The sequence below is a fragment of the Panicum hallii genome, chromosome 3 (assembly GCF_002211085.1).
Source record: "Panicum hallii strain FIL2 chromosome 3, PHallii_v3.1, whole genome shotgun sequence".
NCBI classification, from domain to species: Eukaryota; Viridiplantae; Streptophyta; class Magnoliopsida; order Poales; family Poaceae; genus Panicum; species Panicum hallii.
The window spans coordinates 59870733-60147780 of record NC_038044.1 but is presented as its reverse complement, the minus strand read 5'-3'; the positions used below and the strand labels follow the sequence as shown (position 1 = coordinate 60147780).

The following is a 277048-nucleotide window of genomic DNA, read 5'->3' as shown; positions in this document are numbered from 1 at the left end:
TAGTGTATGAGAAAAATTCAGACGAACAAACTCCATCGAACATTTTATGATTGTCAACAACATGGAGATAAAAAAAATAAGCAAACAAAAGAGAGGGCTCTTCAGTCTACTTGATAGTTGGTAGAGTGGAGAAAGTAACAAGTATATCTGATCATGAAGTAAGCATCTGGATTGGAAACATGATGGCACTTCGAATGTTTCACAGCCAGTCCAGACACACAATTCACAAATCAGAGCTTATTAAAAAAACATCACCCTGGTACATGCTAGGGAGTGAGGCGTGTATGGCATAGGAAATATTCCAATAATTATTATATTAGTTGATACATGGATTATTAAAACATAAAAAGCCCGAGCTAGCAAGTTCATTTGAAGGCCAAAGTCTTCTTCTACCAAGCATTTGAGGAACCTGATCCCATAACTACACATATCATTTTTCCTTTAGCATCTAAAGCTCAGAGGATATAAATATCACCACCAACTTGACTGGTTAAGTGGTGACTCGACTGGCAAAACACCGAGTTCAGAATAGTTCCACTTTCTGCCAGAGAAATGTTTACAGATTACGAACAGCAATTACCACAACACTGAACAAAGCATTTGCCCAGGCGCTAGAGAATTCAGTATGTGATGAAATTTGGGGGCACGGACCTCCGGCTCGCTGCCGTCGGAGTTGAAGATCCTCATAGTGTAGTCCGCGCCATTGGACCCCGGCATGACGAAGATGACGCCGTCGGCGCCAATGCCGAAGTTCCGGTCGCACAGCTTCGCCGCTTCCTCAGGAGTCACCTTCGGCACAGACGAATCCCGATTGTCCACCTGAAAATCCACGCAGAAATCAGAGGGAAAACAACAAAAATAGCTACTCAAATGCATATAAAACGACATTGGTTGCACGAATTCGTAACGGCAGATTTCCCCCAAAACGAACACCTCGGGCTCAGGATATGATTGCTGAAGAAAGTCCAAACACAAAAAATAAAAGCGAAAAACCCGCACCATGATGAAGTCGTTTCCCAGGCCCTGGTACTTGACGAAGTGGAGGGCGCGCTCGGACTCGCGGCGCTCGAGGAACGAGGCGGCGGCGGCGGACCTCGGGGTGGAAACGGCCATCGAGGCGACGGCGCGGCGAGGAGCACCGGGGCCCCCGCGGAGCGGAAGTCGGACGCAGGCGCGGAACGGGGCTGTGGGCGCCGCGACGGTGGCGGCGGCGGCGAAGGAGGTGGTGGCGGCGGCGGCGGGCGTCATTGGCACAAGAGCGGGTGCGGGAGCGCGAGGGGTTCGGCCGTTCGGGTGATGGGGGGTCGCGGTCGCGGTCGCGGTCGCTGTACGGGTAATGACGCGGGCCTTTGGCTCAATGCAAGTGGGGCCATATCGAAGGTGTGGCCCGCTGTCATTGAGAGCGGGTTTGGTCCCACGTTGACGAGGCAGGATTCTCCGGCGCAGCGTATGGATGTTGAGGTGTTCACGCACGTGTGATGAGGGTTTGGGTAGGTCGCACGTTGCATTCCAGCTTCCATGTAGTGGCTCCACTCTATTCTAAAGACAAATTTGAATTCACCTCAAGAAAAAAGAAGGCAAATTTGAATCTGGACGTTGAACAGTGTCATTTTATTGATGTACTCTAAATTTTGCGTATAAACTTTTAGGTCATGTTAACATGAAAAAGGGCCAATGAACTGACATAGTTGTTGGATTTGGGAGCACTGTTTGTCCCTCGCCGCGATTTGATTGCCATCTTAAATAAAAGAGGATGAAGTAAAATCGCTAGGAGCTTTGGGGACGTGGACGATGGAACCGATAAGAGGAAAGACTGGTAATACGTTGCCCCATCCCTCTTACACCACACTCTAGAATGAAACGCGATTGATGCACAAGTTCCATTGCATTCAATAAGATAGTGGCTATAAGAAATCATCAACCTAGCTAAATGAAAATAAAAAGGCATGAATGGCACCAAACACAACAAATGTGTGCGGCTGTGTAGGAATCAAATATATACGACTATATGATTGTTGAGAAACAACTTTAAATCCCGACTACGAGGAGCAAACTAGACCAACGCGTGTTGGTTCCATGTGCTAGTCTTAATATTTATCCTTTTTTATGGGGTAGAATCGAAGAAGTGCTACAATTTTTTAGCTAGTGAGGATTCCTATCATCATCCTACGTTAAAAGGCAAACCAAAAGGTAAATGCTACGACGACACCATGTGATTGTGATGCCTACCTATTGAGTAATGACCAAATGATCTAAACACAATTTTTCTAAAAAAATAGTTAGCTAACAATATGAGCATCAGATATTCAGATTCCATGATGCAAGTTTTGGGACGTTTTGGGAGAGACCTCAGTCCTCGACTCCTCGACTTCTCGCGGGCGGTGGGCCCATGTCGTGACGTACTAATTCGAAATGCTCTGACCAAATGACGTGGACCCGGAAAAATCAATTCGAAATGCTCGGACGAAAAGCACGAGACGGGCAGAGGCGTTACTCGTTAGCGGGGAGCTATGGATGCCCAGCGCGACGAGGAGGCCGCAGCCGCAGCCGGGCTGCTCCTCGCCGCGCCGGCGGGCAGCACGCGGAGCCCCGCGGCCGACGCGCACATCCTCTCCGCCGCCTTCCTCTTCGTCTTCGCCGCCTACGGCGCCGCCCAGAACCTCGAAAGCACCGTCAACACGGTACGCCCCCTATCTTCCGTTTCGGCCGTCGTGGCGTCGTGTCCGCTTCTCAGCTTCTACGGCGGGCTCGCGCTGCAGGAGGATCCTGTACACCTCCTTCACGCTCTTCTCGGTGGTCGCGCCGCCGGTGGTGACGCGGCTGGGGCCCAAGCGCGCGCTCGTCGTCGGCAGCAGCGGCTACGTGCTCTTCATCCTCGCCAACCTCGTCCCGACATGGTGCGTGCATTGTATCTCGGTCTGGATGCCCGGTGCCTGTTTGATAGAATTCCTAGCTTGGCGGGGCGACTCCGAGTGATGATTCAGTAATTCTGCTCTGTGACTTCTTAGATCAATTAGCCTTTGGCCACTCCGCGTGTTCAGAATACTGGTAGTATATGTGTTAAGTTCAGAAAAGTGAAACATTTGGTCCCAATGTTTGGGACATATCGGTACTTTATGTGTTAAATTGCCGTCAGTTTTCAAGCTCTGCGGCCTCCCTTCGGCCAATAATTGAGTTTGGATCAACTCACCAGGGCAGCTTCTTTGGATGTCAGAATGTGCAAATTTAGTATGTATTGCATAGTTTAACTGACACTTAATAAGGAGTAAGGACTCTCTCTTTTTAATATGGACTGAACGTTATTGGATTCTTGTAACTCCTATAATGAGCCTCCTATTCTACTTGGTGTCTCAGTTGTGCCAATATCAAAATACTAAGTTTCAGTTGTGCAAAAATCAAAATACTAAGTAGAAGTTCAGTACATGCAACATGCCGCCTTTCCCATAATGTTAACTTAACAAATTGTCAGGTACACAATAGTGCCAGCTTCACTATACCTTGGTTTTTGTGCATTGATCATTTGGGTGGGTCAGGTAACTGAACTATGTTTCCATAAACTGCTGTCTCCTTTGAGTCCATCCAGCTCACACAACTATGTTCTTCTCGATCTGCAGGGTACATATCTTACATCGGCTGCCCTGAGTCATGCAAGAGACAATAATTTGCCCGAGGGTCAAACTTTGGGAAACTTCACTGGAGAGTTCTGGGGAATTATAGCTAGCACGCAGGTCAGATTTACACGAGCTATTATTAGTAGAAACATGATTGGATATATTCTAAGTATTTGTTCTTCACACCACAAATGCAGCATCTACTTCTTTCAGGACTCATGTCTTCTATAGTAGTACAACAACTTTTGACTTGTACTACATTTGAATATTGTAGGTCATTGGAAATTTGCTCTCGCTTGCTCTACTGAGAAATGAAAAGGTTAGATCGTGCTAGAATATTCCAGAAATATTCCAAAGTGCCAATTTCTTGGCATTTGGTTTTATGTTCCTGCTACAAGTAATTATGAAATAAAACTAGAATTGAGGTCATGATTGTGCTAATACTGAAAATGAATCAATTTAACATTACTTCTCTAGTTTTCCCAGCAGTTAACTATCTAGGTTGTCCTAGTTTTGATGTAATCATAAACTCTAAAGCGATTGCATGAGCTGCAAAATACTTATCCCGCATACACATACAAAAATAACATAGAAGCAAAGTAACTTGTAGAATTTGACCATGCTTTTTATTAGGTGGACATTCTAGTCTATCTAGTTTGGCCAACATGGTTCAATTGTCTTATACATCACCTAAATATTGTGTTTTCTTTGTTCACAAAAATATATTGTGAACAGGAGTACCAATCATGCCTTCATGCAAATGGATCAATGCTTACTGTTAATTTTTTCCTGAACTTATACATGTAAATATGTAAATTTTTATTTTTCTTGATGCTTTGGTTCTCATACACTTCAGGATGGAGGAAGTGTCACAGGGAAAAATCTTTTATTTGTTGTGTTTCTTGGCTGCATGATAGTGGGCATTGTATTATTGTGTTTACTGTCCAAAAGAGAGGAGAAAGGATATAATGATCCATTGCATTCCTCATTCGGAGCTATGTTGGAGTCACTCAAGGACCGAAGAATGCCTTTTATTATCCCTCTTATGGTATATATAGGCCTAGAACATGCGTTTGTCTGGTAAGTAGCCCATTATATATCCATAGTTGTTCTCTTTCTTATTATGCTATTCTTTAAAGAAAATAATAATGTGGATTCTTCTAAAGGGCTGTATTCACAAAGAGCATTGTAACACCTGTGCTTGGCATTTCTGGAGTTGGTGGAGCCATGACTATCTATGGTGCAGCTTGTGCAGTTGTAGGTGAAATCACAACGACCTGATTGTCAAATTGTTACTGTATCCTTCCTTTTCTCCACTAACATCTTAACTATCCTGAATTACTGTACCATTTCTGAACTCTATTTCTATTTCATTTGCCAATGCCGAATGTCCTGACGGGGCTATTACCGGCAAGAATAGCTGAAAAGTATTAATGACTAGTCAAAGGTTTGCAGTTATCCACATATTTTACCTGACCTTTGGAACATGCTTGACATTTCAGTGTGCACTGGTTACTGGATATTTGACCTCTGGACTTTATTCAGCTACATTAATAGTGTCATTTGGAGCTATTGTCCAGGCTGTAGTCCTATTCTGGTTGCTTCTTTTTTACAGGTTGATTTCTTTAAAATGCCACTGTTCATTTGTGTTTGTCACACTGTTGTACACTCATCGTTTTTTGGGATAAAAGTTGTACACTCATATTTTTATCTTTCTACAGCCCAATGGATCGAGTGCTTGGCGCAGCGGCTCCGCTACTCATAGGCGCCTTATGGGGTGTTGGTGATGGGATGTTGAATACACAATTAAATGCAGTTGTTGGACTTATGTTCGAAGATGCCAAGGTAATCTACACTTATGGGATGAAGACGATGCCACGGTCTCATTTGCTGGTTTACAATTTCTTTCTGATAATATTTCAAACATACACTTTGATGTTTCATTCGCTCCCTGTATTTCCGACTCCGATGAATGCTTAAGTTCGGCAATATGGCAAATGCAGGAAGCTGCCTTTGCACAGTTCAAGGTCTGGGAATGTGGTGCCATTGCCACCATCTTTTTCCTGAGCCTGCACATCATGCTACAGGTCATGCTCGTGTTGATGACTGCGTCCCTCGTCATCTCATTCGGCGCGTTCCTATTCCTCACAATTGCCGTCGAGAAGTCATCATCGGCTGTCAGATCCTGAGGCAAATCTGTTATCCATTGCCCAACCAAACTGGAGCCCGACCCTGCATCTTCGTCTCTGTTATCAGCATTGCAACTGCCCCGTTTTGTGTTCACCAGCGGCACGGAAGGGAAATGCCTCATCCATCATATATGAGTTGACACGATGTTTTGCAGTGCTATTCGGTTCAGACATTGCTGAAGTAAAGTCCGTTAGACAAGTACATGGTTTTGTGTACTAAAAAAACTATTTATTACTACTTCACAGAATCACATAACTGTACAGTTTTAAAACCGAAATGGGAATTGAGTTGTATACATGCCATGAATCCACGAGATCCACATAATGTTATGTGTCTGTGATCATCAGCCTTCATGACTGTCCTTTTTGAGGGAAAGCCACCCGTTTGGATGAGCTAAAACAAGATGACTAAAGTTTAGCCCTAGTTGTGTTAATAGCCTAACCATGAGCTAATTAGAGCTAATCAAGGGCTAATGGTTTCTAACTACCAACTAGCCATTATCTGTGTAATTAGCCTAGCAATTAGTTCATGTGGCATTTAATTAAGAGGGCTAAAGTTTAGTCCTACAATCCAAACGGGTCTTAATAAATATAGATTTTAAGGGAGATTTGGAGAAAGATGACTAAAAGCAAGGAGACTGACAAAGTATGCTCGGTGGCCATCACGGTCTCATTTGTCTCAAACGCAATGGTGCTGTAGCAGTGCCACAAATCTTGCTGATGCTTAGGCGGATCGAAATTTGAATTTAATTTAAACGGACCGATTAAAGCTTTCCGGCTCGTCTGCATATTCTAAGTTCGCATTTGTGATTCGTTCATCGTTCTGATTCTTGCAAATTATTGTCGTACCCGCGGGGTATGATTGAAAATATGAATTTCTAATTTCTAATCCCCAGCCGGCTGTCCTCGCGTTCCCCAAATCACAAGCAGTCAAGCACGGTGACGAATTGGCAGAGCGCACGCCACCTCCTCCCCAAAATTCGCCCGCCCATCCCGAATTCCCGACGCCTCCATGGCCCCGCCCGAAGCAGAGGTCGCCGCAGCCGCCGGCGACGTCGAGGAGGCCGCCGCGCCCCTGGTCCCCGGCTCCGGCGCCCGCCGGGCGTCGGCGGCGGCGACCCCCCGCGACGTGCATCTGCTGAGCTCGGCGTTCCTCTTCGTCTTCCTCGCCTACCACGCCGCGCAGAACCTCCAGAGCACCGTCAACACGGTACGTGCCCCAAGCCCAACCAGCCGCTTCCCCTCGCGGCCGCGGGCCCAGCTCCGCTGCTCCACCGGAGCTGCGACGGCGCACGCGTCCTCACCCGTGTCGCCGCTCGCAGGACGAGAACCTGGGGTCGATCTCGCTGGGCGTGCTGTACACGTCCTTCACGGCGTTCTCGGCGGTGGGCTCCGCGGTGGTGCGGTGGATGGGGTCCAGGTGCGCGCTCGTCGTCGGCACCTCCGGCTACCTCCTCTTCATCGCCGCCAACCTCGCCCCTTCCTGGTACGCTCGCACGCGCCTCCGGCCACTTCCCCTTTCTCTCGGATCGTTTCCTCTGCAACCGCAATGCGACAGCCGGGCAGCCGGCAGCAGCAGTCTTCATTGCTCACTGCGAATCACTTCCTCATCCTGGGAATCCGGGATGCTTGCTTTGCATCAGAGCATATGGATTCTGCCAGTCTAGTGCGGTAGCTTATGAATCTTACGGACAATTCTGACAAGGCTAATCGTGTCCTTCTGAATCCTGAACTAGAGTCTATGACTGGTTGTAGACGGCGGCCGAGGTGGCGTGATAGAAAACAGGGGAATGCTGAGGTGGTAGGTGCAAAAGTTTTGAGGGCCTGCTAAGCCTGCCAGAAGAAAAATTCACAATAATTTACAATGAAATCAACTTGAGGGAACAAAAAATTCTACTGGTAAGAATGTGATGGGGGTCGTGGAAAGTGGAAACACTGCAAACCTGGGCAGTTCTAAACCTGGACGTTTCTTCTTCTTCTTTTCGAAATACTGCGTCTACATTTCCTCACAAGAATTTGCTTGCTCAAGTGCCGATCGCCAAGGATATTTTCAGGTTTCTCCGCGTGTCCCGTGTCATTTGCTGGTGGCTGGTGAGCTCTGCGATCCCATCTGGCACCTACCTGCTGGCAAATACGTGCAGACGAAAACAATGCGGTATCCACTGCTGCCGTCCCGCATTCCATCTCTTTCCTTTCCTCCAAAATTCCTATATCGCCTCCTGCGAACCATCCAAAATCTTTGTTTTTTTGATGGATTCGTATTTTTTCTGCGAAACACGGCAACATGGTATGACAGATTTGTTCAGGTTTTGGCACTTCTCATGGACTCTTTCATAGTCGACTCTTTAGTTAATCATTTCCACTTGGAAACCACCGACTGAGCCGTCCTTTTTTGTTTGAACCCCCCTCCCCACCCCCCCCCCCCCCCCCCGATGTTTGTGATTGGATTTGACCAAACTAGGTTGATTCTGAGACCAGGCACAGTGACCGACGCCATTAAGTTGATCTAGCCGCCGTTGTGTTCTCAGCCAGTAGTGACTAGTGCCACTATCTCGAGGGTGTCCCTAAAAAGAGGACACTAATGGCAGAGAAGACAACGTCGCTAAAGTCACCTCAAGGGTATCGATTTCTATGGCAAATCCACCCAGTTCGCTCTAACTTGATAGCTGATCTGGTGGGCTCTATGCAGAGAAGATTAAAAAAAACTATTGAAAGAATGAAAAAGGTCAAATGTGAAGCGGTCCCTGTGTTTAGCAAGTTGGCACAATGCTTTCAATCGATCTCCGTCATTGGATCTGCCCGTTCATACCAACAATCACGTTCCTTGATTTTAGCAGGGGAACAAAACATCGTTTCCCATGCCAATCCTCCTCCTAATCTAGATTCAACTTGTTAAATCTTTTAGAAGCGTAGCTCACCATGCCAGATTTGTGTACATGTACCATTATATTGATCATCAAGCCACCACATACTAGATCTATGCAGACCTCATATCTGAGTTGCCTCAACTAGATCTAGTTAGATGTATCAACAAGCATCTCCTCATTTCACAACCTAATAAATCCAACTAGAGCAGGGTTCAAATCCAAGCCGCCTCATATAGATCTAGTTAGATTTGTCAAAAACGTTTTGCCGCTCGCCATACTGTAACCTTAAAGATCCAACTGGACCAGACTAACGTTGGTCACCACGCCACAACCTAATTGATCCAACTAGAAGCAAGCCTCGAAACCGAGCTGCCTCATTTGGATCTAACTAGATATCCCTGCAACGTCACTTGCTATGCCACAACCTAGCTAATAGATTCAACTAGAGACATGCCTCAAATCTGATCTACCTCATCTGGATCTAGTTAGACCGTTCGACTATATCAGCGACATTGCTCGCCATGCCACAACCTACAAGATTTGAAGATAAACAAGACATAAATCATATCAAGATCTTACCGGTTTACATTACCTACAAGTCGCCAACGAAGATATTCCTAAGTTTCTTCAAGTTGAGGAGCTGTTCGGGTAGGGGAAGGTTTTATATCCGTTTTAGCGCCCTTGTTTATGGTAGGTGGACAAGGAACACAAATAAGGAGAAGTTGCGCGTGGAGGAGGAACGTGAATTAGGAAATGTGGTAGGTGGACGAAAATATGACATCGGTGGATGGAAGAGAATAAATAACGAAATCCTCTCATTAATTGTTTTAAAATTTTCATTTTTTTAGGTTGAGGAAAAATTCCGGCCTTGAACATTCACGGATGAATGCCTACATCCTTTTAAAAATTTCATTAAGTTTGATTTGCTTAAATCGAGCCCTTGTGGATACCATTTCTTGATTCTAGCCTACAACTATTTTTGTTGTGTGTAATTGTACCCTGTCATGGATTCATATCAAACTTGGCCGTTAGTAGCTTTGTATCCAATCGAACCCTTCCATTGCTAGCAACAGTACGCGAAACAGTGAGTACTCCAATCATGCAAGTGCAAGGGCAAGAACAAAGGAGTGCGAGTCCGTGGAGGCGTGGAGCGGTTGGAGTAGGGCAGTCGCGTCGGCCGCTGGTGGTTGGTACTTGCGTGATCCGATCAGACGCGTCACCTGACAAATGGCGGAATCCGTTGGAGTACATGACACTATTTTACTTAGCGGCAGCAAAGGCCAACGACTGTCACCGTCGTGTTGGCAATGGCTCCAAGTCGTGTTGGCAAAGGCTCCAAGAGCACGCCAACGCGGGTGCAGGCCACTGCTTTTACCTAGTGCTGCAAGCCTGCAGAGTCTGTGCTTCAAAAAAAGAAAAAACAAAAGAAAAGACCAGCGGCAGAGTCTGCAAGATGCCAAGATCCCTTGCAATCCTCCTTGTAGCAGAAATGATCTCACAGTCCACTTTGAGTCTTTGCTGGCATTGCAAGACCTGCTACATTGTATAATTACCATCGACAGAAACCATGTTTTTTTTATAAGGACGACAGAAATTATGTTGAGATATTAGATACAGAGCTCGAGTGGGGCTGAAAACACAAATGACAAAAAATCGCAACATGGTACTGTTTGTCTCATTTCGTATTTTAAATTCCCAGATTGGAATCGAGTTCACAAGAAACCACAAAAGAGACCATTTCTTTTTGAAATTGGCGGCGATTTCAGATCCTGGTTGGCGTACGATGGCCGTCTGGTGATTCAAACTGTCTTTCTTGTTAGCTTCGATGATGATGCAAAGGCTTCTATCCACTTGGAAAGCTTTGGAGAGGAACATCCAAGGACACACGGACAAAAGGCGCAGGAAATCATCAGCTACCGACCCGCTACGGACAAGCCAGTGACTCACTGCGCTGCGGGCCCCACCTCCAGGCACACGCTCGGCCCGGCCGCCTGCCTCGTCTCGTCTCCTCCGCTCCCGCGCCGGCCACCGGCCGGACCTCCCCCCACCTCGAGGCCCCCGACTATAAGAGCTTCTAGAAGCTTCCCCCTCTCACTTCACTGAGCTGCCCTCTAGACCCCTCGTGCCCCACGCCCGCGCAGACCGGCAGCCATGGACGCCCACCGCGACGAGGAGGCCGCGGCCTCGCCGCTCATCGCTGCGCCGCCGGCGGGCGGCCGGAGCCACGCCGTCGACGCGCACCTCCTCTCCTCTGCGTTCCTCTTCGTCTTCTCCGCCTACAGCGCCGCCCAGAACCTCGAGACCTCCGTCAACACCGTGCGCGTTCTATCCTCCCCTGTTTCGTCCCCCCCGCAGCGGGTTCCCGATCCCTCTCGCGCTCGTTCTCATCGGTGCGGTCCGCGGTGCAGGAGGGCGACCTGGGCACCGTCTCGATGGGGATCCTCTACACCTCCTTCACGCTCTTCTCCGTGGCCGCGTCGCCCGTGGTCACGCGGATAGGGCCCAAGCGCGCGCTCGTCGTCGGCAGCAGCGGCTACGTGCTCTTCATCCTCGCCAACCTCGTCCCGACATGGTGCGTGCGTCTTGATTGCGGATCGGACCCTTGCTAATGCTGTGGTACCGTGCTGGTTTGGAGTTGCATGCGTGCTGCCCGTTTGATAAAATGCGTAGCTAAGCGGCGTCCTGTTTGATAGTGTGCTGTAGTTCCTGTTTGGGTAGAGGATGCGTACTGACATTTCTCCTGTCCCAGTGATTGGTAGTTTGGGACATAGCTGTAGAAATTATATCACATTCAAATCTGATCGTTGGGCCCCGGTGATTGGGACATAGAGGTAGCTAATGTGTTATGCTCATCAGTTTACATTTCCTCTGTACAGCCGCCTAACATCTCTTCAGGCCAAAAAGGTCAAACGGACTCCTTTTAGTTCAACAGCTGTGCCACCACGGGGCTTTTGGCGGTTTCCAGTGGCGGAAGCCTTTTTTCCAGTATTGGTGTGCTGCTGTATTTGATCTCACTTTGTCTGATGCAAAAGATGGTTTGCTTGCGCTGTGGTAGTCTGTTGGATTGGAATTGGATGCATGATAGAAACCTTTCTGATCAAATGACTTGTTTGGTGATAATGTTCATTTTGAGTTAGGGTTGCGATGTTTATTCTACTTGATTAACTCTTGTTTGGAAGTGCCCTATAGTTTGAATTTTATGGAGAGTGCGCAAAATTGAGACCGTTGGAAGGTTTAGGCCATGTCAATGGGACACAAGGTAGTATATGTGTCATGTTTCTACCTGTTTTTATGGTCTGCAGTAAGGAGCTGGAAGGGACTCAGTTCCCTGGGTTCTTAATAAAATGTATTTGAATTTAGTGGGCTTCTCAGCATATGCCCTTTGGGGACTCTCTCCTGACTTTATACTAGGGAATCTTCAATTTTTTTGTTGATATACCTAAGTTGTTTGTACATGGGTAGCTTGATCCTAGCTGATGTGCTTCCTAATGTAGTGGGTGTTTCAGTTGTGTAAAATGCTACAGAAAGTTGTAATACATTCAACATGATGCCTGTTGTATAATTTTTACTTGAATGACAAATTTTCAGGTACACAATGGTGCCAGCTTCACTCTACCTTGGTTTTACTGCATCGATCATTTGGGTTGGGCAGGTAACAGCTTAGCTTTTCTCTGAAATGTTTAGTCCCTGTTTCTTCCATCTCACACACCTATACACTGCACTGCAGGGTACGTACCTTACATCAGCTGCCCTTAGTCATGCAAGAGAAAATAATTTGCCCGAGGGTCCAACTTTAGGGAGCTTCAATGGGGAGTTTTGGGGAATGTTTGCTAGCACACAGGTACAGTTGTCCAAGAGCTCCGCTTAGTCGAAACATGCTAGGAGATATTCTAGTATTTATTCTTCATCCCTTAACTGTATTGTCTATTTCTCTTCTACAGTATAATTGTTTTTGACTAATACTACATTTGAACTATGTAGGTCATTGGAAATTTGATCTCGCTTGCTCTATTGAGAAATGGAAAGGTTAGCGTCACATTATAATATTTCAAACTGCAGTTTCTTTTTACATTTGGCATTATGTTCTTGATAATGATAATTAGTAGCTAAAGGTAAATTAAGGTTCTTTTCTTAATGTCATTTTGTTACATTTGTGGTGCCATTTTGTTTGATCCTCTGTCTCTAATATTGCTTCAGGATGGTGGAAGTGTCACGGGGAAAAATGTGCTGTTTGCTGTGTTTCTTGGCTGCATGATTGTGGGCATTGTATTAATGTGTTTACTTTCGAAAAGAGATGAGAAAAGAGATAATGCTCCAACACATTCCTCATTTGGAGCTATGTTGAAATACATTGTTGCCCCGCTTAAGGACCGAAGAATGCTTCTTACCATCCCTCTTATTGCATATTCAGGTTTACAGCAGGCATTTGTATGGTAAGAAGCTCATGTTGTTTTCAACATCCATGGTTGTTCACTTCTTAGTAAGCATTTTTCTAAGACAGTTCTGTGGATTTTTCTGAAGGGCGATATTCACAAAGAGTATCGTAACACCTGTTCTTGGCATCAGTGGTGTTGGCGGAGCCATGGCAATTTATGGTGCAGCTGATGTAGTTGTATGTAAAATAAAAATGACCCCCTTGTTGAATGATTCATTTTATCCTTCTTTTGCCCCGAAAATATTGACAGATATCCTCTATTCCTCGTACCATTTTTATGCTACATTCTGTATTATTTTGCCCTTGGACCATGATATAGTCACACTAGCAACGACAGCATATCCTGTTCCCCAGATATCTGCAACCTAGAACCATTCCATTTGAGCTACTTGAAAAAAAGACATACTGCATGTTTACCTGATTCTTGTAACATGTCTGGCATTGCAGTGTTCATTGATTGCTGGACGCTTGACTTCTGGACTTCATTCAGCAGCATTTATAGTGTCGGTCGGAGCTATTCTTCAGGCTGTAGTCCTATTCTGGTTGCTTCTCTTTTACAGGTATGGTGTTTTGTATATTATACTTTAGTTGTGCCTGTGGCTCTACTGTATTTTACATTTTTACTCATCTTTATCCTGCCAGCAGTCCAATGTCTGGGCTGCTTGGTGCAGCAATACCACTATTCATAGGTGCCTTATGGGGTGTTGGTGATGGTGTCTTGAATACACAGTTAAGTGCACTCCTTGGACTGCTGTTCGAAGATGTCAAGGTAATCTTATTTTAGTGCATTTTAAAGTGTTTCATATACACACATGGCATGAATACTATGCTTTGATCTCGTTAGCTGGCTTGTGAATCAATTAATTTGATATTCAAAGAGTACAATTTGAAAAGTTTTATTCCCTGGCATAACCACTTGGCTTCAATGATGAATCAATTTTGACAACATGGCAAATGCAGGAGGCTGCCTTTGCACAGCTGAAGGTGTGGCAATCAGGTGCCATTGCAGTCATCTTCTTCCTTAGCCCAAACATCACGCTGCAGGCCATGCTTATCTTAATGACCACAGGCCTCTTCATCTCCTTTGGCTCATTCATGTTCCTGACCCTTGTCGTCGAGAAGTCATCGACCGTCAGACCCTAAGGCGCAATTCCATTAGCCGACATCCAAACCGGGGGCCAATGTGATTTCGTCAGTATTACCAGTGGCCTGTGGACTGTGCCATCCCCATGTTGTATTCAGTATACACCAGTGAGATGAACGGGAAATGCAGCACCCACCAGGTGCGATCTGTGGCACCATCTCACACCATTTGTTTCAGCCATTTGCTGAAGCGAAGTTGTAGCAGGCTGCAGAACGGGGAAACTGCCCATCGGGCTTGCTTCTAGCTTGCTGGTGCTGGTCCTCTCCTTTTGCTTCTCTGCAGCAATGTTGTAGGTAAAAAAAAAAGGTTTACGTTGTAAGAAATGTTCTTTCGTTTGGACCACAGGATTCCTTGTAAACCTCTCGAATTTCTGTTCAACAGAGTGATGATGATCATCATCATGAAATTCTCGTGTTCCAAAAGGCCTGAAAGATGCTATAATTGAGTGGGGGTAATGGAACATGTTGTAACATGTTTTAATCTTCTGAAAATTGGCACATGGCAGTATATGAAACTGCCTACATCAACTCGTCGAGCAGAAAACGTGAGCTAACCAGGAATCGTACAGTTCAACTCGAGCAGAAAACTCAATTCATCGGCAAGTGTGCCGCGGAATGGCGCCGGCGCCTCCCACAGCGCCACTTGCCTCCTCTGGTCCGGTGGGGCGATGAGACTCTGTTCTGATCCCTGAAACTTTTTGGGAAACAAGCTGAATGGTTCGAGCGAAACGTCCTGGTCATGTTTGGCATGTGTTGGCTGGCTCTAGGATTTTGCTGGTCCATCCATCGCCTACCTACTCCACTCCACTGCGGAATGAAAACCCCGGGCACGGCTTTCATGGATGTAATAAGGTAAAAATGACCCTTGGTTAGTCGGCACTTGAATCTGACTTGGCAAATATTTCTTACCCTTTTGTCAAATTTAGTGGTTACTTTGCACTGTGCTCCTTTTGGCTACTGTGTGACTTGTCTTTTACTCCCTGGCCAACATGTGGCAAACTTATCTTCATGGCATGCCGTTATCAGCACCTTCGCTTTTCAGTGCGGCATCCTGTTATTCATCAAGATGACCGAGCGGATTGGACATTTTGTCTAAAAATAGCGCACGGTGCAAAAAATAAACATCCATTAAAAGCATTCATAGAAAGATCTGAGGACGGATCTTGATATATATATATATATATATATATATATATATATATATAATGCAGTGTACCTTGTCCGTAAAATGGGACTTTAGCTTCATCGTGAATAAGAAGGTGAACAGTTTAGGTTTGGTTGGAGACATGAAAAATCTAGGGTTGCACATGAATTGGTGCATCACATATACTTAAAAACTGTAAAAGTGCATTGATGGACGATCACTGCCCTAATCCTGTAGGAATATGCAATATATATAGTTTGTTTTGCCCCTCCAAGGTCCAAGCACCATTGAGTGATTGTGACTGCCGGTTAGCTTGTGATTTTCTACTTCAAAAACCATAACCTGTGCACCCAAAAGTAGGAAATGAAGAAGCTAAATTGTGCTCCATAGCCTGAATGTGCAGGGGAAACGCAACCACTGTTCAAGACGTACCAAAGTTCCTGCTCCCTCATGTTTCACATTCGGAATGGAGGTGGTCCGAGCGCAGTGTGCCAGCGCGCACGCCATCGCATGTGGAGCACCGCAACCCACGACACGACGCATCGCCACACCGGGCTAGCACACCTGCTCCCTGCTGGTGTCTGGCTCTGCCTCAATAATTCAAGCGCGCTGCTCATGACCGCTCCAGCTGTCGGCGTCGCCGCCGCTCTGCTGGTGCTGGCAGCCGCCGCGGCCGTGCACTGCTCGGCGGCGACCGGCGAGGATGCGCCCGGCACCGGGAGCTCCGCCGCCGGCCGTGGCCGCCCGGTGGTCCCGGCGATGTACGTGTTCGGGGACTCGCTGGTGGACGCCGGCAACAACAACTTCCTGCCGCCGCCAGCGCCCAGGGCGTTGCCGCCGAACTGCATCGACCTCCCGCGCACCGTCTTGCGGCGGACCGGCCGATTCACCAACGGCTACAACCTCGCCGACATCATAGGTACACTCCCGCCCCTGCAATGTCTCTTGCCTCCTCTGCTCCGGCGAGGTGACGGTGACCCTGCTCTGTCCCATGAAATTCTTAGGAAACGAGCTGAATCGTTCAGGCAAAACCTGCTGAACTGAAATTCACTGGGTTAAACGAGCTTGGAAGTTGCCATTGGTATTGAGAATTTGAGACCCGCTTGTTTCCAAAACAGTAATCGTAATAGAAATGAACAAGCTGGCTATTGCCGATTACTAAACTTGAATAAACAGTAAAATAAATGAGAGTTTGTTTCATCTCATTTGGGAAGAAGAAATGAGCAGCGCAATTGTTACTGAAATGGGGCCGAGGGGTTTAATTAGGCACAATGATGAGCAGCTGGGGTGTCAATATCTTTGAGGTACCATTATTGTAGTATTTCTAGAAAGTAGAAACACATCAATTGCATTGGAGAATTGAGCCGTCAGATTACAATTGCAGCGAAATTGCTACGTGTACACAAAGTTGGTGTAGACTTTGTAGCAAGTTTCATACTTTGTTATCATAGTGAAAATTGTATGCTCCGGCCTTCGCTACAATTTTTTTTTACAAAAACACTTGGTAACAATTTCTGAAAGAGTAGGTCATGTTACAGGCCGACTGCATGACCTTTGTCGCGTGATTGAATAGCATGTGCCATAACATGTGGTGCCATGGTAACTTTTCTCTTAAGAAAAAAGAAATAGTTCCTTTCTGTGAAACCGCACGCAATCCGATTTTTATATCATTCTGATGATACATAAATCAAAGGAAAAACACACATGGGAAATATTAAAAGCAGAGTCTATTGTTACTTTTCCATCCATTTTTAGCGAAAATATCCTATTTATGGTGAGTTGTACGAGCCCATGCATTTCAACAACTTTGCCACATAGAAGAATCTATTAGGCAAAAGTGTGCAAGGATTTCTCTATTACTGAAACTTCAGTGTCTTTACTAGTGTTACATATAATTGCAGCACAGCACCTAGGATTCAAGATGAGCCCACCTGCTTACCTCTCGCTGACGCCGCTATCAAGCCTCGATCTCCTTAGAGGCCGAGGTGGCGCCAACTACGCATCCGGTGGATCTGGCATTCTGGACATCACTGTAAGTCAGTTAGTCCTAGTGCATCACTCGTCCATTTCCCTCCAAACACATCTTCTTGATGTTTTGAACAATGATACGGTCTCTAAAGTGGACTCCAATAAATTAAATCTAAACATATGATTTTCAATTGTCCAATCTAAATACTTCAGAACGTATTGACAGTTTTCTTTGCAAGGAAAATATTTCGTTAGTTGAAGATTTAAAAGTTTGATCTGATAGAGTTTGCAAAACGAAGTATTTTTAACTATAGTCAGCAGTGTCAGAGAATTGAAGTCAAGCCAAAAAGAGGCATGAACCTTTCTACTATGTACATGGGTGTAGGGGAACGGGACGATCACCCTGCGCAAACAAGTCGAGCTGTTCGCAGAGAACAAGGCAACGATCATCCGGACTGGCCTGGTGGATCGCGAGAGGCTGGACGACCTGCTGGCCCGGTCCTTGTTTCTCATCAGCAGCGGTGGCAACGACTTCGACGCCTTCGACAACGGCGTGCCCATGAGCCAGGCGCCGGAGTTCATCGCCGGCATGGTCGCCGATTACCTCAAGTACATCAACGTATGCATAAGCTTGTCTCTCCAACTGCTAATCTTACTACTGAAAATAGCCTCTCAAAGTCAGCAACAACAAGTGCATGTGCAGGAGCTGTACGAGCTGGGAGCACGGAGGCTGGCCCTGCTCGACCTAGTGCCCGCCGGGTGCCTGCCGAGCCAACGAGCCATCACGGCCAACGGCGAGTGCGACGCCAATGGCAACTCCCTGTCGCAGATGTTCAACGCCCTCCTCCGAACCGAGATCGCCAAAGCTGTTGTGGCCTCCATGCCGTTCTTGAAGTACTCCATCGCCAGCCTCTACAACACCTACTCCGACATGATCGCCAACCCGGCGCTAGCCGGTAAGCACAAACATTTTGAACAAGTGATAGTAAAGCATTTAGTAGCTTTTTTTTAAAAAAAAATGCAAATTAGGTGATCGCATATTTTGGCACAAAGAATTTTCCTTTTTTAAAAAAAATGTGTGCACATCAAAAAGAAAAAAAAATCACATGCTTCTGCTAACGGTTGGTTGGATTTGATCACATGACCAGGGCTGCGTGAGGTGAAGAGAGGGTGCTGCGGCGGCGGAAAGTTCAATGGCGAGGTCGAGTGCACCATGGCCTCCAGCCTCTGTGGGAACCGCGACGAGTACCTTTTCTGGGACATGGTGCACGGGACGCAGGAGGCCTACCGCTGGGCTGTCCTCTCCTTCTTCCACGGTTCGACGAGGGATGCCGAGCCCATCAACCTTGCACAGCTGATGCAAGAACCGCTGTCCATGGCGACAGCTCCTTGCTCCTCCATCTAATGGTGTTATTTTTCGATAATGAAATAAAAAGGAATACCCCAGGCTCTACCTTTGATAATGCATAAAGCCAATTGGCAAAAGCTAGACCATAGTAAAGTCTTAATATAAATACATCTAATGGTGTTGCTCCTCTCCAAAAGGAATAAAGATAAATTCTAACTAAACGACCGTGTAGTAGCATTGAAAGAAAATACGAGTACCCATACCGAATCATCGAGGACGGGGAGAACTTTGATTAATGATCCACAAATCATTGTAAGTACGTAATGGTTTTATGCGCAGTGTTCCATTGCAAGCAGAACAACTAAGGCCTCCTCCAACGGCCGGCGACATCGCCAGTTGAAATAATATTCAAATAATGAACAGTTAAAAAAACAGCTCGTTAGCGCTAGTCGTTGGTCTCGAACGGATTCAAAAGTTCCTCTCCTCGCTGCACATCAACCGAGATGTCTGCTTGCGTCTGCCCGCGTCTGTGCTGCTCTTTCTCTCCTTCGTCTAGTACTGGCGATTACGCCACCCCGTTGGAGGAGTCCTAAGTGACTCCACATTTATCTATCGTGCTTGCATGGTCAAGTACATGGCCCTCCTTGGTGTGCCTTTTCCCTTTCGTGCGTCGTTGTAGTTTATTACCTCATTGTGATATATGTAAGAATCAAAGGTGTATCTTCCAACGATACAGATCATACATTTACTTTATGTCCACATTGTGATGTATATAAGAAAAATCAAACATGCATCAAATTAAAATTGGTTCCACAGAATCAGAAACCTCATATGATGTCCACTAAGAATAAACGATACATTTACAAAATTATGGAGTCTTACCAATACATTATCACATTATTATATATATATATATAGAGAGAGAGAGAGAGAGAGTTGCAGCATCAACAAGTTGTTGGCAAAACTGCAGCACTAAGAATGAAAACGTATAAAACAAACAAGCAAGCCATATGAATTATCAAATGACTTCCAAGCAACACATAATCTATTCTCATCTAAGTCATCTTCTCCTAATCTAAAAAAAAAATCTAGGTCCTCTCCTATATGGGCGGCCAACATCTTAGCTAGAATGATCTTGTAAAATTTTTATCCTTTCGTTCTTCAGAAGCAAAATCATTTCTATTATAACTATACTGACCAAGAAAGAATTGCAAACCCCAACACACTTTTTTATTTACTCCTGATCCCTGAAGCCAAACCCCACAGATAGATGTGGGATATTTCCATTTGCACACGATTCTCCAAAAATTTTTATTTGCAATGTTTTCTATTGCCTCTAGTTTCTGTTGTCCTCCTTGAGCTCCTTACACGAAGGAAGGCGTTGCCCCTGTCCGCTCCTGAAGAGGAAAGGAGCCTCGCCGCCCACTTCCTCACGCCGGTGAGGGATGGCAGGCTCAATAAGCTGTTGGACACGTGGATCAAGGGTGAAGTGATGGGTGAGGTTCTTGAAATGGCCGCAATGCTGGCTAAGAGGTGCTTGGAGATGTCTAGTGAGAAGAGGCCCTCAACGTGCGAAGTCGTAGAAGAGCTCGATAGGATGAGGAAGTTATGTCTCCTTCGAGAGCAATCAGTGCTCGTAATCTAAGGAAGGGTAAGCTAGACGATTCTAAAACTTTAACCTATAGTTCAAACTAGCTCAAACTATTTTGCAAAAAAATATAATCTACAACATGCTATCTAGATATGCAATTATGGTTCATCTAGTGTAAAATTCTTATCCTAAACAAATTTTACAATCTATAGCCAATGCTAACAAGATACTATACTAAGAAAGTAAAAGCACACAAGTTGCAAGTAAAGAAGGGGATGAGAAGAAGCAAACTCTTGATGTGAGAATTTATCTGTAGTATCGGTAGGCACTAAGTCACCCTAAGTCCACATTGTTGAAGCACTCACAAAGAGTATTGCTTCCCGGTCACCAAATCTCTTCCGGAACTCCCCTTAACTTGCTACAAAGGCTTAGCCACTAAGGCTCACGCTAAGTCCCCGATCACCTTGATACCGCCTTCACTATGAAGCTTTCCACAAAGGAGGGGTCTCCTCTTCCCCTGCACAAAGCCATCATCGCCGCTCCATACCAAGCCGGAGGGGTGAAGACTTGCCGACGAGCCACAAAAACTCTAAGGGGCCAGCACACCGAGATTACAGCTGAAGTTCAGTTAAGAACTAACACAAGGTATTTACACCTTTCTCTCTCACCCAAACTAGAGCTAGCCTAGCACTATCACTCACAAAGCTTGTGTTAAAGTCTAAGAATTTGATCAACAAGCTCTTTGATGTCTTGGAGAACTTCTCTAGAGTATGGGTGCTTTACACGAATTCTAACAATCTCAAATGACCCTGGGTGAGGTCTTATATAGTCTAGAGATCCACTCCTAGCTGTTGCATTCTTTTCTGCCAAAAAGCCTAAAGCGTCGGTTAAACCGGTCATAACCATCAATTTAACAGGTCACTCTGAATCTGCATGCTAGCTATTGAACATCTCTCTACCATGCCTGAGCTTGCTTGCGTCATTGTACCGACACCTTGCACCGACGCACAGTCGGTTCAACCGGTCTTGAAGAAATTCTCTGAGACAAAACGCAACAACTTCAAATTTGGTACTGTATCAATGAACTACGAATGCACCGACGGCTTTGATGGTACCATCAGTTCAACCGGTGTTGAAGCCTGTTTTGACCTGAACCTTGTGGAGCTTCTGTACAAATAATCATTGCAATTTGATATTGCATCGACGCCTTGTCTTCGTAGCGTCGGTTCGGTGCTACTGACTTTCTCTGCGCTGGGTCGTAGTTGTATTTTTCAATGCATTGCTCAGTTCAAATATGATGTCGTCGGTTTAGCAATACTTGTATTCATGCTGAACCTTATCCAATTCATTACTGTAGTCAATTGAACACCTCAAATATATTTGGACACCTTGACAGTGATTTGGACAATTTGACTATGGATTGGATTTCATCCACAGGACCTAGAAATTCTACAAATCATGAGCTCGCACACTTGATAGTCCCATTGACTATGCTGTTACACAATCACCAAAATCATAATTATCGGTCTAATTGGGCTATGTTTCTTACACTACATGCAACCTAGGTGTGAAACTAGAAAACTTAGCATTAGTACCCACTACCGGAAAAGATCTTTGCCGAGTGTCAAGTGTTTTGCCGAGTGTTTTTTTCAGGCACTCGGCAAAGAGGCTCTTTGCTGAGTGTCGTTTTTGACACTCAGCAAAAGTCTCTTTGCTGAGTGCCTTTTTTTAGACACTCCGTAAAGAAACTCTTTGCCGAGTGCCTTTTTTCGACACTCGGCAAAGAGTCCCTTTGCTGAGTGTTTTTTTAAAACACTAGGTAAAGATAATTTTCAAATCATATTTTGAAGTAGTAAATTAATTCAGATAAAAATATTTTCAACTACAAAGTTGTATAACTCATTAAGATGCACAATTTTTGTTTTGGTCATTTCTTTATTTGACAAAATAAATGTAAATTTATTCACAAAACATATATATCTCTCTCGTAGTTTATGAAACTGTAAGAGAAATATATAAGATTTGTGAACAATATTAGAATTATCATGTCAGATGAAGAAATAACAAAACAATTAAAATAAAATTTGTAGATCTTGAGAAGTTATAAGATTTTACAGTTGGCAACATTTTAAATTGAAGTCGTCTTATCAACAAAAACTGCATCTGAATTTAAAAATTTAAAATTCGAATTTTGCAAATTACCTCGAATGGAAAAAACCACCAAAATTAAAGTTGTAGATCTCAAAAAGTTTTGAAATTTTGTAGTTGACAACTTTTTGATTTGAAATCATTGTGTCATATTAAAATACGTTTGAAGTTTTCAAATTTGAAATTCAAATTTTATAAACGATCTCGGATGAAGAAACTACCAAAATAAAAGTTGTAGATCTCAAAAAGTTATGCCACTTTGTAGTTAATAACCTTTTCATTTGAATTTATTTACTATCTCAAACAAACAATTTACACTCGGTTAATTATAATATGTGGAGAATAAAAACGTAATGTTGACATACTTGATCCAATGGTGCAGTGGTAGAGGGAGTTGTTTGTGTGCAAGAGGTCGTGAGTTCAAAATCTATCATCAACAATTTATGGAAGAAAATTGCTGAAAAAAATGTGCAACCTGTTAGATGGGTTAGTAGCTGTGCATGCCTCCCCCAATAAATTTTTTTTCTATTTTTTTTTGGATTTTTTTATTTACATTTTGCCGAGTGCTTAAAGAAGGTAAATCCGGTAGTGACCGGACATATGACGCGTTTAGTACCGGTTGAATTGACCGGTACCGTGCTCACGGTACTAAATGCAAAACCATTTAGTACCGGTTGCAACAACCGGTACTAAATGTGTCATAAAATCCGAAAAATGGCTCCGTGGCAAATTTAGTACAGGACCAGGTACTAATGTGCGCGATGAAAGCGCATTATTTTTCTAGTAGCGCTACTCTTCTTATCTTGTAAATGATAAGGAAATCACACCTAACCATATGTAAATTATTGTTGATTAACAGAGGAGATCTAGGCTGAAGAGTAAAGAGTCTGGAACATATTACAGAGCTATTATATCCTGATCCAAATATAATTACATCTACTCCCTCAAGCGCCTCATACCTCCCACGGGCATTATTGGACTCCCATGTTTATGGATAAACAAGAAGGCGGTCATTGTAGATCTTGTGATAAATTATTCGATATATATACACCGCTGAATTTATAGGCTCTCATTAGTTAACTCCATCACGACGATCAAATTTCCCTTTCCTTTTTACACAAGATAAAACAAAATAACCCACCCGTCATTACGAGCAGCGTAGAACGCTAATTTTTTGTTTCTATTACAAGAACAACCATTTACTTCAAGTGTGGTTGCTCTTACGCATTGGAATATACATGTTTGACAAACACAACATCATGGTAGTGATCGACTGATGATACATTACTTTGTATTATTGTTGGTGTCACGTCTTGTATGGGGGAAACAAGTTACGTTTATTTTTCATCCTGAGCTGATCGACTATCTGAATAACCGTGAACATACGGAACATGCCACCGCAGAGAAAGAGAGTGGGCGTTTGAACTTTGAAGTACGCTTCCTAAACAGAGAAGCGTAGGTTGCTGCAAGAACAACACAGGTGTTTCAAGTCTTTAATTAAAATGACCCATAACCGATGTGAACTAAGCTTCAGTTGCAACAGCAATAATCGATCTGTGTGGCTTGGGGTTCATCAGGCTCTGGTCACTGTCTCCGATCCGTGTTTGGATGGCAACTGATGAACTGCCCAGCCTGCCTTACCTGGAGCTACAAATCTAATAATGCGTGTGTTGTGGCCATGATGATCATGATCCGTTGGGTGGGTGGTTAAAATAAATAACGGAGAGTGCGCTCTACTGTGATGCTTCGTCTAGCCTTTTCTCTTCTTTGTTTGATATGTATAATATAACACACTTGTTCATCACGTGGTTAAAAAAACATAGGCTTCTCTTCCAAGAATCTGGCGTGCAGTACCTTGACATCCATCCACACTCTGGACGTTTCATAGAAACAGCTAGCCGGAGCTCACTTTATGCCCACTGAGAATTAGTTAAACAGAAGTGGGGTATGTATGAACAGTTGACAGACTTAGCATGTGCTTGTGCCTGCATGCTGGCTACTGAGTGCTGACCCCCCAGCAAAGATGTACAAGTATACATAAAAAACAAATACGTGTTTCCTCCACCATGGCCGGTCCCTTTCTTTGCTTGCTTGCTGGCTAATGATCTCTTCCAAGAAGCCTAGCTTGCTGCCTAACCTCGATCGCTTTAGTTCGTCCTTATTAATAAAGACCGTAGCTTTAGCAAAAGGGGGCTGAAGGAAGTGTGAGCATTGTGCATAGCTTTTGAAGCATTCAGTGGATGCAATCATGAGTTTGTATGGATAACTGTATTTCTCCTTGAGCGCGTACCAAATACCAGCTCCTCGATTAGCACATGTGTACGTATTGTTTCATTACTGGTGAAGTTCTATTTTTTGCTTAGCCATGGCCTGACCCAGTTACCGCGTGTTAGGTAATAAGGAGATTAGTTTAAATTCCTCAAGCTAGCTAAGGAATCTCAAGATCAGTTAAATTCATGTGGAAAAACGGAACCAGTAGTGGTATTTCCTGAAATGCCAATCTTTTGGAGTGGCGCGTACGAATATGCCCGGCCAGCATCTATATATACGACCACAGGTTGTAGAACATGTTGCCACCCAGTTCGGAAGCCACGGACTTTGAGCACAGTTGAGAAGATGAAGAAGATGCTGCTTCCACTGCTCATCGTTGCACTCGTCTCGTCGCCGTGGCCGCTGCCGGCGGCAGCCGCCATAGAGCGCCAGCAGCAGCAGCAGTGCGGCGGGGTGGACATCCCGTTCCCGTTCGGCATCGGACACGGCTACCTCGAGACGCCGGGCAGCAGCACCGAGCAGCCCTTCAACGTCACCTGCAGCCACCGCACCGACGACGGCGCGCCGCGGCCCAAGCCGACCCCCATCGTCGACGGCATGGAGGTGCTCCACATCGACGTGCTCCGGGGGAAGATCCACGTGAGGAGCATGGTCAGCTCGTGGTGCTACAACGCCACGTCCGGGTCCATGGGCAACCAGAGCCTCTGGTCGTACGAGTCCACGACGTTCCGCGTCTCCGACGACGACAACAGGCTCACCGTCGTCGGCTGCAACGCGTTCGGGTACATCTGGACCCGGGACGGCGGCGCCGACGACAAGTACCTGGTGGGGTGCAACGCCACGTGCTCGCGCGGCGTGCGGTACCTGGCCGACGGCTCCTGCAGCAACTTGGGCGGCTGCTGCCAGGCGCCGCTCCCGCCGGGGTTGTCCTTCGACCTGTCCTTCGTCGGCTACGACAGCAGCGCCGCCGGCGACATCCCAGGGCTCGGCCCGACGAGCCCCTGCATCTACGCCATGGTGGTCGACAAGGAGGCCTTCGAGTTCCGGACGAAGTATGTCACCACCGGTGAGCTCTTGAGCGCCGGCGGCTCCTGGGAGGTGCCTATGGTGCTGGACTGGGTGGTGGGCAACCAGACGTGCGAGGCGGCGCAGAAGAACAGGACGGCCTACGCCTGCCACAACAGCGAGTGCTCCAACGCCAAGAACGGCGCTGGGTATGTATGCAGCTGCCCCAAAGGCTACGATGGAAATCCTTACAATCCTGATGGCTGCAAAGGTAATTCTTTTTTCCAATTTATGTTTCCATAAATAATCTTTCTAAAACCTTTGGACGGATCTCAAATTCAAGAGTGCAGATCAATAACCTGATCTACTTCTGATGTTCTAAACCTAAACACTCTAGGTTAAGCAAGATTATTTAATGCACCTTAAGTAATCCGATTAAACTGAATTTTTTAAGTTAGTTGTGGGATTTCCCCCTTCACATGAATATGTCCTTGTTTCTCATCAAATAATAACTTTATCTAGCATAAAAATATATTTTTTCAGTCCATTATACGTTTTACTTTTTTGGTGGGAATTTCTACGAATTCTCTCTTTCATTTTATATTGCTTCGTTATGGTTAACATGGAGATTCAAAAATCCAATTAGTAATAGCATGCAAGATAAGATCACAGGGTCATCTAAGTGATAATTCGTGGCATTATTCATACAGTCCAGACATGAAAATTTTGGTAATGAAAATTTTCATAAGGCATGAAACAAATCATTTTGGGTTTGCCTCTGCAGATATTGACGAGTGTAAGGCAGCAAACCGGACATGCCCTGCCCGTAGTATCTGTCGCAACACCCCTGGAAGCCACGAATGCTACGAGCTCAAATGGCTACTGGGAATAGGTACGGAAAATCAATAATCAATAATGCCTTCAATGCTTTATTACAATCTCTGCTTCGTTCTAGCCTGCAAAAAATATTGGTAAAGACCAGTTACAGACCGATCGTACGTTTACTTTTCTGCACGACCATTTTTATCTATCATTCATATTTCATTTAAGACTTTAAGGTAGAAGGTGACATTTCAGACCCGGCCCACGTGCCTTGCCCGCTGCCTCCAGCCCCACAATCACAAGAAGGGGATGGTGTTCACGGAGAAGCATTTTCATTTCTACTACTTTTTCTTAAAAAAATTGTAGTTCTCAAACCGGCCGTCAAATTTGAATTCTAATTGCACAGCTTTATTTCTTTTGAAAAGATCTTCAAAACAAGACGTCACTCGCATATGTTTCAACAATATTTTTTAAATACATATAAATTATTTATGTAGATTAGAAAAATACCAACATAAATTATTAAAAATGCTCAATTAACTTGCTAAGATTACTTATCACTGATCATGCAATGAACATTCACCTACCCCAACACAATTGTTTGCCATTATCCTCTCTAATACATCATTCAATTATCTTCTAAATATCAACATCAATATCCACTTAATAAACTTAGGCCAGTCAAGCAACATTTTGTAAAATAATGAGCAACTTTTGCAAAATTCATAAGTAAATTGGAATACACTAAAAAACATTTTCTTCCACGAAAAATATATCTTTGGAATATAGTGGTGTAGGATCTTATTTTGAAGCTTATATTGAAACAAGTGCAAGTGTGTCACCGTGTTTTGATTTGGACTCTCGATATTGAAACTACAATTTTTTTGTTTGAACTCGTGTATTTTATACACGATGTGGAAGTGGAGCGGAGTGGAAAAACTACCACAATAGAAAATCGTGATTAGGGACTTCTCTTGAAAGGAGCAGCCGTACGGCGGGCCTAACATACGGCCGGCCGTACATTACCCGGGTCCAAAAACGTTTAGTAGTTTTTCTTCCGGTGTAATAGTGCTAAGCTCACACAGTACATATTTTTCTCTACTTAAACAAACGTAGGTGATGCTACACATTTTACATGTTATAGATAACAACTGTAGCTGCATAATAGGGAAGAAAACAGACAGGAAAATATTTAACCCTGTCGCGAAATTTTTTTTTACGGTCCCACAAACATTTTCGCTTTATACTCATCTGCTTTTAGTTTTCTCTTAGATTTGTGCAAACAACAATTAAAATTGTAAAACATTCAATGATCTTAAGCGCATGAGGAAGGCATCATATTTCCACCTAACATGAAGCATTTTGTGCTTAATCCTATCCAGTGGGTAGCTGCATCTTCGTGGTCCTGCTAGGAACCGGCATGTCTTGCGCGTACGCAATTCGAAAGAAGAAGCGGCTCGCCGCGGTCAAGCGGCTGCACTTCAAGCAGCATGGCGGCTTCCTCCTCTTCGAGGAGATGAAATCGCGTCAGGGTCAGGGACGCTCCTTCACGCTGTTCACAGAGGAGGAGCTCGAGGATGCAACCGACAAGTTCGATGAGCGGTTCGTGCTCGGCAAGGGTGGCAATGGCACCGTGTACCGGGGCAGCCTCAAGGACGGGAGGGCCGTGGCGATCAAGCGGTGCAGGGTCGCCGCCGACGAGCGGCAGCGGCGGGAGTTCGGCAAGGAGATGTTCATCCTGTCGCAGGTGAACCACAGGAACATCGTCAAGCTCTACGGGTGCTGCCTCGAGGTGGAGGTGCCCATGCTTGTGTACCAGTTCATCCCCAACGGCAACCTGTACGAGCTCATCCACCGCGATGGCGCACCGCCACCGTTCGCCGTGCGGCTGAAGATCGCGCATGAGGCCGCGGAGGCGCTGGCCTACCTGCACTCCATGGCATCGCCGCCTATCATCCACGGCGACGTCAAGTCTCCCAACATACTCCTTGATGAGAACTACACCGTGAAGGTGTCGGACTTCGGTGCATCGGTGCTGGCGCTTACTGACAACTCGCATCTCGTAACATTGGTCCAAGGCACGCGCGGGTACCTGGACCCGGAGTACATGCAGACGTGCAGGCTGACTGACAAGAGCGACGTGTACAGCTTCGGCGTCGTGCTCCTGGAGCTGCTCACGCGCAGGAAGGCGCTGGCCATGGCGGCGCCCGAGGAGGAGCGGAGCCTCGCCGCGCATTTCCTGTCCTCCGTTAGGGACGGCAGGCTTGGCGGGCTTCTGGACGCGCCGATCAAAGATGAAGTCGGAGGCGAGGTGATCGAGATGGTGGCGGCGCTGGCGAAGCGGTGCCTGGAGATGTCCGGCGAGAGGAGGCCCTCCATGATCGAGGTCGCCGAGGAGCTTGACAGGATTAGGAAGATGTGCGTGTCAGGTGACGGCATCACTATTCTTGTTAGTGATGATAATTGAAGCATGATTAGATTGTGTAGTGTACGGTGTTGGAGATACGGTGTTACCGTGTACTACACGTACTAATTCTGCTAGTTTTTAGTAGGTCACCAAATAAACTTGCACTGATCAGTGAGATGACCGATGAGCTATCTGTTACTACTTTCTGTCAGGAATACAGATTTGACAGACAAAGCATCATAGTATTGCAGGTTCATACCGATAATAAATTAAAATAAACCATATAAATCATGTTTACTTATCATACAAGTCTCAGGTGCTCTTGACAAGGCAAGACACCATACTAAGTTTGCTCTCATATATTGATCAGCAAGAGCTCTGGCTGCATAATGATCAACACCATACAAATCATGTTTACTTATGAGTAGGTTATGTCATTCCGCTCCCTAAACTCAGAAAACGCACATCTAGATCCCTAAAATTGCTAATTGTAGCATCTAAGTCCTAATTCTTCGTAACTTGTATTAAGCCGCTTGCGTGGCACGCTGTCAGCACTATAACGTGGATCCGACAGGTAGGGCCCATGAATCGCATCGCACGCCGCTGCGTCGGCATGAGCAGCGGCAATGGAGGTCGCACACTCGCATCCTCCTCCCGCTCGCTTTCTGCGCTGCCACCAGCGGCCGAGGATATTGGTGTCGATGTCGGGTTCGAGCAGGGACTCATATCCTCCACGGGGATTTGACCACTCGACGATGCCGCGGGGGAGTCCTCCACTCGTCTGCCGCAGCCTTGCTGCCTGCGGCCTCATGCTTCTTGATCTTCTGCTTGCGCCTCCACTTCTGCCACTTACTGCTGAACATCGAGGCAGCGAGCCAGAAGCTCAGTTGACGGCGCTTGTGTTGCTGCTCTGGTTACCGCCGCTGCTGGTTGCTTGAAACTGCTGCGGCAGAGGAGCAAGGTGCCGGTGGTTGGTCTATTCTGGATTGAGGAGAAGATGAACAAATAAAGAAGGGGAATCGAAAGGGAAAATTGGGAAGGATAGTGAACTACTGGTGCTGCCAATTTGGAGATGGCCATAGCGTTGAGCGAGAACACAGAGGCGCACAAGCTGCTGGCTTGATGGGGGAAAAGAAAAGGAATGACTTGTGGGAGATGGAATGGCTGGTGTGTGGTGCTGTGCTTGTGGCGTCTTTGGATGCAGTTGCAGATGAGCAGAATCGATAGGAGTAGTGAGGACAACGCGCTGCTGTTGGCCGGCGACGCGCAGCTCGAGCACCTGAGCAGGTGGAGATCACCAGTGCGGGCATGTCCAGGGCCGCTCAGTTCGGCGGAAGGCACGGTTTCCTGCTCCGCGTGCACAAGTGGAGGTCTCCAGCCCCGTTCCTCTGGCACCGGCGGCCCGGCGCCGGCGCTCGGGCCCACCGACGAGCCAGCGGCGCTGACGGCGTTGCATTTGTCTTCGTCCTCGTCACCACATTGTCCACCTCGTTGACCTCATCCTCACCTCTAAGGGCTCCTGCTGCTGGGATGTGGGCTTGGATTGCCTGGTGTCGATCTGCCTCGGGAGGGAGTAGGGCGGCGGCGGCGGTTGGGAGTCACGGCTCTCCATGAGAGAGAGAGAGGGGAGATACACGGTCAGGAGTCCGGAAGGTCATCATGCCACGCAAGCAGCTTAACACAAGTTATAAAGGATTAGGGCTCCGATGCTACAATTAGCAAGTTTAGGACGTGGTTGTGCGTTTTCTAAATTTAGTGACCGGGATGACACAACGTTACAAGTTTAAGGATTGGTAGTGGATATTACTCCGGACTGCGCTAACGCTAACGTATATAGTCATCCTCTTCCGGGTAACTCTACTAGGAACTCTCCACAAGAAGATAGCTGACCAAACTTGCATTTGATGTCAGATGACCGGTGAGCTGCTTCTAGTTTGAGATTATATTAGGAATACAGGTTTGACTTTTCGCAAGAAAAAAGAAATACAGGTTTGACAAATAAAACATGCTGGCTTGCTTTGAGTTGACCAATGCATCTACACAATAACTTGTATATTGATCTGTGATAATTCGTGTTGTACGTAGGAATGTATATGAACATTTTTCAACTGTATGTTTGCAATGATGTCTTGTTCTTGCAGCAAAGTTTCAGTTAACCGACGTGTTATGTACAAGTCACAGAGAAAAAGATCGCAAAAAGGAAGCCAAAGTGAAGGAAAACGCATCTGTTTAAGATTATGTTTGTCCAACAGAGAAGCGTATTTTGGAGCAAGATCAACCGAACGAAATCCCAGCCTGCGAGCGGTTCTTTCTTTAGGTAGTGTTTGGTTGGATGAATAGATTCTATCCTGCATGTGTTGTTCAAGCTGATCGAATGGTCCTGGATGGTTTGGTTCAAATTGTCTGTTTGGTAGCACGTATGAAACAATTCAGTTTTTTGTTTGCTTCATTGGATGGAATGGTACAGGATGGTATAAGATTTTGTTTGGTTGAATGAATGGTTCTGGGTATAGTCACCCCTGTACCATAGGTGGTAACTTTACCTGTACAAATCTTTACTTCTACGTAATCACACATAATTCAACTTATGAAATTAGATAACACATACAGCACCAAAGTTTATATCTCAATTTCCATAAAATAGTTGCAAATATAATTTTAGAATACCAAGTTCCATAAATAGCAACCACCACCCGTGCTTACATGCCATCAACCACCATTATAGCAAGTTTGTGGTTAGCAAAATATACTACAGCAACATCATCCTAACAATTACCATTGCATGTCCACCCGTGCTTACATGCCATCAACCACCACTGTAACAAGTGGGTTAGCAAAATATATACCAAAATCACCAAGACGACCTAACAACTACAAGCATCACATGTGCTTTGTCTTTAGCCACCATTTTTAACAGTTTGGTGGTTATCAAAATACACTGCACTTTAGCACCTACTCATCAGGACCACAAAGGTTCTCCTCAAAGGTGCTCCTTGATGTACCTCGCAACCCACACCATCTTTGATGACAAACGCATATTGTAGAAGCGCCTTGCAAGTGATGGATGTTCGCACAAATAAGCATAGTAGTGATCTAGATGCGCCTCATCAAATCCAGGAATACTCATCATGTCATCATACAACCCTTCAGGAATGCCATCATCTTCCTTCCCCACCTTCTCTATGGCTGCTGCAAGGTTCCCAAGACCCTCACTCATTATACTGACCATTGCAATATTTGGATCCTCAACAGCAGCTACTTTATGCTTCTTTGCTGGTGGTGGTTTAGTTCCAGAGCTCCCTGCACCATTTGTGTTAGCTGAAAATGTCATCTCCTCAGCCTCAAGTGGTGAACCTTCTCCTTGTTCATTTGTTTCAGCACCATCTTTAGTCTCTTGTGATGCATTCGCTGTTGCAGTCACCTCTGAGGCAAGAGGGTCACTAGCCCCCTTAGCATATGCACCTGTTGCCAAGCTATTGCCAAAAATAGTTGCCATCTCATGGTAGTGCTCTATTGGACAGTTCAGATATTTAGCATCGTCACGATGAATCTAGCACATAATTCATATATGGTATCATATTTCAGGAATGTAGCAGCAATTATAAAGCAGAAAATATGACAGCAATTGTAGAAGAAAACTAACCTGAATGTGAGCAAGGTAATGTTCTCGTTCGAGACTTATAGTGCAAGTTTCTTCATCCCAAAGTGCTCCACTCAAATTTTTCAGCTTCTGAATCTTTCCATATATCTTTTTCCACTTCCTCAAATGATTACCAACTTGAGTGCCGGTGACATGATAACCCATGTTCTCCATCAAAGCTCTTGCACAACCATTAAGATGAACTTGTTTGAAACCTGTTGAAGTTTTCATACCACTGGACACAAGCTGAGCTAAGTGCTGGAGCATGTAGCTTGACATGGCACTTGGCCATACAAGACCACCACCATTTGCACCCAAGTTGTCGGCCTGCTGGTCAAGATCCATCTCCTACAAGTATTTGAGAGTGCAATGGTAAACTGACACTAAAATATACTATAAATATTCAGCAACAAGTAAAATGAGTGAATAGGCAGCACAGTTGAGTCATAAGAACCATAACAAAACAGTAATTAAATTGTCCAAAAAAATAGTACAGCATTATAATAAGTAGTACATAACATTAGAAATACACATCGCTCAAGTTCTGCTATTACATAAATTATTTATTGATACACAAATACCACACTACTGATGACTATAGTAGTTTTGACGATCTGCCCACATTGTTTCAGCAATCATTTGCCTCTTATCAACCATGACCCTATGGTCATTTGCGAGTTGCCTAGCTGTCCTCCGAGAGTTGGGAGTCCAATTGGTTTCCGGTAAGATGAAGCGATCTGTTCCTTGAGAAAGAGCCCAGTTATGAAGAATGGCACAAGCTATGACAATATCAACTTGAACCGGAAAAGGAAAGAATGGGGTTGCATCATCAAGAATTTTAAACCTCCTTTTGAGTGATCCAAAGGCACGCTCTACAGTTACTCGCAAAGAAGAGTGCCGGAGATTGAATAATTCCTCTGCACTTTGAACTGGATTGTTCCCCCACTCATTCAAATGGTACCTTACACCACGGAAAGGTGGCATGAAGCCAGATTTTGCTCCATATCCAGCATCAACTAAATAGAATTTTCCTAGGATATTACCAATATATAGTCAAAAATAGGTTCAGATGAATCGGTACTGTTATGGGCATAAAATTCTAGAACAAATATGTTACCTTCAGGGACTCGAAGGCCATTCGGACGCTCTAGTGCATCTGCTAAAACCACAGCATCATGTGCTGTCCCCTCCCAACCAGCCAACAAATAGGTGAATTTCAAGTCGAAATCTACCGCTGCCATCACATTTTGTGTAGGAAATGACTTCCTACCACGAAAGGCTGCTTCCATAGACTTACTAACAGATGCCCTTATATTTGTTCCGTCAATAGCACCAATACAATCCTATAATGATATAGTACAAAATGGAATCAACAAGTACAAGCAATAATTCTAACCACCTATAACTCAGTTTCAGCTGTATACCTTAAAATATGGATCCCATCTTGGGTTTCCGGCGATTTTGGAAGGGGTCTCCAATGAAGGTGGACGGATAAGCTCATTGCTTAGCTGACCTATAGCATGAAGAACTAATCCAAAATACCGGCTAACTGTTTCACCTGACCTAGTGAAATTAGTACCAACTAGTCTATTTTTCAAGTTGTGTCCAACTGTGTTCAAAAACATTGCAACTTGTTCCTCGACACATACATGTAAGGTGTCACGAAGCAATGAGCGTTCACGTAACACTTGACACAATCGAAAGAAAGGTACTCTCTTGAGCCGTAGCATTTTTGTGATGTTATATCATCCTTGTAAATCTTCGAATTTAGGTAGTCAATTCTAGTTTTATCTCTCTCCTCCATTGGCCCGTAGGTAATTCGTTTTCTTTTCTTGTTAAGTACCATCGAGCTCACAAACAAAACTGTCATGCAAGCAGCAGCATACGCAGCAGCACTTAAAATAACCTTTACTAATTTTCTGTTCTTATTTAGCTTCCTTCTATCCATCTACAGCACCAAGACAGTACACACATGAATCAAATATTGCAAAATATAATAGCATAACAGAACTAGAATTAATGCTCATGCTAGAACTTTGCAGAAAATAAAAAACCCATATACAAGGGGTGAGGTCCTTCATATTTTTCATACCTTCAACAGAAACAACTTCAATCCAAAATTCCCTGCATCAAACAAACATTGATTCATTGTTAGCACACTCTGAAAATCTGGAAAAGAACAAAAATATATATTAAATCCTTTGGTCATTGGTTGCAGCAAGGCTGCTGACCAGCACACCCTCTGCATGCATGCACGGCAACATGCATGGCTGCCGACCAAGGTAATAAAGAAAGAGAAAGATTGGGGAGGGCGCCGGTTGCATGCGGATTTGGGAGAGCGCTGATTCGACGGGGATTTGGGGAGCGCGCTGGTTCCATGCGGATTTGGGAGAGCGCCGATTCGACGGGGATTCGGGGAGCGCGCCGGTTCGATGGGGATTTGGGGAGAGCGCAGATGGAGCAGGAGGTTGGGATGACTCAAAGCACCAATTTGGGAACGGGGATAGGCAGATCCATGGCGGATCTGGTGGTTCAGATCTTCGAATCTGGGGTAGCCATAGCAGATCTGGTGGTTCAGAACCCATAGGTAGGGAGAGGAGGGGAGGGAGACGAGGGGAGGGAGACATGGACGAGGGGACGCACCGTCGGAGAAGAGCTCCCAGCAGAGAAGAGCTCCCAGCAGAGAGAGGGAGAGAGGAACGAGCACGGGCTGCTGCGGTGAGAAAACTCACGGGGAGGTGAGCAAAGCTGAGATCGCTGTCCTGGACCGCGTGGTGCGGTATTTTTTTCCAGACGGGCTGGTGCAGCATCAATAAAGAATATTCGAAGCATCTAGACCAAGTGGTCCTGGACGAGCCGTTCAAGTACGCGAACCAAACATGTTGACTCTCTACGATTCAGTACGAGCTGGTGCAGGACGACATCCGTTCGCCCAACCAGGTCGTCGGCGCCTCCAATCCAAGGGCGGCTAGTACTCGTCGTGCCGGCGGCCGATGGCGAGCGCCCTGACGAAGCACGCGGACGCGCCGACGGCGAGCCCCGCGAACGCCGGCGGCACGAGCAGGTCGACCCCGGAGCGCCCCGCCATCCGCGCCGGCACGCAGGCGTGGTCGCCGCCGCCGTCGAGCGGCACGCGCACCGCGCCGGCCGCGCACGCCCTGCCGCCGCCGCCTCCCGCCAGCGCCCACACGAAGGCGGCCTCCGGCGCGAACGACGCCACGGACACCGCGAGCGCCAGCGCCCCCGCCCACGCCGCCGCGTGCCGCACCGCCGGCGCCCAGTGGCGCCGCTCCCCCACCAGCGCCTCCACCAGCGGATGCATCGCCGGCCGCGCGCTTGCTCGGTGCTGCGCCTGCTCGATCTCGGTGGTGGTTATTATATGGCTGCGACGAGCGGAGGTGAAGTGGGTGCGCGCGTCGTGTGGGTGGTGGGGAGGTTTCGTGGGCTCGTGGTGGAGTACGTGGAGGAACTCCGCCGGGAAGTAGGTGAGCGAAGGCGGGAAGAGATCGAGGAGGCTGGCTGCTGCCCCGTTGAATTTCTTGGGTTTGGTTGGGGCTTTTCGCGTTAGGGTGACGTACGTGTGGGGAAAGGGAAAATGACCATAATACCCTTCGGTTTGGTTCAGTGAGAAAGATTCTAGATAGATCAAAAAAAAGTAATATAACATCACAACAGTCTGAACATCCAACACCGTTCTCAGAAGAGATAAAGACATGGATCCTAGAGAAAGTTGATGAAACATAACACAGCAAAAGACAGGAACAACCATGTAACACAGTTAGCAACAGTTACCATTGCAAGATAAGATACGAACTCCATCAGGTACAACAGTTTACATCACACGATGCTCCAGGTTACATGACCATAGTTTAACGGTAGTCACACTTCACAAACTAGTACATAAGTCATACTCCATAGATAAGCATTTTCTAAGGCAATCCCTTGTGAATTTCTGAGGGCATCGATCAGGCTGCAGCTGCATGATGATTACTCATCATCAGATATAGGTTGGTTAGTACCGCCTCCGTTCCAAAATTCTAGATTTTTTTAGCAAATCTAGATACGTAGATTTTGCTATACGTTTAGATATACATTATGTCTAGATATATAGCGATATTATGTTATTATGTTAGTACAATCAGTATTTGTGCTGATGGGTGCATGACCGCGTTCATAAATATATTTGTGCTCTCAGTCATGTTAAGAACCCGCCGGTACAAATCAATTCTAATCCTTTGGAAATTTTAAAATATAAAAATAAAATGAAAAAATATTTTCGATTTTAGTAACCATCTACACCCAACCGCCCATCATTTGACATAAGTTACGTATTTTTTCGATCACATGCGGTATGTGTGATTCGAACCCGAGACCTGCGTTGCTTTCATATCATCTCACGTACCCATTGCATCTTCTCTTTCTGAGATATGCTATTTTTTTATATCACTTTTCCGAATCTTATATTATATGTTGACATTCTAAATTTTTTCAAATTAAAAAGTTGTCAACTATAAAGTTTTGGATCTCGTCGAGAACGACAACTTTGGTATAAAGTTCATCTTCATCTGAGGTTGTTTAAAACATTCAAAAAATAAAATTTTTGTTTTAAAAATTTTATTTCAGAAATGGTAATGAATATTTGGCCTAGATCTTGAACGAAAAATTTTCAACTACAAAGGTTTAGATCTCATCCAACTTTATAACTTTACCTAGGTTGTCTGTAACTTGAATATAAGGTTTAAAAATTGATTTAAAAATGGTAACGAATATAAAGTTTGATTCTTTGAGCTCTATAACTTTCACATAGAATTTATCTTCATCCGACTTCACATGAAATAATTACTTAATTTTATCTTAACAACTTATGCTCGCGATCGACATAAGTGACCTGCTGGCAGTCACTTCTGCCAGTATAAATCGATTTATGCTGATGGTTGCTTATGTTGACCGCCAGCACAAATATGAGGTATCTATGCTAGCGATCATCATTGAAAATTGAGGTGTGAGCACAAATACTTTATGTACTGGTGTGCGACACGTGGCGGACAATCGCCGGGAGCAGACCAGAGGACACGCTGGAGCGCCTTTGCCAACGTCACCGCCATCACCTCCTCTCGTCTTCTCGCACTCTCGATCGATTTGGATGTGTCCTCAACTTCTCTCTCTCTCTTAGTTGCCCCTCTTCGACCGACCCCCGCAACAGATATATCGTTCAAAAAAAAGAGAGCTTAATTGCTCTCTGACTTCGACAAGGCAACAGCCAGGCATGCCGTTCTCGTCTCAGCCTCTATTTGGCAGGCCCTCCTCAAGCCCACGATACATATTCATTCTTTTCCTCGCTTAGACCACCACCAACCCGACTATTTTTTTCTCTATTATTATTATTACAAAAAAATGAAATATAGGATTGCAAAACATGTAACCCTACGAGCATCTAGTTACTACAATTATTATCCATATAGTTTTTCAAAACAATCTTATATCGGCTTGAACTATATAAGTACACGTGCATAGGTAGATCCCAACCATAAATATAAAGTTATGAATGTACACAGACTAAATCGACTATTAACATGCATGCGATCTATCATTGAACGAAAATAATGCACAGAATGTTAGGCCCAAAGCTTGATCTCTAATCTATCAATCTATCTCTATTTCTATCCCTATCCCTATTTCTAAAGAGTGGATTGTTTCCAGGGGTGAAGCCAGCTACAAATATCACCGGGATTGCCACGTATATGAACAGGGTCAACGGTACTAATAAACAGTAGATTTCTATAGGATTTATGAAATTTTATCGGGGTCTTGTGACCCCAATGCCAATGGAAAGATCCGTCCCTAACTGTTTCTATCGTTTCATTGACTTTCATCCGTAAAAACCACCGGGAACTGGTTCTGGGAGTTCAGAACTGTGTGAAACCCGCGCCTACCCAAGAAAATTGATGTTGTTAGACCCAAAACCAGAGACAGTCGAGTCCCCAACGCAAAACCAACCGTTACAAGAGAAAAACTGCGCGCATCAAGAGAAAAATTGAAAGATCCCTAGATGTTGCCTAGAGGGGAGCGAATAGGCATTTCTGGAAATTCAATCAAAACCAACAACAGAGAGTAGAAAATCGGTTCAGTTGGCTCTAAACCACATATTTGAATTACCAAGCAAATTTAACCAATAGAAGTTAAATCTATGAGTTACCTCAGCCTTGTAGAGGTATAAGCTTATAGGTCCGTAGACAACCTACGCTCAAACACTCTCAACAAGTAGATTGGGCTAGAATAGCCACGAGTCAACAAAGAGCAAGTATATGAACATGAAGAACAAAGAAACACAAGGAGACATAAGATTTAGATCCGAAGTTCACTCCCACAAACGAAGCTACGTCTCCATTGAGGAGCCCACAAAGAGCCGGATCGTTTAATCCTTTTCCTCTCTCACCCAACCACAAAGATCAAGATTGAGTTACTTACTATGAGATCCTCTACGAGAATGGGTGACACAAACTTGCATTGCCAGGGCTACCCAGACGAGTTGAGTGCTCAACGGCAACGCCTAGCCGTCTAGGAGCCCAGAAGCTCCAAGAGTAACAAATCCGAGTGATGCTTGATCGATGACTTCAAAGCTCAAAGGATGGAGTAAATGCTCACGAGCTCACCCTCAAGGTCTCTCACAAGCTCCACTCAAATCTAGGTCAAAGATATGATCTAGAGTGGAGTGGGAGAGGGTGAGTAAATGCTTGCGGAATTAGATTAGTTAGATTGGGTTGAAATGGCCAAGAGAGTAAAGAGGGAGGGTGTGAAGGAAAATTCCTGAGACCCTACAGACTAGGCGTTACAGTACAAAACCGACTGAGCCTGTCAAGATCGGATGAGCTTGAGTCATGGGTGAAATTTCAAAAACTTCCGAGCAGTTAAGTCGATTCAGCCGGTTCATACAGGCTAAGCAATGTTTGAACTAGCAAAACCATGGGCTAAAGTAATATGAGCCGATATGGACCGGCTGAGCCGGTTTACAACGTGAAAACAAGTAAGCCCAACACGTGCAAGTGCAAAGTGATTTTAAGTATGTTAGTGGTCCTATTTGAACTTTGAAACACCTACAAAACACACACTTGAGATCCCCTTTGATAGTACGACATCCTATACTCAATTACAAAAGAAAATATAACTAAATATTCGCTTGTTTGAATAAAGAATCAGACACCTTTTTCTCTTCAATTTTGGGGGTCGCCAATCACCCTTTAAAATTTATAATATGTGTTCATACTTTATAAACATTAGAACTTCAACTAGATTGCCATTACATCACAAAACCCACTAGGAGGATGAATGTCCTTTCAAAAACCAATGCCTCTCCATTTGGAAATCCGGTGGGATCAGGTTTTTCATTTAAAAAAATGTGGGCTCTCCCTTTAAGACTAAATGAAGAGGCCTTTCCATTTAGATTTTACTAAAACTAAATGTTGGAATATGTGAGAGACTAGTTGTTGTACTGCTTGTCTATTAAGTTCATTTATTGGTGATGTGGCTTGTTTATAAGGCGAGTTTATTGGACTTGCTCTAGGCCGCCCCTGGCGGTATGGAGAAATTGTATGGAGAAATTGTCAAATTACATCGAGCTGATATACAATAAAAAGCAAACTCCTGGACACTCTGATTTGTATTGTGGGAAAGCGTGTGAGAGCATAGACACAAGTTTCATTGGAAGGTGTGTGAGACTAGCGCTCGAGGCTCGCTAGCACATCTCTTTGAGAGTAGGGAAAATAGAACTAGGGAACAAAGCAACTAAGGTTTCTTTCTACTACTGATCTAATTTTGGGGTAAACACAAAAGAGTTGGGAGGGGACATATGTGGAATTATGGTTAATCTGAATATGCCTTGCTTTGAATAGGAATTGTGCATTCTGTTAATGGCACAACAAATTTGGCAATTGGAATCTTGGGTTAGAATTGATTTTCTCTATTCATTCACACAGTTTATCGTGCACTAAGGTTCACGTATCTTGTAGCAGCATTTCTTTCTTTCTTTTTTCAAGTTCGTTGCTTTCAAACTTGCAACATGTTACTAGTTTGCCTGGAAAGATTTTCATTTACATGAATGTACTCGTATGCATATTTTGTTGAGAATATGACTCGTATTGTAGTTTTATTCTAAATAAAGCACTTTGATAATATAATTTATTATCAGATATGTTCTGGTTTGAGCTGCATCTGATAACTAGATATATGGTTTTGCACTTTTGCTACTCTTTCTCTCTTTCTCAAGGGATCAATGGGACTACATTTTCATGCCATCTTGGGGCCGAGGGCACTACCAGGCAAGTGGTTTTGTTTAATTTCCTACAAACCCACCAGTCCTTCTCCCACGAAGGTTAGCAGTTTTGACTTGCCATTAGTCGATGTCATTATATTTCAAAACTTGAAATGGTTTGCAATGTCAGGAGTACTTCTCACAGTTAAGAAGCTCTTTCAGAAAAGGTCCAATATCTGGAAGATGATTGCAAGTTTTTGTTTACATGGTGTGGCTATTATATAGCCTTGTGTTTGCTGTTATTATAAAGGTACCTCCAGTGTTAGAAGACTGGTGGTGAAGACCAACACCCTTTATAGTGATGCTGCTGCGGTCCGTGAGAAGGTAAAATAGATAGAAGTATTGAGGCTGTGAAGATGAAGGTGACGGTGATGAATGTGAAGAACGTTAGCGAATTATAACCTTAATTTCTTTACATTTCGGCTATAGTTATATTATTCACCAGCTAACTTCCCATTCTTTTTTTGCGTTCCAGTAGTCTTAGTCTGTCACCGACAATGCTTCGTATCTTTTGGAGGATGGGTGCTCTTGTCTGATGAACTAAGTTCCCAATAATTATGTTAACTTGTGCTGTTGAGTTGGACCTTTTTGTTCACAAGTTAAACTTCATTTTGTGATACTATTTGTTGTATCTCAGGATGTGATACATTTTGAGATACCTTTGTATGATATTTTTCATGATGGTTATGTGATCAGATTTTTTTTGACTTCTGCGTGGCATGCTGCAGTATTTTTGCTTTATCTGACGAACTAAGCTCAGCACCATCCACGGGCAAAATAAGAGTAGGCCATGTTGAGAAATTGGTGCTCCTGACCTTAACACCGACTTCTGAGAAAATCTAAGCGGTACCAAAGTAATATGATATCACTTCTTCTGCGGACCCTATACTCACGGTATACCGAGAAGATCTTCACCTAGACACCAACACGGGAGACCAACTCTATACAATAGAACTCAACTCTTTATTCAGCGTAACTTAGTACAACATAAAACTCTTGCACTCTTTACGTGTACCCTATCATAAAACAACTATAAGACATGACTACCATACCACCTCCTACTTAGAGACCTCTTACGTCTTAGTATGGCAAGAGGGGAGAGGAATACGTCTATTTATAAAGGTGCTTATGGCTGTTGTGGTGTTGCCACGTGGCAACATCCACACTCTTCTTTACAAAGTATCTAACTCTAGAATTTTCTCATCCGTATCCAACCGTACTGGAAAATTTCTATCCTAGGATGAAGCAATGTCGGAACCGACGCAGCTGCTGTGCCGTCGGGAAGCGAGTACTCCAGTCCGTCATTGCCAAAGCACTCTCTAGTTGCACTCGACAATAGGAGCCTCCAGCGACTCGTTTTTCAAAAGTCCAACTGTAGCCCTCATAACCGAGGTCAGGAAGACCGCATACGTCAACCATCTCGCGGAACCCCAGGTCTTGAAGCGTTCCTGGGTCTGTACCTCGCCGTACGCACACGTCAGCCTCCAGGGGTGGGGTTAGAACATATGCATCGGAAAAATAATCCACGGCTTCGCTTCTGTTCATCTATTCGTCCTTTGGTGGATTTGGACCTTGGGCCACTAGGGCCACGTACGTCCCTACGCGTGGCCCAAATCCCCCTTATACCCTCTTAAATTTTTTTCATAACCCAGATGCTATTCCGACGAAGTGGCCCTAATCGTGGCCCATCACTCTATCAGCGCAAGAATTTTATATTTTTATTTTAATCCTTTTTAATCTAATATCTTAATGACTAGTGGCGTGCGTGTTCTCAAAAAATATAATAAATAAAAATTTTACGTGAATAGAAAATCTAATAACCTATATAAATATTCTTCGTACAAAACGCAAGCTGGATGGTCTCGAATTTGGCTGCAACTTTCTTCGCCCCTAGCTATTTTCAGTTTCTTATCATGTGATCTGTGATACCTGGCGCATAAAAGTAAATGTGGGTGCCAACTTTCGTTTACCTCTTTCTCCCCGCCTAGAATGCTTGGCAATCTGCCGTATGATTTCACCGTGAAAACACCATCATGTTCATGTAGCGGCCGGCATTCGCTTCTCTCGCTCACTAGCTGGGTCATGCGAAGGACACAAGAACACTCACTCAGCAAGCGTCTCGGCCTTATTACGTCATCGCACGCCACAGCTCATTTAAATGCTTGGAGCATTTTCACTTTTCAGTTTTGGTGGACTGGCTGCACCCGGCCGGGGGTGAGCGACCCTTGTTAGCCCAGGCGACGGTATGTAGCGACATGGGCCGCCGGCCCCTTTCGGCCCATAGAGGGAACAGGCTGGTTAGAAAATTTGTTGGGTCAAAGATGGGCCGACCTGTTTTGATTCCGACACAGGAGGGTGATTTCGAGTAGAGAAGAAATCTAGGGCGAAATCGAGCGAGAGAGAGATAAGATCCGAAGAAGACGGCGATGGCGAAGGTGCTCCGTGGGGGGCGTTCCGGCTCCTCCTCCTCGTCTCTGATTGCGGCGATGTGCCGCAGGAGGGCCTCCGGCCGCCCACGCCGCGGGCGCGAGTCGTCTGATGCACTCTGCTAGTGTGTTGTATCCCCGATTGCACCCGACTAGGGTTATATTTGTTTCATTTTTCACACCTACGGGTTGTCAGGGTTAGCCAGAAGATGGCCTGTGCGAGTCGCAGCGCAACCTACCTCGCTGTTGGTTTGGGTTAGAGAGGATGTGTGCGAGATTTCTTAGAGAAATCTGCGAAGTTATTAGGGTTTAGAGAATGTGGCTCTGATTCTGATTATCTGACTTTGCTTGCTGCGCGAGTGTTTATCTTGCCGTGGTGGTTGTTCTTACGCTTCCAGTCCACTTCCGATCCGCAAGTTGTCAAGGTATCTCAAGGAGAAGTAGATGCGGCCGTCCTGTTGATGATAAATGTGAACCTATCGTGGTGATCACCATGCTGCCGCAATGAATAGGCTTATAAACCATTTTAATTATGGTGGTGATCACGATGTCTGTTTTTTGCTATGCATGATTAATCATCCCATCTATTCGGGATTGATCTGAACGTATACTTTTTTCATCAGGCTTAGCAGACAAAGCATCAGTTGATAGGTTTGTTATTCAGCTACCTATCATTTGTACATCAACTTCGATCTGAATATATCGCCTAACCTGTCTGGACAGAGAAGTAAGAAGCATAAGTGCACAGCTAAATATCACCCTAATCTGGAACTGCAATACATATACACAGCCAACAAAAGAGGCTAGTATGTCCCCAAGCAGGTCTACTGCGACTCTAAAAGCACCAAAGCGAACCTTTTTTCATTATTTTCATCACAGTACCGAAATGACCCCCCTTCAATTGTTCATGTATCTGTAGAATTAGGCAGGCACATGTAAACAAAGTGCACCTATTTCAGTTGCCTTGACAGTAAAGTTTAGAGAAATTACAACCCTATGTTCATCACGTGTTTTTGTTGGCACGCGCGGCCGTGTTTGGATCTCTCATGCAGCTTGCCTTGCAAAACTATCTAATTTTTTAGCAACCGTATCTAAGCACGTTTTTCTTGCAAAGCTATCTAATACCAAGCTCATCAGAACAATGCCTTGGCAAGCGAGCTTTCTTGTTTGGTTCCTGGGTGTAACTGCATGCAAGGCTACATTCTCTGCAGGAACCACCAGCTTGATGTGGAGGGAGAGCTAATTCAGCTCGCCTAACACTGGGCAAGCATTTTCTTGCTGACGCATTTGAGCTTGCCTCCAGAAGCCAGGTCGTTCTTTTAGCGTTACCAAATGCCCACCCTTGCTAAGCAAGTTAATTAGGATAGATTTTGTTGCAGAACCACAGAGCTGCCGCTCAGTGCGCCTTGCTGAATTCTAAGTAACGGTCCTGTCCAAACCGTCTAAAAAATTTAGCCTTCAAATTTTGTCCCCCACAAAGAGTATTCTTTTTAGATTGTAGTAAAGTTCATCTAATTAAAGCAATATCAAATACCGAAAAAAGTTATCTAGGAGAAGAGCATTGAGCCAATCAAATGCTAAGGAAATGCTACTTATCTGGTTTCAATGTGTTTGCATTTATTGAGGATATAGGGAACCAAATAAACAGCATAGTTTTTAATCACAATTGCGATAGTTAATTAGGAGTAACATGATCATTTCTCACTTCTAGAAATGTGTCTGAAATTTTCTAAACAAACACTTATTTCTAAACTAAATTCCAAGCTATATCAGAGACTCTTCAGTTGCTCAAGAATACATGATCCAATGAGCATGAAATTTTTACTACAGCTCAATCATCTAATGATTAGCCCACCATAAAAATTTCACTATAATTGGACCATGGAAACAGTAGCTATGAATTAATTATAGAAAAGTATATATCTAAAAGTACAACAAAAATTTTTACTACATTATATCATATAATATGTTTAATGCATAGATTTACTTATGTGGAGTCCAATAAAATTGGATTTTCTATTTTATAATTTTTTTTATTTACTATAATTTTTCAAATATTCAGCGAAAATAAACATCAAAGAAAAAGAGAAAAATCACTGAGAGAAACCAGTCAGGGAGGCTATTTGTCCGGTATCGTGAGTCTTAGGAGTCCAGCGGACGGTTTCATTGTTTAGGGAGGAAACTCGGATTCGGTCCAAAGTTTAGGGACGGTTTCATTGTCTAGGAAGGAAACTCAGATATTGCTTCCTAAATTTAGCGTCGGGTGCCATTAAGGTCCATATACTCTTAAAATACAAATCTAAACCTCTAAACTTAGCTTCGGATTTCATCTAGTTCATATACTCTTAAAATATAATTTCAACGAGTTGTTTAGGAAAAAATTATTGTTGTATACATACCTAAATGACACTAATATGAAACTTATAATTATGCATGCACTTGCATAGTTTGTAATATTATGTAATGGTAGATTATCTAGATATTCGTGTGAACAGGATGCCCCCAGAATCAGCATTAGTGCTGCTGGAAGATTTGTCAGATAGCTTATTTATTTATCATGTGCAAAAGTAGATGCCAAATTTACTGACGACATCGTAGCCCTGATTACACACTGTTAAACTGTTGATGTTGTTGTCAGCTTGTTGCTTCTCTTCATGGTTTAGCTCATCTTTTAATGCTTGTTGCTTCGAGTAAGGCATGCTCTTGTTGCATTTGTACAAATGATCAAGTATTCATGTATACTTATGTTCTTTTTTCTTTGTTTTTCTTTTTTATGAAGGATGATGCTTCCTATCATACTGGCAGTGCATCAGTGACCTTCTTTTGGTGACTTTGTGTTCTGATTGGATGAGATGATATTATGGGATGTGTAACATGTAATAAGCCTGTAGTAGCTCATTCTGAACCTAGCACCTTTATTTTGGCTTGGATGAGATGCGAAGATTTTGGGATGTATGACATGTAATAAACCTGCAGTAGCTCACTTTGAACCATGCTCTCAAAAGGTTGAGAAAGGGGACCGGCTAGATAGTTGTGGTCACCACTTTTATAGTTGTTCAAAATATTGCTACGTTAGCTGTTTGCCTGGTCATTCTAAATTAATTAATAGATAAGCTTTCCCTCGTAGCCTCGCTTGCCAACCTGTTGGCTGCGCTTTCTATTTTCTCCTCCGGATTCAGCATGCTCATCTTTCGGCGATTCAGTCCAACAAAGAAGATTGTCACGTGCCGCTGCTATCTAGACGTGGGAACATTTCCACGTGAGCTCATGCGTGATTTTGAGTAGCTGAATGTAGAAACAGAAAAGTTCCCAACAATAGTTCAATAGTGCAAGAGTTCAGTAGTTGGGGAGAGGTAGCGATAGCGATTGTGTTCCAAGCATTGCCACCGGCGGGATTGTTCTTTGCAGAAGAATTTAGTTCAAATGCACTCGTCTAAAGAGATGGAAGATAAGAATCAAGTCCCAAACCAATTGGTTCCAACATATCTTCCCGTGTGAACTAGGATGACGAAATAGTTGCAGGTTATATGAATGAAAAATCATTTGGATTCGTATTCAGCTACAGATTTAATGAATGAGGACCGAAAAACTTTGTCTATTTCCCATTGTAACTATGGAAGGCAATGTACATATATATATATTTAGACTAACTTTGCTTGATGCATGGGACATTAGGAGTTGGTTCGTTTTTTTTGCATCCTTTGCTACCCAAGTAATTTGTTGAACCTCAAAGTTTGCATGAATATAGAGCGTTTCATCTTCTATCCATACATATTCTTGGTTTAATTTTTCATGCACGTTTTGGTGTGTTTTTTATGGTGGAGTACGGGAGCACGTCAAGCTGCTGGTGCACCTGAACTCCCCTCTTGCTGGAGGACATCGACGAGTATGAACTCCTAAACCTAGAAATAGCAGTAGTTGTAGATCTAGTTACACTGCTAGGCGACCCTTTATCATGAAGTTTATATCCTTTATTGAGTTAATCAACCATTGTTTCTTGGAATTCTACTTGCTTTGTTGTTATCCTTTGCATTTTCTCCATCTATGCACATAATTAAAACAACATTAATAAACCTATTCATTGCGCAGTATGGTGATCGCCACCAAGGTTCACATTTATCACCAGGGGACGGGGGATTTTTCAGCAGCAGCGAAACATGCTCCCCAGCAATAGCAGGAGCGGCTTCGTCAGACGCCGGCAGCACCTCGACTTGCTCGAGGCCCAGCTGCCTCTTGATCAGCTCCAAGTTCTCCCGCAGCACATCCATCTCACCGAACGGGAGCTTCAAATCCAGCGCCTGCAGGCCGACCTCCCTCGCCTCGTCCTTCTTGAACCTGACGAAGGGCATGCACAGCTTCTGAACTTGCTTCAAGTTCATCTCCTGTCCAATGGGGCAGGTCATCAGAGCTTCAGTTATTTCCTGATCGGGCGTGAAGGAGCGCGTTTGGCTGTCAAACTTACACTGCAGCACCCTCAAGCACTGCTCTTTCCAGCCAGAGTAGTGCTCGTTGACATATATAAGGCCGATGCTCATCCTCTTTGCCTCTGATGGAGGTGCAGGCGCAGCTCCCTTCCTGGGCTTCTTGGAACCAGACTCTTGCTTCTGAAGCAGCTTCCTCATTGAGACTATGGAATCCTGCAGGTATTTATTTGCAATTCTCAGAGTAGGATCCGGGGTGTCTGCAACTGGCCAGCCAGCTTTTATTGCAAAGCCTTCTTTCTTCAAGATCTTTTGCCACACGTGCTCGGCGTAGTGTGGGCAAATCGGGGTGATGAGCCTGGTCTGGACGTTCATAAACCGCCACAACATATCACGGTTCATGCCTGCGGCGCCACAAGAGAGCCTGTACTCATCTCTAGCCAACTGGAGGTCATAGAACCCGGACTTCAGGGCATCTCTGAACATGAAAAAACTGTAGCTCTTCTCAGTTTCTTTGATTGCTATGTTCATCTCATTTGCAAACACACGGTCAGCGTACCTAGTGGGCGCCCCAGCTCTTAATTTGGATTCAGCAGCTACAACCTCTTCCATCCACGAAATTTCTTTTGTAAGCCTCATAACAGCAGAGTTTGCGGTTTCAGTAACAAAGTTTGCATCATCCATACCGTCAACAGCATCAGCAAGCGCAAATCTAGTGGCATCAGAAGAGTACTTTTTTATGGCTTCTTCAAGAGTCAGGAAATTCCCTGTGGACTTGGACATTTTCTCAGAATTAAGCATAAGGTGACCATTGCAACGGAATCCACGAGGCCAATGGTGCTCTGGGAGAAGTGCTATATGATTGTATATGCAGAATGTCAGATGGTTCTGGATGAGGTACTTACCAGACACCCGGATATCAAATGGATACCAATACTAAAATTCTTGCTTCAGCTTGTTAAATAGAGCAGAAGGGATGTCACTTTTGGGAGCTGGGCCATCACAAAACACATAATCCCAAACTTCATCTGTCATCTCTTCTGGCCTTATTGAAGATATTTCTTTCCGATACATGTTGCCATTTTGCAAAAGATGTGAAACTGTGTAATAAGCCATGTATAAGGTTTAATCAGAAAGAGATTCCACAAGGAACTGCTCATCCCATGGAATTCGAGTACCAAGGCCAAAAGAACGTGAACATGCCCACTGGTTCAGCCAGCCCAATGTGTGCTCAAAACCATTACGGGTTTCAGCTGAGAATGCATTCATGCCACTCAAACATTTGACTGCCTTCTGCTTCCATTCAGTCTCACCATAAGTTATGCACCACTGATCAGTAAGGGCAACAACACACTCATCACCAGATCTAGGCCCTGTTTGGCACAGCTGAAATTTGTTCAGAAGCCAGCTGGTGGCTAGCTGGCCAGAGAAGCAGCTTACTAAAAAGCAGCTGGTCATAGAAGTTAAATGTTTGGCAGACTGCTTATTGAATGGGCTGAAATCCTGTCAGAAGTGAGAAATGACTGAAATACCCAACCTGTTTACTGAATACATGTATTTCTTATGTACAGATTTATATTTATTTATTTTTACAACAGAATAACAATAGAATTATTAACAACACAAATATATCATATAATTAATCATAAATTACTCTTAAATAAGATAATGATAACTTAATTATAAATTAGATAATATAATTATAAATTAGATAATAGAGTCATTACACAAATAAATTAGGGGTCGGCGCGGGGTGCGGCGCAGGGGAGCGGAGCAGGGGTGCGGCGTAGGGGCGGTGGGGGCCGGCGCGGGGGGGGGGGGGGGGGGGAGGGCGCGGCGCGGGGGCCGGCGCGGGGGGCGGCACAGGGGGCCGGCGCGGGGGAGCGGCGCGGGGGGGGCGGCGCGGGGGAGCGGCGCGGGGGGGGGGGCGTAGGGGCCGGCGCGGGGGGCGGACCGCATAAGCTGCAGAAGCTGGTCCGCTCCCGCTGCTCGTTAACGCGCGTTTCCTGAAGGAGGTCTGCAAGCGCTGGTGGGGGAAGCGGTGAAGAAGCGGAGCGTTTGGCCAGCCCGCGGTTTAAAATTGCTCAGAAGCTGGTTCACAGGCTGTCCCAAACAGACCCCTAGACATGACCTTCTTCTCTGGCTCACTATACAGCACGGCTGTGCCTTCTTCCAAAAGTTTGGTTTTAATCAGTGGCTTTGCTTCTTGAACCTTTCTACCTCTAAACTCACCCACAATCATTGTTCCATCAGTAAATCCTTTCAGATATGTCATTCTTTTTGCTTCAGCAAGCTTCTCCTTGTCGTTCTGGCTCTTAATTCTAAGATCATGGCAGACCTTCTCTGCTGACTTATCTCCAAATTCAGGAATGCAGATTTATTGGTACGACCTTATAGGGAAGAACCCACTCATCTTTCACTCCATACTTCACTCTCAAAGCTGGCTTTGTGACCAAATCTTGCAGTGCCATGAAATCATCAGGTGAATCACTTGGAACACTAGTCACAATACCAGTACCTTTATCAGTCAAGACAGTGAGCATTGGAAGTGCATATAATGTTTCACTGAAGGCAAGAGGAGATTTCAGCGCCAAACCAATCAAATCATAACCAGACAACTCACATAAGCAGGTTGGTTTTTCTGGAACCCTGGATAGGTGTTGGTATGCAAGATTAAGAGCAGCCCTTGCTGTAAGGATGAAGACATCAGTGTCGTTGATCTCAAAAGCATCATATATTCCATCAGGAAGCGCCCAGCAATTTGTCTGTCCATACATCGTCTCAGGTCTGAGTGTAGCAGCGGCCAAATATACCTTCCTCCCTTCCATGGCCTTCAGGCTTCAACCTGGGAGGAAAAGGTGAGACCACCTCCATTTTAATCAACACATATTCTTGCGGCTGCACCCCTTCACCTATTTCCCTGTCATGATCAGCGCAGGGTTGGCCATCCAACGGAGAGTAGATCGTGTACCTCATGTCTTTAACAATCTTGCCCAATTTCTTCAGCTTCCTCATCTGCCACTTGACGAAATCATCATAGTATGGATTCATGTCAGTGGTTATGAATGACCTCCTTTGCCAATGGAGGGAAGTGAGCCAACCAGTGACGAGGATCCTGAAATTTGGCTATCTCCTCATCCTCCAGACCAAAGCTCTTCATGATCTCCCACTGGTACTTGTGTGCGCCAAACTTTGCAGCAGCCTTGGACTTCTTGCCCTTGAATTTATCCAGCGCAACAGCATCAGCCTGCTGCTGGTCAGCCTGGATAGCAGCATCTGCACCTGCAGCACTGGAACCCTCCTGCGCCGCAGGAAACACCGGAGGATTCCACACTGTCGGATCTCCCTAGCAAGCTTGTCAGCTGAGGCCTTGATGGGCATCCCAGTGCAGTGGAAAGCGAATGGCAAAAGGACGTTGGAGCCTCGGAGCCTGTGGTACGCAGCACCGAACTCAAGCTTGGACAGCGAGAAGGCATGGCCCAGGTGCAGCAACCCATTCATGTAAGGCTATCTCCAGCGATATCCTCCAAATTCCATCCCCTATTTCTATCCTCCATATCAACTTCATTCCGTATACCAAACCTAACTCCAACGATATCCTCTATTTGCATCCTCTATACCCCACAATCTTATTTTTCTTTAATTTCTTCCAACGGCCGTTTCCACCGCCCCGCCACCCCGCGCGCCTCCGCCCGCGCCCCGCCGTCGCCCCTGCTCCGCCCTGCGCCGCACCGCCGTCGCCCGCCCCGCGCCCCGCCGCCCCGGCGTCGCCCCTCCCGCGCCGCCCCGCCGACCGCGCCGCCCGCCCGCGCGCCCCTGCCCCGCCGCCCGGCCGCGCTCCTGCTCCGCCCGGCCGCGCTCCTGCCCCGCCGCCCGTGCTCCTGCCCCGCCGCCTCCTCCTCCGCCCCCCCTCCTCCTCCGCCCGCCCCTCCTCCTCCGCCGCCGGCCGCTCCTCCGCGCCGCCGCGCCTCCTCCTGCCCCGCCGCCTCCTCCGCCCCCCCTCCTCCGCCCGCCCCTCCTCCTCCGCCGCCGGCCGCTCCTCCGCGCCGCCGCTCCTCCTCCGCCCCGCCGTGCCTCCGCCCCGCCGCGCCTCCTCCGCCCGCGCCCCTCCGCCCTCCGCGCCCGCCGCCGCTCCTCCGCGCCCCTCCTCCGCCCCTGCCGCGCGCCGCCCCGCCGCTCCTCCTCTGCCCGTCCGCCGCGCCCCTCCGCCGCCCCTGCCCCGCGCGCCCCGCCGCCCCGCGCGCCCCTGCCCCGCAGCCGCTCCTCCGCACACCGCCGGCGCCCCGCCTCCGCGCCCCTCCGCCGCCCCTCCTCCCCCGCAGCCCCTCCGTCTCCGCGCCCCTCCGCGCCCGCCGCCCCTCCGCCGCCCCTGCCGCGCCCCGCAGCGGCTCCGCCGCCCGTCCCGCGCCTCGCCTCGCGCCCCGCCGCCCCTCCCGCGCCCCGCCTCTGTGCGGGACGCAGAGCGCGTTCCCCATTTTAGCGCATGCTATAGAGAACACCGTTGGAACGGTGGAGTAGCTACAGTATCCTCCAAAATAGGGAACAGGCCCTTTTACCGGATGCCGGTGGAGATAGCCTAAGGGTAGGGGAAGTTGCCGAAGAACTTTTCACTGGGCCCTGGAGCTCCGCTGCCAGGATCAGCCTCGAAAACCTTGCTCTCGTCCCAGGATCGCTGCACCTCTGATTCGATGTCGCACAGGAAATCCGTCCGGGCACAACTCCTAGGCTCGTCGGGATTCGACGACATCTTCCTGGAAAACCAACAAAAAAGAAGGACGTCAGAGGACAAGTGTCTCGATTTGATTCATTTAGTTCAACTGAATTCATATCTGGAGTGTAAAAAAGAGCGGAGCAACAGATGCACGAAACGTACAGAAATAGAGATTTATCTTCGGATGAAGCATAGTATCATAATCTCAATGTTACCTCGACTGAATTCATATCTGAAGAGCAAGAAATAGAAGAGCTAACAGGCGCGTAAAACACATGGAAATAAACATTTGTTTCTAAGCAAAGTAGCATCGCAGACTCTGATCCTTTTTGTCCTGACAAGCGAAACTACGTCTGTATGGCTGGTCGCAGATGAAAGGGACCCCTGCGTCGCCCCCGCGCAGGGCGGCACGGGCGGAAGCCCCCTCTGCCGCCGCTGCCCCCTTGCTCCCTCTCCCCGTCGCCATGCCGCTGCCCGGAGCCGACCGCCGGAAGCCTGCGCGGCCCGCGAGGACGGCGGCGGAGGGGCCGCCTTTGCTCCTTCCCCTTCGCCTAGTGGGAGCGGCCGCGCATGGCGTCGGAGGGTCACGCCGCGGGGCGGGCCGCGGCGGCACCGGCAAGCCCGGATTCGGTGTCTCCGCGACCGGATCCGGCAGCCATGGTGACGGATCTGCGACGGCGGCGGCTCAAGCGCCGGGCCTTCGCCCTCGACGGTTCGGCGCGCTGCCTGCGGGACTGCACCTCGCCGGTTGGAGGGGTTGCGCCCCGGGGCCCGCGCCGTCGCTGTCGGACTCGGCGGCGGGCTGCTCCCAGGCACGGGCGGCGGCTCCCAGGCACGAGACAGCGACGCGCGGGCTGCTCCCAGGCGCAAGGATCCGCCGACGTGCGGGCGTGGGCGCGGTGGCACCGTGAGCGCGCGGGCGTCGACGACGAGGAGGCGCGCGTGTGCGGAAGCGGAGGCGTCCGCGGTGGAGGAGGCCTGGGGCGGCGAGGTTGTCGCCCGGGGGGCCTAAGGGCGCGGCACTCTGGGCGCGGCTACCGCGGCCACGCGCTCCTCGCAGCACGGCGAGGGCCCGAGTAGCTTCGAGCGTGTTTGTGGGACGCTGCGGCGGTGGCCGCGTGCGAGGAGCGGCGGTCAAGTGTTGGCGCAGCTGGCGGTGAGCAAAGAGGAGGTGGAGTTACGGCAGCATGGCGCGTGGAGGCGCGGCGGCGGCGGCGAGGCTGTCGTAGCTGTGGTGCAGGAATGTCGCGCCGTCTGCGTGTAGCAAGAGGTTGAGATGCTCCTGGCGAAAGCCCCTGCCGGCGTCCATGCCAGTGGGATGATGGCGGCATCCTTGAACGTCGTTTTTATCATTGGGGGTGTCATTCTGGAATTATAACTTTGCTGCATGGGGTTCTTTGAGTGAAAACTCTGTCCAAATCATGAACAAGCGATGGCAGCGTCTTTAACGTCATGCCCTCCTTGAAGACATGGACCCAGCTCGGTTTGTGGCGTTGCCGATCCTTTATCCATAGCGGTTTCAGCCGGTGTCGATAATTCCGCCGCGCGGCAAGTTGGAAGGGTGTTGCCGAGCCCGCGCGGAGGCGATCGTGGTCTTGATGGCGGCTAGGGTTGTCATATGGTTGCCGGTTGGCTGCTTGCAGCGGACCGCTGCAGCTAGCGTTGCTTGGCAACGGTCAATGCGGCGTGGGACTGCGTTGGAGGACGGCGCTTGCGGCAACAACATCGTAGGACGACTAGGCTTGCAACGGACCGCAGCGGGTTGCTCAGCTTGGCTGGGGCCATCTGGTGCGGTACAGCGTCGGAAGATGGCGCAAGTGACTTCCTTAGCTTGCTGCTATGGCGGCGGTGGCTAGGTGTGAGGGTGAAGCAACAAGGCGAAGTCGACCTGCGGCGACGGCTTGGCTGTTTGCTAGAGATCTTATGGAGCGGGGCATCTTTGCTCTCCACCTCAACGGCGACATACGGAACGGATCCAACGGTGTTTTCCTCGAGGCGGTGAGAGAGAGGTGGAATCCAACGGCGGATACGACAAGCCCTCCGCGTGTTGTGTTGTCGTGGTGGCGACTGCGAGGCTGCCTGCGAGTGGTCCGGATCCGGTGCTTTTCACCCCATCGGGTGGACTATGATGTTGCAGCGGCATCACAGCGAAGGGTTCTGCATGGCGGTGGCCTTCTTGGTGCGGTGACGTCTGCCTCTTTCGATTCCTATCGATACATGATCGCACTTGAGGTTTCAAAAACTGCAAGTGTGGATGGGTGCTGCGGTAGTGCTTAGGTTTTGCTCCCGTTATCGAGTGGAGTGGTGCTTTCGTTGAGTAGAATTCGAGTGGAGTTGTGAAACCGTGTTACGTCCCAATCCAATCGACCAGTATCGTTTTTATCGTTATTTACCATACTCTGTTAGACATTATTCCTTCTTTTTAATATAATCGGCAGCTCACCTGCCTTATTCTTAAAAGAAAAAAGAGCCACGAGGCAACAGGGCGGTTCGGTTCAGTCTTAACACTCTAACCCCAAATTTGCTCGGAACATAAATGAACTGCTAGTAGCAATTCCATGGAGACAGATGAATTCGCTCGCCCAACCTCCCGCCGAGAAAGGTCGCCACCGACCTTACCGAAAGAACAGAGCGCTGAACAAACTCGAGGATCCCAACCTCGACCGCGACGGAGGCGGCGGAGTGCGGCCGGGAGATCGGGGCGGAGGGCGGAAGCGAAGGGGAGGGACGGGGCGCCGTACCTGACGAGGAGGCCGCCGCGGTGCGCGCGGGCGAGGAGCCGGGGGCGCGTGACCAGAGCCAGCTGAGACGGGACGAAAACGTGGGGGACGGTCGGCGGCGCGCCGGCGTTTTGTTAAAACGCTTTGGTTTGGTTAACCCGAGTCGGCTTCCGTGAGACCCAAGTTCGCTTAGCAGGCAGCTACCATACATAATTAGCACGCTCGTGCCCGTATCTGCGGTTGCGATTGCACGTGCATCGAAGGAAAGCAAAAACTGGATCGGGCCCCGGCTGTCAGCGACGGATCGATGAGCACACATGTTCTAGCTGACGCGGCGCTTTTGTTCAGCTGAAGCAAAAGCATCTGCTAAGAAGACAGTGCATGCATCAAAGGTTGTTTTTAGATTAATTTGATGCATGCCATTATAATTATCTAAGTTCACTAATCTGCCATTATAATTTATTATATTGGAACCGTACCATTATTTTTCAGCTCTTCGAAACATACCATTAATTACCCCCTCGATGTGTTTCTTATGGACCAAAATACCCCGCCTTCTTCCTCTCATTCCCTCTCTCTTTCCTCTCTCTCTACATGGCCCGCATCGCCACCCTTGCTCCATGCCTGTGCCGCCGCCCCTGCTCCATGCCCACGCTGCTACTCCCATCCTCTACCACGCCAGCTCGCCACCGCCCCTGCTCCCCTCCTATGCCGCCACCGAATCCCCTCCTCCCCTCCCCTCCTCTACCGATGCCGACTCTTCTCCTCCTCCCCTCCCCTCCCCTACCGCCAGCGGCTCTTCCCCTCCCCTCCTTTCCCTTCCGCGGTGCCACCTCCCCTCCTCTCTGCGGCGCGTGGGGCGGCAGTGCGGCACAACCTCACGGGCGGAACGCGAGCCTCACGTGCGTAGCTGCGCGAGCCTCATGAGCGCGGCGGCATGCGGGCCTTGTGGGTGGCACGGAGGCACAAGCCTCGCGAGCGGTGCGGCCACACGACACGACGGCGTGCGGCCACACGAGCGCAGGTCGCACGACACGACGGCGTGCGTGTGGAGCAGGGGTGGCGGCGTGGGCCATGGAGAGAGAGGAATAAGAAATATCGAAGAAGTAGTGTTGTGTTTCGAAGAGCTGGAAAATTCAGTGAACTCAGACAACTGTAATGGTACGGATCCTTTTTTTTTTTGCCATGCATCAAAGGTTTCGATTAGACAGGCATCGTTAGGTTTTCGCTTCTTTGAGAGTGCCAAGCTCTGCTCTTCCATCTATTCTAAGGCGAGTGACCAAAGAATTTCACCAGAAAGCATGCATCAGGTGGTACCGACTCCCATCAAGTTCTCGAAATATTGACACGGAAGTAAATTACACTGAAAAAAGATAAACATAACTGCCTCCAACATCAATCTCCAGCCAGTCAAAAAGTCCGCCACTGTATGGTATGACTATCCCCCATATGCCAGTATCCTCCGCCCCTAGTTACTACTTACCAGCAACAACACATACTGTATGCTCTATCGACGACTATGTCACTATGTGCCACTAATCTGCGCCTAAACAAAATGGTCCTACCATCATCACCACTGACCGACCGGTATATTATATCAACACCATCTCCAGTTAACACAACACTGACTACATCTCCACTCCACTTGTCGAACCACCAAACCTTTGGATCAAAGGGGCAACACTACGTTGGTGCCAGATTCAGCTCGATGCCGCGTTGCCTCGCAGATTCCATGATGCCCTCTGCGTAGCCACCGCTACCCTTGCAGGAGTTCAGGTGCGCATGCCACAACTTAAAGGAAAAGGGGTAGACCGATGTGGCCTGCTGGTAGAACCTCTTGACGATCTCTCTGGTATGCAGTTTCTCCAGGAGACTGGCACCTTCTAGCCATACTGATTCTGGTGCAACGGGTACTGCTCGGAAGATGGCGTTGATCAGAACAGAACTTGCCCAGAACCTTGTGCCCATGGAGGTAGCGTCAGAACCCTTGTAGTGCTTAGCGGCAAACCGACCAACTGCCAGGGCTAGCCGATAGTTTGCAGGAAGAACCTCCATGACTGTTTCGACAAAATCTACCAAGTACTTCACATCACTAATTCTTCCGGGAAGGAGTGATGGGCCGAAGCACACTTCAAGGACAGAGTTTACCAACGTAGAATCTGCGGGAACAGGACCTAGAGTGTGATCTATTAACTGCCTAAGCCTATGCTTCTTAACATTCTGGCAAAACCGTCGTGACAGCACCTCCCTTGTGGGCAAATTCCGATGATCTGCAAGATGGCCAATGATGAAACTGAATGTAGATCGAGTTTGAGCATCTAGAGAAGACGATGATTTCTCCAGTTCCAGCACGTGAATTGCAGCATGTTCTCTTAAACAATGCTCATAGCACTCCACATGAGCCAATTTCAATGCTTTATCCACAGCAACTTGTGCATCCCCTAATTTGTTCTCTAGTATCTTGTACAATGAGAGGTTTAATAACCAAAAGACATGATCTTCTGGTGCAGATGGACCAGAACCAACTTCCTGGACTGAAACAAGTGATGGTGACCCAGGCTCTTCATTGCTGAATTCTACTGCACCAACAGCAGCATTACTTCGGATATCACAACCTTTTCCATATTCTTCAAACCAGCAATTCAGTACCTTCTCAGATAATTTGGTATCAGTGGCTAGAGCATGCTCAAAATATTGATTCCATAGATATTGAACTCCTTGCACCTCTTTAGGCCAATTCAAGATCAGTTCATCAAACCCTTTCAGACCAGTGAATGCACCATGCTTTCTATCTAGCCGTGCTGAGATAAGAAGAATCTGAGGACACATTGGGTACTCCTTCATATACTTCACCAGCATATCAGCAGAAGATTTGAATCCTTCAACAGCTGCTAGACAACTAATGTGGTTAACAGCGAGGAATTGCGACAACATCAGGTAAGATGGATCACCATTTTTAACACATTCACTAATATCTTCAGCCATCTTATTAGCAGCATAGTTCAGCAGCTCTATAATCTGGTTTCTGTTATCTGCGCTAGGATCAATAGGAGACCATACTAAGGCACGAGGCAAAGCTTTCTGGAACTCTAGCTGATCAATAATTTCCTCCGGGAGCTTCCTGTAAATTGAGACATATAGGCACGAAATCCAAAAAGCACATCTGTCGGGCATGGTCAAGCAAGAAATGACATCAGCAAGCAACTTGTCACCAGAATTGTCAGGAGTTGCCGTTGGAAGAATCCCAAAAATCCTAGATATCGCCTTCTCTACATTTCCAGACATGCACAGGAAGTAAATCATCTGTAAGAAGATGTCTAGTATGAAAGCACTCCTTTCTTTTAGATCCTGATCAGTGTCAGTTGTCATTTGGCAGAGCATGCTCAAAGCATCATTATAAGCATCCAATCGGTCATCAAAGCGTAACCTACTATTAATATACATAAGCCATAATTCATAAGAATAAACGTTGTGTTGGACCTAGAAAGAAAACAAAGTATAAGGTTTATTGATAATTACATAATAGCATGTATCAAATGATAAAGCAAACATGCATAGATTGGATGCAGACTATAAATATCAAATACCCACAATCTCATCAAGCAGTTCCTCATGTCCCAACAATAAAGTGAAAAACTGGACAAACCAGACTGGGATTTAGGTATACTCTGGCATAAGAGGGTGCAATCTATGGTAATTGACTTGGGTTATATGGAGCACAGAAACTGTACCAATAAGTAAATGAGTAAATGACACATAATTTAGTTTTTATATTAGTAAGGTGAGCAATCAATACATTAGAAGAAAGCAATGTAATAAAAACAAAAAATAAAAAGAAGCTGTAGCTCATGAATTTCAACATAATAATTATTTTTAGGGACAGAACATAAAATCAAGAGAATGTTCAGTAAATAGTGTACCGCATCGGAAAACATGTCATCTTTTCCAAGTCCTTCATCCTTTTGATAGTAAATGTGGAGATAAAACACCCAGAGGATAACTGTACTTGGATCAGCCTCAATAGACCGTGCCAGAAATAAAAGAGCCTACAGAACACATATTAATTAGAAATAAGGTCACCAACAATATCTAACCTAAATTCAACTGTATCGCAGCTGCATATCATGAAAAATTTACGCTATCCAAGACAGAAAAAATCACCTTGATCCTGTCAGGTTTGTCTACTTTTCCACAATATAAATCAAGTGCTCCTTCTAAGAAGAATTCAACATCAACAGATCCCTGTACAGTTTTATTCTAAAAGAACAAAAAGTTACACGGCAGTAATTAAAATATAAGGAGGTCAGAAATCAATGAACTAGATATATGTTAATTCAAAGGAAAAATGTCAATTCATCATGTTTTAGCTACTATGACATGAATGTAAGCCAATAAAGTTTAAATTTAAACACCATATCTGGTGAAGTTGGTTTGCTGCAGAAGCAAATGTCAAATTCAATGCATTTTGCAATGAAGCCACAAGAAAAGAGTGTAGTATCATCAAGCAAGTACCAATATACAAGCTAATCAAAATATTGCATATGTCATTGTGACATCATGAGCAGGGAGAACAGAAACGAAAAAAAAAAGATGTGTGGAGAACCAGACTCCGATATGTTATGCCACTTCCATGATGAGATGATAATTGTGATATCTACCCACCTTCCAGCTATCCAGAGTTCGAAAATTTAACAGCTGTCTGTTTCTATGAAAATCTGAAATCGAACCATCACCAGCCTGTAATAATGGTGCATCTGATGGAAGAACTCTCTGAACAGATAGAGGTAGAGGAAAGGAAGCACAAAACCCCCTTTGCCAATATTGCCATAAACTGCTAGCCAACACTGACTGCGTCAAGTTCTGATCAGCTTTAATAAGATTTGAACCAACACGATACGCTGGTACAGGAAGCATATGTTGAGACAGACTATAAGGAATTTGGCCTGCATTGATTCACTTGTATGCATTAAATGTGGGACCTTCACCATGCACAATGCATATGAAAATTCATATGAATACAAATAAAATAAAATAATCAATGACGACAAGAGATTGATTGCACATGTAACAAACCTGAAACAGAGGTCATAGCATGTTTTGTATGCTTTGACTTTCTCCAAGCACGATGCTCAAAATGTTGCCATTGGCACTCTTCATCATTGCATTTTCCTCGAAGCTCAAACATGCAGAAGGGCCAGAAGGGATCAATCACACTGTCCGCCATATCATCATCCTTTTGGGTAGTTGGGACAATCTTTATGTTCTCTCCAACACAGTCCTGTATCATATCTTGTACACATTCTGTAACTTCAGATGCTGCATCACGGGTCAGGCAGTCATTTTTGTAGTCTGAAGACTCCTTACAAAACCAAGGAAACACCTGCTTGATGTGTCTAGCGGCAGTTTGTGGAGCTGAAGAAGGAAAAACCAAATTGTTTGTACCCAATGGAATGCATATTTCTTTGAGAGAGGAGTTGTTGTCCTCAGGATCAAAGTTGCCCATTGAAGGACCACTAGTAGAGTTAGAGAGACCACCAGTCTTCTCAGCACCATCATTTCCCAGCTCCATTGTACCTGCACAGCACAATAAGGTATCGTTACACAAGTTTGCGTGCAGTGTAGAAAGGGCCATCATTTTTTTAGAAGGGGAATGCATATAAAGAATATTTTAGCGTACTTGGATATCAAGAGTATTCGCCCAATAGTCTGTATCGTTAGACCTTTCCATTCCTATGCACATAAGAAACCGATGCCACTAAATAGTAACGATTTCATCCTACAGGACTTCAATTTGAATAGATTTCCATGCAAATTCAACATAATGATAAAAGGAAGATAGCATTATTACAATAAAATTGTCGGTCAAATTTAGTAATGTGGTTCATATTGTGTGTCTAATTTGAAGAGCCTAGTGATAGTCATCACGGAGATATAATATTAAGGATTATCTTATAGGATAAATGCTTGCATGGTAAACCAGCATATCATTACGATGTCTCAACACATATGACATATGCAGATCATTAAGTAGAGAATTTAGAGATCTATAATAGAAATGAAAGTTATGTGACCTTCAGGGGTTGTCATATCATTCTGCTCTGCTTCCTGTAATTGAAGCACATGTTCAGACTGATTGCCATGTTCTGCGGCTACTTTTCCGACAGCAATTTCTCCTGTGCCTTCACCAGTGCTACTCGGACATGGTTTCTTCCCAAACCTTTCCACCAATCTAGACCTCAGAGAAGCTTCTAAAAGCTCATAATTTTGCACACTGTCACCAGAAGCTTGTTTGTTCTCTGCATATGCATGTATAGTTTCTTCAATTTGATTATCCAGATCCAAAGCACATTCTGATCTTGCTTGCCTAGCGGGCATGAGAAGGTCATCATCCATGTAATCAGAAGGCATGTCATTATAATTGGCAGTACTCACAAAGTTTGGATCAGCTGCGCTGGCAGCAAGCTCATCATAGTGTGAACTGTGTGGCCGTGCCTCATGCTTATCAATTGGCTGCTGCGGAGGTTCTTCAGGGTGTAAACTGTGTCTACCACCCTGATTTTCAGGCATCTGACTGTTTGCATGAATCTGAGAATTGAGCAGGGATGGTATTGCAGGGCCATCTTCACTATTCCGAATACTCAAAGACTGCACCAAAGAAGAATTCTCTGCAATTAAACCATGAACTTGTGCAGAGCAAATCTCTCTTCTCCTACGAAGAATTGTACATCTTTCATTTGCCTCAAGTAAAGCTCTTTGTGCTTTGCGATAAGCTCTAAGAGCTTCCCTTTCTTCAAGTTCACATTTTCGTCTGTGTTCCTGAGCATCCTCCAATTCCTTCTCTTGAAGTTCCTCTATTTCAAGGAGAGAGAACAATCTTGTGTTATGGCCTTCTGCGCCTATCTGGCCGCTGCAGTTCATCTGATCGGCATTCTGCAAAAATAGAAAAGGATAATTGACCATTTACTCTACGTCCAGATTGGCATCGTGATTCAGATTATATTATTCAATATATGTGTACTGTCAAAACTGCTCTACAATGCTAAAAGATTCCTTACAGAAAAAGAAACTAAAATGAGTTCAACAATCAAATCAAACATGGAACTGCTGAAATACATGCTCTCAGAAGAAATCCATCTCAGTGGTATTAAGCATAGTCAGCAGTAAACTTCTAACGATTCCAAATTGCCAGTATTTGTGTCTCAATGAACTCAAGTTCAAACAAAGGACACTCTACCAGGTTCGGAAGAGCATTCACTGAGCATCAACGATTAAATATATTTCTAATGAACAAGAAAAACAAGTAGAGTGACACAAGAGTGTTAAAGTAACCTCCTCTCCAGGTTGCAGTTGTGGCCTCCGGTCTAACACTGTTGAAGGACCAGCATGCAATACCTGATGCCCAGCTTGGGCAGAAGCAACAGGCATGAAAGCACTAGTATCTTCAGAAATAATTTGCCTATTAGTGAATGGTGCTGCTGCAAGCCTGCCATGCAACTCAATCATAGCATGATTTCCAGCAACTTCTGTATCTTTGTGGTGAGGAAGATTCTTAATTGCACCACCATTGTGTACCTGACCTGAAAGCTCTGTTGTGGCTCTGTGCTCTGTTTCATCAACATTAGGGTTCATGGCAATTCCATTGTCAAAGTGACCCGTCATTTCAGAAGATTGCAGAGTGTTTTTCCTTGACGAACCACCACTGGGTGCAAGTGTTACAGAGTCACTATGACCTTGGTTGTAGGAATGCTGCTGATTGAGCTTCAACCTTTTAATTGGTCTTCCATCATGTTCAAACGGACTATTAGGGCGTGAACATTCACCATTGTTGGAAGCTTCAAACCCTATCTTTTCTGATGGCAGCCTTGCCTGGTTGGAAGACAAATCTGCACTCTTCATAGCAACAGGGGGCAAAGGTCTTTTTTGACCTTTTAGTTCATTTTCTCTGGCAGCAATTTTATGGCGCAACGTTTCTAACCTATGATCTGCAGAATGTACTCCAACACCATTTCCATCTTTCTGCTTATACTTTAGAGTATTAACTTGGCGCACAGGTGGTTCTTTCCTGAAAAAGGTAGTACCTGATACCCTACCAGCCCCTACATTTCTGAGTGTGAATGGAAAAGCAGGCACGTGGGCAGGTCCTACCTTTGCACCAAGGGTTTTCTGCTGAGATACTTCCTCTCTCATGATCCTAGTCTGCATACTATTCCCTTTTTTTTGTGTACCTTGAGAGATCGCCTTCCTGCCTCTTACTGTATCTTCCTTTGCCTTCCCAGAGTCGGTCCCACTATCATCATCAGAGAATGTTATCACAAGGTTGTCACTTGACACAGGCTTCTGCCATGAAAGATTTCGGTTTGTGCCAGGTTTGAATTGCCCTTGATTCACCCTCATGATCTTCTTGTAACTTGGAGCAGCTGATTTGTGAGCCATAGCATTTGAGACACTCACGGTATTACTGCCTGCTAAGTCAAAAACATAAGAGGCAATGCAGCAGGTTCAGTGTGAGAGGCAGACATCCTTCCATGAAAGGAAAGTGAAATAAAACATGAAACACACATAAGTCGCAGTCGGAACTTACCTTTACCAGGGAGAGTTACCGATGGCACTTGGGAAGCAGCCTCCGCAAACTTTCCAAGAATGGATGGAGCAGCTAACCGAGTTTGCAGAGCCTGCTCAGATCAATTTAATGAGCACGATAAGCGACAAACATTGCAAATCTAAGAGCACGAATGGGCAATAAATGCATCAACACGTACATATACATAAATGACACGAGAGGATGAATTGAAAATACATGATGTGTACATCCTACACGAGTACTTAACATAGCAAGAAGATAAATGCAGTGTGTAAATACACTGATCGAAACTTCACAACACTTAAGGCACCATACGTGTACTGTTTCCAAACCTACAACACCGACCTGGCAACTAGCAAAGGAAAGCGCCCATCAACAGACTGTTTGCTCATGCGCCTTCAATTATATAAGCAGCGCTACAACTCAATCCAGCTCAGCCGTAACCGCAGAATCAGACCACATTTAAAACCGAGCATGTCCAAGTCCATAGACCAAACCGAGCATGTCCGAGTCCCTAGAACAAACCGAGCATGTCATGTCCGGGTCCCAAAACAAAGCGATGAGCTCACGAGCATGTTCCCCATCCCACAAACCCTACCCCTTGCTAGATCTCAGCGCCACAACCAAAACAATGCGTCCATTCTCCCCTACAATTCGCCGAGCTGCAAACAAGCAGGCCGCGAAGCATCTAACCAAGCACGCAACCGCGCCAATCCAAGCCTCGTGCACTAGCCGCGGGACGAGTCAAAGCGTCAACTGCAAGCAACTGCATCGCGGCGGCGGCAGCTTTCCCCACATTCAGGCAGCGCGGGAGCGGAAGTAGCGGGAGCAGCTAGATCCGAGACGAGCATGAGCGTACGGGCGGGGTGGCGCGGGAGCTCACCTCGTCGTCGTCGGCGCCGGAGGAGAGCTCGCCCTCCTCGCGCGCCCTCGCCGCCGCCGACGCTGGCGGAGGAGGAGGAGGAGGAGGAGGCGGGGGGCGGGGCGCGCTAGGGTTCTGAGTGGCAGCGGGCGCGGACCTCGTGCCCGACATGGGAGGAGGCGCGGCGAGGGTTTTGCCTTTCGCGAGGCGGCCGCGTCGCTTTCGCGTGCCGTCGCGCTCCTCGCCGCGTCTCCGAGGAGGGGAGGGGAGGGGAGGGCATGGAAGGCAAAGGGGGAGCTCGGGGGGTGATTTTTTTTGGGGCGTGGCGGGCGCCGCGCCGGGAGGCTGCCCGGTGGGGCCCGCCGGCCAGGAGCGAGCCAGCGAGGGCGCCGTGCGCCCGTGCCGTGCCTCGGTGGGGACCTGGGGAGGGAGAGCGCGAGCGAGATTCCAATTCCGACGTGGGCCGCGCCCGCCGTTTCGCCTCGGGGGCATCCTCCCTCCCCAGCCGTCGGATGCACGAGCCGGACGACCTGGACCGTCCAGCGGGAACCTTCTCCTCTTCAGATCAGATCACAAGCTTTTCGTGGCCCACATGGTTTTTTTTAAAATATATATATAAATCCCACATGGTTGTTCGTTTCCTACCCTCGAAATTTTAGACCCATCACTCATTTAGAACTATTAAATAAAGTCTAATTATAAAATTTTTTGCACAGATGAATGCTAATTCACGAGACAAATTTAATGAGCCTAATTAATCCATAATTTGCCACAGTGATGCTACAGTAATCATCCGCTAATCATGGACTAATATACCTCATTAGATTCGTCTCGCGAATTAGCCCTGGGGTTCTGCAATTAGTTTTATAATTAGACTTTATTTAATACTTCTAAATGACAAGATTCTCTTTGATGTGACCCCTCTAAACTTTAGACCCCAGGAAACGAACACACCCGAAGACATTTCTCATCCATGGCAACACAAGGGCATTCGTTTACGGGATAAGAAGACCATTCAGGCTTTCGTCTACGGGAAGATAAGTACTAGTACTAGGTGTGTAGGTAACAAAGCTCATCTAGTATTATAGTTACCATGAGCTGCTGGCAACTGATTAGCTGATGAATGAAGATTCACGAAGTACAGAATCAGCTCAGGCTGCAACAGATCCCGTATTACCTCCATACAGATTGTAAAAATCACAGTGCCACAAAGTCTAGAGTTACATTCGTAGATAAGTTACTTATGGTCTGGGAAGGTTCTTTCCCCCTAAACAAATGGACACACAAAAACTGGAACCTCCTCCAGATCAAAAAGGTTACGAGGCAAGTAAAAACTAAATCTCAAAAGGTATGTCTACTTCTTCAGCTTTAGGTCTGGGTCGGACGGCAGCGCTCTCCCTCGGTGGTTGAAGATCATGAAATCCAGGTTAGCCGGGAGGGAGACAATCCTGCAAGCATGGTGGCAAACGGATTAGTGGCCCACAACAAAACTTCTTAATGTAAAGGGGCTCATCAAATCAGATAGTCCAATAGAAAGCTTGGTGTAGGTTCAACACTTCGTGAAAACATGATAATGAGTAAAACAGTGATAGTTGTGTAAGCATATCTCATTCTGAAGACAAAGAATAGGAAGGATTCTTATTCATGATACACCAGCCACATAAGTCAAAGTTCTACTATGGGGCAATTTCAGCTATTTGTGGCCCAAAAAGCAAACATCACAGTGCCCCCAAAAGAAAAAGAGGGCAAGGGCCAGAAAAAAAAAAACTTAAGAGGGGTTTTCTATTACAATAGTCATGGCTAAAAAACACCACAAAAATAGCCATTTTCAAATATTTGGAATCAGTGCGAGCCAGTAGATTCATATAGCAAGACAGTAATCATGCAGGTTTACAAAATAGTAAGTTTAGCACTGTATCAAGTTCTATAGTGACAAAAATAACAAAACTCCTCTAGGCCTGTGCAATAAACTCATGTGTTAAGGACATTGGATATACAGTGTACAGCTAGACAGGTTATTCTGATAATGGTGGCTAAAGCGATGGTATGAAATCCCACTTTCTGTAACTCTGTTTGCTAGCTCCCTGTTCCAAAATTTCCCGATTACAACTTAGGAAAGAAACTAGTTTCAACTTTCTCATACTGCAATATCTTCGAAGCCACTTCACAACTATCAGCTACATTACCACCACATCAGAAGCTCAGGAATCGAACACAGTACTGAGCACCAAATAGGCTCACCTATTCTCCTCAGAATGTGGGAGCACCGAGAGAAACTTCGCTGGAACAGCAAGACCTGCCCACATACACAAGGCCAATCCCAAGAGCAACTCCATCATCACCTGCATGGTCAGAAGCAAACTTTAGCCAAAGCAAACATGCACCAATTTGGTAGGTGAAAACAAAATTAGGAGCTAGGGGGACAAAATGTTTGACAAAACATTGGAGCCAAAGCATGTCAGAACACTTCTTCTCTCATAAGCCTGCTCAAATTTTTCAGTACGGACAGACAACTTCTAGATGCCTAACTAATCTGGATCATATATACTGTGCATTTTCTTTGCCGGCATCTTTGTATGAAAAGGTGAAAGCATTTTACATACGTGCACAGAAGGGAGTGTGGGGCACTCACGCTTGCTGTCAGCAGAGTTTATGCACACCTAGACAACCGGCCTCTGATGGCGCTAACTAACTTACACTGGCACTGAAAACGATCTAGTTGGTACACACTCACAGTAAACTACATCTGAGCCCCTCTGATTTGTACAACTCATTGACCACAGTCTACAATTACATCGCCAAACCCTACCTCTGGGCAAACTTAAGCTAATTGTGAGTGGCAAAGTCTACAATTACATTTACCACCCTAAGCTAATCCAGGTAGCTAGAGAGCACAGGTCTAGCAACCAAATTTCACTGCATCACAGAGTATGGGGAAAAAAAGGAGAAAAGGATTCCCCAGTTCTGAGCATACTTACATCCATGGGTGGCCGAGTGAACTCTTCCTCCGTGATCTTCAGCACCGCCCGATCTGCAACAACACAGGAAACATCAAATCCATGACATCTAATCACCAACAGCATCCGATTTAAGCTAATTGTACAGAAACCTCGCCAGGACTGACACGCGGATAAAACCAGCTCGTCCTACTAGTCCACTACTATCCTAAGAATCAAACCCGCAGCCTCCCAGCCGACCGGTGAAGAGAGCGCCAAGATCACAAAAATTCATGAACTAGATCTAAACCCCGCCCGCAACCCACCCAAACCTCCACGGCGGGCCCGATCCGAGCGCGCGGCGGGCGCCGGAGAACCGGGAACCCGCCACGGAACCGCGTCGCAGAACCACGCGCGAAAGCAGAGGCAGCCGCCGGCGGAAACCGAAGATCCAGAGCAAATTCCGGTCGGAGCACGGCGAGGGGAGGGGGCGTACACTGGATGGTGGCGTAGGCGGCGTGGGCGAGGATGGCGCCGCCGAGGACGCCCACCACGTAGCCGATCCCCATGGCGACTGGCGAGGCGAGCCTGGCTGTGTCTTCCCTGCTCCTCCTGCTCGCCGCGGCGCGGGGAGAATCTCCTTCGGGTTCGATGCGGTTTGACGCCTCGGCGAGCTCGTTGGTCTCCGCTGGCCGTGCCGGCTAACAGATGACTAGACCAGTAGACTGTCGGGCCCAGAAGGCGCGTACGCCGTCGGATCTGCGGTCTCCTGGATCCAGCACCATACAAAATTGAATGTAGCCTTTTCCATACAAAATTGAATGTAGCCTTTTCCCTTTTCAGAAAAATGTAGCCTTTTATTTGAAAATGGAAAAGGTTGGAAGTTTTTTAAAAAAAATCTAGTTTATCGATAGTAGAGTAGAACAGGTTAAGTTTAAGGTCCTGTTTGGATCTAGGTAGGTGAAAGTGCTAAAGTTTAACACTAGGGTATCCAAACAGTAGTGCTAATGGGATAGCTAAATTTTAACCAAGATTTAAAAACTTTATATTTTTAATATAAGCATAAATACTAATAGGTGCTAAAGTTTAGCGCTCAAACTAATAGTACTAAAATTTAGCGCTCAATTTTAGCCCATCTAAACGGACCCTTATTTGCATACGTCGGACCCTTATTTGCATACGTCCAGCGGCCTAGCACATGTAATTATGTTGCTCATGTTCTTGTAGATTTGGGTGTAACTTAGGACTAGGTGTTGCAACTTTTGGCCTAACAGTGAACTACCCTCTGGTGTAACTCTTTGATGGCGGCTGACCTTAGTTGAATGGAAACATTTCCCATATAAAAAAAACGTGGAGTACCATGGATCTATAGTGAAGGAATAAAGATTTTTAAGAAGAAGAAAAAGATGAGCAGATCATATGTATGTGCCCCGGTTCCAAGTATGAATGGTTCCATCTTCATCTTGCCTAGAATGCGTCATGGCAGATAGCAACCGCATCTGATTTCTGATGTAGCTGCAATCGTACAGTCTCAACTGAGAAATACAACAGCACAGGCTGTCCACAAAATGCGAAACACACTACAGAAAACCACAGACAGTACAAAGGCAGAGTTTTCTCACAGGATGCCAGCACGGCCATACACGTTCACATCCCAAGCCAAGATCTTGATTATTGCGTAATTTTGGTACAAAGGCAGAGTTTTCTCACAACAATGATCGTTCTCTGTTTCACTCGAACAATCGCTTACATTCAAGTACAAAACGGATGCAACTGCAGAAGGTGCAACTATACGGTAGCCTACGCAGCCATGATGCAATCAATGGCTTGCTTGCATATCCCAGTCATGGTCGCCTCTGGTCCGTACACCTGCAATGAGTTTGTTGAGCATCATCAGGTCACCTGCTATGGTGATGGAGGCATGGAACTGGTCCTAGTGATTTCATTTTAGGAAATGGAATCATGAGCAAATCATACCTCAATTGGAACACCAAGTTCTGCACCAAGAGTGCGCATTTTCGCGAGTCCGGTTTGGTAGTTTGGACCACCTCTCCGGACGTAAATGTTCATCCTTGCGGCCTTCAATTTCGATTCCTGGAACCAGATTTGGAAGGGGACAAAGCAAATAGGATTGGTGAAGATTTCAAATGGAGACAGGTGGAAGTGGTTGGGGAATTGAACAGTAATTAAACCATACGGTCCAGTTTACCTTCTCTCTTAAAGCCCGAATGATGCCACTAAATGTGGCAGCGACGTCGGTGAAGTTAGCGATACCTCCTCCAATGAGAAGGGCTCTCTTGCGCCCGTCAGGATCAGCAGTAGCACACTGCAAGGATTTAAACATTATTCATGACAGATAAAAGTGAACAGAATAGACAGACAACAGAAAGGTTCTTCTACTGTGCTTACATCCAGAACCACTCTAGCATACTGCAGAACCTCCTCCTCGTTGGGAGCTCCACTGTACTCTGCATAATTTCCTAGCTCCGAAGCATATCCCAAATCTCCAACCTGGTATGCAAGAGGAACTATGGGTCATTTCGCCATGCACCTCACAAATGACAGATTTTATCTTAAATATTAATTCATTTTAGAAATTCATTTCGTGACAAATCCGAAGTTAGCAGGAGAAGGTATCAAAAGGTGCAAAGTAACTTGAAGTAGGGTCTGCAAGAAATTCAGGCATACCGTATCAGCATATATGACACTGGCACCACCACCTGCAACCATCGTCCAAATGCGTCCTTTTGGGTTCAATACTGTGAATTTCAGAGAAGCACTTGTCTGCAAGAAGTGGATCATTACTTAAATCTGATGAAACATACAGAACTGTCAGCATAAAGTTAATCCATATACAACTGTAGATAGCACAGTTCAGGGGGAAGGATTCAATGGAATATCAGGTGTCCAATTTCCCATGAATATACCTTCTCATCCAGTTCATGGATAAAGCTTTCTGAGGGACTGAGAACTCTTCCGAAAGGTAGAGGGAACTCAATGTTACCCCACCTGTACATGAAAACAATGGCCGTTATGGTTGGAGATACAGTAGAAAACCCTCTACCTTTCACATTAAGAAAGGATGATATGATTAGCATTAAGGACAAAATCAGAATCTGTGAGGTACATCAAAAGCCTGAATCTTACTTATTGAAGTTCTTGAAAGCGGCTGTGTCATCTAGTTCTCCTCTCATATCCAGAGGATACGGTTCACCATTTACCAAGGTGAATGGGTTCATCTCAAGAAATGAGAAATCCAAGTCTGCCAAAAGAATCAATGATCATCGTATCATTGACACCGGAAAAGCAACAATTACAAACTGTCTGCCTTTGGAAAGCAAGGGTTAGGTACCTTGGAAAACAGAAAATACACCTCTAATGAAATCACCTATTTTTGTGCGAACCTGAAATTCAAACACGAATCATTAATGAGAATCAGATCACTGATGGTTAATCAAGATAATGAGAATTACCAGCAGTAACAAGTTCAAACCTGTGGGGAATAAAATAAATGGTATAATAGATAAGGAAGTAACAGGGCAATAGCTGACCTCCAAAGGCAGGGTGGCAATCAAGGGAGCACATGCATCAGGTGTCATTTGCTTCTCTGTGGGAAGAAAGATTGTCTTAACCTTGTCCCAGTTCTCCTCAATCTCAATACCTCCACACTCGGAGAAACTAATGGTGCAGCCAAGCCTTTCTGATACAATCGAAAGGTAGTACTCTTGATCATGGGGCACAAATGGCTCAACTATGAAGGTTGTAATTGGAGCTTTGCAGCCACCCATCTCGACCTAGATACATGACGAACTCATACAGATTATAAATAGCTTTAGCAAACAAGCTTTCACTCGAAAAATATGGGAAAAATGTTGTTTTCACTACCTCAACTCCCAACCGCTCCTTAACAAATTGGCGAACTTGGGCAATGTCTAGGTTGAGGGCCACAAGTCCACTCTTACCACGTTTACCAAACAGCATGTCCGGTTTCACGACCAACTTCATAGATGAGAGCCATGGCTCCTGGTTTGCAAGCTCAGTGAAATCCGTTGATTGTGTAACCTACGAATAAGCATACCCGACAATCAGTCACCTGAGGAATATATCAAAAACATGATGCTCTTGAGAGAGAGAAAAGCTACTATAGAGACCAAAATTTGAAACATTTGGTTCAAGAAAAAAATTCTGCACAATCAAATCCAAGCTGTGTTTCTACAACAAATAAACCCTTCCAAGAGAAAGCAAATAAAGATCATGAATTATGTGCTACTATCTGGTGATCAAAAACCAATACGATGTTTTATAGTTACCCACATGAAGTACAGTGTTTGACACAGATCCACTTTATCAGAGCAAATTAGAGATTGTATTACTTTAAAGTATCACAGATTCTAGTGAAGGTTCGCAGAGACTGCACCTTACAAATCCATACAGCAAACCAATTATTATGACTTCGACATTTCTCTAAAAAAGGAAGAGGAATTGAACATTCCCAGCCAAAGTATTAGCCAGTCCACTGACTAACAATGAATTGATTATGGGCCAATCATACACAGAATAAGAAAAGACGGATCTGAGTAGTATAACATATCCAGTATTCATACATGACATATACTAACATCACAACGAATCAGGTCATAAGAAGATCTTTGGACAGGGGTCGCATGTCTTGGATAACTACACAGTGAGCACCATTCAACTCGTCCAACCAAAACAGCATCAGTTCATCAAATCGTTAATTGGAAACAGCAGTAGCGAAGTTATGCAGACAGGGCATTCTACCGAGTAGAACAGCAAACAAACAGGGCTATTGTTTGAAATCTAATTTCCACATGATCCGTACAAAAAGTACCATGTCGAAATCCAAGTAAACAACAGAATTCCATTACCCTATAAATTCGAAACCAATTTTTGCACCAATAACCAACAATAACAATCACGACTCCCAAATCAAATCGCTGTGATCGGCTCCTCCCCAGCTGAGGTCTTCGTCCACTCCAGAACCTTAAACTACCAAAGACGACCGTAGCTACGCAAATACTCCCAGCCTGGTAGAGTTGCAAGTTCGCAACAGCTTCGTACTAAATCATGAGCCGGAAATTAAACACCAGGAGCTGCTCGAGTTCAGCACTCCAAGAGCGTAAAATTTCGCCCACCTAGTCTCTCCCAGCACAGATACTCCCCGGTCCAAAGGCACACCTCACCCCCCAGAATTACACAAGAGCCGCGGACGCCAAGCTGAATCCACCCAACCCAACCCCGCGCGTGCCCCCACAAGGGCAGGATCCGCGCCCGGCACCGCTGAGATCCGGCGACCCAGCCCTCCCAATCAGGCCCCCAGATCACGCGCCGATCCGACAAGCGGCAGGCAGCAGGCAGCAGCTGCGCGGCGGGAGGGGAAGCGGAAACGGGGAAATGACCTGTGCGGAGAGGATCTGGAGGTCGATGCCGGCGAGGCGCTTGAGGTGCTCCCGGAGGAGGCGCTTGGAGTCGTACTCCCGGATCTTCTTCCGCGCCATCGCCCGCCGCCGCGGCCGGACCTTCTTCTCGGAGCGGGGTGGGCGGAGAGCTCTGCTCTGGCGGTGAGCGAGCGAGCGTGCGGACGCGGGCAAACGGCGACGACCGGTGCTCGGGACTCGTGTGCGCGGCCGCGGCGCGGGCGGCTTATATAGCAAGGCCGGCCGGCGGGTACGAGACGGGAGGCGCCCGCCGGCGAAGCGGCTGCCGCTGGGTTTCTTTCGGTCGCCGAGAGGTGGGGCCCCCGCCTGGGTTTGGTTTGGTCTGGTTGTGGGTGGATGGGATCTGGTTGGGTTTGGACCGTTTGGGTTGGTGCCGTGAATGGTGACAACGTGACATACCAAGTTTTTTTTTAAAGAAAAGACAATGTGATATACCACACAGGCAAAGTACAAATATTTGGATATGTGGGGTGGCTGCAAAAAAAATTACCGGATCAATATTTTTTTTCAAACAATTTTGATCAATACACACAGTTCAAATCGCATCCGCAGCACCGCTGCAAACTGGAGTGACCGAGAAAAATGGTCATCCAACATATCATTTTCTACACGAGCTGTCCCGTCTAGCACTATTGCTACACCTTGTACGAGTGTATATGAACAAAGAGGGGTGACATTCTCACGAGTTATATCATGAAGAACAGCTGTAACTTGAGGGTGATTTATTTCTCGTTTAGGATGTTTTGACGGTCGGTCTGATATTTTTGACATTATCGTCACGCTTGTTGCTGCTGAAGGAAGGATAAAGGATCAATAATATCACCATTGATAGTGGATTATTGTTGCTGAAGGAATGAAAATAGACCATATATATCATCATATCATTGAACCGTGGATTGGCAGTACAAATAAGCTACTGAAACTGAAACTGTGGGTTGAACAAAGCTCCTAGTCCATGCCTAGTTACGAACTATATCCATTGGTTTCGGCCATCGGAGCATACGAGCGATCGAGGCCACGTAAAACATGAGCCGTGGTTTTAAGAGCAATTGTCCTCACCTTTTATGGTTCTTGGTTTGTCGCACATTACTTTTGACGACTCCATGAGAAAAAAAAACGAACTTTTGACTTGAGCACAATGCCAAATCATATCTACAGTGCATCGACAAGTCGTGACACAGAGACAAAAAAGCCTTTTTTATTAAAAACAAAGGTCTACCCAGCAGGGCCATGCCAGGGAAGGGATGCAACTGCACTGCTCGTGACAAGTCTTGGCCTTTCCCAATTCAGTGTTTTGCTAGGCAGAAAACGTGCCTCCCAGTCCCAGCCTCTGCGTAGCCGCTCTCCGCGCCTCGGCGACGCCGCGCCATGCCAGCATTCAACGCCGGCCGCCTCAGCCGTTGAGCGGTCGTCTTCGCAAGCGGATCGTCGCAGCATTTCTTTCGCATGCGCGGGATGGATGGGTGGCCTGGTGGCGGTGATCGATGGGCGTCGGAACGATGAGATGCGATGCTGATGGGGTCGATGGATGGGAATCATGGGAGGTTTGGGCGGGTCCCCGTCGTTGCTTTTTCACCCGTTTCCTGCATGACCAAGCAAAGGTTCCACCACTACCAAACTCTCTCGCCCTTTTTACCGCCCGGACGGTGCTCTCGTCGTCCTCACCGATTTGACATCTCGCTTTCCTCTGATTGGCTCACTGCATACTGTCACCTTCACGTGTAATCGTAGAGATGCAAGTTTTTGGCTGTTTTTGTGTTTGCGTTTGTGTTCCAACCCTGGTCCTATCAGACATTCAGACTGCACGTATGATCAAGAGGATAAGAACATGTTTTTTTTTCCGTTTGGGAACAGACAAGAACATGTATTAGTCTGCAGTGGCACGGAGCCTGCCACGCGATAACAGCCCGCGACGTTTCCTTATTAGAATCGTGGCGGTGCAAGACTCGAGCCCACTATATATTCCTCAAAACAGTTTGAGCTAGCAACTTTAAGTGGATCAGATTATCAGCATCCATTTCTCAAACAGAACGTAGCATCTGATATATTCTATCAGAATCCCGTCGATCCAAACCAACGATTTGAGTTCTGCTTAGCATCCTTGAATCCCTTTCACACCACCACCAACGAACCAGTAAAGAGGAGGAGAAAAGAGCATGCTTCGGCCTTCCAGACAACAAATTAGCGAACACGCTTGGCCATCAAGTTGAGCAAAAACGAGCACTTTCTGTTCCCATTAGCAGCACAAGCTAACAACAACATTTAAACCCAGTTCTCAAACACAACTCCGTTAGTACACATTCCAACATCGCATCTCACCAAAGGGGATGTCCTACGGAACAATTGACAATCACACGTGAGGACCCAACGGCCCTGCGGAACAAAGACTATCATCGTTACATGATCCTACTGCTCACCACCGTAGACGACCGACATCTACCGCCAGCCCGAGCGCGTCCAACCTGCCACCCCCAGAACATGTTAGCCATGACGGGATGGAGATCCGAGGACATGCTCCCTGTACAAAGCACAGAACATACATTCACCAACCTGATTGTGAGATGTCAGACAAGGCGACTTCCTGCAGCTCAGCAGTCGTGGGAGCGATGGGAGATTATTCGTCTTGGTAAGAGTTAGCAGCTGGCGTTGGAGCTGGGTTTCGCCTGACGAAGTGGCCTGCTGGGCGTGGCCCCCTGTTGTGACCCCGCTCCCTGAAAGCTGGTCCAGAATGGGAAGGCCCTTCTGTTCGTTCTTCGACACTCTGGTTCTGCTGGAAGTCTGTGGCCTTATTGTGGGATCCGACTGGCTGGTATTCGAGATGACTGCCACCCCTCCGCCATTCCGCGTTTGTGCCATGGCTTGGCCTCCCAGCATCATAACCACCCCTTCCCCTGTGCGCCCCACCACCTCTGTGGTACCTCGCATTATGCTGGCCTTGGCGACGTGGTGGATGATTGACCTGCTGCTGTTCTGACTCACTCTTATGGTTGCCATTTTCCACTGTCAGGTTCTCCTGTCCACTCTGTGCAACCTTCTCATCAAATCCATCACTCCTTTCCATAGGTTTATTACAGATGCTGTCTTGATGGGTAGTACTATCAGATCCTTTAGAGCTGTTCATCTCAAGTCTACCTCCATGGGTATCTACTTGCCCTTCAACAGCAATGTTGCCATCAGAGCTGTTCCGAGGATGGGAGTTAGATTTAGGCTTCCAGTGTGTTCTAGAATGTGAAACTGCCCCGCTGCTTTTCACATCAGATCTTGACATGCTCTTGTGATCGGATGAGTTTGAATCCATGGCTGGGGTTGCTGATTGATAGACAAAGTCACTCCTGCCCTCTCTATCTTTGCTCTCATTTGAGTAGCTACTTGCTTCGTTTCTTTGAGCCTTAACATGCTGTCGTCTTTGCCTGTTAGCTGCACTATGTTCTTTTGCAGCACTGATGGATAGTGGAACTGTTTGAGCTCGAGCTGAGCTGTTCTCAGCAGCAGAATCTGCCTTGGATTTTAACTGCTTATCTTCTTGCTTGCCAGGTTCAACTGGCTGATTCTGATTGGCGGACTTCTGGACTTCCTTTGATTCATGAGAGCTGTCTGCTTGCTCAATAGAATTTGGTACCACCAAAGATGATTCATCTGTATTCCTTCTGCGCCAAGAAGGATTAGACTTCCCATGTCCCTTGCCAGTTTTCCTGTCCTCCCATTTCTTGGGTTCGGGCACCGCATCTAATTTAGAAGCATCGGATGTATCCATTGCTTCCTTATCATGACTGGGATTTTGTTGTTGCAGCTCTTTGGACAGAGGCTTAGGAACATATCTCTCCATTTCCGCCCTCTTTGTTCTTGTAACATTTTCCCCATCATTGGAGGTCTTCCCAGAAGTGGGGTCAGCTACTACTGCATTCCGCATGGCTCCGTCAGACTGCTCATTCGGCACTGGTGGCTTAACTGGTGCCCACAAGACACCTTCATTCCCATGTGGCTTTTCAACAGGCCGAACAGCAAGCTGATGTTTTCCAGATCTTTTTGCTTGCTGAGGTCTTGGTCGACTATTTTCTGTATTCTGTGTTCCATCTGGTGACCTGACACGCTCCTGATTCAAAGATGCAAGTGACATTCCACCCACAGTTATACTTCCCACAGTTACAATAGTACCTTCAGTGGGAACTATAGAGCTACTGATGATAACACCACCAGTATGTGTCTTTGGCTCAGTAGGAACTTTCACTGCATTCTGCTCATTACAGACCACAGGTGGATGTTTAGAAGTAACTTGAGCATCTTCCACCTTTTTCTTACTTCTCAAGTGCCGGGCACCCTTCTTGTTCTGAGTTGGGGGGTCATCATGTGGTGCAACAACAACCGTCGGTGTGTCCACAGAAACCTCCGTATTTTTCTTAGCATTTCCAGTGCTTACTGAAACGATTAGTTTCTCACCAGAAATTTTCTCCTCTGAGACAACATGCCTTTTCCTGTAGCTCTGCTTGGACTTTGGAACACTAATGTCATGCGACCGTGAGATACTCTTCTGCCCGACATGATCCATGTTGCTCTGTGTGTTCCCGACTGAGGATGAGGCAGCATGAGCAGCAGGGTCTTTGCCACCATCTGAAGCATGTGATAGTGCAGTAGTCTGGGGCTGTACATGAACCACAGCATGCTTTGGATCATTAGGAGGTGAAAGAACAGTCTTGTCAGGTGCAGTACCATCACAGGGTTCTGCAGTTGAAGTGGCAGGTTTAGCAATCATATCAAGGCCAGCCTTTTGCTTATCATTCGCATCATCAGCTTCTACTTTTGTATCGTTTGGTTTCTTCGGAAGTACTGAAGACCGTCTGTTCAGTTCTTCCAATTTCATGAGAGCTTTTGCTTTTTGGTTCTTTATCCGTTCCTCCTCCTCAGCTTTCAACTTTTTTGCACGTTCTGCAGCCAGCTCCTTCATCTTTGCACGCTGGATTGGAAAAAACAACAAAAATACAAGACTACTCAGCAATCATCATTCAAATTCTTAAGCATCATGTTACAATCACTACTTGAAGAAATTCCACAAGCAATAAAAGCAGACAAATGTCTTAATTAGAAAAGGCTGTGTTATACTGATGATGATGCACCAACTGTACTGTGATATGAATTCCAACCGGTATCCAAGATATGAATAGACAAGGTAGGCGAATCTATTATAAGTTTATAACTTCCAGCAAGGGCAATGCTGCAACAGAAAACACATTTTTCCGATTGAATGTTTTTATGGACTTGATAAGTCAGATTTCATTGTATTAAATTTTTCAGAGACAATGGTCAATTTTGCCCCCTAAAGATGACTGCAATAAGAAACTTTCAAAACATTAGAATAGCAGCTATACAATTAGTAAAAATACCCCAAATCTACAAATATATACCTGAGACTCATAATCTAGTGAAGCTGCCAAATCATCAGGTACAGTCACAGGTTGCAGCTGTGAAGCACTCTCGGGTGGCTGGCCATGTTGAATGTTATTCCTCAGATCAGCTGGTAATGGATCAGTTGTTGAACTTTCTCCATGTCCATGACTTCCGAACTTATTAGCTGGTCTGTCTTTAGGAGCATGGTGAGTGTTTCTTGAAGCATCACCTCTCCTATGCACACGATCATTAATTGAATCACCAAGCTTTCCAGCTTTGCTAAATTCAGTTAACTGTGAGTGTGCAGGTCCAACAACTGTACCCTCACTAGGCACATTTGGTTGTCTCTTCACCACTGGAGAAATATGAGAAACTGAATTCACCTGGTCAGAAGCACAACCCATCATACCAGTGATGACAGCAGTAGATGAAATATCAGTGCTTTTTTGCTGTTTCTTGAATTCCTTGGACAAAGCTGGTTCTGGGACATTACGTGCATCAACATTTCTGGCTTTGTTGTTCAAACTCTCAATTTTCTCTATTAAAGCTGTATTTTTCTTGATGACAGGCTGCTGATCAAGTGTAACTGAATTATCCTCCTTGAATTTCTTGCGCAGAATGCCATCACCAGTTTCCCTGGGATTGGAACGTGCATTTTCAAAAACAGATGAATGGTCCATTCCAGCTGGACCTCTCTGGTTAGGCACCAACTTTGTAAGTACCCTATTTCTTTCACTGAAGTTATCCCTTGTATCTGCCCTCATGTTCATATCAGTCCGGTTTCCATCAGGATGCGGAAGAAGTGGCGGTGCTGGCTGTGCATTCCTTTCAAATTCATGGGAACCTCCTAGGCGATCAGGGTTATCATGCAAACTTCCAGATTGTCCTCGACGAAAAACATGTATTTTATCAGGTTCCAGCTGCTCCCTCTCCCTCATAACTGTTTCATGTTTTCCTGGTCTGTTCTGAGAATGTCCAGGGTGGAACTTGTCATTCTCATTTGGGAATTGATTTAATATTCCAGGTTGACGAGGACCTCCAACAAAATGAGGATCCCTCACATTGGTATTATTGAAATTTGCTCGAGGGCCATAATATCCATCATAAGGCACTGGACCCTGATAAACTGGTCTGACTGGAATAACAGGCTGATTCATAATATAGGAATTAGGAGGCATAGGATTATAGCCATCTCCATTTTTAGGGTGATATCCACCATGTCCCGGACCCTGCCTTGCTGCTGCTTCTGAGTTGGGTGGGTACGGACCATAATAACCAAATGGTTCGACAGGGAAACTGCCAGGTGGGCCTAAAGGTCTGTATGGCCCACCTGGTGCTGCTCCTCTATGCCACATTCCCTCAGGGGGGTGACCAGGAGGTACATGCCATGAATCGAACTGCGGAGGAGGCATATGAAAATTTTGTGGGTATGGCTGTGGCTGCAGGCCTTCATTTGGCAGATTTGTGGCTGGGACAGGACCACCTCTAGTGTGTGCATGCTGCTCTGTCTTCAAGATATCAACAGGATGATTATTCGATGGCGAAATTACCTCACCAGTTCCTAGCACATAAGACATTTCCCATTACAAGTTAAGGCAATTATATGTATCCAACAACAGTGGATACTATCAACCGATGATGTAATGGTGAAATTATTATACCAGTTGTTAGGGTCTTCACTTGTTCAGCTTGTGGTGCCTCTTTACCCGAACTAGATGTTGGGCGCCCTTTCGAGCTATGGCCTAGAATAAAAAAAAGTGTAAGAAGGATTCTTCTTATATACACAAACAAAGTAGATGAAACTGGCAGTTATAGACAAAGAAGTCTGAACAAATACAAATTTTGCCAAATAGTTTACCAATGTCAGCATTTATCTCATATTTATATAAATGTTTAGAACAGCTAAAAAATTAGAGATGCTAAACATAAAAGCTATAAAAAATAATTTGGCAGGAGCAAGAAACTCGAAGTAAACATAAAACCATAGAACATATCTTATGTTGCCCATAGTTACCTCGTTGACTGTTTACTTCAGAGCCAAGGGTTGGGAAATCACCGGTACTTAGAGTGAACCCATGCCCATGTGACGAAGATCCCTACATAGTTAAAGAAACAAAAAATATGAATTGATGTAATGAATCACAATATAGATTGAGTTCAAGGTCTGTAGAATTACCGATCTATCAATAGTCCTTATCGATGCTTTCACATTCTCTGAAGCATTATCTGCGAATCGAGAAAGCTGTGAACTTCCTGGTCTTGTCTCCGCACTTCGGGGACGATTTGTAGCCATTGATAGATGTGATGATGGAAATGTTCCTGATGCTGATGATGGGCGAGAATTTGGACCCCAAGCACTGGGTGAACCAAGTGATTCACTTCCAGCTGTTGATGGCCTTGAGCCTCCCCCTGAGGAGGGTCGGCCATTGAAGTGGCTGGATGAACTGGAACTTCCATCATTCTTGGCAGACAGAATTGATGAGGAACCCCATGCATTTGGTGTTGTAGATGGTCCTTTGCTGCCCCATGTGAGGGTGCCCCTAACAAAAATAAAAAATCTCATGACACGGTAATTATGGGAAAACATTGACATCGTCCTAAACATCAAAACACTGAATTATATGAACTGTTGGCGAGCAAAGAAGAATGTAAACAAAAATCTCATGACATTATGGGAAAACATTGAGATCATCCTGAACATCAAAAACACTAAATTATATGAACAGTTGAAAAACAAAGAAGAATGTATACTTACTTTGGAACAATTTCCAGGTTGGGATCAAGACCATTGTTTTCCGACCTTCATAAGCAATAACCAAATCAATCCACATACAGAAAAGTCTACAGAATTAAGGTTTTGCTACCAAATAGGAAACTGTTACCTCTGACTTGGTAAATTAATCGGTTTTGGGACTTTTCCTAGAACAGTCATACCAGATTTCCTTTGAGGTGCCCATCTGAAGGAATCCATAAGAAGGAATTAAATTAGCAGAGTTAATTGACTGTGCAGGAAAAAATAAAAATGTTTGCAATCAGTACAATAGATAAATCCGCCCACACAAATTACAAATATGAAATATCCCACTATATTAATATGGACAACATTTCTTTAATAGCGCCTCAATGTGTGACCTATTGTACATGCAACAGCGCAACAAGCTTATTTCTGTTATTGTGAAATCATTAATTGGGAATCCTCAACCTAAAATCATCCCCTCATCATGAATGCAAGTCTATTTAGGTTTGTCATAAGTCAACTTTCTTTAACTTTGATGACCTATTTAGGCTTATCCTAAGTCAATTTTTTCTAACTGTGACTAGCAATATATTATCTTAAATGAAAATGAGGTATATGCTATAAAAGTAGTTTCCATTCTATCAATGCCAATCTTTTGTTTTTTATCTATATAAAATTTTATATATTGATGGTCAAAGTTAAAAAGGTTTGACTTAGGACAAACCTAGATGGACTTATATTTGTGATAGGAGGAAGTACAAACTTGAGCACCATAGCCGAATAGAGTAATAGTTTTCCCTGTTCTTACCTTAAAACTTCAACAAGTCAACCCATACAGTCACAAAATCGGTTATACAGAAAAGCTAAGCAAGAAAGAAAGAGGTGATTCAAACGTGGAAAGAGGTAAGCAAGCTACTGAGGGAGGTGGCTCAGCTGCACAAAATTGTAAGCAGAACCCCAGAATTTCCAAGACTGCAATTCTTCATTGACAAGACAGCCCATATAATCACTGCATCATTTAACAACCTGTGTTGTTTTCCACACAAATTGGATTACCAGACCCGTCCAATATCCATAACCGACAAAACCTCCATATAATTCTCACCAATAAAAACTTGTAAGGTCCCGCATGATGACACAAGTACCAGCTTCGCTCAATTTTGTGAGTCCATTGGCCCAATTGGACAACGGTGGCTCAATATCAAACTCGGGCATCCAAAAGCTATCATCTCTCTATACTCCCGAAATCAATTGGAATCAGCTGCATATTGCTCCCACACCACACCAAGCAGATGCTAGGCTATATTTTTTTTAAAAATCCGCAGGGAACAATGCACAGGCCCTACGCATAATACCACAATTGCGAAAGGAGAATTTGGGAAACATAATTGCATCGCGCGGGAGCGTGGGCTGGAGATCGCGAACCTCCTGTCCGTGGTGAGCGTCGAGGCCATGGCCCCTCCTCCCCGCGAGGAAGCTCCCCCGGCGGGACACGCCTCTCTAATTCCCCGGTGGCGAATCGAGCGGGAACCAACTGCCGGGGCGTGACCGGGGCCCCGAGGCCGGGGAGATCGAGATCCCTGGGGCCGCCTCCCTGCAGCCAAGAGGAGCGAGTGGGACCGCCGAAACCCTAGGAGGCGGAGGCGGAGGCGGGTGAAGCGATCAGCGCGGGGAGCCGGCGGCCCGGATCGGTGGCGCGCGGCCGCGGAGGTGGATGCCGGGGAAGGAGGAAAGGTAACGGGGCCCTCGGCGCCCTGCCGTCCGGCGAGCGGCGGCGGCGGGGAGGGGCGGGTGACAGGTGGGGCCCGCTCGTCAGGGGCGGAGGCGGGAGGGCGAGGCTGGGGGAGGGAAGGAGAGAGAGAAGGTTGTGGGAGCGTTCGTGAGAGCCATATAAAGAGGCGGGGAGGAGGGACGCGTGGCGGTGCGGGACTGGACGCGGGAACCGGAGCCCGTGCGCGCCCCGGGCCCAGATGTCAGGACGGAGACAACCACGTGGAGGCGTGGGAGCGGCGGGGATCGGTGGGTCGGTGTGGCCGCCGGGCGCAGGGGATCCGGTGGTGGGCTTGAGGTGGTTTGGCGTAGTTGCGTTGCGTGCTTCGATTTGGCTCGCCACGTCGGAGGCCGTGACATGGACGTTTCGTGCGAGCCAAGGATGTACAAGAGCCAAGCGGCGACGATTCTCACTTCGAGCTTCCGCTAATGATGGTGCCACAGATCATCATCTTTTTTTTGTCAGACTACCATTACGGTCTCTGGCCACAACTCCAAGTCCTGCTCCCCACGATGCTTCCACAAACGACCCATCGACGTTTATCTTAATCCATCCTTCCGGCGGAGGAGACCACCAAACTTAACAGTCTGTCGCCCTCCTTCCTTGTGCTTTGACTGAACAGAAACCTGCTTCTTGCCCTTCCTATCTTTGACATCGTATTGCCGGATTTCTGTCAGACTATCATAAGACCTCCTCCAAAGGCCTTGACGATATCATCGGCCGATGTGTTTTGAAAATATTAAACAAAGTAAAAACAAGTTCGGCTTCTTCTTGATTTCTACACTGCCTCGTCCAGCACTTCGAAAAACGTATCATCAGTTAGCGACTAAACAACCGCTAGCTCAAGCTGGCGACGTCGCCGGCCATTGAACACGGCCTAAAAGCTAAGCAGAAAGTGCAGAGTCACTGACTGAGTCAGGCCCCGATTGGTGAACTGTACTGTCCATGCCCTCCAGAGTAACAACAGCGTTTGCTTCTTTTGTTCAGCAGAGCATTGACCTAGAAGCAAGAGTAGCCAATCTGTACCAGTATATAGAAAATGCTCTTCGGTTGGTAGATTCCAGTGTTCACGCATTGCCTGTCTGAGCTGTTTAGCCCCTTGACAATTTATCACGGCATGAAAACTGCATTCTCTTTCCATACCACATAAGTCACACTTATCCTCTAGTTCCAGTCTCCTTTTGAATTTATTTCGTTCTGTGGGCAGTATATCTCGGCTCAGTTTCCATGCAAAAATTCTCACCTTTGGTGGCACTTGACGATTCCATGTGTTACTCCATAAAATCATATCATCCTCCGGCCTGGAGCTAGATGCAGTAACATCTGGTTCTTGATGCATTATCATGGCCAGATTGTAGGCGCTTCTGACAGTAAATCTGCCCGATTTTTCCCGTTGCCAAGCAAGAAAATCATCAACTCTTTTGTTTGGTAATTTGATCCTGGCTATGGCCTCTGCATCAGCTGAGTTAAACATGGCAATCAATTTGTTGTAATCCCAGTCTTGTCCATAAGAGTCCAGTAGGTCAGATACCCAGTGTAATCTACTCCTTCCTCGATGAGTCGCGACTTTGTATGAACGCTCCCTGGTATCCAGGGATCCCTCCAGAAATGCACATGCCTACCGTCGCCAATTCTCCATATGATTCCTTTCTGCCACGAATCATCTTCGTATCTCCATATTCTTAGTAAGATGTATAAACAAATTTGTACCACTTCCGTTCTAAATTATAATTTATTTTAATTTTTCTAGATGCATATATTTTAAAATTTATGTATCTAAAAATTTACAACGATTGGAAAAGAGGGAATATTCAAGAACAAGTGAAGCAATCCAAATCTATAGCCAACCAAGGAAGAAAAAGTAAAACTAGTCCTAATATTCTCAGTGATAAGATGTTGTGTGGATAAAATCGATGAAAAGAGCTGCCATCCAAATGAAAACTGGACATATCTAAGAGTTGAAATGCTTCAATATCAAAATAGAGGTCGAGGGTTTGTTTCATATGCTAACATATGAAAATAACTAAATGGCACCGTGTATCGCATCGTCTTAAAAGGTACTTGTAGATGATGGGGACACTCTTTGACACAAAGGAAAAACTGAACTGTCCAATTGTTCATGTTAGTACGTTTTACCTCGTGTCACGGAAAGGTTAGGCGCCAACCCACACGGGCCACCACGGTCCACTACCGTCGCCCGCTACGGCCGTGCCCGTGTTGGTGGGGGCAGCACGGTAAAAACGCACAGGGAGCACGTACGTGTCGTCTCATGTCACGCTCCCGCAGGTCGCTTCCCATTCACGTCTCCACTCACGAGGACCATCTGATTCTGATCGCCGCTGCCGGGGGGGCCCTGCTGACTTTTTCCCAGTCCATAATGATTCGTGGGCATCGGTTGGATCTTTCGACGGCGCACAAAAGGAGTCCTCTGGGCTGACAAAAGAGGCCCGACAGCCCGACCTAGCCGAGTCAATTGGGCTAACAGAGGAAGCCCAATGGCCCGTAGGCCCATCCACCTGCCCGGCCTCGTACCAGACGCTCCTCTGTTTTAAATAGCGCGCCCCCCCCAGTTCCGGGTTCTTCTCACCCGGCGAGCGAGCGAGAGCCAAGGAGAGTATGTCGCAGTCGCAGCGAGCTCCGAGCTCGCCGTGCGACGCCACGTGGCGCATCTCCGCCGGCGGCGGCTTCGTCCCCGCGCGGCATGCCCGGTCGCAGTCGCCGGTGCGCGGGCGGTCCGCCACTCCCAGCAGCTGGTCATCGTCCTCGATGACGGACGACGGCAGCGGCGCGGTGGTGGTGGGGCCGGCGAGGGGTTCCGAGACGCCGGACACGCGCGCGCGGATGCCGGGGCTGTCTCGGTGCGCGTCCCCGGAGGCGCGTGCCAGGATCGGCGCCGCGTCGCCGGGCACCGCGCGGCGCGTGGCCGTGCGGCTCTACGAGAGCCTCGGCCGGCACGGGCTCCGAAGGGAGGCCGACCGCGCGTTCCGCGACGCCGTCGCCGCCGCCGACGACGAAGATGACGCGCCGGCGGACGTCGGGGGAGGAGGAGTCGCCGGGCGGGAGCTGACGGGGATGGCGTGCCTGCTCAAGGACGGCTTCGTCGGCTACCTCAGGGAGCTCGCCAAGATCACGCCACCTGTTCCCAAGCAGGTGAGATACTGTAAATCACCATCACATTTGGGTACCCGGGGATTCAAATGCAACGGTCAAATTATTTCGTTAGCGCAGTGAAAAGATTATATTGCCAAGACGACATGCGTTATGTTCATCCTAAACTTCTCTTCGTTTAACCATTTTGTTCATGAAACATTTCTGGATTTCAGAAGTAGTGTCCTGTCACAACTCACCATTTTTCCACCAGTGTTTCGTAAAGTTGTTTGCTGGCGGGCTGGAGTAGTTTCTGCTTGTGAAAATTCTTCCACGCATTCAAATAGGACCAAGATGTTGCTTTAAAGAAATTAACAAAGCAGAATCATGCTCGAGTGGTTCTAGACGAAGATCCAAACACACCCAGAGCTAGAAGAAGTTTTGAAACGGAAACGTAGATTCATTCCTTGTAGCATCATATTTTCAACCATTATTGTTAAAAAAAATATGAATCATCGAAACTGGGAACTGCTCCAATATCGAAACGCACTTCAACTTTGTCTTTTTGTATGATACGAAGATAAATATATAATTTCTGTGCAGCCATCTATCCACATGCAATTTGTTTTGTTTATGTATGGGCTGATGATAAGGAGACTTAAATAGGCAAGCTTATACTAAGAATAGAACTAGTAGTATCACTAGATACAGTGGTTTCAAAGGTCCTTTCCTGTGTTCTTATGTATGACAGAGACCAAAAATAGAAAAGATAACATCAGTCTGCAAGTTGAGAAAATTAGCCACAAAGCCTTACTTTGACTCACCATATCTTATTACTATTAGAGCAGCATTAGGTCATTCGCTTCGAGGCCGCAGGAATTATCACCACCTGGAACTAAAGGATTCAACGACCATGTCAAATATAATTGAGCAAAACATTAATTTACGCATTAAAGCAACGAGAAATCTCCACATGACATGATCATCTGATTTGCTTAACTATGATGACACACTCTAGCTAGAAAGTGGGTTAACAAGTTGAACATAATATATATGCCTTCACGTCTGAGCCGGCTTCTCATTCACTTTGATAATAGAAACATGGGCACACACAACTACTACCTTATCAAACAAACAAATGTTTTGTAGACCGAAAGAGATCAATCACATTTATGACCTTGATTAAAGCTTGACTTAGCTTTTCTTTGACAGCATCCGGTATTCTTGACTTGCTAGCAATTAGCACTTACATCTTGATTCCAACATGTCTCACAGTAATGGAAAGGATTTACAGCCACAGACATGCACCAGTGAATACTAACATAATTTTATTTCTGCAGATCGTCAAATTCTGTGGGATAACAAGCTCGGCGAAGATTGAGACAGCTGCCTTCAGCTATGAGACCTTTGGCAACAAGCTGCTCGAATGCTTTATGCAACCAGTAAGAAGCCTGTCCCTGAGCAAACGATCAGCTGAGTTTCAAATCTTGAAAGGAATTGATGGCTACATCATGCCGGGTTCTATGACTCTAGTCCTTGGTCCACCTGGTAATCAACCTGGTTCAATTAAAGCATGTACAATATGTTTCTCTATTTAAATTTCAAATAAGTATTATTTTATTTTGCATTGATCGCTAGAATTTGAAGATAAATACAAAAATGTTCCTTATAAGAGGAGCAAAATATCCCCTAAATTTAAAAAAATTATACTCATCTCTGCCACGTGCAGGCAGTGGAAAGAGCACCTTGCTGAAGATACTTGCTGGTAGAGCCGCGCCAGGTGAAGATTCTGGATTGTCAGGCATGGTCATCTACAATGAAAAGACAGTATCTGAAGTTCAAAATAGTCGCCTGATTGCCTATGTCTGTGGTCAGCTCAACAAGTAAGTTAACTAAGATTACATAAATTTCAAGGTTATAGAAACCTAGCAAAACCAGCCTTACCTAAATGATATTAGCTCATGTTAACAGCTAGAGCAAAGAATATGATTAATTGAAATCAAGTTGTCTAGTGACAAACTGTTCCTTTCCTTTGGGAAAAATTGGAGAAGGCATGGAATACAAAAGCTTATAACAATATTTAGTGATGAATGTACACAAAAAGAACCCTCTCCATATATCATATCACAGATTTGCGGAGAGAACAAAAAGGGACAAATGTTTCAGAGGTGTACAACTACCACATATTCTTGCTTTCATTATAACTTAATTATCCTTAACTCTATGTCTATCTTTTTTTTTTGAAGAACAGCACCATTAACTCTGATTTATCCCGTAGGCACATTCCCTTCCTCTCAGTCCGAGAAACTCTTGAGTTTGCAAGGGACTGCACGCAAGGTCTCCGGCCTGAGAATTTCACACCACAAATGCGAAAGTTCTTCGCCTATGCACTCGTGGAAGGACAGGATCCTTTCCTTGAATATGTCATGCAGATCCTTGACTTGAAGAAAATAGAGAATTTCCGTGTTAGTGGCATTTCAGATACTGACAGGGATAAGCTGACGATAGCCGAGCTTGCAGTGGGGACCTACTCGGTCATGGTCTATGACCAGCCATTGACAGGCTCAGATCCAGCAATGACCTATGATTTGGTGAACACTATAAGGGCTGTCTGTAGAGTCCAACAATCATCTGCAGTCATGGCCCTCAATCGCCTCTCCAACGAAGCATTTGACCACTTTGACAGGATAATCCTTCTTGGAGAAGGGCATCTGCTGTACCAAGGCCCAAGACAGGATGCAGTCACATACTTTGCTCAACTAGGGTAAGTAACTGCATTTTTTTCCCCTTCAAATCTTCAGGTAAAACTATTGACGGTAAAAATTAGAAAATACTGCTGTTAGGTATATGAAGCCTCCACATGTGGAGTCCTGGGAGTTTCTCCAAGATATCGCTGCAGAAAATGGCATGCAGTACCTATTGCCAAGGTCAAATATACGAGGCCTGGAGGAGCTTGTGGAATGCTACTACTCATCAGATCATTACCTGGATGTCATAAGAGTCATTGGCAAGAGCAAAGAGTTCAGTACATATTGGGTTGAGAGCGAGCCAGGAATCGGCTTATCCTTGAAGAAATCAAACATATTCAACTCAAATAATGCTGAACATCAAGAAATGGGTTAGTGTTCTTTTTTTGTTTAAGTTGCCAGACAGTGAAGTAAACTGTTTGTTCATACATTTAAGGCTAACACTGTGTTACTGCTCCCTTTTTTCCATTCAGAAGTAGTTGTCACAAAACTTCTGAACAAATCAAGATATATTAGTGGGATTGAAAGTTCAGGAAACATCCAAGTTGGCGATGTGGTGACGGGAATTTCCATAAATGAAGAGCCGATGCAGTATCTGGCAATTGGGCCAATATTTGACCACAAGCAACACCTAAATAAAGTTTTCTCAGCTCTACGCCAAGCCCGAGGACATATCCGCTTTCAACTTGAACGATCTGATAATAAGGCAGGTTAATCTATTAACTGTTATTTTCAGACCTCAATTACCAGTAGTAAATCACAAGTTTTATGGGCTTGCAAATTTAACATCATAAACTTGATGATTTATCCAAACAATTCAATACTGAAAATTTTGCATTTGGTAAATAAAAATACTATAGGGCAACGAGAATGAACCACGATGGGAGCAATTTCAGAGGCCATATGTGCAACCGTGGTGGAAATCAACAAGAACCCTGATCCAGAGACAGCTTAGGATCTTGAAACAACTTCACGTGTTGAGCACACTTCGAGTCATTCAGGTTTGCCAATAGTTAAAAACATGGTAGATGCAAAAGAATCGGCTACTTCGTTTGTCATGATATGGATACTGAACTTTCTTTTTGCCAGGCATGCATTCTTGGTATATTTGCTGGGACACTGTTCTACAAGCTTGGAGGGCAGTATAATCTTCAACATATGAACTCTGTGAGAGCTCTTGGGTTTGTAACCACCATGAGCATTTTGCTCATAAACATGCCTCAGCTCCCTCTATACATGCTTCAGAGACCCACATTCTATAAACACAGGGACCAAAGATTTTTCAGGACATCCTCCTATGTTGTTGCCCATTGTGTCACAAATCTGCCACAGGCTTTTATTGAGGTAATGTCATCCTTTGATCTTTACGGTCATCAATTGTAACATATGCACATATATGCATTTCTTATGGTACTTGATCCTAAACATAAGTGCCATTGTAGTATAATGGAAACATGTCATGTGTAATGCAGGCACTCCTTTATTCAGTTTGCGTATACTTTCTAGCGGGGTTGACAATGGAAAACAATGGAGTAGTGTTCCTCGACTACTTAGTTCTGATGTTTCTTGTGGCTTACTTTGGATCATCAATCTTCTTCTTTCTGAGTGCAGTGGCATCCATTCCTGAAGTAGCAAATGCGTTGGCAGGTAACTAGTTCTTCTATCCACCATCCAAAAAAAAAAACTAGTTCTTCTATCTTTGTAACTCTAACTATGATAAGCTGGTATTACAAAATTTGGTTAGCCTGGTTTAATTCCAGTAAGTTATATCAAAATTAACACAGATAATCAATCTGACATACTGTACTGGACTGCTACCTACATGCAGGCCTCGTAGTCTCCATTTTCCTTCTATTCAGTGGGTTTGTGATTTACCCATCTAATATCCCTCAATACTGGAGGTGGCTAATGCAGATCAATCCAATTCGTTGGGCCAATATATCCTTCTGCGATCAACAGTTCTCATATGGTTACAAAGAATCCTGCATCAAATATCTGAACCAACTTACTTTCTGCAAGGGAAATCCGGAGATGGCTTCTGGCAAAGCTTACTTAATCTATGCTGAACTGGTAACAAGTGTTTCAGGAAAGCCTTATGTCCCTTATATGATTCTTATTGGTTGGACGCTACTCGCTCTGTTAATGGCATTGATGTTCCTAAATAAAATAGAGTTTTCACAAATCAGTCAATCTGTACCACAGATTAATGAAAGGAAATTTTCAAAGAACTACTTATATGATGTGGAAGTTTATTCAAGCTCACTTCATGGTTATATAGAAGATCCTATTGAGTCCGGCAGATACAAATCTCTGGAGCCACCAAAGTTAGCATCTAGTTCCAAAATAGTAATTTCTGAGGGTGAGAATGGTAGTGTTGAGAGCTGGAGGGAAGAATTCAGAGTTGAAGTCGAATCAGAGCACCTGACAATACCAGTCACACCAATCACTTTAACATTCTTGGATCTATCATTTGCTAGGTAATATTCCAATTCATTGCGCAATAGTTCTGTGCTAGCGTATTGTGTCATAGCATGTGCACTTGACGAACAAAATATCATTCAGAGTAGAACTTATTACGAAGCGACACACACAGAAACTTTATGTTATGAAATGATACTTGAATTAATGCAGCTTCATGAAGATAGATATAGGTTCAATCAAGTTTTTAAAAATAAAATATACTTCAATTCATTATCACATGAAGCATGACAGCTTTCCCGTGACAGGTGTGGAAAAGTAACAAAGGAAGAAGCTATAGATTTTGAGAATGTCAGTGGATATGTGAAACCAGGAACTATGCTAGCTCTTGTAGGGGGTGCTAATGGAAGTGCATCTACACTTCTGAAGTGCCTTTCAGGCAGGACACCTCCAGGTGGCAGTTTTACTGGAGATATCCGAGTCAATAGCACCAAACCCTCCGCTGATTTCTCTAGAAGTGTGGGCTATGCTGAGCGGCTTGATGCTCATCAACCATACCTCACCATACGTGAGTCACTTCAATTCAGTGCCAGCCTTAGACTAAAAAATGGCATTAGCAAAACAAGAAGGCACATACATGTTGAATTAGTTCTTGACCAGCTGGGCTTGCAGTACTATGCCAACCACTTGGTTGGTTCCTTGAGAGACGGCACTGGGAAAACATATGAAGTAGCAAAGAAGCTCACAATTGCGGTTGAACTTGCAGCAAACCCAAGTATTCTGTTCCTTGAGGAGCCTATTTCAGGTCTTGATTCGTCTGGAACCTCAGCAATTTTGAGCATCCTGTCACAGTTACCAGTTTATGGTCAGTCAGTCATCGCGACAGTTAGTCATCCCAATACCCGCGCACTTTCATACTTCCATCAGGTCATCATCCTAACTCATGAAGGCCGTCAAGCTTACTTCGGTCCAGTAGGACTCAATTGCCATGAAATACTCGGATACTTTACTGCGATCCCAAGGGTGCCTCCTTACATTCAGACACAAAATCCTATTAGTTTCGTTATGGGTGTAACTGGACAAGGGATCCCAGGAAGAAGACTTGCCGTGACAGATTTTGTGGAAGAGTTTCAAAATAGTCATTTGCATGAGGTGTCCATGAAGGTCATTAACAACACTACAAAGAACAAAAAATTTGCGAAAGAAAAGGACAGTAAGATATCCATTAGTCGCAACTATCCAGCATCATTTATAAGGCAAATATGGTTGGTTTTGTTGAGGACACAGAAGTTCTTATGGAGGAATGTGAACTACACTTACAGCAGGTTTACTGGTTGCGTAATGATTGGGTTACTGATGGGCTCACTCTATTTCAAGATTAAGTATGAAGACACATATGGGGTGACTTCTAGATCACTGTACATCTACATGCAAACTATACTCATCGGGGTTATATCTGCTAACAATGTGATTCCTCAAATTGGCACTGACAGGCTCGCTTACTTCCGAGAAATGAGGTCTAAGATGTACCTTCCGATATTCTACCCAGTGTCATGGGTGATCAGTGAAATCCCCTACTTCCTCATAGCAACGCTGGCATTCGTTGGCATTGGCAATGGCATGGCAGGGATAGCAACCGAGAGAGCCACTGATTTGCTGGCCTATTGGTCAGTTCTGTTCCTCTTCACTCTCTGCATGACCTACTTTGGCATGATGATCACATTCCTAGCTCCAAGCCCGATCCTCGCCGCGTTCCTTGTCTCCATAATCACGTCTCTGTGGATCTCTGCCTCTGGCGTGGTGGTCCTCTTCTCAGACATCAGGTTCTACAAGTGGATGTACTGGACAAACCCGTTTCAATACGCGATGAGCACGCTCACGACAATAAGCTTCTACTGCGACACATCCTTGTGCCAGAGACAGTGCTCATGCCCACGGCTCCCTGACGGCTCATATGCGTGGGACAGGATAGCAAGCATCAGGTCTTTGAGCCAAGAGAGGATCGACGCGGATGTGGTAACCTTAGCAGGGATGTGCACCACATTTGCGGTGCTTGCTCTCCTCTTCTTCATCATTCTGAAGCATAACTCACAGCAAGCCCATTAAAATGGTTGATCTAGACAAGTCAGCATTGTGCTTCACTATTGCAAACATGTTCTTGTTCATCACATGGAGTTGGCTTTTGTGTTTCGCTGCTGCAAACATATTACGTTTCATCACATTGTGTAACAGTGTTATCAAATTTCGAAATGTGCCAATGCATGATGAGAATGAGATGTTACCGCGTTATACAAATGATAAGAAATTACATGTAATATAAAGTCTTCCATTCTTTCCGGTGCACAATTCAGATTGCAACGCCTACGCGTTCAAGAGGCTGATACTGACACCATGTATGCAGAGCGCTACGCAAGTAACAAACCCCAGAGGATAGAGATGAACTCACAAGCTGCTCTTGCAGATTGTGGCATCCCCTGCCCTTGGTCGTCTTCCTATGAGGCATTCCGCTGAACGTGCGGCGAGCTCGCTGCGCCACCAGAAGCTTACGCTGACCGGACGCGCCACGAGCACGATGACGAACGCCGTGGCAGCGTGGCGCCGGCGCGCCATCCCGGAGTCGCCCCCGCCATTGTTGCGTGCTCTGTGACTCGCCCCCCACGGATTCGCACGCCAAAGGACGAGGGTTCCGCAAGTGACCGGTGGAGACGGGAAGTAATAGAGTACGCTAACCAGTGGGCGAAGCGGTATTTGGGCACGTTCCTTCTACTGCATACTCCACCGGCTTCTTTTTCATCAACAAAAGGCCAGAGCCACGACGCGCCGCCCGCCGCCGCCGCCGGAGATCCCCAGGTACCACCCGTGACCCGTCTCCCGAGCCCCGCATCCGCAGAACCCGCGGTTCCCCCATTGGCGCTCGATTTGCTAGGTACTCTCTCTCTCTCCCTCCCTCTCCTCGATTCCTGCTTCTGCACCGGCGATGGTCCGTGGGATGTGGCCGGCGGCGCGGAAGCAGCAGCGATTCAGAGACTTCCGGGCAATGGCACGCGTCGCGGAAGTTAGTCTCGCGGCTGGATGAGAGCTCCGATAGAAGCTCCTACATCTAGAAGCTCGGGGCTCTGGATGAGGGTGCGGATGAGAGGCGGGGCTCCGGATGAGGACGCGGTTGGAGACAGTGTTGTTGGTTTGGACCCTCAAAATAAGAGTAGGGGATCAGCTGAGGACTTGGTTGGAGATGCTCCACCCCTGCTACTGCTCCGCTGTTCTCGTTTGGTTTGCTGGCTCCAATGCTGTGGGTGGATAAAGATCGGGTCTTTCTTTCGTCGCGGTTCATGGGCGGTTTGCTGGCTCGGGTGGTCTCTGTTCTTCTCGCGGGGTGGTGTGATCCAGGGAGGAGTGTTGTCTTGCTGCAGCTGCTGTTCCTCGCCGCTTCTTGCTTGCGGAGCAGGAGGCGTGGGGAATTGGAGGGACGCGGCCATGCGCGTGCCCGCGAGGTGTTCGTGCAAATGCCGCGGTCGGCAATTCCTAACTGATCGCAGGATTATGCGCTGCATCCTGGCTCTAGGACTGTGCTCACTTTGGGACTGGGATGTGCTTCTCTTCTTCATAGCAGATTTCTCTTCAGACGAATTGCAGTAGAACAAATACAGTATTAGTTAAACCGTCTAAAAAATGGATTAAATAACCCAATGTGCCTCTGGCTAAATGTAGGTGGTGTATGCACATTGACAAGTCCTATAATAGTATGGTTACTTGTTTGCTTTAAACATTCTTGCAGATGAAAAAGAAGTCATTTACTTTTTGTAATTTTTATAGGCCACAGACACCTTTAATAACAACTAAAGATTTGATGATTTCTTCATTTCTTGGTGATAAACTGATAATACCAATTTCGTTTCCTTTTCCAGTGACTACTACAGCATAAAAGAAGATGCCTTCACTTCAAAAAGCGTTGCCTCCAGAACTTGCTGATAATGTACTCAGAGTAAGGCTCCTTTTGCACCTGTTGTTATTTTCTCCTTGGTGCTGTGGCAGCAATCAGTCCTCAAACCAACTTGTACTGTTGTAATGATAATGACTACTTGGTCGTGCGAGTTCATTCATTTGGAACAGCTAACCTAAATTCTATCTTCAGCTTTTCTGAAAACACACATGTCTCCTGCTGTGCAACCCTTTATTATTTTTATGAAAATTTGTCACAAATAAAGCAGGATCATAGCAGACACGAAAGCGACATGTCTTTTCCTGTTGATCATTATCTTTTTTTTTGTTATCTGTAGTTATATCGTGAATGCTTAAGGAGGGCAAAGTTTATTGGGCATCAGGTAGGCATATTTTATCTGAAAATTTTACACATTCTCCCATATTAAAGTATGAAAAGTCTTTTCTTTATAATACTGAATTGATGCCTTTCGCATCCTAGAAACACAACACAGAGCTTTTAGTTACCATGGTGAGGCAACAGTTCAAGAAAAACATGCATGAAACTGATCCAGAAAAGATACAGAAAATGAAGGACGAGTAAGTTCTGCTCGGTGTAAACTTTCCTTTTAAATTTCCCATGTTATCTTTCAGTACTTTATTATGATTATCTTCTGATAATATTTCTTGCTTTGCAGTGCTGCAAGGGGCCTTATCAATCATATTCTGTATGAGTCCGAGAAGATAACTGGGCGCAAATTTTCAGGATAAGAAAGAAAGTTGAGACAAGACTTACGGCATGCTCTACGGACAATAATAATAGTTGTTGTGTCTGTTGAATTATTTCACCTCTCCATTACAAGGACCTGCAAATGCTTCCCTTTAATTGTTGGGTGCATGAGTTATTCCAGCAATGAATTTTTATTAGCCATTAGTTTGACAATGTCTGTTTGATTCCTTTTGCATCATAAATGCTGTGTTCGAGTTGTTTCAGATAAATCTACTGGCCAGTTGATGAAAATATTCGGTAATTGAGAATGCTCCAATCTTTTCTAAAACAGAGATATGACAGATCCTTTCTTGCTGTGATGTATTGATATAAGACAGCTTGCATACGATGATAGATAAAATTGTAAATATAGAGTATTTCATTATGCTTCTTGGTTCCATCTCTGTGACTGAATCACAGCCACGAATCTGCAAAAATTCTAACTGCACGTCTGCAGGCATTTGCGGCTAGGGTATGTCTCCCTTTTCTTGTTAGAATGATAGAAAGTTAAGGACTTTCTGGTCACCAAAAGTAATTTAGGTTTTGGGGATCCTACCTGAAGGTCTGCAGTGAGGGAACAGTTTTTTGCATTGTGCTTAAGACTGAACAGTCTTCATTCCGTCACACGATTGTCCCCCAGTTCTGCAGGTTTCAGAAGTGTTTAAGCCGTTCTTTTCCTCCGGAAAATCCGTCCAAGCTTCAGTGGAGTAATGCATTGCATTCCATTTATTCACGGTCACATCTGCAGATGCTGATGATGTATGTGACCCTTTAACACCTAGTGTGCATGGATCTGATGTCTCAACTTTTAACTGGTGCAATCTACATCCCTATGAAATTGTCACATTGCTCTTTAGAATCCTGAAAAGCAAGGCCGAAACGAATGGCGTCGCATCGCATCAAAGAGATGGTAGAGGGATGTATGGAAACAACTGAAGAGGATGATGAACTTGGAGACCTAGAGTGTAGAGAATGAGATGTGGCCTGGGAACTGGGGCCATTTCAGGAATTGCGTGTCAGCGTATGGCTCACTACTTGCTGTCTGCAGGTCAAATGATGGGGAACAACCCCCTCCTGGAGGCTGGAGGTGCACTCAATTCACTGAACTCTCATCCAGGCATCACCAATGGACCTGAAGATGATGGATCATCGCGCTTTTTCTCCGCTGCACCGCGCCTTTTCTCTGCCGTGCCGATGAATTCCAGCCACTGCTTTCTCTTGAGCCCTCACATCATACCGCGAATCCTTGTGGCTGAGATCCATCCCTTGTTCATCTTTCCAGCACAAGTTTCGTCTCCTGTATCAGCCACTCCATCACTAGTCCTAACCCACGGGCTGTCGAGGAAATCATCCATCGTGGAAAATGATGATGAATGACCATGATTGCCGGCAATGGGCGTGTCGTTTAGTCCAGGAGCAGATGACAAGGTAGCAGCTCCTATGAGGTGAGCCTGGGAACCTGCATTGCGTCCAGAGGAATTCTATGCTGGTTATGACATGTTGGTTTCATTCAGTAGGTCAATGCTTCAGGGCCAGTGGTTCGTTGGTGCCTTCTGAAGCTGAAATCATGGCTGCAGTTGAAAGGGGAATGTGCCTGCGCTGCGCTGTGCTGTGGCGCCACCCTTTTACACTTTCTACCTACTGCAGGCATGTGTTGCAGTTGTTCCAATTGTTCCTTCCATCAGATAAAAACTGCAACGCAAAGAACCTTTCCCTCTATAGTAACATGAGTAAGTACAATTTAGAGGCTGTATTCAGTAGCTGTACTTGAAACTATATCACAGAGAATATTGGGCCTGCAGGTCTCATGTACAATCATACTAGGTCATATAGCTTGTGATAGTGCCTAACAAATTACTGCTGGAACCAGCATGGCATGATCCACAAATAGAGTGGTAGACTCAGGCTGTTGGTATCTCCCTATGCAATCATCTTTCTGTCTGAATCAGTCATTTCTGACCTTATCTTGTTTTTCGCATGCGTGTCTTTCGATGAAGTTCTCTGAATTTCCCCTTTTCTATGGACTAGGTGTACATTATATCATTTCCTCTTTTCTGAACTTTCATTTCACTGAATTTCAAGCGATTCACATCAGCACAGGGACTACATAAGAACCTGGCATTCTGATTCTACGTTCAGCGTGTATCTTGAGAGCCAAAGTAATCCCAAAACTGCATCATCATTGCATATTTAAGCTCCATTTGCTTCTACCAACTCGTAACACCACAGCTTGAGCAATTGTAGCATAGTCTCATACCATACAGTCAAATTGAGGTGGGGTGGGGGGGGAGGCAAGAAAACTTCTGCACAAAATATGTGCAGATTCAGAAGGGGAGTATGATCTGTTCCACATACATGCTTGAGTTCAGTGAAAATGCAAGCAGAAAAAGGCATAATTTTCACCAATTTCATATACATATTAATGAATATAAGCAATAAAGAATGATAATCCGCTAGTGGAACTCAGTATTTCCAAGTAGTCACTCTAATATTCCTCTAGTTCAGAGATTACAGATATGGTACTCCTTAAATCAGGAGAACATGAGAAAGAGAAGAAGAAAGAGAGGCTAGAGATATTCATATCATACTTCATCAGAGGACATCTCATATAAGGATACTAACACTGAAAACGCTCTTTCTTTTAACACCTAATACCGAAATCACTCATATAGCTGACTTCCAGTAGCTGCTTAGCTTATCTAAGCAATGCATTATTGATTTATTCACTTTGGTGTTGAGCCTTCACCCAACTTGGATGGCGTCCTAGGGCTGTTTCTCCCTCCCAGAGGGCTGCGCTCATGCCTGAGCTCAGTGAGCCGAGGGCTGTATGCCTTTTCAGAAATGGAAGGGCTGCGGGTGTTTTTCAGTTCTGCCACAGGTGTGCCACCTGAGCTAGTGATCTTCGGGCTGTTCAGACGCTTGATCTCGCCCCGGCTTCTTGTGACCATATCATCTAGGATCTCTGCACTCTGGGCGCGTCCCAATGCAACATCGATATCTTGCTGTAACACATGGCATTTGAGTGTAAAGAAAATGCAACATAACTAAGTCCAATACAATGTTGATGAGCAAGATTAAAGTATTCATAAGGACAGGCTAAATCTTTCTGAACTTACCGCAGCAAGGCTGAATGGTATAGCAGGTGATTCCTCATATTCTGCTGCATCCAGATCAGTCAGATGTGCACCTTTGAAGAGCTTGGGGAGGATGTACTGCCTGACTGGAACCAGGAGCATGATCATGAGGGGGAAAAGAACACCAGCTATCGGGATCCATGTGATTCCAAAGCAGACCAGCAGGTATGCTGTCTGGAACAATGTGAACATGGCTATCGTCTTGAATGGCACAGTCTCGACGAACGTGGTGTGGTACTCTTCTAGCACCCTGGGAAAGATTTACTGTATGTGGTAAGAACTTCAGTCTTCTACAGGAGCTACATTAAGACTATGCTTTATTGAGTCCATCAGATCATGTCTTACTTTACGCTTATGGATATGCAAGAAGAAATTGAGATGTGCAAAACTGATCTTTTCAGATGAACTAAAACTTACTTGTATCTTCTGCTGGGAGCAGTGAAGAGCAGCAAGATCCTCTCCCAGAACTGGTTACCAGGCAAGCTCTCAATGGCCATGAAGGCAAAATAGCCCCAGAGGACAGATGTTGGGATCTTCTTGAGTAGCGGCATTGCAGCGACACAACCTCCCACCATGGTAGCCTGTAGCAAGTTGCTCAAGCGCTGCTCCTTGACTTCGATGGGCAGCAAATCATCAATTTCTTTCTCTATGTCAAAAACTGTCTCATCAACTGGTGCGTCAATGTTACCCATGCTTGAAGCTAGCTGAACTGTTGAGTCCTTGAGCTCATTTAAGCCCTGTAGTTATTGAAAAAAGTATATAAAAATGTTATATATAAAAAATATACCATCTAAATAAAGTGCAATAATGTACTAGTTCCATGTAATAGAATGCGTACTCTTCTGACAGATGGTTGCTGATAAACAAGCGGTGTCTGCATCTGCTGATAAGCATCCTGCATGCTGCCGTACAGTTGGCTCAAGCTAGCATTCTGACTCATGCTCTTCCGTGCAGTGGCTACTAGCCGGTTACGAAGCAGCTGAAGAAAAATGTTTTGCCATGTGAGTGAGAAATCAGATATGCAGATAGTATTTTGAGATACTATTCAGCACAAGCTCACCTGATGCTTGAGAGTAGCCAAGCTCTTTGTATGCATGGGTGACTGTGGAATGACACCATTTGATGGAGGGATACCAATAAGGCCACACAGTAAGGTCTACAATTCAAGAGATAACACTGACGTAAGTGAAACGTATAGCAAAAACCAAAACTTAGTACTCAGAAATTATGCTCATCTGGGCACACCAGGAAGCCTAAGAGAAGCAAATCGTAGTGGAAGGATGGAGGCTTCCTCAAATTGAACTCTTTCTGCTGAGCAAGCTGAGATGCAACGCTATGATCGAAGTAGTAGAGAACAGCAATCATTGTTGCTGGTATGAAGGCACCGATGATATAGAGGAGCGGAACATGTGCCATATCCTGCTCATTTTATTGATATTGGAAAAAAAATAGTTGATAAGCAACAAAGTTTCACATCAAGAATCTTTTGGTGAACATTTGCTTACCTTGACAACAGTCCAATTGTCATATGCACCAGGGGACCATGGATTGGGGCTGAAAAGGCGTCGTGGAATTCCTTTTGGTACACTTCTGTAAGGTATGTAAGAAACTCCAGTCCATACTAGCACCATCAGTGGAACACCATAGTCGGCGATGAAGCCACGCAGCCAACCTATGTGGAAGAAGTATAATCATAAAAAATTTGGAATTGGATAAGAAACACAAAAAATGGAGATTAGAGACAAAGTTCTCATAGCATCTGCAGGACAAGAACAGTTCTTTGATGCACACCTGCTCCATAGCGCCATGATCGTGCCTTCCTGCTCCGCAGGGCAGTGAGCAAAAGGCCAAATGACAAGACGATTGCAAACATCCCGTTGGCAAAGCGCCATGATGCAACAAACTCCAGTGCCTTTCGGTTTTCCCTTTCAGGAATGCGGAACTCATCAACGAGCCCCTGCATTCAACACTTAGATTTGTGAGCTTGCAAATGACTATCGTAAGTTCAATTTGGAAATTACTTCAGTACTCATGAATTTCTGGCACTACTATTTTTCTCAAAAAAAAACACTCCTGATTTATAAAATGGTATTGAAATTTAGAACCGACAATTATTCAGTTCCAGTTATGACCAATCAGCACAACATAATCTGGAGACATTTCCATGCGCTTTTCACCTCCTGCACATGCCTTTGACCATCCTAGTAGATTCCTGCCACTAGTTGGTCATTGGCTTGTTGTTCAACTTGACTATAGTACTACACAACTTAAAGGGGCAGTTGCTATTTGCCACAAAGTTCATTGGACATCCAAATAAAAGAAAGAAAACCCCGTCACTAATAGCATGTCTTAGAAAAAAAATGTATTAACTTCAAGCCTGGAAAGTAGTAATGGCACTGAAAAGGCTGCAGTTTGACGAACCTTGATAGCCTGCTGCATGAAGAGCATAGCAATCAGAAGCCCAAACAGCTCGCCTGCAATGCGGGTGAACCGGTTGATGATCGAGCACGCACCTAGTATCGCCAGCAAGAACAGCAGAATGGCTGTCCATACACTGACCCTGCACATATAACATCAAACAACTAAAACAATGCTCCAGTAGTACCAATCTGCAATGAAATTCTGTCAGCACAAAAAGGATGACCTACCAACCGGTCCAGGCAAGGAACAGATTTCGGCCGAGTTCAGGCCTGTCCTTGGCGAAGTTGAACATGAATGTGTACATGAGCACTGTCGGCTCGGCGACGCCAAGGATCAGTAGAGGCTGCCCTCCCACAATGGAGTGGATTATGCCACACAGGGCAGTGGATGCCAACGTCTGAACTGCTGTGAGAACTCCATCTGCACACAACAAATTTAGCCCCAAAATAAGCTTCTCTCCCCACCCACTGGTCAACTGTACTGCAACTAACACGAAGTACAAATTTTGACTGTCCCATTTACCCGTGTTCCTCTCCAATTGCTCTCCAAACGATATCACCGGTATCGCGGACGCAAAGAATATGTAGGTGGTCGGCGCCAGAATCCTGAAACACAGCAAAAATCACTCCTTTTCAAGATCTTAGAGCCAAGAACAAAATTAAAATATTTATCACTGTCTCAATCGCAGAAGGTTTCAAGATTTAGACACCATGCCGAATTTGTAATCCTAAACAACACAATGCCAAGATTGGGAGCAAATACAAGGTTGTCTTTCAGTTCATACCTGATACCGGTGCGGAACCCTCCGGTCCAGTCCTGCTTGTAGCAGGCGAGCCTCCCATGGAGGTCGTTCTTGATGCCCCGCAGGGGCACGAAGCTCTCCTCCATTGCCCGGACCAAAAAGGGCGTCGCTTTTTCTCAGACAGAAGATCTGAGGGTATATTCTGAATGCCCACTCGGTGTGTCAAGTGAGACCCTGCTTACATCTTGCGGCAGATGGAACAGGAAGGAATGCTACAAGATTGCAGACTCGCAATGCATTTAGCGCGGATCCATGGAGGAAGACGAAGGGCCGAGGCTATGAAGGGAAGACGAGCATAGAGAGCATAGGAGGGACCAGCGCTGAGTGAAATGGCAAGCCCGAGAGAGAGTTTCAGAGGTAGGAAAGGGAAGGGCGCCTCAGAGCAATGGAGCGGGATAGAGGGCAGATATATAGACAGTGGCAGAGGAGCGAGGCGCATCACTGTCAAATCCTAAAAGAATTATTGGTAGAAAAAAGTTTAAAGCAAAAGAAATTCTAAAAAATGCATAGCTCAAGAACTGACTAGGGAAGGAGGAAGGCTTGCTGAGCACAAGGAGGAAAGCAAAAACACAAGAGTGTTGCTGGGTTTCAGTGGGGATAACACACAGCAAGCAGGACTGGTTTGACTTGTGGCCAAGAACCGCCAAAAGGCAGCTGTGAGCCTGTAACTGCTGTAGCAAGTGTCACGGCAAAATTTTGTTTACAAGTAATTGTTCAGTGATGAACAATAGCAAAAATATAAAGAAAATATAAAATTGTTTTGGCTGGCTGTGTTGCCTTGGCATGCAGTGCCAGTCCAGCTCGAGCTGTCTGCTGTCTGGGGGAATGAAGGACCCAACCAGCTTCCTCTGATCATTTTGCGAGTCTCTTCATGTGCTTTCTCCTATGTGGCTACTACGTGCTTTGCTCTAAGAGTTTAAAAGTATTGCTTCTAGGTTCATTGGAGGTGTTTCAGCCTTTCAGGGGTGTTACCATTTTCTTTACAGATTTTTAGGTGGAAAGGCAGCAACTTTTGAGAAATGTTCATGTGCCTTTTTACAAATCTTTGATCAACAAAACTGTTTGTGGGTAACTGTACTTATTCTTAGCTGGGTGAGATGAACATGGGCATAACTGATTAACTGCAATTCGTGCTTAGCGGTGTGTAACGTAATTCTTTTTCCCAAAATTTCCGGTGCCTTTCAGGAATTGGCAACTGATGTGAACTATGGCTTTTGGTACCATGACACGATTCATCTTGTGTGCGAGTATCTCCAAAGAACCAACTCGTTCGCTTTGTATTTGTTTCTGTTGCGTTGCATTCTGATGTTAGTTGCAAATCTGGCGGTTGACATTTCTAGGTTGACCATGTGGCTCATGTGTTCTCCTTCTCACCAACATTCTTTAGCATATCTGCCAGCTGTTATTGTAAACTGTGATTGCAGATTTACAGTACTAACCCTTTGATCTATCTCTCTGCATCTAGGCCAGCAGCAGTTCTTAAACTGCAGTGCAGGCAACAGCCTAGAAAAAAGTTTTTTACCTGACACTATGAACACATGACCCCAGTATCCAGATATCGACGAAATAAAAGTGGGAGCTAGTATACTAGTAAGATTCGAAACCTACCATCTGCTCTACATGATCGGTCACAAGTCACAGCCTCACAGGTTGCCATCAGTATGTGCACATGCATTCTTTTTTTTCCTAATAGTTCAGTACATGTACAGCTTGTATAATAATGTGCACAAGGTGATCTAGTTCCTTGAGACCAGCATCCTGTCCGTGTGTGTGTGGAATCTTCCAATAAGAAATCAGGGTTTTCAGGAACCCCAAAAACTGAAGTTTGCTTCAGGAGCACTGTGGATCATAAAGAGTCGACCTTAGCTTTGTCCCAGCATGCATTATTGTCTTGGCAGAAGTGTTTAACAAGGATCTTACTGTTGCTTTGGTCTGGTGTCATCTGAAGAATGTTTGTTTATGCGTGTTACTTATGTTATCCCAAAATTAAATGAAACTTTGTTTTTCTTGTTGTCTTGATGATGACATACCCTCAAGATAATATGGAAGCATGAGTACCTTCTCCTTCTTGAAAAAAAGTTCCTCACAAGTTTGGTTTGATGTGGTTATCAATTTTTTTAAAGCTACTACACATTGATGCTCATACATACACACACTCACCGTTTATAAATACATATACGTACACCCTAAGCTTATCAGCACATCCGAGAGACTAATCTGGCATGTCCCGAGGTTGACAAAGTAACTCATGTGCCTCATTGCTGACCAATCTGGTAATTTCTCATTTGGCAGTATGGATGGTTAATATGCACGATTGTTTTTGCGGTCATGACGAGTGTGGTGACAGGTAGTGCTATAGTGAGTCTCTTGCACCTGCATTTTCAGTGTGAGCTAACTACTCAAGAAAACTGTCATGGTTGCGTTTTTTTTATCCCTGTTGGCCTTCCTAACAGCTAGCAATGGCCAGTAACTAAAATATAACCAGGAATCTGGGGAGCATATCTTCAAAGTAATGAAAGTACAAAAGGTCCAAACTGTTCACACTTTTTTCTACTAGATCATCCAACTGCCTACAGTACAATCTACCTATTTTATTTTTTGGTATCTACACTAGAGTCTACCTAAATGATGGTAAGAGAAGAGAAAGAAATGGGGATGATGCAAACTTTAAATTTTCTTTGTTACAAGTTTTTCCTGGGGAATGTGACGGTGCTTAGGTGTCGAAACCCTCTTGGATGGTTTATCTGCTGATTCAGCAAATTGGGCCCATTAGGGCACACATAAGCACTAACAGCAACTGGAAGTATATATAGATGATTCCAACTAGATATTTCATAAAAGCCTAAGCAATAAAATTATATGTTACCTTTTCATTCTTTTTTAAAAAAATTTAATAACAACCAGCTTGAGTCCAGTGGTTTGTTAGCCCAAAAGGCTAGTTGGCTATGCCCCGCGCACGTGCAATGGTTCTTTTTGATGGGTTATATTTTTATTTTGTACTGCTTTTAGCTAAGCTATTAGTGTAATGGTCCTTTATTAAAGGCTGGGTGCAAAAGTAAGGGAAATGTTGCTTGAACTAAAATGAAATTAACTTCCATTGCTAATTAGTTTCAGAAGGCATGGCTAAATTGTCTGTGATAAACCTTTTTCTTTGCAGAAGCTAGTGATGACATAATGACATCCTTTTTCTAAAGCAATTTGCTCTGCTGGCGATGTAGGCATTTTGTGAAGGGCTAAATACTAAGAGGTCCAGGAGATAATACTCCAAAAGATGCACCACCCTAATTTCTTATTATTTCTGCCTCACTGTGTGTACCATTGTGAAAAAGAATTGTCTCATTTTTTCAGGTTTGCAATCAATGTCATTGCCTAACGCACAATAAGGGAAAAAAATATCATTGCCCTGGAAATGGGTTGGTAACCTGCTAAAAATGCCACAGCCTAGATGGATAAACGCTTCCATTCTTGTGTCACATACTCTGTTTTGCAATGGCTATCACTATGAGCTGGCACTCACTCCATGTTGAACATATGCTTCTCTTTATTACAGTGTTCATCCTTATCTGAAGGGCAAGGATCCAAATTTTTCTGACAGATCGAAACCTAGTTTCATGAATCATACCTATGCCCACTATATATGTTTCCATTTTCGGTTGCCTCATTAAGATATACATGTGTCGCAGTAGTTATGAAGATTTGCAGTGTGTAGAGCTTTCACGTAGGCAGAAAGCTTGCCTACGTATAAGTTATTTCCTGAAAAACTCCAAAGTGATTTCTTGACAATATTTTGATAAAATGCTAATGCTACCCTACATGATTATGTGTTTATCAGCTTGACGATGACAGCCTTAAATGAGACACTACATAATTAGATTCTTAAGTGTCCTCCAAAATATTATTTGTCATATTCGAAATTCGTCCGATAAACTAAGGTGATGACACCGCAACATCAGGTACATATCATTTCAATTTTTTAGTAAAACAATGAAAAGGACATGAGAAAAAAATCATCTAGGATCCTATTCATGATTCCACGAACTGAAAGATTGTTAGTATTTTGAGGCCGCTCTTTTTCTCCCTTTCGGTCAGATAAGGCCACGGCCCACGGCTGAGGTAACTGATGAGCTTTTAGTGAACAAGAAGATGGCAGTATGCAGAAATATCTCTGATCTTGAGCACTAATGGTAAACTAGGGTCTTCAAATAAGCTGACGAACCGCACGGCTACAGTTCTTGTCGGCCAAAAGACACAAAAAGACATCTTTTTCTCAGTTGCTAGTTGCTACCTCTACAAGATGGAGATTTTTTTTTCACTTGGATTGGGGCTACTTTGAATGATCTGTTTCCTGTGTGGCTAATCATCTTTTCAGAGTTCAGACCCATAAAGCAAGACACTTCATAAGTATGCCATAATTAATGCCATCATGTGTCATGGTAACCAAACGAAGTCTGCATAAATAATTAGCTTTGCTTGTTTTTTCCTTACTTGGTGCTGCAAAACTTATGAGTTTTTTAAAAATTCTTTTTTGGCATCTTATTACATGAAAAGCGTCATAGACTGCAATACAAAAATGTCAGATAATAAGTGTCGGTAATTGGTCTATGTTTGCAAGTGGTCTGTCTGTCAGCAGCCACCAACAGGTGTTCCTTTCATTCATCCTCATCACCTACTGAGATGAAAAAAGAATATTCTACGCATAATATGCAAGCTCAATAAACTAATTTATAATGATCTGTATGTTATCTCACTTTGGAAAGATGGCCAAACTTCATATCATTTTGTAGGATAACCCAACTTGATATCTAACATGCAATGTGTCCTGAAAAGGCGAGCATGCAAAAGTGCAAGTAGCAGCCGAACGCGGATTGATCATTGATGTGACGCAAAGCATGCATATAGATTTATTTACCTAACTGTGGCAGTTTGATCGTAACATATCTTGTTATATAATGCGAAAGAAGTTCAGTTACTGGTTGCATCCTAGCACAAGATATAGCCATTGTCCATCGAATCGACAGGGTAGCAGTTTCGTGATCAGTATATGATATGTTAAGTTCCTGAAAGTTGAATTATACAATGATAACTCAAATCAAAGAACTTCATGAGATCACCTGCGCCTCCGCTCCAATCCTATGAACAAGATAACATATATTAAACGTGATAGAAAAATTTGAGTATCATTTCACCATGTTCTTTATTTGCTGAGGTTTAACCAATAATGAAGCTCAAGTTGAGCACGGATTGTGTCACACATCACTGCTTCAGTTAGCCGACAAAGTTATAACTATTGAATCATCTAGTTTCTACAAGGATAGATTATGATATCTTCATAGGACGGTGAGAAAGGGGGGGGGGGGCGATTAGAGATATCTTGTGCCAGTGCTGCAATTTTTTTACTCATGATTATCGTAATGTACGAGGTATTGAGATTGTTTTATTTTCAGTAATAGGCGTTGAGATTGTTCAGAGACGTGTAACACTACAAGCTGCAGAAGTATGCCTGCAGTTTAGAAGTGCTGGGAAAAAAAAGATGAATTATTGCCTTGCAAAACTTGGAGCATCTTTGCAAAGTTATGCCATACTTGGACTCTATTGTTTAACCATCCAATGCCCATACTGCCAGACATTAGAGGTACGACTCTATTTATTAATTACACGATTGTAGAGTAAACATACTCTTATCAGGAATCTGGCATCTGACGTGACATTTTACACATTTACTCCAAAGAACTTTGGTATCCATCATATCAAGCAGTATAGTACACAAGGAAAAATGGATGCGACAACTTGCATAGTGTAGAACCTGCGAGTAGGTTTCAACCAAAGTTGCGCAACTGTTTGGCAACCATGCATGATATTTGATCAAATTATTGTACCGTTTGCGCTACTCCACTTGGTTGGTTGAAATGAGTAGTACAGTCTATCGGTACAATTTTTGGATTGTATGGGTTAGGGTTACCAAGTGGGTTTCCCTATATGGCAATGGATGATCTTGCCTGAAGTCTCATGCAATGCCTTTCACTTCATTTTCCTTCAGACATCAGCGACAATAATGCTGAACGGATAGACAATTCAGAAACAATCAGTTTGACACTTCAGAAACAATCAATCTTTCCTGCGGATGCGCTCACCGCACATTATTGAAGCTCCCCTCTCTCAGTTGTTGAGAAGCCAGGACTCTGAACAGGAGAGGATACAGTCAGTTAGCGATGACGTGATGCTTTCACGCGAGAAACAACTTGATGGCCTTTTCATCTCAATCCTAGAGCCTAAATTCCACAGTTCAAAAGAATAAAGCCTAATTTCTTGGTAGCTTTTAGCAGTGGTTGCGAACGACAGAAAATCAAAAATCTGAATGATATCAGTACTTGACATTGAAAGAAAGCTCAGATCTGAGCATTTCTTTTTCTGAAAGCGAGTAAAGTAACATCCTCCTAGGATACTTATCCTTTAACTTTTGGGCTCCTTTTCGCTTTTCCTGATCGTCAGATACTAAAGATCATAGCATTGTCATCTGCCGTTTACTAGATATTTATTCTAGTTCTAAGACGAATGATTTGTTTCCTCTTCTGAGGTGATCAGGACTTTGATCTTTGAACAATGCTGCAAGCTCCTGCAAGAAAAAAAAACGAACACTAATGAAACAGTCTGATGAGGGCTCACGAGCGCCAAGAAGCCAAACCTGAACATTCAAATCACCCAATCACCCATACATGAAGTTCCAAGACTGCAGAGGGACAAAAATTCAGAGGAATCCCATCCTTACCTAACAGTGCCTGTCTAATACATGGATTATTTTGATAAGACTGATGCGGAGATGAAACGCAGATGGAACACGGCAGCAGCTGGTGAGCAGTCAGGCACATGCACAGCACAAGGCCAGGTGCATCCTCATATCATCTGAGCCAATCTTGTCTAGTTCTTCGCTTTTTTCTAAGGGGCAACTAGGCTTTTGGGTTTATCATGCACCTGACCTACGAAGCTACACATCTATGAAATGTGTCGCATTACGCTTACTGGAAATGTTTATATCAAGGCATGCTAATGGGGGAAAGGACTTTCATCAATCAGGTGCTCGTTTATATGAACAAGAACTCTGGATTTCAGGGTGCTCATGATATCCTCCGGATCTAACAGGACTTCAAAAGGTTGTGGCAGGTTGTGTTACACTGACAATAGCTTCAGTCTGCATTCTGATCGACTGCTAAAATATTCAGATAGATTAGCGAGATTTTCATGATGCAGAGCAGATTCAGCTGAACAAGGTCGATGCAAGGTAAACACGAGGTTGGCAGCACTATTGAAGTTGCTTACCACTACGTACATACAAGATAGCGGAGTAAGCCACTCATGCTAAGTTACCCTGAAGAAACTTCAGTTGCATGGCCCAAATTCCAGCTCGCCTGATCATTCAGAAATCTGAGCAGAGAGAAACCATTTAAAGTTCCCAAAGCAACCACGGTTATCAGGGCTAATTACAGAACAACATATGCAATTACGATTTGATTTAAGAATGCAAGCGACGCTATTTCAAGAAATCACATATAAAATGCAAGCTTTGGGGGGAAACATCGAATATACTATTTCAAGAAATCACATATAAAATGCTGAACACGTCTTTCCAAGTTTTTTTGATCCAGGTTTCATAGACTGTCAAGTCCAAGGAGTCTTTCAATTTGATGAGTGCATTCAAAAGGCACAAAATCAGTAAACATGTGTAAGTCAATTACAAGGATTGCAAGAGAAAACTGGAAAGGAGAAAATTGTTGGAAAAAATTAATCCTATCTTTTTGAACTACACCAGCTGATAGATCCATTTCATTCAGCTGTATCATCAATTATAGCGAATCAGATATCATAATAGTTACATGTTCTTTCACAAGAAACCGCCAGTGTCCTGTCTGACTCCAAGTTGAATTAAGATCTAAGGCATTATAAGAAAGAAAAGATCAAAGGTGCAGTGGACACACGCTTGATGTGATCAGGCCTGTCCAGCACAGATTGGTTCACTCCGGTATCTCATCATCAGCACGAGACCCATTGAACAACGTGATCATTCTCCTCCTCTTTTCTTTTCTGACAGATGAATGAATGATCTTTCCGGTCAACATGTGTAATTATGAACAGGAATGAAGTTTCTTTGCAGACGATAGATAAGACATATATGCTCCTGATGGCAGCAAGTGCAGGGTAAGATGCAGACATGTATAGTCTTAATGATCCAACTAACTGTGAATCCTCCAAGGGCTTCACAAGCAATGCATTATGCATACATGCGCGCATGCGTTGCAATGAATGGTAGCATCACTTGGTTTGCTTGGCAGTTGGCAGTGATGAGCGAATGAGATGATGGTGATGATCAGTTGATCACGAAGATGAAATGAAGATTGATTCTTCCAACTATTTTTCGTTCGGGTTTTGTGAACGGACGTAAAGGACCACGCCAGAACAATTTCCAAGTATTTTCTGCCACATCTTTTAAACTTGTGTGAGTGAGTGTATGTATGTATGTATGTATGTATGTATGTATGTATGTATGTATGTATGTATGTATGTATGTATGTATGTATGTAAGATGAGAAATGAGAGTGGCTGGCCCTGGTTCATGTCGTAAAGGAAATCAGAGATCCTAGCACTAAGCCGCTAAGGTGGCAAGTCCAACAACACACCGCAAGTTTCCCCGTTTCTTAGAGACCAGCCCACTACTAAATTTAAATTTCAAATTAGAAATAGGAACAAATTAGAGGTGGAAAAAAGAACACTGTCACATTCTGCAGCCAATGCTTGTAGTATATCAACGAGTGCAGTGCGTGCGCCACCGCGTGCGTAAAATTTCCTTTTGATTCCATTTGGCAATGTTTTTTAGTTTGCATTTATCTAAATTCAGGTAGAGCAAAGGTATCTAAAGAGTATAGTACATATAAGCAAAAATAGTACATATATATTAATGTACATAAAGATAGAAATAGAAGGAGAGGAATATCTATTTATTTGTATACATATGCAGTTACATAGAAAGGTTGGAAATTTTTGTGTCCCGTGTAGGGTTGTTTGGTTTTGGTTCCCATCCGTAGTGATTGATGTCGTCATGGAGTTCAACAAGGGAATGTGCTATCTTGTCCAATGGATTTGCTGAGCCAGGCTCGCCAAGTGTAAGTAACTTTGCTTTTTCTCCTCATTGATATCGGTAGCATGGATGATGCTTCTTGACAGGCAGCATGCACAGTAGACAATTTTCTTTTCAACCTTTGATTTTGAAATTCGCTTGCCTTTATGTAAGGTCTTCGTTTTCTTATAAGAACATGAGAAACAATGGGGAATAAACAGCCTCGGTCCTATGGTGAACATTCACTTTCAATCAGTTTTCAGCTCCCGGATTGTCTGGTTGGCAAAATGTTTGATGAAAATGCTTTTCCAGTTGTTTAAAATAATAAAATATCCATATTACTCTTATTTTTTTCTTTTTTTCCATTCTCTCTCTCCTCTTTATCCATTCACCCAGCTCCCATCCCCGTCCGTCGAGCGTACGTCCGCCGCTCCCCGCCCACGGCCATCTTGAAGGCAGGCGCGGCCGGCGGGCCGCCTCTCGCCGCCCGCGGCCGGGCCGGAGGCATGCGCCGCTGGCCCGGCGCCGCTTCTGCTCCCCGCCGCGGCCGGCCCGGCGCGGCCGCTCCCCGCCGCGCCGGCCAGGCGCGCGCGGCCTGCCCGACGCCGCCGCTCCTCGCCCGTGGCCGGTAGGAGGCATGCGCGGACCGCCCATCCGCCACCAGCGCGCGGCGCCGGGCTGGACGCCCTTGCCTCATGGCCGCTGCTCCCCGTCGTGGCCTGCCACGAGGCGCGTGCAGCCGGCCCGGCGCCGCCGCTCCCCGCCCAGGAGCGCGAGGCCGCAGCGGCGGACGGCCGAACGCGGCGACGGGAGATGGCCGCCACCGCCCTCCCCTTCTTGCTCGTGCAACGTCGGCGGCTTGGCTTCTGCATACCGCGGCTTGCTGCTTGCCTTTCTTCCTCCTCCTCAGCTTCTGAAACCATTTGGGCGCCGGCATGGTGCCACTGGCGGCAGCTTAGCAAGCTTCGATTCCGATGAACCTCATGCTGTCGATCCGGCAGGTTGCTGGCTTCACCGCGCGTGGCAACGTTATACATGGACCTTCGGGGCTTTCATATTTAGAAATCTGCACAGAGAAATGGTCACACATAATCCTCTGAACTGGATTCTGGAATAACTGTGCCTGCCTAGCCTCACTTTTCTAGCTCTATGTCCCAAATGTATTAGACCATACCTCCGCAAAGCTTTGTCAGAGGTCTAGTAAGCCGATTGTTGCCACATATTGGCTCCCAAATATTTAAGGAGGTGATTGTGTCCAGCTCCAGTAGCATGGAGCGCTATTGATGGAATTGATCTTAATTAACATCATGTGCAATATTGAACGAGTATCTCTTTATTAGTATGGCAGGTACAGGAGAAACTTTGTAATTAACTAGGGTGTTCGGATCAATACTTTCATGCTGCCTTAAAAAATAAAATAGGCGGGCTAAAGAACCACTCATGCTTGCATGCGGCCTCGAGCACTTGGTCCTGAGCTATTTGTACGTTGCAGCTTGTAAGGGTCCATTTGAGAGGGGCGGAGGGCTTTTATCATCAACGGCTTCACGTATTTTGCACAAATCGAGACACCGTAGAATAGAACCGGTTTATTTTTCGATTTCACCGGCCTATTTTTTTGATTTCACCGGCTTTAGCTTCACCGGTGAAGCCATTAGCAGTAACTTCAGCTGCATTGTAGCCAAATAAAATGCTTCAGCCAAGACGCAAAATTTGTCAAAATTGTGCCCCTCGTCAAATTTTCATTTTAGCTGGTAGGTTCATCATGGAACAGAATTGTCCATTTACAGCGAAGTGCCAGTGGTACCCTCGTCCATTTATAAAATATATCATTATATGCTAGTCTAGTCTTTTCTTAGACTTTTTATAAAAGTATGGTGCATGTGCATGTATTTATTGAGATATGATTGTGCGTACAACTTAAGTATAATACAAGTTTATGTTCATGTACTATGCTAAAAATATTGAAACAACAAAGTAGATTTGTAGTTTGCACAATCTCACGGGTACTACGTTCGGATACGGATGCTCCACAAACTTCCCTTGCGGTTAGATCACTACGTGTGGATCCGATCCTATACATCAGTGAGGGAGCAGTACGACAGCGGAATCCCATCCACTTCGTTCAATACCCATAAAAATTGAAACTGCACCTGATAACCATGATACATGCTCTTTTTGTGTGACACCAAGTGAGATGAAATGGAGGTCGCTCCATCGGCGGTGCACCAGCAATAAGAATCTATTTTTTCTATGACAGCTTCTTCTCCACCGATCGACTATATTATGCATTCCGGCGTAGCGGTATCGCACCGATGGACTCATGATCATTTTGGCTCACTCCGATACCTCAGTGTAGCAGTATTCAGCCGTGAGCTGAACATACGTGTGTTTATAGGGGTGAGTTATTTGGTAGAAACAAAATACACAACGATAGGTGCAGCATGAATCCTATGGATTTATATATAGTGTATCCAAGCTCTCATGTAGCTGTGCAACAGTGCAAGCATGAGTTTGCAATGACCGGACAGCTCTGTTCGGCACCGATCGGATGAGGACAGCGGCGGCCTCACAACTCCACAAGTGGTCACGAAGAGGAGATGGACTACTGGACTTCTCCCCTCTCAAAAAATATTTACTGGTAAACTACTACTGGACTGGTTGCCGCGGCCCATGTTGTCCTTGTAGCCTCTGACCTTGCGGTCCATGCCCTTGGGATTCAATGAGGCCAGGATGCAGATTCTAGTGGGTCAACCCACTAACCCAGCACCCAAAATTCCAAGCGGGTGAAAATACCTGTCGGGTCGACCCACTCAATTCTAGTGCAAATTGGTATCCAACATTCTGGGTTACTGGGTAACCCAATCAGCATCCTCCCTTCGCCTATCTCGCGGCTCGCGAGTCGCGAGTTCAGGGGCGGGCTCGGATTTAGACGGTGGATATTCAAAATTTCTAGTAGTACAAATTTTTAACAGCCCTAAATATATATTAGTAGCATATAATTGAGTACCGACAACATAATTTACACAAATTGTTTATAATGGGCATTAATTTTGTTGTGAATTGTCCATTAATTTTGTAAATTGCAATAACAGTTTTTAAGGAAAAATGGATAAATTTAAAACTTTCACTGACCTCAGTTAGTCTTCCCCTCACTCAGCCGGTTAGGTCTGCTACCGCCTGCGCCTGCTCCCTCTCCCTGCGCCGCCTGCCTGCGCCTGGCCTCCGTCTGCGGGGCGCTAGCGGCCTAGCCCGCAGCCGCAGGCCGCAGCCGGCAGCCTGCCTTGCCACCGCCACCGGCCGCCGCGGCGCCGCCTGGCCTGGCTTGTTGCCCGCGCCGCCACCTCGGTCTGTCCTGCGCGGCTGCGCCCTGGGCCCTGCCGCCTGGCTGCGCGCGGCGCGCCTGCCTGCCCTCGCCGCCGTCGGCCTGGGGTTCCGGTGCAAGCGGCGAGCCTGGGTGGGTGACGGCCTGACGAGGCGTGTGGGATGGGGCCGGGGGGGGGGGGGGGGGTGGGGGGCCGGGGCCAAGTGGGTGGGCCGCAGGTGGGCCGGGTGGGAGGAGGTGGGCAACGTGGGCTGTTAGTGGGGAGGTGGGTTTTTTCACTGATTCAAGCCTGTTGTTCTGTTATATTTTTCATTTTTCGTTTTCTCTTAATATACTTGAGAAATATACTACATGTATAAAAATTTTTACCTAAAATAATGAGTATTCAACTGAATACCCTTGAAACATACCGGGCCCGCCCCTGCGCGAGTTCCTCGACTTCACGGCAGGCAGCAGTGCCTCACCCGTGTGCTAAAGCTAGGGCCTATAGGGGAGAGGGGAGGTTAAGCGGCAGCATGAAATTCAAGCAGAGCGTGGAGCGGAAGGCATCGGAGGAGAGGGGAGGCGTACCGCGATTTGGTTCCAATTGTTTGCGACGACCCAACTGCCGGATAGCCGGAGCCATCCATCTCCGGCGAACTGTGCAAGTGCAGGTTCCGTCCCGTGCAGTAGCGGCGCGTGGTTACAGGCTCACGACAAGAGAGAAACCATTGCTTCGTTCTCCGCATTGACTTGCTGGGCTTGAAGACTCGTCATTCCTAGCAGCCTCAGAGCCTGACGATTCATTCGGCAATGGTGTGTTGGTTCACCCATTGGATCGTTTGGGTAAACATTAAAATGCGTTAGGGTAACCCAGAACCTAGAAATAGTATTGATGGGTTCTCTGGGTCAATCACTGGTTGAGGCCCAATTCCAACCCATTTGCATCCTGACCATGCCTTTGTCTTTATGGCCCACACCTCTCGAATTTAACGACCTGTTTTTTTTTCTCATTGTACGGCCATGCTACCAGGATACTTTAGCATCTCTAAGGATGCATGAAAAATTCTAAGAGAAATGTAAATGGATATATCATGCAATCTTCATGAGGTTGAACAAATACAAGGGCAGAAAAAGAAGAGATCAGCAAGTGATCAAGAGTTACGGTGCATCAGTTTTTGTGTCAATCCACAAAGGTTATATTCACGTGTGAATTTCTTTTTATTTACATAATATTACATTATACGTTCAATCTTAATTTTGTGTGTACACAAATGATTGCATGTCCTAGCAGCTTATATTTTTATTTTAATGTTTTATGCAATTTGTTTTTTTTTTCCTCATGGGTGTTTGGTGCCCTGCCATACTTTGCACCCGACACAAAAAGCACGGCTGTTCTTTTGGTTCAGCCGAACACCTTCATCGGAACTTGGAAGAACTCACCAAAGTTGCATTAGCTGCTTAAGCTGCATTGTAGGCAATTAAAAAAAAATGGACCAAGATAAAAAAAAATTGCGACCCCCGGCCCCACCCATTCACAAACACTCACACATCTAGTACCTGCTTGTACTATATATGTTAAAATATTGACACGACAAAGGATACATGTAGTTTGCACAATCTCAAGGGTACTTCCTTCAACACCCCCAATACTGATATAACACCTAATCAAGTCACGCATGCGGTTTCTAATGCACTATTTGTCGCTGCTCCATATGGACCGTATTATGCATTCCGGCATGGTGGCACATCAGACTGTGATAAAAGGGCTTCTGGGCTCTCGGCCATTCTTTTAAAAAAACTACGGCAACCCTAAACTTTTATTACATTATGTTACATTACAGAGATAAACAGGGAGCACAAGCGGCGGCTCCAGAAGCAGGGAGGAGAGGTTTGGCTAGCTCCAATACCTCTCGGCCATTTTGGCTAGCTCCAATACCTCACACAGAAATGTCCAGCTGTGGGAGTGGTATTGCTGGACGATGTTCGTGTCTACAAACTACACAGGTATGAGTCCTTTGACAGAAACAAAATGCACACGGCGGCAGGTGCGAGATGAACTGTGGATTTATAGGGTTAATTTGTACGGTCGCAGGTAGCAATGCAAGCATGTGTTTTGCAATGAGGGCGGCTCCTGGGCTCCTGGCTCATAGCGGTGCTCACGAAGAAGACATGATGAGAGGCTCCTGGCTCCTAGCTATTTCAGCTGCGTTGTAGCCAAATAAGAAACTTCAGCAAAGACACAAAATTTGTCAAAATTATGCACCTCATCAAATTTTTGTTTCAGCTGCTAGGCTCATCATGGAACAGAAGCATCTATTTATAGCCAAGTAGTGGTAGTGGTGGCTTCATCAATATCAGCTATCAGGGCATGGGGTATTAAAAAAAAATCAGTATATGCTAGTCCAGTCTTCCTGCGACTTTTATGAAAGTACCGTGCACGTGCATGTATTCACTGGGATGATTGTACGTACAACTTCGTATACAAGATATGTTCTTTGTACTATATTAAAAACACCGAAACAACAAAGGATGATATTTGAAGTTTGCACAATCTCAGTTTATTTCGTCCAGTAACCATAAAGATGGAAACAGCACATCAATCATGATACATGCGCTTGTTGTAGCGACATGAAACGGGAGTCTCCATCGATCGATTGTACCATGCGTTCCGGCATAGAGGTATTCCAGACACTGACCATAGGAGTTATGGACTCATGGCCATTTTAGCTTGCTCCAATACGGCAATACCTCACCCCTCGCCAGTTGTGAGAGTGGATTCGCTGAACCACATATGTGTGAGTTCTTTAGCTGAAATAAAATGCACTGCAGCATGCGCGAGATAAACCGTAGGGTTTCTACGCTTGCAGATAGCACTGCTGCAAGCATGCGTTGGCAATGATCGGGACGGCTCTGTTCGGCACCGATCAGATGAGGGCAGGCAGCTCCCAGCTCGTAGCGGTGCTCACGAAGACGAGATGAGAGGTCGTCGGTGACCAAGCCGAAGTGCTAGCGTGCAATAACGTGTGTGGTGTCAGCTCCCAGGCCCAAGTGCACTACTGGACTTTTCCCCCTCTATCTCAGAAAAAAAAAAGCGCAACTACCAGTGCTGGACTGATTGCCGCGGCCCATGTCGTCCTTGCAGCCTCTGACCTTGTGGCCCACGCCTATTTAAGTCCACTGCTCCTCGCGTGACTGGCATGTCAGCCAGGCAGGGCAGAGCTGAGAGGCATGTAGCAATGCCGGTCGGTGGCATGCATCCAGGCTATTGCAGTCGCAGTGCAGCCTTGCAGGTAGCCTCGAGCAGCGGTAGCGAGCTGCCTGCACGGCGCAGGAACCGAGTGAACAGGAATACCTTTTGTTGGAGGAGCTGCTTGGGTCTCGGTGCAGCCAAATCAAAAACTTTTGGTCATGGCAAAACACAAAAATTGCCGATCTTTTTAGTAGAAAAAGAAAACGATGTTTGACTTCTGATATCAACGAGGTCAATCTCCCCTCACCTGGTTCTGTGTCCACTTAGGGCCTACTCGGTTACTTTCTGATAGTTTACGAGGATAACCTATATTTGGATCACTTTAGTTCGTGGACTAAAGTTTAAAGTTTAGACTAGAAATGAAACTTTAGTCCTATCCTATTTGGATGGAGGGACTAAAAACTATTAATATAGCCCTTAGCCATAGAGCCGGTCCTCTTTTAGTCCTTTTAGGTATGTTTGATTCACGTGACTAAATAACTTTAGTTCCGTCACCTCAGATATTTGGACATTAATTAAGAGTATTAGATATAGATTAATTATAAAATTAATTCCATAAATGAAGGCTAATTCACGAGATGAATTTAATAAGTCTAATTAATCCATCATTAGCACATGTCTACTGTAGTACAATATTGTCAAACCCTGAACTAATTAAGTTTAATGGATTCGTCTTATGAATTAATTAGTCTCCAAACTAATTTTGTAATTAGCCTATATTTAGTATTTCTAATTAGTGTCCAAACATCCGATGTGATAGGGACTGAAGTTTAGTCAAGGTGATCCAGACTTGTTTGGTTACTCAGGACTAAACTTTAATCCCATCACATCAAATGTTTGGACACCAATTAGAAATATTAAATAAAGACTAATTACAAAATCCATTGCATAATAGAGACTAATTCGCGAAACGAATCCATTAAGCCTAATTAGCCCATGATTTGATAATGTTATGCTACAGTAAACATGTGCTAATGATGGATTAATTAGGATTAATAGATTCGTCTCCATTTATACAATTAGTTTTATAGGTAGCTCATATTTAAAGCTCTTAATTGGCATTCAAATATCGGATGTGATTCGGAAGTTTAATTTTTGGATCCAAACACCCCCCTTAACCACCTCTTTGAGCCTAATGGACAAAAATCTTTAGTTCCTCTTTAACCTATGTGTTTTGCTTTCTAGGAACTAAACTTTAGCCCCTCTTTTATCTGTGTTTATAATTTTATTGCTCATGAGTTGGCTCCCCATGGGCGAAGCCGGGACCCGGGTCATCCAGTTGTCTGGATGGATCCCCTCCCTGCCGCTGTAATCAACTTATTGGCTCGCGAGTCGTCTGAGCCACGAGTATCTGAATAAAGCAGCAAGAATGGATAAAAGAAAATTAAAATCGGATGATTAAACTTTAATAGTGTGGATATAGGACCCTAGACGTCCGTTCGATCGATGTTTCGCTCACTCCAGTGGCCTTCCCTTCACTTTTCCTCCTGCTCCAGCTCCACCATGGAATGCCATGTCCATCCAAGCGAGGCTGGCCCGACCTTTTCTGAATTCTGAGACACGGAGATCCCTGTCGCTGCAAAAGGTTCATACATGGGGTGGGGCCCACCGCCCTGTCCCCGCCCCCCCCTGGGGCCCAATAAAAGCAGCGATGACCGTTTGGCAGGCGGGACCCATCGCCCCAGAAAGCTCCAGCCGGATTGCACTCCGCCCCAAGCCCCCCTAAAGCTCGTGCTCGTGGAAACGAGGAGGATGGGGACATGGACATGGAAGCTTTACCAACCTGGCAGGCATCATGACAGGGAGAAAATGCCGGCTCCGGCAGCATCAGGCGAACAAAAACGCAGCAGCTGCTGCTGAGATGGTCAGAGGTTGGAAGGGTATTATTGCGTGTGGTGTTGGTTGGAGGAACTGATTAGGAGTAGAGCTGTTCCAGATGTACTGTTTCTTGATTTCAGTCTAAGCCCCAAAAGTGCAAAAGTCTCTCTTTCAGTTGCTTCATTTTTTTTGGAACGACATCAGTTGCTTCGCATTGGTAGAGGGATTATGTCGGTACACGGGTAGTTCCTATTGGAGTATCCGGTCCGAGTCCAAGGGATGTGAGGTTATCCCTAATCTCGTACTAAGTTTCTGGGCGACAGGGCGTGAGGTCCGGGCCTGACAACTGGGAGCACAGTCTCCGAACCTCCTTCCACATACTAGTAGGTCCGGTGCCTTCACGTGCCCGCAAAGACGAAGTGCTCAGGAACAGGTAACATGGGCCCGGACCACCGCGGGATGGTCTTAGGCCCCCACGTGTGGAAGCCGGACCCCCAGGGGGCCTGAGCGCCTGGGCCAGCTGGGGGCCCAGACCTCCCACCCTACCAGGGAGGGGGTCCGGTGCAGCCACGTGGCCACTAAATTAGCACCGCCACGTGTCCGGTGGGTACCAGCCTTCTGCGAGAAGCCAGCCCAACTACCGCATTAAATGCGGGTGGTTGGGGTGCGCGCACCCAAGACAGAGCATGGGTTGCCCACTGACACGTTTGGCAGGTATGGGTGACAGCACGGTAAGCCCGCCAGTTACCGAGGCGGCGCGCGAGTTACCGAGGCGGTTCGCAGAACATTGGGACGTATGGTCACATCACAGCGCCGCGCGCGTGGGTGAAGTGTTATTATAACTTGCTCCAGGAAGGTCACATTGCACGTTGCTACAGTGCGCAAAGACTACATCACGACAGGTCAGTATAGCCCCTTCGCCTATCAGCGGGAGCTGACTCTAGACTAACAGCACGATTCCCCCTACGCATGTCAGTGGCAGCAGACCCTATGCTAGCAAGACGGCATAAAACCATATCCAGACGGAGGATATGCACGGAGGCCGATAAGGAAGATCTCCGGATTTAAGGCATCTAAGGCTCCAATGTATACGTTATTTAATATATCGTCGGGTCTACCTGTCCGTTCAGTGTACGCGCTCCCCTTGAGCATATAAAAGGGAGAGCGTGTACGTTAGAAGGGAGGTTCACACTCACGCAGGGCCAACAGTTCCTCCCCAAAACTTATAAATAATACATCACACAATGGACCTAGGGTATCATGCTCAGGCAGCCTGAACCACTCTAAACCCGTGTGTGCTACTCGTGTTCATACGCCTCTGGATCGAGCATTCTTTGACTACCCCAAACTCATCCTAAGCTAGGATTAGGCGGGTGCATTCTACCATTCGGCTGGAGAAATCTTCCGACAGATTACAAGCTCTTCAGACACCGGTAAATCAGCTCTTCTTTGTCTCGGTCTCGTAACGAGAAGATGCACTTGGCACTTTGTAATTCAAACTTGCATAGCACAAAGTCAACAATCTTTCCTCTTGACCTACTACAATGAAGGATATATTAGATGAATTTGTTGGTTAGTGACCTTGTTGTTTGCAGTACCTTTTTTTTTAGGGTGGAGGGGGGGGGGGGGTGGCGGATGCATCACATGTTTTTTCCCCAAAAAAATAAAGATTCGCCATTTCACCTACACATCCAATACAACTAAAAGCATCAGGATTCAGTAGAGAGATTAGTATCACGCATGTACAAAGCAAAGATTCTTCAAGTTTGCTTGTTTGAAGTTAACAGAAAGAAAATCGCTGCTTTGACTCCGACTGAGCTGTGGTTTGCAATTTGGACATCTTTTGACTGTCAAATTCACATACTAGTAAATTCGAATATACTATACGAATAAAAAATGTTTGCCTACAAGAGATGACCTCCCAAGGAGCACCATGGACAAAGGAAAATCCAAGCAAAGAAAAAACAAAAGGAAAATTGACGAGCTCCCAAGAATAGAAAAGCCAAGGAGCCCAAAGCTATGGAGGTGGATCTCGCCTCCTCCCTCCCCTAGTCGACCCCGACGGCCCCTCCCCGCAACATTGTCCTAGCATGCTCGCCGGAGGGATCACGCGGAGGCATTGGCGGCGGTGATTTTGCATAGGCATCGGCGGCAGCGATGGCGGCGGCGGCGGCGGAGTGGGACAGCGGGAGCGAGGCGGGCCCCACCGGGGACCGGCCTTCGGCGGCCGCGTCCCCGGTGAAGGGGAACGCGGCGCTGCCGGAGGAGTCGGATGCCGGCGCCTCGGCGTCGGGCTCGTCGGAGGCCAAGGTCGACGACGGCAACATCCAGGAGGCGGAGTCGTCGCTCCGCGAGGGCCTCTCCCTCAACTACGAGGTATGTGGAATCTCTCCGCCTCCGGTGCCCGTTCTTAAATTGATCTGGGAAGGGGAATCGAGTTACTGCGGGCGTGGTTTGGTTGAAATGCGATGGGAAGATCGAATCTTTTTGGTCAATGCGAGTCTCTGCGACGCTCTTGTTGCGTTTGGGGGGAGATCGGGATGCGAAGAAGGATCCCGATTTCGCATTTCGTGCTCTTCTGCTAAACTAAACGTCCTGACAAAAATGGCGTTCTTTGTTTCGGTTTTCTTTCATTTCATCTAGAGGGGGCTGCTTGTGGGAGCTAGATGTTCTTTTCATGAATGCAAAGGCTTCTGTCCCTTCAATGGGAATTTTGGTTAGACCATCGTGTCGATTGGTCTGATTGAGCAGCACTTGGGATAGAGCTAATGAATGTTTACCGGGGAAAAGTTGGACCCTTCAGGGAAGATGTGTGCATTGGTCTATGATGGAAGTGGTGATTCTGCATGCTCAAACTTTTCACTTTTCTTTGCTGTCCATATTCAAAATAATTAATGTTTTATAAGGGGGCAAGTCTGTAAATGATCATGCTTTTACTTAACTTATGTGCCCGATGGTGTAAATTCTTGAATTATGATTCGATTCAATCGGTGGTCTGTTGTGTCATTGCGTGAATTTGGTGGCTCATGGTGTAACAGTAGGATTATGGTTTAACGATTGAGTTGTTACTGTGGTGGTATCTTGTGAAGCTGGCAGCTTAAGAGATAACATAGGTGGATGATGGTGTCTCTGTAAAATTATGCTTCAGTCAGTTGGCTGTGGTATTATTAGGTGAATTCGGGAGCTGGTGAGCCATTCTAGCATTAGAAAGGAACTTGTGCCATCTTTTAGTTGAGTTTAAAATCAGACAGTAAGGTGCGCCTTTTGTTGAATTTGGAAACAAGTCACATTCTTTACTTATGGGAATTGAATGTTAAGAATCATCAATGTTTGCTTAGTTTGTTGTAGCATGTTCTTATGTTAGTGCTCGTTGTGGCAACTGACACAAGGATGACTATAATACAAACTTCAAGTGTGCATATTAGATTCTTATTTTGTGACTATTAAGGTGGAACTTCAAAGCATCATCAGACAATCATCCTTCACCGTCTAGTGCAAATTGGCATTGCCTTTTCTTGCTTGGTTATTGTTGTGGCAAGAAGATCCTCCCTTCCATTTCTTTTCTTTTCTTTTTCTGTACAATGATAATACAGCATTTAAATATTTATGTCATCTAATGTTGAATCAGCTTTCTTCAAAAGTTTGAATTCAAAGGGATCAGGTACCATGTATTTTTCACTTGCCAACCTGCAAGGAATACAGTTAGATTTGTACCTTTGATAAACATAAGATCTTGACACAGTTTGTGTCGAAGGGTTATTTTATACTGGTATTTTGTCCATATCAAATTAGGTGGTGTTAAAACAATGGAAGTGTATAGTTGTAGATATTTCATTCCTAAAACTTTCCTGGCAACATTGAGCATTGTATATGATATTAGTTAAAGCTGTTTGATTGTGATTTGTGGTTACGTATTCATACTGAAACGTCCTTAATCTTCACTGGTTGAAATTGTGCACCCAATCTATCCTTTTCATGTCTATTTGAGAGGTCTTAATAATTTTACAACTAGAATATATTTTCCTATATTTATATTTATTAAAATTTGATCAGTAGCCTCCATTTTGCAGAAGCTTCTATTCTGGATATGCTATACTTTTGTATATTGTTACTAATTGTGGGTTTACGCTTTCAATATTAGGAAGCAAGAGCTCTCCTTGGTAGACTGGAATATCAGAGAGGCAATGTAGAAGCTGCTCTTCGAGTATTTGATGGAATAGACCTTCAAGCTGCTATTCAGCGCTTCCAACCATCACTTTCTGAAAAAACGCTCTCGAAGCGAAGTAATAAATTACGATCAGATTCATCAAATTCAGGATCACAGCATGCTGCTAGCCTTGTTCTTGAAGCCATTTACTTAAAGTCCATGTCTCTCCAAAAGTTGGGGAAAGCAATGGGTATGAATTCTTCATGTCATCATATAACCATTTTTTTCATTGTTGTCTTGACTTTCTGAAGCCATTTGCTTGCAGAGGCTGCTAAACAGTGTAAAAGTGTCCTTGATGCTGTTGAAAGCATCTTCCAGTGTGGCATACCTGGTGTCATGGTTGAACAAAAATTGCAGGAGACTGTCAGTAAATCTGTTGAACTTCTCCCAGAACTTTGGAAGCAAGCTGGGGCCTATCAAGAAGCACTGGCTTCTTACCGCCGTGCTCTTCTAAGTCAATGGAATCTCGATGATGAATGCTGCACAAGGATTCAGAAGAGATTCGCTGTTTTTCTGTTGTATGGAGGCGTAGAGGTGAGCCCCCCAAGCTTGGGTTCACAAACTGAAGGTTCATTTGTTCCTAGGAATAATTTGGAAGAGGCAATCCTGTTACTCATGATACTGTTGAAGAAGTGGTTCCTTCGGAAGACTCACTGGGATCCCTCTGTGATGGAGCATTTAACATTTGCATTGTCACTGTGTGGCCAGACATCTGTGCTTGCCAAGCATCTCGAAGAGGTTTTACCAGGAATATACCCGCGAACTGAGAGATGGTATAGTCTAGCTTTGTGCTACTTTGCAGCTTCTCATAATGAAGTTGCATTGAACTTGTTAAAGAAATCTTTAAATAAGAATGAGAGCCCCAATGACATAATGGCCCTTCTGTTAGCTGCTAAGATATGCAGCTCGAGTTATCCTCTTGCTTCTGAGGGTGTAGATTATGCAAGGAGAGCAGTCAAAGATGCCGAATCATCAGATGGCCATTTAAAGAGTGTGGCCCTCCATTTTCTGGGGAGTTGCCTGGCCAAGAAGTCTAGGGTAGCTTCATCGGATCATCAAAGATCTCTTTTGCAGACTGAGGCTTTGAAATCTCTCAACGAGGCAATTTCTCTTGACCGTTGCAACCCAGAATTAATATTTGACATGGGAATTGAGTACGCTGAGCAACGAAACTTGCATGCTGCGTTAAAATGTGCAAAGGAGTTCATTGATGCAACTGGTGGATCTGTCTCTAAAGGTTGGAGGTTGCTATCTTTGGTTCTTTCTGCACAACAAAGGTATTCAGAAGCAGAAGTTGTGACTGATGCGGCATTAGATGAGACTGCAAAGTGGGAACAAGGTCCATTGCTCAGAATAAGGGCTAAATTGAAGATTGCTCAATCATTGCCCATGGAAGCGGTTGAAGCATATCGTACCCTTCTTGCTCTTGTTCAGGCACAGCGGAAGGCTTATGGATCTATCAAAAATGGTGCAGAGGTTTGTCTTCTCATATACAAAAGCTCTAACATTTTTTAATTTCACAGTGTATTTGTATTTTAATGGAATATTTACAATTTCTGTGAACCATGTCTGAAATCCTTATTTGCTAGTAAAAGAGGCTTTTGAGATCCTCAAGAATAAAAACACTACCTTTTCCCTTAGTTCGAACATAGATGGATCCAGGTTCTCAACTGAACAATGTTATCGAAAAGAAATGTCTTTGAAAACTGTATATGTGTTTAGCTGCTTTGGTTTTTGTATTAGCTGCTGAAGTGGGCTTTGATTCACCCTATCTGTAGTCTTATTGCATTACATATACCTTTCCATCTCTTCATGCTGTCTTATTCTTTGTGGAAACCCTTTCAGGAGGATGAGGATAAAGTGAGCGAATTTGAAGTTTGGCAAGGTCTTGCCAACTTGTACTCTAGTCTTTCCTATTGGAGAGATGCAGAGATTTGCTTACAGAAGGCTAAAGCCCTGAAAACATACTCTGCGACAACGGATCATGCAGAAGGTGAGGAAACTTTGCCCGCAATTCATGTTTCATGAATCATGTCTATGCCTCTGGCTATTGGGGATGCATGAAATTTGAAATTCCCAGTTCATGTCTGCCTGCTTTTATTAGTATGTTCTCATAAATGGATATGGAATAATAATTGTTTTACTATCAGTTCTGTCCACTGTAATTTTGAACTATGTTCATATAGGCCAGACATTTGTAAGTCTGAGAAGTTAAAAATATCCCCATGCTTGTTTTGTCATATATCTGACCCCATGATTTCTTGCTTTGCCAGGTAACTTACATGAGGTGCGTGAGAATATACAGGATGCACTGGCTGCATACTTCAACGCCCTCTCAATGGAGGTAGAGCATGTCCCATCCAAGGTTTCCATCGGTGCCCTCCTCGCTAAAAAAGGGCCTAAGTATCTCCCTGTGGTGAGATGTTTCCTCTCCGATGCCCTAAGGCTCGAGCCAACGAACCGAATGGCTTGGTTCTACCTGGGCAAGGTTCACAAGCATGATGGCAGACTAGCTGATGCCGCCGATTGCTTCCAGGCAGCCTCAATGCTCGAGGACTCAGACCCTGTGGAGAGCTTCAGATCACTCTGATGGATCATCTGCAGCAGCATGAGGTTTCCTTTTTTTTGTCGGCTAATATTCTCTTCAACTTCTCCCTTCTCGGTGCATAGCTGGGCAGAAACTGGTTGCCAGCTATCTGTAACTTGCATCTGTAGATGCCGGTGTTCGTCACACTGTTGGTTGCAAAGTGGTACCATACAAGTGTAATGACATGACACATCACTGCATATTACTCCTACATAATATGATTATAACAAGTTATCAGCTAACTTAAAACAGCTTTGCTGATATTTTTGTTTAACTGTCTTTTTATGGTTTTAATTCTTTCTTTGTTGTTTCGGAGGCCGCTAGACTTAACCTTACAATAGCCACTCTTTCCAAAAAAAGAGTTTTTTTTTTATGTTGGTTGCGATGTGAAGATAAACATGAACAGTACGTGAGCTTTTACAACTTTTCAAATGACATCCAGGTGAGGATTCAGATCAAGAAATTTCAGGCCAAATTGAAGGTGATTTCGACCAGGAAAGAACGTGAGATTATTGTGCGCTCAGAAGCCCATCATCACCATCTCGTCTGAGGCTCCATTGCTCCAGCCTCCATGACATGGCTGAACTGTTGAGGGGCCTTCCCTGATGGCTGATGTTATGTGCAAGAAGCGTCAGAGCCGAAGAGACGGATATGCGTGTTCTTTCCCTGATCCTTTGCCTTGGTCTCACTCTCATGAGCTCTGTTTTTTTAAAAAAGATATGAGCTCTGTTGCTACGTCAGCCTCGCCCTCACCTTGCATCTTCTTCAGAGTTCAGACAACGCATGTGCTGAACACGCAGAAGAAAAAAGTGACCTCAATTTGCTGAATATACAATAGGCATATGAATGATTCAGTTAAAAACAGCCTGAAAAACTGAGAACTGGAAACAGAGCAATAAGTGCCAATTCCAAGCTGATCACTAGATGGACTAGATGATACACCTAAGCCTATATTGTAGACAAGTGAGTGAAAATAAAAAAACATTTTAAAAAAAGAGCCAGCATCATTTGCCACCCTTGTTGAGATGGCATAGAGGATCCAGTTCTTCCATCCGACCATTCCTACAAGAGCCGTTGGTGGTCTACATCCATCACAAAGTATTTGTGGTAGATCCTTGACCTTGTTCCGTACTACTATATGCAAGATCTCTTGATCCAAGGGCAGCTGCTTCAAGCCTACCTATTGATTCCGCACATACGATTGCTTGATGAGCTGCACACAGTTGATGGACACCTGGAGCATGGGCCATGGTTTGTCTTCCCAACTTCTGCAAAGAAAGTGTATGCAATGTACTCAGGAGATACTCAAGCTGGACCAGATTTTATGAAAAATAAAAATCAGCCCTCTAGATTTTAGGATAAAAAAATTTCTTTAGTTCAATTAAATGTAGCATATTTCCATACTCATGCAGTCATGCTTATACGCTTTTAAAAGATTATGTAAACTTGGTCAGAAAAAATTGGGGATCCCAAGTAGCATAGCTGGACAATGCGTATCTTCAGTTGATGTATTGTAACAATCCATCATAAGAAAAGAAAGAGCTATACATCCAATGAGAGGGATACTGTGTACATATACATATACTTCATGCTGAATTTCACCCTCTTGTGTGAATCTCTTCAGTCATGCTTTCCTCCTCAGCCATATTTTCTTCATCCCATGTTCGAACTTCAAGGGTGGGTCGGTTTGGAAGGAGATCAGCTGCACTCCTGATAGATTCTTCCAATGCATCCACTTCCTGAACCGTCGCGCCACTGCAAATGATCTCGACAACAAGATGCCTAAGGGAAGAGAGTTGCTGGATTCCAAAATTGAGACCGCTGCCTGCATTAAATGGAACCCGCATTTTCTCGAGTATTGGCATGGCCCCTGCTTCAAACATCATCCCAGGCCCGGTGTTCCAGCAGGTGAAGTGAAATTCCTTCAGGCATATGAACATGCTGCTGCTTACTACAAACCTTTCCTTGAGGGCTGCTGCTTTTGATGTCACAAAGAGGAACATTAACGATGGTAGATTTCCAAGTATCTCCCATGTTTTCTCATCTACTGGATCAACATTGATTTTCAGGTTGGTGAGCCTACCAAGTGGTGCTATCCAAACTGGAATTCTGGGGAAATAGTAGTTCAAGCTCATCTGAAACTTCTGGAGGAGATGAGGGGTAGGGAACCAAGAATCCAATAAGAAATCTATGGAATAACCATAATAACCCTGAATGCATAGAGACCGAAGGTTGAGTCTGCCAAGTTTGCGTAGTGATGAGAGCAAGTTATCAATAAAAGCTCTGCTGTCAGTGTCCGTTTTGACAATGCACCAGCGTACTCCGAGAATCCTCAGTTTAGTCAGACTGCCCAACCCCAGTAAAGAAGAGGCCGAGCAGTTTTGGTTGATTTTGATCTCGCATAGCTCCTGCAGATCATGCAAATTCCCAATATTTTCAGGTAATTCCATATTACTAGCACGCAAACATGTTAGGTTTTGCAGTTGAACAATGCTTTTGGGGAATTTTGTAATCTTTGTCTCTCCTAGATCTAGGGTCCGCAAATGTTGCAGTTCTCCTAGTTGTTCAGGGAGTGTTACAATGCTTCTTAGATGGAGTCTCAGATACTTCAAGTGAAGAAGCCTCCTTATATGTTCAAAATATTTGTGTTCCATTTCCTCACCATTTTCTATATCAAGTACCCGGAGAACTCGAAACTTAGAAAGGCGAGGCATATGTTCAGAATACCCAAAGATACTGAGTGATCGGCAATGAGAGATGATCATTGTTGTTGGGACCATGGCCTGCTCCTCGGAATAATAGTTGAGAGATAGCCGACGAGCCTTTCCTTGTAAAAATAATCTCTGACATTTGCCAGACATGAATGTGACAAAGTTTTCTTCAATTGACTTGGATATAAGGAGATCAAGAATCATATCATGGACTCGGCACGAGGCCACTCGGCCATCATATTTGATTTGCATTGGTTGGATCATGCTTCTGTTGATAAGATCATTAAAATAGCTTGCTCCTATTTCCTCCAAGTCTTGTCCACCCTCTGTATTAATGAATCCTTCAGCAATCCATCTTTTTACAATTTGATCCCTTTCAATTTCATAATCTTCTGGAAATATACTTAAGTACAGTAGACATGTCTTCAAATGGTGGGGGAGGTCATCATAGCTAAGGGATAATATCCTTCTCATCTCTTCCAGATCAGGGTCCTTTTCCAGTGTTGAACCAATTGAATTACATATCCTGTCCCATTCTTCTTTCGTACTGGCTTTATTAGCCAATAAGCTAGCTATAGTAACAATGGCCAGTGGCAAACCACTGCATTTTTCCAAGATTTCATTGGAAACTTCTTCCAATTGAGGAGGGCATATATCTTCGGAGCCAAAGATTCGCTTGAAGAATAAACATTTAGAGTCATCTGCACTAAGAGGTATTATCTCGTAGACATGATCATGGTGAGAACAACACGACTTTGCTATAGAAATTATACGTGTAGTTGTAATAATTCTGCTTCCACAGTTGTTCATATACAAAGCACATTTGATGGTCTTCCATGCTTGAGTACTCCATACATCATCAATAACAATGAAGTACCTACCAAGCGCATATCATCTATTAATTAGGATGAGCTGCAAGAATATTAAAATACCAAATCTATTTAGTTTAAATGCTGAACTGTGTAGAGAAAGAAAGCAAAACGCTTCTGCTCTCAACAAACAATAGTTATAAAGATTCTAAGTGGGAGCTGATGTACTGAGTGTTCCATGTATAACCCCCACCCCCCGCGCGCGCCCCAAGGTTCTATGATCATGATATATGTATTTGTAAGGATTTGAGGGACAACATTTAAAATGGGTTGAAACCACATATCATGTGGGTGAGTCACATGATTAGCAGCTTAGCACTCATAACCATATCTTTTTTTCGACTACAGAAACAAGTCAAAATATGAAGTTATAGTTGCTGAGTTATGGTTAGATAAAATATATGTTATGGGAAACCTGAAAGCGTTTAATAGCTGAACGATATCCTTCTAGAAGTGCAAAGGACCCTTATATTCTGTATTTTATAGAACTGAAGAGCAGTAGAAATGAACTGGCTTATCTATGTACAACCAGTATACAAAACCAACATCCTTAGCTACTGATAGAAACAGATATTGATCTAGAGAGGATCTGTTCCTAATAATCAGGTTACCATTTTGAACCCATGAACTTACCTCTTGTTCTTTAGAAATTCTCGAATTGTGTTGATGAGCTTTTCCTCGTCCCACATTTCCATGTTAAATAACTCCTGCAGGCTGACTTGAGAGAATATGTTTCTTAAGATCTTCTTTACATCAGGCTGCTGAGACAGAGAAACGAAAGCTCGACACTGGAACTGGTCTTCCAGTGTGTGGTACACCTCATTTGCGAGAGTGGTTTTACCAAGACCCCCAGGACCCACAATAGATATCACCTTCAGCTGTTGTACTGATGCTCCCTCCTCCTCCATTAGCAACCCGATAAGCTCGTCTCTTGGCTGGTCGATACCGACAAGCCCATCTGGCTCAACATACAATGAAGGCAAACGAGGATCAATGGCAGTTGTGGTGCTAGACTGAAAGGCACGCTCATCAAGCTTGTATCTCATGCGCCGCTTGCTAGCATCTTCAACACGTGCCTTGAGATTCTGGATTTGGCTAGCGATTTGATGGCGCACTCTCAGGGCCTTAAGCTGTTGAATCACCCTATGAACTAGTCCTGCAGAATCAACCGTGCTGTTATGTCCAGCACGATGCATAAAGTCATCGATACAATCCTCTATGTCATAAGACATCTCTTGCACTTGTCTTCGCCACTCCTTCATCTGCACATCAAGGTCACCGTCCACCTCTGCCAGCCTCTGTAGGAGGGCGTTCATGCTGCTCAGCTCATCCTTCATAAAGTTCACCTCTCTTTGGACACCTGTCAGCTTTGTGTACTCCTGTCCAAGCAGCGCCGTAAGCTTGCTGATGACAGATGTCATCACCCCCGTCAAGGCGCTCACCATCTGTTGAAAGATTGACATGGGTTTAGCAATCCTGAATACCATATAAAATTATAGTGTAAGGTGCATGACGAAGAAATGTAGCTTCTGGATAATATTTTTTTATGCCACAATCTTTAAAAAAAGCAGCATTATGATGAAAAAAATGCAGCAATTAGAGCCTGTGTAAGCATAACAAGAGAGGCAAATATAACTAGACAAGGACCAGTTTCACTTGCAAGCGTGAACCGCGAAATACTAGTACTGTAAACAAGCAACAGCATGGCATGATCACCCAAATGGCCAAATCCCAAATCGTGCATGATTTAACGCAAAAAGGTGCTGCTATCAGAATCTATTCAAGATGTACATTCAACTCCTGAGAACCGAACAGAACCGATTAATCCTCCAATTTCCGCGCATGTTTCAGCCCTGCTAGGCAGGTGAGACCGGCAGCGGCCTCCTAAGTATGAACAAAACAAAAGCTGGTCGCCTACTATTACGACAACTACTCCCTCCGTCTCAAATTATTAGTTATTTTAGTTTTTCTGGATGTATATGATATATGTTTATGTGCATAGCAAAATTTATGAATTAGAAAAATCAAAACGACTAATAATATGGAACGTTGAGTAAATCATAGTACACTTAACCTACACAGCGTAGCCCCAAATTAAAACAGCTGGCGTGAGATGCTAGTATCAAACGATAATCCTACCCAAAAATTAGAACAGCTCGCCTGAGATGCTAGTATCAAACAATAATCCTCCCAAGAAAACAAAAGTTCCAAACCTTCGATTGGCAAGCACGTAACTAGCTACTGGTACCTCGCAATCAAAGCGAACGGCAATCAATCAACACGGACTGGAACAGCGAGGTGCGGGGCAGGACAAGCCGGCGCCCCAGGAGCCCAGAGCAACCGCAGCCGCAAGCAACCGGCCGGGCGGCGGCCGGGCCGGAGAGCGGGAGCCTCCCAACGGCGGGAAGGTGGACTGCCGGCAGATGCCGCGAAGCGGGCGGAGGCGTCGGCTTTGTGGAGACCAGTGTTAGCGTAGAAGAGGTTTCTTTGACTATCTGTGCTCTGTGGGAAGCGTTTCTTTTTTACTGAGAAAAGGACGAAAAGTCGACGGCAGACTTTGCGGACCCAACCATTTCTGATATATGAGAGTGTATGAACCTGTATCGAAATACATTTTCTATCTTCTTTTCAAAAAAAATACACTCTCTATCTTTCAAGAAAAATAATAATAAAAATTCTCTAGTAATCCAGGAATGTTGTATCCGACTATGAAACTACTTTTGTTTAGAAAAATATACTAGTATCAATTTTGATACCCAAAGTCAACATGTAGAAACTAGTTTGTAATCAATATTGAGAATTTTATAGAATTCATCTTAGATATAAATAATTTGAATTGATGATGTGAGAATAGCACGGTAAAATTTAATAGGGAAAACATTAATGATAATAATAACGGCAACCTATTCTACACCCTAAATGTAGCATTTATTCTACACACGATAGTTTAATTACTAACCAAACTGATATAAAAGATCATGCAGTAATTATTACTGAAAATTTATCCAATAATTAGCTAGATATAACTACACCTTAAAATAACATATGAGTAATAACAAACAACCTTTACTGTATGTCTGCTACATATTTGTATCAATGCCACTTTCGGCATCTTAGAAAATGTCCAACCCAAAAGTGTACTAGCGGGCCTCTCGGCCTGGTCCAGTTTTATAACGTGGCCCACCCTCAAGGCTCTGTTGGGCAATGGCTCCGTCGCCTAGTTCTCTCACTTGCTAGGCCCGCTATCACCGGACGCACTCGTACTCGGGATACTCTATCTCACTGACAGGTGGGACCATGGAAATTCTCATGCTGCCCAGAGGATGGGCGGCGCACCGGCGAGCGCCCACCGCCGGGCGCCGGCCTACAGGCCGCAGCGCGGTTCGCCTCCCCAAGCGTGATGCGTCCATACCCCACCTCGAGGTGAATCCTCGTTGCGCCTCCCCCCTCTCCGTAGTGCCGCTTTCGCCCTGCTATCTGCTGACACTGTGCTATTCTCCTGGGCTGGCTTGTCGGGGACCTAGGATGCCGTCGGCGATGGCTAGTCTACCGACGAATCCCGCGGGAAGATCTCGTCGGGCGCCTTGTGGCTGGACCGACCGGCCGATCTTTCTCGCGCTGGGCGGCTTAAGAAATCGCAGGTTTCCACGTTGTCCCTGTTGTTCGGCTCAAGTTGTTTTTTTTTTCGTCAGAGGCGAGGCCTTGACTAATTTTTGACTGATTATTCCAGATGGTTGCTCCATGGAAACAAACAAAGTGGTTGATGGTTGTTGCAATATGGTACTCCCATTTGGTTGTGGTGCATCAACAGGCGGCGGCTGAGCGAACTACACGGTGAGAGTGAGATATGGCCAATCGATGAATATTTCTGTCTGTCTTTCTTGTTGACAACTTGACTAGACTTGAATTTGCAGGCCTTATGCAATTTCGCAGTTCTTTCTAATAATTACATAAATCCTTTCTGCACCTTGACAGATTCAATGATCTTGAAATCTGCTTTGCGCAACTTGGCCGCCATTTTTGTTTTGTTTTGTTTTTGGCATGGCTGCAAAGTGCAAACTAGATAGCGATTGTTGCTAAGACTTATGCGACATGACATTCAGGTGCTTTCCTCTCCTATATGCAGCTTGTAATCTCCATAAATTTCTTGCTCATGTCTGCTTGGCAGTAAGCATCTGCAGGAGTTGTGGATGCTTCACGGGTTTGTGCTCTCTCCAATGGAACCTCAGCAGCCTGAAGGGGCAAGATGTCATGTTGTAGAAATCTGATCCCCATCAGTGGCAGCTTGTCTTGGGTTTTTCAATTGGGAAATTTCCCTTGCTCATTGTGTTGAAAACTTCCTGAACCTGCCCCTTTGGCCGGCTCTTATATCTGCTAGGTTGTTTCTGCATTGTTTAGCTTGTTGGGAACTTGGACTGATTAGTATGAACAGTCTGGCTTAATATTCTAAAGCTAATCAAAGCAACTACTCCCATGTATGAATTAATTATATTTTGGGTCAGCAGCGTTCAAATGTTCATATATGTACACAAGATGCATCTTAATTGACTGATTTGAGTTGGAGGTTTAATTAATCGTAGATTCCCTCAAGCCATCTTGCTCTTAACCTGTCACTTTATTTATTTATCTTAAGTTTTCATGTTCTATCCCCTAATCTTTTTTGTACTAATAACTTAGGCAGATGAGTTGTGCTGTTTGTCTTCTCCATTCTCTTAATTATCTGAAGGATATCCATATCTCTCCTCATTAGGTGGCTTAGCTAAAGGCTACACATTTATCAGCTTTCTTTCTCTTGACTAATTGACTGACCTTGAAGTGTGGGTGATTCACACTTGCATTCTTGATAATTTGACTAATCTTGAAATGCTATTTGCGCACCAACAAAAAGTTGTTGATGTGTACACCTTACCAGGTTTACTTACTCACTCTTTTTGTCCTGTTACCCTCCTTCAGTCATTTTTCCTTTTTCTGCATGCGCAGTTGACTTATTAAGCATATATAAGAGACTTTAAACTTGAAAGTTGCCCAGACACAAGCACTGGCATCCAGAAGCAGGGAGGCAAGGCAGATGATGGAAGCTGTTGTTTGTGCATCACATGGAGCCATGGGCTCCCTGCTATGGAAGCTGGGTGCCTTGCTTTCTGATGAATACAGGCTTCTCACTAGAGTGAAGGCGGAGATAATGTTCCTTAAAGATGAGCTTGAGAGTATGCATGCTTTCCTCAAGAAGATGTCGGAGGTGGAGGACCCCGACGAGCAGTCCAACCGCTGGATGAAGGAGGTGCGGGAGCTGTCCTACGACATTGAAGACATCATCGACAGTTTTATGTTCTCCCTCGGTTGTGAGTCCAACAGCAAGCCCAGAGGCTTCAAGGGGTTTGTTGGGAGGTGCTTGAGCTTGTTCACAGATGCCATGACACGCCATTGGATTGCCAAGAAGATTCAACATCTCAAAGTCCATGTTATAGAGGCTAGCAATCGGCGGCAGAGGTACAAGGTTGAAGATGCTTTCCCCAGACTGAGTAGGATAAGCATAGACCCTCGCTTGCCGGCATTTTACACTGAGACAACAAGGCTTGTTGGCATTGATGGCCCGAGGGACAAACTTATCAAGTTGCTAACAGAAGGACATGGCACAGTGGCGCAGCTGAATGTGGTTTCCATTGTTGGATTTGGAGGGCTTGGGAAGACTACTCTTGCTAACGAAGTGTACCGGAAGCTTGAAGGGCAATTTGACTATAGAGCTTTTGTGTCGATGTCACAAAAACCTGACATGAAGAAGATATTGAGGAATATACTTTACCAGTACAGTTGCCGAGAGTTTGGAAGCAACGAATCATGGGATGAGCAGCAACTCATCAACACAATAAGACATTTCCTCAAGGATAAGAGGTATGCAGCATATCTTTTCGTGACAATCTTACTTTCAACGAATTCTTATTTATACCTATTAAACTTGTTGCAGCTTCAGCAGCATATGTTTAACTTGTGTAAATTCGTGATAGGTACTTTATTGTAATCGATGATATATGGAGCACATCAGCATGGAGAACTATCAGATGTGCTTTTCCTGAAAACAATTGTTCCAGTAGAATATTAACAACCACCCGCATCATGGCAGTTGCCAAATATTGTTGCTCTCCTCACCATGACCAAGTGTATGAACTAAATCCTCTTGGTGCAACTCACTCTAAGAGTTTATTCTTTAAAAGAACTTTTGGCTCTGAAGATATGTGTCCTCTTCATCTGAAAGAAGTTTCCAATAGAATCTTGAAAAAATGCAGTGGCTTGCCATTGGCAATCATTACGATAGCTAGTTTGTTGGCTACTAAATCTAGAACAAAAGAAGAATGGGAGAAGGTATGGAAATCTATTGGTTCAGTACTTGAAAAAGATACAGAAATGGAAGAGATGAAAAAAATATTGACCCTTAGTTACAATGATCTCCCCTACCATTTGAAGACATGCTTGTTATATCTAAGTATGTTTCCTGAAGATTATGAGATCAAGAGGGATCGATTAGTAAGAAGGTGGATTGCTGAAGGTTTTATCACTACAGAAGGTGGACAGGACATGGAGGAAATAGGAGAATGTTATTTCAATGATCTTATCAACAGGAGCATGATTCAGCCAGTTGGAATCCAGTATGACGGTCGAGCTGATGCTTGCCGTGTCCATGATATGATTCTTGAGTTCATCGCATCCAAATCAGTTGAGGAAAACTTTGTAACCTTATGTGGTGACCAAAATCACAAGTCGGTGCCACAAGGTAAGGTTCGTCGGCTATCACTCAACTATTATGCCCGAGATGATATTATGGTGCCAACAAATATGATTGTCTCTAATGTACGAACTCTCACCACCTTTGGACATTCTGAGAATATGCCTTGTCTTTCCAACTTTCAACTCTTGAGAGTATTAGATCTAGAAAATAGAGTTGTGTTGGAATACAATTATCTTAAAGACATAGATAAGCTTTCTCATTTGAGGTACCTGCGACTCAATTCAAGAAGAATAACTGCACTTCCTGAACAAATAGGAGAACTAAAAAATTTGCAGACCTTAGATTTGAGATGGACAAGGATTCAAAGATTGCCAGAGAGTATTGTTCTCCTACAACGGTTAACATGCTTATTGGTTAACAGTTTAGAATTGCCTGAAGGAATTGGAAATATGCAAGCTCTACGGGAATTTTCAGAGATTGAAATAAATTGTCATACATCAGTGTCTTCTTTGCTGGAACTGGGCAGTTTAACTAATCTAAGAATTCTTGGGCTAAACTGGTGCATCATTGATACAAATTATGCAATGAAAACCTATGCAGAAAATTTGGTCACGTCCCTTTGCAAATTGGGGACGCTCAATCTTCGATCAATACAAATCCAAAGTTGCCATAGGTGCTCCCTTGATTTCTTACAGGATTCTTGGTCCCCTCCTCCTCGCCACCTCCAGAAATTTGATATGTCCATAGATTACTATTTTCCCAGAATCCCGAACTGGATGGAGTCACTGGATTACCTCACTTACCTAGACATTTACCTTAGTCCAGTGCATGAGGAATCGTTTCGGGCCCTTGGGGACTTGCCCAGTCTGTTATTTCTCTGGATATCCTCAAGTGCAGTAAAGCCTAAAGAAGGGGTCATTATAAGCAGTAACGGATTCCATTGTCTGAAGGAGTTCTACTTCTCCTGTTGGGAAATCGGGGCAGGGCTGACTTTTGAACAAGGAACGATGCCAATGCTTGAAAAACTCCGGGTTCCATTTAATGCACATGGCGTGTGCTCTTTGCATGGTGTTCTCGATTTTGGAATCCAGCACCTCTCTTCCCTGAAGCATCTCCAAGTTGAGATTGTTTGTCATGGTGCGAGGCTTAAGGAGGTCGAAGCCTTGGAAGAAGCTGTCAAGAATGCAGCCAGCGACCTTTCTGATGAGCTGTCTCTTGAAGTAAGAAGGTGGGATGAAGAGGAGATCTTGAAGGACGGGGAGCATAAACTGGCAGAAGAAGAGTTCGATACTTATCTTGAATCATAAATAACTCAATGCTGAGGTTTGATTTTCTTCTCTTAATCACAAGTATGCACATGCATTTTCATCTTACTAGCATATTTTACAGGTACTACTGAGTCCAGCGCACTTTAAGTGCTGCTGTAGGACAATCATGCAAACAAATTAGAGGCTTCGGCGTACTTTTAAAATCCTGTAGACGGATACATCTGTAGTGTCATGGTCATAGATACTCCGGTAGCTACTGAGGGAACCGTCCTGTTCTGAGCTTAGCTGTCCAGTCCAGTCCAGTGAAATTACCATTTGTTTTGCTTTTTTGAAGTTTGGAATGTGTACTAGATGCAACTGTAAGCATTTAACACACCTGGGAGTGGCTCGTTGCCTATGTTTTTTTTTTGTAACCCTGCTCCTCTGACTGTTTTGTCCTAAGATCATCAAGCACTCCCTAGTTGCTTGGTCATTTAAATTTGAATTTTTTTCGCAGATCCTTGTCTAATTGCTTGGTCCAAAAATCCTTAATTCATTATGCACAAGTACTGGTGAATCAAAATATCAATGATGCAATTCCCTCCATTCTACGCCGCGGTCCTTATGGAAACTTCGTAATGATTTATGCTTTCAGGGGAGGACATGGCCAGGAGTGGGGAGAGTGCTCCGTACAATCGCCAAGATGTTGACAAGATGGAAAGGCTCTGCTCGGGTCAAACAAGCACGAGCCGATGGACGGGTGCATTGGAGCATTGGAGTTGGAAGAGGGGACAACCTCCCAGGATCGGATGGAGCGACTCATCTTCTGCGAGAACCTCAAGTTTGGAAGTGTCACCTGGGGATCAATCCCGGCGGGGATCAGTCGCTGCGGAGGATGCTACAACGCGCTGGGAGTCCTCGACACACGAGTGACGGGCTTGGTGTTGAGGCTGTTGAGACCTTTTTGGCCGATCATGTTGATCGTGACCCTGCTTTCAGCGGACGCGCCTAGAATACGTTGAACTTGTACTGCAATACTTTGAACACTTGTAGGCTTTGTTCTCGCAATAAAGCGGGGGAGCCTTTCTCCTAAAAAAAATTTCTCTCCATAAGGCTGTTGAGACCTGTAAATGCATAAGATGGTGTGAAAAAAGTCAAGAGAGTAGAGATGATGTGAAAGTGGCAAGTGGGCCTAATATTCCATTTTTAAGGTGCCATGTCAACTGAATGATGTGTTGTTAATGATGATGATGTCGGCCCAGCTCAACAATCTTGCGTGGTAGCGGTTCACGGCCCGGCCCACTCTTCACTGCTCCAGCAGCCCAGCAAGCAGGTGTGCGGCCGCACGCGCGCACGCAACCGGAGCCGACGGGCCCGACTCGAGCCGACGAGGAGAGCTCGCGAGGCGGCGGAGAGGAGAGAGGAAAACCCCCGGGAGGAGGGAGGAAGGAACCGAAGGAAGGCGGCGGCGGCGGCGGCGGGGCAAGATGGTGAAGGCGCGGATGACGACGTCGGACGTGGCGGCGGAGGTCAAGTGCCTCCGCCGCCTCATCGGCATGCGCCTCGCCAACGTCTACGATATCACCCCCAAGGTTTGTCGGCTCCCTGTGTGCCGCCTTCCCTCTCCTTCCTCCTCTCTCCTTCGCTGACGCCGTCGCGTGGGTGGCTGCGCGGCGAACCCTAGCCGCCGCCGCCGCCGCCGGGTTGGGTTGGCTGGTAGTCCGCGATCGGATGGGAAGGGGGGGGGGGGTGTTCGCCTTGGGCCGCCGCCGCGATCGGTGGGGGCGATTTTGTACTGGATTTGGGTCTGCTCGGATTGGTTCCAGAAGCTTTATGTAGAGTATGCTGGAGCGGTGGTTTGGCTGGGGTTACCTTGTTTTAGCTAAGTTTAGCTTGGCCTAGGAAATACAACTTCCCAGTTCGATGCACGAATGATGATTCCTTGTGCTGTGAGATTGCCTGTGTGACTTTCCGGATAGTTGATGTAGCTGGTGCGTCCTTCCGCTCGTAGAATTTGACACACAGAATAGATTATGGTGTGGGCTTTGTTTGGCTCTTGATTCACATTTTGTACGCACTTTGGTAGGATATAAAGTCCTTGAGGTTGCTTGTCTAGTACTTTGTGAGGACCAACCATGTGGTTCTCAACATTCGCGTGGTTTAAATTGAGGCTTAGCTGCCTGAATTCTTTGAACCATTCGGAAACCTATGTATTATCCATTTATCATGACAAACAGATCACATTGTTCTGCAGCATTCTCTCATGCTGTGTAACTGTGTACATATTTCCTGTATGATACCAAGTAATTTTGCTAACCTTACATATTTTCTGCACTTGGACAGACGTATCTTTTCAAGCTGATGAACAGCAGTGGAATTACTGAATCAGGGGAAAGCGAGAAGGTTTTATTGCTCATGGAAAGCGGTGTCAGGTTCCACACCACCCAATATGTCCGGTCAGTTGCTACGCGCTACCCTCCATAGATGGTATATCGTTACCTTGTTCTGGAACGTTAATGTCTAGACACCCACATCTATGCATTTCTGCAGTGATAAGAGTACTACGCCATCAGGTTTCACTCTGAAACTACGAAAGCACATTCGTAACAAGAGGCTTGAAGATGTCCGTATGCTCGGATATGACAGGGTATTGCTCCAGTGCTCGTCTCAGATAATCATTTCAAGTCAGCAGCTCTATATTGCTGTTGGTTGGGCCATTTAATGAGGCCCTTGTTTTTCTTACGCAGATTATCCTTTTTCAATTCGGGCTTGGCAGTAATGCACATTTTATAATTCTGGAGCTATATGCACAAGGAAACATCCTTCTTACGGACTCAGAATACACAGTGATGACACTACTTCGTTCTCACAGGTCATTGTTTGATTTGTGCAGTATTAATTTAATACCCTGTACTTAGTACGCACCATTGCAGGATCTGTTGGACAGTAAAATATCAGTTACTCTATACAACATGCAATCCAAGGATGCCTTTACTTTTCTTTCATGTGCTGTGCTTATTGTTTCCATTTTCTACCTGAATCACAGAGATGACAACAAAGGATTGGCCATTATGTCACGTCATCGCTACCCCGTTGAAGCTTGCCGTGTTTTTGAGAGGACTGACTTTGCAAAGTTGAAGGGCACGTTGACAATGTCTGACAATGTTGATAATAATGAATCTTTGGAAATTACATCTGGATCAACGGATGCTCAGGAACCTTCTCAATCCACCAATGATGGAGTGTCTGTAACTGAAACATCTGAAAAACCACTGAGTAGGAAAGAAAAGAGGGCTGCTGCAAAAGCTAAGCATCTTGGTTCAGATGCAAAAGCCAATAATGGTGCTCAATCAAATAAAGCTACTCTGAAGACAATTCTTGGCGAGGCACTGGCTTATGGCCCTGCACTAGCAGAGCATATCATATTGGATTCTGGGTTGGTTCCAAGTACAAAGGTCGGGAAAGATCCAGGGAGCACTATTGATGACAACACTATTCAGGCTCTAATGGAATCTGTTACAAGGTTTGAGGACTGGCTTGTAGATGTTATATCTGGCCAAAGGATTCCTGAGGGTTTCATTCTCATGCAGAATAAGATGACTGCAAAGAAGAACCTCACACCCTCGGAAGGTGATTCAACTAATCAGAAGGTCTGTATTTTATCCTTGCTTCAGTACTGTTGTGGAATTCAGTGTGCAGACTAGTTCGTTTATTTCATGCGCAAGAAATGTCTGTTGTCCCATATATCACGTATCCCTGTTTATGATTACTTGATCAGGCACTGCCACTTGTATGTTATCATGGATTGATGCAAAGTCTGGATGATAACTATTTTGAGTTCTTGTGTGCAGATATATGATGATTATTGCCCTATTCTACTGAATCAATTTAAGTCAAGGGAATATGATGAATTTGCGACATTTGATGCTGCACTAGATGAGTTCTACAGCAAAATAGAAAGTCAAAAGGTGAATCAACAGCAAAAGGCAAAAGAGGAATCTGCTGCTCAGAGGCTGAATAAAATAAAATTGGATCAGGTAACGTACTCACTTTTAAGTTTTATATTGCATATTTACAATTGCATTTCTTATAGTTTTTGTTTCCATTGGAGGGGTTTTTTTATCTTAATTTAGTCTGCAACATAATAGTTGTTCTGATAGTCCATCCTTCTGCTCTGCCATGCAGGAGAATCGTGTACATACATTGAGAAAGGAAGTGGACCATTGTGTCAAAATGGCAGAACTTATTGAGTACAATTTAGAGGATGTGGATGCAGCAATTTTGGCTGTTCGTGTTTCTCTTGCAAATGAAATGAGTTGGGAAGCTCTTACTCGCATGATTAAGGAGGAGAGAAAGGCTGGAAACCCAGTAGCAGGACTTATTGATAAGCTAAATTTTGAAAGAAATTGCATTACCCTACTCTTGAGCAATAATCTTGATGACATGGACGACGATGAGAAAACTGCACCTGTGGAAAAGGTATGTTGCTCAAGTTACTAGCTTGTCTTCATGGATGTCTGTATCATGGAAACATTTTTTTTTTCATTCTGAAACATGTTGACACCTTTTGTGTTATGGTTCTTTGGACTTAATGTTCCTGGGATGAGCTACATTCTATATGGACCATTGGCTCTTTGGTTTTCCCCCCTCTGCTATTAATTCATTTGTTATGCATTCCGTACATAGATTTATATTTGACTCTTGCTTTTGCTTTTTTGTCTTTCCTTTCTCGAGGGAGTCAAAATTTCTTACCTTTTTATTTCTTGGACAGCCATATAAAGTACTTTTACTTCGTCAAGCTCCACCCATCCACATGAACCCCATTGTGCTTTACCTGTCACTATTTTATGCTGCCTCACAAAGTCATGATGCAATTTTGGTCTGGTTACATTTACCTATATTTCACTATCAATATCTACACATTGTTTACCTATCAACTTTACACTACCTTTTTCGTTCTTTTAGGTAGAGGTTGATATATCACTTTCTGCACATGCAAATGCAAGGCGGTGGTATGAAATGAAGAAGAAACAGGAAAGCAAACAAGAGAAGACGATCACAGCTCATGAGAAAGCATTCAAAGCAGCTGAGAAGAAGACACGTCTTCAACTTGCTCAGGTACCTTCGATAACATAACAGTAGACTTGTATTCATGGTTGTTAAAGCGGTATGGCTAGGCAAGTTGCTTAGGCTTACATGCTCAAGGTAGGCTATGCAGCAATGCCTTAGGCCTTTTGTACGATGGGATCATGGCTGCTCCTTCTGTGTGTGACTACCTCCTGTATGTAAAAGGCTTATGTGTTGGACCTTGCTGTTGGCCCGCTTGGACCATGTTTTAGGTTTTTGGAAATTGTTAATTTGCATATGATCATTGATCAAGTCTTATATCCTATATGTTTGTCTTGAGAAAACTGTCACAAGTCATTTGGCTTTTTTTCTTTGATAGCATAGAGGCATAATTCGTAAGAAAGGTCGATAATTAAATGGAACGCTTTTACCTGTTCTTGGAACAAATTATTTTGCTTTTGCTTTTGCTTTGTTTAGATGATGGCATATGTCATTGTTTCAAGAAATTCACTTAGTTTATTATCCTGTTACTGTTCAGTTGTAAACATAACTTTCATATCTGGACATTTGTAGGAAAAAACTGTAGCTGCGATCACTCATATGCGCAAAGTTCACTGGTTTGAAAAATTCAATTGGTTCATCAGCAGTGAAAATTACCTGATTATCAGTGGCCGAGATGCTCAGCAAAATGAGTTGATTGTCAAGCGCTATATGTCTAAAGGAGATCTGTAAGTACCCTTATATCTATTGTAATCTGTAAACAATGTCAATGCATTTTTTCCCTCAGTTTGTCATATTTCACAATGATAATAGAAAACATTTTATCTTTATAATGCCTCATAAGTTTTGTAGTGCTATCAAATGTTCATTTTGTTCCATGAATTTCTCATATAAGCTGCTGGTTGACTTTTTTACGTGTAATAGGTATGTGCATGCTGAGTTACATGGAGCTTCCAGTACTATAATCAAGAATCACAAACGTGACACTCCTATTCCACCATTAACACTAAACCAAGCAGGATGCTTCACTGTAAGTTCAAGATTGACTCTAAACATTTTACTGCAATAACTTCAAAAAGTGCTCATATGATCCTGGGTCTCTATCGCAGGTTTGCCACAGCAAAGCATGGGATTCAAAAATTGTTACAAGTGCTTGGTGGGTGTATCCACATCAAGTTAGCAAGACAGCTCCTACTGGCGAGTACCTTACTGTTGGTAGTTTTATGATCCGTGGCAAGAAAAATTTTCTCCCACCTCACCCTCTTGTTATGGGCTTTGGTATCCTCTTCCGTTTGGACGAGAGCTCCTTGGCAGCTCATCTAAATGAAAGGAGGGTTAGAGGTGAAGATGAGGCTCTCCAAGAAATTGAAGCAGAGTCTCGCAAGAAGCAAAGTAACCCTCAATCTGATGACGAAATTGCTAGTGAAAATGGTTCGGACAAGGAAACACATGAAGATGAATCAAGCAGGGAAAATACAAACATTGACCAAACTAATAATCTTGGTCTTTCTGATCTGTCTACTGATATTGGTACTGTCAACTCTCCTGAAACACTTGCTGAAACCCAAGTTGAGGAAAACTTAGACAATGGGAATTCCAGTTCAAAGGAAGAAACTGTCGATGCTTCTGTTTCATCACAGCTTGATGATCTGCTTGATAAGACTCTTGGCCTTGGCCCTACCAAGGTGTCAGGTAAAAGCTCTTCGGTCAGAAGCATCCCTTCCAGTTTAGCAGAAGACGATGATCTTGAAGTGAAAAAACTAGCAGTAAGAGACAAACCATACATATCAAAAGCAGAGAGAAGAAAATTGAAGAAGGGTCAGTCAACTGGTGAAACTGCTACTGATTCCCAAAATGGTGAAGCTGTAGAAACACCAGGTGCTTCGCAGCAAGAAAAAGGAAAGTCAAACACAAAGGCTGGTTCCTATGTAAGTGAGCCAGGTACTTCACAGCAAGGGAAAGGAAAGGCAAACACAAAGGCTACTGGTTCTAAAGTGTGTCAGCCAGGTAGTTCACAGCAAGAAAAGGGCAAGGGAAGCACACAGGCTGCTAATCCTAAAGTAAGTCGCGGACAGAAAGGCAAGCTTAAGAAGATTAAAGAGAAGTATGCAGAGCAGGATGAAGAAGAAAGGGAAATTCGTATGGCATTGCTTGCGGTAATAATTTATCATTTGTCTTCTTTTCTATTATGTTGTCCTTTCCCTTTTGTACGGCAAGTTTTAACATTTTCCCTCATACCTGAAGTCATCTGGGAAACCTTTGCGAAAGGACAAGCCTGCACAAGATGAAGAAACCACTGCTAAAGAATCAAAGCCATCAGCTGGTACTTTGACATTTTTCTCTCATTTTCAGGATTTTACTTGTGGCATGTGATAACTCATTGCCTGGATAGTGATTAATGATTACTATTCATTGTTTCTTCTACCCTGCACAGTAGCAACTTCTCCAGAATACTCCGCTGATCAGTCTGCTTATAGTTGACTTGCTTTTATTTGAGATAGTACTCTTAGTTTGCTTGATAATGTTTTCTTCCATATTAAATTAGAAAATGAAAATTTGAGTGTGAGGTATCATTTTTCATGTTTGGCTGTTCAAAATTTTTACTCCTTTTACTCTTATAGGTGAAGATGACTCATCAAAAATCTGTTATAAATGCAAAAAAGCTGGACATCTTTCTCGTGATTGCCCAGAAAGTACATCTGAGGCGGACCAAAATGACGTCAACATTACTAGAAGCAGGGATGGTATGGGTGCAAGTACTGCTCCTGCTGGTGGAAACAGTGCCATGGACGACGACGATGTTCAAGAGATTGGTGATGAAGACAAAGAAAAGCTCATTGATTTGGACTACTTAACTGGAAACCCATTACCAAGTGATATTCTGCTCTATGCTGTACCTGTGTGCGCCCCTTACAACGCATTGCAGACATACAAATATCGTGTAAAGATTACTCCCGGCACAGCAAAGAAAGGAAAAGGTGCGTTGAGCGACAAAGTCTATTAGCTTCACTTTTTCCTTTTCATGTTTTTTTCCCGGTATATCAATTGCCCTGATACCCGAGTTTGTTACTTTCAGCTGCCAAAACTGCTATGAGCTTGTTCCTGCACACTCCTGATGCAACCAACCGTGAGAAGGAGCTGATGAAGGCATGCACAGACCCTGAATTGGTTGCTGCTATTGTTGGGAATGCCAAGATTACAGCACCGGGCCTCACTCAATTGAAGCAGAAGCAGAAACAGAAAGGGAAGAAGTCCGCAAAACAGAACTAATGTGAACTCACCCTGACCAAAAAGCTGGTCTTGATACATCCCTATCTGCGAAGATCTACAAATTTGTGATTTGTTACTTGAGTCACACCTAGCGATCGTCAATAGAAGCGTTTGTGAAGTGTAAGCATGCCTTTGGCATTGAGACTTGAGAGAGAGGGATGCCGACAGAGGCAGCAGCAGGTGTATAGGTCCGAATTGCACGTATATGATACACTGGCAGTCTGATTGCCAATTTGCTGTTTACCTGGGAGTATATGGCTAAAAAACTCGTAAATTCCATTTAAAAGTCACCTATTATATATTTTGTTCGTGATACTTCTATATGAATTCGATGAAGCATCTCTACTTTTATATGAATTCGATGAAGCATATATGAACGAATTGAACGTTTATGACAGCAATCTAGGTGCCATATTGCTTTTTTTTTTCTGGGAAGTTCTGTTCTGACGTACATCATTTTTTAAAAGATGTTTCATTTCAAAGTCGCCTGTTGTTTTGTGCGGTACCTTTACATCAACTCTCTAGTTCAATTTGTTGTTTTCCATTTCCACTTGAACTGATTTACAAATTGCAGACAAGGTACATGTAACCTTAAATATCTTATCCAAGATAAGTTTATCAACAAATATGAGATCAGCTATACAAAAATTTTGCGCTCTACTCTCATACAACGCATTGCAATATTTTGCAAGCAAATGGTACTGTCTGCACCGTACTACTCCGTCTTGATGACCCTGAAGGAATCCATGACTCTTCTGAGGTCGTCCTCTTCCTGCATGAACACCTGCTCTGGCGTCTGCAACCGGAGCTCATAGAGCCGCTTGTTCTCGACGCCAAGAACCGACAGGTAGCGCCGATCCCACTCCAGGCTCTGCACCCTGTCCTGCGGCATCACTGCCAGCTCGTTGTTGCTCGCATAGGATTTTATGTTCACCTACATGAAAGAACCACAAGCAAACACAACTGAGTTTTCATTCCGAAATATGCTGAGCTCAACCACTCATCTGAATTACAAAAAAGAAATTGCAGAATTTTCTGTCTCGTTCACCTCAACTTCATAGTACAGCCTGCCATCGTCAGCGACCTTGGATGATGCCGACAGGATGTTCGATTCGCGCCGAACTCCCAGCCTGGTCGACATGAACTCCGTCAGGTACTGCTTCAGAACCTTCTCCGCAGCCTTCTCTGGAGGGCCTAGATCCTCAACACTGATGTATTTTGATGACGAAGGGGACGATATCTCAACCGACATGTTCTCGTCGAGGACGAAGGGGTCCCTGAAGAATATGTCCGCACCAGCGCCTCGCACCTGGATCCAGCTCTTGGGGTACAAGAAGGTGTAGCCGTCAAATGTGTCGATGTACTCCCTGAATGCACCGCCGGTTGTCTCAGCTAGGGTGATCTGCTTTGGTCCTAAGAGTAGGACTGTTGAGGTGGATAGCATTGTCGACAGCACATTCCTCCTGGGAACTGCAGAACTCTTAGTTGCTTGCTGTTTGCGAATATGTAATATTTGTAGACAAGTAATAACCAAGCAACGATAAGTTTCATAAATAATTTGTGTGCCTGCCATCGTTCCGTTTGCTTTTGTTACCTCTTCCATTTCATGACACAGTGCAGATGGAAACTAGGGCAAGAAGAGCTTCAGACTGCAGCTATCTTAGTAGGAAGTAGGAACTAAGGTTCTCTTTCACACTAGCAGTCTCAGGTAAAAGTTTACTTGGAGTAGGTAACCATGTTAAAACTGTTGCATGACTGCAAAATTTTATTTGGAATAGTGACAGGTATTGTACTATCAGTTTTCAGTCACCACGTTTTCTAATTGCATGACTTCTACATCATGACTCCTTTTGAAGTGACCGGTGTTAAAAGGGATAAATCTTTAATTGGAATAGGAGTGCAGGATAAATCTCAGTATGCAACAATTCACAACAAATTCCAAACAGACTCACTTAACAGAAGTCATTATATAATAAATTCTACGGTGTGAATATTTCAATAGCATTATATAGAATATTCAACACTAGTGTACACAGGACAAAATAGAAATTGTGAGTTGCGACAGAGCGGCTAGTAAATTTTGAAGCCTTGCTCATGTGCAGTGTACTTCAAACTTGTAGGCTAGCTCATCCTTTGACAAACGCAACAAAGTAAATGGTTGGGGGCATTAGCATCAACGTAATGTAATATTCCATTTTCACTAATAACATGGCCTGTAAACAGCACATGATGCTAAACTATCCTTATCAATCCACAGAAAACACCATGCCATCCATTGTCAATTGCAGTAATTTCCAATCAGAAGAAGGGTAAGTTATGGTCATTGCCAACTGGAACACATCCATGTGGAAATTTAAAGAGTGGCCAACAGGGTGAACTATGGTCATTCCCAAATCCCAACTGGAACAGACCCATGTGGAGTTTTCGCTAGGAAAAATGGCCAACAAATTGGTATGCAACAAACTGACAACAGTGTACAATTCTACATTCCACCAACAAGTGCAGCACTCCATGGTTGCTGGAAAATCAGGCACACGCGCATGATGAATGAGCCAAAGCACAAAAGTGACAAGAAGCCAAGTCATATGTGATCACTATCAACACAGAAGACTTTAAATGGCTACACCATTATATGCACCATATGGGGCAGCAACACGGTAAAAGTTCTTAGACTAACACCTAGTAACCAAGAATGACAGGGCTCTGGAAATAACAAGAGAAGGCCTAAGAAAGTGATTAACAGGTAAGGACTCAACCAAACCTGTGTGTCTTGAAACGCACATGATGCAAAATGTCATAACTCGGGAATGTTCCATCACTTGATGCATGTGGAAATCTAATGGGAATCCCACACTTTAGGAAGAATTATCCTGACTAGAAATCCACAATTTGGAATTTGAGAGAACCTTAACTCATTGAGCTAAGCTTTAAGCTACACTTACGGAACTCAGGCACATTCCTCCTGGGAACTGCAGAAATCTTAGCTGCTTGCAGTTTTATAAAGATGTAATAATTTGTAAATAAGTAATAATCAAGCAAGGATAACATTTGTCAATATGTGTGCCTTCCATTCAGTTAACAAACCTCTTTAATTTTGTGGCATAGTGCAGATGCAAACTAGGAAAAGAAGAGCTCTAGATCGCAGCTATCTTATTAGGGAAATAGAGCTCCTGTTTCACAATAGCAGTCCTAGCCCCCAGATAAAATTATTTACTTGGAAACTTTAGTATGCAGTAGTCAAGAAGTTAAATATTATGCTACAGCTAGTCACCCACTGGAGCATTTTCATGTAGCATGAGTCAGGAATTACAATACTACATAACTACATTTTTTTTCTTTGGCAAGCTTTGACAAAATGACAAATTTTGTACTACCAGTCTCTTGCAATCACCACATTTTCTAATTCATAACTTTTTACATCATGACTGCTTTCAAAGTTACCGATGTTATAACTTTCCCATCAATCCTATCAGTTATCTTGTCTGGACTGTAGAGTGTAAATTGAATCTTAGTATGCAACAATTCGAAACAAGTTCCAAACAGATCTAACCTAACTAACACCGTTAGCTAACTAAATTCAACTGTTTGAATATGTCAACAGGATTAGACAGACTATTCAACACTAGGATAAATAGGACAACACATAAATTGTGACAGCACAGCTATCAACTCTTGGAGCCTAGCTCTCATGCAGTGTACGTCAAACATGTAGGCTCCTTGACAAACACAAAAATGCCATGATGATAGATGGCACTACCATCAACCTATTGCAGACTCCATTTTGACTAATTGCATGACCTGAAAAAAATTCTAAAACTATCCTTATCAGTCCACAACAAACAGCCTGTCAGTCATTGTCAATTGCAGTAATTTCCAATCAAAAGAAGGGTGAGTAATGGTCATTCCCAACTGAAGCACATCCATGTGGAAATTACATTAGGAAAAAGTGGCCAACAAATTGGAATTGAAGCAACGAACTGACAGCAAGGCGCGCGCGCTGAATGGGCCAAATGTAGGTGACAAGAAGTCGGGTCATATGGAGTCACTACCAACAAGCAAAGATTTGAAGTAGCTAGTAGCTACACTGTGCACCACAGGAAGCAGCAACGTGATAGAAACTTCTTAGCCGTGACCTCTAGTTACTGGGACACGTACAGAGCACTTGAATTCTGGAAATAACAAGAGAAGGACAAGGGAGTGACTAGGAAGCAAGGACCCAATCAAACGCGCATGCCTTGAAACGAAGAAACGTCCCATCAATAAATATTTGTGGAAATCTGACGTAGATCGCACGGTTGAAGAAGACCATCCAGACTACATGTCCAAGCCAGTCAAGTGAGAGGTTGCTGTTCGGACTTTGGGAGTGCCTTCTTTTTTCTGCTAATATTCCGCTCGCCCAGACACAGCTGGGGAATTGAGCTAAGCTACACTTGCCGACCTCAGTAGTGTTAGAGGGCTAGAACTACATCATAATTGCACTCAACAGAAACCTGCAACCGACGGGCAATGCAAGAACAAAACAGAATGAATCGAGGAAGCTCCCAATTGAAGAATTGGTAGAGCACGCTTCAGAATCCTAATCGGTCCAAGTGTAGCTCTGCATTCCTCGCACAGCAACAACGTCAGTCTCTCTCTGTCACAAAAATCGTCTATCTAGAAGAACCGCTCTCCTCAACGCTCCCTATCGCCACCGATCCATCCCAACAGAGACGAAACACTGACGCAGACCAGCAGAAACAACTCAAGGATGACTGGGCTAGGCTAGAAGGAAGAGCGCGTACCAGCAGGGACAACCCGGCCGCGGTGCCTGCCGGGGACCTCGGCGCGTGGGGTAACGGCGGCGGGACGCGTGCGGGGCGGGCTCCTCCGTCCCCGGGAGAAGGCAGTCGCGGCTGCTGCTGCTGCTGCGGCGGCGGCGGCGGCGGCGGCGGCCATGGGAGGTGAGCAGTGAGCTGAGCTCCGCTCGGCTCTGCCCAAGCGGATAGAGATAGCCTTTTGCTGACGTGGACGAAGGGGGATGCCACGAAGGCCACGAGAGAGCCGTCCCTGTCCACGTCTGAATCGCGGCCCACGACACGGCCCGATCTCTGTCCGGCTCACGAAACAGAGCGGACGAGAGGCCCGTGCGAGCCCGAAAGATTTATACCCATTAATCCGAAAGCACAATTGCTCAAAAGTAATAATAATCCAAGCACAAGACTTGCTCTATTTCTGTTTCCGACAACGTTAGTAACTTTAAAGAAACCCTACTATTAGTAACTTTTTATATAAAACAGAATGCAACCCTCCGTCCTAAAAAAATGCAACCCTTGTTTCCCTTGGAGTCAAACAATTTTAAATTTGACCGAATTTATACAAATAATATTAATATTTATGTTACAAAATAAGAATTATTAGATTAATCATATAATATATTTTTATACTAAATTTATTTGAAAATATAAATGTTAGCAATTTTTTATATAAATTTGATCAAATTTAGAATTATTTGACTTCTTAAGAAGCGAGAGTTGCATTCTCTCAGGGATGGAGGGGGTACCCATTAATCCAAAAGCACAATTGCTCAAATAAAAGAACTAATCGAAGCACAAGACGTGTTCTATTTCTATTTCTGACAACTCGAAGAAACACTACTATTATTAGTACTCAAGAGGTCTAGTGGGTCAAACCTAATTGTCAGCAAGGAAAGAGAAAGATCTAGAAAAATGTGTTCTCAAGTGTTCATCATATGTGTTGCTGGATGCAAGTCCTATGTAGAAGTACAAGCCGATTGGAAGTATGTCTCCTTTCTTCCCAGCCGCTCTTCCTTACTTTTCCATGTGTTTCCATTTGCTAGTAGCAATCAGAGTCAACAAAGCCAACAAAAATGTTCAAGCCTGCCGTACTGCAGAGAGAGGAGAGAGATCTCACCTCAAGAGTAATGTGCCAGCTTACCTTTCCATGTCAACGTGTGTGTACAAGGCCCTGTGCGTATGCTTTGGTGACGGAAAAAGTCGGCCGTGATAGGTGGCCGGATTGCCTTATCTTTGCGCCATGTATGCAGCTAGGCGCACATGATGCAATTTTTCTACTCTCTACTTCGTCCTAGAGCTTTGCTTTTGTCAAAGTTCGGTTCGAATTTATCTTTTCGAAATAATTCAGTAGATATCTTTGCGTCATGAACTCATGCATGACTCGTAAAGAATCCATTGGAGAGAGAGAATTCGTACAAGGTATACACGTACAGTTGCGCATTACCTAGCTACCAATCTTATTTAGTCCAGTTTGGTTGTTCTCGAAGTGGACAGGAGCTGACCATCTGGATTTTGGAGTCAATGCTTGGGCACCACACACGTGTAATGCAATTTTTTAATGCTAGTCGATGTTCACATCAAAATCACCATACGAAAATGTATGTGAATGAGATCGTGATCAGTTAAAAGAAAAGGAGTATATTTTAGGACTGAGTTTATTTTATTTGGTTGGGACATTAGTAGCTAATAAAGCGCCCTTTTTTGATGGGCACGTCACCTGAAACTGAAAGAATAGTCCCATAGCTGCTCGTGATTATTTGCATCTGTTGGGAGCAAATGGAACTACATTAACTCTTGATCAAAATACATAACCGTGAAAAATTCACAAACTGTTTTCTAACAGAGGAATTGAGGTTGGCTACCACATGCGCGCGTTCCTCTCCCATACTGTTGGAGTGTTGGGCCATGCAGCATGCGAGTCCAACACTATCGATCCAACAGTAGAAAACACTTTCTCGTCGAAGACCACCAATATTTTCTGGCTAAATTCCACTAAACGACATGATAATCGCATACCATTTCAGAACACTTTTCATTTCAACAGGAACAATGCCCTTTAGTATCGTCATCAGATCGATATGCTTGGCGATGCAATTCAATTTCCTGAAGTATGTATAGTATATAGTAATAGAAACGTGTTTGTATATGCTGGAACCGTTTCTTAAAAATGTGTGTTTTTGAGAAAAAAAATACAAAAGCAATGAGTGTCTATTTTTATGAACTTTGCTCGTGTTTCATTTTCCTTCGCGGGGCTTGGGTTCACATCCACTACCGCTTTAAATAATCTCACCTACTCAAATGTTTTTCTTGTAACATGTGTTGTAAGAAAATGGAATTCAAATACTTTTCATAGATGTTCTTTAATTTCTAGTGGCACTGATCTCTGACATCTAACCCGAAATGACTGAACACATGCTCCCTCCGTCTCAGAATATAATATAGATATTAGGTTTTCTACTAACGTCGTTTTTATGTTATCAATCTTTATAGCTTTTTACTATACATAGTTAGAGCTGAATTGTTTAACTTAGTGCAAACCTAAAACTAGCTATATTGTAAGATGGAGGGAGTACATAGAAACTAAAATTTGCTAATCAATTGATGAGTTCGATAATAAATCAGTACGTGTCATTCTTGAACTATTGTATTGTTTCTATAATTTGGTCAAGGTTAAATATGTCTAACTTAGGATAAAATTAAAACAATCTATAATTTGAAATGGAGGGGGTATTATTAAGAGATTCCATGCCTATATGCTATCATAGTTCACTAATAATTTCTAATAAAAGATAATAATACATAATCAGCAAAGTCAAGCACTAGCTTGTCCTTGGGAGTTTGTTCATCGCCATTTTTTTTGTAGAGTGTCTGTACTAGTCTTCAGTAGAGAGTGTGTGTGGGGTGTGTATCCAAGAACAAAAAAAATCAGAGTCATGCATGAAAGATCATGTCATGTCGTAAGCGATAAGAGAACCGGACGGCTACGTACCAGAGCAAGTAACATGTGTGACCTATTTATTTCGACAAAAGAGGCAATAAGACAATAACCCCACAAGTTGCGTTGAGACTAGGATAGGTAGGGAGTGACTGAATTGTGCAAAGTTTAGTGGTTGGTTGCAACTTCAGAGTCCATGATTGCAAGCCATAGATCTATCTCCAAGGTATCAATGAATGGAAAATCTTAGTCCGTGCCAGCAGGCTGCAAGATACTTGCATATTGGTAGCTAAGCATGAATTGTGGTTATTACCTCTAACTTGTTTATGGAAAACATCTTGCAACGTCAAAGAAAGTAGACGGGGTGCAAACCCTTGATTGAACCAGTGGACGGCGGGGTGAAGCAATCTCACGTGCCTGGCCATAACTCAAAAAGTTGATAGCAATATAGCATTAGTGCTCATGCATTAGTGATGTGACATGCAATTTGCATACAAGATATTTTACACGGTTAGAATATCCATAACCTAGAAAAATACTTAATTGTCACAAGAGCAGAGTGATGCAGATTAATTACGTGTGCAGAGCAACTGCATAACAAACCTGAATATATTTGTAATGATAGTCATTTGTATATACTTCCTCCGTTCTGATTGTAGATCGTTTTGGAAAATCTACATACATAATTTTTATTTTCATCTATATAAACACTAGCTATATCTAGATACATATTAAAAATTATGAATCTACATTTGCCAAAACGATCTACGGAGAAAATAATTATATAGCAAATACTGTCCGCAAGAGAAAGGGAAAAAATGTATATAGAGCACAAATATGTGATATTTAAAGACTGCAGTTTTGAATCGAACCACACAACTGCACATGCTATTCGAAGAACCTTCACGTATTGCCACGTCATCGATCGTTGTTGCAACCCAGCTGTCGTTGATGGGCATGTAGTGGCGGTTACTACTACATGTGTCTACATATCTAGCCTTGCGCCATCATGCTTATCATCATGTATAAAAAGTCGAGTGTTGTTATCCCATCATCCCTACAAACCCTAACCTCAACTTGACACGTCTACACACGTACACATTTAGCATCTCTAAAACCTAGCTTTCGTCTCGTCGTGGCCGGTGTCCATTGGACCTCCTCTCGAGCTCTGGGAAACGTGGGAATGGCGGGGAGGCTAGCTCATCAAGCATCGATGCGTCTCCGTTTTTGACATGGCCGGCTAACCGATCCGAGGAGAGCTTGCTTTTGCGCCTATAACCAAGAGAGAGGAGAGGGAAAGGGAGGGATAGATGAGAGAGAAAGGTGGTATTGTTCACGTGGTGTCGACGTGAGCTGGAATTAGCATACATCAACAAGGTGATGTGGGATGGAAGATGAAGCGGTGATGCCCCTTGGTGCTCTCTGTACGTTTTCAGTACATCATGTGACATGGAGAGAGAGAGAGAGAGCTTGAGTTGCTCGAATGGGGTTGGGTAGTTGGGTTGATAGAAAACTGGTCATTTTTGGTGGCTGTGCAAAGGTTGTAGCCATAGATATTTTTCGGAAATGGTTTTGAGCAGAGAGAGATCACACATGCACTGGGGACTAATCATTTCTCAATGCATGACAAAGCAATTTATTCAACTAATGATGGAGCATCGGCACGATCCGGTACCAATAGCCATCTCTGGACATCCGTTCACGCATCAGTACCGGTTGCAACAATGGCTGATATTTTGGTCTTGGACCTATAGGTCGTTTTCTAGCCGTATGTGATCATACAGAGCCAACAAAATTAACTAATAGACTTTAACTCATAATATGGAAATTTAGCAAATCTATATTTCCTGCCATGTTTCAAAAGGATTCTTATAAACTGTACGTTGCGTGAACATTCATTCAAATCTTAGAAACTTTTATTTGCTCGAGGGACATTTAGCTGGCAGTCAAAAAAAACCTTTTGGCTGAAAATTAACTTACTTTCAAATGCAAATTAAGATTGAATTGTTGTAGCTCCAAGTTTGATATAAACTAAAAAGGAATTGAAGATGCTTGTCTTCAGTCAACAGAAAATCGACTGGAGTACGCAATGCGATCATCATTTCCAGCCGTTAGATCGCAATCCAACGGCGTCGCGCCTGCTCGAAAAAAGATCCAAGCTGTGCTTTGTAACCGTTCAAGTGGGCTATGAACGAAGCAGATATAAATTTGAAGTAAGCTTAAAGGCAACCATCTCATTTTTGTTTCTCACACCTTTCGAACACAGGCTAAATTCCCTCACATGCGCTCTCTCTCTCTCTCTCTCTCATCTTGGCTATAAAAAGGACTTGCCAGTTGCCATCCCTCTCCCACTAATCCATCTTCTCTTTCTATCTCCCCCAACACTTCTTGATTAAGCTATAGCTAGATACGAACCCTCTCTCTCTCTCTCTCTCTACAAGTGATTCAATAGTCAACAACGAACATGGCCGAACCCCAGAGAAGCAGGAGCAGGGCGTGCTCCCCGGGCGCTCCTGTTGAGCTCGACGACGACCACGGCCAGCCCGGAGGGGCGGCGCAGGAGGAGGAGCAGCTGGAGCTCCGGCGTGGCCCGTGGACCGTCGACGAGGACCTCACCCTCGTCAACTACATCGCCGACCACGGCGACGGCCGCTGGAACTCCCTCGCCCGCGCCGCCGGTAAGCTAGCCACTGCTATAAGCGCGCCCGCCGGCCACCACCCCTCTCCCCATCTCTTCCATCCATGGCTGATCGATCGAGCTCTACGCGCGCATGCAGGGCTGAAGCGGACGGGCAAGAGCTGCCGGCTGCGGTGGCTGAACTACCTCCGGCCCGACGTGAAGCGCGGCAACTTCACCGCCGACGAGCAGCTGCTCATCCTCGACCTCCACACCCGCTGGGGCAACCGGTAATTAATCAACCATCACCAACTCATAATCAAATCGCCCAATCACTATCACCTCCTCCGGCCTAGCTCGTGATCAGTAGCATCTACCACACCACCGTCACTGTTCCGGCCGGCCGGCCGGCTTCCCCGACGACGGCCGGCCGTCCGGCCATATGGCCGCGCGTGCGGCGGCGACGTCGTGCACGTGCCTACTACTACACACGCGCGTCCTATCAGCCGGTGAGGTGGACGCGCCGCGCGGTAGTTTTTAGACCCGTACGTGTGGACGCCGGCTAGATAGCTGTAGCGCCTAGCGGCCACTCGACGGCGGCCTACGTGTCCACGTACACGCGCCCGTCACCGACCGTAACTGTACGCACGTGCACGGTACGGCTACCTGTAGACGACGGCACGAGGCGAAGTCCGGACCGTGCAAGTCATCTTCTCAAAGTGGATGCAGGAACGGACGCACACAGAGATGCCCATCACTTTCGCTCCAGCACTGTGCATTTGAAAGCTGCACGAGTCTCAAAGCTGCACGCCTCTCTCTCTCTCTAGATGTAGCTTTGGCTTTGCTTCTTCTCTCTCTAGAAAGTTCTTGCACAGTTGTTCCATTCCACCCTGAGCATCACATCTAATTGCATTTTGGTCCTCCGACCCTGTAAAAAAAATCCACCAGGTGGTCGAAGATCGCGCAGCACCTGCCGGGTAGGACGGACAACGAGATCAAGAACTACTGGAGGACCCGGGTGCAGAAGCACGCCAAGCAGCTCAACTGCGACGCCAACAGCAAGCGCTTCAAGGACGCCATGCGCTACCTCTGGATGCCACACCTCGTCGACGCCGACGACCACCGCCGCCGCGTCCTCCATGCGCAGCAACAGCACGCCGCCGACGTCGCCGCCGCCGCCCACGGCCTGTCCGCCGGGATGGTCATCACCTCGTCCTCGGACTCCTTCGCGACCACGGCGGAGTCGTACGACGACGTGGGGGGGCTCTACGCGAACCTGCACGCCGGGGAGATGGCGGTCGTGGGCGGCGGGGGCTGCTGGGCGGCGCACGAGGCGAACCACCAAGGGCTGTGGCCGGCGGCGGCCGATCAGTCGGCTGCGGTGGCGCAGGCTGCCGGCGGCGGCCAGTTTCAGGACCCGGAGCTCAGTGGGTGGGTGCAAGGATTCTCCGAGGGCATGATTACCGAGAATTTTTGGGCCTTGGAGGACATCTGGAAGATCCAATGAGCAATTTTATGCTTTTTCAAAGGGTTGAAATTAAAAAGGAATATAGTACGATTAGTGAGTGGTGTTGATAGCTACTAGATAACTTAAGAAAAGGAAATCATATATATATATATAGTTAGTATATATTCTAACTCCAAAAGATACTGTATAAGAGAGTTTGTATATACCCCCTTTTATACCTTTTTGGGTGGGTTTTATTTCTTCTTCTTTTTTTGCCTCTTAAGATTCATATTCTTATAGAGGTTGAAAGGAGGGCATTGTTTATGACTTGATGTTGAACATTGTGCAATGTACAAGTGTATAGATTATTGCCTTATTGGTAATGAAAATTTGATTTTGGGCATTTATTTGTGTTCGTCCAAAATGCATGTCTGTCCCCAAAATCGGTGTTATTTGCAAGTTCAAGAAGTGATATATGTATTAGTCCATTATCTACTTAGAATAGGTGATATATATATATATAGAGGCACTTGCTGTTGTATTGAGTAACTAATCCAATCAACCTACCTTAATTTTTTTATTAATATTTGATCAGTAATTAACCATCTTTGTTTAGAAAACACAACAGACATGTGTACCGCCCCAGCATTGCACTGAGACTCTGAGAGAGACTTTGCTAGCTCAAAATAATATATTCTCAAGAAAAAAAGGATGAAAGTATCTGCACCATACACCACCAGCTAGATAGGAGAACTAACTCCACCCATATCTGCCTTGCTCACAATGTGAAAGAAGAAAGCAGGAGAGAAGCCCGGAAGAGAAAGATAAGGCACACAGTAGAGGACTCACTTTTTGTCTTCAATCCGCATCACACAAAGACTCTCCATCACAAAGTCACAACACTCTGCATCTATGCATGCACGGCCTGCACCTAGCTCCAACTCCTGGCCAGCAAGAGATTCTCCCAAAGATCATCTGTTCGATCAACCTCCACTAGAATTCCCCGAACCACGTGTGGGAATCCCCAGCCGTAGCTTTGGTGCATCTAGAGCTTTTCCAGTTCGCAGAGGGCATTGAGCATGTGCTGCTGCAAGAGCTGATGGAATTGCTTCTGAATCTGCTCATGCCACTAATGGCATCAGGGGCACTCGACAAGCAGATTTGGAAGGAATAAAGCCTGCTTTACGGTTCCTTGAAAAGCTTGGGCGCCAAAAACCCCTAATCTGGGAGCTTGCATATGCACTTGCTTGACCTTGATCGACAAGCAAGTGGTTAGAGGTAGAGTGTTAGGCATCTGGGCTAGATGTCATGCACCTGTCCGCTTCTCAACGCCTCCCTTTGGCATCAACTTTTTGTTAACATGCAAAAGCTTTGCACGTTTTTGCACTGGAAGGATGATAAAAATCTGAAATCTCATACATACGCGAACGCGATGCCGAGGGTGTGAGAGATCACCGCACGCGCGCCAAGTTGAAACCATAGAAAAGAAAGAAAGATGGGAACTGACGTGGTGAATAGCTACGGTTCTCTACCCAACCTGACATGCGAAACACAACATACGCATATGCTCATAAACGCGTATGCAAACTTACTTCTATAAATGTATACACACATCGTTATAAGCATCTGCAAGAGATACTTCTCGCTGTTAACGGCACGTTGCTTAGGTAAAAGAATAGTGTCGTTAACCCCTAGAATATATGAGTAAAACTCGAGCACCAATGCTGCTGAGTTGAGTACTAGAGAGGGAGTGGAAATCTAACCAGTTGAGCTACGCTTAGTTGGAACCTAAAATCTAATATTGTAAGTAACCATCGGTTAAATTACTACTAGGTCCATTTCTTAATTATATATGACGTCCATGATAAATTAAATAGTTTATTTTAAACCAATTAGCTTGTGCGAATTGTCATATTTTAAAAAACAAAATGATAAAAAAGAGAGCACTATATTCCTATAATACACCTACAAGGGGCTAGCTTTATCTCTATTGTTTTTGAAAGAAAGAGGTATAAATGGAGACAAAAAAAAAAGACCTCCCTACACTATGCCCGGGGCTTAAGGAATCTATTGCTGGACACGCTGAAGGGCAATAGGGTCAAAGTGACCAAGTCAAAGCAGTACTGAACTCGTACGTTTTTTTTATTTATCAAATGCGTTACGTGCACGAGCTGAGCTTCTCAACGGCGTAAAAAAAAAAAAAAAGTAGCAGAGGAACGTGGCGGTAAACTGGTAGTAGCAGCACGTGCTCGAATTGAACTGTCGAAGTTAGCACGGCCAGCTAAGCTCACGGTCACAGACTCGCAGCACAAAGTCACCGGGGTCCGTCGAAGGGGCGGCGCGGCGGCTGCCGGCCGGCGGCGGAGCGGCCACGTCATCCGACCCGCGCACATCACGGGCCCGCCCGGCCGTTCACAGTCAACGGTCGAAGTGCGAGAGCTCCATCTCTAGTTTAACACGTCAATCGCATCTCTCGGCACGAGAGCTTCTGAGCCTGAAAGCGACGGCCATCATTTGCTGATTAATCGCGCGATTAGGGCTTAATTGACGGCGGCCGGGGATCTAAGCTAAGCTTCGCACGGTCAGCGCGTGGCCGCCTCCGGTCGCCGGGTGGCGCTGCTTTTTCCGCGGTGGTCGGCGCGGTCGCCGTCGCTGTCGTCCTGCCGTACGGGTAGGAGAGCACGATGATGGGCGAGTGCTCGAGTGGATTGGATCGTATGGTTCGGTAGCGAGGTCACCGCTGGCTTGTAAAAGCCTGGAACAAGTACAGACACGGCAGCAGTTGATGTAGCTACTCCTATCCTAAATTAAATTAGTTATTTTAGTTTTTAATACAATACATCCTAAATATATATTATATTTATTAGATGCATAGTAAAATATATAAATGTAGAAATAAAATAACTAATAATATATAACGGAAGGAGTAATACAATGCATCCTAAATATATATTATATTTATTAGATGCATAGTAAAATATATAAACGTAGAAATAAAATAACTAATAATATATAACGGAAGGAGTAGCTACATATATCGTGGATGATATTCTTGTTCCTAAGATTTTGGAACCAATTTTTTTATTAGTGGACCGACAAGTTATTCTTGCTTGGCTGTACCAATGCAAGGTTATTGTTTTTTCTTACTATTTTTTCTCAAATGGTGGAAGGCTTTATAGTATAATTTAGCCCGATAGGGAAAGCACATCCCAACCAACATTTTCCAAAAAATAGAAACATTAGCCACTTATGTTAAATAACTCTAAAAAATATCTTGATTACCTCGTTTTGTGAAAAAAAGGAACTCTTGGCTGTTTGAGGAAAATCCTAAAAATGCGAATAGATGGGAGATGGAGAGCGCTCTTGTGATCATGGTCCAGAGATGTTGAAGAGGCACACTTGGACCTCATTTTTAGACGTTTTTCTATGCGGGGTGCTTATCTCGTGTGCGGGGCAGCATCGATTAATATGAAATTTGAACCTATTCCTCAGCAGTGGATAGGGCCACGTAAGCTAAAAAATTCTCAAGCGTTGGATTACATTTGTACGGTGCAAAACACTAGTCGTCTCATTTATATTTCTCCAGCGCATGCTCGTCCTCTCCGCTTCTCCGGTAAACACGTGCGCGACCCATCGTCTTCCATCATCTTCCTCAGCGACCCATCGTCTTCCGTCCTTCCGGAGAACGTCGACACCGGCGAGTGTGGTAAGATTCCTACCGCCTCTTCCCTTCTCTCCTTCCTCATCTTTGCCCCTGCGCCGCGCGCCTCCCGCCAGCTATATCATGCCACGCCCGCCGCCTGCTCGACGGGATGCGCGCGCCGCGCCCGAGCCCATCACCTCCCGCGCCCACGCCGGCCGCTCGGCGGATGCCCTCTCGCTCCTCGCGCGCGAGACCCCACCGACCCGCCCCAGTCCATGAGCCGAATTGCTGCGCCTCCTGCTGCCCCCAGGCCAGACGCACGAGGGGGCGCGGGGAGCCCTGCCCGCACGCCGCGACGCCCGAGCGCCACCAAAACCAAAGTAGACCCTCCCGCTCCTCCTGCTGCGCCGCGCAAGAGAGGATGGTGGGGGGGGGGGGGGTTGAAAAATCAGGCCGGAGCTTACCGGGAAGCCCGGGCCGGCGAATGTACCCCGCGCGACACCATCCCGGGGCCGACACCATCCCGGCCGCAGTCGAAGATGAGGTGGATCTGTGGATCCGGCCACGGTGGAGGCGAGGTGGGTGCTAAGAGGCTGGCCGCAAGGGGGAGCTGCGGCGGCGGCGGTGGTCAGTGCAGGGAGCGGCAGCACGGGATTGGGGGCGGGATCTGGGCGAGAGAGAGGGGCCAACGACGCAGAGCGAACGGGATTTGGGCGAGAGAGGGAGCGGCGGCACAGAGAAGGAGACATGCGAGAGAGAGAGAAGGGAGAGGTGAGGACGCACGAGAGAGAGAGAGAGAGAGAGAGAGAGAGAGAGAGAGAGCGTGTTGCACTGCACTGATGATCCATATCAGAGACACATCAACCCATATCAGAAAATGAAGCAAATATCAGAGAGAGATGGGAGGTGATGAGGTTGCACAGTCAAATCACATCCTCAAGAGAGGGTTGCTCCACTGCGAGCCTTACTTGGGGACCTTGCTGGTGGAGTTCTTCGGGCAGAGCGGACGGTTCGACGGAGCGCTCAAGGTGTTCGGTGAAATGACGGTGAAGAGGATGGTGACCTGGAACTGTCAGCCAACGGGAGAGCAGCAGCTGCCAGCAGCAGGCCGGCCTGCACTCATAGAAAGAACAGACGGGGCCAAATCGCCTCTGTGCGCTCCCTGCTCAGTCCCGCTCATCCTCTCCCTTTTTCGAATTTCTTCTTCCTCTGCTGCTACACAGAACATGGCCACCTCCTCGATCTCCGACAATCAGCTACCATAGCTCAATTGATCCGACGGTGAGCACCTCCACACCCACCTCTACTTCTCCCAAGCCGAGGTTCTCCCTTTCCCTTCCGGTGCCGAGCTCCCCACGAGCTTCAGAGCCGCATCCATGGCCGCCTGTTGCCCCCCTCCTTTCCGTGCCCTAATCCCTGACCAGAACCCCGAAAATAGGTTGCCCTCACTCTCCTTTACCTCCCCAGGCCTTCGGATTTGGAAGTGGTAGCCAGAAACGCTGCCCGCATCAAAGCTCAGTAGCCCAGCCATGGCAACCAAAGCAGAGAACGGCACGAGCACCTGTGTTCTGTTTCTTCCATCCGTATGCCACTTGCCTAGCTTGTTTCATCGAAAGACTGCCTCAAACTGTACATGTGTTTTTCTTATACTGGCTTACAATATATTGTTAAATGAATGGGATTGACAATAAATTGGTATATAATTCTTACTTTGACATGCTAAGATAAACACGCATAGCTATTTTCAAGTGTGATCATATTCTCAAATACAATTACTGAGTTATGGATATTAATATATCTTTCACCGCAGGACATAGCTGGAGAACAAGGTAGCCTTTTGAAATTTGCAGCGGTACAATTCTGTTCCATACCAGTAAGTAATATACTACTTTTTCTCTCAAGCTTTTTTCCCCTCAAGGCAACAATAAATAGCTTTGCAAGTATAAGATGCCCACTTTTAATTTTGCATACGTACACTCAGCTTACAAGTACATCTCACAAAAATAAAAATAGACATATCATACATACTAAAATAGCATCGGATAGCAACCAATCATTCAATCGTTGAGTTAAACTAATACTAAAATAGCATCGGATACCACCCAACCATTTAATTACTATTTTTTCTCTAATATTTTTCTCTTGCCATATATACAGCTATTAGGATCCATTAGTGCACTTCTAAATTTCTTTCCCCATCTGACTAACAAAACTTTTTTCTTAAACTAAAATAAAGAAAGAGTCTTAAGGAAAATAAATAAAAAAATACACATATGGGACGTGGCAAAAGAAAACTTACACTTCCAGACATCAATATTGAGTCTGATCAAAAAACAAAGATGCAAAAAAGGTTGGAGATAACGCAAAGGAGAAAAAGGAAACGAGAAATACAAAATGATAATGAAAATTAGGGCCAAATAAAAAGACACCATGTGGAGCATATGGACATACATCCATACATATATTCTTCTCATGGCATGATCTCATTCCCATCTGAATATATAAAACATTTGAAAGATTCCTATGGTGGAAGATCATATCTTGGGAAACCAGAATATATATATGCAAATATTGTAATGCCATATTTTGGTTTAACGAAAGAAATAAAGAAGATTCAAGAAAAAAATAAAGAAATATTGTATTCAAAATGTTGTAAATATGGACAAATTAAAATACCCCCATATAAAGAACCACCACCATTTCTCTCTATGTTAATTAATAATAAAGAAAGTACTATATCAAAACACTTTTTGCAGAAAATACGATAATATAATAGTTTGTTTGCTTTTACATCAATGGGTGGCAACATCGATAAAAACATAAACAGAGGTCAAGGGGCCTATGTTTTCCGTATAAATGGACAAATACACCATCGTATTGGTTCCTTACTACCTAAACAAGATGATGATCCCAAATTTGCAGAATTATATATTTTTGATACAAAAAATAAAATTGAAAATAGAATTCGAGCATTAAATAAAGAAGATAGTGAAACAAATGATATAAATCCTTCTATAGTCGAAGAACTTAGAAAAATGCTAGACCAATATAATCCACTAGTAAAAGTATTTAGACATGCACGCGATCTACTTGAACAACACAAAGGAATAGATGTTAGTATACGCATTATTGGAACAAATAAGGACGATCCTTCACAATATGAAATGCCACACTCAGAAGAACTCGCTATGCTCATAGTTGGTGATCTAAGTCTTGAAAAATATAAACGAGATATTATCGTAAGTACAAAAATGAGGGGACTACAACGTATAAGTATATATCACCCTGCATATATGGCACTACAGTATCCTTTACTATTTCCATATGGGGAAAGAGGATTTCAATTAGGCATAAATTACCACGAAATAAATACCAAGCGTGTGACAAAACGAAAGAGATGTACAGTAACACCACATGAATATTACAAATATCATATGCATTTTAGACCAAATCAACCAAATCCATTTTTGTGCTATGGCAGATTATCAAAGCAAGCAATAGTAGACGCTCCGCAATCGAAGATGAAGATCGACTCATGTATATAGCAAAAAACTAAAACAAGTTAAGAGCAGAGTATCTTCAAGGCATATTCGATGCAATCAAAAAGGGACTTAATAAAGGAAATCAAATTGGAAAAAGAGTTTTCCTTCCATCAAGTCATGTAGGATCAAGAAGATATGTTATACAAAATTACCATGATGGTATAGCAATCTGCAGAGAATATGGGCCTCCTGATCTATTTATAACATTCACTTGTAATACTAAATGGTCTGAAATAACATTAGCTATTCTAAAGGGCGAGCAAGGTAATGATAGAGATGATATAATAGTACGTGTATTCCACATGAAACTAGAAGAGCTATTAGAAGATATACGATCAAAAAAAATATTTGGAGAAGTAATTGCTATTCTAAATTCTATTGAATTTCAAAAAAGAGGACTACCACATGTACACATCTTAGTCTGGTTAGATAAAAAAGACAATCAAATCACACCAGAAATAATAGATACATGGATATCAACTCAGATACCTAATCCAAATGAGGATCCATTAGGATATGTCCTTGTAGCTGAACATATGATTCACGGACCATGTGGAAACAAAAATGAGAAGAGCCCATGTATGAAAAAAGGAAAATGCTCAAAATATTACCCAAAAGAATTCCAAGACAAAACTAATTTTACTGATAATGGATTCATTCAACATCGTAGAAGAGATACAAATATTTATGTACGAAGAGACAATCATAACTTAGAAAATAGATGGGTTGTTCCACATAATTTATTTCTCCTAAAGAAATTTCAAGCACACATAAATGTAGAATTTGTGAATAAGAGTAAATTGCTTAAATATTTATGTAAATATGTTAACAAAGGGCCAGATAAAGCAACTATAGTTTTTGAGAAAATTAACAAGGACAATGATTCATTTGTAAATCAAGAAGATAAAGATATAAATGAAATTAAAAAGTATTTAGAGTCTAGATATATTTGTCAACAAGGCTCCCTATGGAGACTACTTGGCTTTGATATACATTATCATTGGCCACCAGTTGAGAGACTACCGGTGCATTTACCTCTACAAAACACAATAAAATTGCATGAAAATATCGATTTAAAATATATAATACAAGATCCTAAGTACAAAAGTACAAAATTAACAGAATGGTTTGAGACAAATAAACTAAATGAAAATGCTAGAAACCTAACATACTGTGAGTTCCCAAAGCTTTGGAGATGGGATGAGACAAATAATAAGTGGATTGAAAGGGAACGTGGCTTCAAAATTGGACGATTATACTATGTTAATCCGCTAGAAGGAGAACGCTTCTATCTTCGAATGCTCTTAATGATCGTAAAAGGAGCAACAAGTTATGAGGATCTAAGAACATACAATGGAACTATATATATCAAACATTTAAAGAGGCTTGTGCAGCACGTGGTCTATTACAAGATGACGAAGAATGGTACAAAACATTCGACGAAGCAACAACTTGGGCTACATCTCTTCAATTGAGATATCTATTTACAACTATGTTATTATTTTGCAATTTACAAGATGAAAGAATATTCTATGAAAACAATTGGCGAAAAATGGTTGATGATATCGAATATCATTTAATTGCCAAATACAAACCCATATTTACCAGCCCACAGAGTTAGAATTGCAAGAGAAATTATTACACGAACTACAAGAAATATTGTCAAGAAATGGAGGTAATATATGCACATACAACCTGCCACAAATATCAATAGAGTGTACAAATAATAATAATCAACTTATAGAAGAAGAACTAAAATATGATGTACACTCTTTAGAAATAGAAGCAAATAAATTATGTTCTCAATTGAACAAAGACCAGAAAAATGCATTTCATAAAATAATTGACAATGTTCTAAGAAAAAAACAGATTTCTTCTTTGTATGTGGCCACGGTGGAACTGGCAAAACATTTCTTTGGAATACTATCGTATCATTTCTAAGATCACAAAGAAAAATAGTTTCGACAGTTGCATCATCAGGAGTGGCTTCATTGTTACTTCCAGATGGGCGCACCGCACATTCAAGATTCAAAATTCCAATAGATACTGATGAGCTATCAGTTTGTGAAATAAAATGAGGCACAAAATTAGCACAACTATTAGCACAAACAGATCTTATTATATGGGATGAAGCATTAATGACTAATAGGCAATGCTTTGAAGCCTTTGATAGGTCACTAAGAGATGTATTATCAGAAAAAGAATCAAAATTACAAGATATTCCCTTTGGAGGAAAGGTTATCGTTCTTGGCGGGGACCCAAAGCAAATACTACCTGTTATTGAAAATGCATCTAAATCATAAATTATAAATGCATCAATATTAAAGTCATATCTTTGGAATCATATCAAAATATTATATTTACATGAGAATATGCGCTTAAAAAAATTGCAAACAAATACTTTTGAATATAATGAAACTCTTGAATTCAATGACTGGATACGGAACGAACGGTGTCACAAATGATATAGACGAAGATAGTGATTGCAAAATAGTGGAAATACCATCAGATCTATTGATAACCACAACTGACAATAAAATGAAAATATTAGTTGAATCGACATATCCACATTTGCAAACAAAATTTAATGATCCGGAATATATTAAACATAGAGCAATTCTTGCAACAACAAATGAGATAGTTGATGAAATAAATGAATATATCATGAGCTTTATACCAGGTTCAGAGAAAGAATATTTTAGCGCTGACAGTATATCAAACTGTACAGATACATGTAATGATGCTGATATACTTTATCCAATAGAATATTTAAATTCCTTAAATGCAAACAATTTCCCAACTCATAGATTGAAACTCAAAATTGGTGTGCCTATAATGCTTTTGAGGAATCTAAACCAAAGTCTAGGCTTGTGTAATGGTACTCGACTAATAGTCACAAATCTAGGATAAAATGTTATTGAGGCTGTTATAATTACTGGTACACATACTGGTGACAAAATACTTATACCTAGAATAAATCTAACAACGCGAGGATCAAAATGGCCTTTCACATTATGTAGACGACAGTTCCCAATTAAGGTTTGTTATTCAACGACTATAAATAAAAGTCAAGGACAAAGTTTGTCAAATGTTGGAGTCTATTTGAAATAACCAGTATTTACACGTGGACAATTATATGTTGCTATATCAAGAGTGAAAGATAGAAAAGGATTAAAAATATTGATAGAAAACCCAGATGGATCATGTGGAACCAAAACTAAAAACATAGTATATAGAGAAATACTTCAAATTATCTAACTAGATATCCTTAAATTATACACATGCAAAATATAAATTCAATTATTTTACCAGACCTGAAGTATAAAAATATATACTCAAAATATATAGTATATTACTCAAAATATATAGTATATTTGCAAGTATATTTTGCTAAAGGCACGGCAACGCCACGCTATTTTCATAATAATTGTCAAATTAGTACTTGACTTATACTTATTTCATAATAATTGAAATTTTTATCTCGCTATATGGGTATCAACTTCTACTACTCCTCTGTTATACTTCCTTTACAATGCATATGTTTACCTAGCTATAATGTTCACATAATAGATCATGCCCTCTATCAAGACCTGTTTTAATTGTTAATCACAATTTAGAACTATCAGCACTCGAATGATGAAATATAAGCTTAATCTCTTTTCTATATTTTAGTGACATCTTTTATTATATTATTATTGCAGATGGAAATTACTCCAGTATCACAACTGCGTCCAGGAAGGCTAAATTATAGTTTACATGTGCGAATATCAAGAATGTGGGAGTTCAGAGGCACGAATGAACAAAACGACATCAAACATCTTGATCTTGTTCTCATAGATCAAAAGGTTCCTTATCACTAATATTTTACATTTACATATTCTGGTTGATATACCACAATAATTTATCACTAATATATTTTACAAATCTCTCAAAATTTTCAAACTACATCCATGTTCTACTAACTATTTTAGACTTCCCACCTTCGTAGTTAATTTTTATATTAATTAGGTCATTATTTACTGTTTTATTTTTAATATTTATCTTCATATCTATTATTTATTTATGAATCATCTAATAATCTTTTTATATTCATACATAGGGAAGTTCAATCTATGCAGAGATTCCACCGGAGGCTATTGCTGATTTAAAACCACACCTACAAGAAAGAAAAATTGTTTACATGTCTAAAATAACAATTGAACCAGCTAAATTAGCATATAGGGTTGTTGACAATGCCTACATGGTCAAGCTCAACAAAAGGACGGTTGTGGTTGAAGATAAAGATGAAGTTCCAGGTTTCCCTAAATATACTTTCTCACTAATTCCATTGGATAAGCTGGAGAAATACAAGAACAAGACCGATCGTTTTATAGGTATATACTTTCTACCCTTTTAAATCATTATTTTTATCATCATTACTAAAATTACACTAATTTTATATTTGGTATAATTTTTATATATATATATATATATATCCTACAGATGTTATTGCCAAGATCAGAACAGTCACAAATGCAACAAAGGTTACTACAGCTTCATGAGATCAGCAAATGAGAAGAGTTATACTCTTAGAAGATCTTAAGTACTCTCTCTATACTGTATATTTACAATAGTATACAAAAATATTTTGCCCATTATAACATACATTTCCATATTTTGCAAGGGGCAATACGATTGAGTTGTCACTATCAGGGAAAAGAGCTTTGGAATTTGACGGAGACCAAGTTATACATATGGGTCAACATCATCATGTTATTGCAATATTTGTAGGAACCTTAGTGAAGCTCTACAAAGGTCACTATCCATTTCTGAGTGGAACTTCAGCATGTCGTTGGTACATCAACGAAAATGACATTGCCGAAATCAAGGTTTTTCAGAAAAGGTAAGATACAAAAAATATATATTCATTTTTATTTAGCCATAAATAGTACCTAAAATTCAGTAAAATGTTGATAGTTTGCCAAGTGATCCTATACCTATCCAAAAGACGTATCTCCAATTTGATGCCGATGCAGCACAAAAATTTGAAGACAGAACCCTACAAGAGCTCAAGCATGTAGACCCTTTCCTTGACATGGTAATATTTTAATTGACAAAAAAATTTATTCAGACAAATTTAAATATTGCATAAATAAAAATACATCAGTTTTCTTACACTTTGATACAGGGACAAAGATATCAGTGCACAGCTACTATTATCGGAATCACAGAAAACCAAACATGGTGTTATAGAGCTTGCAAGATCTGCAACTCAAGGATGATTCAAAAAGAAAATAATTATGAATGCGCAAAGGAAGGATGTCCATCTAAACAATTTGAATGGAAGTAAGTTTATGATACAGCGAATAATTATCCTTGCACTGCTATCCATAGGTTATATATATTACATAAATTTATTTCAAATGGACCTTCATTACCAGATTATTCTTACTAACTTTTTGTTTGTGATCAGATCTAATAAAATATTATATTTCTTAATTCAGGTACAAAATACCATTTATTGCAAGTGATCACACATATAAGCTAGAATTTATGTTCTTTGAGAAAAAAGGAATGGAGCTTATAGGAAAAAGTGCATCGACTCTTATTAAGCAATATAAACCAAAGGAGATACCACAAGAGATATCCGCTTGGATAGGCTACAAATTTGCTTTCATCGTAAGAGTGCTATAAAAAAAAAGTGTTAACGCTGCTGATCCATCCTTTGAAGTGCTTATGATAAAAGAAAGATTTGGAAAGGAGCCTATTATATCATTTACCAGCTCAAATGAAGGTGTCCTACCAGAATCCTCCTCCTCTTTTATCACAGAATTCAAGGATTTACCATTGCTGATTCCAATTACTTCTAAAGACACAAAAGAATGAGTACGTAATATTCTTACACATTCAGTTATAGTGTAACAAGATAAGCATATGACGTTCATTCTCCACAAAATATAAACTTTTCCTGAACTAAATCATTATTTTTTTCTAACATAGCTCACGGACTATTCACAGGAACAGGAACAAGATGCTGGAGAAACTCAAGATATGGAGATTGAACCATTTGGGTATGATTTATATATATTCCTTTTATTCAATATGTCCTGCATCTTGCTTGCAGTTCTGTCAATCACTATTATATTTGACTGATAAAACTCAGTAGTGGTGCTTGGCTTAGCCTCAGCACTTATAGTTTAGAAGCATGAATTGAGGCCTCTTTGAACTGATTTTTTAGATCACAATATGAGCACAACAACTTTAGAATATAATTGGGGAAAATATGAACTGAACACTATTGCATGTGTTCCTACTAAATCAATTTGCCCTGTCACATATTTTGTTGATTAGCTATCACCTCATTGTTTAGTGTTGCTGTATCCCCAACTCCTTTGACTGATAAAACTCAGTAGTGGTGCTTGGCTTAGCCTCAGCACTTATAATTCTGAAGCAGTTTGAGAGTTGAGACATCATGATCTTACAGTGTGCTCCCCATCTCAGTGTCACAAACTTTTGCTTGCTTGGATGTAGGTCAGCCAGTTCAGGTTATCAGAATTGTTTCGTGATACTTTGGCAAATAGCCTGTTTTGACTCAAAATTCTCTGTTGCTCCATTCGAAAAATAATAGTTTGAGAGTTGAAAAATAGTAGTGTGCTCCCCATCTCGGTGTCACAAACTTTTGTCGATCTTGGATGTAGGTCAGCCTGTTCAGACATACGGGATCATTTCGTTGTTGTTCCATTCGAATAGATTGGTGCTTCAGTAGGAGAATTTCGAATTGTTTCTTGAATTACTTACATGGTGGTTTACTTCCAGCTTATAACCCCTCGATTACAAGATTTCTTAATTATCTGGTTTTTCACCTGCTGAGTACTGAACCAAGAAGTTCGTTTAGTAATGCGTTGTTGTCACCTGCTGTCATGGCCGACTGTAATCTGGTATGAACATATGCCGTACTGGATGCTGTGACCATCTGCTAACTGCCATACTGAATACTGGTTACTGACAACTGGTGCACTCCTGCATGTCAAATTCAATTCCCTTTCCAGGCACTCCATGTAATGATAATGTAAAATGACATCGGTAATCTGCCACTCTGTGCCATTTATAGGCCATAATTTAAACTGCAACATAGAATTTTATTTGCCTACTCATATTACAAGGTTCAAAGATTTTCCTTAATAGTATATGGATTAGTAATTATTTTTCTATTGTGCAAAATTTAATAATTGAATTATATACATCTGTACATATGCACACCTGTAACGTTACTGAGTTATGTGCTCCACTTTTCTGAATAATTCTTAACTCCATACATTTCACTATTTATTTGTCTGCACTTCAGCATTTGGGAAGAAGCTCAGAGCTCAAACAAAAGAAGCTTTGGAGAGCTAGAAAATCATACCAGGTAATATGTACACTATTATTGTTGTATCAATAATCAATATCTTATAATTACTATATAACTTACAGAACTCTGTTTATCAGGAAATCAACGATAATAATGAAGATCCTTCAGAAGATAACAAAACCAAAAGGATGCGCTCACAAGAAAAAAGCAAAAATTGAAGTCTGATATAATTCAAGGAAGTAGCTATAGCAAGCCTTTTGACTAGCAGTTTAACCATATGGCATGTCTTTTGTTGTTGCGTGCCAACAATACCACTCTTTTGATGTCTATATGCATGTGCATAGCTACATGATAAGACATGAGAAGCACTGATGTGCAACACCTGCTTTTGTTAATTATCTAATACTGTTACGATCTTTGGACATGTGACTGATGATATTATGATGTTTCTCCGACGATCTATATATATATGCAGGTATATTTTGAAAATAATATATACAACATTTGAAATATACACTCAAAATATATAGTATATTGCAGGTATATTTTGCTAAAGGCGCGGCAACGCCGCGCTGTTTTCTAGTGGTTCTTGAAACTCTTTCTTCAAAATTGAGTGGCCAAGCTATTAAAAAGCATCTTTTATACTGGAATGAGGTACAAATATTCAGCTAAATACAGCTGATCGTTGTCCTGAATGCTGCAATTGAGAACAAGGTGAATAGAAAAGAAAATTGGAAAATAAAGTTAATACTTGTCCATAATATGTGAAGTCTGACCCGTAGACTTAGTGGGCCTGTATTTCGGCCCACAGTCAGTAATTGTGGGCCGGCCTGGTTTCTCTCCATTGCATCCATGATCCTCTGTTTAGTTGGAAAAAGTAGCAAAATTATCACCAATTCATTTTGACCCTCTGCAATTGCATCTTCTAGTTGTCCAACCACAGTGCCATGGTGTTCTAGTAAGTCCACATGAACTAATACTCCCCAATGCTAAAAATAAGGTAGAGGTGAGGCAATGCTCTTTCCTACAAGGATCAAGGAGGACCAGCCAACCGAAAAAAGTGATCCTGCTGCATGCATCCTCCCATTCCCCGCCAAGCCTATGAATACAATGGCTCACAATCCCATTCTTCTCTCAATAATTAAAAAGTATCACTAGAAATGCCTAGCTATAGCTAGAAAAAATTAGTCAATTTAGGTCGTCTTCGTTCTCTCTCGATCAATCTGTTCATAATCTCTTTGTTGCATTCAGCCATGGGGCACATTTGTTATGCTCCCTCACCTGTTGTTGATCGGGACACCGTGGCTGTTCTCGCGCTGCTGCTAGCAGCGTTCGTCTCGGTGGCTGCTTCGTCGCCGCCGGCGTCGGCTAACCAACCGCAGCAATCCAGCTTCGCCGTCAACACCCCCGCGAAAAAGCCGAGTCCCGGCGGCGGCGGCGGCCAGCAGGCCACCACCAGCTTCTTCGTCGGCAACGGCGGCGGCGGCCAGCAGTCCAACAGCTTGGTCATAGACAACGGCGGAGCCGGCGGGGCCAACGGCAAGGCGCCGGCGGGCTCCGGCGGCCCCGGCAGCTTCGGCGAGTTCATCGCCGAGAACGTGGAGAGCTACGCCGTGAACAAGCAGATCTACGCCGCGAAGGTGAAGAACGGCACGGGCATGTCGGCGGTGGACGCGGAGCTGTCGGCGGCGGAGGCCGGGGCCGTGCGGTGGGTGGTGAGCGCCGACGGCAAGGGCAAGTTCAGGACGATCAACGAGGCCGTGAAGGCCGTGCCGGAGAAGAACAAGAAGCGGGTCATCCTCGTCATCCGGCCGGGCACCTACGTGTAAGTAATAACCGATCGATCGCGCGCTGATTAATTATTCGTCGTCCATCGATGGACGTCGTCGTCGTCGGGCCGTCGTCAATGGCCAACGGCGATGAATGCAACCAATTAACGCAGGGAGAAGGTGCTGGTCCCGTACACGAAGCACTTCGTCACGTTCCTGGGCGACCCCAAGTACCCGCCGGTGATCATGTGGAACGACACGGCGGCGACCCACGGCAAGGACGGCGCGCCCGTCGGCACCGTCGGCAGCGCCACCGTCGCCATCGAGTCCGACTACTTCCTGGCCTCCAGCATCGTCTTCAGGGTACGTCTAAGTCTATCATCTACGAGCACCCAACCAAATCCAATCCTGCATCCCGTTCAATCGACCGGCCGACTCACCATTTGCATGCCTGCGGCTGTGGGTGATGGTGTAGAACAGAACCACGCGCCGATGGCGGCGCCGGGGCAGAAGGGCGGGCAGGCGGTGGCGCTGCGCGTGTTCGGCAGCAAGGCCGCCTTCTACAACTGCACCATCGACGGCGGGCAGGACACGCTGTACGACCACAAGGGCCTCCACTACTTCAAGGGCTGCCTCATCCAGGGCAGCGTCGACTTCATCTTCGGCTTCGGGCGGTCGCTCTACGAGGACTGCGCCATCGTGTCGGTGACGAAGCAGGTGGCGGTGCTGACGGCGCAGCAGCGGACCAAGAGCATCGTGGGCGCCATCGAGAGCGGCTTCTCCTTCCTCCGGTGCCGGATCTCCGGCGCCGGGCAGATCTACCTCGGCCGCGCGTGGGGGGACTCGTCGCGGGTGGTCTACTCGTACACCGACATGGGCAAGGAGGTGGTGCCCGTGGGGTGGGACGGCTGGAACATCCAGACGCCGGAGCGGAGCGGGATCTACTACGGCGAGTACAGGTGCTCGGGGCCCGGCGCGCTGGCGCACAAGCGCATCGGCTGGTCGCTCATCCTCAACGACGTCCAGGCCAAGCCCTTCACCGGCACGCACTTCGTCTACGGCGACTCGTGGATCCTGCCGCCGCCCAAGCTGGCCTAAATTGAAAAGCCGCCTCCTCGACGGGCCCCCGGCCCATCCGTGAGGCCCACCGGGCCGAGACCCTAGCTTTTTGATGATGGGTGGGCGCGGCTTGGCTGCTCCCGCACGCGTGCTCCGACCACGTGGCCGATACCCATTCGTCGTATTAAAGTAAGACACCGCTTTACCAGGCCGTGATTGATCCACCACAAGACCTAGAAATACCTTCGTTTACTTGCACCTGACGGAGTCCTGTTAGCGCCAAAAGGAAAAAAAAACTCCCGCCTATTAGCGCCAAGATCCGGAGAATGCATACCAGCCATATATAAAGTATATATTTTTATTCTACAAACATTCAGCCGGAACACACCACTACATCTATTATATCTAAATTCACACATCTCAACGGCAGTTGCAATGGATCCATCACCATTTTCTGCTACTGCTGCACAGGCGAGGGGTCTTGATGAAGTTCCGAATCCAACATCGAGTTTCAAGGCTCCTGATCCTCCAAGTAACTCAGAGATCTCTGGGGAAAACCTGGTTTTTTTGTCATCTACAAAATGGTTTTAAATGGTAACTAAAGAGTCAAATTGAAGAATCATAGTTGAGTGATAGAAACTGCGTACCATGGGGTATAGAAGAATTGTTCAGATCAGATTCAGACCTGATTTTCAACATTTTCTCTATTTCTTCTGCCAAATTCTCTGCATATTTGGTACAAGTAGAGTATGCTTCATCAAACTGTGACGCTCGAACAGCAATTCGGTTGAAAATTCTGCATAGAGTGGAATAGCGATTTGATATGTTCACTTTAGGATCTTCATGTATGTTGCACATGCTGCTTATATGTAGGACTTTTGCATCAACGGTCCATCTCTTTAGTATATATTTCTCCGGAACAGATTTGATATTGTTGACATCTAGTATCTTCAGTGCATGAGAACATAAGATGCCAGCAAACTCAAACTTCTTGCAACTACATAAGACAGTTGATTCCAATGAAGAAAATCTAACAGTATGTTCGTGATTTTTTCCATAGACTCTTATTTTGTACACCTTTTCTGCACCATCATCACCGCAGTAGAATAGTTCACAATTTAAAGTCTGCAGCACTTGCTCCTCAAATAACTTGAATATCGCTGGTGTATACATTGTTGTTACTTTCTTTAACATTTCCACTGCTGCCTTCGGCTTTGGTGTACTTTGTGTCGCTCTGAAATCACATGTAACCTCTTCATATCTTTTATCTCCCACTAATCTATCAAAGTGACCAAAGAATGTTAGCATGTCATGCTTTACACTAATATAACATTTTAGTTCATTATTCAGGCTTTCATTTCTTTTCATTTCTTTTTGTGGACACCATATCTGCAGAGAATGTGTTCCTGCCATAGACTAGTGCCCACAGATATCGTTTATCAAAAAGTCGCTGAAGCCATTTGTTCCCTTGAAGCTTGAATGTGGTAAGCAATTGATTCCATGCATTTATAAAATCCTCCTCTTCCTCTTGATCATAAATACATTTCTGAAATTCAATATTAAATTTCTTATAATCTTCAACAACTCCAGCAAGATGTTTGCATGCATTCTGATTCATATGCCATACACAAATTCTATGATGAGTTCGTTGTAGAACTATCTTGATTGCTTTAGCCATGGCTGCATCTTCATCTGTCAAAATAGTTTGTGGTTTCTTCCTAGACATTACATTCAAAAAGGTTCTAAACAACCAAATAAAACTCTAAGTAGTCTCATTGTATAGAAGTGCAGCACCAAAAATAGTTATCTTTTTATGATTATTGACCCCAACAATTAAACCTAGAGGACGACCATCGTCTAGTTTTCTGTATGTTGTGTCAAACCCAACAACATCACCAAATGCTTCATAGTCAGCGACCATCTTAGAATCTGCCCAGAAAATGTTTGTTATCAAATCATCCTCATCGACCTGAATGGAATAGAAAAACTTAGCATCTTCCGATGATCTTCTCTCCATATATTCCAAAACACCACTAGTGTCTCCTTTGTGTACCATCAGCGATCTCTTTGTATATAATCTATTTTTTACATCTACATGAGTGAATCCAAGATTTTCAATTCCTCCTACTTTCTTGGCCAACAAATCAACAGCTGCTTTTGTAGATATGCCTACAGATTTGGCAACTTCTATCCTTGAGATTTGTGCCTCATCAAATTTTCTTTGTGATCTTAATTGGTGCCTTTGCTCTGGAGTAGCAAGAATATGATTATGCTCGGACTCAAACTCGTACACAAAGTAGGAACCATCAATAAGGTTTATCTTCATACGTGATGGACACGAACATCGTATCTCAGGTCTATTGAAACGTAAATTCCCATCTGTTGAGTCTGATTTTTTTCTTAGGGGCACTCTTTCCTGTAAGTGTAACATGTCAACTAAAATTAGATAAATACTAAAAGATAAACGTTGTAGTGAAAGTGAAATTGTGTACCTTGATGAAAGCAACAAAATGTTCTTGTTTTTATAGTTAAAGAGTCTCCCAGATAATGAAATCCACTCTTTCGAACACTAAATTCTATCTCCCAAGCATAAGCATTGTAAAATTCGTATGCTTCTTGCTCAGAGATAAATCTCATTCCAACTTTAGGTATCATGTCTTCTGGACAAGAATTATTTTGAGATGCTGAAGTATTTTCAAGATCCTAATTTTGGTGCGAAATCAATAGACAACGAGAGATAATATAAGTGAAGTGAGTAATTCGAATGAAGGTATATTTCTTACCCCTCTCAATTGTGGTGATGTTCCTAGGTTTTCCCCAGAGGTCTCTTAGTTACTTGGAGGATCAGGAGCCTTGAAACTCGATGTTGGATTCAGAACATCATCAAAACCCCTCGCCTGTGCAGCAGTAGCAGAAAATGGTGATGGATCCATTGCAGCTACCGTTGAGATGTGTGAATTTAGATATAATAGATGTAGTGGTGTGTTGCGGCTGAATGTTTGTAGAATAAAAAATATATACTTTATATATGGCTGGTATACATTCTCCAGATCTTGGCGCTAATAGGCGGGAGTTTTTTTTCCTTTTGGCGCTAAACAGGACTCCATCAGGTGCAAGTAAACGGAGGTATTTCTAGGTCTTGTGGTGGATCAATCACGGCCTGGTAAAGCGGAATCTTACTTTAATATGACGAATGGGTATCGGCCACGTGGCCGGAGCACGCATGGGAGCACGCATTATTCATTTCCTCTTCATGTATGTTTTGGCATAGCTGTATACCTACTAATCACAGTTTTGTAACCTAACAGCATCTACGCCGTTTATAAAGAAAACTAAACTTTGTAGCAGGGCTATACTTAAATCATGTTTGGATCCGAGTGCTAATAGATGAAAATACTAAACTTTAACATTGGGGAAAAAACCTTGGGGGTCGATTGGGAAAAGTAACTAGATGAAGCGGAAATGCAACCATCCAAACATCAAATATGACTAATGGAGTAGGCTAGTAGGCTGAACTTTAGCATGGATATATATACTCGTATATGCTAAAATTTAGCGTTCAACTTTAACTTCTCCAGGCATACCTTTTAATTTTAATTAAAGAGATAAAAGAAGTATCTCATGCTACGATTGGGTCTGGATTATAACAGATTATTACCCAAAGCGACGACGTTGCTCGAAAACAGAAACCGGAACGGCGACAAATGTTGGTGTCAGACTGTCAGTGGTGTGCACTGCAGAGGAGAGGGGAACAGGGGCAGCAGGTTGCATTCGCGCACAGCGACGCCGGCGCGCGACGGGTCCGGCGCAGACGGAATCTATTGAAGGCCCCGACGGCGACGGGCACCACCACCACCTGACATCAACCGCCGCGACGGCGACGGCGATCTATCCGGGGTCAAATCCAGCCCGCCGCCGCTTGAATGCGCGTCCCGTCCAGCATCCAGAGCTGAGCCCTTCTTCCTGAATCCTGACGAGCGCACAAGAACTACGGCCACGGCCGACGGCAGCTCTGTCGTCTGCTCCAGTTAATCCAACCTAGCCGACCGATCGATGCGTTCAAATTAAAGCTGCGGGCAGCAGCAGCGCCCGTACGAGCGGTAGCTCGACGCAGTAACGCAGTGGCAGTTGGCAGCCAGCTGATCGATCGGTCGATCTCCGTGGCCGGACATCATCAAGAACACGGCAGCACAGCGAGCGGAATTAAGAACACCATCGATCGATACATAGTACTTTCGGGGGGTTTTATAGCGGCAGGGAAATTAAAACGGACCGTACATGCGTGTGTGCGTGGATTATTCGGAACGAAACTGAACAGTGCTGGTGGTCGGAGTAATGGAGCTGGAGCGAGCTCCCCCAATCTCGCCGCGGTTCCTCGTCGTCGTCTCTGTCTCTCTGATGGACGGCAGAACTAGGGAGGTCTTCTCCTTTTTTTTTCTTCTCTCTGACGTGGTGGTAGCTCGTAGCTGTGAATAATGGTGGATGGGCGGTAGCAGTAAATGGCGAAGGGCGGAAAGGGTATCAGTTCTTGGCGGCCACCGCGTCGGCGTGCTTGCGCGCCGGCACCTCCGTGCTCATCTCCTTGAGCTTCTCCTCGACCTTGTCAATGGCCGCAGCGGTGTCGCCCTTCTCCTCCTCCTCCTTGGTCTTCTTCTCTTCCCCGGCGGCGGCGGGGGCCTCCTCTTTCTTCTCCTCCTCCACGGCGCCCTCCTTCTTGGCCGCCACCTCCTCCTTCGCCGCAGCGCCGTTGCCGTTGCCGTTGCCGGCGACGTCAACAGCCCTGGCAGCCGCGGCCGCGGCGGCCGGCGGCGGCCCGTCGGCCTCGAAGGCCTCGACGGGGAAGCTCCTGGACAGGCCCCCGATGGCCTTGCAGTGCAGCTTCCCCTGCGGCGGGTCGTCGACGCAGATCTCGTGGAGCGTGACCCAGATGAGCATCTCCTTGGCCTTGACCCCGGTGATCTTCTTGAGCCGCCCCTTCTCCGCCACCGCCGACACCTCGGCGCCGTACGAGACGTGGCGCCCCGCCCGGGCGAAGTAGTGGTCCACCTTGCGGCGCTGCTTGAGCCACACGAACCCCGTCTCCTCCACGTACCCGCACTCGACGATGTCCTTGAGCGGGAGCAGGCCGCTGGGGAGCCCCGTCTCCTGCAGCAGGAACCGGGTCTTCTCCTGCCCCGCCGCGTCGCCCACGTAGATCTCCGCCTTGGCGCGCACGTCCTCCGGGATCGTCAGCGTCATCGTCGGTGGTGCTGGGGGAGGAGGAAGAATGGAGGAGACGCGACGCCGGCGGCGGCGGCGGAGTGGTGTGGGAGCAGTGAGCGGGTGGAGGGGGTTAGTTGGAGGCAAGGATGGCGTGCTCGGAGAAGGGAGAGCGAGGCGTCCGCTTATATAGGAGAGATCGCCGGAGACGGGAGGAGTGTCCCAGCTCATGTACAAGGTGAATTTAGTTGGGTTCTTCTGAAAAAAGAAAGAAACCTAATTTAGGCCCTGTTCGTTTCCTACCCTCTAAACTTTAGACCCATCACATCAAAGAGAATCTTGCTATTTAGAAGTATTAAATAAAATGTGTTTATAAAACTTTTTCACAGCTGGGTGCTAATTCGCGAGACAAATTTAACGAGCCTAATTAATCCATAATCTGCCACAGTGATGCTACAGTAATCATCCACTAATCATTGACTAATATACCTCGTTAGATTCGTCTCGCGAATTAGCACTGGGGTTCTGCAATTAGTTTTGTAATTAGACTTTATTTAATACTTCTAAATAACAAGATTCTCTTTGATGTGACCCCTCTAAAATTTAGGCCCCAGGAAACGAACACACCCTTAGTTGGGATGTGGTTGGGAGTTGCCATCGCAATGCGATCTCCCATCACCTTTCCCTTGGGGAATGAATTCATTTTGATTTTGATCTTGATCTGGTGGTGTCATTGGAAGACCTCACCTCCACCTCTGTCACTTCCACACTCACACTCAGGACGCCACTGACGCTACAGGCTCCGTGGCACGTCCTCCACTCCACGACGTCGACACGGCACCAGCAAGCAAGCAACAATTTTTTTTATGTTAAACATGACGAGACTATCCAAAAGGATTTTCTTTTTCTTGCGCATGGAGGATCAGGATGAGTTGAGTTCCAGTCGCGGTCTCGCTGCAGTGGACAGACGGGGAGACGATCGCCGGCCGGGCCCGGACGGGATCGCGACGGTGCTCCGCCTCGGCCGTGACACGGGCTGGCCTGCGGGCGTCGCGTCGGGCGGATCCAGCGACGGCGGCGGCGGGCGGCCGTCGATCCCGGATCCGACCGCCGCACGTGCGCCGGCCGCCCGGAGTGACATAAATGGGGCGCGGTTGGTTGGGGACGGGGGGCGGGGAGCGGTGAGGGGAGCGAGGCCGGTGGTGCCGCGGCTTGAATGCCAACCAGCTGCCCCACCAGCTCATGGCAGCTTCGCCGTGGGCAGTGCATCCGCGTCGCGCTCCGGCTCCGTCCCGTTGAGCAGGTGGCGCACTGCTCATCGTCCCTGTTTGGATTACAAGTAATCACGCTAGGATTAGCTTGCATCTCCGCGTCGACGACGGCATGGCGGTCGTCCACGAGAGGACGGCCGGCTATTCTGGAAAGGCGGGTTTTGACCTGGTCGCCGCCGCCGGGGCTGTCCGTCAGCGAGACCATGCGGTGCTGACGACGGCAGAGCTCCAACGGCGAGCTCACAACCGGCCAACCAACCGAGAAGCACACCCAGCATTGAATCCTGACACGCTGCACACAGGCCGCGTCGGAGCGGTGTGCCGCCGGCATCGGCAGCGGGGGCGGAGCCGTCCAGAATGGCGATCCGATCCAGACCGTTCCAGAGGGATCTGGACGCCCAGGCTGGCTCGAGTTACCACGACAAGCCGGGTGCGATTTGAATGCGGGAGAGGAGCAGAGCGGAGGCGCCATGCACACGCGTCTCCGAACTCTGGCGCGGCGCAGGCGACTCTTCAATGCCGCCTCTGCTGCCAGGAGACGGTGCCTGCACTGCGCACGGTCAAAGCCGTGGCGTGGCGAGGGGGTTCCGGCAGACGGCAGTTGCCGCCTGCAGGGCAGCTCGCTCAGTCTCTTCACTGCGCTGCGCCGCTGCTGTGCATCATGGAGCAGGCGTCGCATACCACTAATTAAAAATATTAAATGTAGATTAATTATAAAATTAATTATATAGATGAAGATTAATTCACGAGATAAATCTATTACGTCTAATTAATTTACCGCTGGCATATAACAATATTGTTAAATTATAAACTAATTAAATTTAATGGATTCGTCTCGTTAATTAGCCTCCATCTATACAATTAGTTTTATAATTAATTTATATTTAGTATTTATATTGAATATCCGATAGAATAGGATTTAAAGTTTAGTCGGGCGTTAGAGTTACATTGGCCGCTCGTCGGCGGCAGCGGCTCAGCACTTTGATCAGGACGGTTGGGACGAAGGCGACGCGTCGGAGGCTCACAGTGCAGGGCTACTACTGTAGGGAGATCGCGCCCGCGCTACATGTGCCTTCGCTCGCTTTCAGAAATTAGTTTTAAATGTCCCTGAGAGAAACAATTTTTTAGTGGTTTTGGGCAAAGACCATGTCTTAATGTGTTAGGATCTATTTACATCCATATGGAGATGACTAAACTTTAATTACATCATATCGGATGTTCGGACATCAATTAGACAATTAGAAATATTAAATATAGAATAATTATAAAACTAATTGCATAAATGAAGACTAATTCATAAGATGAATTTATTAAACCTAATTAATCCATCATTAGATATGTTTACTGTAGTACAATATTGCCAAATTATGGACGTATCGTGAATTAGTCTCTATTTATGCAATTAGTTTCGCTATTTATGCAATTAGTTTCATAATTAATGTATATTTAATATTTCTAATTAGTATCTAAATATACGATATATATATACACGATATGATAAGAGGTTCGGAGTATCAAACACCGCGTTAACGGTGTTCGTAAAATGTGAGAGACGGCCGGCCGGCGCCGTCACTCTCACTTGTGACCTGAGGCGGTGAGGCCACCGGACCCTCGGAGGGTGCGTGCATGCGTGGGCGTCCGGTGGCCCCGTACGACGCGCCTTCGCTGCCCTGCCCCCCGCATTCAAAGCAGCCCGGCAGCACGGCGCCATGGATGGCCACGGCCCCGCGCTCCGCTGCTGTTGGGCTGCGCTCCGAGCTTCCCCCGTCCGTGCGCGGCCGGGCACCCACCCAGTACCACCCGGCCTGACCACACGCAGCCGCTGCGCCGTGCACAGTGCACGCGGAGACCCGGCGCAACCTAACAGCGGGTACGGGGAGGCCGGGCACCCGCACACTCATCATGGGCGCCGCGGCGCGCCTCCCTCCGCGCACCGCCCGCCCCGGCACGACGGGGCGATGATGCTGGCCGCGACGACGGCGAGGTCTCACCCGCGCCTGTCACGCCGGGCATGCCGGTTGCAAGTTAGATAGATCCATCCGGGCTTTCCTACCTGTCGGCCAACCGCAGGGGACGACGACGGGTAACCGTGTGATGAGGCACACGCGCAGCTCCCCTGCCTGCCGCCATGAATGGATGCAGTACAATGTTTCGAAAAAAATAAATAAAAATGAACGGATGTACGAAAACCATCTTGTGATTTCCCGGCACGACGAGCAGGTTGCTAACACTTGTTGTTCCACCCTTGCCCCCGCGACCATACAGAGTATCAATGGACGCAGACGCAGCATACACCCGCCCGCTCCGGAGCATGGCCGAGCTTCGGCACCAATGAATGCCAACGTGCCGCGGCTGCGACGACGATGCTGGCAGTATGGGCACGTCCGCCGTCGACGCGCCCCTCGATCAGCTCCAGGCAGCTCGCAGTTCATGGCCGTCCGCCGCCGCTGACTCCCCGCCCATGCTCATCAGAGTGGTCAGGTGCGGGATCTCCTTGGGCACCGACGCCGTCAGCACCTGCACCCAAAGCCAGCCAGCCAACCAACCAGTCAGTCCAATCCAATCCAATCCGTTCACCCCGGCGGCGAGTGACCGGCAACATTCACCGGCACCCAACGCCCGAGCGGGCAGAGCAGAAAAAGCCACACCCTAGTACGTACCTCGTGGCCGTCCTCGGTGACGAGGACCTCATCCTCGATGCGGATCCCGATGCCGCGGAACCTCCCCGGCGCACGCTCGTTCAGGACCGGCGACGGCGGGATGTACACTCCGGGCTCGATCGTGATCACCTGCATTCACATGCAGCATCCGCCTCGTCAGCCGGCGATGGAGGGAGCTCCGAAGATTGACCCCCCGACAATGGAGTTATCTGACGGAAGTATTGGTGCCCTGGGCCGCCATCCGGCAATGGCAGCGCGGCACATCGCTGCACTAGGTGACAACAGCGCAGGAGATACCGCAGGTTACGGTGGCACGCCGGATAAGGAAAGGAGAGCACAGTGTTACAGGCCTACAGCCTAATACTCTGAGAGTCCAGCTGGAGAGGTTGTACCAAAGGTTCAGGGCAAAACAGAAGAAAGTGGACCGGAAACAGAATAACTAGGGTAGGAGAAGGAGGAGGAAGAGGCCATCGAACGGCTACTTACGACGCCTGGCTCCAAGGGCTTGTCCTTGGGGAGTGTCACCGAGTCATGAATGTCCATGCCTAACGAGTGACCTGGAATCCGGGACACCACACAGATGGACATGTTTATGCTCTGGTCCCCCCGGGGGTGCATTCAACACCAAATCTAAAGAACAGGTGGACAGCGGAACTGACCTATCGCGGTCGGGTTCAGGTAGTTGTATTGGATGGATTTCCCCTTCTCCAGGATGCCCAGCTCTTGGAATCCCTTTATCAGCATCTTTACCTGCATCCGAGAGATTTTGAGATGAGGATCTTCTGAGATGAAATTTAAGATACGTATTTGCAAGAAACTGAAGGAGAACCAGAATGACAGCAAAGATGTACCGAATGATTGTGTATCTCATTTATGCTCGTGCCTGGTTTACAGAGCTTTATGCACTCCTTATTCGTCTCCAGTATTAGGCTGTACAGCTCTTCCTGGGGTCAGTCATGATGAGGATTTGAGCTATGAGATCGAGTCTCCAAAACACCAGACTGGACCGATTGTTTCTAGAGTACACGAGTACTGTGTCAACATAAAGAGGGCAGTAAAATTGAGCACTTACCTGAGCAGGTGAAAATCTGCCACAGGGTGGCCATGTTCGAGTCAGGTCGCTAAGGTAGCCATGATACTCGCAGCCAACATCCATGAGCAGAAGATCACCTGTTTTGATCTGCGAAACAGCTGCGTTATTGACTTTACAAGAAAAATAGCACTAAGGTGTGGAATGATCTAACGACGGACAATAAAAAGTCCTCACTTTGCTATCGTTTCTTGAGTAGTGTATGACGCTGCCATTTGCACCTCCACCAACTACAGGATGGAACCTAGGACACAGAAACAAAACACAAGGTAAATCATCTGATACTAGCACCTTGCTCCATCAAAAAGGAAAATGAGTCCCTTGATCCAATTATGATCTCATGTTGCATATGCACAACTTAATTCAGCTATCAATTAATAAATGAATGGATAGGAAGAATACACGGCAGAATGCTTACGCCATTCTTTGGGCACCTCTCATTTTGCACTCATATTCAATCTTAGCTGCCAGCTGGCTTTCCTCCCTGTGGGTCCTTGAAAGCAACATTGTTTGTAAAAGAGACTGATCAAGAGAAGAGAATAAGTCAGTACTCCCGAAAGATTCAAGTTGTCGCACATATTCAAGTCAAATAGTTAATACAGTATTTATGTGCCCCGAAGAGAGTCACTTGATCTTATATTTTAGACTTTTAGGCTTGATACTTTGTGTCTTGCATCCTGCCTTCTCCCTAATTGAGCTAGAAATTCCAGACGTACTATATTTTCATGAGCTCGTACTATATTTTCATGAGCTATTGTTGGAGGCCCAACCACCCAACCAATATTAGGGAGACACATTATGTGGGGAGTCTGAGTGCACAAATATGAGTTATGGAGCCAACCAGGAGGCAGGGAAATATGTGCATCACAGCATGGTACGTATAATCATTAGGGAAACTGTGCACCTTTGGGTTTATCAAACCAAAAAGGACTACATAATTTCAGCGGGCACTCTTGGAGGCCCAACCAATAAGTGAGACGAACTATGTTGGGTGCCTGAATGCACAAACCTGAGTTATGAAGCCAACCAGGAGGCAGCAAAAAATGAGCAGGACAGCATAGTATGGATAGTCATTATGGAAATAGTGTACCTTTGGGTTTACCGAACCAAAAAGGACTACATATTCATTCATAACTATCTAATTAGCTAAGGCACGTTGGGTCTCTGTCTAGTCCTATACCAACAGTTCTTTCCGCATCAACACCAACAGTTCACCTAAGAAATAAAAACCCTCTTGACCCTTCCCAACCCAACCACTCTAGTTCCTAATAACTGCATCAGATAGAAGCTAAGCAAACATTCTGAATTGCAGTATCAAACACATTTCAGTTGCAGGGTTGAACTAAAACATTCTGAATTGCAGTATCAAACACATTTCAGCAAACTCTCTTTGCAGGGTTGAACTAAGAATTTAAGACTATGTACTAAGATCGTGGAATGCCAGAGGTATTTTTTTCTAAAACAAATTATACCTGAGAAACAATAGATGCTGATTCCCTCATTAACTTAATTTCAGATTTTGACTTGATCCACCGTAATTCATCGGTGTAACATGTAAGATCTTTTACTTTATTGTTGAGTGATGCCCGACGGAAGGCATCCAAGTTCTTGTAAGAAGATGATGATGTCTTTACATTGTGATATATCCCCTTTGACCGCTCGATCATTTCAGGAAGGATCTGTATTACAGTAGCAATGGTGTTAGCGGTGGAAATTCAGTAATTGACGACTAACAAAGTTGTACAAGCAGGAAATAACAGGTAGTGATCAAAATTGACAGAACAAATAATGCTGGCAGAAATCCGAGTGCAGACCTTTTGCATCTGACTAAGTGGAAATGCTTTATCTGCTTTAAAGAATTCCACAGCTGCCTCAACTCCAGCAGTTTGACCTTGCCAAACTACATCCTAGCAGAATAACACATTAATAAGAATTATGTGGCATACCTAGAAAAGGTATCAGAATAAGAGTTCATTACCTCCTTATTTTTATCAGGCATGAACATGCATAGTCCGGTTTCTTCACTCAAAACTGCTATGCCACCAGGTTGCGTACAACCAGTAATGTACAGGTAGTCACCATTCTGTCTGAATGGATATGGCACTACATCAGTCATCATCTGCTGATCAGCAGAGGCAATAATGGCCAAGCTCTTTTCTGGCAGCACCTCCAAAAGCTTTTTTCTTCTAGAGATATACTCCTCATTTGTGATGCCTGGTGTGATTTCTCCATCAGCTAATAACTGGCTCATAGTGACACAATGTTTAAGAAACAAATACAACCAAGTAGATCGATAAAAAAAATAATAGAAGGGTGAAATTTAGCAAGATTTGTACATACGCATATTTCAATGGATGTGAATATTACAGATGTGGGCATATTTGGCATAACACCTGTTGTGGACCAGATTATTTGCTCTTGTAACTTATAAGGTGGGCTAATTAATTTATTTGATAATATTAAGTACTCTGTGTAGATCCAATTCATAATACAAGACGAAATCGTAAGCAATGGAGGCAACATTCTACCCTAACTTCAAGTCTTCAACTTCTCTGTACGAGGATTACAATGCTTATGGCTAAGTTATGCTTGAAAACGAACTGCATACCAGGCCCTAGCTATAGATACTAATACAGAACAAGAGGAACTTAAGATGGTAAGATATTATATTGAGTGGCACAAAAAATGGTAATTTTACTATGGGAGAAAAGAGATGCATATGTTTCCCATCCTGCAGGATCTCTCACAAAGAAATTCAAGTTTTCTAACAAGATTGGAAAGTATGCACACGAATTGATTGCATTGCCTATATGTAAATGGTACTGACATAGCTAATAGGCAACATATTACAGAACTCAGAAAACAGATACGTGCAAAACACAATGTGACCTTTAGCGGTGTCTAAACTTGAAGACACTGGCCCGTTTGGATGTCATTGTTTTAGAAAATCATGGTATCAAGAAACCAGTGTTTTAGAAACAGAGGGTGTGAAAATCATGGCTTAGAAAAAAGAGGCTCCGAGTTTTAGCAATACCATGGTTTCCAAAACTATAAAATTTGTTGTATCTAAACACCTTATAAAACCAAAGTTATTCTGTAAAACTGCAGTATTTCCCTAAAACTCTAAAAAACCTTTGCACCCAAACAGGGCCAAGTGTCAGAATGCCTGCAAAATTTGGCACCACATCAAGTAAAAGTAATGAGAACGGCAGTACCTCAGGGTGTGACTGGGGTGTCGGTTGGCCAATATCGACTATTCCTCCAGAGGTATATGCAGCTCGCTGTATCAAACCATGAGAAGCAAATAGAAATCGAGGTGCTACCTGGGTGCAACATTGCAAGAAAGATACGAATCAGTAGTGGCAAACAATGGTAAAAGAGAGATATCTGCTTTGTGTCCTTGACATCTAACTGCAGGCACTCAGTCCACATGTCACAATAATTTAGGAGAAAAGAGAAAGGTCATTGGTAGCCCAGCCTGAGAAAAGAATTTGCCACTTCTCTCATCAGGAAAGGGAAGTTTGGCCATTCAGACTAACCAACCAAATACATAACAAGTTAACAGCTATTCTTTGCTCTAGTGCTCTGATTCAGTCGACAATCAGGAAATACAAGCGTAGCTGTGAGTTGCGACAAGCTAAATCTTCCTACTTACAAGGAAAACGAGGCAAGTGCAATCTACACGACTTCACCCAAATTAACAAAGAGCACCACCTAAAATTGAAAGAAGCTTTACTGGCACAACATAGAGGAATTTTTCCTGACAACTAATCCAATCATCCCACCGAGGCCATCCCAAACTATTTCACCTATAGGATAATATTACATGTGCCCTCCATTCCAAGCCTCACCAATATTTCTACGAGACAGAATAAAATTTCAGCAAAACTTCAGCCTCCAAGATGCTACCTTGAAGCTACTCGCGCCCAATCCAATCACCAGAGCCCAGAATATTTGAGCTTCTGTTCATCCAACTCAGCAAAAAGCCGCATCCCAAGCATCAGCCATTCGGAAGAGCTATACGACGCGTCCGGAGGACCCGCCGCCGAAGCAAGCAAAGCAGCGCCCGCAGAATCCCACCCCTCCCCTCCGAGAAAATGAAAAATCGGAAAAGGGCGAGAAGGGACGGAGGGTGGGGCAAAAGGAGAGACGGGAGGTGCTTCAGCGATCTGCTTACCTCGGTTGCTCGCAGCGTTCTCCGTAGCAGCCGCGCCGCCATGGCCGTCGGCAGGAAAAAAAATTAGGTGGGGACGGTCCCCAAACGCTCTCCCGTGCGGATCCGCGCTTGCGTGGACAGTCTGAGCATCTCACGGCGACTTGGTGGAGCGCCTCCGCAGCAAAGCTCGCTTGCTCAGCTCCGTTCCCAGGCGGCGGTGGCTCGGCTCCCACGCACTGGTGGTCTGATGCTCAGACCTCCGCCACTCTTCTAACGGGAAGCAGTCGAAACACCTTGCCCTGTCGAGTAATCTCCGTTGATATGCGTGGGATCTTTATTCAATGCTCGTTTTGTTCAATTTGATTCATGGAGGCATGTTTGAGTGTTTGAGCTTAGTTGGCTCGGTAAATTTGCTCATCAGGGTTCCACAGTTTCAGTAGCTTTTACCTGAATTTTTTGTTTATAAATTACAGATAATAAAGTTCCAAATCATTCGTGGTACAAGTTGTATTTTACATGCTTTAGTATAAAAAAAAATTGAAATAAACTATTTGGCATTCGTTGTGGAAGAAGTTGAGATCGATTTGCTCCCAGAGCAGATGTCCGAAGGATGGCTGTCAGCTCCCAAGAATTCAAAAACCAATGGATTACAGTATCTTCGATCAACGAATGGTGCTTGCTGTGATATGGTGCAATTGCTTGATGACTTCATATCCCGTGAAGTGTCAACAATGGTAGTTTCAGTTAGATAAAGGAGGCAAACAAGTATTCTATGATGAATTGGATAACACAGTACACTTATTATTATCAACGAACATCTCGTCAATAATTTTTTAGAGCTACCTACATCTCACCGTTCCCATTCCATGGAGCAGGACATTGTGGACTGGGTTGCCGGCAGATATGTCCCGTACGGGCGGCCTGCTAGAGCTGGCTCTCCACCATGGGTATCGCCATCACGCCGTGAACCTTGCCATGTACCTCACGGGCACCATGCACCTGTCGAGCATGGTGGGCTGCGAAAGCCGTCATTGACTCAGGGGCACCTCCTTCCTTCTCTGCCCTCGATGGATTCCCTACCGACTCCTTCCTTGGACGAGCGGCGGCGGCCAAGGCGGCAGCAGATGGGGGAGGGGAAAGCAGCGGCAGATATCTCGAACTCGCACCTCGATCAAGCAAATTGAGCCAAGCCAAGCCAACGAGCGAATAAGGTGGAAGCCGAGCCGAGCGAAACGAGGAGCTAAGAGCTCTGCCAGAGTCCTAGGCAGGCGTCGGATCCACTGGATGCCCATGCGGCGTTCATCAAGTGCGGGTCCCCACGGGAGGGTATTTGGGAACCGTCCGCACCTAATTTTTTTTTCCGTCGGCAGCCTCCCCTAAAACCTTGCTCGAGTTCGCTTCTTCGCTCTCCTGGCGTCTCCCTTCTCTCTCTAGCGGTCACCAATCTTAAAGCACGTCTGATCTACTACGTTGTTTGTAAGATGGACGAGACAGGTGAATTCGCTTGTTCGCCTAATGGGCATGGAACGCGATTACGCAGATCTGAATTTTAGGTCAGTGATATGATTTTGACTAGGATTTGTTCAAAGAATCACAAATTGGAATACAAAGGACGGGCGCTATGAACGGTCTGAGTCACCACTTGCTAGTTTTGAAATTAAAATTCGAATACCAACATGTATGATTTCATGACATTCTGACGTCGAAGCACCAGGCCGTTTGGTAGGGCTCTTTCAAAACAGCTTCACCGGTGAAGATAAAAAAAAGCTTTCACCTAGCTTCTACTTCATTTTTACCCTAATTTACAAAACAGCTTCATATCACAGTGTCTCAATTTGTGTAAAATAGATGAAACCAAAGCGCCCTCCAAATGGGACATCAGTATGAAACCCAATTTGTTTCCCACAATCAGATGCGAAAACACCACTAATTACTAGCAAACACAGTGGATGCCATTCAGAACGTAACTTGTGTACACAGTACACCAGCAACTTACAACAGAATACAATCACTTGAAAACATTTCATATGAATCTCGACAAGAAATCCTTTATTTGATCGATGTAGGGCGACCGGGTGGGGATTATGTGGCCCATATCATGCTCAATAACGGAGCAGCAATCCTGCTGAAACAGACCAGCCAATTCAGTGCTCGCCCTGTTCGCTATCTGCCTGTCATGGCCTTCGCCATTGCCAAAACAATGGAGCGAGGGGAGCTTGATCGGTTCACCATCGAAACTGCCCACTGGTGCTGGATACCCGGAGCAGAACATCCCAAACCTGAACTTTGGAGCTCCACACTTCTTCTGCTGCTCCCTGCAAAACAATGCGCCCATGGCGGCGCCCTGAGAGAAGCCAAGGATTCCGTCCAAGCACCCCATCTCAGAGATGGCGTTTTCTAGGTAGGCGTATGATTCCTCAAAGCCTTCAGTTTGTTGCTGGTACTGAAGTGGGTCGAATGGCGCATCTGCGGCCTTCCAGTCTTGCTCGGTGTTGCATCTGGAGTTTGGAGCAATGAGCCACGCAAATTTCCATTTTGGTGTTGCAGACGGAGGTGAGGGTTTGTCAGAGCAGTGGCTCTGGATTGGTTGGTATACAAAAGAAAGCTCATGAGGAGCATCTATGAAGACAAGCTCAGCAATGTGCTTCAGCTTCTTGGCAAGTGCTGATGTTCTTCCCTTAAAATTGGATGCGTTCTGACGGAAACCATGCAAGCAGAGGATCCTCAGCTTTTTCAGCTGCTCGCTATCTGTGTAACATTTCACCTAAGTTAGAGAAAGGTCAACCTTAAAAAAGACCAAGTACATATAGCTAATTTAAGCAACTGCAAGTTCAGATTAAATCCACTAGAGAACATCAGGACAAACAGATGATTGGGAGGAACAAAAATGCAAATGGACCCAAACCATTTCAGAATTGGTGGCCATGTGTAAATAAGTTGATATTATGGCTACCCAACCTACTATGCATTGATATATCTTCTTCAAGCCCGGCCTATGCATTTGTTCTGTATTTCTATCAATAGCATAAGACCCATGTTCACAATGATATGAAGATAAATAAATTGTCTATCTTACAGAGAGTGCAGCGGAAAACTGATACAGACCTTACCATTACTCCAGGGAACTTCGGAGGTCTCTTTGTGATTTCTTATGGATGGCTTTTCAAACCCAGAAGGTTCAGATAGCCCTGTCTGTATTTCGCAGTCTTGCCTTCTTGATATTTGGCAGGGTTCTTTTCCATTCTTTTGACATAGCTCGCATACATATTCCTTAGTGGAATCCTGAGATCAAATAGAGAAGTTTGCATTTTGAAGCAATTACACAAATGAGCATAAAACTAATGTGACAATCAGCAAACATTTCAACAAAAGTGCATTAAAAAATATTGCAATTGACTCTACCTGACATGTAGGGCACACTAATACCAACATTCTGCAGTGGCTGCAACGGCACCGAGATGAATAATCATCATAGGAAGAACCACATATCAAACACGTTCCAAGTATGTTCTCTTTCAGGCTTCCCACTGAGATTCTGTAAAACAGCATTCCACAGGTTAGTGGTAAGGACAGTAAGGAAATCCTGAAGGGAACAGTTTGAGCTTTGTCAACTAGATGACTACCACTACCAACCTGTGGTCAAATACAAAATTCTTTCCTTCAAAATAGCCACCATCTGGAAATTGCTCTAGATACCGCTGAATGCCACCATATAGCTAACATAAACATAATAATAAACAGTCATGAACAATACAAACTACTCAAACATGGCCAAGAACTTAAGATTAAGGACACACCAAAGAAGTATAGCAGATTACCTGAAAAACGTTCTCAAATCCTTCACCTTTCGAGCGAATATAAGCTGATGCCATCTCACAGCGTATGCCTCCTGTGCAGTACCTGTAAATAAATACCAATAAGTTAGTTAAGCTGCCTGCTAGGTGTTGCCAAATACATTAGTCTAATCCAAAGGTCCAGCCAAACATACATCAGAATTGACTTCCCACGCAGCTTCTCAGTATGCTCATCTATCCATGGAGGCAGGTCACTGTATTGCCTGATTTCTGGATCTAAAGTCTCCACATTTGGTACATTGAACTTGCCGATCCGTGTCTCATACACATTCCTCGCGTCCACAACAACCACTTCATTCTTCTCCGCAGATGCCACCGCATCCAAACTAGTCCCAGCTAAAAGAACAGTACAACTAAGCAATTACAATTCATTCCTAAACCAGGAATTAGCAACCCAAACAAACATGGACAAGCCTCAGTCTGAGAATCTACTCACCGACATTTTGGAGCACCGAATGGAACTCAGCGGCTGACAAGTGTCTTCCTGCACTTGAAATCTCCGGTGGTGCCGACGTGGGATTCGAGCACAGGGTAACCAGCTCCTGCCGACCAAATGCAGCAACACTTTCAAAACCCAGTAATGGATGGCTCTACCGAATGGTAAAAGGTGAGACCATTCTTCTGGAAGGAGAGACAAGGACCTTGACGACCCGGACGGAGAGCGAGGTGAAGCCGCATTCCCTGGCAACCCTCTCGTCAACTGGGTCCTCGCAGGAAGCCAGCTTGAAGTCCGTGCCCTCGAACAAGGTGTTGGAGCTCATCTCCACGATGTGCTTCTCTAGCGCCGTCATCCGTCCCCCGAGCTAGCAACACCAAAATGTGAAGGCCGGTGAGGTCGGCATGAATGCATTCATGAACCTTACAAAATACACAAAGCTCGAATTCTCTGCCCAAAAGGCCGTCTACGATGGAGAGAAGAGAGAGAAGTGGGGGAATGTTCTCACCGTGGCGTTGACGCCGTCAGGGCCGACGCGGACGCGGCCGACGAGCGCGAGGCTGCGGCAGTGCTCCTCGTAGAACGCGGCGAGCGCGGCGGCATCGGACACCTCGGCGTACTTGTAGTAGAGAAGCACGCCGTAGCGGTCTCCGCCGCCATCTCCTCGACGCTGGTCCGGCTGCCGCGTCGCGTCCATAGCCAAAAACCCTAGCGGCGGCGACGGCGGCGGCGCGAGGAGGACGAAACGGAGACGGCGATGTGGTAGCGGCCTGGCCTGGTAGGCCCTCCAGCTAATCTTAAATGGATATGGGCCAGCCGAGCGTGCAAATGTGTGTGACGGGCCCAAATTGGACCAACATTTAGCTCATTTACTGGATGGTGCTAATAGGCCTAAATTTTAGCCCATTTACTGGAAAGCCAAAATGTTAGCTCGGCCCACCAAGCACCTTATCCACCTTCTCCTCGCCCCCATTTCGCTCCGCGTCCCCACCCCCAAAACCCCCGGCAAGAACCTTTGCTCTCCGGCGTCTCCGGCCACCTATCCATGGAGGCCACCGCTGCGCCGCGGTCTCTCTCCCTCCTGGCGCCATCTCCACCGCCTTCGCTGCGGATGGATTGTTGGCGCGTCTCCTTTGGAGGTGTGAGGCGGCGGGGGGCCGTGGGAGTCACTGCGAAGAAGAAGAGGGGGAGGGGCGGGGACGGGGATGCGGAGGAGCGGGTGGACACGCACAGCTTTGCTCCCAAGGCCGGCGAGGCCGCCGGGCTGTTTCCCGAGGCCGTCCTGCTTAGGAAGGTGCGGACATTTTTTTTTCACCCCCTGCTTCTAGTGTTCCAATACGGGGCGGCGAGGAAGGGAACATGGCATGGTTCCTTTCGGGTTTCTGATTCTAGATACTACGACGAATTGAATGGTTTTGTTAATTGGCGGTTAATGAGGCGAATAATTGGAGTTAAGAGGCGCTAATGATTCGCATATGGTTTTAATGGATTTGAGAGTCTAGTCTTATATGAGTGATTTTGTGTGAGGCTCTAGAATGCAGTAGTTTTCTTATCTAGTGGCGACTTCTTAAGCTATTGCGACCATGTTATATTATATTCATGCGACAGAGCCATTTGCCTATATCACTGAAATTCGTGGAAGGAACTGCTAGCAGTACTTAATCAGATAAGTGTCAACTACTAGATGAAATAGAAAAATAGATGACGCAGTTTGCATGAGGTCTTTGCTACGAAAATAGCGTGGGCTAACAGGTGAAAACTTTGGGGGTTATATTATCTGTGGAAGAAACAGGGAATACTCTTAATCTTTGGAAGGGGAATGCTGAAAGCTATATGGAAGGCTATACAATTACGTGTTAATTTCGTTTTTTTTGGCAGAAAATGGCGAGAGAGGATGGTCAAGTGGCACCAGAATTTGCTGATGCAGAAGAAGGTGATATTCGTTTTTTATGCTATGAAGTTTCCTTTTCTTTTGATATGTTCATCGGTACTGTAAAATTCCCTTTCGAGGTTTATGTAAATGTTTGATCACTCTAGTCCAATTTCTTTTTTGCAGAAAAGCTATATGACTTTCTTAACATTCAGCTTGAGAGTGATTTAAATTTAAAAAGAAGTAAGAGCCCTTTCCATTCCTCTTTTATCCAGCTATCTTAATGGTTTGTGTGTGTGCTGGCATTACTTGCTGTTATTTGCATGTGGCTATCTGAGTTCAACTTGATCTTCCTTTCACAGTGCGGCACTATGAAGTAGTTTATCTAATTCATGAGGATTGCGTTGAAGAAGTTGAAGATGTTGTATCAAAAGTACAAGGTGCATCTCTTAACTCTCGTACATCACTTGTGTCTGAATCTTTTTTAGCATGTTGGAGTCCTTTTTCTCTCTGATTATACTCACTAAAGAGTTAGTGCTAACCACCTGAAGGCAAACTAAAGCACTAGTATGTCATGAGTTTGACACTCTCCTTGAGCTGCTTCCCTGCTAAGCTTGCTACGATCTGTCTGTTTTGCTTTTGGAGCCTTTGTTTTTTCATCTGTATGTGCAATCTCAAGGGCGGACAGGAAACTATTGTTTATCTATTCCTTCCTATTGTTTTTGTTACATTTGTTTCAATCAGCCAATGTGCCTGAACCTCTATTTTTTAATATTTTCTGGAATAGTCCAATATTTGATCAATATACTACTGAAGAGTTGGCATATAACTACTCTCTTTTTTCTCTTGTAGATTTTGTCAGGGAGAAGAAAGGAAGAATATGGAGGCTTAACGATTGGGGATTGCGCAGGCTTGCTTACAAAATAAAGAAAGCAACACATGCCAACTACATCTTAATGAACTTTGAGATAGAGTCAAGGTACATCAATGACTTCAAGACCCTGCTAGACAAGGATGAAAGGATCATCAGACACCTTGTTATGAAACGGGATGTGGCAATTACTGAAGACTGCCCTCCCCCACCAGAGTTCCACTCTCTGCGAGCTCAACAATATTTTGATGATGAATATGAAGATGAGGAGGAAGAGGAAGAGGAGTATTCGGATGCCAGGAGTGAACTAGAGTCTGCCAATTACGATGAGGATGATGTTGAAGCTAGTGATGAACCTGAAATTATTTATATTGATGAAGCTGATCAGGACAATTACGAAGACAGTCAAGACACTAGAAGAAGGAACTGGAAGCTGAAGGTGAAGAAGTATACAACAGAGAAGGTATTGAGGTAGCATTAGTCTGTGTGGTTTTCAATTAGTTGAAGTTCTTTTTTTAGTTCTTATACAAAGGACCTCCTCTATCTGTATGATGAGGAAGCTTCACTTAGTGCCTTTTCGGGTGCCAACGACCACTACTGTGATAATGAGATAGGTATATGTGTTATGATCGGTACAGCCCTTGTAGATGCCTTCTTTAGTGCACCTTGTTTTTGTGAGTATCACTTTAATTTGCCAAGAAAACCAAAAGCTTAAGTAATTTATTATGAGTTCAAAATGCATCCCTGTCTGACTGCAAAAGTTGAGTCCACACCGAGAGGGAGCTGCACAGATCCTGTAGCATTCCAAGGGGTAAGTAGTGCGTTTCCTTTCTATCTTATCGCGAAATTCCTGCGGGCTATCACTTGCAAGTTTTGTGTTGATTGGAGAGTCCTTATTTGCTGATTCATTTTGTTACACCTAACATATTCAGCACCTCCTCAACATCAGTGCACCAAATTTGTTGACTTGACTATTTTCAAGCCAGGGATCAGGAGCTAACATTTTCCCACTTTATTTTCTGGAGGGACTTGTACTAGTAGTTATTGAGATAAAATGATTGATTGCCGCTGCCAACTTGATTCAGATCATGTGATTACAAGTTGGTGATGCGAATGATGATTGGGAGGGGACCTTATGCGAATTTCATTAATGATCAAACCTAAAGAGTATCCAACAGTTGGGTATTGATTATCTCAAGTTCTATACAGGTTGAGATTCATCAAATGGTCAATAACTAGCATTAACTTAGGGAATCTTGCTCACGTCTCAGCTAACTTTAAGCATTTCAACTGCAAATGTTGGGATAATCATGGTCTCATGGATTTGCTATTTTTTAAGAAATCTTCTTGATTGATCAGCCTATTGTCACCATATTATAATCACATGGACGAGCAGCTACCTAGTCATATTTGAGTTTTTCTATGATGTTTCAGGTTTGCTATTAACCAGGAACAGTTCATCTTTATATCATGATGATGATCGTTCTTCACATATATTTTGCTTGTTTTACGTCAAGATGCTTCATATTTCCACAATCTTCTGTTAAAAAAGTAATAATCATGGGCACCTCATTTTTGGATTTCTTCTGTGGTTACTTGCTCCATGTTGCATTTTGAACTGGTTCTTTGAGTTTGAGATGATATTGTGATTGTGAGTAACCAGGGACTTCTTATCTGCACCTCAGTACCTCACCAATTGAGATTATCATTAATTGTGTATTAATTAAAGGAATCTTCTTGGTTGATAAGCCTGTTGGGAGCTTGTGACTTGTGACCATATTCTACTTCATGTCGCATTAAGGACCACCGGCTGTTTCGCGTGAACAATTCACCAGGTTTTTTGTAGTTTGAACCACGATGGATTTCACGACTTATTGGTCACCAGCCCAAAAATCTCTCAATCTCTCAATCAGTGCACTACCGTACATGGTACATACCCGTGTGTTCAATCAAACAGTGTGACTATGATCTGGAAACATTTGTCGCCGCCATTGCTGCCTCCCTTGCTTTGCCATGTGTTGAGTATGTTTCCTTGAACAGTGTAGCTACGGCCTCATAGGTCTCATTACCTCCTTTTTGTGTGCATAAATTTCTGCACTGGCCAATGGTTGGCATGCTACCTAACCGTCCCATTTCAGCAAACTTTGTGATGGGGAGGAATCCGGCTTGAATTTCAGTAAGTTCATTTGAAGTCCCATGAGGAGACAAATTGAAAAATCCCTTTGTTCTCGAATTCAATTGAAGCGATTCGTATGTATAGTCGGAAAATTTCAGTTTGGCACCTAACAAACTGAATGCTAACAAACACAACATTTTGAGGGAAACAATGTGCGAAAACAACAAAATAAGAACTACCCACATTGCCTTGCAAATTGCAGACTTTTCTTTTCTGATTCATTAAGAACCGCCTTGTGCCAATCTTGATTCAGACACATCATGTCTCATCATTCCATTCAACTTCATACAGATAATTCGATTTGGTTGCTTTTCCGGTTTTTCCTATGAACTAAAGGTATTTCCTTGTACAAACTACATTGTAGCTGTGATCCGGAATTGGAATGGCGATTTTTTTATACAATGCAAACGGTGAAGAGGAGCAAAGCACTGCACCTCGAAATACGAATCCCTGCCCCTTTCTTTGTGATCTGTTTAATTTTTTGTACGGTTTAGTGGCTACCAAGCAGGCTGGCACAGTACGTAACTGTTTCTCACGAACTAGAAACTAACAGATGGCTATATGTTTTTTCTTTTTTTTGCTGTGCACATCTTTCATTAATGGATCATGTGTTTGCTGATTTCTCCGGGATTGATTGTTTTGAGTCCTCGATAAAAGATCGTCCTTTGCTTGCTATTCCGCTGATGTAAAAGACGTGTAAAGTCAACCGATTTATATAATGTATCCTGTTAATAGCCATCAAAGCGTTTGTAGTCCAACGGTTAGGATAATTGCCTTCCAAGCAATAGACCCGGGTTCGACTCCCGGCAAACGCAATGTTTTTGAGGCCTTTTCTTGATACTTTCTTTTTACTGCTTCTCGTTCAGAAACTTCTATGGGCACTTGGGCAGGGAGCTGAAACATCTGCATTTCAGTCACTCTTTTTATTTATAAAAACAAAAACTTTCTGAAAAGCTCCTACTTTTGTTCATTAGAGTTATGTAGCGTTGCTTTTTTTTCTCCTTTTTGGATACTTCATCATTATATTTATAAAAAGAAGCGTTGCTGGAGCTCTGTTGGCCTTAGTAGCATTTTTAAGTCATTTTGAGGATCCACCAATTCAACATTTAAAAGTTGCCACTAGGCTCGATGTGCCGTTGCAGTGCAAAGGTACACAACCACTTCCTTCCAATTCTTACAAGTTGGAACACTTTGTGTCATGAAATTATGTATCAATATAGTAATTCATGGAGGAGGAATTGAAGTGTTAATAACTGGTCTCACTAACTATGCCCTTTCACGCTTAACATTTGTAGATTGTCTTAAAAGTTTTGATGTGTGGAAGTTCAAGAGTAATTTTCGTAAGCTAGATTCTAACAGCGACATCGCATTGGTCGTATGGCTTTTGCTATTATTCGTAATGATGTGCCTGATTTTTGCTTGATGAAGACTGGATCATCTTGTCGACCATCGACCGCATGCAAAGAGACGTTAATGTAGCATATTATAAACGCATACACTCACACGCATGGTTCATCTATCCACCTCAATTGACGAAATTACCATATGCCAACAACTAAAAAGAAACAGGCATATTAACAAGGCGCATTTACCATAACCACATCCGCTAACCATATAAGATATTGCTTGATTTCTCACATTGATTTGGCCTTTTAATTGGACGCTGACCACATCGACAGATCATGCATATCCGCACGGTTATGGTAAAGAGAAAGCCAAGTCATCGTTCACACCTCCATCTTGTATCTCTTTTTAGCATTCACAATCTTGTGGACGAGTTGCATCCATCTTTCTTGTTCATTAATCACTCTAATCCATGTCCACTTTTGGTATGAGTATGAGCTGTATGTGTACATTCATTCTCTCTAAACGCATGAAAACCGTGTAGCAAAATGAGCGTAATAAATACTCTCCTTGTTCTAAAACGTAGACTGTTTTAGTTTTTATCCTACATCAAACTTGCCCTATAGCAAATTTACAGAGGAATGTACTAGCATCTAAAGTACTAAACAACTAGACTAAGAAAGCCTATTCGTGATGGATTTAACCAAATTGATTTCATATTATAGATACTGATATATTTTTTGATAAATCTGGTCAGAGTTTTAAAAGTTTGACTTGGAACAAATCAAAACGACTTATACTTTTTATCCGCGACTTGGAATAAATTAAAGTGACTTATATTTTTTGATCCGTTTGGAGAGATGGGAGAACCACTAATTGGGCTTTCTCCCTACTTAATGAGATTGGCCATTTGTGTGTATTCATGGCAGGATGTATATATAGCGGTCGTCAGTGGTGCAACGCAACACCAGCTGCCTGGCAACAGAAGCATACAGCCTGCCGATCCATGGCGAAGAAGATGTTGCCGGCGGCGGCTAACGAGCTCCTCTCCGCCCTCCTCCACACCGGCACCACCTCTCCCGGCCGCCCGCCGCGAGCCGCTCGCAGCTCGCCCTCCGTTGTCCATAGGTGCGCCCCTCCCGCGGCGCGGCTCGCCGGCGCGGGGACCACGCTGGTAGTCGACGTCGACGGCGCCCTGCTCCTGCCGCGCCGCTCGCTTTTCTTCGCCTACTTCATGCTCGTCGCCCTCGAGGCCGGCAGCTTCCTCCGCGGCCTCGCCCTGCTGCTCCTCTACCCCGCCATCGCCTTGCTCGGAGCCCTCGGCGGCCGCGACCTGGCCGTGCGGGCCATGGCCGCGGTCGCCTTCTGCGGGCTGCGCGTTGGCACGTTCCGCGCCGGCCGCGCCGTGCTGCCGCGGTGGCTCCTGGAGGACGTGGCGGCCGAGGCGCTCGAGGCCGCGCGGCGGGCCGGCGACCCGGCGCGGGTGGTGTGGGCGAGCGCGATGCCGAGGGTGATGGTGGAGCCGTTCCTGAGGGAGTACCTCCAGGTGCCGGCCGTGGCGGCCGTCGCGGCGAGGGAAATGAAGATGGTGTGGGGGTTCTACACTGGCCTCATGGAGTACCGTGAAGCGACGTCGTCGTCGGTTCTGAGGAAGAACGCGGCGGCCGGAGGCGGCGACGACGACGTCGTGGGGTTCTCTGCTGGCGGCTCCATGGCGGAGTTCCTTCGCAGCCCTCTGGCATCCATCTGCAAGGTATGGTTTGTTCCTCGAGATGATTGATTGATCTCATGCATGACTGCGATGTCCTTGTCCATTCGTGAGCAACACACCACCATGATCAGTCCATGACACGATCCCTCTCGCTCTCCGCCAGGAGCTGTACGTGGCGAGCCCGGAGGAGCATAGCAAGTGGCGGCGCCTGCCGCGGCGCGACTACCCGAACCCGCTCGTCTTCCACGACGGCCGGCTGGCGTTCCTGCCGACGCCGCTCGGCGCCGTGGCCATGTTCATGTGGCTCCCCTTGGGCGCGGTCCTCTCCGTCGCCCGCCTCGCCGTCGCCATGGCCCTGCCGTACCGGTACGCCACGGCACTCCTCGCCGCCACGGGCCAGTCGTGGCGCCTCCGCGGCGCGCTCCCGCCGGACAGCCGCGGCGCCTCCGGCCAGCTCTACGCTTGCAACCACCGCACGCTCATCGACCCGGTCTACGTGTCCATCGCGCTGGACCGGCAGGTCCGCGCCGTGTCCTACAGCCTGAGCCGCGTCTCCGACATGCTCTCGCCGATCGGCCGCACCGTGCACCTCGCCCGGGACCGCGCCCGCGACGGCGCCGCCATGGCGCGGCTCCTGGGCCGTGGCGACAGCGTGGTGGTCTGCCCCGAGGGCACCACCTGCCGGGAGCCCTACCTGCTCCGGTTCAGCCCGCTGTTCGCCGAGCTCGGCGGCGAGCGCGGCGTCGTGCCCGTGGCGCTCGCCGTCGAGAACAGCATGTTCTACGGAACGACGGCCAGCGGGTGGAAGGGCGTCGACCCCTTCTACTACCTGTCCAACCCCAGGATGTGCTACACGGTGGAGTTCCTCGGCAGGGTGGACACGGCGGCCGTCGGGGAGGGGAAGGCGGCCAGCACCGACGTGGCCAACCGCGTGCAGCGGCTCATCGCGGCGGTGCTCGGGTACGAGTGCACCATGCTCACCAGGAAGGACAAGTACCTCATGCTCGTCGGCAACGACGGCGCCGTGGCGGCGCTGCCGCCACGGCGGCAAGTAAGGTAGCGCCCGCCGGCATGCATGTGCGGCCAGTTCGTGCTCTCACTGGCCGCCCCTGTACATAATCATATATCCGACTATTAAAATGTACCATTCCACAGTACTCGATGAAGAAAAAAAAAGGAAAAATGAGAAAAAGAGGGACTTTGGTATTTGCTTTTATCAAGAACAGGTTTGATATTTGTAAGTTGCTTGATGCCCTGATGAAAAATGTAGAATTGATGTGTATAAAAACTATGTAACTTACTCTTAATGAAAGAATACTATGTCACAGTCACCATAAGAGAATGTGTTTTGAGTCCATGTCAGAAATCCAACATGTGGCCACATGAGTAACTGAAGTGCCTGCAATTGTTAGCAGGAGAGAATATTGTTGGAGGATCTATCATCTGGTTCCCTTTGTCATTCCAAGAGAGTAAACTGCGTTCTGTCAGAGTCAGGTAGCATTGCAGTGACCTCATCTGAAGGCAGTCTGTTTTAGTTCCAATTCTGAATTGCTTTCTCAGGTTGGTCACTAACCGTATGCATGCAGCCCCTGAGAGCCTGTCACTTGTTTGAAGCGAGAAAAGTGGTGGAACACGCTGGACACAACAGCAAAATGAAACCGAAACACGTCTTTTTTTTCTGCAATAATGGACTGTGGCGTTCAGGACAAGTGATGATGCAAAAACAAGAAGAAACTAAGAGATGACTGCAAGAGAACATCCTTTTCTGGTAAGAATTTCCAGGAATGTTGCAGCAAGGAAAACTCCAACCCGTGAAGCGCCTTTCATCGCTGAAAAATGTCTCTGTCCACCTTGAGATGACGGCTCCCGAAATCGCGATAATTCTGCCGGCACTTGTCACCTACTGTATCTCAAGCATTCTTCTTGGAATGTCCTAATGCATTACCCTGTATCTCAAAATTTGGAATTATGCTAGCATGGGCACTAATAAATGACTTAGATTCTTTTCTTCCAAGGTTAATTACATTTGCCGTCCAAGGATTTGTCGGCAAATGCTGGGTCGACATATCTCTAGCTCATAAAGAACCACTGTTGTTGAAGGACTGTTTGCAATGCCTGCAAGAAATTGTTCAGATCAAAACCACCATTGGTCCATTGCCACGGGAATGGACCAGGAATGAAGGATGTGGTGATGTAGCCAGCATGTATTGTACTCATGCTCTGATGTTTCTTCTATGTAACAGCAACTACGGGGCCTAGTTCGGCAGTTGGCACTTGCTCCAAAGATATATTTGCATTTGGATAAACGATGGGTTAACAATACAGCAAACAAAATGATTCATCACGTTTCGACATCGACACATTCTCCAAACATGAACGGAGGGATGCCATAAATGCTGAAGAATTTTGGAACCATGCTGAAGATCTTCCCTGAATGAGAATAAGTTCCCTGTCCTTTAGAACTTGGAAAGAAGACCATACTGAAAACACAGGTGTTATTGGGTTGGCGGCAGCAGCAGCAGCAACAACAATAACTTAGCCTTATGTCCCAAGCAAGTTGGGGTAGGCTAGAGATGAAACCCGAATAAGAAACACAAAAAGGGCACAAGCCAAAGGAAGAGTTAGAGGTTAAACAAAAAGTAACAAAGGTCACGGTTCAGGTACGTTAATTGCTAATCTCCAAACGCTCCTATCCATAACTAATTCCTTAGCGATATTTCACTCTGTAAGGTCTCTCTTAACCGTCTCGTCCCAAGTTAGTCTAGGTCTACCTCTACCTCTCTTTACATTATCACCCCGCTTTAAAATCCCACTACGCACCGGCGCCTCGGGAGGCCTCCGTTGTACATGTCCAAACCATCTCAACCGATGTTGAATCAACTTCTCCTCGATAGGTGCCACCCCGACCCTATCTCGAATCTCTTCGTTCCGGACTCTATCCCTTCTTGTATGCCTGCAGAACCAACGCAGCATACGCATCTCTGCTACACTCAGTTGCTGGACATGTCGCCTTTTTGTAGGCTAACATTCAGCACCGTATAGCATTGCCGGACGAATCGCCGTCTTATAGAACTTACCTTTTAGTCTCTATGGCACCTTCTTGTCACAGAGGACACCAGAAGCCTGCCGCCACTTCAACCAACCAGCTGAAATTCTATGCCTAACATCTTCATCAATATCTCCATCTTTCTGAAGCATTGATCCTAGATATCGAAAAGTATCCTTCTTGGCCACCACTTGACATTCGAGGCTAACGTCCCCATCCTCATGCCTAGTTGGGTTAAAGTCGCACATCATATACTCGGTCTCGGTCCTACTCAGTCTGAACCCCCTCGACTCTAACGTGTATCTCCACAGCTCTAACTTCATATTAACCCCTGCCCTACTCTCGTCAACTAGTACCACGTCATGAGCAAAGAGCATACACCAAGTGATATCACCCTGTATGTCCCTTGTGACCTCATCCATCACCAAAGCAAATAGATAAGGGCTCAATGCTCACCCCTGATGTAGTCCTACTTTAATTGGAAAGTCACTGGTATCGCCATCACATGTTCGAACACAAGTCATCGCATCCTTGTACATATCCTTGATGAGGGTAATATACTTAGTTGGGACTTTGTGTTTTTCCAAGGCCCACCACATGACGTCTCTCGGTACTTTATCATACGCCTTCTCTAGGTCAATAAAGACCATGTGTAAGTCCTTCTTCTCCTCTCTATATCTCTCCATCAACTGTCGTACTAAGAAAATCGCCTCCATGGTCGACCTCCCAGGCATGAACCCAAACTGGTTTTGGGTCACCCTTGTCAATCCTCTTAGGCGATGCTCGATAACCCTCTCCCAAAACTTCATCGTATGGCTCATCAGCTTAATCCCCCAGTAGTTAGTACAACTTTGAATATCTTCCTTGTTCTTGAAGATCGGTACTAATATACTTCTCCTCCATTCCTCCGGCATCTTGTTTGACCGGAAGATTAGGTTAAAAAGCTTAGTTAACCATACTGCCGCCCTCTCGCCCAGGCATCTCCACACCTCGATGGGGATGCCATCAAGACCCATCGCTTTACCTCCTTTCATTCTCTTCAAAGCCTCCCCGATCTCTGCCTCCTGAATCCTCCTCACAAAGCGTCTGTTGGTATCATCAAATGAGTCGTCCAACTCGAAGGTAGGACCCTCAGTTTCCCCATTAAACAACTTGTCGAAATATTCTCGCCATCTGTCCTTGATCTCCTCATCCTTCACCAGAAGTCGATCTGTCCCATTCTTGATGCATTTGATTTGGTTTATGTTCCTTATCTTCCTCTCGCGGATCCTAGCGATCCTATAAATGTCCTCTCCTTCCTTTGTACCTAGCCGTTGATAAAGATCATCAAAATCTTGACCTTTTGCTACACTTACAGCTCGCTTTGCAGACCTCTTCGCTAATCTATAGCCCTCGATGTTGGTTGCGATCTTGTCGAGGTGAAGGCGTTTGAAACACTCCTTCTTCTCCTTAGTAGCCCTTTGCACCTCGTCATTCCACCACCAGGTCTCTTTCACTTCCTGCTTGCCTCCCCTACTCACACCAAACACTTCTGAGGCCACCTTCCGAACACTTGTCGCCATCTTTAGCCACATATCATCTACATCTGCTCCTTCTTCCCAAGGCCCCTCACCTAGCATCCTCTCCTTAAACGTTTGTGCCTCTTCCCCTCTAAGCTTCCACCACTTCGTTCTCGCAATCTTGGCACGTTTGTCCCGGTGGGCACGTACCTGAAAACGAAAATCCGCCACCACAATCTTGTATTGGGGGACAACACACTCCCCAGGTATCACCTTACAATCTAAGCAGGCACGTCTATCCTCTCTCCTAGCAAGGATAAAGTCGATTTGGCTCAAGTATTGTCCACTATGGAAGGTCACTAGATGGGACTCCCTCTTCCTAAAGAGGGTATTCGCTAACAGCAGGTCGTAGGCCAACGCAAAATTCAAAACATCCTCCCCCCTCGTTCCTACTACCATACCCGAAAACCCCGTGTACTCGCTCATATCCTACATTAGTCGCACCCACATGGCCATTGAGGTCTCCTCCTATGAAGAGCTTCTCACTGATAGGCATGGTACTAACCATACTATCAAGATCTTCCCAAAACTGACTCTTGAAGCTCTCACTAAGACCTACCTGAGGGGCATAGGCAGTGATAACATTCAGAACCAAATCTCCAATGACCAACCGTACTAGGATAATCCGGTCGCCTTGCCTCCTAACATCTACAACTCCATCCTTAAGACTCTTATCGATCAAGATGCCTACACCATTCCTATCCAAAGTTGTCCCCCTGTACCAAAGCTTGAAACCAGAACCCTCCACCTCCTTCGCCTTCTGGCCCTTCCATTTAGTCTCCTGCACGCATAGAATATTTACACACCTCCTAATTGCTACATCGACTAGTTCTCTTAACTTACCTGTTAGAGACCCTACGTTCCAACTACCTAGACGAATCCTAGTTGGCTTGGCTAGCTTCCTTACCCTTCGCACCCGTCGAGAGAAATGCGAAGACCCTTGCTCATTTTTCACTACACCTGGGCGCAGATGTAGCACGCCACAGAGGTTGCGATGACCCAACCCTTGCTCACTTATCATCGTACCCGGATCACGATACGACGCGCCCCTGAGGGGATGACGATCCGGCCCTTGCCCATTTAACACCACACTCGGGTTCCGATGTAGCGCGTCGCTAAGATGGTTACGCCCCAAATAATTTCTTATAGGTTTCATTTCCATTAGAGCGGCTGATTTTTCACGCTTGTTCACCAAACCTAACACAACCCTCCATATTTTCTCATCGCGGGCTTGGGACCAGCAAAGGCAGTGTTAACATAAATTCGTGCTACGTACCAATTTCTCAAACTAGATTAATTGCATCATTAGGAAAGAAAATCAAACAACATTCATTTGCTGACTACACGACAGAGTTTGGCAAGCTGAGCAATGTAGATCAAGTCAGATCGAAACCATAAACAGCAGCAACATACTGACCAGGCTCAAGAGGCTATTAACTGCACAAACATGCATGCTCACTGAAGTTTCTGATCCATCTTGGCGGCTAGAGAGAAATCAGGCCAGCTGATTGATACCCTCGAGGTTGCGTAAGCTCACTCAAGATTGCCATTGACGGTGGCGGTGGCGCAGAAAGATGTAATGCTGAGCCTGGTCAAGCATTTATAAGGGTAGCTCCGGCCAAATTCAACTCTGCCAGTTTGCCGATCAATGCATAAAACTGCATCTTTTATGGCATCATGTTACATCAAGGCTGTGGCACAATTCATACTGACTTCAGCTTCCATTACATGTGAACAACATAATGACCGAATTCGGTAGTTCAAACAGAAGCCAGATTATGAGTCACTGTCAGGCAGTTGTTAGCTATCCCTGACTGGAAAGGTTCATGATGCTTGGTTTGGCAAATCCATCCTCAACTCCTTATTTCGGACCACGAATTTCTGCCAGCAGAAAAATCAGACTAGGTCAAATGGAAGCTCTAGCCAGTAACATCACACTGATACTGACCAAATTCAAAAGAATATATATATTTTTTCTTGTGAGGAGCATTCAAGAGAGCATTAACCCAAAGCATGGTTGCCATGTCCAGTGTTTGCTGTCCAGGAGCAGAAGTAAGTATGCAGGATAGCGAAACTATGTCAGCGACAGGGTTGGCCGGTGAGCGCTGGAGAAAGATGCAGATCATAGAGACTGTTCGGCGAAATAGTTATAGGGTCTGCTTAATTTGATCAAATTCAAATTTATTGGGTAAACTGGTCAACTCTTAGCATCTTCAAGCAAACTTGATCATGTGGTTTGCTTGCGAGTTATTGGAACTTGGAAGGCTGTTGCTTGATTCAGACTGACTTGAGCTTCCATGAGATAGTGAAGCTTTTTTTTTCGCGACCGTGCCTGGGCACGTTTTCATTAAGAGAGATAGTGAAGCTTTCAACTCTTTACTGTAAATACAAGCCACAGATGTATAAAATCAAGCAGTTAGCAGTTGTAAACTCAAGAATCAGCTTAATTGACCATCCCTTGGTATGAAGGTAAAATGCTGTAGTTGTCTGTTCACACTGAAGCCCCAGACGGTCACCATCTCTATCGTACCGCTTGGTACTGTACGACCACAACTGTTGACCAGCTAGAAAATGCAGGATGCATCCGAAAGGACACAATAAAGCAAACATATTATTTCTAACAAGGTAAAGTCTAATTGTTAAGCCCGGGGATGATAAGGTAAAAATCTACCAGTCATCTCATCTGTTCTTTTGTTTTCAAATCTATCTTTGCTCAGCATGACAATGGACAATTTATCTCAGTGAGGACTGCAAATTCTGCCATGCAGCAAACATGTCCACCGATTTTTATCTTCAATCAACTATGTATGTTGCAAGGTTTCTTTTTGAACCCTGAAGAATGGTAAATTATTTTGTGAAATGTGATCCGTGGAGTCAAAATATGGGCATGCAGTGAAGAAAAAAACAATGAAATGTCATCATGTACTAATGGAGTTCCATACCATAAAACAGAACACACCGACACATCGTTACACAGCAAAGGGACCATCAATAACAATATGGTGATGTAGTCAGCATGTATTGTACTGCATTTGTTTCTGTTGTACTCATGCTCTGCTGTTTCTTCATTGTAATAGCAACTACGGGCCTAGTTCGGAACTTCCTCAAAAAAAATATTTTGCATTTCGAAAACCGATGGATTAACAATACAAGGACAATGAGTAAGAACAATATATCGCGTTTAGACATTGATAGAGTCTCGAATCACAAAAGGAGAGATGTCATGAATGCCGAAGAGTTTTGGAATTGTGATGATCTTTCCTGATGTGCCAATAAATTGCCAGGCCTTTAGAACTTGGGAAGAAGACAATACTAAAAACAGTGGTGTTATTGGGTTGATAGCAACTGCCTACAGAAATTCATGCTATGTACTAATTTCTCAAAGTAGATTAATGACGTTGTTAGGAACAAAAAAGATAAACTGCATCATTTGAAGGCGCCAGTAGCAGACGTATAACAAGAGATTCAGCTTCAAAACAAGTGCAAGATCCCTGACAAAAGTAAATTTGTTTAAGCAATCCTGATTCCTGACCACACGACACATCTGGCAAGCTGAACAATTTTGTTCAAGTCAGATCAAAGCAATAACCAGCAGCAAGATACTGATTAGGCTCAAGAGTTCTTTTTTTCTCTCGAATACGCATGAGAGCTGCATATTTTTATATTGAGAAAGAAGAGGTTGTTAACAGAAAATTTATGTTGTAGAGCCTGGTCAAGCATTTATAAGGCTAGCTCCGGCCAAATTCAAACTCTGCCCTATAAGCTGGTCAACGCACAAAACTGCATTTTGTACTGTGTCCAAGTTACTGCAAGGCTGTGACACAGTTCAATAGTTCATACTGATTCCAGTTTCCATGTGAACAACCGCCCAAATTCGCTAGCTGAAACAGAAGAAGCCAGAGATGTCACAGTCAGGCAGCTGTTAGTTATCCGTGACTTGAGAAGGATCATGTCAATTTGGCAAAGCTATCCTGAATCCCTAATCGACCAGGGATTTGGGCAAGAGGTAAAAGTAGACCAGGTGAAATGGGAGCTCCAGCAGCTCGCTCTTAACGAAAAATGTGCCCAGTCACGGTCGCGAAAATAAATGGGAGCTCTAGCAGCAACATCATGCTGACCAAATTCATTCAGGAGAACGTGTACTTTGTCAGCCTGTGTGTGCTGCTCGGATGATCAGAACATGCAGTGCATTCGAGGTTCAGACTTCATGGAATCAGGGCATGCAGAATTGCAGATACAGGGAGCTGAACTTTTGGCGTTAACCGCGGGATGGAAGGTTGACCAACAAACGCGTTCTGGGACTGGCCGGCCTGTCGGCGCCGCCGGCCGCCGGCCGCCGCCCGTCAGCAACATGGGCGGCGGCGTTCAGAAAGCTGCGTGTGACAGAACCTGGTCGGTCGAGCAGTTATAGGGTCCGCTCTTGGCTTCACGAAGTAGACTCGACCTCTGAGTATGTGGTTACTGGGAGGCCATGGCTCAGTAGCCTCAGTTCAGACCGACTTCAGCTTCCATGTCACTTGTGATGGCGAGGCTCTGAAAACTCACTACTGCAAGTACGAGCTGATGATGGACCAAAATCAGGCATCAGTTGGATGATGTCTGCCGGTGCACTAGTACGACAGCACTCTTCCATGGTATGATGAAGAAGGTGCTCTCGCGATCTCGTTTGCGCAGCAGTAGCGATCCTGGTCCTGGAAACCGTAATCACACCGCTTATCCACAAAATATCATGTTAGAGCTCTACGACTGCCCTGCGGCGAACGCGAGGCGGGGGCACAAGTCGATGGCGTCCGTCCTGGCCTCCCGCCGGTGTCGTCGAGCCTCCCGCTGGTGTACTCCGGAGTAGCCGTCAACGAATCGGAGAATCTCGACGTGGGACGGGTTCACCTTCTGGTAAAGCAGTGGCCGGCGGCGGAAGACGGGGTGGGGGGAGTGGAACTCGATCTGGGCCGCAAACTGAGGATCCAACGGCTGGAATAGCCCATGTAGCGTCAACTGCGGTCAAACTATAATTAGTATATACCCCTCGTTTGGATCGCGATTATTCTCCATATAATACCCCAAAATCAGATCGCGATTAATAATCGTGATCCGTTTTATATAAATATGCAATAGGTATATTTACATTAAAACCTCTGAACCGGATAGCGACCCGAATATGTTTACAAAAGCCCCTACGGAGGATAGATTATTTACACATTAGTTTTTTTTCCTTCCTGCCATCCTCCTCGCTCTTTCCTCATGGCCCCTTCCTCCGCCGCCACCGGCCGCGGGCGACGTGGACTCGCCGGAGTCGGAGAGCTATGCAGTGGTGAAAGCAGATATCCATGCCTTCATTGTGGCCGCACTCGTGCTCCTCTTCCTTTCCTCCGTCTTCGCAACCATCCATGGTCGCGTAGCTCCTCTCAGTGGCGGAGGACGCCGAAAATTTTAGGTGTGGCGGACGGGGCTGCGGGGCGGCGGGCGCGGGGCCTGCGGGGCGGGAGCCTACGGCTGCGGACTGGCGGACTGGCGGTGGATTACTAGATTATGTTCAAATATTATACGGAAATAAAGGTTCACAATAAAAATATGGTTCAGAAGTACCTCAAATGAAGAAAAATACGTAAAGTACGCATCAAATCAACAATTGGACCAAAGAAGCTGTCAAACAAAGAGACAACATAAATTAGTAACGAAATATTAGAGTTAAAATATTAAATGTAATACAAGATACACAATTAGAGTATAGAGTTATACCGGTATATTTATTATTAGTTGCGTCTAGGAGACTTTGGCAATTGCATATTTCTATCTTTTTTCTTCTGAAAAGCCTTCTTGATAGATTCAAGATCAATTCCTTTAAATATCTCCCGCTCAATATACACCACCATCAAGTCATTAAGCCAACCATCGGACATCTTGTTCCGCAACTCAGTTTTAATAATCTTCATGGCTGAAAATGCTCTTTCAACTGATGCAGTTGCTACTGGTAGCAGCAATGCCAGCTCAATTAGGCGATAAACCAAGGGAAATATTTCATGCCTCTTAAGTTCAACCATTTTCATTGCTAGGCTTGCAAGGTCATAACAAGCTCTGAATGCCTCAACTCTTCTAACATGAATAATGAAGGTTTCTAACTGGTCTCTTATTCTTTTCCGGTTATCAAAACAAAAATAATCCAAATATATATCCGTGAGGCGAGCAAGTTTATTCACATCAAAGTTAGAGAACGAATCTCTAGGATCAAGGCAAGCAAAGCAAGTAAGTAATTCCGATGATACCTCATTGAATCGATGATCAAACTCTGTTGTGATAGCATCTATGGTAGCAAAGAAGGTATCAACACGAAAGTAATGATCTTGAGTGATGTTGTTTCTCCCTCCTTTCCTTGATCTACCAAATCTTGGTACACTATCTTCCATATTTGGTATTGGGATATCATTCTCTTGGCAAAATGTTTTGACTTCTTCAAGTAGTGGCTCATAACCTTCGCTTCTCAAATTGTTCAAACGTGTTTTCACGTCAATAACCAAAGACATGGCCTCAACAATATTTTGATCCTTCTTCTGCAACAGATGAGATAGCTCATTTGTTATGCGAAGGATCTGTAACATCATCTTCATGATAAACACAAAGCTGAAAGACTCCATAATAGGCACCAACCCCCCTGCCCTTGATGGATTACGTTCCTCATCATGCACCACTTGCAGAACTTCTATTATTGAGTCCCACATTGTTTCAATACGAAGCAATGTCCTGTAGTGAGATCCCCATCTTGTATCTCCAGACCTAGGCAATGATGTTTCTTGATTTTGTCCTCTACCTGATGAAATATCTCCACTGTCCAACTTATTCAAAACAATTGTATGATGACTATCAATCAATAAATCCTTCCTCTTACAAGATGCACTAGTGCTGCTCACAATCATATCCACATAGTCAAAGAAATCCTCTATAGATGAACAACACTTTGAAACCGAAACAACTACCAACTGCAATTGGTGAGCAAAGCAATGGATATAAAAAGCATATGGATTCTCATCACGAATTAGTTTTTGAACACCATTGAATTCACCTCTCATATTAGAAGCTCTATCATACCCTTGGCCTCGTATTTTTGCAATAGTTAAACCATGGGCACTAAGAACCTCCACTATTGCTCTCTTTAATGCTTCTGATGTAGTTAGCTTGACATGCTTGATACCCAAAAATCTTTCAACTACTTGCCCCTTTTTATTCACATACCTATATGAAGAAACTCACAATATTTAGAAATATTATAACAAGATTCATCAACATTCAACAAGAATACAAGATATAAAAGCGGATGTTTACCTTACTATTATGGCCATTTGCTCTTTGACTGATATATCACGAGATTCATCAACAAGAATAGAGAATAAACAACCACTCATCTCTTCTTTTATGACTTTGGTAACCGCTTGAGCACAACACTCGGCAAGTTCTTTCTGAATTGTTCCAGAAGTCATTTTAGCATTTTTAGGACAAGCAAATTCAAATGCCTGCCTCACTTCCTCATTTCTTAGTTTGTACCAATCAAGAAATTCTAGAAAGTTGCCTTTGTTCAATGAAGTTTCTGATTCATCATGTCCACGGAACGGTTCACCTTGCAAGGCAATATAACTTACAATAGCCAAAGATGTATCTACACGGGTTTCATACTTCTTTTGTGCCTCTTTGGTATGAACTACAATTTTCTCCTTTACACTTGCCCTTTGATTATCAAAATCATCAAATGCCGCTCTTGATCTATTATGAGCACTATTAGGGCCACCAACATGTTTACGGAGTGCTAAGTAGGCATTCTTCCATTGCCTAAAGCCTTCTTTTGTAAATGCCTCATAACCAAATTTATCATCATCTACACCAACTCTTCTAAAAAGATAACAACAAAAGTAATAAGCCTTATCATTCACCAAGCTATATTCCAGCCAATTATATTTCTCAAACCATTCTTTTCGAAAGCGCCTTTTATCTTCTCCTCTAGGAAAAACATGACTACTAGGTTGAGTTGGACCTCGTTCCATGAAAGCCCTCCTAATTTCATCTCTAATATTAGGACTAAATTGCTCAATTGGAATCCGAAGCCCCGGATCAGAAATGATATAATCCGGACTGAACTCAGTTATTGTGCCTTGATCATTTTCATTGCTACCTGGCTGTTGACCTATGGTATTGGTGTCCTCCAAATGAGTTTCCACCACCTCTTCCTCCTCTATTATGGCATTACCAACTTCACTTCCATGAGTGCTTGGGTTTATGCTACTGGATACGAATGGACTAAAATAGCTCTTTAGATCTGAAATAAATAGTCAAATTCACATTAAAGTAAATTAGCTTAACTTCCCAATCCTATACAACACCCAAAAAATACTAGTTCTCTCACCTCTTTCTTGTGACTTTCTTTTCCCTTTTCTGCTAGAGCTTGGATTGGAAGCATCACCATCGAGTGGCAATATGCTAATTACTTTCTGATCCGGGGCGGCGCGCGGGGCTGCGGGCGGCCTTAAACCATCAATTTCTGGCTTATCTGAAACATTCCAATATACAACGCAATAAATACAATATTCAAGCTAGATCGAGCATTCGAGCGCAACAATTTTTATTTACACCCTAACATGGTAAAAAAAAATCTATATAGTGGAGAAAATACCGAGGTACTGCAGCACAAAAGAAATAGCCAGAAAAATGATAGTGCCACCATACTGAAAAGTCCCTAACCTGCTCCTACCAAACTGAAGTCAAGAACTTTAGCACTACAATTCATTTTCACACCATATTCAGGTAAAAATGGTTAATTCAAGCCTAGTAAACTAGCATAGAAAGATGTATATTAAACGTGAAAATAATCGGTCACAGCTCTGTAGAAATTAATAAGCACAACCCATCAGAAAACGCTAAATTTGATTTACAAAGTACACTACAGTGGTGGTAATTTGGTAAAACAAATTGCCTTGCCAAATGCCAATTGCCAAACTACCTAGCGCGGGGCCGGCGGCGGGGCCTGCGGCGCGCGGGGCCGGAGGCGGCGGCGCGGGGCCTGCAGCCCTGCAGCGCGCGGGGCCGGGCGGCCGGCAGCGCGCAGGCGGAGGCGCGCGGGGCCGGCGGCGCGCGGGGCCGGCGGCGGCCGGAGGCCGGAGCCCGGAGGCGCGCGGCCGCGCGGGGCCTGCGGCAGTGCGGCGCGCGTGGCCGGCGGCGCGCAGGCGGAGGCGCATGGGGCCGGCGGCGCGCGGGGCCGGCGGCGGCGCGGGGCCGGCGGCGCGCGGGGCCTGCGGGCTGCGGCGGCGGCGGGCCGGCGGCGGCGGGAGCGCGGGACGGCGGGAGGCGGGACTGGGGAATGGGGATTGGGGATAGCCGCATAGGGTTACACATTTTAATTGGGCCGAGGACCGGGGTATTCCCGCTTGGGCCGGGTCGAGGTGTGGCGAACGCCACACCTCGCCACACTGGGCCCTCCGCCCATGGCTCCTCTCCTTCCCCGCCTCCGAAGGCGGCGGGCGCCTCGGTGCGGAGGATTGATGGAGCCCAAGGTTGAGTGGGTTCAGCAACTCAACCATGTGGATGCGCGCGATCTCGTAACGCCGCGCTGTTCCTTGTCACTCGTGGCCCCTAGCTCATCGACCGCCGCGCCATCATCTATCCTCTTCGGTCAGACCAAGTTCAGTGTCTCAACGCCGCGCCGCCGGGTTTGAGACCCAAACCATGGCATGCAGCTCCGCCTGTCCGCCATGAGCGGAGGTATCTAAAGACTACTTCTTTTGCAGTCAATTTGGCTGAGTCAGTTTGGATTAGTCTGTAAATCTGATAGACCTTTTGTCGGCTACATGCATCTGTGAAATGATTCAGCTGATAGTTACTTGCAACGGGAAGTAAACTGTTACGTTTTAGTTCTTTTGAATCATTCAGAGTGTAGAAAGGGTACAAACTGTTTCGAAACTTCATGAGTTTCAGTCTTTCAGATTGAATCGCTCCTCCATGCAATTTCATCATTATCAAACAGATGAGCAGATGCTAGCATGCTATCGCTGTCCACATATAAAGTATGCTTAAATGATTTGGGTGTTGGAGATTTTGAAATCTATTTTTACTCGAGAACTTTGTATTTTTATCACATTTGCACGTGGTGCACGCCTCCCAGCATTTCATACTAGTGTTGGTGCAACGATCAGTTACAGAAGATTGGTGCAAAGAATGGTATGCTCCTGCCAATGTTTAGTGCCCCTTTTGTTATTTCTGGTTTACATGTTGGTAATCTCTATGTTTGGTTAGGTCCATATGGAGCATATGGAGTGTGACAAAAGTTAGTCTTACTGTCCATATATTTTTTCCATGATACAGATGGATCAGCATGTCTGGTTTTCCCTCCTCTGTACTTTGATCTTGTAATCAAGTCAGTTTTCTGAACAAGTATATGTTCAGCACTATGGATGATACGTATTACCTTCTCATCATACATTGGAAAAGTGTTGCCGTAGTAGTGCACCAACATCATCCAACTACTTAGTGCAGAGGCATCAGTTTCTGTTAGTGAATAAACTCCTTGTGAAATCAGGTAACATCAAGACAGGGCCTGTTTCAGGGTGTCAAAGCACTGCTGGTAGGAACAGGTAAGGTGAGAGCAGGGTTGGGGAAGTGGTGGAGAGGCTCGCAACTGCGGGGAGCAAGAATTAGAGGAACACCAGATCGAGGAGGAAAGAAAAACTAAAAACACACCACATGTCCACATGGCCATTTGAACAAGCATATTATAAGAAAACGGACCTGATGAACAGGGCTTCAAGCGTGCCACATTCAGAACGGAATCTCTGCTCTAAAAAAATCAATTGGGAGATAAATTTTTGATGCAACCTTTACCCCCACCTCCCATGATCATTACATCAGCATACGCTATCCCAGCTGCACAGTAATTAGACGACCGCTTCTGTGATGGATTAGTTCTTCCAGTGGGATTTAGCATTTATATACGTATTTATACGAACGAATATATATATATATATGAAAAATCCATTCTACACGAGCTTGGAGCTACTTCTACATGTATATCTTATGATGTAGGCCGTATCTGACCCAACGAAAGGTATGTACAAAGTGTTGTGATCATACTAGACCATCTGTAATGTTATATATTTTAAATATGTGACCATACATGGAGCATATGGACATACTTATTTTTATATACTAGTACTAATATATAATCATGATATATTTAAAAAATAGGGATGCTTTTGAAATTTTTTTTACATATCCCTTTGAAATATCTTAGAATTAGTATACGAAGGTACTCAAAATGATAAATGAGTATGATAAATGAGTATGTGGACATATGCATGGTGGTATACTGATAGTGAGAGTAGCTACAAGATGACAAATTTTATCTACACTCACGTGTAGCTACTCTCACCATCAGTATACCACTGTGCGTATGTCCGCATATTTATTTATCACTTTGAGTATGTTCATATACTAATTCTAAGATACTTCAAAAGGATTATAAAAAATTTCAAAAGCACCTATGTTTTTTAAATATATTATAATTATACCTTAGTACTAGTATATAAAATTAGTATTTTCACATGTGGTCACGTACCCAACGTATATACCATCATAGATATTCTAGTATGATCACATATTTCACGTACATGCTTTTTTATTAGGTCAGGTACGTCCTACGTCATGAAATATACATGTAAAAGTAGATATAAGTACTCGTAGAATGGATTTTCAGCTCCATCCAGGCAACCTTCTATCCTTGGGGAGAGAACTCCACGTGTGCCGAAGGGCAAGGCCTTTTGCTCCGCTAGCTTGGTACTCCTCGCCCCTGGATCACGCCACCGTGTTTATTTGCAATTCCTTCAATTATATCAGTAGCAACTCTTCTCTCTATTTTTCCTTTTGTCTTTCTACACCCGTTTAGTTTTTCAGCTCCATGATTTGGAAGTTCCACTATTGTAGAAAATATTTTTAGGATGGGTAAAACAATATTTGTAGGAATGGTGCGATATTCGTCCCTGCTTGTCGCAACTACAAATGTTGTTTGCAGGGGCGGATGAGGGTGTGATATGTTCCTAGAAATAATTTTTCCGCCTAAAAAATCACTGTTTTAAATTTAAATTTTCCAAATATATTTTCCACTACTTTTTAAAATTTTTTATTTCCCTCCAATTTTGACCTATCAAGCTAGTGCGCGATCAAATGCCATAGTGACGGATATGGAATCTGCTTCATAAATATAAATAATTACACATAAAATTAAATCATATAGAAATATACATTACAGTGCATCATTAGAATACATCATCAAAGTGCGCATAGAATACATATTTTTTGTCTTATTCCCTCGACTAGCGCTATTGGAGCCGACACGAAGGTGTTAAGCGTTACGAAGACCTTCGTATTTTTTATTAGTTGACAATTCATGTCCAGGGTGAACAAAATACGCCATTACATGGACCGCTTCATGCAAAATGAAACGGCATAAATCGCGACTATATTGAGAAGTTGTTGCTCATGGAGTTGCTCCTCGTTCTTCTTGGCTGAATCTGCAATTCAAAAATCCACGGAAACATTAAGCCAATGTTAGATACACGCACAAAAATAATATGCATTGTATGCATCTATCCCTAATAAAGAGTAGCCTCATATGCTTGCACATGTAGTACCTACGGTACATGGAACTTATAGGTTGCTTGTGGCACGGAATTTGCAGTTCGAGGCAAATGGAACTCTAAATGGTAAATCCATACCATGGAGATCTGCATCTAGTTAGAGGTAAGAGAGCTCCATTTAAACCTTAAAACTACCGAAAAACCTAGTTTGAGGCAAATGGAGCTCTAAATGGTAAACCCACACCATGAAGATCTACATCTAGTTATAGGTAAGAGAGCTCCATTTAAACTTTAAAACTACCAAAAAAACTTAGAAAAGATATGATATTAGCATCAACTTACCTCGTAGAGCCTCTATTTCGAAGGAAATCAAGTTTAAAATCTTCCCTCTCTCTCTTTTTTCTTTTTTGATTTTTGGACAACACCTTCCCCGAGCAAGCAACGGGCTGTCGGGAGAAGGAAGAAGATAGCTTACGCTCAGATTTTTATAGGTATTTTTAGGAACGGGTGATGGCGCCACCTGCCTCTAAAAATATATTTCCAAGGATCATCCGCCTCTGAAAATAAGCCCCATTTTCAAGGGCAGTGATGGCACCACCTGCCCCCTAAAATTCCCTTCTTCCCAGGGCAGGTCCGCAGCCACAGTAATCCTGCTCCTTTTGCAGATAAGGGTTATATTTTACCCCGTCTCTAGAAAAATAGGATATTTCTACAAATCGTTTTTTACAGTAATCTTCCTACCCTAGGTCTAAAGGACTGGATGATCGATATGTGGTTGGCACAACAATATAGGCCAGCGTAGCAAGAAGTCGAGTGGAGGAAGGGGACGAACCGTGTGCAGCAGGCGACCTGAGCCCGCAGCTGGGAGCAGCTGGGCGGCGCCCTCACGCGCCCTGCAGCGCAAGATCGCCGAGGTGATCACCACCTTCGCCATCGCCGTCTTCTTCGTCGGGTCTCCCTTGCGCTCAATTTCGACCTAGATCGTCTGCTGGAGCCCCCCTTAATCTAGACTCCGGAGAGATGATGATGACTCTCGCCTCTCGGAGGCTCGGACTCGGCAGAGCCCAGGTTCCATCTCAGAATCAAATGGACCGGCCCACCACTGTCCAACACCGATTTCCCACTATTTTGGGCCGCGAATGCACACTTATCAGCAAGCCAATTGCCGAAGACTGTTGAAAAGATCAAACAATTGCAGGTTGTGTGGACGGATTAGCAAGGCAATTAATTAAATGGAAAAGTCTGGTTTATACCGTTGAACTATTGCAAAAGTCCGATTTTCAACTTTTAACTATAAAACCGGATAACAGAGGCCATCCAACTGTCAAAACCGGGTAAATTTGGTTCTTAGGATGGCTTTGGAGGTGGTTTTGTATTTTTTTAAAAAAAATTAAAACTTCTAATTAGATCTACAAAATCAAAAGTAATTCATTTTAAATAAAAAATATGAAACTAGTACAAAATTTTTTCTAAAAATGTAACCTATCTATTATTGTTCTATTTTGAATCTTAGTTATTCAAAATAATAGGCATAACTACGAGCAACGAAATACTATGAATATAAAAATATCTGGCAAGTACAGTGACTATAGATAGGTTATATTTTTAGAAATTTTTTATACCTATTTCATTTTTTTATTTAAAATAAATTACTTATGAATTTTTTAGTTTAAATTTATTTTTTTAATTTTTATAAAATGGAAAACACCTTCGAAACTTTGAAACCAGCCAAAAGGTCAAATTTGCCCGGTTTCAATAGTTGGATGGCCTTTGTTATCCGGTTTTATAGTTGAAGGTTGAAAATCGGACTTTTGCGATAGTTCGAGAGTGTAAACCGGATAACAAAGGCCATCCAACTATCAAATTATTAGCTGGTGTATGTATGCAAATTCAAGTTCCTTTTTTTGCCCACTTTCTTTCTTTCTCTGTTCTTTTTTCTTTCCCGGTTAGATGGAAACCAGTTTCTTGCCCTTGCCGGCCGGCAGAGGCGCTAGATATAAGTGGGTTTGATGCTGGCCTAAGGCCCTGTTGGCACTTCTGCTGAACTACTTCCATGTGCCAACAAGTAAAAATCTATAGGAACTTGGAACAAGTTGAGCCAAACAGAAGCTCTCTATAGAATAGAACAATTATCAGTAAATTCACGCTGGCTGGATATGTAATAGAATGTCAATGTTGAAGTTTAACTGCATGTTGCATAGTACCTCAAAATATAGTTTTTTTTATTCTTGCCGGTGCCACTGCAAGCACCAAGGAAATGGCTCAAGGAATTTAAGATTGATGCCATGATGGTTTTTCCAAGGTATTGTATTGACTATTGACTACTGAAAGCAACTGACCAGTGTGCGTGGAAATCAACTGAATATTTTTTTCCTTTGTTTTTTTTCATAGCAGTCGATTTTGATGATTGAATTGCTGAATGCTGATAGATGGACTGAGAGGATGATCATCTGGCCGGAAGGCGAAAAAAAAAAGAAGGACCACAATATGTCAACAAGTTAGCCTAGCCATGATGAACGCCGTCTTCGGCGTCGTCCTGCTCCTCGTGCTCGTCGGCGGCGGCCTCACGCCGTTCCCGGCGAGAGCCGACGTATTCTGCGACAACCTTATACAGGTCGCCGCCACCCTCCCCAAGGACACGTCTTCTTCCCCAGCGCACTTCGCCGCCACCACCTTGGGCTACCCGCCAGACGTTGTCTACGCCCTTGCGCTCTGCCGCGGCGACGTAATCAACGACTCCGCCTGCGGCGAGTGCGTGGCCAGCGCGCTCGACGAGCTACTGAACGGGATACCGCCGCCGCAGCAGCAGCAGTGCTACAAGGCCTCCTATGAGTATCATGAGATCTGTGCTCTCGTCTACTCTGAGGACGACATCCTCACGTCCTCCAACTCCAATACGACGGAAGGAAACGGCGCCGGCGACGGCACGCCCTACACGAAGTGGGACGAGCAAAGCTGGGGCACCTGGGTTGACGACGCCATGGTCATCGTCGGTCTCCTTCAGGAACTGCTGATGGCGACAGCACAAGCGGCGGCCAGCACGACGGCGCCGAGGCGGTTCGCCACGGGCGCCATGGACAGCGGCACGACGTTGCCGTGGTTCTACTCCCTGGCGCAGTGCACGCCGGACATGTCCGCCGGCAACTGCTTGGCGTGTCTGAGTCGCCTCGTCGGCATGGTCAACTCCACCATAGCCCTGCGGATCGGAGGACAGATCCATGCCATACGGTGTCATCTGAGGTACGCGGCAAACAGGTTCTACAACACCACACCCATGCTGATTGTCCGGCCGCCGTCGACGCCCGCTCCGACGCCTACCACCACGGTGAAACACAAGAGTAAGTTCCCATGTATGGTTGGAATTTCTGCGGCCTACATCGAACATCTCAAGCATATTTAGCGATGAATGCTGAGTTTTTCATGTTGATGTCAGAGCATATGAGCAAATTCTGGGCGATTCCCATAGTTGTAATTCCTCTAGCGGCAGCAGCGGCAGCGTATCTCTCCTTCATCTTCTGCTGCTCTTGGCTCAGACAAACGTACAGAAAAGGTATGTTAATCTGCTATACTGAAGTCATGCTAGCTCTATCTTGTTGCTTAAATTGGCTCCAGTCAATATGGTATATGTTGTTCATATATAAGACATGACCAAAAGAAAATAGAGATTGCATTGTCATCTACATATTCAAGTAAAGTGGAGATATTACATGCAGGATCAAGGCATACTGGGGACTTTCAGCGAGACGAAGAACTAGTTTGGCAAGGGAAGAACTCAGAGTTCTCGGTGTTTGACTTTGAACAGTTGCTGGAGGCCACAAATCACTTTTCAGAAGAAAACAAACTTGGACAAGGTGGCTTTGGATCTGTCTATAAGGTGACAGATAAAAGACATGTATATGGATGCATTTTTTTTAATTATTATCTACTATCAGATTTTCATCATATCCATCATTTTCTCTGTCAACGAAAATTGGTCTTCATTTTTCTATTGGGAATTATTAATAGTCTAAGTGTTTAGCACTACTAGGCTAGCACATGATGACTGTACAGGTTATTAGAGTCATTAGACAACTGAAAATACAATCCTATGCTCTTATTACGAACCTAGTTGATACGGAGAGGTGGACTCGAGTGTAGACTGCAAAAAGAGCCTAATTAAGAATATTTTCCCCCCAGGGCCAGTTTTCTGAGGGATTGGAGATAGCGGTGAAGAGACTTTCTTCACATTCAGGGCAAGGTTTCTTAGAGTTCAAAAATGAAGTCCAGCTGATAGCCAAATTCCAACACAGTAATTTGGTTAGGCTCTTGGGATGTTGCTCTCAAGAAGAGGAGAAAATATTGGTTTATGAATACTTGCCAAACAAAAGCTTGGATTTCTTCATCTTCGGTATGCATTTACATTTCTTTTTTAGTTTGGACATGGTTTGCTGAAGCAGCAAAGTGACTAAAAGTTGCTCTAGAATTTCTATCTGTCAGGCCCATGAGTCCAGAACCTAGGCGACTAAAGTATATATACTAATTGATTCGCAGATGAAACTAGAAGACCTTTACTGGATTGGAACAAACGTATAGCAATAATTGAAGGAATAGCACATGGGCTTCTCTACCTACATAAGCACTCCCGGTTGCGTGTCATACATCGAGATCTTAAACCAAGCAATATTCTTTTGGACAGAGAAATGAATCCTAAAATTTCAGACTTCGGGCTAGCTAAAATATTTACTTCAAATAACACTGAAGGAAGCACGACGAGAAGAGTGGTTGGTACATAGTAAGTTTCATACAAATCGATTCATTGATGGCTATTTATACTACAGGTAAACCACATAAAGTAATTTGACATATATGATGTATCATTTTAGTGGCTACATGGCTCCCGAGTACGCGTGCGAGGGCCTATTCTCAATCAAATCCGATGTATTCAGCTTCGGTGTTCTCGTTCTTGAGATCCTTGGTGGAAAAAGGAATTCTGGTAGCTCTGAATGTGGAAATTTCATCAATCTCCTTGGATATGTGAGTTATACACACATGTAACTTGCAAATTTATTTTTTTTATTTGGTACCCTATGTATATAAATTTGATGATGAAATTGCAAACAGGCATGGCAGTTATATAAAGAGGGAAGATGGAGCGAACTCATTGACGCGTCGTTGGTACCCATTCGTGACTCAGCGGAAGTGATGAGGTGCATGAACATTGCATTGCTATGTGTACAAGAGAAAGCAGCTGATCGACCGACCATGTTAGATGTTGTTGCAATGCTAAGCAGCAAAACCATGGTCCTGGTTGATCCAAAGCACCCAGGATATTTCAATCTAAGGGTAGGAAACGAAGAGGCATTCTCTGCTACTCGGCAAAGCAGTATTAATGATATGACCATATCTGTCACAACTGGTAGATAGGTTTTTCTTTGTGTCCTGCTTTGTTTCTACAACGTATACAACTAGGTGAACTCCCAATGCGTTGCGGTTGCGGGAACTGCAAGGTGTAAAGTCTGTACATGATTGAGCTGAGCTTCTGAAGTTCTAATGGTGAAGGATAAAGCTTATGAAAGATTTTCAGAACCATCGATCTTTCTTCCTAATATAAATACACACAACTCTTCTGTGTATTCTTAAAGAAATATGATAGAACATATATTCTGTGTGTCTATAGCTCCAGTCAGGCAGTTTGTTGGTTATCGACTTATCGGTGACTGAAATGGATCAGCTTAATTTGGCAAAGCTATACTGTATTCATTATTCCTAACAAAGAATTTTGGCAAGCTGTAAAACTATCTGGACACCAAGACAAGGTCAAATGGAAGCTCTAGCCAGCAACAAGACTGAACAAATTCGAAAGAATGTTTTTTCCTCAAAGAAGATTCAAGAGAAGATTAACCTGCATATATATAAATAAGGATGCAGGGATTACCACCAGTAATTGGTCATAAGTCATGGTTGCCATGCATGTTAACTGTTGCTGTCGTGGAGCAGAGTTCAGAATGCAGGCAGCAGTGCCGTGTCATCCTGTGTGCCCTGCTTAGTAGTAGATGATCTGAAATTGCAGTGCTTGCATGTACACGGAGCTGAATTTGTTGCTGCTCGTTGACAGGGCGAGGGAAGTTTGAAGGAACATACATGTATGTAGTTGGAGTACGAAAAGAACATGGAGCACCCTCGCATCACCCAGTCCGACACGCCCACGCAATGCTTGCAAGCTGTTGGAACTCGGAAGGCTGTAACTCAATTCAGACAGACTTGAGCTTCAGTGAGAGTTAAGCTTCCAAGTTCCAAATCATTAGCGCAGATATAGTATGGAGGAAAATCAGGCAGTTAGCAGCCGTGAACTGAAGAATCAGCTTAATTGACCATCTCTGACTTAAGAAGGTAAAATGATGCAGTTTTCAGTTCATACTGAAGCCCCAGATTGTCACCGTCTGTCTGAATATGTAGCACTGTACAACTACAAGGCTTCCAGGTACAATTGAACAGCGACGTAATGTCATTTTGCAAGGCTTTGTGAACCCTGGCGAATGGTAAATTACTTTCTCAAACGTGATCTGCCAAGCCAGAACAAGGGCATGCAATAAAGTATCATCTTCTAGTAATGGAGTTCCCACACCACAAAACAGAATAAATCGATACAATGTTACACGGCAAAGGAACCATCAACAACAAAGGGCAAGCTATGATGGACTAATCTGACAGAGGTAGCAAAAGGTACAAAAAAAATGCCCCTATCTTACTGGCTGGACTTGTGAAACAACTGATCAAGTTTCTTTTACAGCCTGCTTGCTTCTCCGTTGGTGCACATCCCAGTTGAATACCCGAGCAATTGTAACCTGACCACGATATCGTTCCACAGTACAGGTATGAGATCCCAGGTAAAATCATTGCCAAATCACGTGAACTTTAGACCTTTAAACTAGTCATAACTATTTTACCTGAGTGATGGTTTGTTGGTCTCGCAAGAACTGAAGATCAGCAACAAGGATTTCTAAGCTGGCCTTGGCGTTTTCCAAGTTCTTTTTCAAGAGGGCGTTGGCCTGCGACATTTCTGAAATGAGAGGGCTGGACCCCTAACTAAAGTGGCAATGAAGATAAGGATGTCAAAATAACCTCATCGCAGGAGTATTCCAGCATCACATTTGCTCCCAACCAAAGGCACACTGAGTCGGTATCCTCAATTTTTGCACGGGAGTAGATCCCCTCAGATAATTCAAAATCAGCAATGAGTGCCTGCATCAGTTAATTGGAAACCATAGACAGTTAACTTTCACTAATAGGACTGATATGCTCAAGTCATGTTCCAACTCTAATCCATAATGATTTAGCTTAAAAAATACTGAGAAGGCTACAGTTTGATTTCCTGAAAATGTGCAATACGTTTAGGCAGTAGGAAAGTTTAAAAGGTGCTTGCAAATGAAAGGTTTGACCTGTGGGTAGTGCAAGCATAGAAAGTTATCAACCTCTGCTGCAGGCACACTAACCTATTCGAATCATGACATTCCTTGGGTGCTTAGTTAGAATACAATATTTTCCACGCTTATCTGATGCATTTGATTCGACCATTTTATGCAACACAAGTTATTATGAGACATTGATGGCAACACCTACATAGTGACAGCTACATCAAAGCTGCGCACAACACATGGTCAACAGCTGCATGAATGTTGGTAAATAGCAATGTTCAATACAAAGTACAATTTGAAATATAGTCATAGGCTCGAGATCTACAGTTTCGGGGTAGCAAAAGTGCAAAACACAGACCAGAGAGTAATAACCTAGTGCCCTCAAATAAGGTAAAATAACCAACAGACCATGCAAAGCATCAAAACTGTAACATTTTATTTGCCTGAGTACGAGAGTACAGCCTTCAACAATAGTGTAATATCATGATAGGAAATGCAAAAATAGATAATTTGGTTTCTCAGAAACTGTACAAACCTCACCCAAAGCCTTTTTAGCTTGTAACGCTGCAACAATATCCAGGCACTTCTCTATATCAGGAATTTTAGCCTGTCAATAGAATAGAAGGCTAATAAGTTACATATGCTTGCCCACCATTGGCCTGTTACATTTATCAGTATGATGAATTGTAAGTTCATTCCATCAACAATAGTTTGAATTTTACATTATTAAATTAAAAGATTTACTTTTATTGATACCAGATCAAGAATAGCTGTGATGAGGAACACCGAGCTTTGTGCTCATACCATGAACAAAAACTTCTGGAAGGTACTGCTAAGGTGTTAAAGATTAAATCATAAGATGTAAAAAACAAATCATCACACATATTCATAAGCTAAGTTTGACTTAGTTAAGCAATACTAAGTTTAATAATTGTATATAAACATACTTCACAGAAGAAAGTCTGCAAAAATCTAAGGAAAAAAGCATGAGCACCTGAAGATCCCTTTGTTGTGCTAGAAGCTTCATCTCCACTATTTTGTATTGCTGCAGCCTAAACAAAACACAAAATACATGTTACATTTCTCCTCAAAATCAGTGCAACCAAGTAAGATAAAATATGAAATTTCACACAGACTATCTTAGCCAAATGTGATAAATGCTTTTGTTCCTGAGAAAAGAAATTGAAACAAACTAATCTTAACTATGTCTCCCCTGATTGCTTCTAAGATTTCTCTGAATTAGCAATCTAGTTCCATAAGAACTACTGTCAGTCTGGTGAACAAAAGCAGTGCATGAGGGGCTTTTCTCTCCAATAAGTTTACAAGCTATAAACTCACAAAAACCAGTAATTTTACAAAAATAGCGAGTCTCAGGGAATAAATCTAGCTAGCCACACAGCCAGCTAGTGTTCTCATTTCTCTCTTATTTTTTGTGCGAATGGTTGCACCAAATACTCGGGGAGCATGCATAATAAAAACAACAGAGGTGCACAAGTTAACAGCTGCAAAGAGAGGTACTGAACCGACGGTATCTAGGTTGGAACTTGCAGAGAATGAGAAATCCAAGCGACGTATGAACCCAGTTGAAAGTCACAAAACCCCCCGCAGAAACACTGAATCAGGCGATTCGATTGCTCTCCGTTCGTCAGCTCAACTAACAAGCGGAGGGGACAATAGCCACCGCTCTCACCGATCTAAAACAGAGCAGTCACATCTCCTCCCCAGAAGCTACTCGTCGGAGGAACTCGCGGTGAGGCAGACAATGGATCCAGTTCAGAGACGATACCACGGCGCGGGAGCAACGAAACCGGTACGCGATTACCGGATAAAGCGCGCTCCGGAGCATGGCGAGATCCCTAGGCTGCCGAGTTTATTCAGGGTTTACCTTTCCTGGAGGAAGGCGAGGGCGGAGTTGACGTCGAGTCCGGCCTGGCGGAGGTAGGCCTCGACGTCCTCGACGAAGGCCGCCGCCGGGATGCCCCGGCGCTCCGCCACCCCCTGCGGCGTCGACGCCGACGCTGCCGCCGCCATGAGAGAGAGAGAGAGAGAGAGAGAGAGGCAGAGGCCCAAGTGTAGAGAGAGGAGGGAGAAGGCGGTGGTGGCAGCTGAGTCAAAGCCCATAGAGGAAGAAGGTTAGGAACGAGGAGGGAGAGTGAGTGGGTTTCTGTTCGGTATGTTTTGGGCCCTTGGCCCAGCCTGTAATTCAAGGCCGCCGGCAGCGGGTCACAGGGTGACAACAAAGGCCCAGAAGGCCTGGAGAAAGCCCAGAACAGCCCCCGCTCTTCCCTGTCTCTGACCAAACCATGAACGAACGCCAAAGTCCTAAGAGAATGCAAGGACAACATAAAGGCCGGGAACAAACGAAAAGGGCTCTTATATTTTTTCCCAACATATTAAACACAAGAAAAAGTATTCCTTCAAAAAACAATGAGAGAACACGTAAAAACTTGCCCCCAATCCCTAAACTGTGCAAATCATTCTCTTCATCATTTTACATGTTCAGTTCACCTGAAGCAAGCGTCTTTGGACTTGGACATCTTTGTTGCACACCACGGAGTAGTGATCTTGGACAGATAGGAAAGGAGGAGATTCCTCCATCGTCCAGCACTCCAGCTCTTTGGGTGACTGTTGGGATGGCTAAAGATGGCAGTGGATCGGGTTCGGAATGGATATCCGCTGATTTTGGGTCCACGGGTTTTGGTTTCTAGTTTTTGCCCACGGATATGCGGGTTTGAATACCCGAAATACTACGGGTTTGGAGCGGATTCTTAAATTCACCCGTGGAGCTCCATCAAACCCCAAAACATTCAGCCCACTAGAAACCCACCTAGCAACCCTAAGTATATAAGCCTGAAATCCTATTCCTTCAACCCTCATTCTCTTTGTTCCGTTAATGCTTTACTTCTACTTTTATGATCTATAATTTTATAACTTGAAGAAATAATTTATCTATATTTATTTGCAAGCTACTTCCTTATTTTTGCTAATTTTTATGTTCTGTAGCTGCTAGTACCGTACTACTTTCATGTACTCTTATGTTGCTTTTGCTGCTTTGTAAAAAAAAAATCGGATTCCGAATTATCCGTCAGGTTTCAGGGATCTGCGGGTTTCGGTTTTGGGGATGGATTTCATCCGAATTGGTGTCGGGCGGATTCAAGTTTTAAGTTCGGGTTACAAATAGGTGCCCAGACATTCCACCCGATCCGAACCCGCCCCGTTGCCATCCTTAGACTTGGCATAGGATCGAGCAGCTTTGGGGAAAGAAGATGGAGCTCTCCAGCTCTTTGGGTGACTGTTGGGACTTGGCATAGGATCGAGCAGCTTTGGGGAAAGGAGATGGTAAGAAGAAGAGAAAATTTCTTCCGTGACATCAGAAGATAGCTTAATTCCTTTCTTGGTCCTAAAAAAATTTTGCTGGCTCATATGATCCTAAATTTTAGTTTTGTTTCTTCAATAACACCGCCGTCCATTTCATCTATGTTTTCGTAAGTCCTCCCATAAACTATGTTAGAAAATGGAAAAAGGGACGAAATTACCCTTTGCTCTCTGAACCTGAAAGAGACAAATCCACTCAGCTTCTACCCCTTCCGTCTCTCTCCCTGTTTCTATCGTTCCCCTCACCTTTCTTTCTCCTGAAACCCTAGATCGGGATGGGGGAGGCATGGCAGGCGGCGGCAGAGCGGGCGGCTCTTCTGGCGTCATGGACGGATACCCTTCTAGCGGTAGGGGGTATCACACCCGGTTTGGAAAAGATAACCGAATGCATTCCATATGTGCGCCAGGATCAAGTTCCGCACATACAGTAGACGTCACAAGTGTATACCCAAAATAATGCATTAACAAAATAGAGTATAATAGTACTTTATTACATAACCGACAGTCTTAATCTTAAGCGAATAAATAAACATTAATAACTAGCAGCGGACTTCGACTTTACATGCAGATGACTGGGAGATATACGCCTAGTACTCTTCAAAATCTTCAGGGAACTCCGGACAATTATCTTATTTTGAGCAGCATTGGTTTTAATAAAGCAAGTCTGAGTACATTATATGACATGCAAGGTTATAATCAAGAAAAAACTGACATGATTTGACTGCGATAAGTATTTTTAGTTGGTCAAGTTTTATTAAGCAACATTAACTAAGTGTAAGTATATACCAACCCTTAAATAAATAAAGAGATAAGATTACAACAACATAAATAAATAAATAAAGAACATCGATTTAGATCATCTTTAAGTTTAATTTTCATATGAGTGTCCAAGTCGCTCTTAACCGTGAGCACGGCTGATATATCAGTTTTCACCTTACAGAGGTTGTACACTTTACCCACAATTCATGTTTCCCTTGATGCCCGGGTTGGCAAAGCCCTTAAACAATTCCAAGGTGAGTGGCAGGGATTCACTACGAGACCTTTACAAAGATTCCCCAACTTGCAACGGTCTGCTAAGGTTTCAGGCCGCAGTGGTCATAACCCTCCCTAATGAGGAAGACGCCTTACCCAGGATCATATCTACGCCTCAAGAATACCGAGCTATACCCCATCAACGCACTCCCCTCTTGCCCTTTCGGTAAGACCATTACAAGTTAAAGTTTCTAATTAATTAGCCAAGATCAGAGCCATGTAGTATTTTGGTTGTAATATTTTCCTGGATGGCTCTCCATATTCCAATTAATGCAATAATCTTAATTATCACCAATAAAGTATTCCAGAATATGAGTAAACCAGTGTAACATAATTTTTAGGTTATTCAACCAAAACATAAGTAAAAGCAACTAGTATAACTACAACATAAATATAATAACTCAAGTTTAATCAAGGAAGTTCAATAGAAACTAGCCACATCCTTAATTTAGGATCCATCGTATTCTAGACACATGCATGCATATAAATTAATTAAGTGTGTGTATTTATAATGTTATTGGGACTGGAGAATGATCAAGGACCACTTGCCTTCGTCAAAGAGTTGCTGCTGCTCGGGAACGTCTTCAAAGCTCGGTTCTTGCGGACCCTCGAATTGCGTACTGTCTATCGTAACCCACAAGTACATACAAGCAAACAAATACAATAAATAAGAAATAGTACACAAATCAATATAAACAGAGCAAAATAATATTATAAAGTCACTGCATTTGTCGCAAGAGTCACGTGAGCGCAAGAATCGATGAAAACGGAGTTAAAACGGAGAAATTAGGGCTAAAACATGATTCTAGGAGCTTATTTGTAGAAGATTTGAAACTAAAAGGCTCTGACCAAAGAAATCGAGGGCTAGATCATAATTAAACTTTAGACCTAGGGTCTACATTGCAAAACAGAAGGGTTTAGGACCGCGGGTTCTATTTTGGGAAAAGACAGGGGGCCTAAATAGAAAAAAAAGGATCTATACGTGAATACTTTTGAACTACCGTGGACTGCGGGTTGATTTCTACAAAACTCAAGGGCTAAAGCATAAACCGACCTCGGGTTCACCGGTATCTGGGTCTATTGACTCGGGTTAGATCTAATCTAACCCGTTGGATCTAGATCTAACGGTTGGGACGCGGGGGCGGCGGGGCGGTGCAGCGGCGAACGACGGCGACCAATAGCGAGCACGGGAAAGCGAGGGAGAGGGAGATAAGCGGCGGGTGAGTATCCTCACCCCAATGCGAAGCTCCCGGAGCGCTTGCTCGACGGCGGAGAGCGGCGATGGCGGCGGCGGAAGCTCCGGGCACTAGGGTTTCTCGGGCGAAAGGCGGCGGCTGCGGCTTGGGGAGAGGCGCTAGGGCACGGGGGGCGCTTAAATAGGGACGGCCAGGCGCCTAGGCGTGCGGGCCCGAGGCCCTGCGTGGCGGAGGTCCGCACCGGACTCGGGTGCGAGTCCGAGCCGGACTCGCACCGAGGTCGGGGACGATCCTGATGAGCAGACCCTACCTGTCAGCGAGAGGAGGAGGGGGAGAAAGAAGGCGGGCCGCGCGGGAGGAATTGGGCTGGGGAAGCTGATGGCTAGGCCGCGCGCGAGAGGAGAAAGAAGGAAAGGAAACGGGTCGCGTGGAGGAGCTGGGCTGCACAATGAAGAAGGAAAAGAAAAAGGGCTGGGCTGGCTGGGCTGGGCTGCAAGGGAGAAAAAAGAGAAGAAAAAGAAAAAGAAAGAGTGGGCCGGGCCCAATTAGAAAAAGAGAGAGAAAAGAAATGCATTCAAATATATTTAAATTTGAATTGAAAATTTAAATTCAAATGGAAGACAAACAATAAAACAATGCAATGGGTCATTTCCTTATATTTCTTATTTTTTATAGTTTAGTAAATTGTGATTAATTCATGGTAAATGCTCTAAAATAAAAAAATGATAGAATGAAAAATTTATGGAATCTAAGAGAATTCTAGCAAAATTTATTTAAATTTTTAATTTGAAAATTAGGATGCTAAGGGAGGAGGGTGGCTTTGGGCGCGGCGGCCCGGGACGCAGCAGCCGGCTGCCCCTTTGGTCCGGCAGGTAGGGGCGTCGCGGTCTTCTGCCCTTCGGGCGACGCGGCAGGAGGCGCAGCTGTTGTGACGGGCAGTGGCGCGGCAGCCAGGGGCGCTGAGCCGGTGGGCGCCGAGGCTAGGGGTGCCAAGGCCAGCTGCCCTTCAGGCGCCGAGGGCAAGGACGCCATGGCCGCGGGGGTCATTGCATCTGGAGAACCACAAGCACATCACATCGATGAAGAATGGCTTCATGGGCGACAGGGCGAGCACTCCGCCTGGCGCTGCCGCCGGCGTGCCCCCGCAGGCGTTGGCCATGAGAGTGCCGCGCTGCCGCACGCGCTAGCGCGCCATGCGCCGTGTGCCTCTGCACACCGCCGCAGGTCCCTCCGCGCACCACGTCTGCGTGCTAATGCCGGATCTGCTCACGAAGGCAAAGAACAGAGAACGAGCAGGTAGGCCCGGCCGGCCCTGGGAATTTGGTGGCCCGGTGTAGGAAAAAAATGGAGGCCCCATTGACCACCAATATTACCACAAATATAGAAAATTTATATATCAATTCCAACTATATAGCAAATCGTAAAAGCAATTGAAAAATTACAATATAAAGATCACTTAAAAATGTTTCTTCTAACACTCCTAGCTGCAAAGTCAGTTATGATAGAATCAATATCAATATCATCTAATAGCTGCTTCTCAATGCACAAGGTTGCCAAACCATTCAATCTTTCTTGAGATATTACTGACCTCAAATAATTCTTCAATAGCTTCAACTTCGAAAAGCTTCTTTCAGCTGATGCGATAGTCACAGGCATAGTAAACAAGATTCGATAAGCAATGACAACATTAGGATAGCTGTCCACTTCTCTAACAAACTCAAATATCTCCTTTTTGAGTTGCCCTTGCAGTTCTTTATCAATTGTCTCTTGTTTGCTCAATCTGATCCTTAATTCATTCCAAGAGTTCATGCTAATTTTATGCTCAACAGTGCCTTCATGTTCTTTCAATCTCACGCTGAGATGTCTCCAATCTCTAGGTCCATCAGATGCCAATGAACTCTTCATGTTGTTAGATTTAAAAATCTTACAACAAAAGCAAAATACTTTATCAATATGCTTAGAATAAACTAACCATTTTCTATCACGTACCTCTCCATTCTTTAGCACTTTGGAATAATGAGCATATGAAAAATGTCTAGAGTTCTCATCTAATTGGAATTGAAGGTTTTGTTCTCTTATAGGTCCCTTTTCTACTGGAACATCCCTTGCTTTGTTATCAAGTGTATCCCAATTTCTAGGATCATAAATATCGACAGAAAAAAATGATTGTTCACCAACAGAATCATATTCTACTGGATTCTCATGATCACTTCCACTATCATTATTGTTGATGTCAATATTTTCTTCTGAAATCCCTCCATCTTGTGGCTGCCAAACAACTATAGCCAATTCCTCATTGTTCCTTGAAGTTGAAGGCACTTTAGGCTGCAGAAATTTATGAATAGCACCTCTTTACGATGCATTAAACTCCTCTATATGTTTCCTTTTTCTCCTTTTTTCACTACCGGATAGATGCTTTCTAATTCTATTAGACGACATGTGATGGATGTACTGATGTTAATCCTACAATTATCAATGATTAAAATCGAATCAAATTTGCGTATATAGTTAGAAACACAGATAGGGATAAGGGGTTGATTTGGATTGGATATCACACCTTCGATCGTGGACCGCAGGGCGGCAGGAACGGCGTAGACAGGCCTGGGCGTAGTTGCGTAGATAGCAGACAGGCTGGAGGCTGTGCTTAGTTGCGTAGATAGCAGACAGGCTGGAGGCCGCGCGCTGCGCAAAAGCACAAGGCAGGCCCGCAGGTGGGCAGGCCGCAGGCGGCGTGCCGGCACGGCAGACCGCAGGCGCAGGAACTGAGGAGTGAGGAACGGCGGCGTAGGCGTGGATCCGATCGATCGTCCGTGATCCGTCGTCTGTCACCTGATTGACTGATCGTATGCGCAGGAAGCCAGGAACGGGCAAAGGCGGCGGGCGTGGTACAGACTCCAGAACCGAAAAGGCACATATGAAGGCACAGGACTTGGGACCTCTTGGCCTGATGACTCCGGAACCGCAAAGGCCTGATGATTGGCTGCTCGTGGCCTCGTGGGCTGGGCCTGGCTTAATATATGTATTAAGTGTAATATAAACATGGGGCCCACTGCTGGCTAGAGGCCCGGTGCGGGGGCACCGCCCGCACCTGTCCAGGGCCGGCCCTGGAGCAGGAGCAAGAACAGAAGCAAACAAAGACCGAGCTCAAGAACTTCCGAAACTTCAATTCCAAATTACTCTTTCAAGGCACAACGCAGTGGGATGAGATTTGAACTACAGCCTCGCTAGATCATGTGCAATCCACTGCAATGGAAAACACCGAAGAAGATCGAGCCTTTAACTCTAGTTTCACAAATTCCCGAGAATGTGTGTGTAAATCATGCATAATTTGGTCTTAATTTTTACAAAAATAATTATTTACAAAATTTTGCTCCTAGTGAGTTGTGGCCGATATAGGAAAATGAGAAGAAAATTAACTTCATGGTGAACAGTGGGCGCTCATCATTTGGCTTCATTCTGATTCCAGGGGCAAAATGGTCTTTTCACAGTTCACTTCACGGGGTTTGGGCACCAAACTGAGGGCAGTGTTATTGGAGGAATAAAACTAAAATTTAAAGTCATATGAGATATCGAAGTTTTTTTAGAATCACGAAAGGAATTAAGCTATCTTCTGGTATCATAGAAGAAATTTTCTTGAAGAAGAAAGAGGACCCGTTACTAATCCGAGGGCTCAAATTTGCATATCTTGGGCCCAAAAACACTTCCCTTATTTGGATAGCCCTAACTGACTACTCGTTTTCCAAAATATATATTTGCTAAACAGGAAACAAGTTCGCCGACTTTGAGTGGCCCATGAAAAACATACTGCATGTTGAGTGTACTCTAAAGATTATACTTATCCTATTTAGAAAATGGATTTTAAATTTTCTGCACCATATTTTAGAGTGTAAACATTAAAAATGGAACATGTACACTCTATATGGATTAAGATTCTCTTTGGTTGCCACTTACTAAAATAGACTGATTAAAGTTTAGTTAGTTTAAGGACTAAAGTTTCAAATAAAATGATAAAATATTTCAGTCCCATTAGCTCCTAAAGAGTAGTTAAAAGGAGCTAAAAGGAGGAGTTGAGAGAATTTGCCGTTCATTTTAGTCATTTTATTTGGAACTTTAGTCATTTTTAGTCACTTTCTAAATAGGGATGGCTAAAATTTAGTCACTGCTTTTTAGTCACTTGATCTAAACAGACCCTAAACTTACCAAGTTTGACTAATTTTAGGGCTCGTTAGCTAATTAAAACAACGGATGAAATATAGCTAAGCGGACTGCATTTTTGTGTAGGCAACTAGCAGGTTACGTGAAGGTAATCACGCTCTCTCGCGTGACTGGCTTTGCCACGTGGGTGCCACGTGGAAGTCGACATTAGATCCCGCCAGAATGATTCAATAGAATATTTTTAGATATTTTAATGAATAAGTGAATTTTATAAAAAAAATATAATTTCTCATATTTTACATTCTCAATTTAATTATCAATTGTTGTTCATAAAAAATAATTAGTAGCTATTTTTTCTATTGGCAATAAATAAGGATGGATATGAAAAAAAATCAAGGGAAAAAGGCTTTTGGCCGAATTTTAGGGTGAGCTGGGGCCCACACGGCCCACGCCATAGATCCGGCCCTGGTCGTGACACCTCCACCTGGGGCCAAGGGCATGTCGGGCCCATGTGGCTAGTAGGTTATCTTTGTCATAAAAACATGCGGAGTTTGTACCATTAACAGTGGACCCGATATGCGATTTGACCATAGGTTACGTCGTAACCACTTTACAAATTTCCGATATCTCTACTTATCTTGCGCTCGAATAAAAATAGAGCCCTCCACCACAAGATAAGAAAAAAATCTACATAACCCCTAAAGTATCGAGGTTTGTCTACTTAACCATCAAAACTATAAAATCTGGTATTAAACACCCTAAACTATTCAAAACCATCTAACATTGCTTAATTTAGTGATGAATTTGGTTGATCTCGTGGCCCCTATTTTTTTTAAGGCTGTGACACTATATGGCCATGCGCACCAGCACCACAAGTACCATTGATTTGCCCAACCCCAACAAGAAGTACCATTGACTACCGGAGAAAATGAGCGGATTTGGGTGGCGTTAGAAAATACTTGTGCGATGGTATGAATGCAACAAACATGTTTTAAAGCTTATAATTTATTTTTTAACGCAAGATTATTTTTTTCAAAGTCTAAAGATATGAATAAACACTAATTTAAATTAACAAATTTAAAGGTGAATTTTAGGGTGTTTGAGAGAACATCTAAACCTGTTTAGTGGATTTTAGTTGATTAATGACGCATACATGTGGGACTAATGCTTTTGTTGAGGATGATAAGCGGCCACTGCAAGTGTTAGAAGGACAAAGTTAAGGAAATGATCGCCAAAAAGGAAATGAAATTGAGAAAGGACATGAGGATTCAATTATTTTACTTTTGAAATTGAGTATAGGAATGCCGCACTATCAAGAAGGACATGAAATTTTCTTGCTTTGCGGTAGAATAAGCCGCTCAAGATAATCTAACAAATCTATAAGAGATATCTTTGTACCTACACAACATTTGAGTTATCTTTTAGTGCTTTTTTCATTTTGTCCGGAGTCTCCGGAAAATTCTACGAAGTCTCAGGAACTCTGGGCATTGTACGGAGTGAGGTCCGGATTCCGGAGATGTCCTGAGTCTCCGGACATGTGCAAATTCTCCGAAGGTGGTTTGTTCGTACATGTGCAGATTCTCCGGAGGTGGTTTGTTCAGAATCTTTGGAACTTTGTTCTGGAGTCTCCAAAACTTAACGGTTTAACGGCTAGTTTTTGGTGAAGGGCTATAAATACCTTCTCATCCTCTCCACAGTTACTCTCTTTGACCTAACTCAAGCTAAGCTTCTTCCTAAGCATCCAAAAGTCCTCTTCACTCCTCTCTAGTGCTCCAAGTAAGATTTGGTGAGGGGGATTGAAGGAAAATTGAAGGAAGAGCAAGTGAGAGTGAGAGTGCTAGTGAGCTGATTTACCATCTCTTGAGCACCTGGTTCTTCATCAAACCGGTGGATTTTATTTTTGTTATTTTTGAAGCTTTAAGCTCCTAGCCGGCTAGGCGTCACCGTCAAGCACCCAAGCTTATGGTGTGCCACGGGATATTTGTACAACCCCGACAATTAGTAAGTGACCTTAACTAGATCTTGGAGTTGCAAAGGGAAGGTTCAAGCTTGAGAAAAGATTGTTCTTCTTGGGTACCTCAACGGACACATAGATTCCACGTATGGAACTGAATTTTAGGAGATAAATCCTCGTATCTTGGTGCTTATTTTCTATGATTTGTACCTTGAGCTTTTTTAGGGTTTGGTCTCTATCCACTTGATTGCAAGGTTTTGAGTGGAGGTGTCTGGAGAAAAAGGGTGGACATAAGGCTACAAAATCTGAAAATTCACTTGATTTACTTTTGCTTGACGTTTGGATAATCAATTTAGGAATTCAGCAAGTTTTCCGAAGTCTCCAAAGATTTCTATGGAATCTCCGTAAGTTGTGGAGATTCCGGACGAATCTCTAGAAAGTCCGTAGGTTACTGACAGAATTGTTTTATGTTCTAGAAAATTTCATACTTTGACTGTTCACCCCCTCTAGTTGACATATAGATCCATTGCAGTAATATGGACTGGTGGCAATCTATGCTTTTTTTTTTCCCAGAGGACCATTGATCCTGAAGGTAATTTGGTGGCCTAATGTTAGTCTCAGCTTGATTAGACTAATCGAGGTGAACATGTAGAACAGAAGGTGTTGCTTGCTACAGATCAAGTGTGGGTAACAAGGAGTAATGACCATCTATTCCAAATACCAAATCTGCACAGGATCTTTTATCAAGTGGGAGCACGCAGGACACTTCGACGTGGGGTCAGATTGCCAGCTATACATAATAAGTGACAAACGTACGCCAGACTGGCTGACTGGGTAGTGGGATCAGACCGCCGGATGGACTGAAAATTTCGCGCCGATTTATAAAATCGTATGCTTTTGGCTTGGTAGAGATCATCCCAGGGCGTATGCCAGCAGGGGCAATCCTGTCCGTCCTTACAAGAATACGGTGCTGTTTGGTGAATGCGTGAATCCTATGCTTTTGTGACGCAAACCGTTCTATTTGCGACACGCATTGTATCATCGACTCTTACGTGCATGATGCATATAGTATCAGAAAAAAAAACCCCACACTCACCTTCAGATTTGAACCCTTCAGCCATCCTCTATAAAACCCACACTCACCTTCTCCTCTCCATCGATCTTCTCATCGTCTCAGAGTCACAGCCCATGGCCTGCCCGCAGCCGCTCCTCCTCCTGCTACTGCTCGTGTGCGTCTGCAGCTGCCGCTGGGCTTGCGGCGGCTCCTCGTCCCCTTCAAGTGCAGCCATGTCGGTGTGCGCCAGCTCTGGTGAGTGGCCTCTGCTGATCGATTCACACCGCCGCCGTCCAGCTTCTCTTTGTACTTGATCTGCTGGTCTCTGCTCAATTTGTCCGTTTTACATCCACGTGCTCCGTAGCTAGATAGGCGCCTTCCTTTCCTGAGATTTCCCGTTGCAGCAGTAGTACTGCGGCAGGCCGGCTTCCGTACCGTGCTCGTCGTCCTTCGGCGAAGCCGAGGTCCGTCGTACAGGCATGTCCTGGCTGCAGAGAGAAACCACTTGAGCACGACGGAAGTACGTCAGCCGCGCGGCAGCGCTGCTCCCGCCGGCGGGCACCCGTCGACCAGACGCCGGAGGCCGACCTCCTTGAGCATGAAGAACAACTTTTTTCTTTTTTTGAGAGGATGAAGAACTTTTTTTTTTCCAGTGGGGATGAAGAAGAACTGTTTTTTTAGTGGAGAAGAAGAAGAACTGGTAGCCGCATGAAAAACAGGCTGAACTCCGACTAGAGCAAGTAATACAAGTCAGCGGCCTATCTTTGTTATTTTCATTCTACTGTGTTCATTTACATTCACATTGAGTTACCACACGTTATCAGCACCTCGCTCTACACTGAGCACACGCAGAGAAGAAGAAGGGGAGAATGCCTGCGAGCTCGGTAAGGTGCTAACCTCACCGTCCTTCCTCGACATCGTCGGCTCTGTCCTTCAACTTCCACATCAGCAGCAGGCTCGCCATCTTCGTGCACTCTTCCGCCACTAGGCCGCTTGCCGAGCGCCGCCACGCCGCCCTCGCTGGTACAGGACCGTAGCTCCTACCGGCCGCCATGCTCGCCCTCCTTCACTCGCTCACTACCGGAAATACGGCCTTTGCCGAGTGTCCAGTTCTTTGCCAAGTGCAAAATATCGGGCTCTCGGCAAAGAGCCTCTTTGCCGAGCGCTGCACTCGGCAAAGGAAAACACACGGTGAACTCCTCCTTTGCCGAGTGCCCTACACTAGGCAAAGAAAAACTCTCGGCAAAGAAATTTTTGCCTAGTCTCGAGCACTCGGCAAACGAGCGCCAGGACGTAATGGCAATTAACGGCGTTAGCTTTGCCGAGTGCCTAGTCGAAGACACTCGGCAAAGAGGCTTTTTGCCGAGAGCCTAGGCAAGACACTCGGCAAAATATACATATTTTTTTCTTTATTTTGTCCAAAATTTTTTCTGTTGTCATCCTACATTCTCCTCAACAACGTATGTAATTTAGGTTCATTTATCGAAGTGTTTGCTATATTTCGTCAATTTATTTTATTTTATTGAATTTCTTGAATAATTTAAATTTGAACTGCGTGGTCATTCGAATAGTGGAAAAAATGAATGAAAAATTGTTATTCATGTTAATGAGCATGCTTTGAGGTCTTATCGAAGAAAGGACCAGAAATTTGAAACCTATTATTCACGAAACATGGCGACTAAATTATGTTCAAGTCGTGTTTAAATTGTATAAAAGGCAAATTTAGTCGGAAAATTATGAAACTTGTCGAGATGTCATGTTATCATGTGGGGACACTGTGATAAAATTTTTTATAAGATTTCATGAAAGTTTGACATCTACGATGCTTAACACCTAATCGGGCTTCACATAAAATCATGCACCTCTTCGGAGAACTTTCAATTTGTAAGCATCGTATGTTGTAACTTTCACGAAACCTCATCAGATTTTTATCACAGCTTTCTCATGTGATATCATTACATCTCGACAAGTTTCATGATTTTCGGACCATATTTGCTTTTTATACATTTTAAAAACAACTGGACAAGAAGTTCGTCGTCATGTTTTGTGGACAAGAAGTTTAAAATTTCTGGTTTTTTTCTCGATAAGGTCTCAATGCATGCTTCAATAATATGAATATCATTTTTTTCATTCATTGTTTTCCATTATTCATGTGACTTGTAGTTTAAATTTCAATAATTACAAGAAATTCAATAAAATAAAATAAATTGATGAAATATAGCAAACACTTCGAGAAATAGACACAAATTGCACATAATGTTGCATATAATGTAAGTATCACAACAAAAAAAGTTCGGTGCCAAAAAGTGAAAAAATGAAAATTGTTTGCCGAGTGCAAGGAGAAGCACTCGGCAAATAGGCCCTTTGCCGAGTCTAGGGCTCAAAGCACTCGGCAAAAAAATTTCAAAAGGAAGGAGTAGCTTGTTCTAAGAATTTAAATTTATTTACTATACATTAATCTAATTAAGTTAAACAGTGCTATAAAATTATGAAAAATTTACTATGAATTACTCTACATCAGAACAGCACATGGTAAAAAAAATCTAAGCATGATGGCATGAATAACATGCTTCAATAAATTTACTTCATTTCAAGCTTACTTTGCACAAATTTAAATGAGTTCAAGTTCAAGGATTCAAATAGCTTGTTCGCAATTTTTCAAAAGTTCAAGGGTTCACTATAAAGTAAGATTTTCTTTCAAAACATATTCCAAATGAAAATATGCCCAAAAGCAAAAGTGTAGAGTGTAAAAAGAACTACAACTTTAATTTACGGGTCAGCTACAAAAGAGTTAGGGTTTTGAAACTATTTCAAAATCCGTCAAACTATCCAATTTCAAATAAAATCTATTTAAAATTCACATTCCAATTGAAATCTTAGGGTAAATCTACTTCATATAGCGGTCTAAAAGTAAATACTTTCTTTTCCAAAGCTACCCTTCATACACTTTGAAATTACCTTTCATTCAAACACATTTAGCAAAAGAACCCTATATTTCCCATAAATGAAAAAACCCCAGTTTACCGAGTGCACGAATTGTGGCTCTCGGCAAAGAAATCTTTGCCGAGTGCTGGAACAGTACCAGATACAGGAACTCCAGGTTATTATTTCTGTATATGTCGTTTATTGATTATTATAGATCTTTTCTTTGCATTATTGTAATATTGGGGTGAAAATTTTGCAGGACCAGCTAGAAGAAGAGAGGAGGCTACGTATGGACTTGGAGGCGAGGATGAGCGCTGAGTGTGAGGACTTGGAGGCGAGGATGAGTGCCGAGCGTGAGGCCGAGCGGCTGAGGATGAGCGAAATTTTTGCTTACATGCAGAGCCTTGGCGCCGCAACAGGTGTTGCTCCGCCAGCTTCGTTGTTTTCTCCACCTTGACCACCACCTCCACCTCCTGATCCGTTTTCTACTCCTGTGAGTATGGATAAGTTTTAGTCATGTATGAACATTATTTTTCTTGTCTCACATGTAATCTCTTCTACTTTGTGTAGAATCAATCGGCGGCCTCAAATGACCCTCATGTATCTCCAAATCAAAGTAATTAGCCAACTTGATGATGGTTTCCGAAATTAGTCAAATGATCATTTGTTGTGAACTTGTAATAAGTGGTTTTGAGAACTGTTTGTGAACTTTGTGAATTTATCCGTTGAACTCTTGTAAAACTATTTTTCATTGCTTATTCATCTCATCATTAATTTCATCATTAAAATCTTGTAAAACTTGTGGTCGATCAGATTGTTGATGCATCTGTGTGGCTATTATGAACTTATAAAACTGGGTGAGGCTTTGGGGAGAAAGAAACTGGCGTTTTAAAAAAACCCTTTGCCGAGTGCCTCTTCTCCACCACTCAGCAAAGAGCATAATATTCGCCGAGAGTCTCTGCTCCAGCACTCAGCAAAGTGCATAAGATTCGCCGAGAGTCTCTGCATAAGCACTCGGCAAAGAGCGTTAGCTTTGCCGAGTGCTGGAATAGGACACTCGGCAAAGAGAATAATCTTTGCCGAGTGTCCCTACACAAGCACTCGGCAAATAGCATAAACTTTGCCGAGTGCTTTCCCAGGCGCTCGGTAAATGTTCGTCACCGTTTCTTCCGTCGTCACGTCTATTTTTTTTGCCGAGTGCTGGATAGGGCGCTCGGCAAAGTCTTTGCCGAGTGCCCGATAAAAAACTCTCGGCGACCTTTTTTTGCCGTTTCCTCTTTGCCGAGTGTAACGCTCGGCAAAGAGTTTGCCGAGAGCTTTTGTTGTTTCGCTGAGTGTCTGGGGACACTCGGCAAAGTGGGCTTCTCCCGTAGTGGCTATGCGTCTTGGAGGAAGACTTGGAGGATGCCGCGATGATGATGCCACCGTCGACAACCTTGCAGCTCGCCGCAGAACACAAGCTCCGCCAGACGCTTGCTGGAGGACGCACTGGCCGCGCAACACCGCTGGGGCCTCCGGCTTCGGGGCACGATTGCCATGCCTCGCGGAGCTTCACCGCTAATCATTAGCACGGCGAGCTCCGGTGCGGTGGCCCAACTCGGACCGCCCGAGCGCCACCAGCCACCCGCGCGCCCCCCCTGGCCAAGCGGGCTGAAAGCGGTGGTGGGCCGAAACTGAGGTTGTTTCGGCCCGCCGCGCAGTTATCTCTTCCCATTTATTTCAATCATATTTATTTCAGAAAATTTACATACAAGTCCTCAGACTTTCTGCTATTTACATTTCAACAGTTCTGAGTCTACATATTCTTACATTTAGACTGTTGTTACCTTTTGTTAATGTAAATATGTGTTCATTCAACACTCTTTGCATTTTCATGTTTATTTCTTTACATTTACTTTTACAAATTATTATTTTTCCCATTTACTTTACGCAATTTATTTTCAATGCAATGTACAATCTCTTTTTTGGAATAAATTCCTCGATGTTGAAATCTACATATACAAACGTATAATGACTAGCTCCTCAACTCGGAATAAACTTGATGGCTCACATTTAATTTGAACCGGTTCTATTCTATCTAAATTTTTGAGATTGGTCATATGCAAAGTGATATTCAAATATCAATAAGGGATCTACACTATAATTAGTGACTATCCTAACATATAATTCTCAAATTTTGAAATAAGAAAATGAATATTGAGCTTATTCAGATATAAATCGTCTCAGTTTCACACCAACTTATTGAGATTATTGTGGCAGAACCAACCTGAATTATACCGGCTCAAGTACGCGAGTCCACTCCAGAGGGCTCCAACGTGCTTCAAACGGTATAATCCCTTGGCCTGTCGGGTAACGTCCCGATAAACCACCGATACACAGGATCAAATAAGGTTACCTCACACGAAGGTGAGTCCAGAGATACAATCACCATCATATTTTACATCACAAGGAATTACATTATAAGGATTTTCAAAAGCCATACATTACTAACTGTGAAAGCTATGGTTTTTGGCAGCGGAAACATACGCGATGATTTACAGCACGTCGTCCGGACGGATGTCATGCTAAGCCCGAGCACGACATCACTCGATATCACCAGTGCTGGCCGGGGACGGATCCCATTCCACGGACCAACCTTCTGGGAGAGCACAGGGCCATGACAGGGAAAGAGTAGGGTCTTCAAGGGCTTTACCTGAAAAACATAAAACTAGCAAGGCTGAGTATACTAATACTCAGCAAGGCTTACCCGGTTATGGTATACTTAGCCATGTAACTAGACTTATGAAGGCTTATAATGGTTCTGGGTTTAGTTTCAGCTGAAAAGCAACTAAGAGTGGATCCTTAATTTCAACTTTTAGCTTTCAGATTCTAGTTGATTATCCATTCTAGGTAAGCACCTGTAACTACTCAAGCATGGTAAAATCTTTGATCAAGCATCATCTTTGACAATCATAAGATTGCTCTTATTACTCAATGTGGTAAAGGGGATAAGCAGTCTCATTCATCGTGAGAAGCGGACGATTCTGAATCGAATTTAACCTTGCAAGGTAAACCTAACTCACACGCTTGGAACATCCAACGATAGTTCCGAAGCAACCGTTTGCCTTTCATTCCGACTCGTGGACAGGTCCACCACAAGCGACTGCAGGAACATACGCACTCCCAAAGTGCAGGACATACGTCTGTAGCGCGACTACAAAACCCGTATTCCTGGTTGCCCTTGCAACACGTATTTCCCCAGTCGAACCAAGTAACCAAAAGAACCAAATACATGTGGTGGGAGGTATGTCCACTCCTCGGGCCGATTGGCTACTAGGCTTACCGCTTACCCATAACTCACGGCATGTGGCTAGTACTTTCAAACGCTTAACCTACACTACCACACACTGCGACCTTATCAGATTCATTAACACAGACGGGGTATCATCTCGACCATGATACCTCTCAAAACTCCCGTCCGTCATCCTTATAATGATAACAGGAATATAAACATTACAAATCCTATATCGCGCGAGTGACAGGAAATCACTCGACTTCTACCGGTCCTATTAGCAGAGCACCTATGCCGTAAGGACTCAGGTACAATACATTATCGGTTCCTAGGATTCAATGCATCTAGGGTTTCATTTCAACTCCTAGATATAATGCATAAGTGTAGATAAATAGACATAGATTGCAGTGTAATTAAAGTAGTGGGTTATGTCCGGGGCTTGCCTTTACTGGTGGGGCTGAAGTCAGAAATGTTAACATCTTCCGAACTTTGGTTCGGGGCTTCAGTTAATCCCTTGGTGACGTTCACTTGATCTTCAGAAACATCCTCTGTAGACTCCAGGGAGATCTCGCAGGTACCGTTGCCGAAAGTAATCATATCTACATGTAATGCAACATCACATTCAAGTGTGCACACAAAACTATTTTACTTCACAACAAAGTTATAATTCAACACTCATTTAACATATTACTTACATAACAACCAAAAAGATTTGAAGCTAAACATAAACAGAGCTTTAGGAGGACAACTAATTAGAATCGGCTGCTTGTTGAAGATCACAACAGAGCCGATTGGAAATAACGGGGGTTTAGCTGATGGAAAGGTGCATCGGTTCCCTAATTGATCGATGAAAGCATCGATTACTTTAGCAGAAGGATGATTCCTAAAGCAGTTGTCTTAACTGAGATGTGCTTAAGTGTTATCCTAGGTAATTAAGTGTGGTTATACCGACTCGATTACGTCAGCACAACAATTGAGTGACGTATAGCCGAATGGAGTGTGGTTAAGGGTATATGGCTGATAGATATATAACCGATCTCTCAGTCGATAAATCGACTGATAGAAGTGTGTGGACAAGGATGGGGAAACTAAGGATCGATCAGCCGTGATTGACCGATATGGAGAGCAACTAAAATCGGCTTGGATCGGCCGATAACAAGAATCTTAAGGTCGTGCGTGCAACTCCGATACATCGTCTAGGTGCAGCCAATGTAGGACAGAACAAAGGAATTGTATCGACAGTAGCCGATACTAGAAAGGTAACAATCATATCAGCTAACCAGCTGATGGTAGAAGCATCGACTGACAGCTGTTACACAGGAACATCATAGACTCAAAGGAAACGGATGCTTAGCGGCTGAACCAAAAGTTGATGTTGAAATGCAGCTGCAAAGATGTATAAGCTGAGCAATAGATGCACATGAACTAACGAAGATCTTTATATGAAGAGAATTTTACGGAAACGGCAATCAAGACAAGGATAATGTCTTGACGGTAAGGATAAGAGCACTCGTATGAAAAGATTAACTAGATATCACACATTTGCACTTGAGACATATATCCTATGATCTATATTCAGCTACAACACATACATACAACACAAGGTATACTAAAGCACTCATTCCCTAATACTTAACCTAGACCACAAATCAAGATTTTCAATTCAAGATCACAACATAAACTTGTAAACGTTCACTGATTTGAAATAAAGAAAGCTTTGGAATTTTACAAATAACATCCTAGAACTTTCTAAAACAAAACAATTAAGTCCCTGGTCGGAAAAACAGATAACAGAAAATTAACGACGATATTCTGGCAAAGGAGTCGCCGGCACTAGAAAGATTCAATGACTCAGGGTAAACCTTAGTTGTGGAGACAACAGACGAAAAGTGAATTCCCGTGGCGAACAAGATTGGCGAAGAGAAGAGCTCGACGGTGACGAAGAGTAGAAGTTGCTGGATGTCGTGGATCATGAAGTAAGACGATGGAGCCGAATGGGTTCGCTATATCGACTTCTCCGCGAACCCTAGGGTTTTCCTACTCACGAGCTGAGCCGGCCACCAGTAGAACGCTTCCGCTCGCACTCGCGAACGCGCCGGTTCAGTTCCGCTCGGTCCTCTGGGTCCTGCAACTTCGCCGTCCCCTCCACTTGTTGCGACGCCCTCCGGTTTGACCTACCATCGCCGCCGGTCTTGCGTTGCACGTCAAACCCGTGTCGCGTTGCTCCCGCCTCGACTTCCGTATAGATGAAGGGAGCTCGTCGTGCCTAGCTGCACCGCATCTCCTCCGAGCTCGTCACGCCCGACCACTGCCTTCGCTCCGCGGCTTCTCTTTCCGATTCGCCATGCCATTCTCACACCTTTGCTTTCGCGAGGACTGTGGTCTACCTGTATTAGGGCCGTGCCTTCCGCTGCGTTTTCCTTGACGGCCTCTAATGTCCATCACGCGCGACCCTCCCGCACATCAACTCGGTCGCGGCCTGAGCTCGCCCAGCGAAAACACCGTCATGCGCTGCACGCCGCCGCTCTGCACGTCGTTGCCCTGCATAGATCTTCCTCCTTCTTCCGTTGTTGGTCACGCGCTCGCTTCGACCTTGCTGTGCCCTTGCTGTGCGCTACACTGCTCTGCCGCGCACGCGTTGCTCCACCCGCGCGCTCGCATCTGCCACACCCTCGTTCCTGCCCTCGCCACTCCCGAACCGACGTGTTGTTTCCACTGTGCTGCGCTCCAGCTCTTGTTCGCCCAACGCTCGCGAGCCAGCGCCGTCTGCTCGCCTGAAGCCGTCGGCTTCGCTCCAGCACTCGGCTCACGCGCGCCACCCGCGCTGCTCCTGCTCCGGCCACGAGCCGCCGCTGCACGGCGCACGCATCCAACCCGTCAGCGCCGAGCCAGCTTCGCTTCGCCCCTGGGCTTGGCCTACGGTCCTCTTGGCTGCACTTCCTGCCCTCCAATTTCCCCCTCGCGTTGCAGCTCCCCGACGTAGAACACGACCACCCGCACTGCACCACTCAGCCCAGCTTCTGTGCTCGCCTGGCGTCTGCGTCCGCGCCGCTGCTCCGGCTCTCGCTCGCGCTGGCGCCGCTCCGCGTCGCCTGCCGCCGCCGCCCGCTGACCGAGCCGCGCGCCGCCTGCGCTAGCGCCCAGCGCGCCGCCCACTCCCGCGCAAAGCCGTTCGCCCACGCCTGTGCGCTAGCGCCGCCAGCCTCTCGGTGCCCCCCACTTGCGCCACTGCCTGGGCCGTGCCGCCGCCTCGGGCTCCCGCTCGCGCGCGCTGCCGCCCCACCACCGCGCCGAGCCGGCCGCCCCAACCGCGCCTGCTCGCCCAGCGCGCCGCCAGCCCGCGCTAGCGCCCGCGCCGGCCCCGAGCCGCGCCGCCCGCCTCCGCTCGGCCGCCTGCCCCCGCGCACCGAGCCGCTCCGCGCGCTTGCGCGCGCTCCGCCTGGGCCCGCCTAGCGCCTGCTGCTCTGGCGCTTGCGCCACGCCCCGCGAGCCAGTGCCCGCTCCTGTGCGTGCCTGAGCTGAGGAAGGGAAAGGGAAAACAGGAAGGGATAGATGGAAATGGCGCTGGTGGGGAAAAAGGCTGCGTGCCAGAGAAGATAAGGCAGAAGAGAGAAAGAACAGAGGAGAAAGGGAAAACAGATTTCCCAAGGACCTTTACGTAATTTTAGAAAACTGTAGGGACTTGTTTGTAAAACAAAATTTCCCATTGATTTAAAACCCAAATGAAGAGATGCCCAAAACGAAAGTTGGAGAGTTTTTCAAACTCTACAACATTGCTTTAGGGCCCAAATTCAAAAACTCAAAATTTATAGTTTTATACGTGAATTTTTGAACAAAAGTTGGATTTGAATTGCTTTTGTCCTAAAGAATGAAACTTTATAAAATTCAGGACCTAAATGCAGGCATTTATAACACGTCATGATGACGGGATAGACTCGTCATAATGACTGGATAGACATGTCATGATGACTTGCATCTTTTACACTTTAGTCCTAAGTAATTTTTGAAAGTTACTTTTGTAAATCTAAAACTTGCGTAAAAGGACTCGTACTTTTATAAATTCACATAAATACCCTTATTTTTACCACTTTACCCAAAATTTTTACACAATTCACCACACACACATTTCAAATGAAACTTTCAAATAAACATACATTTTTACAAAGAAAAACATGTTTACCAAAACCACCTTTCACTTATTTTGAAATTACCTCCCATCCAAACACATTTTGCAAAACAACCCTAGGTTTTTCTGTAATTACAAAAATACCCTTTTAACTTGTACTTTTAAATTTTCAAAAGCTTCACATAAACTCACATAAGCTTTATATAAACATTACATATTTCACACTAACAAATTATATGCCTAGTTTACAAACACATGAACTGTCACAATTATTTAATTGTTGGAGTTCAATTTTTTAATTCACATTATTGCATTAATATCGCCGTATTTCTCAAAATTATCTGCACATTAGAATGTAGGTGAGATGACCAACAAAGAGTTTGAGGTTCTTGTCAGACCCGGGGCCACCGGGCTGGGCACGTTACGAAGTTTAAGAGATTAAGCCCGTCTTGTCTCTTATTTGTTTTGTTTATCTCTTGTTTATCCTGTTTAAATAGGAGATAGAGCTAACCAACATAGAGAGGATCTACTCGAGATCAGTTTGGGTGTGATCCCTCGGAGGGGGTTGGTTAGCATCTTTGTAACCCTGGCCTCTCGGATATATAAGGGAGGTCAGGGACCCCCCTCAAAACAGAAGATCATTAGGTCATTCTATACAGAAGGCAATACAAACCATACAGGACGTAGGGTGTTACGCTCCATGCGGCCCGAACCTGTCTAAATCTTGTGTTCCTTGCACCTTCGAGTTCCTGATCTCGGCGTCCCCTCACCCAAAACTTACCACCTTGGGTATACCCCGCGGTGGGCAGCCGGTTAAACACCGACAGCTGGCGCGCCAGGTAGGGGTGCACGTCGAAGATCCACCGGCGAGCTCGATGGCATCGTTTGGATTCATCAGATCAGTTCCCTCTCAGGGTACGACGTTCGTTTTTGGTTCATGGGTCTGCATCGCAGATGGTGCGGGCAGTTTCCGGCGATTCCTCGTCGACATGAAGCCAAAAACCTCCGCTGCGGATCTCCGCAGCGACCTTGACAAGTTCGTCGACGGGCTCGACAACTTGCCGCTCTACGCTTCCGCAGCACAGATCGAGTTGGAGTCCGATCTAGCTTCGACTTCTTCTGGTATTGTGTCAACCCCCCCCCCCCCCCGGTTTGGATTCGTTCCAATCTAGGGAACAGCACAACCGATATCAACTCGGTTTGTGCGATTTGGCCACTAACCTTCAGGAGGCCCACGACTCTGGGTCCTTCTCCATGTCTGAGAAGGACCTGGACTTGTTACTCCAGACCGGAAAGCTCGAGGCCACCGCGTGTCGGGGGGCTTCGGGTTGTTCCGGTATCGGTGATCTGGTGGTCACCCCCCTGCCGGAGGGGCACGTGGTGTACTGGAGGGGCATGACGCCCCCCAAACTACTCGAGGCAGAGGGCCGACTCGTGGCCCACCTCGAGCCCTTGCCTTTTCAAGAAGGCAGGCCGTTGGCCACCGAGGCTGAGGGGTCGACCGAACTAGTCGACGAAAGTTCTCATGAGCTTTCATCCCGCTAGGTGCTGATGGCCGAAGAAGGCGAGGACGATGGGGATTTTCCCATCGACAACTTTGAAGCGGTCTCCGAGGATGAGATCACAGCCAACGTCGGCGACGAAAACGACGCCGATCGTGAAGCACGGAGGGCCAGAAACAGAGCCCGCACAATCCGGCGGAGGAGGGCCAACGAGCGTAGGAGATCTATGCATCGTGAGCTCGATCCTGAGTTCGCCGCCGTCAGCGAACGGGGGTTTCGGACTCCGGTGGCCAACATCGCCAGGGTTACGGCTATCCTCGAGCGCAGCCATGACCCGGAGGTACGTCAAGCACTCTTGTACGCGCAGAGGGCTTGGATCCAGTTGGATCAACACAACCCGGCGCTTACCATCAGGGAGGAGCGTGTGGGTGAAAGTCGAAGTCAGAGCCACAGCAGAGCGGCTGGCGGCTGTCCTCGGCGTCAACCCAGCAACGACAACGCTTGCGGGAGCCAGACCCCTGGCGGGAGGCAGCAGCCACCGCAAGGGGGTCAGCCACGACAAGCCCATCATCGACTCCCTCCGGAGGATCTGCGCCAACACATCAATGAAGGCCGCGATGCGCGCACCATGATTTCTTCCAGGCGCAAGACCCGTGAAGAAGTTGAGAATGAAGGTACTGATTGTAGCGATCGATTTCCTGCTTTTTCCGCTCGTTTCAGCAGCTACAAGTACCCGGAGGGCTTCAAGCCGATTGGCATCACTAAGTACGACGGCAAGCAGGCTCCCCAGCAGTGGCTTCGTTGCTACTCCACAGCCATTGACGTCGCGGGGGGCTCAAATATCACCAAAGTCGTCTACTTCCCGATGGCTTTGGACCCTGCGCCGCTCACTTGGCTGGAGAGCCTCGGCAGCAACACAATTGACACCTGGGAACGGCTTAAGAAAGTCTTCATCGACAATTTCCAGGGAGCGATCGCTCGTGCAGGTACTCGACATGATCTTGCCCAGTGCAAGCAAGAACGTAACGAGCTCCTGCGATCCTACACGCGTCGTTTCTTCGATGTCCGCGCCACTATCGCGAACATCTCGGAAGAAGACATCATCGACTGTTTCTACAACGGCATCACCGACCCCAGCATCTACAGGGATTTCGGGCGGAACAGGCCAAAGACTATTGCGGGCCTTCGTGACATGATGCACGATTGGTCCGAACAAGAGGAGAAGATGCGGGAGCGGTTCCCGCGGCGTCAAGATAATAATTTGCGGCGCTCAAACGACAACCGCAACGACACAAGCCAGCGGGACTTTTCGGGTTCACTCCGAAAATGAAAGCCAGATAATGTTATCGCGGCTATCGATCGTCCCTCGCGGGGCAAGAAGTCGACGATGCAGGAGGAGTTCGAGAAGCTCCTGCAGAAGAAGTGCCCATGGCATCCGGGCGCTAGCCACGCCGCCATTGACTGCTACCACCTTCGGAGGACGTTCAGTAACACCGGTGGTGGAAAGAAGAATAAGAAGCCTGCCGACAAAGAACCCGAGGATGACGATCACGACGACCAGGGGCGTAATCCGAAGTTTCAGGATGCCTCGAAGGTCGTCAACGTTATCTTCGGCGGTGATGAGGATTTCGGTTCCAGGAGGGACCAGAAGCTGCTTCTTCGTGAGATCTTGTCCGTCGAGCCGGCGGTACCACGGCCGCTCCGTTGGTCGGAGGTCCCCATCTCGTTTTCTCGCGACGATCAATGGACGAGCTTCTCGGAGCCCGGTAAGTTCCCATTGGTTCTGGATCCCATGGTGGCGGAGGTCAAGCTCACCAAGGTCCTCATCGATGGCGGAAGCGGGCTCAATCTCATCTTCGTCAGTACCTTGAAGAAGATGGGCCTGGATTTCAAGGATATGCTGGTGCCCAGCAAGTCTCCCTTCTACGGGATCGTCCCAGGTAATGCGGCACACCCGCTTGGCACGGTGGTCCTCCCAGTCACCTTTGGCACGCGGGAGAATTATCGTACCGAGTTTATCAAGTTTGAGGTGGCTACTTTTGATTCCTCTTACCACGCAATATTGGGTCGTCCGGCACTAGCTAAGTTCATGGCAGTGCCGCACTATGTTTATCTGCTTCTTAAGATGCCAGGGCTCGGTGGAGTGCTCACCCTCCATGGCGACTTGAAGAAGTCATATGACTGCAACCAGGAGGCGATCCAATATGCTTCGACTACTCGTGTGCCAGATGCTTCGGGAGAAGTACTCGCGGCCGCGCAGCAGCTTTCCCAGTCTGGGCTGGAAATTCCCTCCAAGAAGGCCAGCAAGTCGAGCATCCAGTCGACTGATGGCGTGGCTCTCAAATCGATCCAACTCCAGGAGGGAGATCCGTCTAAGACCGCCGTCATTGGCGCGGGCTTAGGCGACAAATAGGAACTCGCGCTCGTCAGCTTTCTTCGGGCTAACCGAGACATATTCGCATGGAAACCTGCGGACATGCCAGGGGTGCCCAGGGAGTTGATCGAGCATGCTTTGAATGTAGACCCGAAGGCCACGCCCAAAAAGCAACACCTCCGGAGGTTTGCCCACGACAAGCGTGAGGCCATCAAACGAGAGATCGCTAAACTTCTCGCGGCTGGATTCTTTAAAGAAGTAATCCATCCAGAGTGGGTAGCGAATCCCGTTCTTGTAAAGAAAAAAAATAATGAATGGAGAATGTGTGTCGACTACACTGATCTCAACAAGCATTGCCCAAAAGATCATTTTGGGCTGCCGCGTATTGACCAAGTTGTCGACTCAACAGCCGGCTGCGTCCTTCTTTGTTTCCTTGATTGTTACTCAGGCTATCACCAGATCGCGCTTAAGGAGGAGGACCAAATCAAGACTGCCTTCATCACCCCGTACGGGACCTACGCTTACAAAACAATGTCCTTCGGGTTGAAGAATGCGGGAGCAACTTACCAACGCGCGATCCAGATGTGTTTCGCGGATCAGCTGCACCGGAACGTCGAGGCCTACGTGGACGACGTGGTCATCAAGACCAGGGAGTCCAATAACTTGATCACAGATCTGGAAGAAACTTTTAGCAGTCTACGCAGATATCGGTGGAAACTCAATCCCACCAAATGCGTCTTTGGAGTACCTTCAGGGAAACTGCTCGGGTTCATTGTTAGCAACCGGGGCATCGAAGCCAACCCTGTAAAGATCACGGCCATCACTGATATGGAGGCTCCGGCCACAGTCAAGGATGTGCAGAAGCTGACAGGTTGTATGGCGGCCTTGAACAGGTTCATCTCCCGACTCGGGGAGAGAGGACTACCTTTCTTCAAGCTCCTAAAACGCCAAGACAGATTCCAATGGACGGAGGAGGCCGAGCGGGCCCTACAAGACCTGAAAACTCATCTCCAGTCGCCTCCGATCCTCACCGCTACGCTACCAGAAGAGGACCTACTACTCTACATTGCGGCAACAACCCATGTTGTCAGCAGCGCTATTGTAGTCGAGCGAGGCGAAGAAGGCCATGCGTTTGGAGTGCAGAGGCCCGTCTACTTCGTCAGCGAGGTCCTCTCCGAGTCAAAGGTACGGTACCCAGCAGTTCAAAAGCTCTTATATGCAATTTTAATCACATCAAGGAAGTTGCGCCATTACTTCGACGACTACAAGATCACTGTGGTTACGGATTTCCCGCTGGCGGATATTCTTCATAATCAAGATGCCACGGGACGCATATCTAAGTGGGCAGTGGAACTGGGGGCTCTGTCAATCGACTTCAAGCCACGCACTGCAATCAAGTCACAGGTTCTAGTCGACTTCATGGCTGAATGGAGGGAGAATCAAGTCCCAACCCCAGTGGACAAGCCAGAGCACTGGACCATGTACTTTGATGGATCCCTCAAGCTCGATGGCGGGGGTGCTGGTGTCTTGCTTATCTCCCCACGAGGTGAGCAGTTGAAATACGTCCTTCAGATCCTGTGGGCGGTATCCAACAATGAAGCCGAGTATGAAGCCTTGCTTCACGGGCTTCGTTTGGCGATATCACTAGGGATCAAGCGACTACTTGTATATGGCGACTCTCTTCTTGTCGTTCAGCAGGTCAATAAGGAATGGGATTGCAACAAGGAGACGATGGAGGCATACGTTCAGGAAGTGCGCAAGCTGGAAAGTAAGTTCTCCGGCTTGGAGGTCCACCATGTGCTACGAGAACACAACGTTGGTGCAGATATCCTGTCCAAACTGGGGTCAACACGCGCTCAAGTCCCACCAGGAGTCTTTGTCCAGGAGCTCGCTCAGCCATCCACCAAGCCTTCTCCGCCGGTAACCATCGACTCGGGTCCCCAACGACCCGACCGAGAGGTTCTGATGCTGGGGGAGGATTGGCGAGCGGCCTTTATCGACTTCATCCAAGACCAATGGCTACCGGCGGGAATCGACGCCAAGAGCGCAGAAGCGGCACGCATCTCGCGAAGGAGCAAGGGCTTCGCCCTGGTCAAAGGCAAGCTCTACAAGCGTGGCGCTCGGTCAGGAGTTCTCATGAAGTGCGTCACGAAGGAGGACGGTCATGACATATTGCGGGAGATTCACGAAGGCGTCTGCGGCAACCATGCGGCATCAAGAACGCTGGTTGGGAAAGCGTACAGGGCTGGTTTCTGGTGGCCCACCGCAGTCACCGACGCGGAGGATCTCGTGCGCAGGTGCCAAAATTGTCAATTCTTCGGCAAACAGACACATGTTCCGGCCCATAGCCTCATCACTATACCGCCATCTTGGCCGTTCGCTTGTTGGAGTCTCGACATGATCGGGCCCTTCACGACGGCGCCAGGCGGTTTTACCCATGTGTTGGTGGCTATCGACAAGTTTACGAAGTGGATCGAATACAAGCCAATCGCCAAGCTCACGCCAGATCGGGTTGTTGATTTCATCTCAGATATCTTGTACCGTTTTGGTTTCCCCAACACCATCATCACGGACTTGGGGTCAAATTTCACGGCCAACCAGTTCTGGGAATTTTGTGAGAATGCCTGCATCGAAGTTAAGTATGTCTCAGTTGCCCACCCGCGGGCCAACGGACAAGTCGAGCGGGCGAACGGCTTGATAATCGACGGCCTCAAGAAGCGGCTATATGACGAGAACAGCAAGAAGGGAGGAAAATGGGTACACGAGCTGCCGCATGTAGTCTGGGGGCTTCGGACTCAGTCGTCCAAAGCCACAGGCCAAACACCTTTCTTCCTCGTATATGGATCCGAAGCCATTTTACCAGCCGATATCATGTGGAAGTCCCCGAGGGTCGAAATGTACAATGAAGGCGAGGCGGACGAGGCGCGGCAGCTAGAGCTCGACTCTGTAGAGGAAGCTCATTGCACCGCTCTTGTCCAGTCAGCCCGGTACCTACAGGGGATCCGCCGATACCATGATCGCAACGTCAAGGAGCGGTCATTCAGTGTTGGCGACTTGGTCTTGCGTCGTATCCAGGACGAATCTGGCCTACACAAGCTCAACTCAAGGTGGGAGGGCCCGTTCGTCGTCAAGCAGGTCACACGGCCAGGGTCGTATCGACTACAGTGCCCCGAAGGCCAGGACATCCCAAATTCCTGGAACGTCCAACACCTGCGTAGGTTCTACCCGTAAGCAAATGCCCGGCGATATCCGAATTCCCCGGGGGCTTGAAGCTCTCCTTTCCTCGATTCATATTGGAGGCTTCGAGCCACAATATTCGGGTTGAACACTCCTTCTCCGGCGACAACAGCCACGGCCACGGGCGAAACTCTCGTGTAAGCTGGCTACCCGTCGTGAATAAAGTTATGACTACATTCACAACTTATCGACTTCATTTTCTGTCGAACCATCTGCTCCGGCTAAAACTCCTCGATATATCGAGTTCCGCCACGACCTTAGGTGGTCGCACGCGACTGAAGTCGCACCTTGTCCAACTCAGTTGATCCGCTCGACTGGCTAAAAAACAGCGCGTTGGAAAGGCTCGCATAAAGAGCCACCTCGACTACATCATGAGTGGCTGCACTCAGAACAGTCATGTTTTTGCCGAAAGAATGGCCAAAACGCGGCAACGACCGCACCTGCTCCTAACAAGCTCGATCCGTTCGCCCGGGTCTCACCCAGCTTACGGAGCACGCTCATAAGCACGAGCGTTTTCGACTACAATCAGAGTCACCACACTCGAGCTAGTCCTAACTTTCCGCCCTACGCACGGGACCCCCGCGACGATGCTCGCGTTATTCCCCAACAGGTCTAGACCCGCTCGATCGAGTTGTGGCTACTCTGTTAGACGAATTCTAGCTGCCCTTCGGGTCGTTGCACCCAAGGACGCGTCTCTACTTGAGTCTCGTAAGCCTGGATCCCAATTCAGCTAAGACATGCAAACACGTAGAGATGTCAAGGGAAGCATTTACATAAGAGAATGATTAAGTGTCTCATACACCCTAATCCTGCAGTACATTGTGTACAATCTGTTCTGCTACAGGTTGGGCCTCTTGCAGGTACTCCTCGAACCGCTCGTCCGAGCAGTCCGCCGCCATCCCTTGCGCGAAGATGCTCAGCTGCGTGGTCGGCACGAAGGACTTGACGTACGCAAGGGTGTTGCTTACGCAAGCGACTGGAGCTTCGGATAAGAACTTGAGCATCTTTTTCGGGGCTTCACGGAGCCGTCCCAGCAGGGGCCGCGGGCCGGCCTCGCCTTCTTCGGGCGGGTCCACCATGTCCACCAGTTCCTGGGCGGCTCCCTGGAGGTCCTCCAGCTCCTTGCGCCGCTGCTCGTCCCTTTCGCCCAGCGCTTTGACTTGCTGAAGGCAGTCGACGAACTGCCGTTCAGTGTCGTCGATCACCTTCTGCAGCCTTTCGACTTCATCTGTACGACGATACAGCATATTCTTCACGTCAGTAAGCAGCTCCTCTTTGTGTTTTATTACTTTCCTAAGCTCTGCGGTGAAGATGTTTTAGCAAGCAAGTGAAATCACTAAGGAAAAGTACTCGAGGGAAGCGGGGGCCTACCTTGGTGCGCCTTCTTTTCCGCCTTGAGCTGCTCCTGGTACTCTGCTTGTTGCTCCTTGACCCGTTGCTGGAGCTCGGAGTTGGCCGCTTCAAGGTTCTTCAGGTCATTCTTGAGCAGCCAGGTCTCTCGAGTCCTCTCCTGCTTCAGCATGTCAAGCTCGCGCTGCAGATAGCAGTTCTTCGTCTTCTCCTCGGAGATGCGCTTGTGCAGGGCACCTAACTCCCGCGCGTCACTCACAACCGCGCGGAGTTTCTCCGACTTCTTCTGGGATTTGGTAATCACATGCTGCGCCAAAGGAGGAGAATGAGTACTAAACAACTCGCCGATGCACACACCTAGAACTTTGCGCGAGTACTACCATGGAGAAGTTGTATAACTCCTGGAAGGTGCTCTTGAAGGTCTCCAGGTTCTCGGCCGTTAGCAGAAGATCATCCACCAGGTCGGTGGTGATGATGTTCTGGTACCCTGGCCCGATCCTCAGCACCTCACGGGGACCCTCCGAGGGCCCGGCGGCATCCCCGGATGGCGGCGGCTGGACACCTGCAAGCATACGAAGTAGTCACCATATTGCCCTCGGATCCTGGCATCAAGCCGCGGGCGGGTAAGCGCGCACCTGTATCACTGGTAGGAGCGGCACCAGGGGCCACGACTTGTTCCCCGCCACTGGGCCCGGCTCCCTCTTGCCTGGACCCGGGAGGCGGCGAGTCGGGGAGCCCCACATCCGCTTCCGGGGCCACGACTTGTTCATCGCCACCGGGTCCGGCTCCTCCTTGTTGGGACTCGGGAGGCGGCAAGTCAGGGAGCCCCGCATCCGCTTCAGGGGCCGCCTCTGCGAGTACAGGCCCCCCAGGCGCCGAGGGCCTGGGGGCTGCTGCAGCTGAGGCAGGCGCCGCAGCCATGCCCGGTTCCAGCTGGAGTTGCACCGCACTTGCAGCCCTGGCGACATCGACAACATGGTTATTCACGCAGGCGCGGCCAAGCTTTTCAAGCGATCGAATCAAAACTCACAGTGTCGACTTCTTCTTGGCAGCCTTCTTCACCCGCCAGGCCCGACGGGGGACGCCCGCCGCGGACGGAGGGGTCTGATCGGCCGATGGAGGGGTCCCCGCCACGGCGATGGTCACCGTCGTGGCGGCAGAAGGGCCCGCCTCCACCCCTTCGGGCTCCGTCCCGGGCGGCGGAGCAGGGAGGCTGCAAGGGGACGCTGTCAGTTCTCAGCACCATGGAAACTTTGGAATTGGCCAACACAGTAATTCCGTACCTGGAGGACTCGACTTCTTGAGCCTTGCGTTTGCGCACCTGGCGCTGGCCCTTCGGCACCGGTGGCAGAGCGTCGGTCAACTCCACGCTCTGATCGGAGGAGTTGTCCCCGTGCGGTTCTTCCACGGTCCCTTCACTCGCCTGCGAGCCCACGCACCCGGTGGACTCGCTGCTGCCTTGAACTGCAGCATGGCGAGCCGCCTTGGTGGCAACAGCGGCAACAGGGCGCGGGCCTCCCTCGGCTTCTTCCCCCGCTGGCGAGACCCCGCGTTCGGTGGCATCGTTACGGCTCTGGATCGCAGCAAGGCGAGCTCTCTTGGCCGCCGTAACTGCAGAAGGAAGGAGGTGATACGCTCGGGGGAGGTCCGGCTGCGGCGGGTAGCTGCAGTACAGTTCCGAGTGTCCCTGCGGAAAGTCCCTCAGTTCAGTATCGGCGCAGTAGTCGATTTCTTCGGCAACAAGAAGTCGAGCACTTACCGGCGGGGGCGGATGTTGCGCGGAGTACAGGGTGGGCACGTACGGCACGGTGTTCACGTCCAGCAGCACTCGTTGAACCCGCTGGAGCGCGACTTCATCTGGCACCTCTTCTGTGCACATGCGAGAAGGGTCAGCAGGGCCGGTGTACTCGAAGCCCAGGCAACATCTCTGTTGGATGGGTTGGACGCGGCGCTTGTAAAAGGAGAACATGACGGAGGCGCCGGTCACCCCCTCCTTCTTCAGTGCGTCGATGGCCTCCAGCAGCTCCTTGACTTGGATCATTTCCATACCGGAGGGTTCAAGGTTCCATTCCCCCCTCACCACGGGCGGTTTGCTCGACTTCGTCGGCAGGGGGGGCGCATGGTTCTCGATGTAGAACCAGAGGGATTTCCACCCAGGAAGGTTGGAGGGGAATTTATATGCAAGGTATTTTTCGCCGGCCTGCTGTCGCAGTTGGATGCCGGCGCCCCCTACCACAGCGAGTTTTTTCGTGGTCGGTTGGGGCTTCAAGCGGAAAAGGAAGCGGAATAGATCCCAGTGGGGCTCAATTCCGAGAAATGCTTCACAAAAGTGGATGAAAATGGAGATGTGGCAGATGGAATTCGGGTTGAGGTGATGGAGCTCAAGCCCGTAGTAGTAAAGAAGGCCGCGGAAGAAAGAACAAGTGGGGAGGGCCAATCCCCGTTCGGCAAAATGGTAGAATGTGACGATTTCGTCGACATTCTCCATGGGGAACGGTTCACGGAAAGAGGGGCGCCAGTTGACGAGATTTTTCTCTTGCAGCAACCCCTCGAAAACAAGTTTTTTCAGATTGTTGAGGGAGCACTTACTGTGTGTCCACTCCGCGGTTGATGGCTCTGCATCCTTCTTCACTCCCTCGATCTCAGACTTTTTGGACGTCATCTCCGATGCGCCGGCCACGAGATGCTCGGGGGCTGCGGGGAGAGGGGCGGGGAGGTCGGGGTGGGAGCTCTTCTTGGGGGAAGGCGGCGGCGCGTGGTTTGGATTGGGGAATTTGGTGGTTCTCGATGGAATGCAGATTGAAAGCGTGGTTTTTCCCTCCAGTTATCGCGGGGTTAAATAACCAGCGGAGTGGGGGAAAATTACTGTTCTGAAGGTCAAGCGCCGTTTCATGGACTAATCCGAAGATGAGGGGTCATTTGGTGATTTGATTAGATTGCATATTTGATTAATCATTTTTTCAGGGCTAATAAGCCCGGAAAAAGGGGTTTTTCGAATCTTTGGTCTAGTTACATCATTTGTACCGTCCCTTCGTTTTCCTCATTAACGTGTCATTGTTTAGCCTGTATGCCATGATTTTTGGACCCTTATCTCCAAACTTTGTGGGATTTGGATTCAAGGCTCGGGGGCTGCGGGGTACGTGGCATCGACTACTTATTTTTCAAATCTCTTTGAAGGGTAAGGAAGACTACTGACAAGCGGGATCCCCAGCCTGATTCTCCGGTTCAACCTAAGGCTCGGGGCTACTCCATATGGAGTGCGATTTTGCAATCGCACGCCATATCAGAAATAAAATTCGGGGCATGAGCACCTCATAGCTTCGATGCAGCCAAGCAAGTACTCGAAGAAGGACTTCAGGACGAATCGTCAGAAAGAAGTCGAAGACTGCTTCGAAAGTACTCGATAAGCCTGCAGTGCTCAGCTACGAAGAGCTCGGGGGCTTGTCAGACCCGGGGCCACCGGGCTGGGCACGTTACGAAGTTTAAGAGATTAAGCCCGTCTTGTCTCTTATTTGTTTTGTTTATCTCTTGTTTATCCCGTTTAAATAGGAGATAGAGCTAACCAACACAGAGAGGATCTACTCGAGATCAGTTTGGGTGTGATCCCTCGGAGGGGGTTGGTTAGCATCTTTGTAACCCTGGCCTCTCGGATATATAAGGGAGGTCAGGGACCCCCCTCAAAACAGAAGATCATTAGGTCATTCTATACAGAAGGCAATACAAACTATACAGGACGTAGGGTGTTACGCTCCGTGCGGCCCGAACCTGTCTAAGTCTTGTGTTCCTTGCACCTTCGAGTTCCTGATCTCGGCGTCCCCTCACCCAAAACTTACCACCTTGGGTATACCCCGCGGTGGGCAGCCGGTTAAACACCGACAGTTCTCGCTCTTGATGGACATAATTTCCCTACATAGGCAACAAACATTAAAGTGAGTCTGTCGCGATGCAGACTCATCCAGTGCTTGGCAGACCTTGAAAAGGGCGCTCAAGCATTGCTAGAGAAATCCAAATATGAGGCTTTATACATCATACCGAATCATATCCACCCAGGCTTGAAGTCTGAATACATGATGGAGGAAAATCCACATGAATTGTGGAAAAATCTCAAGCAACACTATGAGCAGCAAAAGGCAACAGTTCTACCTAAAGCAACTCATGAGTGGAAGCACTTGCGCCTACAGGACTTTAAGACCGTACATGATTACAACCATGTTGTTCATAAGCTTAGCCAAAAACTCTGGTTTTGTAATAAGGAGCCAACTGAGGCTGAAAAGATAGAGAATACATTCTCCACGATGCTTCCTTCTGAAAGGATCCTTACACTAAGAGGGAGAGAAGTATGGTCACAAGAAAGATAGTTTTTTACAAACTTTCGTGAAAAATAGAGTGAATGCTAATCAACACCAAGTTGATTGACACCTCATAGATTTTTACTATCCAAAGCCTATGGATGTGCATCGTACTAAAGACCAGCATAAGTGTACACATATTTAGGCGCTGAGTTATTGGAACGCCCTAACTCTGTCGTTGTGGGAAGTGACATAGAGTTCAAGGGTTAATATTTTCACAAGCAATATTGGTTATATTGAACCAATCATACAGATTCTATAATGTTGATATTTCTCTATCTTAAATTTCCTTACACCTACTGGACTAGACCAAAAATCCTAGGCAAGAGTGTTTTCACGCTCACTTTGGGTCAAATCAAAGGTGGCAATTGAGGAGAATCGCTCTTGCTAAACAATAATTGAGTAATATCTTACTCTTATAATGCTTTCTTTACAAAAACAAGGTGGTGAGATAGCAAGAGCTTGTAACATATGGTTTCACATAGAGACCTAGTTAACAACCCTCGGTAGGTGTGAAAATTATGTTCCTACATTCGAACACTGGCAGATCTTTAAAATTTGATAGATTCGGATACACAAGACAGTGAGTTTGTGTTAGGAATCAAAATCGCAACATACATTGTGTACAACTTAAGTCAATACATGACTTGAAATAGTCGGTGTTTGTGGTACACTGATTAGGTGAGTTCTTTTCTCAGAAAGTTTACTCCCAACAATGATGGTTGCATAGGTGTGTTCGTACTAAAATTCTAAATGAATTGTGAATCATCCGCGATCACACAATTAATCATCCGCGATCATCTTATGATGGATTATGAGATGAAGATTTGGGTAAACCCGAGTCATGCTTAAGTCTACAGCTTAAGCATTCACATCAGTCTACCAATATATAATGGTATTGGTTGATCATATCCATCAACTTTTGTGGTTGTTTAGTCCCTAAACACAGATTATTATTATTCTGACCCTAGGATTGAACCCTAGTACCAACAAGGTGCTCATGTACCATGCAAGTCGCAACAGGTCTGATATTGCATTTGCAGATATTTACTAGCTCGAATAGCACTACTTCAGTAACGTCTTATCAACAGAAGTCAAGGGATATCAATAGATGTCTATATGGTACTAAAGAACTTTAACTTGTTATTGGATGAGTTGAACATGACCATACAGGATAGCAGTATCTTTATTCTCTTTTTTTAATGGACTGCGTGCCGATTGCAGGAAACAAATGCTACAACAGTTGCACTTAGATATTGCATGTGTCTTGCTAGACCATGGTTGATATGGCTCCATGGCTAGAATCATGATACTGTGGCAATAATTCCAGTTGGTTTACAAATGAAGCCAGATGACACCTCAGAACAATATTACTAGCTCACTTGTCCACCATAAAAACAAAGATAGTCATAATTTAGAAATAACACAACAATGTCCATCATCAAAAACGAAGCCAGATGATTCCAGTCAGTTTACAAACGAAGCCAGATGACACTTCTGAAAAATATAACTCGCTTGTCCAACATAAAAACAAAGACAGTCGTAATTTAGAAACGACACAACAGTGTCCATCGAAAACAAATATATGTGCTGTCAAACAGCTTCCGTGCCATGGAACAAAGGCTTAGGATCCTGCCCTGATGAGGTGCCGCTTGAACAGCATCAGCAACACATTGGCATGAGCTAAGGAGAAGAAGATAGTGGTGTTGTCTTGTGATAACTGAGGCAGTGCCAGGCCATCAGCTGATCCTGGTCTTTCAGGAGTACCAGAATGCACCGGATCCTGAAAAAAAGAGAAATTTTACAATGGTTGGAAAAAATGAGCACCGTCCATTGACAAGGATCTAACTGTGGAAAGATTGGAAGTACCTAGAGAAAAGTACTAAAAAGTACCAAATAAGTGGAATAAGTACCGAAAGAGGTGGAGCCATTACCCATATTAATTATTTTTTAATTCAATAAAGGCTATATATGTCTGTCATTTCACGATACAAGTTTATCAGCGCAGCCTCTCCGACGCATGCATACGCTGCCGTGGGCCGTTGTTTCAGCCCAAAATTAAAAATTGCACGCTGGCCAACGGACAGGTGCGGCAAACTACGGTTCGGTGCAGCCCAGTTTTACATGCCCTTGGAGCAGCTGGACACACGCACATTTTACATAGAGGAGCGCCCAAGGCTGCCACTAGCTTCCTTGAACATGCACATGTGTAGCCGTTCTGCAATTGTGACCTGACATGCGCACCTTTGTTTTAGTTCCGGTTTGAGTTTGGGTACATATGCACTTCTTTTTTAAAAAAAAGGCCACACTATGGGTATGTGAGCTAGGATCATCTATCTTCACCATGTACTGGTGCTTGTATGATAATTGGCACGCTAATAATAACGAGAAATTGTTTATTGTTTGGTCCAAAAAGTTCGTGCAACAAAGCAATCAGTTCATTAAACTTTAATTAATGTTCATTTAGCAGTATTCTTTCCCTTTAGTCATGGTTTGTCTCATAGAGAATAAAAAGGAACTACAGTTGCAAATGCTGATAATGTGTTACAGTTACAGAGAACCAATCCTAGGCAATAAAAAGGAAATTTGATAACTTCGAAAATGGTATTGACAGATTGGAACTATTGTTCAGGTCCTTAATATCCTAACTGTAGCAGAGAACTTAAGCCCTCTCGCAATAGATCCTCCTAGTCAGCTGAATGTCCTTGGGCGCTTAGTGTGGATGGTGCACAGCTTTGTGTCCTTAAACAGACCCACAGGTATGCTTCCGCAGCCTCCTGCTCCTGCAGGCTGCAGGTCAAGCACCACATGGCTCTGAAAACGCAGATCAGTCTGCACATATACAACAGAAGGTTCACAAAAGTCTCTGATTTGCAAATAAAACAAACTTCCATCCAAATCACAACTGACCCACCATCCAAACACTACCTAAGTAAACAACTGATCTGCAAATAAAACAAACTTCCATCCAAATCACATATTTATTGTGACCTGACATAGAACTCTTCCACCATAAAAACAAAATTATCTGAGATGTTTTCTTTCCGTATCAGTGAGAATTTAAAGTCATCTATTTTCCAACTTGTCAATGTCAACAGACAGGCGGAGAGAAAAAGCATAATCTGTGAGCTAGAATTTACTCAATGATTTTAATATATTTTCAAACATCAGAGCCCTTATATCCAGGAGCATCAGTACATCACTTGTAGTTATATGGGGATACCTCTCTAAAGACAAGTAAGCATAATGTCTGTTGTCTTGCTCAAGCTCAACCTTTGAAGCAGTCCATATCTTTTGGGAAAGATTTTGTACCCTTCATGCACCTTACCCTGGCGATAATTATTCTACTTTTCATCTTAAAGATTCATCAAGCTCCTCTTTTCCTCCAGCTTAAACAAAGTGCAGCCTGTTACATGGGATTCAGATTCACTAAAATACCTCGTCATCAACACTGCCAAAGGGATTTGCACCAAAAAGAAACCATTCTTTTCGATGCACAGCCACTATGCAGCTAATTCCTAGAGTTCTAAACAGATTGTGCCCGGCAAGACGTGAGAAGGATGGTAACATTCATGAGAGCCCAATAACAGAATGACTTGCATGTTCGTAGGTATTGAAGTCCCAGTTGTAACCTGAGCAGTGAGTAGCCCGCCCCGCCCCCCCCCCCCCCCCCCGGTCCTGTCAGCAGCAAGCAGCAACACCAGATGCTATCATCGGAAAATCAGGGCCGGTGGAGAGGGAGGGCCTCCATGTCGGCGCGAGGACTGCACGCGGCATTGACGGAGTCCGGACGGTGGTGAGGCCGCGAGGGTCTGAGGGACACTGAACGAATCGGGGGTGGGGGAAGCAGGCGGCAGCGGTCATAAGGTCGCGGAGGGAATCGACGGCGCGGGCGCCGCGGGGGGGGGCGGGGGGCGGGTTGGGGGGATCCAAAGGGTGTCGAATCAATGGGTTGAAAAAGGAAAAGGGAGATAATTACCTCATTACCCTTTCAATTGTCGACATTAGATCAACGGTGGGAAAAAAATTCAGAAGGAAAAGTACCTCGAGGTACCGCTGGTACAGCAGAAATCAATTATCAGTTTTCATTACTTACATCAGTAATAGGAATGGAAATTGACTTAACTAGGAAGTAGGAACATCAATTGAGGAATGTTTACCTTGAGCTCAGCAATTGCTAGCTCAGTTCGCTTTAGGACATCCCGGCCTCTCTCCAAATCATCTTTTGTCTTAGTAAGCTCCTGAATCTTAGGTTTGAGACGTGCCAGTCAGTTTGATCCTATAACTGACAAGATAAAAAGAGTTGATCGGCTGATAGGTCGTTATAGCGATAACAGCCAATATCGATACGATTTTAGATAATTGGCTATGTCTGATGTGGATCCTAACAGATAAATAGTGGTACAACATAATCGACCGATATTGATACAGAATATTAAATCTAGGCTCGATGTTTAAAGCATACACCGGCTGGGAGTCCGATGAGGGTAAAGTGATTACTGAAAACAATCTTATCGCAAAAAAACACTAAGCTAATAACAATCAATCTACCGTCACCACCAATCGGATCGGACCTAACCAAAATAGTGTTGGCAGCAGCGCGATAATTTAAAAGCTGCAAGCCGATGAATCTAACTACGACAGGATACAGGCACAATAAAAACTTAAATAAGACCAAGACAACAGACTATAGGCTAATGAGAATCAATCTGATGCTTTTATTAAAAAAATCAATATGTTATTAGCAGCTAAGCAACAGATTTAGTAAATATAAACCGATAGATCTAACAAAGGTCAAGATAAATGTGATTCTATCAGATGTAGCAAGAGGTCGAAAGATGCAGCTTTACAAAACTTGATAGGAATCGATAACTAGTAGGCGATTATACCAACCAAACCAGAGCAATACAAGAGATTAAAATGATGCAGCCTTGAACGACGTCAATATAGCCGATACAACTGCTAGGGCCGGTGGAACTTACGGCTTACTCCTTCGTCGGAGATCCAATCGATACAGCTCCACGTCAGATGCCAAGTTCGGCCGGTGATGAAACCTCAGAAAAGAGGGTAGCGATGCGCCGAATGTTGTATTGATCGAGAGATTGTCGGGACTTATATTTATACCCTGGCTGATACAAAATGTGCCTAATAAGAAAAATCTAAACAAAACTTGCCTAACAAGAAATATTAAAAAGAAAATATTAAGATATACGGACTCTAATTTCCCTTCCCTTATGTAAAGTTCTTACCAATAAAACTTTCTTGACCAATTATGTCCTTCCTTGATACCAAGTTATCGGCTTTCTTCCATCTACTCGGTTGGCCATAAAATTACCAAAATTTGGTGCAAACATAACCCCCAGTTTCGGAGCATAAATAATGCTTCATACTTTAAAATTAATCTTTATTGAAGTCCGATACTTGCCTCTTGTGCCGATGAGTCCTGGTTCCTTCTGCTGATTGTAATACAAAATTGTGGAAATAGGGCTAAAAAATATCTGCATGTCTAATTAGCCATCGGCATTTAATGAGACGATAGAGACGTTGGCTGATAAGCTTTATCGGCTATGCATGGCATGGCAACCGCCGATTTGTTTTATTGAAACCCTTTTTCCTACTTATCGGCCATGGCAACTGCCGATACGTATGTATACTCCCACCAATAGAAGTCAGCACGTATTGAGATAATCTGCGCTTCAAAAGCCGATACGGATCCCATCGGCTGCCCAATAGCTGATAGAAAACTACTTTCACGATTCCAAATTTTTTTTATAGATCGGTTCCACTGGCTATGCCAATTTATGTTGCTGAAAAAATCGCTTGGCCGACGATGGTTCCTCGCGAGCAACACTACGGCCATCTGCTTACAGGTTCTGAATTTTAAGGTTCGAGATATGCCAGTCAGTTTGATCCTGCAACTGACAAGATAGATAAAAAAGAGCCGATAGGCTGTTGTAGCGATAACAACCGATGTAGATAAGATTTTAAACAATCGGCTATGTCTGATGTGGATCCTAATATATAAATAATGGTACAAAATAATTGGCCGATATTGATATATAGAATATTAAATCTAGGCTCGATGTTTAAAGCATACATCGGCTGGGAGTCCGATGAGGGTAAAGCGATTACTGAACAACAATTTTATTGCAAAAGGAACCACCAAGCTAATAACACTCAATCTACCGCCACCACCAATCGGATCGGATCTAACCAAGACAGCGTTGGTAGCAGGACAATAAATTAAAGGCTACAATCCGATGAATCTAACTAGGATAAGATACAGGCACAATAAAAGCTTAAATAAGACCAAGACAACAGACTATCGGCTAATAAGGGTGTGTTCGTTTCCTGGGGTCTAAAGTTTAGAGGGGTCACCTCAAAGAGAATCTTGTCATTTAGAAGTATTAAATAAAGTCTAATTACAAAACTAATTGCAGAACCCCAGGGCTAATTCGCGAGATGAATCTAATGAGGTATATTAGTCCATGGTTAGCGGATGATTACTGTAGCATCACTGTGGCAAATTATGGATTAATTAGGCTCATTAAATTTGTCTCGCGAATTAGCATCCATCTGTGCAAAAAGTTTTGTAATTAGACTTTATTTAATACTTCTAAATGATAAGATTCTCTTTGATATGATGGGTCTAAAATTTAGAGGGTAGGAAACGAACACACCCTAAGAATCAATCTGATGCTTTCATTAAAGAAATCAATCTAAGCAAGGTCAAGATAACTGTGATTCTATCAGATCTAGCAAAAGATCCAACGATGCAGCCTTACAAGACTTGATAGGAATTGATAACTGGTAGGCGATTATACCAACCGAACCAGAGCAATCCAAGAGATTGAAACGATGCAGCCTGGAACGATGCCAATATAGCCGATACAACTGCTAGGACCGGCGTGACTTAGGGCTTACCCTTCGCCGGAGATCGAATCGATGCAGCCCCGTGTCAGGTTCCAAGTTCCGCCAGTGATGAAACCTTATAAAAGAGGGTGGCGATACGCCGGATGTTGTATTGATCGAGAAATGTTTGATACAATATCTGAGGCTTATATTTGTACCCTGTACTAACATAAAACTTACCTAATAAGAAATATCTAAATAAAACTTACCTAACAAGAAATATCTAAATAAAAAAAATTAAAACACACGGACTCTAATTTTCCTTGTGTAGAGTCCTTGCTAATAAAGGTTTCTTGACCGATCGTGTTCTTCCTTGATATCAAATTATCGGTTTCCTTCCGTATACTCTATTGGCTATAAAATTACCAAATTTTGGTGCAAACAGCTGCTCAGCGGTCTTTGCGGTCTCCTCTTTGTTACTCATGTTCTGAGCTACAAATTTAGTGAGAGCACCGACAGTTATCCCAAGGAGCAAGAGGAGGATGTGGTCAGTACATTTAGCCCCTTAAGCATATCCATACATTCATGCATAGTTTAACAAATCGAAAACATCCGTACAGTTACAATGTATGAACTTTATTTGACAGGAAAACAATAAAAAGTGATGCAAACCTTAGCAGTTACATCTGCAGGTTTTCCTCCATTACTCATGAACCTCTTAAATTTAGCAAAATTCATCAATATGATTCATAACATGGTGACGCTTATTTTTTGTTAGAAATCAGACCAAACCAAATTATATTTTTTTAACACATAAACATTCCCTAGCACGCTTACTTTTATTAATGATAGAGCTATGTATCTCTTTGCGAAACAGATCAATTTTAACATCTTGTTAGTTGCTGCATTCAACCTAATTCTTTCTAAAATTTGTGTGTCACAATACTTCTTAGGAATACTGAAACTAAGATACACAGCAAGACAAGTTGAATATTTCTTTCCTTTTTTAACGAAATTGGTAGGGTTTTCTGGTTCTGGTGTAGAAAGACTACTAGAGTTTCCTGATTTAAAGACCACGTAGTTCACTCTAAAAGTTATCTTCTTTTACATACACAATTGCGGAGACACATACTTTTAAGAATCTAAGATCTATATTCACTTGGCAAAACAAGATCAAATGCAATATCTTGTAAATGGTAGAATTTTGTCTAGTTCTTTCTAAAATCTGCGGGTCACCATAAATCTACTAATGAAAATAAAATAGAGAGTGACACAAGTTGAAGTGACACTTCTAGTTTGAAACCCAAAAAAATTTACATGCATACATGATCGCACCCACACCTACCCTTGGGAATGATAGAGCTAGACCAAATTTAAGAACTTGCTAATTCCTCTCTCCTCAGTTCTTTCTAAGATTCTTAAGGCAATTGACAGAAAGCAAACAAATCACACCAAAGACTTCGCAAATCACTCCAGAGAGTTCAGTGAAGAGATTGGTAGTAATCTCACCTAGAAACATGATGGAGCTCCAGCCCTCACCGAGTGGACCAACCACGGAGAGGAGATGCCCCCCTGCACCTGCTGGACCAGTCTCCCGAGCTTGGGAAGGCACCACGAGGGCATGGTTCGGCCGATCCTCTTGGCACCAGAAAGAAGGGAAAGCCGGGAAATCGAGATGGCAACAGCTCGGGAGGAGGGGGGGTGGGAGAGCAAGGATGGGAGTGTAGATGGCGGCTGCCTATTTCTGGTGGAGGGTAGGGACCAAGCTAGGGTTTCCGTCACATCGTTTTTAACGAGAGGAAGGGATTGGAATGGAGATTTTTATTATTTTAAAAAAACACACACTCCCCACATCAATTATTAGATGAAAAATGCAGGGTCATTTGGGTGGGGATGAAAATATTAGAGCATCTCATGAGATTCTTAAAACTTAAGGGCAACGACTAAAACACTTAATTTAGTTGTTTATACCTCCAGCAGATCCCCTTCTTTTATAAATTTTTTTACCAGTAAGGGTTAAGAAAGTAAGGGTTAAGAAAGAAAAAAAAGGATACTTATAAGATCCCTTTTCCAATTCCCTATCTATAATTCTTTTTCTTCTAAATCTCCTTTATTCTATTCCCTCTCAACAAAGAAAGGGTTGTGTCATCTCCCCTTATATGTTTTTCTCTCCTAGAAATCTTACACGCACGCGTCGCGAGCTAAAATCGAGCTGCTACAGCCCCGCTCGCCTTACACAACCTTGCAATGGTGCCGTTCGAGTAGCCGACACCCTAGCCTCTATGCCCGGTTCTGCCCAAAGTCGGTTCTCTGTCGCAACCATAGATTCTCTAGCCCCGAGTTTGGTTGAGGGAATGAATCATCTTGAATTTTGTATAGTGCCAATAAAAATATTTTTAAAGGTTTAAGTGAACTACTCCGGTACCTATTTTCAATATGCTAAAATGGTTGCAAGGGATTTTATTATAACATTTATTTAGGATAAGGTAAATGGGAAAGTGCCCTCCAATAGATCCACAAATACCTCCTAGGCTCCTATATTTTTATGCTACCCCAAAACAGGAGATGCTTTTGTGCCCACAATATTATATTTAACTAGCGTTTGTGGCTTGCGCGCCCTATTTCAGCAATGTTCTAGTCCCCCAACCCCACACACCTTATTGGTCACTCCTCATCTCCCACATTTGCTCTCATCGACTCAACGCTTCGCTCCCCTCATATGCCCCCTACACTCTAGTTGTTATCCTACTCTTCTCCCAATGATACCCCGGTAGAATGTCTTATATTTGTGGATAGAGGGAGAGAGTAAAACAAAAAATATACTAGAAAAATATCAATGAAAATATCTAGATAGGAAAATATACATGTTTTCATACACACCTTTTAGATATTTTCATAAATTTTAGATATTTTCATATGAAAATATCTAAAAGGTTGAAACATGCCCTGAGCCGTATCATACATTTTGCTATCTTGTTTATTGTTTTTTTTTGCTTGGCAGTGCTGGTGTGAGAATTCAGTAGAGACCTTCTTTCTATCAACACATGTGCTTTACACAACCAAAATGTCAATACTTTCCGAACATAAGAACGTACTGTGTGGTGCTACTATCACATGTATTGGTGTATGAAAAACAGTTAGAAACTCTTATGTCACAGAGCATCTAGTTCCACGAATTTTTTTAAAAAAAGGGATAAAAAAAACTAAAATTCGAAAAAGGGGTGGCCGTTGGGAAAATTTAGAGAAATGGGTGCTTCCCGCCCGCTGAACGGGCGGGACGCGTGGGGCCCGGGACATCCCGCCCACCCAGAGGGCGGGATGTCACCCGAGGGCCTCTTCGCAAATAAATTATTTGCGAAGAGGTCCCTGGGAGGGCATCCCGCCCAACCAAAGGGCGGGATGTCCCGGGCCCCACGCGTCCCGCCCGTTTAGCGGGCGGGAGGCATCCCGCCCTTTGGTCGGGCGGGAGGTCCCCCCACCGGCTATTTAAGCCCCAACCTGCCCCAAAAATGCCATTTTATCCAGCAAAAATCAGAAAAAAGAGAAAGAGAGAAGAGGAAGAGAGAAGAGGAAGCGGCGAAGCCCTGTCCACGCGTCGATTTTGAGGTATATTCTCGTTCTAGCCATATAAGTACTTGAAAATAACTATAATTTAGGAAATATTTGTTAGAGTAGTTATGTTTTGAATAGTTTTAGTATTTTCATTTGTTTTTAGTATAATTTATAATCTGAATAGTTTAGAATCTGTAAAATATAATCTGAGAGTCGCTGAAATTTAGTATCGTCGTTCGTTGTGTATTAATATGTAGTATAACTAGTTTATTAATGATTGACAGATATGTCTTCCGAGAAGGGTATTTTCAGTATATATTACGGAGAAGGAAATGTGATTTATGGGCCGAATGGGGTAGATTTAAGTGAATTCAACTGTGCGGTCAGAGGAATTACCAGACCGCACGAGAGGACATTTGAATCCCTATGCAACTGGTTAATGAGGGGACTAAGGATTAATCAGGAGACACACACTGTGAGTGTTCAATGCGTCATAAATCGTACCACTCACGCTTTGATCTGGGAGCTTATGCCACTTGCAAGCAACGAGAACTGGCTAACTTATCTGCAAAATGCAAGTCATTGGCAGTGGCCACTGGTACTTCTTGTCAGTGTGCACCAAAACCCTCCTTTGATAAACATTGAAGCTGGTCCGGGGGATGAAAATATTGATGAAGAAGTCGAGGAGGCAAACATTGAGGCAGGTGGCACCGCAGCACCTCAATGCGTGGCTGATGAGGGGGAGAACATACCCTTTATTGTTGAACAGCTGCAAGACGAAGAACGTGAATTGGATGAAGCAATGAATGCCGATTCGTCTGATGATGACGATGATGTGCCTCAAGATTGGGTAAGCAGCGACTTCAGTCATCTTGTCGTAGATGACGGATGTAGCTGGCCTTCGGATTGCAGGGAGTAAGGCGTGGAGTGCAAAACAAAAGGTGTTGGAGATGAGGTTTGGTACGTTCGAGGCTGCATATGATAATGTTCCTCGAATGCTGGCCGTCCTATGTCAGAGAAATCCTGGAAGCTACTATGACCTGAAAACTCTAGACAGAGGAGAAGGTCCGCCCCACATATTGCAGCGGGTCTTTTTCAGCTTGGGTCCATGCATTAACGCATTCCATCACTGCCGGCCTATCCTGTGCATCGACGGGACCTTTCTCACAGGAAAGTATAGATTGCAAATGCTGACAGCTATTGGAGTGGATGGAAACAATCAATTGCTGCCTGTTGCTTTTGCTTTTGTTGAGAGTGAGAACACAGACAGTTGGTACTGGTTTCTGGAACGGGTTAAGCTTGCAGTCGTTCGGGATAGGGAAGATGTCTGCCTGATTCATGATCGTCACGCCGGCATACTGAGGGCAATTCTAGATTTGCAGCAGGGGTGTGTGGAGACCGGAGAGCCGCCCAAGTGGCGTGATATTCGCAGTAGGTGGTGCATGAGGCATATCGGTGCAAACTTTTTCAGGCAATTCAAGAACAAGCACCTTATGGATATGTTCAAGAGGCTATGCAAGGAAATGAATCAGCAAAAATTTAACAAGCAGTGGCAGAAACTTGATGAACTGACCGGGAAGAAAAGAGCCGAGGACGCATCAAAAAACATAACTGCACAGGATGAAGCAGAGGCTTTGTGCTCTTTGCTAACAGATACTGCACGTACTCGCAGAAGGTCTGGGTCAGCGGTGAAAAAATTTTCTGAATGGATTGAGAATGAACCTAAGGAGAAGTGGGCGTTACTTTATGATACCGATGGTGCAAGATACGGTATAATGACCACCAACTTCGCCGAAGTTTACAATTGGGTGCTGCGAGGTGTTTGTGGGCTTCCACTGGTTGCAATTGTTGAATTCATTGTCCGCGGGTGTACCGATTACTTTCGGGAGCGGTTCAATAAAAATCAGATATTCATGCGAGATCCAGACAGAAATTTTGGATTCAAGGTAACAGAATACATGACTAAGAAGGCAGAAAGCGCCCGGCTACACCATGTACGGCAATGTGGAACACAGGAGCTCAAGTTTGAGGTATCTCCTAAAGATAGGGCGCGACATGGCATGAGGCGTCAAACTCCTGTAAAGGAGTGCATTCTCAAGTTCGATGGAACTTGTTGTTGCTCATGCATGAGGCCCAAGTTGCTGCACTTACCTTGTTCTCATGTAATGGCTGCTTGTGCAGATATTGGACATCCTGTCGATATATATGTTTCACATTACTTCAGAAAAGAGACAATTGCTAGCACCTGGCAGTATGAGATCTATGGGTTCCGTTTGGTTGGATCGTTCACTGAGACAGCGAATCCTGTTATCTATATTCCAGACCCAAGATCATCACGGGTTAAGAGAGGACGCCGTCAGTCACGGCGTATTCGTAATGATATGGATGAGTCAGAGCTCCGTCCGAGGATACAACGCTGCAGTGCATGTAATCAGATTGGACACACGTATAAACGTTGTCCAACCAATGATGCTGGCCCCAGTTGTGCTGAAGCTGGCCCTACAGGTGATGCTACAGATGGAAGACCTCCGGTTGCATCAAGAAGTGGGAGACGTCGCCGATCGAGTGCTAGTACGTCATCAGGCATCATTTAGTTGTAATTTTATTTAAACGTTGTTTGCTCATATGTAATATTTGCTGCGTTGAGATTCTATCAGACCTAGATACGTATTTGTAATATTTGCCGCATTGACTGAAGACACAATATTTGGATTCATGTATTTGTAATATTTGTAATGTTCATTATCATATTATTTTATTTTAAATGGCTTCATGTATTGTACTATCGTAATATTTAGATTCTACGTTGCAAACGTTATCGTTTAACTATCTTCGTACGAGTTTTAGATACCGTAATCTTCTTTGGAAAATTGAATTAAAATTTTATGTGCATACATAAGAGTATGGCGAATGAATCTTATATTTGAAAAAATTCTGAATTTCAAATAGTTTCTGAAACAAATAATCTAAGAAAAAATATAACAAAAATGGACCAGGAGCATAAGATTATAGGTTTTAGAACTTTATAGGTTTTAGAACTTTGACTATATATTAGATATTAAATAATATCACATTAGAGAATAACAATAGATTTTAATTAGAAAAGGGTTATAATTAGGTTTAGTTAACATTTCAAATTTGAAAAATTCAAGACAAAAGAAGTTAAATTTACATCAAATTTGAGTTTGAAACTTTGCACAAAGGTACCTAGAGTTTATAGAATAGTCATACCAAACTTCATAAACAACAAAGCATGAAATCCTAAAGTTATGCATAAACTTTCCTTAATCTTAGTTTTAAAATAGGAGTAAAAGTATTTTGTTTCAAACTAAACTCCATTAACAAAAGTTATAGAGTTTGAAATCTACTTTCTAACAAAACTAGTTTTGCTATTTTTGGATTTTTCTGTGAATTGTTACGAATTTTGGAAGCCAGAAAACACATACACATGAAATAACAGTGCACCGGGAGGCATCCCGCCCAGTTGCCGGGCGGGAGGCATCCCGCCCAGTGGCCGGGCGGGAGGCCTGCTTCAGGGACCACTTCGCGAATAAAAAAAGTTTTCTTATTCGCGAAGAGGTCCCTGGAAATTTTTTTTGAGCATCCCGCCCTATGGTTGGGCGGGATGCCTCTTTCCGCCCTCCCAGCGGGCGGGAGGCACCTATTTCCCTAAATTTCTCCAACTGGCACCCCTTTTTCGAATTTTGTTTTTTTTTATCCCCTTTTTAAAAAAAACTCCTAGTTCCACCACTCGTCTACGTCCACAGCAGGCCCATTTCCATCTCGTAATCAAATGGGCTGGCCGCTCGTCTTCCCGAAATAGCCGACACATCACAGCCCAACAAAAAAAAATTATTTTATTTTTTGAAATTACTAAATCGTTTCTTGGGAAAATATACTCTGAATAAAAAACTGAAAAAATATAATTATACCGCCAACTCAATGCCGGAATTTAAATAGCGCCAATTCAAATGGTGACACTTAGTTATCACCATTTCAAATGGC

The 277048-nt window shown here is 44.9% G+C and overlaps 30 protein-coding genes, 1 non-coding gene and 2 pseudogenes across 53 annotated transcripts in view; 16 read left to right on the top strand and 17 right to left on the bottom strand.

The window, feature by feature from the left end:
- Positions 1–1308, bottom strand: part of LOC112885983 (diaminopimelate epimerase, chloroplastic) — a 6488-nt gene extending 5180 nt beyond the window's left edge. For 2 of the 3 annotated variants that reach the window (XR_003227314.1, XM_025951707.1), the window contains exons 1-2: positions 1000–1308; positions 652–819 (exon numbers count right to left, since the gene is read on the bottom strand). Coding sequence is in view for 2 of the 3 variants with exons in the window: in XM_025951707.1 (XP_025807492.1) it covers positions 652–819; positions 1000–1248 (417 nt within the window). In the remaining variant the exon portion in view is untranslated. The remainder of the gene's footprint in view (positions 1–651; positions 820–999) is intronic. The other variant, XM_025951708.1, reaches the window with a different exon arrangement.
- A 1156-nt stretch (positions 1309–2464) lies between these two features.
- Positions 2465–6125, top strand: LOC112885981 (UNC93-like protein 3). 4 transcript variants are annotated; one of them, XM_025951704.1, is made up of 10 exons: positions 2465–2681; positions 2760–2897; positions 3470–3533; positions 3615–3728; positions 3886–3930; positions 4468–4691; positions 4778–4868; positions 5114–5226; positions 5333–5456; positions 5615–6125. In XM_025951704.1, exons 1-10 carry the CDS (start codon positions 2515–2517, stop codon positions 5798–5800), a joined length of 1266 nt encoding a protein of 421 aa, XP_025807489.1. In that variant the 5' UTR covers positions 2465–2514; the 3' UTR covers positions 5801–6125. The 4 variants fall into 4 exon arrangements, with proteins under 4 accessions (XP_025807489.1, XP_025807488.1, XP_025807491.1 ...); XM_025951703.1 differs by having other exon boundaries at positions 2760–2908; XM_025951706.1 differs by having other exon boundaries at positions 2465–2716; positions 2763–2897.
- A 518-nt stretch (positions 6126–6643) lies between these two features.
- Positions 6644–14718, top strand: LOC112886163 (UNC93-like protein 3). 5 transcript variants are annotated; one of them, XM_025951965.1, is made up of 10 exons: positions 6644–7010; positions 7123–7286; positions 12256–12319; positions 12395–12508; positions 12649–12693; positions 12865–13100; positions 13189–13279; positions 13550–13662; positions 13745–13871; positions 14063–14718. In XM_025951965.1, exons 1-10 carry the CDS (start codon positions 6813–6815, stop codon positions 14243–14245), a joined length of 1335 nt encoding a protein of 444 aa, XP_025807750.1. In that variant the 5' UTR covers positions 6644–6812; the 3' UTR covers positions 14246–14718. The 5 variants fall into 5 exon arrangements, with proteins under 5 accessions (XP_025807750.1, XP_025807751.1, XP_025807752.1 ...); XM_025951966.1 differs by having other exon boundaries at positions 6813–7010; positions 13748–13871; XM_025951967.1 differs by lacking the exons at positions 6644–7010; positions 7123–7286 and adding exons at positions 10547–10989; positions 11076–11239.
- A 1106-nt stretch (positions 14719–15824) lies between these two features.
- On the top strand, positions 15825–18892 carry LOC112886257 (GDSL esterase/lipase At4g28780-like). The gene is made up of 6 exons (XM_025952089.1): positions 15825–15841; positions 15902–16308; positions 17291–17421; positions 17743–17976; positions 18061–18313; positions 18506–18892. Coding segments are annotated over exons 1-6 (1284 nt in total). The 5' UTR covers positions 15825–15839; the 3' UTR covers positions 18763–18892.
- A 6138-nt stretch (positions 18893–25030) lies between these two features.
- LOC112886826 (wall-associated receptor kinase 2-like) lies at positions 25031–29127 on the top strand. The gene is made up of 3 exons (XM_025952827.1): positions 25031–25991; positions 26505–26612; positions 27925–29127. The coding sequence occupies exons 1-3, from the start codon at positions 25061–25063 to the stop codon at positions 29007–29009; spliced, it is 2124 nt and encodes a 707-aa protein (XP_025808612.1). The 5' UTR covers positions 25031–25060; the 3' UTR covers positions 29010–29127.
- Positions 29128–31611: 2484 nt separating this feature from the next.
- LOC112884469 lies at positions 31612–35543 on the bottom strand. 2 transcript variants are annotated; one of them, XM_025949862.1, is made up of 4 exons: positions 35233–35543; positions 34682–34713; positions 32593–32937; positions 31612–32499 (listed from the first exon to the last, which is right to left on the bottom strand). In XM_025949862.1, exons 3-4 carry the CDS (start codon positions 32932–32934, stop codon positions 31930–31932), a joined length of 912 nt encoding a protein of 303 aa, XP_025805647.1. In that variant the 5' UTR covers positions 32935–32937; positions 34682–34713; positions 35233–35543; the 3' UTR covers positions 31612–31929. The 2 variants fall into 2 exon arrangements, with proteins under 2 accessions (XP_025805647.1, XP_025805646.1); XM_025949861.1 differs by lacking the exon at positions 35233–35543 and having other exon boundaries at positions 34682–34945.
- LOC112884470 (protein ALP1-like) lies at positions 33257–34339 on the bottom strand. The gene is made up of 4 exons (XM_025949863.1): positions 34014–34339; positions 33707–33932; positions 33434–33620; positions 33257–33326 (listed from the first exon to the last, which is right to left on the bottom strand). Exons 1-4 carry the CDS (start codon positions 34317–34319, stop codon positions 33272–33274), a joined length of 774 nt encoding a protein of 257 aa, XP_025805648.1. The 5' UTR covers positions 34320–34339; the 3' UTR covers positions 33257–33271.
- Positions 35544–35557: 14 nt separating the features above from the next.
- On the bottom strand, positions 35558–35949 carry LOC112884472. The gene has a single exon (XM_025949864.1). The coding sequence runs from the start codon at positions 35909–35911 to the stop codon at positions 35558–35560; it is 354 nt and encodes a 117-aa protein (XP_025805649.1). The 5' UTR covers positions 35912–35949.
- An 11347-nt stretch (positions 35950–47296) lies between these two features.
- On the bottom strand, positions 47297–52512 carry LOC112886979 (annotated as a pseudogene).
- A 3950-nt stretch (positions 52513–56462) lies between these two features.
- Positions 56463–64888, bottom strand: LOC112887609. Its single transcript, XM_025953835.1, has 9 exons — positions 64640–64888; positions 63757–63847; positions 62505–63637; positions 61247–62105; positions 60249–60749; positions 59838–60118; positions 59337–59432; positions 59096–59221; positions 56463–58655 (listed from the first exon to the last, which is right to left on the bottom strand). Exons 1-9 carry the CDS (start codon positions 64787–64789, stop codon positions 56859–56861), a joined length of 5034 nt encoding a protein of 1677 aa, XP_025809620.1. The 5' UTR covers positions 64790–64888; the 3' UTR covers positions 56463–56858.
- Positions 64889–65679: 791 nt separating this feature from the next.
- LOC112883841 (membrane magnesium transporter) lies at positions 65680–68252 on the bottom strand. Its single transcript, XM_025949087.1, has 4 exons — positions 68051–68252; positions 67597–67649; positions 66860–66960; positions 65680–66066 (listed from the first exon to the last, which is right to left on the bottom strand). Exons 1-4 carry the CDS (start codon positions 68121–68123, stop codon positions 65973–65975), a joined length of 321 nt encoding a protein of 106 aa, XP_025804872.1. The 5' UTR covers positions 68124–68252; the 3' UTR covers positions 65680–65972.
- Positions 68253–69194: 942 nt separating this feature from the next.
- LOC112887362 (ATP-citrate synthase alpha chain protein 3) lies at positions 69195–73302 on the bottom strand. Its single transcript, XM_025953506.1, has 11 exons — positions 72975–73302; positions 71440–71616; positions 71106–71348; positions 70907–70958; positions 70702–70816; positions 70482–70563; positions 70243–70338; positions 69964–70065; positions 69764–69880; positions 69532–69648; positions 69195–69423 (listed from the first exon to the last, which is right to left on the bottom strand). Exons 1-11 carry the CDS (start codon positions 73071–73073, stop codon positions 69355–69357), a joined length of 1269 nt encoding a protein of 422 aa, XP_025809291.1. The 5' UTR covers positions 73074–73302; the 3' UTR covers positions 69195–69354.
- A 1892-nt stretch (positions 73303–75194) lies between these two features.
- LOC112887462 (protein MODIFIER OF SNC1 1) lies at positions 75195–82985 on the bottom strand. 2 transcript variants are annotated; one of them, XR_003227562.1, is made up of 9 exons: positions 82558–82985; positions 81278–81352; positions 81151–81195; positions 80572–80935; positions 80410–80491; positions 80057–80137; positions 78413–79956; positions 75564–77964; positions 75195–75475 (listed from the first exon to the last, which is right to left on the bottom strand). XR_003227562.1 is itself a non-coding variant. In XM_025953638.1 (8 exons), the coding sequence occupies exons 1-8, from the start codon at positions 82584–82586 to the stop codon at positions 75628–75630; spliced, it is 4557 nt and encodes a 1518-aa protein (XP_025809423.1). In that variant the 5' UTR covers positions 82587–82985; the 3' UTR covers positions 75195–75627. The 2 variants fall into 2 exon arrangements, 1 of the variants encoding a protein (XP_025809423.1); XM_025953638.1 differs by having other exon boundaries at positions 75195–77964.
- Positions 82986–85519: 2534 nt separating this feature from the next.
- LOC112885577 (ABC transporter G family member 31-like) lies at positions 85520–93261 on the top strand. Its single transcript, XM_025951164.1, has 11 exons — positions 85520–86053; positions 87331–87538; positions 87720–87873; positions 88269–88754; positions 88834–89108; positions 89211–89335; positions 89827–89918; positions 90006–90081; positions 90210–90384; positions 90824–91214; positions 91464–93261. Exons 1-11 carry the CDS (start codon positions 85520–85522, stop codon positions 93259–93261), a joined length of 4314 nt encoding a protein of 1437 aa, XP_025806949.1.
- A 632-nt stretch (positions 93262–93893) lies between these two features.
- On the top strand, positions 93894–96131 carry LOC112885970. 2 transcript variants are annotated; one of them, XM_025951692.1, is made up of 5 exons: positions 93894–94005; positions 95061–95137; positions 95433–95477; positions 95576–95673; positions 95772–96131. In XM_025951692.1, exons 2-5 carry the CDS (start codon positions 95084–95086, stop codon positions 95842–95844), a joined length of 270 nt encoding a protein of 89 aa, XP_025807477.1. In that variant the 5' UTR covers positions 93894–94005; positions 95061–95083; the 3' UTR covers positions 95845–96131. The 2 variants fall into 2 exon arrangements, with proteins under 2 accessions (XP_025807477.1, XP_025807478.1); XM_025951693.1 differs by having other exon boundaries at positions 93929–94081.
- A 2147-nt stretch (positions 96132–98278) lies between these two features.
- Positions 98279–102647, bottom strand: LOC112885969 (boron transporter 1-like). 2 transcript variants are annotated; one of them, XM_025951691.1, is made up of 12 exons: positions 102182–102642; positions 101920–102002; positions 101625–101817; positions 101398–101536; positions 100768–100933; positions 100482–100648; positions 100222–100395; positions 100037–100132; positions 99815–99955; positions 99394–99713; positions 98959–99226; positions 98279–98844 (listed from the first exon to the last, which is right to left on the bottom strand). In XM_025951691.1, the coding sequence occupies exons 1-12, from the start codon at positions 102283–102285 to the stop codon at positions 98566–98568; spliced, it is 2130 nt and encodes a 709-aa protein (XP_025807476.1). In that variant the 5' UTR covers positions 102286–102642; the 3' UTR covers positions 98279–98565. The 2 variants fall into 2 exon arrangements, with proteins under 2 accessions (XP_025807476.1, XP_025807475.1); XM_025951690.1 differs by having other exon boundaries at positions 101625–102002; positions 102182–102647.
- Positions 102648–121631: 18984 nt separating this feature from the next.
- On the top strand, positions 121632–126738 carry LOC112884762 (protein NPG1). The gene is made up of 5 exons (XM_025950310.1): positions 121632–122053; positions 123819–124074; positions 124150–125360; positions 125730–125877; positions 126158–126738. The coding sequence occupies exons 1-5, from the start codon at positions 121835–121837 to the stop codon at positions 126472–126474; spliced, it is 2151 nt and encodes a 716-aa protein (XP_025806095.1). The 5' UTR covers positions 121632–121834; the 3' UTR covers positions 126475–126738.
- A 109-nt stretch (positions 126739–126847) lies between these two features.
- LOC112884760 (putative disease resistance RPP13-like protein 3) lies at positions 126848–132538 on the bottom strand. Of its 7 annotated transcripts, none has more exons than XM_025950304.1 (4): positions 130685–132538; positions 128020–130059; positions 127652–127739; positions 126848–127259 (listed from the first exon to the last, which is right to left on the bottom strand). In XM_025950304.1, exons 1-2 carry the CDS (start codon positions 131536–131538, stop codon positions 128070–128072), a joined length of 2844 nt encoding a protein of 947 aa, XP_025806089.1. In that variant the 5' UTR covers positions 131539–132538; the 3' UTR covers positions 126848–127259; positions 127652–127739; positions 128020–128069. The 7 variants fall into 7 exon arrangements, with proteins under 7 accessions (XP_025806089.1, XP_025806091.1, XP_025806093.1 ...); XM_025950306.1 differs by having other exon boundaries at positions 128051–130059; XM_025950308.1 differs by lacking the exon at positions 126848–127259 and having other exon boundaries at positions 127271–127739; positions 130685–131496; positions 132265–132538.
- A 752-nt stretch (positions 132539–133290) lies between these two features.
- Positions 133291–139129, top strand: LOC112886414 (putative disease resistance RPP13-like protein 3). 2 transcript variants are annotated; one of them, XM_025952315.1, is made up of 7 exons: positions 133291–133474; positions 133576–133692; positions 133782–133885; positions 134027–134154; positions 134233–135943; positions 136057–138098; positions 138678–139129. In XM_025952315.1, exons 5-6 carry the CDS (start codon positions 135120–135122, stop codon positions 138080–138082), a joined length of 2850 nt encoding a protein of 949 aa, XP_025808100.1. In that variant the 5' UTR covers positions 133291–133474; positions 133576–133692; positions 133782–133885; positions 134027–134154; positions 134233–135119; the 3' UTR covers positions 138083–138098; positions 138678–139129. The 2 variants fall into 2 exon arrangements, with proteins under 2 accessions (XP_025808100.1, XP_025808099.1); XM_025952314.1 differs by having other exon boundaries at positions 133782–134154; positions 134220–135943.
- Positions 139130–139417: 288 nt separating this feature from the next.
- On the top strand, positions 139418–146716 carry LOC112884237 (nuclear export mediator factor NEMF). Its single transcript, XM_025949610.1, has 14 exons — positions 139418–139614; positions 140366–140478; positions 140573–140669; positions 140770–140894; positions 141069–141672; positions 141874–142059; positions 142208–142501; positions 142988–143140; positions 143663–143817; positions 144014–144119; positions 144199–145245; positions 145334–145412; positions 145711–146067; positions 146166–146716. Exons 1-14 carry the CDS (start codon positions 139510–139512, stop codon positions 146357–146359), a joined length of 3615 nt encoding a protein of 1204 aa, XP_025805395.1. The 5' UTR covers positions 139418–139509; the 3' UTR covers positions 146360–146716.
- A 165-nt stretch (positions 146717–146881) lies between these two features.
- On the bottom strand, positions 146882–151335 carry LOC112884238 (psbP domain-containing protein 1, chloroplastic). Of its 2 annotated transcripts, none has more exons than XM_025949611.1 (3): positions 151141–151335; positions 147408–147829; positions 146882–147293 (listed from the first exon to the last, which is right to left on the bottom strand). In XM_025949611.1, the coding sequence occupies exons 1-3, from the start codon at positions 151292–151294 to the stop codon at positions 147075–147077; spliced, it is 795 nt and encodes a 264-aa protein (XP_025805396.1). In that variant the 5' UTR covers positions 151295–151335; the 3' UTR covers positions 146882–147074. The 2 variants fall into 2 exon arrangements, with proteins under 2 accessions (XP_025805396.1, XP_025805397.1); XM_025949612.1 differs by having other exon boundaries at positions 147408–147822; positions 151141–151334.
- Positions 151336–156383: 5048 nt separating this feature from the next.
- On the top strand, positions 156384–158558 carry LOC112888104 (transcription factor JAMYB-like). The gene is made up of 3 exons (XM_025954455.1): positions 156384–156765; positions 156865–156994; positions 157653–158558. The coding sequence occupies exons 1-3, from the start codon at positions 156552–156554 to the stop codon at positions 158209–158211; spliced, it is 903 nt and encodes a 300-aa protein (XP_025810240.1). The 5' UTR covers positions 156384–156551; the 3' UTR covers positions 158212–158558.
- Positions 158559–162946: 4388 nt separating this feature from the next.
- Positions 162947–171278, top strand: LOC112888103 (annotated as a pseudogene).
- A 2641-nt stretch (positions 171279–173919) lies between these two features.
- Positions 173920–175533, top strand: LOC112885576 (putative pectinesterase 63). Its single transcript, XM_025951162.1, has 4 exons — positions 173920–174101; positions 174216–174491; positions 174609–174798; positions 174916–175533. Exons 1-4 carry the CDS (start codon positions 173920–173922, stop codon positions 175531–175533), a joined length of 1266 nt encoding a protein of 421 aa, XP_025806947.1.
- Positions 175534–179694: 4161 nt separating this feature from the next.
- Positions 179695–180939, bottom strand: LOC112887956. Its single transcript, XM_025954256.1, has one exon. It carries the CDS (start codon positions 180922–180924, stop codon positions 180016–180018), a length of 909 nt encoding a protein of 302 aa, XP_025810041.1. The 5' UTR covers positions 180925–180939; the 3' UTR covers positions 179695–180015.
- Positions 180940–184054: 3115 nt separating this feature from the next.
- On the bottom strand, positions 184055–190201 carry LOC112888094 (intermediate cleaving peptidase 55, mitochondrial). Its single transcript, XM_025954443.1, has 13 exons — positions 189892–190201; positions 188930–189037; positions 187693–187956; positions 187529–187621; positions 187187–187393; positions 186133–186236; positions 185892–185958; positions 185697–185804; positions 185476–185568; positions 185284–185374; positions 185111–185181; positions 184625–184753; positions 184055–184481 (listed from the first exon to the last, which is right to left on the bottom strand). Exons 1-13 carry the CDS (start codon positions 189931–189933, stop codon positions 184371–184373), a joined length of 1488 nt encoding a protein of 495 aa, XP_025810228.1. The 5' UTR covers positions 189934–190201; the 3' UTR covers positions 184055–184370.
- Positions 190202–191690: 1489 nt separating this feature from the next.
- On the bottom strand, positions 191691–194923 carry LOC112888148 (rhodanese-like domain-containing protein 6). 2 transcript variants are annotated; one of them, XM_025954507.1, is made up of 9 exons: positions 194669–194923; positions 194366–194527; positions 194161–194266; positions 193859–194060; positions 193689–193770; positions 193504–193586; positions 193273–193405; positions 192976–193152; positions 191691–192634 (listed from the first exon to the last, which is right to left on the bottom strand). In XM_025954507.1, exons 1-9 carry the CDS (start codon positions 194855–194857, stop codon positions 191894–191896), a joined length of 1875 nt encoding a protein of 624 aa, XP_025810292.1. In that variant the 5' UTR covers positions 194858–194923; the 3' UTR covers positions 191691–191893. The 2 variants fall into 2 exon arrangements, with proteins under 2 accessions (XP_025810292.1, XP_025810293.1); XM_025954508.1 differs by having other exon boundaries at positions 191691–192618; positions 192981–193152.
- Positions 194924–195127: 204 nt separating this feature from the next.
- LOC112883846 lies at positions 195128–197638 on the top strand. Its single transcript, XM_025949091.1, has 5 exons — positions 195128–195454; positions 196039–196093; positions 196217–196273; positions 196393–196470; positions 196883–197638. Exons 1-5 carry the CDS (start codon positions 195206–195208, stop codon positions 197374–197376), a joined length of 933 nt encoding a protein of 310 aa, XP_025804876.1. The 5' UTR covers positions 195128–195205; the 3' UTR covers positions 197377–197638.
- A 2182-nt stretch (positions 197639–199820) lies between these two features.
- On the top strand, positions 199821–199892 carry TRNAG-UCC. Its single transcript has one exon. It is a non-coding gene; the product is annotated as a tRNA-Gly (tRNA).
- A 1535-nt stretch (positions 199893–201427) lies between these two features.
- LOC112885575 (probable glycerol-3-phosphate acyltransferase 3) lies at positions 201428–203454 on the top strand. The gene is made up of 2 exons (XM_025951161.1): positions 201428–202174; positions 202296–203454. The coding sequence occupies exons 1-2, from the start codon at positions 201428–201430 to the stop codon at positions 203190–203192; spliced, it is 1644 nt and encodes a 547-aa protein (XP_025806946.1). The 3' UTR covers positions 203193–203454.
- Positions 203455–213704: 10250 nt separating this feature from the next.
- Positions 213705–217229, bottom strand: LOC112885574 (zinc finger MYM-type protein 1-like). The gene is made up of 6 exons (XM_025951160.1): positions 217182–217229; positions 215394–215400; positions 215127–215270; positions 214055–215039; positions 213821–213964; positions 213705–213711 (listed from the first exon to the last, which is right to left on the bottom strand). The coding sequence occupies exons 1-6, from the start codon at positions 217227–217229 to the stop codon at positions 213705–213707; spliced, it is 1335 nt and encodes a 444-aa protein (XP_025806945.1).
- Positions 217230–221854: 4625 nt separating this feature from the next.
- Positions 221855–224964, top strand: LOC112885572 (cysteine-rich receptor-like protein kinase 10). The gene is made up of 7 exons (XM_025951159.1): positions 221855–222683; positions 222779–222895; positions 223059–223219; positions 223522–223732; positions 223876–224116; positions 224208–224358; positions 224446–224964. Exons 1-7 carry the CDS (start codon positions 221855–221857, stop codon positions 224746–224748), a joined length of 2013 nt encoding a protein of 670 aa, XP_025806944.1. The 3' UTR covers positions 224749–224964.
- An 860-nt stretch (positions 224965–225824) lies between these two features.
- Positions 225825–228812, bottom strand: LOC112887570 (probable prefoldin subunit 3). Its single transcript, XM_025953765.1, has 6 exons — positions 228625–228812; positions 227734–227791; positions 227275–227346; positions 226447–226566; positions 226272–226373; positions 225825–226169 (listed from the first exon to the last, which is right to left on the bottom strand). The coding sequence occupies exons 1-6, from the start codon at positions 228768–228770 to the stop codon at positions 226098–226100; spliced, it is 570 nt and encodes a 189-aa protein (XP_025809550.1). The 5' UTR covers positions 228771–228812; the 3' UTR covers positions 225825–226097.
- Positions 228813–277048: the final 48236 nt, after the last annotated feature.

Coding starts and splice junctions, on each gene's coding strand:
- LOC112885981 (XM_025951706.1), top strand. CDS start 2,511: ATGGATGCCCAGCGCGACGAGGAGGCCGCAGCCGCAGCCGGGCTGCTC. Junction 2,898..3,469: donor GCCAACCTCGTCCCGACATG/GTGCGTGCATTG, acceptor ACAAATTGTCAG/GTACACAATAGTGCCAGCTT. Junction 3,931..4,467: donor CTCTACTGAGAAATGAAAAG/GTTAGATCGTGC, acceptor CATACACTTCAG/GATGGAGGAAGTGTCACAGG.
- LOC112886163 (XM_025951965.1), top strand. CDS start 6,813: ATGGCCCCGCCCGAAGCAGAGGTCGCCGCAGCCGCCGGCGACGTCGAG. Junction 13,101..13,188: donor TTACAGCAGGCATTTGTATG/GTAAGAAGCTCA, acceptor ATTTTTCTGAAG/GGCGATATTCACAAAGAGTA. Junction 13,872..14,062: donor TGCTGTTCGAAGATGTCAAG/GTAATCTTATTT, acceptor TGGCAAATGCAG/GAGGCTGCCTTTGCACAGCT.
- LOC112886257 (XM_025952089.1), top strand. Junction 16,309..17,290: donor CAACCTCGCCGACATCATAG/GTACACTCCCGC, acceptor ATATAATTGCAG/CACAGCACCTAGGATTCAAG. Junction 18,314..18,505: donor CGCCAACCCGGCGCTAGCCG/GTAAGCACAAAC, acceptor TCACATGACCAG/GGCTGCGTGAGGTGAAGAGA.
- LOC112886826 (XM_025952827.1), top strand. CDS start 25,061: ATGAAGAAGATGCTGCTTCCACTGCTCATCGTTGCACTCGTCTCGTCG. Junction 25,992..26,504: donor CAATCCTGATGGCTGCAAAG/GTAATTCTTTTT, acceptor TTGCCTCTGCAG/ATATTGACGAGTGTAAGGCA. Junction 26,613..27,924: donor CAAATGGCTACTGGGAATAG/GTACGGAAAATC, acceptor AATCCTATCCAG/TGGGTAGCTGCATCTTCGTG.
- LOC112884470 (XM_025949863.1), bottom strand. CDS start 34,319: ATGCTACGGCTCAAGAGAGTACCTTTCTTTCGATTGTGTCAAGTGTTA. Junction 33,621..33,706: donor TGGCCTTCGAGTCCCTGAAG/GTAACATATTTG, acceptor GTAATATCCTAG/GAAAATTCTATTTAGTTGAT. Junction 33,327..33,433: donor TTTGGATCACTCAAAAGGAG/GTTTAAAATTCT, acceptor CTCAAGGAACAG/ATCGCTTCATCTTACCGGAA.
- LOC112884469 (XM_025949861.1), bottom strand. CDS start 34,837: ATGCAGAGGGTGTGCTGGTCAGCAGCCTTGCTGCAACCAATGACCAAA. Junction 32,938..34,681: donor TGAAGTTGTTTCTGTTGAAG/GTATGAAAAATA, acceptor AAATACTTGTAG/GAGATGGATCTTGACCAGCA. Junction 32,500..32,592: donor ATTACCTTGCTCACATTCAG/GTTAGTTTTCTT, acceptor ATTATGTGCTAG/ATTCATCGTGACGATGCTAA.
- LOC112884472 (XM_025949864.1), bottom strand. CDS start 35,911: ATGCATCCGCTGGTGGAGGCGCTGGTGGGGGAGCGGCGCCACTGGGCG.
- LOC112887609 (XM_025953835.1), bottom strand. CDS start 64,789: ATGTCGGGCACGAGGTCCGCGCCCGCTGCCACTCAGAACCCTAGCGCG. Junction 60,119..60,248: donor TGCTATGACCTCTGTTTCAG/GTTTGTTACATG, acceptor GAATCAATGCAG/GCCAAATTCCTTATAGTCTG. Junction 59,433..59,837: donor GAACTCTGGATAGCTGGAAG/GTGGGTAGATAT, acceptor TTGTTCTTTTAG/AATAAAACTGTACAGGGATC.
- LOC112883841 (XM_025949087.1), bottom strand. CDS start 68,123: ATGGGGATCGGCTACGTGGTGGGCGTCCTCGGCGGCGCCATCCTCGCC. Junction 67,650..68,050: donor CGCCTACGCCACCATCCAGT/GTACGCCCCCTC, acceptor GTGTTGTTGCAG/ATCGGGCGGTGCTGAAGATC. Junction 66,067..66,859: donor CCACATTCTGAGGAGAATAG/GTGAGCCTATTT, acceptor CCATGCTTGCAG/GATTGTCTCCCTCCCGGCTA.
- LOC112887362 (XM_025953506.1), bottom strand. CDS start 73,073: ATGGCGCGGAAGAAGATCCGGGAGTACGACTCCAAGCGCCTCCTCCGG. Junction 70,339..70,481: donor TCCATGAACTGGATGAGAAG/GTATATTCATGG, acceptor CACTTCTTGCAG/ACAAGTGCTTCTCTGAAATT. Junction 69,649..69,763: donor TTCGGGCTTTAAGAGAGAAG/GTAAACTGGACC, acceptor ATCTGGTTCCAG/GAATCGAAATTGAAGGCCGC.
- LOC112887462 (XM_025953638.1), bottom strand. CDS start 82,586: ATGGCCTCGACGCTCACCACGGACAGGAG. Junction 80,138..80,409: donor TGAAGTAAACAGTCAACGAG/GTAACTATGGGC, acceptor TTTTTATTCTAG/GCCATAGCTCGAAAGGGCGC. Junction 77,965..78,412: donor CACTAGATTATGAGTCTCAG/GTATATATTTGT, acceptor TTTCCAATCCAG/CGTGCAAAGATGAAGGAGCT.
- LOC112885577 (XM_025951164.1), top strand. CDS start 85,520: ATGTCGCAGTCGCAGCGAGCTCCGAGCTCGCCGTGCGACGCCACGTGG. Junction 87,874..88,268: donor GTCTGTGGTCAGCTCAACAA/GTAAGTTAACTA, acceptor TTTATCCCGTAG/GCACATTCCCTTCCTCTCAG. Junction 90,082..90,209: donor TGCCACAGGCTTTTATTGAG/GTAATGTCATCC, acceptor TGTGTAATGCAG/GCACTCCTTTATTCAGTTTG.
- LOC112885970 (XM_025951692.1), top strand. CDS start 95,084: ATGCCTTCACTTCAAAAAGCGTTGCCTCCAGAACTTGCTGATAATGTA. Junction 95,138..95,432: donor TTGCTGATAATGTACTCAGA/GTAAGGCTCCTT, acceptor TGTTATCTGTAG/TTATATCGTGAATGCTTAAG. Junction 95,478..95,575: donor CAAAGTTTATTGGGCATCAG/GTAGGCATATTT, acceptor TTCGCATCCTAG/AAACACAACACAGAGCTTTT.
- LOC112885969 (XM_025951690.1), bottom strand. CDS start 102,285: ATGGAGGAGAGCTTCGTGCCCCTGCGGGGCATCAAGAACGACCTCCAT. Junction 101,537..101,624: donor TTCCTTGCCTGGACCGGTTG/GTAGGTCATCCT, acceptor TTATATGTGCAG/GGTCAGTGTATGGACAGCCA. Junction 100,649..100,767: donor ATCATGGCGCTATGGAGCAG/GTGTGCATCAAA, acceptor TCTTCCACATAG/GTTGGCTGCGTGGCTTCATC.
- LOC112884762 (XM_025950310.1), top strand. CDS start 121,835: ATGGCGGCGGCGGCGGCGGAGTGGGACAGCGGGAGCGAGGCGGGCCCC. Junction 122,054..123,818: donor GCCTCTCCCTCAACTACGAG/GTATGTGGAATC, acceptor TTTCAATATTAG/GAAGCAAGAGCTCTCCTTGG. Junction 125,878..126,157: donor GACAACGGATCATGCAGAAG/GTGAGGAAACTT, acceptor TTGCTTTGCCAG/GTAACTTACATGAGGTGCGT.
- LOC112884760 (XM_025950304.1), bottom strand. CDS start 131,538: ATGGTATTCAGGATTGCTAAACCCATGTCAATCTTTCAACAGATGGTG. Junction 130,060..130,684: donor GAATTTCTAAAGAACAAGAG/GTAAGTTCATGG, acceptor TGCGCTTGGTAG/GTACTTCATTGTTATTGATG.
- LOC112886414 (XM_025952315.1), top strand. CDS start 135,120: ATGATGGAAGCTGTTGTTTGTGCATCACATGGAGCCATGGGCTCCCTG. Junction 135,944..136,056: donor CATTTCCTCAAGGATAAGAG/GTATGCAGCATA, acceptor AATTCGTGATAG/GTACTTTATTGTAATCGATG.
- LOC112884237 (XM_025949610.1), top strand. CDS start 139,510: ATGGTGAAGGCGCGGATGACGACGTCGGACGTGGCGGCGGAGGTCAAG. Junction 140,670..140,769: donor GTATGCTCGGATATGACAGG/GTATTGCTCCAG, acceptor TTTCTTACGCAG/ATTATCCTTTTTCAATTCGG. Junction 145,246..145,333: donor TTCGTATGGCATTGCTTGCG/GTAATAATTTAT, acceptor TCATACCTGAAG/TCATCTGGGAAACCTTTGCG.
- LOC112884238 (XM_025949611.1), bottom strand. CDS start 151,294: ATGGCCGCCGCCGCCGCCGCCGCCGCCGCAGCAGCAGCAGCAGCCGCG. Junction 147,830..151,140: donor CGGCCGGGTTGTCCCTGCTG/GTACGCGCTCTT, acceptor AGAGTTCTGCAG/TTCCCAGGAGGAATGTGCTG. Junction 147,294..147,407: donor GGCTGTACTATGAAGTTGAG/GTGAACGAGACA, acceptor TCTTTCATGTAG/GTGAACATAAAATCCTATGC.
- LOC112888104 (XM_025954455.1), top strand. CDS start 156,552: ATGGCCGAACCCCAGAGAAGCAGGAGCAGGGCGTGCTCCCCGGGCGCT. Junction 156,766..156,864: donor CTCCCTCGCCCGCGCCGCCG/GTAAGCTAGCCA, acceptor GCGCGCATGCAG/GGCTGAAGCGGACGGGCAAG. Junction 156,995..157,652: donor CACACCCGCTGGGGCAACCG/GTAATTAATCAA, acceptor AAAATCCACCAG/GTGGTCGAAGATCGCGCAGC.
- LOC112885576 (XM_025951162.1), top strand. CDS start 173,920: ATGGGGCACATTTGTTATGCTCCCTCACCTGTTGTTGATCGGGACACC. Junction 174,102..174,215: donor AAGCCGAGTCCCGGCGGCGG/CGGCGGCCAGCA, acceptor CGGCAAGGCGCC/GGCGGGCTCCGGCGGCCCCG. Junction 174,799..174,915: donor CCTCCAGCATCGTCTTCAGG/GTACGTCTAAGT, acceptor GGTGTAGAACAG/AACCACGCGCCGATGGCGGC.
- LOC112887956 (XM_025954256.1), bottom strand. CDS start 180,924: ATGAGCTGGGACACTCCTCCCGTCTCCGGCGATCTCTCCTATATAAGC.
- LOC112888094 (XM_025954443.1), bottom strand. CDS start 189,933: ATGGCGGCGCGGCTGCTACGGAGAACGCTGCGAGCAACCGAG. Junction 187,957..188,929: donor CACCCCAGTCACACCCTGAG/GTACTGCCGTTC, acceptor ACTATGAGCCAG/TTATTAGCTGATGGAGAAAT. Junction 184,482..184,624: donor TCACCGAGGACGGCCACGAG/GTACGTACTAGG, acceptor CTTTGGGTGCAG/GTGCTGACGGCGTCGGTGCC.
- LOC112888148 (XM_025954507.1), bottom strand. CDS start 194,857: ATGGACGCGACGCGGCAGCCGGACCAGCGTCGAGGAGATGGCGGCGGA. Junction 194,528..194,668: donor CTGACGGCGTCAACGCCACG/GTGAGAACATTC, acceptor TGGTGTTGCTAG/CTCGGGGGACGGATGACGGC. Junction 193,153..193,272: donor TAGTGTGCCCTACATGTCAG/GTAGAGTCAATT, acceptor ATTTGATCTCAG/GATTCCACTAAGGAATATGT.
- LOC112883846 (XM_025949091.1), top strand. CDS start 195,206: ATGGAGGCCACCGCTGCGCCGCGGTCTCTCTCCCTCCTGGCGCCATCT. Junction 195,455..196,038: donor AGGCCGTCCTGCTTAGGAAG/GTGCGGACATTT, acceptor TTTTTTTGGCAG/AAAATGGCGAGAGAGGATGG. Junction 196,094..196,216: donor ATTTGCTGATGCAGAAGAAG/GTGATATTCGTT, acceptor TCTTTTTTGCAG/AAAAGCTATATGACTTTCTT.
- LOC112885575 (XM_025951161.1), top strand. CDS start 201,428: ATGGCGAAGAAGATGTTGCCGGCGGCGGCTAACGAGCTCCTCTCCGCC. Junction 202,175..202,295: donor CTCTGGCATCCATCTGCAAG/GTATGGTTTGTT, acceptor GCTCTCCGCCAG/GAGCTGTACGTGGCGAGCCC.
- LOC112885574 (XM_025951160.1), bottom strand. CDS start 217,229: ATGTTGGTGCACTACTACGGCAACACTTTTCCAATGTATGATGAGAAG. Junction 215,040..215,126: donor AAGAAAGTCACAAGAAAGAG/GTGAGAGAACTA, acceptor TATTTATTTCAG/ATCTAAAGAGCTATTTTAGT. Junction 213,965..214,054: donor CAAATGGCCATAATAGTAAG/GTAAACATCCGC, acceptor TTCTTCATATAG/GTATGTGAATAAAAAGGGGC.
- LOC112885572 (XM_025951159.1), top strand. CDS start 221,855: ATGATGAACGCCGTCTTCGGCGTCGTCCTGCTCCTCGTGCTCGTCGGC. Junction 223,733..223,875: donor CTTGGATTTCTTCATCTTCG/GTATGCATTTAC, acceptor ATTGATTCGCAG/ATGAAACTAGAAGACCTTTA. Junction 224,359..224,445: donor TCATCAATCTCCTTGGATAT/GTGAGTTATACA, acceptor AATTGCAAACAG/GCATGGCAGTTATATAAAGA.
- LOC112887570 (XM_025953765.1), bottom strand. CDS start 228,770: ATGGCGGCGGCAGCGTCGGCGTCGACGCCGCAGGGGGTGGCGGAGCGC. Junction 227,792..228,624: donor CTCGCCTTCCTCCAGGAAAG/GTAAACCCTGAA, acceptor TGTTTTGTTTAG/GCTGCAGCAATACAAAATAG. Junction 226,567..227,274: donor CTAAAAAGGCTTTGGGTGAG/GTTTGTACAGTT, acceptor TAACTGATGCAG/GCACTCATTGCTGATTTTGA.